Source organism: Acanthochromis polyacanthus, chromosome 5 (genome assembly GCF_021347895.1).
Source record: "Acanthochromis polyacanthus isolate Apoly-LR-REF ecotype Palm Island chromosome 5, KAUST_Apoly_ChrSc, whole genome shotgun sequence".
In the NCBI taxonomy this organism is placed as follows: Eukaryota; Metazoa; Chordata; class Actinopteri; family Pomacentridae; genus Acanthochromis; species Acanthochromis polyacanthus.
This window is the reverse complement of record NC_067117.1, coordinates 9229668-9452886: the sequence shown is the minus strand read 5'-3', so window position 1 is coordinate 9452886 and position 223219 is coordinate 9229668. Positions and strand designations below refer to the sequence as shown.

The window sequence follows — 223219 nt, the reverse complement described above, 5'->3', positions numbered from 1 at the left end:
CACTGTCGCTGCTCAGACATTGGGGACAAAGGGAGAGCTCTGAAACTGTACAGCACGTAATCGCTCATGTGGGAAAGACAAAATGGTGATAAAGATGATGACAGCGATAATGATGACAGATGCACTTTATAATTCAGGCATATTTACAGACTCTTTTAGAAATATGTCTCCTCTCAGTTCCAGTGTTGCTGAGGCTTTGAATGAACGGCGAGGCTCTTTATGCACAATATTCTGTGAAGAAGGAATATCCCACTTGTAGTTCTTTTAAAAAAAAATTGCAGCTCAAGATACTATATTTCATCCTGTGTAAAAATATGTTTGTTGACCTAGAATACCTATATATGGAGAAATGTAACAATTGAGATGGTCTACATCCATGCAAACATAAGCTTCCTAATGTGTTTACATGAGAAAGTTGAGACGCGGCTGTGTAGCAAGCAATAGCGTTTATACGTTCAGCATCTTCGCATAGCATCTTACTATGCTAAAGCTAGCTAATTAGTAAGAAAAGAAAGTGCAGATAAGGCTAATGGATGTTATCAATTTCGATGCTTTTGCAGGTATTTAACCATAAAACAGTGTTTACCCAACGATTGAGTTACCCAAATCAGCCACAGCACTAAAATACCTGCTTAATACTGTGTTGGTCCCCCTTATGCCACCAAAGGACATCTCACCTGTCAGTCCATGGACAGCAGATCCTGTGGTTCTTGGATTAATGGATGGAATCTCCATGAATTGGATTTGTTTCAGTCTATCTTGCGGATTCTTGATTGGTTAAGAGACTGGATCAACTCCTTTGGCTCTTGGTCGGGTTCCTCGAGCCATTCCTGAGCAGTTTCTGTAGAGTGACAGGGGGCATTGTCCTGGCCAGACTGCTGGCATGGGAGACTGCTGTTGCCATGGCAGGGTGTTGCTCACTCTCCAACAATGTTTAGGTGGGTGGTACGTGTCAAAGTAACATCCAGATGAATGCCAGGAACCAAGGTTTCCCAGGAGAACATTGCATTGCAATTAGATGATCAGTGTTATTCACTGAGTGGTTTCATTCAGAGGCATTAATGGCGTGGCCAATCATTGTACATGAAAGACAAGTTGAAACATTTCAGTCGAAAGCACAAATCTCAACCTCATGGTGGTGCTAAAAAGACAAACCAAGAGATTAACAAAGTGATTCCAATCCATTCTCTGGGGACGATGATTGCCTGCACAAAATTTCATTAAATTCATCAAATTTTTGTCAAGATTTTTTAGTTTGTTGATCCACTTATCAAACTGTACGTGGACGGTGTTGCTTGTGTGACTAAATTTAGAAGCACATTTAGAATTAGACATGTAGCCTTGAGCAAAATCACAGGGGCAGAATAAAATATGATGCGAAACCAGATTACCATCACTACAATACCACAATATAAAATGAACTAAAATACATAAAATCGTCAAAGATAAAACTAATTCTCACTATATTACCCTCTTTGGCAACAAAGATTTCACTGTCTCAACACTGACCTTTAACAAATCCTCACAACATTACAAACAGGGCCAAAGCCTGGAAAAGGCTGTGTTTTTTTTAGCATAATTGCATGACATTACAGCTGTATGGTATTATCACACTGGATGGCTATGTTCACTCTGTGTGGTTTAGATGAAATGTCAGTACACTTTCCAAGTCACTTTGAATGCTTTTCCGTCAATGCAAATTGTACTTTGGCATCTCCAACACCTGGTTAAACTAACAGTTTTTAAAACATTTGTTGTATGTTGGCTTTGCACTTGAGAGATTATGGAAATCAATGTGTGTGTTTGTGCATGTTAAAGAGAGATAAAGACTGAGAGGTAAACAGAGAGACAGACTGGCAGACAGACAGACAGACAGACAGACAGACAGACAGAGCAGGAGCCCTATACTGTAGCTTTTCCATGTCTCCTAATCCCAAAAAGCCTCTGTTCTCTTCGCCTGGTGCAGAGAGGGAGGGATTGTTGTCAGGACCAGTTATGTGTAACACTGCCGGCCCATAGAATGTGTTTTGGCTCTTCATTGGTAAGACAGTCAGGTAGGATGCTGCTAGGCCTCTCCAGAAGAGCCTCGGCGCGACGTTTCCGCTTGCACTGAAAAGATGGAGACAAAGTGATGTGTCTGTTGCCGGGTGATTCACAAAAAGAACCCAGGGTGCATTTTTACTAAAGGGAGGGTGGAAACACAGCGGCAAAGTAAAACAAATATTGGCCTCCTTCCCTGCCTCCCTCACTCTTCTCATGGCCGGGGAGGAATGTAAAAGTCGACGAGGGAGCGTACAGGGAAAACGCAGAGCCAAATCGTGGCAGCCAGGCCTGTTTGTGCTTCAGTTTTATTTAAAGCTGCAACAGCCAAAATAGAAAGGCCAAGATTTTAAACAGTAACTGAATAGGGAACTTTATTTATTGTCTTAAAGTAAGCATTTGCTGAATAATTCCAGACTGATGGATGCTTGATTCCTGATGCAGTTAGGCAAGTTTTTTTTTTTTTTTTCTTCAAAAATCAATTATTGTTACTACCTGTCATTGGCCTGTGACATTGTTTTGACCCCTGTCATGATTCAGTAAAATATTTCTGATATTCTGTATGTTGAAAGAGGTTACCAAGATGCAGCAGATAAATATGCAACATGTCATTCTCAGAGCACAAACTCAAAGATCAACTAATGAGGAAATGCCTGTTTTTCTTAACTGATGACAGAGCTATATTAAAGACACTGTATCGTAATGCGTAAAAATGGGAATAATTATTCAGCAAAACACCAGTGGAAGAGAATGAGCTCTATGAAACTGCCCAAGTGCCAAACTGTCTGCTAGTAAAGCAATCGCAATGTTTCTGTAACGCTACAGCGCATTGAATACCTAGAGTAAAACTAAACATAATAACAGAAATGTTGCATTTTCCCTCATTCTTTTAGCACTATGTAAAGCAGCCTGCTACCGATAACATGCTCACATTAAAAAGATAATGCTCACACGCTGGTATTTTAGCAGCTTACAGGCTACAGAGCTGGCCCAGTACTCATCCTTTTACATTTTCAGTCACTCCCTTCTCCATCCTGTTCTTTCCGGTCAACTTCACAATCCTTTAATATGTAGCCTGTAGCCTGTATCATCATGTTTCATATGTTTACCAGATCTTTTACAACATATCTGAAACTGTTTTTTCAAAAAAAATGCCATTATTCCTCCAGCACAGCCCCTGTATGATATAAAATACAATCAAATAGTTCATAACCTGCTTTGGGATGTGTTAACTGTATCCAGATAGAGTAGCGATGAGTGATGGCCTGTGTGACATTTGATGTAAGAAAAGAGAACAGGAAGCTGGATTTTGGACCAAGACAGGCAGACCATCATTGCTGTCATCGGACTCACACTGCTCTTATTACAAAAAAAAAAAGGTCAAATATTTTTTTCAGATTTCACAGTAACTATCCATTTTATTAAAATAAGCAACAAACATCTTAGCCCCTGAGGACCATGAATGAAAGTATTTGACCAACGTGTTGGAATCTAGAGTCATTTAAATATCTGAAAACCTAAAACCAAACAGGCTTAGTATGTGGCCTCTAATATGTTTATGTTTTCAGACAAATTAGAGAGCTTATGAATGCATAAATGAAGCATTAAAATGGGATTTAAATCATATTTATACATTGGTTTATTCATTGCCACCTCTCACTTGTCTCAGCTAAGAGAATTTGGATCAATCTTAGTTTGAATTCATCAGTCTGCTTTCTGAGTGGGTGGAAGCCATTTAACATTGTATTGTAGCTTTCAGTATGTAGATTTACATGTCTGGTCTCACTGCAATTTGCTGTTATTTGCATTGTCTTTTGAAAGATAGTATTATTTAATGCTCCCCTGTTGCCCTTGAATAGCTTAAATACATATCAAACTGTACCTCTGTTCATTCACCAGTAAAATTACTGATAAAGCAGACTGTATTCACAGACGCAAGCGCTGAGAAAAAGAGAACCTTCCTGTGTTTGCAAAAATCTAGTGTGTAGTTTCAATAAAACACACGTGCAGTCACTACAACTACTTCCCAGTGATCAAAATATAAGTATTAGCAGGTAATGGCTCTATTATGACTTTAACACCGAAAGTGCAAAGACGGTGTTGCTCTACACTTGTTTTCCACCAGGCTATGCAACTGAAGTTCAACTAACATTGACCTTTGACCTTAAATGTGCCCTTATGTGTAATGTGCATTGAATGGGAGTCAGCCAGTGACAGAAGAGATGGTGTCAACTACAGAGCAGAGAATATAGGAACATTTCCTTTTCTGAATCTCTGAATTCCTGAATGGGGCATTTTTCTTTCTATGACTAGCAAACTAAAATAAAAAAAAAAAAAAGAAATCAATTACTAAGAGAAAGAAGGCAAGATTCCAAAATGTGTTGCAAGCATAAATAGGATTTTAACATTTAAAACAGGTTTAATAACAGATTTCTTTTAGCAAGTGAAAGGGCCACACAGCACAGTTTCTCAATCTGACACATGAACAGCCACACAACTTGCTTTGAGCCACATTTTTCCACATGTTCTGTGGCATTATGCTCCCTAACACCACGCGGTGATTTATATATCTTCAAACGGTATTTCATAGAAACTGCTGCATCAGCGTCCTGTCTGCTGTATTTACTGTCTTGACAAGCATAGAATAGTGACAACTAATACTGTACATACAACACTGCAGCTGCACCAGTTCCAGGAAATGTCATTGAATGAAGCGTCCATTACTTCAGAGGACGTTACATTGACTTACAATAATTTCCTGAAGACTTGCTCTAATCCTAATCATGACTACTGCTTATGTAATCCAAACCCTTAACCTCACCCCACCCTTACACCAAGTCGTCATAGTTAAATTTAATTATTTACATAATGTGGACTTGTTTTTTTTTTTGTCTCCATGAACGCAGAGGGACCCTTCATGATGAGCAATACAAGTACACGCACGCACACACACACACACACACACACACACACACACACACACACACACACACACACACACACACACACACACACACACACACACACACACGTTTGTACTTCTATCTTAGTGAGGACATCCATAGGCGTAATGCATTTCCTAGAGCCTTACCCTAACCTTAACCATCACAACTGATGGCCTAAACTTAATCCTTACCCTGACCCTAACCAAACCTCAATTCATACCTGTTCTCTAAAAACAAGTCTTCACCCTCAAACATGGCTGTTTCAAAGTGAGGACCGGCCAAAATGTCCTCACTTTGTAAAAATGTCCTCACTTTGATAGTTAAATGCAGAAAATGGTCCTCACAATGTAGCAAGTACAAGAACACACACACACACACACACACACACACACAAGTCAACACGGATACATGTGACTGTTACATCACTGCAGATCTGTGGCCTTTGCTCCATATAGGAGTACTATTATAGAAATGTCACTTGCAAATGTGTGTGGAGGGCTTTGAAACTGCATCTCAATTTGCATGTGTGCTCTCAATAAAGGAATTGTAAATGCCCCTCTCTTATGACTGAACATAGTATTTAGCTTCAAGAGGTGGAAAAATGGAAATTATTCATTGTCACCTCACTTATATTATGAGCTTCAGTTGGTTAGTAGAGTCTAAAGGAGCTATTTTTGTGTCTTCGATCACTGAAATTAGTTTATCAAAAAGATACATTCAAAAGATTTGTTCGTCTGATTCTTTGCTGTTTGACCAAAACTCTGACTGCATAGTCTCGTGGTCTATTTTTCCCATGACGCCTCCGAGAACTGGAACTGCTGTAGCTTTAAGAAACACAGCAAGCTCTGTTTATTATCAGTGATATCTAAAAGTGTCCTTGATGAATATCAGAGATGTATATTCTGTATTGCTCTTGAATTTGATTCCAGCAGTTTGAGTCGCCAGCTATCACTCAGGGCTCATGTTCACTGTGTACAACATTCAGTACACTTGTGTGTATCCCTGAAATAATTGAAGACTTGAATCGATTTTCCCCTAATGGAATGTTTCCCTGTACGTTTACCCACAGCTGACTAAGAACTAACCTGAAATGAGAAATGAACTGATTGGTTCAGTTCAGTTCTTTCACTCCAAAGGTGAATTCTTTTGAATGTGAGCAATACAGTAGGCTGACGTTTTCAGTGTGAGTTAGCCACATACATTTATAGTTGTCGCATAAGACACGGCTGAAGCAAATATCACATGTAAAACTACAGGTGCATTTAAGGTGGAAGCTAAGAATAATCATTTTTTCACCTCTTGAAGCTACCTAACTGTTTCACTAAATATTAAAAAAAGAATCATTTCCAGTTATTGAGTGCATATATTTTGTGATTCTTTTACGCATGTGTAAATGTTATTTAAATTTACACATTTGTGTATACAATCACATATCTCACTACATGCTCTTACAGGTTCTTGCACACATTCACAAATCAATCAACATGACACAACAACTCTATATATGGATTTGCATTATAACAATGAGAAAAACATAATAACCCCACATTAACAGTCTGCATAACAATCTCAGTCCATGCACGACTGAACAGCCAATCAACAATTTGTTAGTATTTATTGAAATTAATCTGAACCAAATAGAATTTTGCTAGATATTATAACTTAAAATTTGCATCCATCACAGCAACAAAATTGGTGTTTCTTTTTTTCTTTGTTACAGAGTAAATTGTGGAAAAACAAAAACTACACATTGCAAAGGTATACATAATTCAACACATAAAGCACCAGTTCTTCTGCTGGACATCTTTTTCAAATTATTCATCACATTTGCTTGTGTTTATGAATTCAAATGGTAGATGAAAAAAAAAAAAAACAATAAGCAAACCCAGCATGCAATATAGGGATCAGTTTAGTCCAGGATCAGTACAGAACTGACTCTGGTGCTTACAGAAGAGAAAGAAAAAAATCTCTGATCAATTTTCCCCGCAAGCACCAGAAAAATTATTGGCATGGTGTTAAAAATCAAAACAAAATGCTGCTGCTTTTGGCCAGAGGGCTGCTGGGTTGTGTTATGGAAATATCAATATGCCTTGGCCTTTGGTTATACTATAATTTATAGTGGAGGACATTTTCTTGCTTGTACACCTGTATTAATGTTCCACATCAATCTTCTCTCATACAACTTCAGAGCAGAGCTGAGTGGGGGGGTCTTTAGACGCTGGATGACTGAGTTTGATTGTAGCTGGTGGAGCTACAGAAATATGGATTATGGGACAGGAACGAGTCAGTAGCTGGAGCTGTAAATAGGATATTCCTTTAAGCTGGCTTGTGTTGAGTCGTATGTATTTATGATAAAGACAATCTGCTGTTACATAGAACCAGTCCTCATTGATCACACGGTACCCTTTGTGTAGATGTCAGCTCTGTTCCCCAAACTGTTTTTATGGGTTGCTGCCCCGAGTCAAAGTAATTGAGGCAGACAGGATGTAATCCAGGAATCAGGACTGATATTCAGACTTAATGGCTTTCAGAGAATCTGCATCTGCTGCCACCTGAACTCTCAGCACACGGCTGGCTGATGCTGACACCACAGAGGAAAGGAATTCATGGATCAATGTCTTTGTGGCATCACCTCCACCTTTTTGCAGTTTTTCTCTCCTGTACAGTTTGGATAATAACAAAAAGTTAAACTGTAAATTTAGTTATCTGTCAAATAATGTTCACCTTACGCCACCATTCAACCAGGCCAAATTTGGAAAGGCTTTTGGGCTCAAAAAATAGGAATCTACAACATTTTATGAAGCAAACAGATGCTAAATCATTTCAATTCATACAACACTTGAAATGCAAATCCCTGCTGTGATGAATGAAATATGCACTGATGTGTTGCTAGGCAACACAGCAATGGACTATTTGCTTGGCAAGTTTTCTTCCTTTGGCCACATCTGTCTGGACGTCTTTGTGTTCAAGGTCCTTATGCAAGGCTCATTGAAGTAGCAAGGTAGGGATAAAACTGTGAGGTGGAATTGGAAGGCTATCACTTTAATCAATAGCAAACATTTAATAAAAAAAAACTGACACCAAACAAGCTGTAGTCACAGGTACAGTATTGTTAGGTCAGAGTACTGGACTAAAGAGCAATCTGGGGTGAAATCTCAAAAAAAGCTGCAGCCAGAAACATCTAGACTGATTAAAACATGAGACATTACAGAGGAATGTGAACTGCCATGGATTTAGAAATTGATAAAGACGATCTTTCAATTGAAAGGCAAGTGTGAAACAGAGTGTGAGTTGTGGAGCTTAGAGGGAAGCTCAACAGCCACCATGCAGGAGCTCTCATATGAAGAGCAGAGGCTACCATCAGCCTCTTTAGCTGCTGCTCTCCTCCAGCTCCTGTTTTTCACAGCAGCATCAATATGTTTTATAGAATATCTATTATGGGTCCTCACACAAGGTTCCATGGGTTTCATTTAAATTTGGTTTGATCCATCAAATGCCTGATATTATTTTGCAGCTTAAATCCTATCGGCTGTTATGGTTTTATGACTGCTTAAACTACTAGCACTGTATGCAGTCTAATACACAGTGTGACGGTCATTTAGACACATTGATAATTAGTGCAGCAAAGTTCTAGTTTAATTTTTTTTTAAATAGCATTTTTTTAGAGGAACTAATGCTTGTATATTTAAAACAAATCTAATTCCGTGTACTACTCTCCATGTATTGCGTGTGTTTTTGTGGTTAAATGATTCATTTTTTTGTAGTCATTCTAAATAATGGAAATTTGTTCAACTACAAGATTGAACAAGGCAACAAAACAGTGGGAGACAATATCAAAAATGTGAGTATTAAATGTGATAAAAGGAAGTCAATAATGTTAAAGTCATCTAATATATAAGAGTATATTGTTTTGTTATTGGGTTTGATTGGCTAAAATCTCCTCACATCAGATTGTAACTACATTATAGTGCCTTAAATAAATCACAGATCGTTTATAGAGCACTTAAAAATGCTTAAATGAGAGACCTGATGCAAAGTGCTGCATAATCTTATATAATAATACATTTTATTTCCACAGTGGGTCATTTAAACTTAAAGGAAGATACATAGGAGTGTACTCACAGCAAATAATTTATAATATATTAAAATAATTGAATTTTAACTTGTAATAATTTAAAAAAAGAAAATCTGCTCATTTGTCTTTGGCTGTTGTTTATTTTTAAGATGTCCCGACCAAGCTTTTAAACATTTACTTGAAAGAGCAACAATCTAAAGAAGAAACTAGAACATATTTTTCTTGCAGATATAGAACATGTCTGATACTATATTTAACTCTATCCAAACTGATCCTGTGTAGCTGAGGTTACAGTATGCAATTTTAACACCAAGTGATCTTAGTCGGGACATTTTTGGCTTTAAGGCATCAGACGTTTTGCTACCAAACAGTAATATAACTTTTGCATGTGAATAGGTATGAGATGGTCCAAGTATTACAGCACTAAGCTGCCTGCATGCATATGAATCACATGATGCATGTAATTACATACTCAATGCTGCAAGCAATGTTTTCCTCTTGGAATTTGGACATTTTTCAACCACTACTAATGCTCTTTTATGGTGCAACCTTCTACTAGTTTTTAAAGCCTTTTCTGTGTATTCCTGTGCAGTGCCCCACACCTCTTTCTTTCTTGCCTTGTTAGCTCACATGGACCAGGGGTTTGCTGCTCAGATGTCTGCTTTATAGGTTAGTTCAGCATAATTGGCTATGTAATGATCCAGTCACACACCTTCTACACTCCACTTCCTCCTCCAGGGAGGCCTCAGTGCTGCCTTCCCGACAGCTTTGCTCCATTTAACATGTTAAAAGGTGACATGTAAGTTAAGGTCACATTGAGTTAAAACATTTTTTTTCTGTGATATGCAAAATGCTGCTGCTTGCTGAACATAATCAGATATGCATCATGCAACAGTCTACCTAGCATTTAAGTGTATCTTAGCTTGTGCTTCCACTTCTACACAGCTACTCCTGCTTAAAAATCAGCTTAGATCCATGGAAGTTCACGCCATGGTGTCCGGAAATACGATTATTCAACAAATAGGCAGCGTGTTGGACATGCACCTGCAGAGAAGCATGACAGTGTACCATCAGGCTGCACTGTTAGACTTCCTGAGCTGCCCTTACACTGAACTCTGTGTTCAGACTTTGTACCTGAAAGTTCACATTTAGCCCAATCATTCTGGCACCAGAGGTTCTCATCAACCTAAGCAGGAACATCCTGTTCCAGAAGTAAGAAAACCTCATTAAAAATCCCACTGAAATGTTTAGTAACAAAGAACTTAAAATCCAGCCTCAAAATGGAGCCTTACTTAACAATAGTGAGAGCTGCACCATGTAGGAATGTGGTTTTCCTCCATATGTTTAAGTTTAACATAATTGTTTTTTTCAATATTCTGCCTGAGCCGCTTTCAGCATGTATCCCTAAGCCAAAGAGCATAGGGTACTTCCATAGAATTCAGAGATGGCAGAACAAAGAGGAGGGAATGATGTGGAAGTTACTCAGCAGCAGAGATTACAGTCAAAATGTTGCAAGAATGGCTTCAGAATAGAACATTTGTCAATATAACAAATATGGAAGGGTTAAGGTGGGATGGGAGCCCACAAAGTAATCAGTGTTTAACTTTGTGAAAATCATGATTTGTTTTAACAGGAAATGCTGCAGTGAATGCCAGTTTGTGAATGTAAACCCAAAGTTGCACTGAGTTACGGAAGCTAGTGGAACAGAGATCATGCCTCAACTTTACTTCTCCTGTCTCCCAGGAAAGTGCATTAATTTTGTGTTTGTAGGACATCATATACTGTACAGCCAGTGTAAACATTTATAGGAATAGTGTACGTTTTATGTGTTGCAGCAAAAAGTGTAGCTAGGGATTAGCGTGGTCAGTGCAGTCATAAGATGTATTCTTTGTATTTTTGTTTTGACTGTGTTTTAATTTGTTTTGATTCTGTTTTCTGCTGTTAATATAAATAACAAAATATTAATTGCACTTCACATCAAAACCTCAGCTGGGCCAAACCATGTCAAACAAAAAGTACATTTTGTATTTCAAATCTTTGTTATAATACAAATATGTATAGTATTACCTCTGAGAAACGGATGAATTATGTGTCAAACACTGGTCTGAAAGATATCTCCGTTTTGACAGTAGCTGGCTATAGTTAGCATTTGTCCAGCTGCAATAGTAATTCTTTTTACAATAATAAAAGTATATTGTGATGTATTGTGCAATTGCATTTTGACAGTTGAACGTGCTTGTAGATATCATACACTAATGAAAACGCATTCATTCAACTTTTCTGTTGTGGTAACCTCATTATACAGGTACAGATTTCCTAAATAAGCAATATTTCTCTCACAGTCAATGTAAAAGTACAGAACAAATGCTAGTTTTTCTGTTTATTGTCACTAACTGTATCTAATTTTAGAAATATATTCACATAATTAACTTAACAGATTCATCTGTTAAATAAAAGGGATATCTTATATTGTGATAAAAGTCTTTTTTTACATTTTCTTTAGAAAAAATCGGATTATTGAGTCCCGTGTTTTTATTGTTGTTCTACATTAGACTTGGACAGATTTACTCTTTAAGCTTCTGCTGACAGGCAGAGAAAGGCCCGGCTGAGGACCCCCAAAAAGATCCTGCAAATGGACCCTGTTCATCTGATCTGATTCAGACTCCACACTTCACTTCCACCAGCTCCCAGTGACACACACACACACCAAGTTTGACATGAACGGTTGTTGAGATAAGTGAAGAAAACACACAAATTTTACAGTATATGTGTGTGTAATGATAGGAAATGAAGGAGAGCAGGTGTCAGCAATCTCTCCATGCTCCCCCACTTATCCCCTATTCACCCGGGCCGTTTCTATGGTAACGAATGAATGGAATGCCACATGGATGATTGGTGCCAATCCGCCAGTCATTGGCCTCATAATGGACACCCACTCAGAAAATAATAGTAAATTAACACAGAGCAAAGCATTATATATATCACTGAGGGATCTCAAACTTCTCTTTTTCAAATTTTTAAACTTAAATGTAACTTAAATTGCACAACACCAGCGATGTACTTACAAAAGAATGTCTTATCTTTCTTTTAAATCAAACTTTCAAATGAGCAGTTGGAAGCTTTTATTTTTGAGCAGCTTCAAGCACCAGAGAAAAGTGAGCAGCTCTCTCTCAGGCTTACCAGGATTTTCCTATTAGCCCTGGTTAAATAATATGAGAATCATGTAACATGTAATAATAGCCAATACATGAAATAATATTATAGGATTGGGACAAGGTAGCACAGATATGCACCCCATGTATCAAGTTATAGTAGAAAATCATTGTTTTGTGTTGTAGGCCCCAAATTATGGATGCATGACAGTACTTACTACAATTTCCCAATGTCATTCTGTTACACATGCACATATATGGACAGAAAATACTCAACAGAGGACAGAGTGTAAATAATTGAGTAGTAATTGTGAGATAAACCACTCAAATTCTAAATAAATGGTGGCTGGAATATGTTCAGTATGCTGAGTTATACGTGATTCCTAATGCACCTCGTGTTCTGTTTTCTTTGCAAGGATTTAATGTTCCCTTCTAAGACGAGGGCTGTGCTGATTGCTAGTGTTCTTTTTTTCCACTCTGCGGGTATGACTTGCTGACAGCCAACAGCTCACTAAAATACAGGTCTGATAGATGTCAAAGTCTCAAGGCTTTGCACATTTAAGGCTGCACTTTCTATTTATTCTTTTACTCAAAGAATAGTACTACCAAAATTTGAATTCCTTGCTGCTACTTGCAGATGTAGATGCATTTAGATGAGGGAAGATCTATCCACATATGCTGCAATTTATACATATAAGCTGAAGACACGTAGCATTACAAGTGTTTTCACAGGACATCAGACATGAAGAATGTCTATTTGTAATATAACATAGCATATTTGTGAAAAATATGCAGGACTTTAAGTAATACTGGTCTGACACTATAAGGATCTGTTCATTTAACACCTTTTATAACAGCTCACTTACAATTCAAATCCCTGCTAACAGGTACTTTGTTGTCTCTGGAGTTTGACCCCACTTGTCATATTAGATAGAGCCGTCATTTGTTCATAAAGCTGTAGGAAGACGTAGCAAGATATTTTGAAAGTTTGGTGCTGGAAGGTTTAAGGTAGATTGCCAGGTGATACAACATCTAGTATGTTAATGCAACATTCATCTGCCTCTTTTAAACTATAAAGTCTTAGAAACATGTTCACAGGATATTTGTTTTGAATAAATGAGGATTTGCTTTAGATTGATGCATGTAGCAACAGATTTTAGTGTAGACAGGGAATTGCAGCGGGCTGCACAGCTTTGAAGGAGAAAATCACTGTCCTTAGTGTGGCAGCTGGAATCCATCAACATATGTGACAATTAGAGAGTGTAGAAGGGATACATGACCATGTAAAGATGTCTATTAAGTAGGGACATGCAATCTCTATCATTAGCAGATCAAACTCTAAAGAAATTCTCAAGACAGAAAGAGAAACATCACAATGTAAAAACTAAAATTACACCTATTGGTTGTGTGCCTGGACAGAGTCTGAGTTCATATGCATATAGGACATGTAGTGAAGTCTTTGAAGTTGCCTAAATATTGATGTTGAAACACAGTTTGAAGGTGGGCACCCCAGATTTGTGTCACCAGTTCAGTATCCATCCAAATTGTCCCTTCTGTTTTTGAATAGTAGCATCTAATAATGGCCAGAAACATTTGTTTTTGCAGAGCGTCAAGATGCCATAGTGAAGTTTATCTTTGCCCTTTTGGATATAAAATATCATCTATTCATCCTTTTTATCCTGTTAGACATTTGTGTGATATTTTGTCACAATTTGTGTATGAATTCTTCAGCTACAGTCAGAAATGTGTTTTGTGAGGTCACAGTGACATCTAAACATCAAAACTGAATGAATTCGTCCTTGACTCGAAATGAACATTTGTGCCAAAATTCAAGAAATTCCCTTCCGATGTTGAAGAGATCTTGTATTTGCAAGAATGAGACAGACAGATGATCTGATGATCTTTAGTTGTGTATGTTGCCAGAAGGAAATTATACAAAATGTGCTGGTGGAAGATGCAGAATATGACAAATGCACTGTGTATAATGGCCCCTTTCCTGTGATGCAGATGAATCATTTGTCAGTGCATGGCTATATCCATAAAACTCAATGGCTTCAGTCCTGCAAATTAGGGTGTTAGAGTGTTAAACACCGTATTGATCTTGTCTAATGTGCAAAGCACTCACTGTATGAATGCAAAGGTTAATAGCTGAACAGACTCATGATTATGGTGTGAACCTGGCTTTTACCTGTGATTTATGGAAAGATATGGGGAGATACCTGTCTGTTTAAATGAAGGAATAAACTTGCCTCAAATATAAGTTGTGAATTGTGAATGTGTATTTAAATATATACCGTGAAAAAATATATTTTTACAGGGACCATTTCTTGGGAAGAAAAGGATGCAGATTATCTGTAGTAAACAGAACATTTTTTTCTGGTTAGGCAATGTTGCTCTTGACATTTTCAAAAGTAATTAAGTTTATGTATTATGGTGGTGGCTGAAATTTGAGAAGTCACTGGGAGTGTGAAATTCTTATTTTATTATTTAGTTTTATGCAAATACAATAAAAACTTTGGTATGAGAACAGTCATAATCTAGTTCTATTTTCAATTTTATCTTAGAGTAACAGTGCCAAAAAGCCTGCACCATTTTATATGAGAAAATGGTTTTATTGTAATGTTGTGACCTTGTGTGCTATGTTAGCAATGTGTCAATAAATATTCGCGAGTGCAGATTTGTACCATAAATTAGACCCTCCAGAAAAACGCGATCATGCGATCGCATGAATTCCCCCATTAATCACCAAAATGCCGCTGATTATACGGGGGTCAATTATTTCCCAAAAGGCCGCATAATCCCCGCAAAACAGCACATAATTCCCGCAAGAACCTCACATTTCCACAAAAAAAAGAGAAATATGCGGGTCCCGCTTGATTTCACAATTTCCGCATAAAATGAGAAAACTATAACCAATATAAATGGAGTTGTGAGTGAGTTTTTATGTGACGCCCGGCCTGACGTCATCAGCTCGCGCATTCACACACACACTGGAAGCACGAGCTGATGCGGAGCGCGGTGCCAGTGTTGCCAACTTAGTGACTTTCTCGCTAAATCTAGCGACTTTCCAAAGCGTCCCAGCGACTTTTTTTTGTCAAAAGCGACAAGCCACAAATCTAGCGACTTTTTCTGCCGTTTTGGAGACTGATAGGAAAACTCGGATCATTCTGCTGTTACTATCCTCAACAAGCAGCAGGTGCTGCTGTGAGCTTCTCCCCCTCCCAAAGCACAGGCTGTCAGTCCAGTAACCCCGCAGCAGTCCCAGTGTCTGATTAGAGGACACATCCCTCCACGGCCAGACGGCAGGTGAATCGTGCATATTTTTCCATATTTCACAACTATACGCATACTTTTCAACTTTCCGCAATTTCCCCGCATAAAATGGCATAAAAACCCTGCATAGTTATTCACATAATCAAGGATTTTAGCCTGCATAATCAAGGATTTTAGCCCGCGTTTTTCTGGAGGGTCTAATAAATATTGCATTTAAATTACCTTAGCTTAATAACGTCACAGTTTGGTGTCCATATAAAGAAAGACAAAATATTTTCGTTGCAACAGAGAATAATCAAACTGAAAATGCACTTGGATTTGAGGGAGGTTTTAATGTAATCAGTGATTCCACTGATGCCTGATGGCTATTTTACATGATAGATGGCGAAGAGAGATCACACGCAGATAAAGGATAATTTGCGTGACACGTGTTTCTTTGAACTTCATCTCTCTGACCTACTTCAGGATTCAATCTTCAGGATATGAATGTATTAAAATCCATTTACACCTTCAAAGCCTGGGCCAGTCACAAGACACATTCTTCCAGAATATGCTATTGAATTTCTTCATTAAATGTAGGAAATTGAAATTGAATAATGAATACATCAACGATCATACTAAGGTTTATCTAGTTAATACACAGTGGTCACCCTTTGGAGAGGTTATGGTGATATTATTTCCATAATAAATCCCATTCATTCTTATCCCGTTTTATGGCACTGATTTCCATTTTCTTCACACATATGGAGGAGCTTCAGACTGCCATCTTGAACTGTGGAACCAATGTAGATGCCTTAAAGATGGCAGTTTGCATCAGGCTTCATCATAGTACTGTGGCTAACAGATGTTGTTCTGTGCCACTTTCTGACCATCAGTTCCAAAAGACAATCGCAAGGCCTCTGTCAGTGCCAGTGAAATCTTCCTCCTGCTGCAGTACTTTTGGCTGTCCTGAAGACAAGCAGGCATTTCTTCATGCTGGAGCTTCTAAATAGACATTTAGTATGAGGAGCAGATGTATTGTGACATGGCTCTCAGGATGGTTGTCTGTTTGGCTAGCTGGTGATGCAGACTGACAATGACAAGTGAAAAGGTTCCAGCGGGTGTTTTGTGGCTGAGCCACCCGCTGAAGCAGAACACAAATGGGGACCGTGCTAACCTTGCCTGAAGCCTACAGGGTTATGAAGGGGTCCAGCAAGACAAAGTGTAATGTATAATGACACATTACAACACAAAACCCCTTAAGTTAATGAGAAATTGAATGTAAGCAAGTTAACCTTTTTAAGGTCCTTTTAATTAGAATTTACTACATTACATCACCACGATAGAAAACATGTTGGGACATCCAGCATGAGAGGTGCCGTTATCTGCTGTTGGTCCAGGATTGGTAGGCGGTGCTTCTGCCAACGTATGTCTTCATAGTTGTATCCCATTTGTTGCCACGAAGTGTAACATGTTCAATATCTGCCATTTTTGGAATACTCAAGTGATTTTGGGTTAAGTTACTGCAGTTTCACAAAGGACATACAAGAACCAGATTGGAAACAGAATCATCAAAGCAGCGAAGGCTGAGTAAATACTGACTTTTAGTTTCCCATAAAGGTCACGCTTCTGAAACACAGAGCCCTACAATTCCAGTAACACAACTCACATACATCACCTGTTACACCTTCCCTGCCTGTCAGCAGCCCTCATCTTTCATACTTCATGCCCCATTACACAGGTTGACCTTCAACATCTGAAGTCTGACTCAAGATAACTCCAATGATGGTTGTTTTCTTGAAGTTGAAAAAACATTTCCAGAAGCTTAGAGGACTTTCTGCAGCAGTTTTCTCAAGTTAAGTAGTCGTAACCATGACAAATAATCAGACTTTTCTGCGTAAAATCAGTGGACAGCCCCTGTGGAGTTTTACAGGAACTTCTCTGTTCATGACAGCAAGTGGAGTTCATCCACTGTGGCAGCAGATGTCCCAAAAATCAGCAACTTTTCAGTGCAATTACAAGATGCTCCTACAGCAGTTCCCCTCTTGTGACCACTGACAGTGTTTCTGTTGGATTTGCATATAAACATGCAATAATAGTACTGAGAAGTACAACATGATTAATTTAAATATACAACATTATTGTGAAGCAAAACGCTATATAACAATGTTATTTTAGTTTATGATCTTGATTTAATCCTATTGTATATGCTGCAATAATCTATATTGAATAAGATTAATATGGTGTATTCAATAGACAAAAACATGCTTGGTTGTAAAGATGCTAGTTGCTTTACATTTCCTGTTCAAGAACACTAAAAGGAAATTTTATTGTCCAGCTGTAAGACATAAGAAAGATTGAAGAGAACAGTTACTATGTGTTATGTTTCTGTTTACTGGCTCATTATCAGTTCAATACGTCAGATATTGAATGGTTTTTCCTCTGATCCTTAGGCGTAAAGGGAATTCAGCGACTATACTGGTCTGCAGTGCATCTTCAAAAATATCTTTTTCGCTTGCTTTCTCTCACTTATCCTGTTGTGTAAATGTGTGGCTCTTTCAGAGGGTTATTCAGTACAAAGAGAGAGATGTCTGTCTCACGCTAAAGCAATCTTCACTCTTTTCACTGTCTGTGGCCCTCAGGTGTAATGGATGGTGCAGGAGAGAGAGAGAGAGAGAGAGATATCCTGAGTGATGATAAGACAGGGTATTGACAGAAGAGAATCTGAGGATGACAAAGGTAAATCTGTGGCTCAGAAGGAAGAACAGGTAAAAAGAAAATGGGAAAATAACTGGGAAGGAATAGATTTGTTATTGAAATTGGATGGTGTAGAGGGAATGAAAAAAAATGGCTGCAAATAACTGTCAGACCAAGTGCCTTATGAAGAGATACAGGGAGAACAATAAACCGAAGGAAACAGAGAACAGGAGGTTGGGTTGGAGGCTGAACAGCCAGTTGACAATTATCAACAACAAGGCGCTGCTGCTGGCTTAACTATTGCATGTCTACATCACCGAAAGGTTACCATGAACAGTACTGACAGCTCTGCCTACTAGGCTCTGACTGGCATGCTTTACTCATAGCATACGGTGAAGGAGGACAAAGAAGCAGGAAACAAACAGCTAGAATGAGAAGTGAAAACAAGGAGGAGAGGCAGAAAAATGGAACAAACACAAGTGAGGATGTAGAACAATGCAGGGAGAAAAGGGAGCAAGAGAGAGACAAACAGTAAAAGTAAAGGGAGGGTAAATATGGGGACCTTTGCGCAGATGATTGCGTGATGCTGAATCATTAGTCCTGAAGTAACAGCTCTCGTCACAGTGCAGTCAGGGTAACAACAGGACAGTTAGCCCAGCTGATTACCGCACTACTTCTGCACATAGGGAGGGAAAAAAAAGTTTTGTTTTCATGCAGGAAGTTTGAATGTACCCTTAAGGATTTATAGCAGAGGATACATACTCAATGGTTTTTGAGGTTGTAGTTTTACGTTCACAAAACAAAAATGAATGCAGCACGCAAATTTTCTCCTTTTCTGACTTAGTGAAAGAAAAGGTTTTTTTTTTTTGTCATGATAAGTGTTTAGTTTAGCCACCAGTGACTTATTCCACAGTCCAGTCAGCTGAGGTTCAACTATGGACAACTATGAGATAGCATGACTAGCACACAGACCACTCCTTCAACCACCAACAGTAAAAGGTCACCTTCAAATGCAGCTTTATTTACATGAGAAGACAAATGACAATAGAACAACAAGTAAAGCTATTGGCATTCTGGATGCTCTCACGTCAGCACATCAGCATGTCAGCATGTGCCATCTGAGGAGAAATTAAATACAGCAGACAATCTGCCGCATGATGCTTTGGATAAATGTGTGCATGAATGTGACAATATGGGATCGTGTCCTTACCAGAACATTCACCAACTTCGTCAGTAATTCTATGGATCACAGATGTGTGACTCATTATTGACCTGTGATTTCTGGAACATGACTCCACTTTGGCTCAGTGGTTTGTACAATCACCTCGCAGCTACAAGATCCCTGGTTTGTGTCCCGGCCTGGGCCTGGGATCTTTTCAGCGTAAATCTGGGCAAGAGTTATATGTTTTTTTTGAATGAGGAAACCAACCAGTTTTACACTTTTGTAGAAACCACATTAGCAGATAGCATCTTGCCATCTGAGTGAATATTTGGTGAAAACAAAAGCATTACTCACCCACATTTACACAGCGTGCATATCAAACGCAGCACTTGGAGGAAATGCAGAATGTCCATCCATTCTCTTTACACCGCTTTATCCTCACTAGGGTCACGGGGGGTGCTGGAGCCTATCCCAGCTGACTCGGGCGAATGCAAGGGACACCCTGGACAGGCCGCATATATATACAGACAAACAGTCACTCTCACATTCACACCTACGGGCAATTTAGAATAGTCAATTAACCTCAGCATATTTTTGGACTGTGGGAGGAAGCCAGAGTGCCCGGAGAAAACCCACCCATGCACTGGGAGAACATGCAAACTCCGTACAGAAAAATCCCAGGCCTACCCTGGGATTTGAACCGAGGATCTTCTTGCTGCAAGGCAAAAGTGCTAACCACTATCCACTGTGCAGCCCAAAAGGCTGAATGTGTTAGTTATAATTCTGCTTATCTCACATGTGTGACAGATCACATTTTAGTATATAAACCGGCCCATTACCACCTCTGTACATTATATGCAACATCAGAATGTGCTGTCAGCTGCTCGTATTAATCAAACAGCCCACTTTCCTTTATGACACCAAGCAAATAGTCATAAATGCTCTTATCGGCCTTTCTAATAGTGTGGACGTTACAATCAGATTCATGGTGGTGTAAACTATTACATTTCATCTTTATTACATCCAGCGATCACTTCTTTTTCACAGGCCTGGTTTATAACGGCCGGACAGCTTGTTGCATAATGAAATTCAAAGCACTCTAACGACCAGGGAGATCTCACACTCCATTTACTTATATTTACATATATTTTGTTTTCCCACTACAGGCAAACAGGCATGATGAATGTATGGCCCTGCTGGGACACAGAGCTGGTCTGAGATCAGGCAACTTCCAGGTTCTACTGTAAAGTCTGGAGAGGGAACATTTTATTCTGTTTTGTCTCAACGTGACAAATATAGGCTCTTTTCTTTAAAGTGCAATCTACAGATGGCAAGAATGTGTTAATTTCTTTGCAAAATAAGGTGTTAAAACATGCAAAGTCACATGTTTTGTTACAGCCACAGCTTAGGCTGTGAGCTTAGGGCTCTCCTCCCTCGGCCTTGCACTCTCTCTCTTTCTCTTTGCAGGTGTGTGCTGTGCTAATGAGGAGTCCAGGTGTGTGTCATCTGTAATCAGCAGATCATGTGCAGGTGGAGGCCAGCTAATCAGGTCCTGGCATCCTATAAGAACCGTCAGTCGTGATTTGATGCTGGACTGTCTTTGTCCCTCCATGCTGACCTCTGCTTGCTTTTGGTTACCTGACTTCTCCTGCTTCTTGGTCTGCTCCTGGTCCTCCGTGGATTCTTCTGGGTCACGGAAAATCATCCGTTGTCAGCCTCCCCAGAGGCAGCAAGGTCCCCCAGCCCTGATGTCATCAGACGCAGGTTATACTAATCTCCCTAGGTTAGCATAGTGGCTGTGTTAGCTCCCTACAGTCAAGAGCAGTTTGGGTTGAGCATCTGGATTTCAGTGCAGAGTTCTGGTTGCTTAGTTTTTGTTAGTTAGACTTCCCTTGTTATTTTGTTCTCCTGCCTTGGTGTTACCAACAGTGGGTTAACCTTAGCTTTTGGGTTTGTTTTTGTTATTAGTCCTCCCTGCCTCTAGAGGCTCTTAGGTTGGTTCCCTGAGTTCACCCTGAGTTGTACAGCTAGTTCCGGTTACAGTTGTAGTTCTGTATTCGTCCTGGTTCTGTGAATAAGTTCGTTGTTGTTGAAAATCTGTCTACTCATTCATTTCCTGCATCTGAGCCGGAAATATATGGGGTTATATATATATATATATAATTTCTATTAGTATATTTGTTTAAAACATGTTACCATGGGTATCGGAGGCTCAGATGCAGGAAATGAACGGGTAGACAGATTTGCAACAACAATGAATTTATTCACAGAAACGGCAAGAAAATGTTGACTCGTCATCAAAGGGCGTGTCTGTGGCAGCGCCGCAAATTTTGGTTTTTTTGCCATGAAAATTGAATTATTTATATCTCAGCTGGAAATGGTCCAATCTGGACCAAACTTCCTATAATGGACACCAGTCAGGGTCTGAACACATCCACACTCATAAACGTAGAAATGCTGATAGCGCCACCTATTGGCAACAGGAAGTATTTGCCATTACATTTGCACGTACCATTGCCTGAAACTTTGTCATCGTTCTGAAAATTGGACAGCTCAGTGTTCACACATAGACGATACCACAGTGTGAAAATTTTGACGATTCATAAAACGCTGTTGCCGTGGCAACGCATGGTTGCTGTAACAAACAAAGTACTTTTTGACAGGTTAAAAATGCTCAAATGCTGGCCAGAATTACCACACACATCAGGACTCCTCAAGAATTTCATATTTTAGGGGAATTGCACATGATTGTGTCAAAATGGCTCCATAGCGCCACCTGGAAAAGTTCAAACATTTATTACGATCAGTACGTGTCACCTACAGTTATAAAATTTGATACACATATGTAACTCATCAAGATGCACAAAAATGTAATTGACACTCATGACCAAAATCCAACAGGAAGTCAGCCATTTTGAATTATGTGTCATATTTTTGACAATTTTCGGTCATTTTTACACATTTTTTAAAGCTATATACTCAAACAGGATAACACAGAGAGAGCTGAAACTTGGCCAGGATGTACAGCAGGCATGGGTGATTTGACTACTTGCATTACTTGTCCTGTCAAACTTTCTTTTATTCTAATATACGTTTCTGTGCTTTCTGATCTTAGAAATTACTATGGAAATTGCAGTGTTATAAAAGATCAATTAGACCTACAGAAATAAAATCCCAGTTGAGATAAACAATTTTTTCATTTAAATGTAAATCTGTGATGAAAAAATGAAAATGAAAAAGTTGACGGACAAACAAATATATACCTGATAGCATGCTGAGATCTACCAATAGATTATGATTTGCATTTTGCTGCTCTAAGTGCTTTCTTTTGGAGATCAGTAGTAGTGCAGAAAATATATGTAAAGACCCTTAGGACAGTAGCTGCTGCTGTTACTTTGCCAAAGAAAACTAATATGCTACTGTATGTTTGTCTCTGTGCTTCACTGATGCAAAAAGACCTTGATAAAGTCAGCCCTACAAACATAGTCTCACCTCATTCTCACCCAAAGGCACCCAAGTAGCACTGAGCACCCATTTGTCCATGCGGACAGGAAATTTCAAAGTGCCTGAACAAACAAGCAGCGAGTTGTGGTCAGCAGCTTGTGTATCTATTCATCCTTGTGCACAGCTGCATCTCTGCAGATGCGACAAATGTGGCGTAGCCTCAAGGCGGGTGATTACTACAATATCCGTCTCTTACCCTGATGCAGTATGTAAAGTCATTGTAGTACATTATTATGAATATGAATGAAATCTTTTCTGAGATCAGTGATTTCCATCATCCCGCTATCTTTTTCAAGGCCAACTTATTAGTATGTAATGTGCGTGACTTTATTTTACTCTCACACTGCAAACATACTGGCATGAAAACCATGCAAGCAAGTTTGGTTGGCTGGAGCTTGATAACTCATACAGGAAAAAGGGCAAAATCTGACAGCCGTTTTTATTGTAGTAAGTTTACAATATGATTTTGGCCAAAGATTAGCTTGTATCGAAATCATTGTCATTAACATTTTATAAATAAAAATTAAATACAAAACAATACAAGTAAGTAAGTGAATGATATTTTTAAGCACTGCATTAGATTAATAGAGAGAAAAATAGTGCATCCTCACTACATTTTGAACTGAGAATCAATTCTAAATGGCAGAGTGACACCACAAAAAAATAAACTCAATTTAATTGCAGGGTTCCCCAAAATCCACATTCCTGGTAAAGCCTGCAGGCCTGACAGAAATATAGCAAACTCTGCTTCAAGGTAAAGCTACAAGTCTGAAGTGTTGTTATGATGTCAGATTTTTGTCTCTTGTTGGTCTGACAGTAAAGCACAGACACTTTTTTCTTTTAGCAGAATACCCTTATTTTGTTACTTTTTTCATTATTTCACAACTGTAAATCATTAAGTGGTGTAAAAGACCCCAGATGAGTTGAATAAAAAAAATCAATTACCGTATTTTCCGCACTATAAGGTGCATCGGATTATAAGGCGCACTGTCGACTTTTGAGAAAACTGAAGGCTTTTAGGTGCGCCTTAAAGTGCGGAAAATACGGTACTCTCATAATTAATAAGTAATTAATATGTGAGTGAATTTAATAAAATGCTTGAATGCTTCAAATTGTTAATTGAAGTTCAAAACACTAAATGCCAAGTTGATTTAATTTAAAAAATATCAAGTCAGTATTAGCACTGAGTTTTACAGTCTACTGGGTAAAGGTCTGGACCCATTCATCCACCCCAAGCTCCTCTTTATGTGGATGCTACATTTTTTATAATAGTTTGACTCACCGGATGTAGACTGTGGGTATAAGCCTGCCTTTGGGCGCTTATTTGACACAATTTTGTCATCCCCTGCACAAAACCTTATTCAGAATGCACTTTTCTACGTGAAACAATAACAAGAAGCTCTGAGCTGACACACTACCACACTGAAACTTTCACTTTTTGGCGAGGGCCTCAGTGGTGCAGTAAGGCAGATGTAGCAGCCAAGCAGTTCTGTTCTACAAAACTGCATAATCAAAAATATTTGCTTTCAGTAATATTGTAGGTTGCCATTTAAAGTAAAATTTCAAATGTCAGCCCCTTGCAAGTTTTCGGACATAAAGAGGTGGGATCATGACTAAAACCTAATCATTTCAAGCCATTTCATGTAGAGTTATTTAAATGCTGAAATATATCTACAGAACTAATAGAATATATTTACTTTTGATAGTAGTGCAAGCAAACTTACATTATTTGTGTATCATTTATATGTAGTTCAGTTGTTTAATTAGGTGCAAAATTTGAGATATCAGTGTAAAGACTCTCGTCAAGGTTATAGTAGTGAAGAATGAAGATTCAACTACGGGAAATATCACTTACAGTTGGCCAAAACTGAACGAAACAAAACTACAGTTTATTTTAATTTAATGAGAAATGAATGAACGAGCATGCAGCATAAAGCACAACATACCAATACAGAGAATAGAAGTATGTTGTTGAGTGCTGTGTGTTGAAGAAATTTAAAAAGATGTGGTGCTCGTACTGCATCCACAGGATCTAAAATAGCTTTTCACCATATTACGCTCACAGAAGAGGAGAGGCACTTCATACATACAAGAACAAAACAGATAAAATCGCCTTGGGCATCGAATTAGGACCAAATTAGCCTCCTTTCCTCTCCCCCTATGTTTTTTTCGTGCAGCCACTCATGGCATAGTAAACCAAATAATCTACTCATTATCGCAAAGCACATCATTTTATGTTAATAGCCTATCCATGTTGACACACCATTTAGCATAGAGAATTTGGGTAATGTGCTATAGCACCGTTTATAGATTCATAGACCTCGCTCCCATCTCAGGGGATGTATGAGAGAGCCAGTGAGAAAATGAGGACTGAAGAAGTGAAATACAGGAATGCATATTGTGCTTTTTTTTTAATGGAAGCATGTTGTTGAGGCATTGTTAAAATGAAAAATAACCCTCATTATTCTGATTTGATGACGATAGGTGAGCACTGATATGACAGGACTCCACTAATGGAGCACGTGATTCACTATTAGAGAGAGGAAAAAAAAAGCAAAGCGACTGAGAGAAACGGATAGAGGGAGGTGGGGAAAAGGAAAGAAAGAAAGGGAGAAGAGCATGGAGTCAGTACCTAAAGGAGGAGAAACAGAAAGATATTGTTGGGGAGAGGCAGAAAAAAAAAAGAAATGGATTACAAAATGAATTTCTTGAGTTCTAACGGAGATGTTCCTCTGGCTTTGAAGCTGCCATTCATGTCTTCTTCATCCGACCTGCCAGACAGACACACTTCAGTTCACTTTGCTGAGTGTTTGGCCTGCTTCTTTTTGAGTTGCACAACTAAAGTTAAACTGATTTTCAATTGGGTGAAAACAAATTTTGAATTACTATTTGAATCCAGTGATAAGTGTCTGCCTTTTCTGAGAAAAGTAGAGTAATTTTAATTGATATTTCATTTAGGCATGTCTTTTTATGTGGCACATATTCTCCTTTTTGAAGCAGCCAGTCACCAAAGTGAACATTTCCAGTGTGGAATTGCTCATACAGTGTGTTTGATCTCCTGTGTTTCAAGTATAAATAAAATGATGCTCCACTGTAGTTTTACTGTACACACTGCAGTTTAATGGCCTTTGAACACAACCGTGGGAGGCGCTCCATCTCTAGGCTATCACTTCTATCTCTCTCTTTTTTTTCTTCAGATAACAGCTGGATTATGCACAGGCACCGAGTGGACAGAGAGCTCCTATCTCAAATTGGCCAGATTCTTTTTAATGTTTAATCCCCCAACAGACAGGCTTAACGCCCCTTAACAATCATCTTAAAACTTTCTCATACAAGGAGCAGTCTTTAATTTGTTTGACATAATTAACATGTAAGTTCATTTGCCAGACATGTGTTGACATGCAAATCCAAAAAATGGTGTCCACTGAAGCTCATCCTTTGAACAAGTGCTGGAAGTACTTCAGACCATGTGTTAGAGACATTAAAGCTATTTTGTTTCTCGCGATTAGGTCTGTAGAAGGGAACTTTAACATACTGTAAGATAAATATTTTTCCTAAAAACCCTAAAATTACAGCAGTTTCTTATCAGATTGCCAGATGCTTCAGGGACCTATTCTCCTTGATATTAATTTTATTTCACACTAAATTCAGAGAGAGGAAGAGAGAGATATAAATAGAGGGAAACAGTGAGGGAGAAAGGCGATAAAAATAGGATGACAGAGAACAAGAGCGAGGGACAGCAAGATAAATAGAGGGGGGGACAGAGGAGAGGAAAATGGAAGAGACTGACAGCAGAAGGGAGATTCTGGGAATAAAAGCTGGAAGAGGAGGCCAGAAAAATAGAGTTCACTCACACTGAAACAGATCAATCCAAGTGGAACAGCTTCTCCTCAGCTTGGCTAATGCAACGCTTCATGACAGTCATTGTGACAATTTGTAATATCAGACAATGTAAGGAACAAAACTGACCTTTAAGTGTTTGATTACAGATTGACTTTCCATCTTTATTCTGTGATAATTTAGTGTAGTACACAGCACTCTCTACATATCAGCCAGTGAAGGTTTAGTACAAAAAACTGTCACCGTCAAATGCAATGTTGTCAGATTTGCAGGCTAAGATTAAAAAAGTGCAGAAATGCATTTGTTTTGCGAGATATTTTGTCTTAAACCAAAGTAGCCTACTGGAAAAACTGAAGCGATGGCACCAAATATAGGAACATGAATGTCTGTACCCAATTAAATACAAATCCAATAGTTGTTAAGACAGATCACTTAAAACCAAGTACCTTGACCTCCTGGTTCCACTCAAGGACAAGTCATTAGGAATCAATGCCTTGGAATCAATATTACATTGGAAAAAGGTTGTACTATTTCAGCCTGTACAGGTTGAGATATTTTACAGGTCAGAGAATATATTGATAGATTTTTGACATAAAGATATAGGATTATTTACCACTTTAGCTTCAACTGTATAACTATCAGTTCTTAGAGTGCAAAAACGAACAAATACTATGGAATATTGAATGAATGACGTTAGCTTATATTGTAACAATTCATTATCTACATCCTGTATTATATCATTGTGAGAGATGTTTAGAGTGAGCAGAACTTTAAATAGTAGAGGTTATTGTTATAAGTAGGATTATACTGGTGCCCTGAAGGACTTTTTCGCTTTCTGCATCTGTTGGGAGTCAGGAAAGAGTGCCACAGTTGTCATTTAAGGGGAGAAATTAATTAAAGAGGCCAAAGCCATTTCTATACCATGCTAGAAGTATTTTTATTTCTCTTGTTAATTTGAACTTTTTAACATGGACATCTATGTGGATTGAACCGCTTTTAGAGCCAGCCTCTAGTGGCCATTCGAGGAAATGCTGTTTTTGGTACTTCCACTGAAGGTTTCCACTTGGTTGAGATTTGCAACCAACATTACCTTGCTTTCATCAAACCAGCTGACCAATCAGAGCAGACATATATGAGTTAAACCGAAGCATTTCAAACAGACGGTGAGAAGTGGGGCTGCAGCAGTGTTCAATATGAGAAAAATAATTTGATAGATAATTATCTGAACATATTTTTGTAAAAACATTAAATTATAAACCTCTAAATGTGCATAATATGGGCTTTTAATCAAGAACCTGAAACCAAGACAACATCACAATTAATGTATTTCAATGATTGTGTTTTTATGCTCAGTGAAAAGTTTTTACCCTTGGCTGGAGTATTAATAAAAGCGAAATGCAGTGAGAACAGTGCGAATGTATTAATCCTGCAGACATACTGCCAGATCTCTGCAGAGTGATGAAAAAACTGACCTTCCTCACTCAATTTTTTATCAGAACAGTTAAAAAATTAATTGCTTACAAAAATCAGTGTATGTATGGATTTGAACGCTTTATGCTCTTTTTAGCTTTAGCTCTCTCTGCTTACTTAAACCATACTGTAATCTAAATGACTAAATCAGTAATTCTTTAATTCCCTCCAGACGGATTATTTCCTCCAGCGCTGTAGATACACACTAAAGCGTCTTCTCTATAACAACATAATTAATCAACCTAACTGCTGGGTCTCCGAACACATCACACACACTTATAGGCTACACAGACCAATACACATAACCCAAACCTCAAGACAGATGTCACCCCAAGGAACAACTTCATTCTATTTTTTTCTTCTTTTCTTCCTTTGCCGTTGGCTTTCCATGTTGACCTTTCTAAATGGTAGGTGTGGGGCGCTGGGACTGAGTGGCAGAGGAGGGGCCCACAGGGAGGTGTCTCTGCCTGCAGCCAAACTCATAGACATGCATGTTTTCAAGTCCCTGGACTCCAAAGGTCCCTGTGACTGGACGTTTGTGTCGGTGTGTATATGCGTGCTTCGTGCCACTCAATCATCTTGGGGTGTTTCTGTGATTTTATGGCTGTTTTTCTCGAGGTGTGTAGCGTTTCTTCAGATCTGTTGCTGTTCGCTTCGCAGTGCTTTAGGCCCCACTGTCCATTTAGGGTGGTTTATTGTCCTCTTAGGAGGGAGAAAGAGAGAGCGAGTGTGGGAGGGAGGGAGACAAGTGTGAACGGAAGTCAGTTTGACGCTTTGGATGATACAGATATTTGCAGTAAGAAAGCTAATTTTAACACTAAAGACCTCATAGTTCTATGTGAGGGCATGAGGGAGGCCACTTTCTGTTAATAATTCTCTCTTTTTATTTTTCCGTAACATTCTGTCTGCCCTCCGTGTGATGTTCACCCTCTGTGGTTTGGGTTTAATATGCTGCCAGTTGTAGATAAGAATATTCAAAAGGTGACAGTTTCTTATATTTCCTCAGTTTAGCAGGAAATCTTCCAGCAAACGCCACACAGAAGCTTTCAAAGGTCAAATTAGACTGTTAACCTCAATTACCCTGTGCTTTACAGCAGGGGCTGGAGGTCACACAGCCATGATGAGGAGTTTCGTTTTAGGATAGCCAGAGGTATTTTGAACAGATAACATCACTCTGTCTTTCTCTCTTGTTCTCTCTCTGTGTCTTTTTTCCTCCTTAACCATCACCACCACCTGACCCAGTGTGGCTGATTGATTAAACAACAATGCGCTCCATTCTTCAGCGTGTGTGTGTTGTTTAAAAAGGGCCTTGAACTCTAATTATGCACAGGAGCAACTCACATCCCCAACATATCTCTTGTTGCACAGTCATACCAAAACAGGATTTTATATTGCTGTAGGGCAATTTGATTAAACATTAGTTAAACAGAATACCCAAAAGTGTATAGAACCTGACACAGTGAATCGGAGGTGCAGGAGTCGCGAATCATCATGGGTCTGGAAATTCACTTTAGCGAGATATTCTGTAGACATCAAATCTGCTATAGTTCTTTTCACACTGTAGCAATGTTTACCTGTATTGTAGCAATTCTTTAAACAAATATAGAGATAAGAAAACTGTCCTTGGCTGTCAGCTGTGGAACATGAGCAGCTGAATGACTAATTTTTCATTCTAGCTGTCAAGAGGTGTTCAGGTAAAACACAAAGCAAATTTGAGAGGTGGTTCATTTTTGTGTTATGTCAATGGTATGAATGGATGCAGAAGGATACGAATTCCCTCTGCACAGAGTCAACTGAGGAGGGAGATACCTGACTATTAATATTCAGGGAATAATGTGCTTTACACCCAACCTTTTCCAACTCATGAATGTATGGAGATAAAAAGAAGAGGAGAATAGTTTATTGATTGTTTTGGGTGAATAACAAGACTGCAAAAAATGTTAGAGCGCAAAGTCAAGTCGTGGGTACCACAAGGACAACAATTGTTCAGTTTGAGCTCAAAGCTTAAAGTTTCAGTCGGATGGGAGTTTGCTGTAAGCTTGGATGCTGTGTCACATTAATCTGGTCTTGATCCAGTTGAGTTTTTTCTATCAACATGCTTCACCTGAAAAAAAACCCTGCAGTCACTGTTATGTACACACGTGGACAAAATTGTTGGTACCCCTCAGTTAAAGAAGGAAAAACCCACAATTCTCACTGAAATCACTTGAAACTCACAAAAGTAACAATAAATAAAAATTGATTGAAAATTAAATAATCAAAAACAGCCATTACTTTTGAATTGTTGATTAACATAATTATTTTAAAAAACAAACTAATGAAACAGGCCTGGACAAAAATGATGGTACCTCTATAAAAGATTGAAAACTATTTGACCAGAGTGACATGATTAACTCAGGTGTGTCATTTAATTGACATCACAGGTGTTTCCAAACTCATAATCAGTCAGTCTGCCTATTTAAAGGGAGACAAGTAGTCACCCTGCTGTTTGGTGAAAAGGTGTGTACCACACTGAACATGGACAACAGAAAGCGAAGGAGAGAATTGTCCCAGGACATCCGAAAAAAAATGATAGACAAACATCTTAAAGGTAAAGGCTATAAGACCATCTCTAAACAGCTTGAAGTTCCTGTGACAACAGTGGCTCATATTATTCAGAAGTTCAAGACCCACGGGACAGTAGCCAACCTCCCTGGACGTGGCCGCAAGAGGAAAATTGATGACAAATTGAAGAGACGGATCGTTGGAATTGTATCCAAAGAGCCCAGAGCAACCTCCAAAGAAATTAAAGGTGAACTCCAAGGCCAAGGTACATCAGTGTCAGATCGCACCATTCGTCGTTGTTTGAGCCAAAGTGGACTTCATGGGAGACGACCAAGGAGGACACCACTGCTGAAAAAAACTCATAAAAAAGCCAGACTGGAATTTGCAAAAATGCATGTTGACAAGCCACAAAGCTTCTGGGAGAATGTCCTTTGGACAGATGAGACCAAACTGGAGCTTTTTGGTAAGGCACATCAACTCTATGTTCGTAGACTCAAAAACCAAGCATACGAAGAAAAGAACACTGTCCCTACGGTGAAACATGGAGGAGGCTCAGTAATGTTTTGGGGCTGCTTTGCTGCATCTGGCACAGGGTGTCTTGAAAGTGTGCAAGGTACGATGAAATCTGAAGACTATCAAGGCATTCTGGAGAGAAATGTGCTGCCTAGTGTCAGAAGGCTTGGTCTCAGTCGCAGGTCATGGGTCTTCCAACAGGACAACGATCCAAAACACACAGCCAAAAACACCCAAGAATGGCTGAGAGAAAAGCGTTGGACTATTCTAAAGTGGCCTTCTATGAGCCCAGATCTGAATCCCATTGAACATATGTGGAAGGAGCTGAAACATGCCATTTGGAGAAGACACCCATCAAACCTGAGACAACTGGAGCTGTTTGCTCATGAGGAGTGGGCCAAAATACCTGTTGACAGCTGCAGAACGCTCATTGACAAGTACAGAAATCGTTTAATTGCAGTGATTGCCTCAAAAGGTTGTGCAACAAAATATTAAGTTATGGGTACCATCATTTTTGTCCAGCCCTATTTCATTAGTTTGTTTTTTTAAATAATTATGTTAATCAACAATTCAAAAGTGATGGCTGTTTTTGATTATTTAATTTTCAATAAATTTTTATTTATTGTTACTTTTGTGAGTTTCAAGTGATTTCAGTGAGAATTGTGGGTTTTTCCTTCTTTAACTGAGGGGTACCAACAATTTTGTCCACGTGTGTAGATGAAATACAAATTCATTTTACAAACTGTCTAATCAGATGTGCAAACCTACAGTATTTTCTGGGTGGTGTTCTCCAGACTGTCTGTGATATGGGTGGCAAACAAGCTGCAGTTGATCTGTCAATAATCTTCAATCAACACCAACATGGCAGGACAATATACACTTCACCTCGACTCTCCCTTTAGCACATGATACTGAGACGGTTACACTCAAATGTGTCCAACCGTAAACAAAGTCAGGTAGGAACCAAAATTATTCTCAGCCAAAGAGGTTGTAAATAAGCTTCTTAAATGTTACACATATAAATATAAAATACTGTAACTGGTTATAAATTATCTGTTAGATATTATAATAAACTCAATTATACAAAGTCTGAAAATTATACATTTAACTTAAGCAAAAGAAATTTGTATGGTAAAACTGCAATATTACAGCGTGAATTTAACAACACATACGCGTCTTAAAGAAGCTATGTCAGAAAACTGAGAAGGAAATACAAGAATGCTGAAAGTAAACAACCTAGTTGAAGGTGTTATGGCCGGAAGAGCTGCTTTGGTCTGTTGATTTGCAACGTAAATTTGGAACTGATTTGCCAGCTAAGGCGTGCTGGTGTGACAAGATGATAAACGAATTGAGCTCACAAGTGCACATCGACACCGGTGGACCAGCGTTAGTGTAAAACGTCATTAACACTTGGGACTGAAGACGTTAAGCATGCAGTTTGAGCTGCTTTATGCTCCTTATGGGGGTTAGATGGTGGAAGGCAGCACATAAAAAGAGCATCAGAGCAGTGAAGTTCACTCAAAGTTAAAATTATTGATAAATGTTGGAGTTGTTAAAAGCATGTGGAAAAAATGCACATATACACACGTATTAGGTCACGTGCACTTTTCCCCTTTATCACCAAGGATTGGTTAAATTTCAAACATTTTCTGAAAATGTGTTAGTTACTGGGATTATTGTTGTTATGGAGTCGCACAGAGATATGCACTGTACAGTATGTGACCCTCCAGCACAGGGTATCCTAAACTGTGCAGTATGTTGGGGTGAAGGGCATGTTGGGTATAATTCTGAATATTGGCCTCTGTGGTCACTGAAGAGCAAGCATGTTTCTTGTTTGTCATTTGGATTTGAAGCTATCTGTTAATGCACAGGACATTTACAGCCACACTGAAGCGTCTAGAAAGGGTTTAATCACAAACGTCTCTGTTAAAAATCTGCTTTTCAATATGCTTTTTCTCAATTCATTTACATCCTCCACATCATAATAGTCTGCAAACGTTCGTTTTAAAATGTACATAGTTTGGATCTCTTGTCGTTGTAGGAGCAGGCCAGTGTTTTGATGTGAGCTGGTGGATATGCATGATTGATGCGTGGATGTTTACATATGAGTGGTGTGTGAGAGAAATTGAGTAGCTGTGCACATATTATTGTTGTTTTTGTTTGTTTGGCTTCTCTCTCTCTCTCTCTCTCTCTCTCTCTCTTACAAATGACACCTGCATTGCAGAAGAAGAGTTTTCCAAGGTCAGGGATAAATCAACAGAAATTACACAGCTGCCAAAACCAATTACTGCAGAACCGCGTAACACAGGGCCTACCCATTGGGCATAGACCACTCATTGACTCTGCTAAGCAAGCACACACGATGTGATGCACAACACACACATGTATGTGTCTATACCCTCAGTGTGACACAATTGAACAAAAGCACACACACTAAAGCAAAAAAATCCTAATCGCACACTTATACCACGTACTATTTATGTGTAAATCTTTTTTAGTGCACTCTTCACTTCCCTGTGTTATTCTATATACAGTAAAAACAGAAACATAAAATAGCAAAGAGATTCCTCTCACTTATCCTTCACACAAAGATCAACCAAGACATTTACGTGAAAACCCTCCACTTGTATATTAAATTTAGTGCTAGCAGATCTCAGCCAGGCATGACAAAACAAAGCTCTCTAAAAGATGCTTAGCCCTCCAGTCATGCTTCCTCGGACTGCTTTCAATTCCCTCTTTCCTACATTCACACATAGCTGAGTTTGACCTTTTACTGCAGTTACTTGGCCATTTCACGGTTATTCATCCACACTTGCTCCACACAGGTAGAAAATCATGGCCCAGCTTTTGTAACAGTAATTCCTGTCAGTCTGTGAAATTATCAGGACAGTGACAGAGCAGCTAACACTGACATGAAGAGGTAAGAACAGTGGAAACTTGTGTGATCGCCACATTTAAATTGATACTCGAGGCTTGAAATCCATCTTTTAAACCATGAAATGGGAAATTGCCAAAACCTGTCACCGGATGGCCCCTTTGTCTAATTAATAAACACTTCCCTGCTGCATCAGAGGTGCTGGTAATGATGATGATAGGTTGTGGTAATGCGGAGGATTTCAGACTACACTTCATTTGCTGCCTACTAAGGAGGGGAGGCAGAGAGAAAGAAAGATGCGTGGGGAGTCCTCGGGAATCTTCTTCTTTGACCTATGAACTGAGAAATCAAAGAAGGTGCCATGGTCGGTCCCATTTGACGTCCTCACTAATGTTATCTCAGTCTTTCTCTTTCACAGTCTCCCACACACACACACTGACAGAAATAATGCTGTAGCGTCATCACACAGGAAAAAATGTTGACGTCCAGGTGAAGGTTCACCGTGCAGCGTAACAGCTTCTCATTAACAGTTTATGATGTCAGTAGAATTTAATGTGTCCTTCATAAAATAAATAGCCAGTATACAAGAGAGAGGGGCAATTATTTGGATTTCATGTAATGATTTATTGTAAAATGCTTCCATTAATCTGCACACACATTCATTGTGTGTTTGAACATACATGTCACCAACATTGTCATTGTAATTTGAGGCTAAATATGCTGCAGTTGTTTGTCATTAATGAGCTGGTGTACAGTGAGCACAGTGACAGAATGGTTTATTTGTTAAATAATTAGTGAAATGGACTCAGCCAGAGGTGAAAGTGAAATATGTACTTTATGAAAATTATTATTACACCAAGTTCCCTGCAGTTATTGAATAGAACTGTCTACAATCACAGACTTTTAAGCTGAAAATAAACCACAAAAAATAAAACCGAAAACGTGTCCCTAAAATTTAGCTTCTTTGTTTCAAAGTAAATTTTTGATTTTTTTGATTTAGTGAAAATCCTAGTTTGGAAACTATACATCTCTATAGAGTACAATATAACTGGTTTTGGTGCAACAGTTTTAAGTGCTTTTCAGTTACCATTATCAGTTGAGCATAATTGTGGAGAGGATGAACTTTTCTCAGAGAACAAGCAGGATTACACGGTGGACAGTGATGTTGTGAAGACATTTGACAATTACTTTTGGGGCACTAAAGTGTAACAGGGCTCTATGTTTTTTTTGTTTTGTTTTACTTTAAATCCTTGATTTGATAGAATAGGACACAGTTCTGTGTCACAATAAGATTCTGTCTAAACCACGGGGTGACTCATATGTTTTACGAGTGCTTCCAAGTGAGGATTATTTGCAGTAGAGAAGACACGACTGAACCTTTTGGAGTCAGGACAAAGATTCACCAATGCTGTCTGCTTTTAACTCACTTTCTCTTGCTTTTGAAATTAGGCAGATTAACAGGCTGAAGGTTGCATGTGTGCACTTCAGTAGTAGCTCATTTTCATGTTTTGCTGTGAATATTAAAAGGACGATCATGTTCAGCTGTTAACCTTTTCATGGACTGTGCAACCTTTTTGAAAATTAAAACACGAAAGAACATGAAGCAATGTTCTGAAACTGATATTGCAGAGGATATTCTGGATATTTATCCTATTTTCCACCAAAATAGATGTATTTATTTGGTGTTGTTTGTCTGAAAATGACAGTGGAAGTCAGACATTGGCATCAGCTGATATACGAAGCAGTGTCTGACTATTTTAGACAAAGGACAATAAACATTGTTACCCTTTTTGACCACAGAGTTTTCCATCCAGCCTCTCTACTCTCGACCCTCACTATCTACAGAAACCATTTTCCCTGTGTTGCCTCCTTTCATTACACACCAGATTACTCTCACTCATGCCCCACCCCTCTCCATTTCCTTTTCCCCATCCTTCTCTCGCCTCTTGCTTTTTGTCCTTTCATCTATTTCCCTCCATTGGTCATCCGTTTTGCTTCTAGCCTTTGTCAATCTCCCTTCTTTTTATGGCAAGCTTGTGTCCCTATGTGGAACCCTGGGAGGTCATGATTCAAGCTCTCAGAAGATGCACGCAGACATTTTATATGTTTGTCAGCATCGAATGTGCAAGAATGAAATAGACCTGATGCTGCATGATGCCGTGTCACGGACTGTGAGCGTGCGAACCATTAATTTTGCCATAATGACACAGATATTCACACAGGTGCTGCTCGAATGCACATGTATGGTTTTGAGCAGGAAATGCATTGTGCATGCACCGAGATACGATTGCATATGTTCACACGCCTTCTTATAATATCATGTTGTCAGGTGTAGATGCATTAGCACAAACACATGCATAGGGTTATGCCTGAAAACAGTGTCTTCAACTGGTGCTGAGGCTTCTTCAGTCATGGTAGTTTGGAATTTGCTGCCCCCTGCTGAAATTCAAAGTATAACTCCAGCACAGCAGCGTGGGATCAAAAGAGAATGAATTTAGACTGCATTTAGTGTGGAAGCAGAGTCTTTTTAAAGACAGCCAATGACATGACCTCTGGCAGATTTAAGCTGTGAGAAATAAAAGTCAATAAAAGCTTTTATTTCTGAATGATGGTGGTTTCATGAACTACTTCATAAGTAAGTTTGAGGCAACTCTTAATGACATGGTTTGATGTTTTTTTTTTTTTTTTTAATTCAGATTTAACGTTAAAATAGCCGCATAGTGGTCTTACTTAATCAGTGACTTTTTGGAGCAAAGTCAGTCACACTCTCATGCCTCAAAAGGATTTTGCAGTCACTTCCTCATGGTGACACTAATATCAGCAGTGTTCATGTATACTATATGTTCTCTATATATATGAGCTATAAATGCATACTTAGAATATCTCATTCCCTTTCAGGCTTGCACTTTCTCTTTCCAGCTTCTCAGTTTTCCTTTTATCTGTTATTGCCCCCACCCCCCACCCCTCCTTTTTTATTCCTCTCACTCTCTCCATTTCTGTCTTTCCTTCTTTGTCATCCATCCCACAATCATTTGGTTGCCTCTGTGTCCTACCTCTGGGTGCTTATCAGCAGAGCAAGATATCATTTACATCAGATTAGAGTATGAACAACACCCATAGAGACTGTGTTAGACTACTAGCAGTATCAATGCTGGATGTATCTTTTTCTATACTAATGTATATTTGCCAAGAAGTGACTTTAATGTCACATTTTTGTGCTGCGCAACTGTTATCCAATGCATCAATGTGCAAGTTCCCTAAAGGACAAACATTAAGTCACCTTAGAAATACTCAGAGAACTCAGTGGAATTAAGGAATATATCAGACAGTAATAAATGGAGGGGTAATTTCTTGTTTTTGATGTTAACTGTGTCATGTATGCATTCACAGTGAAATTCTTGCACATTTGCTTTCTCCTCTCCCTCCCTATCAAAAGATCAGGATAAAAATCTAGGTTGCTATGATCTTTAGGCGAAGCTGACTTTTGGCCACGGTACGTCGTGTTTCTATCTTGGCTTTGTCCTGAAGCGCTGCCCCAGAACTCTGTGAGTCAACTCATCTGCTATGCTTTCTCCATAAGAATGAAGAAAGCGAAAAATCCGCTCCTCTATTTTCTCTCTTATTGACTCTTCCAACAATCTTCTATTTCCTAATCTGGCTACAACATGTCTGTAAGTTTCTATAGTTATTACTGTCTAATTGTTACTGTATTAATATAGTAGCTTGTGTTTGTTGTGTCTCAGTTTGTTTGCCTTCCTTTCAACTGGCATGCCTTCCTCTCTTGTTTCCACGGCCACATTACTACACATGATTGTCTCTGCATGCTGTTGTCACAGTGGCTGTGGTCTGTTTATCTGCCTGTTTGCTTCTGTTTGGCTCTTTGTATTACATCATGAGTTGAAATGATATTTATTGATATTTTTTATATCAATAGTAAGTGAAGTTATTCCCTGAATTGTGAAAAAGATAATTGCTGTGTTATTTTAGCTTCATTTATCTCATTACTTTTGCTTTCAGGCATGTGCATTTACTTACATTAACTTCTCTGACTCAAAGAATGTACGCTTCGGGTATAAGCCTGTCACTTCCACTGTGCATTTCATGCAACTTTCTTCCCCTCTTCTACTCTGTGTTACTGTTTTCAAAATCCACTTTGCTACTGCTATCAACAATAACAACCTCCAAGCAGCAACCTACGTGCTCAAAATTTCAAGTTTGGAGAAATTTGCTGTTTGCAAATGTTCTACCAAGACAATTTCCCCATCGTTATATTGCCGGGGCACCATTGCTGTATACTGGGCTAAGTACTGGTCAAGATTGTGATTGTTTAAAAAAAAAAAGAGACACAAACATACCAGCATATTGTTCCTCAATAACAGAATGACAATATGAGCATTCTGCAGCACAAACACAGTGATATGGAGATATGTCTGACAGTATAAGACTAAATTGTGCTCGTCTCATCAGCTTTGTTCCTGGCAAAAACACATTCTGTTATGTTCCTAATTCCAATGTTAGCAGCCAGTTAGTGAGGAAGGTCAAGTACCCACAACTAGTGATCATAAGGGTGAGGTGGTGGAGACCAAAACAGAGGAAAATGTAGAGAAACTATTGTTACTTAACTTTATGTGGCCGTAACATGACTCAAAAACGATGCTAATGTCGCTTCCTGTTTTTTGGTCGTGTAAGTAGGAAATGGTTTGTTAACAAGTAAGCTATAATGTCATTGTTAGCTGATCATGCTTAAACTTCAGTGTTACTGTCCCCAAAGACAAATTTGTCGAGCAGCCAGCTGAAATGCAAAACACACAACGAAATGGGAGACTGATACCGAAGACCTGACAACTTATCCAGTTTCCTAAAAGATAAACTATTGCTGTTTCTAAATGGAGCCATGTTTCTCTGCCACTGCTGGCACTATTTGTTCAATACAGTTGTAGACTTATAAAACATCAAGAAACCGATCAGCCCCAGTTGTTTGGAATAGTTTTCTTCTCATGTCATTTATTTGGCAGGTTAGACATTTCCTTAATCTGCTTATCTTCCTGCCTGACTGTCTCTTTTCATGATCTGTAGCTTCCAGGAAAACATCACTATGGATCTATCACCTGTCTTCTTATATCGGAAGAACTGGTAGGAAAACATTTCTGCCCCGGAGGAATTTTATTCATAATGTATACCGCATATGCCTTTCAGCTAGCTGCGCTGTTTTAGATCAAGCGTTCAGATAAAGGCTTATCTGCAAAAAAAAAGCAAAAAGTAATTTTACAGCACTTGAGAGAGACTAATTTTCCATTTAGAGAGCAATGTAAAGCCATTTAAACTTCCCATTGCACTTTGAATGTCTTTGCTTGGCTGCAGAGTCCAGAAACTTTTCCAGCACATAAAGTATTCTCAGAAGTTTTCATGCAACGGCGACGTGACACAACAACAAAAGCAGATTTGCTTCACATCGTCTACCGGATCAAGTCAAGATGTCACCTCCAAATCAAAGACACTAAAGCTGATTTCTCAAGTGTAACAGTTTGGTGTGTGTGCACGGCCTCGCACACACAGCAAGCTCACGCACATAAGGAGGTTCAGAAACACTGATATATAATCTGTACTGTGGTAATAGAAAATGCCCTCAAAAAACTGTAGATCATAAAAAAGGAAAATAAAACAGTTGCTTCTAGACACATTCGTTTTGATTTTGCTTACTGATAAATATGGTCTGCGGCCTGAACCTGTGCTCCTGAAGACTGTAATGGGGATTTTTGAGGGCAATCTAGTGGTAATTGTGAATAGGGGGATGGGTTCATTGATGGAGTGCATTGTGGACATGCCTTTATTTGTTCCTGACAGTAAAGACATGGAAATGTAGGAGAAAGAAAAGGGAGCTAAAGGGGCACATGGCATGTAACAAAAGTCCCTAGACGCAAACCAAAACATTGAAAAATCTTCTACATTTATTAGCTCATATGTTGCTGTAAACACGTGGCTTATTTGAGTTAGTAGAAATAACATTTTGTTGTCTGCAGTAGTGTACATATAATGTAGATCTGCATATTCAGTGGACCTGAACACTTGTGTTTTTTTCTACTGTGACATTTAAAAGGTCCTACTGCTGAGGCTTTTTAACCCTCCAGTCAGCTGTAAGTTTGATGGAGCAACGATGTGAATTATGTGATGATACCAAAGTAAAGAAACAATGACTAAGTCCAGCAAAGCACCCGGAAGACTGACGGAAAAGTAATTTAAACCCAGTTTATGCAAATTTACACGGTCTCATGGAGGCTTTACTTTAATACCTGTTGTGGATTTTTTTCACCTGGGTAGCATACATGTACAGCTAGCCTACATGTACATCTACAGTATTTGCAGCAGTCACTGTAAACACAAGCACTTATCTCACCCATTTCGGATTTCTTTGTCTTACATAAAAAGGTGCAAAACATTTAAAGTATAAGTTAGTATTTAAAAACTGTTTTGTTTTTGTTCATAGGAGGTTTTACTTGTGCTTGTTCTGTGTCATAGTCATTTTTCAAACATTTAAAACAATCATTTGTCCTGAAAGTCATTGTATATGTATTAAATACTGTTTGTAGTTTTTTGCCCCCCATATCTTCCTAATATCACTGTTTGCGCCACTGCTCCAAAATAAGGAAAAATGCCATCTTATCAGATCTTATCATTTTAGCTATGAAGTTTTCATCACAAATACAAGCACTAAAATCCTTGCAAAGTACTGTAAGAAGGAAATGTCAGTCTTTTTTTTTTTTTTTCCAGGATAACTACATGGCTTATCTGTGAGATTACGTTAAATATAAAGACCAAAGTCGATGCTCCACTTTCCTTTACCATATTTATTCTTAAAAATGAGTAAGCAGACAGTTCATGTGTCCTGTGAATACCAAAATGTGTGTAGAACAGTACAGAACAGTAAAACACCTTCCATTATATTTCTATAACAGGATCTTTTGAGCATATCAAAAGCCAAAACAAAGGACGTATTCTTTTTTTTTATTACAGCAAACCTTTTTAAAACTTTTTTCATCTCAAGAAATAGACCACAGATTTTTAGAAAGAGATGTAAAAATATACATCGATATGATCAGTGTTAAACAGCAGGCTATAATTTCTGATGCACACAACTATTGACTTGCACAAACATCAGTGAGGAGGTGATAATGTCAGAATGCAACAACACCAGAGGGACCAATCACATGTTTGAGAGGACGTCACAGCTTAGACAGGAGGAGCTTCGGTCACTAAACACTTCCTCGATTTCCCTCGTTTCTTACTCGATCACACACTTCCTCAGCTCATCAGTTCCTCATTTCTTCCCTTGCTTTCTTTGCCTCCTCCTGAAAAACTGTAAGAGAATTTTTCATTCCCTCAGATGCTCTCCTCTGATTGCATTTTCATCAGGAAACAAGGACACGGGAAAGAAAAGAAGGGAAGTGGGGAGAAAAGGTTGGACAAAGCAAGGAAGGGTGGAAGGACAGCTGGGAGTCATTCGAGTGCTGATGGGATGAGGTTGTAATGGACAGAGATTGATCTTAACAATGAGACCAGCTCGTTGTCTCCTACCACAATTACATCAATGACAGGAACAGACTGCTTTCACCCCTGCAGTGGCTCAGACGGCAAAATTAAGACGTATTTTTCGTAGTGAAAGGTCGCAGAAATGCACATCAATGGCGAGACTATTACTGAGGCATGAATGTGTGATGAAATGCAGCTAATCACAGTTTCAAGCAAGACCTGAGTCATTGTTCAAGCCCCTGAAGCAGTAAAAAGAAGTGGGAAAAAAATGAGAGGCAGACAAGCAGAGGTTGAGGATGAGAAGCAAGGACATCGGGAGAAAAAGACGGAAGAGGACATGAGGAAAAAGAATTAGAAAGAAGGAGGATAAGAAGACAAGATGGGGTTTGAAATGCTCATCTGATGGGCGTCCATCTTCTCCTCTACAGGCGGAGCAGGAAATAAAAATGCAGGGTTGGAAGCACGTCTATCTGTCGCTCTGTGTTAGGCTCAGCATAATTACTGTGAAATGACAGATATCCGTGACTTATAGGAGGGCGGCTAGAGGAGAGAGAGGTGTGTTTTTAGACTCAGCCTGCGAGTCACACACAGCTATTTGTAGCCAAGTGAAGATCTGTACCTCAAACTAGAAAATTAAACATTTCCATAAAAGAATGGGGTCTGATTTAGTCTTTTAAACCCTGGACCTCTTTATATTTGCCCTTAATTTCTTTGCTCTAAACTTCCCAAGAGGAGACATTTAGGTAGAAATAACCATGCCGCGGAAATCTGCAAAACCCAGAAGGACCAAATATGTGCCAACATAATGCTCAGTGACCTTGTGATATCATTCAGTTACATCCAGTAAGGAGAGTTTTTGCTTGTATTGCTTTTTTTTTTATCAGCAACAATGAATTCAAGTAAATAATAAGTATTCAAGGCCTAAAAATGTTCCACAGTCCTCACAGTCACAGCTGGTGCAGACAGCAATTGAGATTTCAGCAGTGGCAAAACTCTTTAAACACAATGTAAAGTTTTTCTAGCAGGAGAATTCAGTGCCCTCCTATAGCCTCTGTGCTAAGACACTCTGCAGAATCCTTTCTTAACACACAAAACTATGTAGAATGGTCCCCAAGCTGCTACATCTCAGATAGTCACATTTGGGTACCTAGTACCTAATATAGAGGCACAGCACTTTGCCAATAAATGTACAGTGCAAGCCTTGTACAACACAACACACTGGTCTTGTTCTAAAGGCACAGACACTAGTGTGACCAGTACTGACAAAGTACCAGGACAGGTTTCAACCATGTAGTGAATGTCATCAAACACATTTTTAAATATTAATGGTTAGAAAAGAAAGAAATAGCTGCTTTAGTCACAATGTTAATCGAAAACAACAAAAGTGTTATTTAAAGTTTGTGCAAAAACGGAAGCAGACTACATAAACACGTGATAACTTTTCCTTTTTTTTTCCTTTTTTTTTACAAAACAAAAATAACACTCCGAGTCATTTGTTTCATTTCCTGTTTGTGTGTGGTGGCTGATAATATTGTGGTGGTTTTCATTTTGCTGGACAACAGGCAGCTTGGTTGGTCAGTCAGGCGGTCGATTAGAAATGTGTCTCCTTCTCTGAGATGGTGGATATTTTCCCATCGACCTTCAGTTTTGCGTCATTGGCAGCATAAGGACTGAGGGCAGCGAGCTTTCCTCTCATTTTCAGGTCTGGGCTGGGGGTGGTCAGCTTCTTCATTCTCTGCAGAGAGCCGGATTGAAAGAGCAGAAATAGGTTATCTCTCATTCTCCGGTAGCGCTGCTTTTCCCCGGAACATTTGGCGGGTAAAAAAGCATCAACAAAAACTGTATCCAAATGTTGCTAAATATAAAACTGAGATGTCTGTGCCAGCACATAAGTGGGCGTCATAAGATAAATCTGCTTTTCGTGCTGCAACGTCAACTAACTGTTCTCTAATTTGAATTGACATTGACAAGTTCTATGGCATTTAGTTTAGAGGTACTTTGAGGATAATGGAGGAATAGCATTGTGGTACAAGCAGGGATTTGTTTGTTCATAAGATGCTGTATAAATAGTACATATCATATCAATTAATGTATGCAATCCAAGGCACCCACTATAATATCAATATCATGCAATTGCAATTGACCGGTATAAAGATATACAGCCATTATTGTAATAGTTTGTAGTCTTTTCTCAGCTATGTAGGCATAGAAATGTATGCACTACCCAAGTCTGCAGTCTACAGCCATGATTTGCTGATGTTAATCTTCTATATTTTGTCATGCTTCAGGTCTGCCAAAGACCAGCAGCCACTAGTGATCGTCCCACATCAGAAACCTGCATTTTGTTTATTTGATCCTCCCTCGAGCAATGATGGGAGATCAGCACAACTGTGGCACGGTCCCTCTGTGAAAGTCAGATGGAAGAGATACGAACCCTGCATTCTTTAGGCTTATTCAGAGCAAGGCAGCCAAGTGATTTATTAAAATCTTTCTCAAATGCCGGAATAGGTTTCCCTTCAAGACCAGCACATTCTGCTTTTAAAGGTGAAGTGTGATTCTGTAGGAGGATTGGTGATATTTAGCTACTTAGTGCCGGATTTACCATCCCTCACTTTCCAACTTGTGATGGAAGACAAAGCAACAGTGTTGGTTGGAGGCAAGCAATCACCTGTTTAGTATAATTGTTTTTCCAAATATTACAATTAATTTCTCACAAATGTAGTACAGCTAAAATCACATATGGAAAAACTTATTGGTTAATACGTTTCTTTCTTTAGGGGATGACTGAAATTCTAATGACTGCTGTGTTCCTGTATGTGGTCTTACCTCAGTGAAGGTGCCAGGAGTCTTCCAAATCTTCCAGATAATTCCCAGAGGGATGCACACCATCGAGGACATGGCCATGAACCAGCCGATGCCATAGCCCCAGTCAGGGTAAGTGTACACATTGTTGTACTTCAGCGGTTTGTACTTAATCAAGAAGAACAAGAAAATTCCCTGCAGCAAAAAAAAAACAGAGACACATTCTGTTTGCGAACGCTGTTTTTTTAGACTGTGAGAAAGAAATGCTTCTACTTCCCTGGTGAATAAATGTTCCTTGCAGTCTTTTCAATTCCTTAAGGGGCCATGCCAGTGAGTAGCATGTAAATAATTTCTCTAAATCCAGGAAAATCCATTAAGAATGATAAAAAACTAAATCATAAACAACTACAACTACTGAACAACTACATAACACAAATTGTCTTCAAGATAAACCAAAAATACATGTTTAACTTGGGAACATTTGTTTTGTCCACTAGTTTTATTCTATAAATCAATACTGCACTCAGTTTGAAACACCAAATCCATGTAAATCAGTCTATGCAGGTAAACAAATATGAATCTTCTGCATGAGCATGATATGTTCTGCTACTCCTCTCGAGTTTGTGTCGGCATTAGACTCACAGCACAGATGCCCGGGGTCAGAATCATCCAGCACCACTTGATGAAGAAGACAGGTTTGTAGCCGATCATGTCCTCGATGTTCAGGTAGAATCTGTCACTACCTGAAATGCAAATAAGTGTCACTCAGAGAACAGTCTACATGGACCATCAAAGTAATGAAGTGACTGATGTCTTTTGACAGTTTAAGGCTGTCCGAACAAAACTGATGACTTCATGTGGACCAAACTTTCGATGAAGGGAGCCAAAATCATTCTGTATCGCTTAGTGTTGAATATACTGTGCTAATAGTTATCGTTATCTGCTGAGATGGACTAACAACAATGTAAATATACTGATATCTAAACATAGAAATGACAGAAAGCCATGTAGCGTTTCTCTTATGGCATCACATGTCCTCAGGAAAAGACAGTGAAGACACATTTATGAGAATAAAGGCACTGCTTTAGTGCCACGTTTTGGAATTCAGTATCTCAATAACATGTTTTATAATGCTTGTACAACATTTAGATAAGTCTGCATGTGATGGAGACCATTCTCCAGCAGAGGGCAGAGAAGAAATATTAATGCAGCAATGAGGGTCAAACCACAAAAAGGGCTTTGTGCAATAGCCTGTTGTTTTTGCTGAAACGTGTGACAGTTGTTCAACTGGCAAAAGACAAACTACAGTGATCTGAAGAGTGAGAAGTGATTTAAGATTCCTATATATATTTCAAGATGGCGTTCTAGTCTTACCGTACACCCAGCCGATACATATGGACTCGAAAATGGCCACAAACAGCAAACACATCCCACTGGCAGCGTACGCGTCAAACAGCTGGAAGACGTACATTCCTCCCTGATGGGACAAGACAGGTGTCAGCTTTCTGTCAGTGCTGCTAAATGTGAAGGAGACTAAGTTGGAAAACATCAGTTATGGAGTGAAATTGTAATCAGGTGTGCTTGGTTAGATTTATCTGGGATTGATGGCAAGGACTTAAACAGTAAACAAATTCTCACTGCAGCTACCCAGAACTGACATTTCTTCTACTGAAAGTTAAGGATTGTCCCAAAAATATGGGTTTATTACCACAGGAGCTTCAAGTTATCACCACTTAATGCTGGTTTAGTACAACGGCTATGCAAACTGTACTTTTTGTTGTTTTATTTTTTAACTCACCTCCTAAATTTGACTCTAAACCCCAAATGGACACTGTTCTTTAGTGCTCTAATACTCTGACACTATTTTAGAAAGCTGCACTGAATATTATGCATTTGATATTACCTGGATATTACTGAATATGAAAGATATAATTCTGCTTTTTGTCAAAAACTCTTATTCACCTTCCTTCTGAGAGAAACTGAAATCATTTTGCAAGCCTGCACTGTAAAAATGGAGCGACTGATGATAGCTTTGGGATCAGTTAAGCTCCTCACAAATTAATGTGCTACCTCTTGTTTGAATAATTTGCATTAGAACCCAAGCCGTAAAGAAGACGACTTGGATTCCAGCTTCATGGTGAATCATCGGTGTGCTTGACTCTCTTGGTCTCACACTCCACCTTCTCTGCCTCCACTCAAGACAACTCATCTGTTCTTTCCTCTAAAAGGGTCATCATAAATAAAATCTCACATGAATCTGAGAGTAGGGTTACATCACGGCTCTAAACAGCTAAGAATATCATCAAAATATATTCTGTGTCCATGTCTCACTGTAGTCCCAGAAGATCTTTTGGACTGTGTTTAATCCCACTTTAGACGTCTTGTGGAATTTTATTACGATGGCTCTTTGGCAGCTGAAAGAAGTGAAGTGTCTAGAATGGAAGTTGTGGTTGGAGATGAGTAAAAGCAGAGACAATGCATACATATAGTGGTGACAGGCAGAATAGGGGTCAAGTCACTGGACATTGCCACTCCATAACAAAGACTAGACTGAGAAAGTGAGAAAGTGCTTCACTTTCATATTGTATGAAGTTCTTGCCTACTGTTTCACGGCCATTATGGACCACTAGAGAACTGCCTTTGCAGTGGGGGTGGATGGAGTGCAGTGCATGCAGAGACATGAAAAGCTTTTAGTGGCTGAAAGTCCTTCCTGATATTGTGAGGAACCAGGTTCTCCTCCATTATTGCAACATAAAGATGGAAGGACTTAAAAGCACAGCGGGGCTGCTTGTGTTGCTGTGTGATGTTGCTCTTGACCACAAACCTGGAGGACTGGAAGCAAAGTGTCAAACACAAGAAATCCTGTGGTAATTTAAAAAATACAACCCACTACAAATGTCAGTAGATCATAAGATCAATTATCCTTCATATAATAGGATATTCTGGATAAAGTGATTCAGGCATTTTGGTCTACATTAGGGCTGAAAACAAGTTTAAATGTTTTCTATTGCAGGGAATGATGAAGAGTTTCATTGCTGTAAACTGTGTGAGCTTATGGTACAGCAAAATTCTCTGAATACAGTTAGACAAGCAAAGGCAGAGAAGACTATGTAGTAATACTGATCCTTACCTCCGTACACATGATGAGTCCTATGAAGAAAGAGACTATAGACATGCCCAGAATCAGCAGCTCTCTGCGATAGCCTCTCCTGAAGGTCTCTGGGTACATGTCCACCACAGCTGTGACTAAACTCTCCACACACACAAACTGAGAAACAAACCAAGTAAAGTCAGCATATAGGGTATTAGGAGGATAGTAAGCATGTACATTTGCACAAAAAGAAATCGTGATATGCACTTATTTCCACTAGGCACCTTTTAGCTTCCCAAAGTTGCACAAAATGTTTTACAAAATTAAAAAAATAAATACAATCAAGGTTTCATTGTTTTAAATAAGGAATGTTTGTTTTTTATGGACCAAGGACTACAGATGGAAATTAGCATGATGCTAAATCTGGTGCAGCCATCTTTTTAATGTAACTGCACGCTGTCCTTTTTCAAATAAACTTGAAAGAAAGAAAGAAAGAAAGAAAGTAGAAACAAATATAAGTCAAGATTATACTCATGATTTCTGAAAAAAAAATCCAAAGCATTAGCACAAATTACAACAGTCTTGATGACTGTTGAGTGTTCATGGACAAATCCAGCTCTCTCTGTAGGACTTAGTCAGCATAAGCTACACATTTACATTCAAGATCTCATACAAACGTTGTGCTTCTTTGTGTTTTCTTTGTCTTTTCAGCACTTAGCATATAGCATATAGCATATAGATAAGTATAAGTTGGCTGCTGTCTATGTTTGTTTTTATCTAGTAATCAACACGTTCACAGTATGGTACTCACCTGACTGTCCAATCCAAGGAAGATCAGCATCATGAAGAAGAGACACGCCCAAAGTGGAGATAAAGGCATCATAGTAACAGCTTTGGGGTATGCAATGAATGCAAGACCAGGACCTGCATGATGAAAAAGATACAGTACAAATACAGGTTTTGCCATTCCTGGACCTGTGACAGTTCTTTTGACAGAGCTCAAGACAAGATTGTAGTTACAGTACTCTTCTCGAGATTTACCCAACAACACTCGAGCTGCTAAAACTGGCTTCTATAAAGTATAGAATTAAGCAGTTTTTGAATTCACAAAAACTTTCAGAACACACGTTTTCACTTCGTCATTAGGAGTTATTAGCCTTAAATTTGTGGTGAAACACGGTGATTTTAACCACTTAAAATATAGTTAGAAGACAAAGCAAGCAAACAGTGAAGGGTCCAAGTTTTTTCTGAATTGGCCGTAAGACTGTTTGATTCAAAAGTAGAAGCGGCGTGCAAATGCCTTATTAAACACCCACACTTGGTGATAGCCTCTTAGACACACTTTACCCAAAGCATTAAACTATGTTGCTACTGTGCTCTAAGACAAACATTTCAAATCTCTCGCTCTGTCACATTCACTAAATCATTTATACTAACTTGAATAAATCATAATGCGGTGGTCTAAGAGCCTAGGTAAAGTGCGTTGAGTTATATAACTCGGCATGTTTATCCATTTTAGCACAAAATGAAGGATGAAAGCACAAAAACTGAGACGAGCTCATTCTTACTCTACAGTATCTTCTTAAGCCGTAATGCTTGGTCTCATTACATTTTTGAAACTTGGTACTAATTTGGATTCAGATTCAGAAACATGACGGTCCATTGTCTGTTATTCTCTCACCAGATTCTGCCACAGCTTCGATGGGAACATTTTGTTCGTAGGCCATAAAGCCCAGCACGGAGAAGATGGCAAAACCTGCCACGAAGCTGGTGCCGCTGTTCAAACAACACAGCATGATGCAGTCCCTGAGGATCAAGACAGAAGAGAAGAAATGACACTTACTGTAAGAGCTGGATGTGACACCAGAAGCAACACACTTTGTGCCTTGTTCTGTCAACAGACAAGGTATGGAGTGAACATATATGTATGAAGTATACATTATGTGCCAATGCATTGCTTCTTATCAATCACCTTTCACCAGTGGAGCTTCACTCGCATTTGTTTATTCTTTATTTAAACAAGTGTACAGTCTACATTGATTTCTCATCTTTCTATTTTTGGCATATATTTTGTCCAACCAATCTTCTCTTGTTATCTATATCCTTACCTGTAGCAGTTATTGTTGTAAGCATTGTAACTTCCCAGAGCAGTGAGACAGCCCAAGCAGATGGCATAGGAGAAAAAGATTTGTGTTCCTGCATCCACCCATACCTAATGTAGAAATGAATATTAAGATACAATACAGACAGGCAAGATTAAAAGATAAACCAGGCAGTGTTTCAGTGTGGTGTTGACATATGTTCTTCAAACTCTGAACTCTCATGGATTAGTTTACGCTATTGTTCCAATGCTGCTAAAATACTACTATTGGGATAAAAGCTGTTATATGTGTTTAGCTAGGGTGAGTTCCATAACACATGATTCATATAATTTTATATTCCGCTCTTCTCTGCTTAATTTTTTGGGATTATTTTATTGGCACATCTACCTTCAGTGGAGAAACTGACATTCAGGGTATATGCAAGAATTATACAGAGAAAAGAATGTTTTGATCTGTAACAGACAGTCCTGCTGAATGATGCTAGTGTAAATGGACAGTACACAAACACATGTACAATTTCAGAAACTTGTGCTCTGATCATTTGTCATGTTCTTGGTCCAATACCAACGTTTCTCAGTCTATTACTGACTAGAAAAAAAAACCTTAATGCCATTATGAATCAGTTCAACCACAGACTTAAAATTAATGCAATATGTTTTCTCATTCACAAGAGATTACCAAGGTCGCAAGAGGTGACTTCATCTTCAAATCCCGCATCTCCTTTTATACCCCTTATCTATCTTTTCATCACGCCAATGACTCAGTAATGAAATTTTTGCCCTGCTCAACTGTCTTCTTTCCCTTCTGAGAGCCACACAGTGAAGTAACATGAATCATGGATTAAAATCCTAAAAGTAGCTACAGTGTCTTACAGTGGCTTAATATTCACATTGCGCTTCACTAACTTCCTTCCCTTTATGCTGCTTGGTCAGATTATAGCTGGAGAGCAACTGTGTAACACAAGGTTTTATTTAACATTCAGTATTCTTACCAAAGAAACTGTTTCTTTTTTTTTAGAAAATTATTCTGTTGAATGGCATCCATTGTTTTGGGTTGGCAGCACAAATGCGAGAGACAAATAACTCAAAACGTGGGCAAAAAAATCCAAACTATCTGCATGGCTATGCACCAGTAGTGCGTTTATGCCACCGCTGGTGATGAGACTTTATTGATGGCAGAGCTGTCAGTTGGTCAGTCCAATGCTTTGGTCTAAAATTGAACTAATTGACTGACCAGGAAGTGACCATAAGAGCATTCATGGTTTCCAGAGGATTAATCCTACTGATTTTGGTGATCTGGTGGTTTTTATTCTAGCATGTCAGAGTTTTCAACTATCAAGTGAAATATCCCGGCAGTGAATTTATAGCTTGGTACAAATATTTTCATGGTCTTAAGAAGATACATTCAAATGACTAAGGAGCCCCTACTTTTCCACTCTGAGGTTGGCCTTTAGAGTTTTTTGTGAAATAGCTAGGCAACAATAATATAGACAGACAATCCCATCCCATGTGATGAACTGTAATACATTTCTGCTTTAACTTTTATTTAACATAGCTGCTCAATTTTAGCGTGCTAGATATTGAACATAGTAAACATTACACTTGTTTTATTGTGAACTTGTTAGCATGCTGATGTATGTTTGCATGGTTGCATAGCTTTATACTGGTAGTTGTACTGTAGTTTGGATGAACCAATTCTACACACTAGAACACAACTAGTCCTTTATGTTTACCTTCATTGGTTTTTTTTTTTCTTTTTTTGCAACAAAGCATGCAAGGGTGGACAGAGCATGATAATGTGTCTCAAAAACATTGTGAAATCAACACTGGAGAGTAGTTGATCTTACATTCTGTGTGAAAAAGGAAAAAAACTCAACAAGGTCAAAAAATGTTAATTCTAATTCTCTTTATCTTTTCAGGATCACATCTTTTCTCAATGCACACTGAGCTGAAGGGCAGCATCCTGGATATTATTTCAATGCACACTGATAAAGAACTACATTGTACATATTTGGTTTGTAATATGTGAAGACATTTAATACAAGGATTTTCTGTTTTTCTGTATCAAATGATGATTTTACACAGGGATTTGCACATGTAAGCTTCTTCACTGAGACAGCACTAAAATGTGCATTATGAAACTAGTTTGTAGTGCAACACAGGAGCCCAGAGCCCATGGGATAGCATGGGGTGCTAGCGGATTCAAACTTAATGCAGCATGGCTCTTTGAAAACTCTCTCACATCACCATTCAGCTACTAATCTCATTTCCCCACCGAAAAACAATTAACAAACGCAAGGTCTTCGCTCCCTCCTGGGAGTAACCACGGTAACTTCTGTGACCTCACAAACACAGGACTGTTCCTGTGGAAGAACAGGCCTTTCTCTCCTAATGTTCATTAATGTTCCCTTTAGTTCACCCTCGGCTGATGGCCGCACAGCGCAGAGGAACCTTAAAGGCCCAGGCTCAGAGAGAATCACTTGTTGATGTTGTGCCTAATTTGGCCGGCTTGTGTTTGGTTATGTTGAGACTGTGGAAACTTTTCTACTGTGTGAAAGCTGGATGACATTGGCTATAAGATAGTGTTCTTGTAATGTCAATGGGCCACTCTCAGTGCTTCTCACGTTCCCCTTTATTTATGAAAAAGATCAGTATGTATTGGATTTACTGTAGATATGTGAAGTGCAGCGTTAAGACATGAAGGGAATTAGATTTCACACACCATTATACCTCTGTCCCGGGGTGGCCCTGGGATCTTTCTGCATGGAGTTTACATGTTCTCCCTGTGCATGTGTGGGTTTTCTCCGGGTACTCCGGCTTCCTCCCACAGTCCAATAATATGCTGAGGTTAATTGACAACTCTAAATTGCCCATAGGTGTGAATGTGTGTGTGATTGTTTGTCTGTATATGTAGCCCTGAGACAGACTGGCGACCTGTCCAGGGTGTCCCCTGCCTTTGCCCGAGTCAGCTGGGATAGGCTCCAGCACCCCCCGCGACCCTAGTGAGGATAAAGCGGTGTATAGAGAATGGATGGATGGATTATACCTCTGAGCCACAGTGAATGTAATCATCATCGTGATGTATCAAATTAAATATACAGTGCAGGCTAATAACAGTGTCTGTGATTTCAGTCTTTCAGTTTTACAAGAATCAAGAATCTTTATCGTCATTGTGTTTCCACACAGCAAAATTGCGATTGGTGACTCCCAACGATAGATAAAAAAATAGAAAATGGCACACTATATACAATAAAATAAAACTTTTTAAAAAAATCTTCAAAAATATAAATATGTAACCACGTGCATCCTTGTCATTTCAGGTATAATTATGAATACAACTTAACCACAAAATGTCTAATGTGTTGAAGAGACACTTTCAAAAGTCCTCTGGATGTTCATAAACTTCAATGTTTCTGCAAAGCCATATAAATTTCCACCAAATACTGTCACTAAAATTAAACTCCACCTTAGGAAACTCAAATACAGTTTTGTAAAGCTGTGATGTCAGTTCAGGATTATCAGAAAGTCTCACTTTTTCTGTTTTACTGCGATCACATTTACTTAAAGTTGGAAAAAGAAAGAAGTATTTTGAGATGTGGTTGCTACGTATAGAGGGTCAGTGTGAGGAGCTCTTTAGACAAAATAGGAATTAGTGACTACAGGGGACGGCTTTAGAGGGAGCTGAAGTGAACAGAATGAAATGTAGGAAGGCTGCACATTAGAATAGTGGAGGGGTCTTGCAAAGCCTGAGAATGAAGGAGGCTCGAAATTGTAGAAGATCATGTTTTCTACAGTTCTGACAATTTTTCTTCAGGTATTTTTATTGTTTTATCAGTAGCGGGATATACATTAATGCCCAGTGCAGATATACACACAACTTATGGAAGTTCATGTATTCCGAAGTCACATTTACATTTATATTTTGTGGATTATATATAGCCTTAAATGACCTCAAAACTACCTTCTGATTCACTGTCATGCTATGCTACACATCGATATAGGTTTACTTTTTTTTTTAGCATTATTCTGTGCCAAAAACTGTGCCTTGGCCAACACAATGAGGAAACTACAGGAAAATATAGTGTGTGACAATATGTTTTTTTGTCCTATAGTACCTGCTCATGGTAAATAAAACATGCTTTTATTACCAGTTTTCATAGTTGAGCCTCAGGGAGCCAGAGATTAAGGTCTTGGTTAAATATTAAAAAGTCAACGCGAAGCATGGGATATGCTTATTTATATGTTTATTTATAATTTATTTGGTGAAACTCTTATATTTTTCTGACATTTAACAAAGTGGTTTGGTTTCCTAACGCCTAATCGCATGGGTACTACTAACCCTCTTTTCTGGTGTCAAAGTTTTGCACTTTGTAAGCATAACTTTGTTATGAAATGTGCATGGAACAAACAAGGAGAGTGTTTCTGTGGCCTTGTTTCTTCAACAAGTACAGAGTGTATTGTGAGGTTCTGCATGACAAAGAGACCTGAGGTTAAAATTTAAGTTTGACTAAGCGGGATAAGAGCTTCGGTATGGAAGAAGCTGGGGTAAATAAGCAAATGCACATTTCCAGTTGTGCTGCCTGGAAAGAAGGCGTGCGTGTGTGTGTGTGTGTGTGTGTGCGCATGCGTGTGTGTGTGTGTGTGTGTGTGTGTGTGTGTGTGTGTGTGTGTGTGTGTGTGTGTGTGTGAGTGTGAGTGTGAGAAGTGTAAAGAGGAGGGGTGATGCACAGGGCAGGCTAGAGGGTGATGAGGTGAGAGACAGCCAGACAGAGGAAGGCGTAGGAAAGAGGAGAAGGGGAAAGGCATGATAAAGTTCAGGGGTGTAAAAAGGAAGGACAGCACCCAGCCACACACAGTCCACACAGCCTGGTGAAGAGAACAGAGCTGTGATTGTCCTGGAGGAAGCTAATTTAACATCAATGTCAGGAGTAATGTCCTCTGCCAAGCAGCGGCGCTTCTTTATCGCTCTCCTTCACTCTCCCTGTGCTGCTGTTTGTGCCTTTGTCAATTTCTTTCACTGTCACCATTTATCTGTATCACTGTTTCCTTTCCTCCTCCTTTGCTAAGATCACTTTGCACGACTGTCACTTTATTGTGCAACAGCTGGACAGCCTGCTGAGTTAAAATAAAGTTTCTCGCCACATTATCAAACCAGATTAAAATACTTGTTTTAGACTGTGCAAAGTCTTTCTTTGCTTTAGTATTTCATCCATCCAATCTATGATGGTATGATCCTGTATGTTCTTAACGCCTTTTCTCTCTGACAAATTGTGAGGAAACAGACCGGCTCATTTGTCTGTACAGTTACAGATGGACTGAATTTCTCGTTAAATATGTAGTTTTCTTGTTATCACATTTATAACATCTCACCCCATGGACCAGCTGCTGCCATGAGAAGAGTGAGGCAGGTGTTTAGACAGGATAGAAGTCTGAAAAGGAGGAAACTATCAAATTGGAGCTTATAGTTTGTTGAAATATTGTGTTATGTTGTCAGAAATGGAAACAAATTTTGCAAGCCTGAAAAGATTACACAAAAGGAGACACATGCGTATTACACTGAATTAATGTGCTGTAAGTGGACCTAATCTTCACCTCTGATGACCTGTCTGCATTTGATTTAAGCCCTGCTACTCTGCCAAGGAACAAAGTGGAGTTATGTGATGATCTGCATTGGTTTGTCTATGTGTTAATCTGTTTTTGAGTAATATCACAAACAGACAGACTAACAGATTTGAATGACATTTTCAGATATGGTCAGAAATGACACAAGGGGCAAGTGATTAGATTTTGCAGTGTTACGGCTTATAGTCCAGATCCACGGATTTGTTAAAGATTTACGTATCATTACAAGATAGCAGCACAGCGTCACTGTAACTTTGACAACAAGTGAACACTACACCAGCTGCCTGCTGACAATCACATGATTGCGATCCTACTACAAATCGACTTCTATGGAGCACAAATTCTTTAAAGATTTCATCCATAGGAAATCATACAACTAAGCAGCCTTGGCGGAGTCCTGTGCTCTCTGAGTGCTTTTCTTGGTTATATATACTATGTCTGCCAAGCTTCCCACTCTCAAACAGCATATGCAGTTTACAAAAACTGTGGCAGATACACTACAAATATTTATTTTTTGGATACAATTGATTCTTGATTAAAGACAAAAAGGTATTCCCAGTCCCAGTTAGCAACCACTGATTTTGCAGACCGAACTGCCGACCTGCTGCAGCCACATGTGCACGACACAAGAGAATTCAGATTCTTCAAATGAGTAATAGCGCAGTCAATACTTCATTACAAGTTAAAGTGTGTTTGTACGTATTTCTCTATCTGTACCGATCTGTTCTCTGTTTCTCACTCAAACTCTACATCCATCTCAATTCACGTTGTCATGACACCCCATCCACTGACATTTTCTGGCACTCTGTTGCCTAGCGACCCGAGCTGTCTGCCTTTTCCAGACAAGGTCAAGAGTCTCAGTTTGTGTGTCTGCCTGTGTGTGTATCTGTCTGTATGAATTATATGTTAATGTACCACCCCTATTAGCCTCAAATCTTGATCTGTGAACCCTGCAGCTTCACAGATCAGCTCACAGCTCACTGTTTATCTGACCCCTGATCATCACACCGCTAGCATGAAGTGTCGGCCCATATTAAGCCACAATAGTATCAGGGATGTACGAATCAGGCCAAATGTTTCTAACTATAAGAGCAAGTTTCGCATGTTGCGGACAAAAGAGAGGTAGCATTTTTTTTGCTCCATAAATGCTCAAGCTGTTGCTTTGTGCATGTAGAGTTTTTACTACACTACAGTGCATAAATAACGATAGGTGATATGAAGGACCTGATCCTGTTCAAGGACCTGATCCTCATCATATTTACTGTATCAACACCACCTGTCCGTCTGGCAGCAACTCGGTTCCAAACAGGTGGGCGTAAGGTGGGGTATGAATTCATTCCCAAGAGTCTAGTCTCTCCAGCGCTTCCTGCTTTACTTTATTACCTTCTGCCTGTCATAGAGAATCTGACTAAACAGCCACAGTTTTCACAGTGTGACTGAACTTGTACAGCTGATCAAATAAGCATTATACTGACTTAAGCTGCCATTTGGACATAAGGCAATAATAAACTGAGGACACAATAGTAATATAAATGCAAAAATAGATTCAATTTTATGTTGTCAAGTTAGGGTTTTAAAGAAATATTTATTATACACAGTAATTACCAAGTGTTCTATAATGTTAAATAGTACAGTGTCTGTAAAGTAATTTGAAAGGCATTTGAAAAAAGCCCTATCAGGATTATCGTACGTGGTTTCTGGACCTGCATTTCCAGTTCAACTTGTGCCCTCACTAGCAAAAAGTAACAGACATGGTGCACACCATCTACAGGTAATGACAGAAATGTTTTTTCTTCACACCTGCAGTGGTTGTGGATGCTTCACCTTAAAATTTCTTTGACAGGAGTTTATTTAGTGCTCAGTTCTATTTACACAGCTTGAGATGACATTGTGCATGTCCTCTGTACTCCCTGCATGGTATTCTGATCACTTTCATGACATTGGATCCAAACCGACAAGAAAAAACAGCAGCAGCATGGCAATAAAACTGAAATAGAAACGCTTCTAAGTGCTATCACGCTCCTTTCCTGTCAGTGGCATGTTCTACATGCTGACACATTTGCTATTCACTAAATTTTAAAGGATTTTTCCTGAGTTACAAGCAAAAGACAGTCCAGGAGGTCTAAGCCTACCTGAGGGTCAGAGAGACGTGAAATGTCTGGGTAGAGGTAGAACTTGATGCCGTCGAACGCTCCAGGCAGCGTTACTCCTCTGATCAGCAGGACCAACAGCATGACATAAGGAAAGGTAGCTGTCACATACACAACCTGCGGGTAGAAACATGCACATATGTCAGTATGTAGCAACTACAGAAAAAACATGATTTCCACTGAGTCACTGTCAGAACTAGCAGAGTAGTTTCTTAACAAGAAACTGACATGATGAGTAGAAAATAACGCCAAATTGAAGCTGTGCAAAACAAAAAGCATGCCAGCAACAGTCACTGCTGAATAATGTTGGCGTCTAACCAACACAGCCTCCTCATACGCCTGTTTTATCAAAACTGCTTCACAGTATCAGACATCAGACTGACTAAATCTTCAGGTTGGTAGTTTTGTGCCATGTTTACAACAATAAGAGATCACTCCTGAGGCCCAAAGGTGAGAAAACATATGTATATTTTTTTTTCTTTGCTTTTCATCTTTGGATGAAAAAGTTTTCTAGTTAAAACAATTATTAAAAAAACAAAACACTACTACTCATAAGTAAAAATCAAACTTTTACTACTTCTTGTACTGGATGTATCAAACAATGTCAAGAGTGTCTTTACATTTAGCTCAGCAGAAGCCATATTTTTCAGGAAATTTTTACCTTTTTGCTCTATAACCCTGCATTTTTGTCTAATATGGAGAGCCAGTGGTGGACTAAAATATGATGATATCAAGATCCACTGGTCATCAGAAGCACTGATCTTATGATGCATTCCTCAAAGTATTTTTAAAAATACTTCAGTCAGTCAGGCTGGCATATCAGTCTATAACAGTTCATGACATCTGTTGCACGGTCTATATCACATAACATCACTCCCTGGGGTAACAACATTTAATGCCTTTGGCAATCATATAAATTACAAACACATATAACTAGTAACACCTCCTATACAGTAGCATGCACTTGCTAACCATCAAACCAACACTCTCTTGTTATTGAACTATTCAGGTTTTGCAGAATTGTGCTCGACATCTCAAGACTCTTAGAAACCCATTGAACAAAGGCTCTGGCCTCTTGGAAGGCAGAGGCGGGCAACATACATCCCCTGGCTTTCTGGCACTCAGTCAAAGTCCAATTGAGGACAGAACAGGACAGAACAGAGCCAGGCCAGGAGACTGAAAAGAAAAGAAGGCTCCTCTGGCCCCGTCTCTTAAACTGGAGAAGCCCAGAGGAGTGATGCTGGCAGTGTGGGAAAATGTGCTTCTCTTTGAAGCACGCACAAGTGCATGAGTACACACACAAATGGACAACCACACACACAGAACTTCATTCACAACATAGAAATGGGTGTGCACATACTACAGACACAGATAAAATGGATCATTCACACAGACTGGCCTTAAAACACACTAATACGTGCATGCACACATCCATTACCACACACCTTAGTTACACTACAACATGACTGCAAGCAGCATTTTCATGAATGGATGCTCCTGTTGTGTGCGTGTGTGTGTGTGTGTGTGCATTTGTGCACTTCTGGGAGGAGGAAGTAAAGTGTATTTGATGCAGTGAACTTCTTAATCAAACCTGACTCAATGTCAGTTCACTGTTACAGCATGAGGCTGTGATTTAAATGCTCTTCAGCCACTCAGAAATTCTAAACGTTCCGCTTGACTGAAAATCCTGAACATCCTTAACCTTCAAAACCTGAATCAAAAGTATGGGGGTAAGTGAAATCCTAACTAAGGTGTTATTTGAGCATCTGTGATGTTTAACGAGGCCGTCCATTTTAAGCTCCATTAATCCTAGCATGGCCTACAAGGAAAGCTGTGGGAAAACTTGTCTCCTGCCCAGCAGATCCCTCCTTTAATTTGTCAAATAAAACGATTACACATCCTAAACCTTCTTCTCTTCTTCCTCGCCATCTCTCTGGAGATGAAAAGGACAATATTCAATCTCTCCATGAACTTTTGATGCTCCACATGCTCCTTCCCGCTCACCACGGGTAAACATTTAAGCCACCGCAAATTTACTGGTCAAACTTGCCCCTGCCTCGCCGTAAATCTAACAGGAGGGCTTAAATGTGAGACAAACACAGCCAACAAAAGAAAAACAGCTTAGCAGAGTCGGAACTGAATGGGCTGTAGGGTCTGTGGAAAAGAAAGCACCTCTCTCTTGCAACGAGCGAGCTGTGGTTAATTTCTCATAGCAGCAGAGAGGGAGAGAGAGAGGGAGGCAGCAGAGGCGGAGGCTGAGGATATACTCTGCATGCTCCTCATGAACGCTCTCCTTTCCCCCAGTGAATACAGGAATCAATCTTGGACCGGCTGCTAAAGCTGAGCCATGAAGAAGCATTCTCCCCTCTTACTTCACAGCCAAACAAAAGACACTTCATGGAGATATAGGCATTGCTGCCGAGTTGTTTTTTTCCCCGTCATGTAGAATGTGAGCCCATTAATTTTTCCTCACACACCTCTCCTCTTTTCTTTTTACACTCCTTTTCCCTCTACTTTTCTCACTCTGTCTCTATCGTTCTCCTCGTTCTGGCTCATTGAATCTGTGAGGAGGTTTTAAAATGCTGCTGAGCACTCAGAGCAAGGTGCAGAGTCCTTACTGTGCTCCTCAAGGCTGCTAGAGGAGACTCAAAGACATAATTAAAATGGAAAATGTGATTTGAGGAATAGGTGGTGCAGATGCTTTTGTCCTTTGCTTGCAGGACACAAATTCATGTGGCTTCTTTCATTGGGAAAGAGTTGTTCTGAGGACAAGAAGGCAAAGTACTTTACCTTGTGGCTCTAAGACGGAAACTAAAACTTCTCCCATGAGCGAACACAGCAAAGCAGCATGCACACACACTCCTGCACACATACATTCATACACACATTCCTTCAACACTACAACTTTCATTTGAAATGAAGTAATTCTTGCACATTTCGCCCTTTCTACTGCAAAAGCCATGCGCACACAAGAGGAAACAGTAAACACGCATTACTTTCTCACCTTGCCAGTTGACTTGGGTCCTTTCCAGATGCAGAAGTAGCAGATGAACCAGGCCAGGGCCAGACACATGGCCAGCTCCCAGCGCACCCCCCCCATGTGCTCAATACCATCTGATATCTTCAGCACTCTGCGTCTGATTTGACCCAGACAGCACAGATCATTACTGATTTACAATTTGATTTCGTTCATATTCTTGTGTGATGTGAAAAAGAAGCATTGGCAAACACAAATATGAAGCAGTCATGAACATGTAAAACACAACCTGTGCAGACTGAGATCTGTCTGCAGGCATTTAGCTGCTGCTCGTACTTCAGAGCGATGAAGGACAGTGTGTGTTAGATAAGTTACAATGCAGAAGGAGGATGATAAAAAATATATATATTTTCCTAGGCTTGCTCAATATAAATAGTAAAATCCTTTCTGACACTGGGTAGCCATATTTCCTAGGAATATTAGCAAATGCATCCACAACCTTGCATACTGTACATGCAGCTACTCTTCAGCTTCAGTCATGCTCAGTTTCAAGTGTACTACACCAATGGTTCCTTCTGACAACTTACAAATAAAATGTGCCATGAAAGGGTTTTTTCTTTAGCCTCATTCACATTTCTCTTCAAACATTTCCTATAATAGAATAGGAAAACAAGGCATTTGATATTTTTTTCAGACTGTTTTTCATTACTAAGGGCCTTTATTGCATTTAACTGTTTTTTTCATTGCAGAACAACACTTTGAAATTCACATACTTATTTACTCTGTCATTCTGAACCGTGTGTTCTATCACATTTCACCAGTCATAAATATGCCTCTTCTGAACAAAACATTCAACCACTTTATGTCAGTAATTCAACTACGCATATATAATACAGCAGGTGGCTTACTTCAGTGTAGAACAATGCATTCTTGACAACACTGAAACCACTTCCTACATTCTACTGCCCCTTTTCATCCAAGTAACACAGTAAAGGCCTCAGGCAGTGGAGTGAAGTACCCTTCAAACAACAAGACCTGAATCCTTCTGCTGTGTTTCCTCTGCTTGCTGCGCTTGAAGACTTTACATAACGTTAGTTAAAATCCGGAGAGGATCACATTGACCTAGTCTTCCTTGGAAAAGATCCTGGATCAACATGGCCACCATGCTGCTGAGTCATGTAACTGGAGGCGGAGGAGGAGGAGGAGGAGGACACCCTGTTAAATGTAAAACCACCTTGACAGATGCCTCCCTAGTGGAATCAACCTGCATGACAAAGGCGGTAGGCAGGCTATGGGCTCTGGAGGAGGGAAATCGTATCAATACGCTGGAGATGATGTGGTACTTCACATCCTCCACACCGTAAGCTGAGCATCAGGGACATGTTGGTGGGAGAACAACTCTGTGGCACATGAACAAGGAGGGAGAGACTCAGTCCACTCCACTGGCCATGAGGAATCACTTAAACTGTCATGGAGAATCTTAAAAATCATGAAAGCTCCCTGTGCTGGCACTGCTTTAATGTCAAGGAGTGGACCACCGTAAGACTTGTCAACCATGACTCTGTGAGCAAAATCCAGGCTTGGTAATACCACCACCTCGACCAACGAGATACCAATACTGCCGATCTTACCAAGTTGCCAACATTCTCTACACTTATTAGTCTTATTTATATCACTGGTTACCACAGGTCAAGCAGACTTGTCCTAATTCTAGAGATGAGGCAACTTGTTCTCATGGAATGATGGTTACAGTGACAAAACCTTCAATCCAGATGGCTCTCAGGGTCAATATTGTGGCAGGTTATAGTGTCTAGACTTACTAATTCACAGTCCCTGTAGAAGCTGCACAGTGTGACATGGATAAAGGTGGAGGTGCAAGACACAGGGCAGGTTATCAGCAATAATGACATCATAGCTTGTCGGCGGTGGTGAATCAACAGTGTGCTTCCTGTTTGTTAAAGAATAGCTAGGCAACAGCATTGATGGAGGATGAGAAGCGAGAGTCCGAGCCACAGAGCCACATGGTGCTGCCAAATCTTTGCCACCGAGTTCACCCCCGGGGCTCCTGACCAGCCATTGATCATCGTGACATGTTCTTGGTGGCCCGCCACAGACCAAGGCCAACACGGCCCCCCTGTCCCTTCCTGGTCAGCCGAGAGGGCAAGATGTGAACACTAATGTGTGTAAATACACTTGTGTGGGTTCTGAGATGTATGTAAATTGGTTTTATATGGGTGAAAAGTGCAGTGCAGTGTGACTTGTGTGCATACTGCTTCTGTGAGTATGACAAGGTGTGCGAGGTTTTTAAGTTCAGTGATATCTAGCAGTTTTTAAAGGTTCAGTATTGTTCAAACAAAAATAAGCAAGGTGTCATTTCTTCTAGTCACACAACTACCATGTAAATAAAGGCATGTGTGTTCATTTTGCCAAATATGTCGACTAATTTAGAAAAAAAAAATCTTCCTAAAATTCTTCCATTCAGCTTTATATCAGCATTAATATTTTGTCTTCAGTCTTTTTTCAAAAAAAGGTTAGTTAAAAAAGACTTTTGTCCTGCAGTCCTCTGACACACTGGTTATTTCAATCTATTTATGTATATTTATATCAACTTATTTCCAAATGCACAAAATATTTTTTTGTTTAGGAGCATTTTCATCAAATTGTTTTACATTTTGTCAGCATCATTTAGAGCAATACTAAATGATGGCAAACAACATTATTTTTTCCCCATACCACTATAACAAATGTAAATGAACACAGAACTTCTCCTTGGGGATCAATAAAGTATTTCTATTCTATTCTAATATAAAGTTCCATACTGATGGCAAAATACAGCTTGCTGCAGCTCTCATGTTTGTTTATGCTGTATTTACAGTACGGTTCAGTCTGTCTTGGCATACGCTGAACCAAGCTTGGTCGCTCCACTATTTTTGCCAACAACATGGTGGTTGGCTCTTTGGCCATGTCTTTCTCCAGGGTTAGGTTTATGTCGCTGGCTCAAATCTGAATTATTTCTCACCGTTACACGCGTCATCTCATTTAATTTTATTTTGTATACAAAAAGACAGACAACAATCCAATGTTACAGTTTTAAAAGGGTCAGACGTAGGTTGCAAATTAGATTTGACCCAGCAGTGTAAACACAGCTCCTGGCAGTGAGACAGGAAGTGTGGTCAGCATTACACACTGACAAGCCTGATCCGCTGCCACACACATGGCTCTAGCTGGGAGACAGCTGGCCTACTAGGGCCTGCTGACACACAAATATGAAAAGGGCTGACTAATTATTGGGGGGTAAGGTTAGGGGGGTCAGAGAAACAGTCTGGAGCTGTCAGTAGCTCAGCTTTTCAACAACATGGCAGATAAAAAAATATTATGTAAGGAGGTGATGTGTTGAAGACTGCCTGAGCAGATAAAGCATGGTGTTAGCAGACAAATGGTGACACCATGAATGTTTTGAACCCACTGAGATGGAATGCTACTATCATACTGCAGTGCATTCAGTAATTTCACTTTGCAAACAGAGCATGAAGTTTTATATAAAGAACAATGAACATGACAGAACATGAGGAAGCTGTGACGAAAATAGAAATAAAAGCGTACTCACTCCCAGAACTCAATAACTGGAGAAGTTGCGTTGGGATTTGTAATGTTGGTGGCATTTTCTCCGTAATAGTCGACACAGTTTTCTGCAAAAACACATGTTATCTTGTTGGACGCATCCTGCAGGTATAGATGTGGATCTTTTCTGTTTTCTTTTCTCTAGAAAGATACTTATTTGTTATTCTAAGAGGAATGCAGCATTCCTTCCTCCTACCTGTATTCCAGTAGTGCCCACAGCCAGCCCACGGTAGCTCAGTGGTGAAGCAGTTGAAGAGGTAGAAAATGGCCCAGGCTAGAATCACTATGTAGTACACGTTTAGATGAGCTTCAATCACCTGTGTTGCATAGCCGATGCCTGAAAAGCAGAAGAGTTATACATGGAAGAAGGAAAATGGCAGAATGGCAAGACAATAGCAAGCTGTTCAAATTGCAACAGTCTTTACGGTTACTGTGTGTAGTTGTAAGACACCTATGGCTATAAGTGTGCTGTGTAGAGGATGGAAACTTTCAAAAATGAATTCATGAGTTGAGGTCATCACAGTATTTCAAGCCCAAATTCAAAAAGTAAGTTTTGCCAATCCAGCTACTTCATAAAGTTTTCTTCTTTCTCTTTAAGCATTAAAATTCCACGCCCAACCTAAAATACATTTTCTCACCCTCAAATAGCGGGCAGACTTTCCTCCAGCAGGTGATGCCTCCCTCGCTAGTGAACTGACCCAGGGCAGTCTCCAGGAAAAACACAGGGATACCGCAGCACACGAAGAAGATGACATATGGAACAAAGAACGCACCTTTACGCACACAAAAGAAAAACACATAAAGTAGATTAGTATACACGGTCAGCACGTGAACATGTTGGACAAGCACAGCGGCTCTAAACTTAATTCTTAATTCCTACTTTATTGCCTTCATATAAATGGGGAAAAAAAGCTTTTCACAAAACTGATGAAATGACTTGTTATGATGCCACACTGTAGGATGACCTTTTCAGATTATGGGGTGGATCCATACTGTGCTGCCTAATGAGGTAACCTGCCTCTTTAATTGACTTCACTGTGCATTATGGATGAAGTAGAATATTGAAATTTCTCTTGCTTGTTGTTTATTTTTCATTAAGTGAAGGTTTTGTCTCCTGGTTTCGTGCATTAAAAAAATGTAATTTTTTAATGTGTTTTGTATCTTTTAAAAACTATATGTTGTTTTCATCCTTTCCTCCTAGTATTTGCCTAACTTCATCCTTCCTGCAATTAAAGGGGTTTTTATTAAATTTTCCAAAAAGAAAACCTCTCGTTCTCTTCATTTTGTTGGTAAACAGTTCATATCCATCCTACTAACACAGATACAGAAAACTTCCTTGCCTCCTCCATTCTTGTAGCAAAGGTAAGGGAACCTCCAGACGTTGCCCAGACCAATGATCTCTCCGGCCACAGACAGGACGAACTCAATCTTGTTGTTCCATTGACCTCTTTCATTGTAGCCCCCGTTGTCTAGGCTGGAGCTGGACCCTTCCGGGTCTCTGCCATCCTCTGGTTTACCGTTTATAACGGGCCCGCTCTTCTCAGCTGTCATGACGCTCCAGCAGCCCGCTGAGAGTGAAAAAAAAAACCGCACAAGAACAGCGGATTTTTTTTTTTTTTAAAGTGACTTCATAATCAGTTCACTTTTTCGGTTTCTGTCCTTCTTGGGATGTCTGAATCTGAATGCCAGTCCAATTAATGCAAAACCACGCCCATCTATTAGCCCAGACTTATGCATGTGAAAGTTCAAATCAATCAAATAGTCTAATTAATTGTCACTGATCGTGCAGGTGGGTGGCCCTGTGAACTTCAACAAGAAGGACCACTGTAGAATCAAGCATAATAGTTGATTAACTTTTCATTTAATTGATAGAAAAATACAGATAATTTATTGTTTGGTAACTTTAATGCCTTTTTTTCATCTTTTAAACTTCACGTCAAAGTAATATCGACAGCAGACTGAAAAACTGAATAACCAAAGTCAAAGCGTGCGTAAAAGCTTTACCACTTGCTGAATATGCTAGGCTGCAAACCTCATAACAAGTTATTACCACAAGTCATGCAAAATGGAGAACGGATATTAAGAAACATACAGGATCATGCAAACGGGAATGAAAGTCTGTCTACTCACCAGTCTCCTATGGAACAGTGGCGAACCTCCTTTTGGCTCCCGCGATGATGCGCACCAACAATTGCCTTTACAAAAACGCAGGACGGTTAAGCCTGATCAGGGGGGTGAGAAGAGGAGAGAGGGGGAAAAAGAGGAAAAAGAAAACAATCTGGATCCGTGTTGAGTGAAGTGGTTTTGTTTGAGTCTCTCGTCTATATAAAGGAAGATCCCAGACGTGGCAGAGTGACGGTAGATCTTGCACCAGTCGGTGGATAACCTGCGACTGCGCTCCCACTCTCCAAGCGGTCTACTCTCAAGCGCCTCTACTTGGATAAAAGCCATGTGGTAACCAATCTAGCTCTCCCATCAGCGTTACCACGGCGCACAGAGAGCAGGGTGGCGTGGGGAGACGGGCAAAACACGAGCAAAAAGTTGGGAAGATGTAAGTTTGGGCTTCAGGTTTCGCCTAGAGTTGTTCTAAAAGACATATAAAACTGATTTTTGTTACTTTAAAACCAGCATTACATACATTTAACCCACGAATGGGTTGTGGCTGAATCTGCAGGGTTAGTCTGTTATAATCTTAGTATTTAAGTTAGTAGTCAAGTTATTTTGATAGCTGAAAATTTAGGTCATTTTAAGCAAAAAAAAAAAAAGTAAAACATATTTGCTGTGTTTATGTTGATGGTACAGTAAACTCATTATTTTTGGATATGGGATGCATTTACCACGTGTTTCTCAGTAGACACTATTAACAGAAACTTTCGAAACACTCATTTTTTTAACCTGCAAGCACCATACCTACTTTTTGAAATCAATAATGAAACCAGTGGTGAAGTTCTTAATATCATTATAATGTCATTTACAATTGAAATGTGACAGAAAACCAACATCAAGTCTGCATTAGATCTCAACTAACTAATCAGAATGGTTAAAATTATTAGTTGATATTAATTTATCCAATATATACCTAATAAATAAAATACAGTGCATTCAGTATTAGATTGGCCACAAGAGAGCTCTGACAAATCTTACTCTAAATTAATGTTTCACTTTGTAGATATTTGTGTTTTTTTAAGAAAACCAAATTTTAATTATCTTGCTTTAAAAAAAATCTGCCATTTTTGTTAAATAAAGTAATATTTTAATCACATTTTTCAATTCCAGATAATGCTGTGCTCCACTCAGTATGAGCATGTGTATAATAACAGGTTTTGTACATTGTTATGTACATAGCAAAAGGTTAAAGACTTTTTTCTACCTGACGTGTTTGTTGGTTCAAGACATGTGGGAAGTCAAGTCCTAATCGTCTAAGAAGCACTGACCCCATTTGATTTATGAATTGATGTCAACAGTCTGGTTCTCATTGTCAGTGTGGTTGCTCCTGGGTCTCTGCTCTCAGCATACCAACTCACATGTCTTTGTCCCCTCCAGAAGTCACTCTGCACCCGATCGTACAAAACGAATGGACTTCCTCATTTCAAAACATTGGATTGTTGTTGTCAGCAGCTAATGATGAATGATCCGTCTGTCATAAAGCCTTAATAACCCATGCTGCTTGAAAAACAATTGTTTCCTTATGGGCTTAAAAAGGGAGTTTGTAGAGTTTGTTCATACACAAGCTGATTGCCTGGTTTCCAGGCGTGATAGACTCGGTGTACTAGGAACTCCCCTGACTCTAAAAGCCTGACCTAGTCTCTAAGAATCTCTTCATGCAAGGGTCACTCGTCATTATAAGCTTAAAGGAAGTGCCCTGCATAAAAAGTATGGCCACCCAAAGCGGCTGGCAAACACTCACTGTGCTTTTCAAGCAGAGTCAAGTCCTTTATTTATGTTGCCCTGCACAACATTATCAGAAAGTGAATTCTTAAGAATGAAACTAAGAAAATGTTTGCAGGTATAAGGCTGCCTCAGAGGGTAGTTTTTCTCTTTACATGTTTGAAGTATCAAATTAAGCACTAAATGTAGTTGCAGTGCATTGGCCGAGGTGATAGTAAAGTCCACGAAATAACTTTTGACTCTTTCTTGTACAACGCCAGACGTGTTAGAAATAGAAAACCTTTCATTTGAGGACTGTTGACAAGATGGCTACAGGTCATTCTGTTCAACCATTATCCTTCTGGCCTACTGACTCCAAAACAAGCAAGATGTTACAAAGTGATTGGCTGCCTCACTCCTGAGGGGCCACAAAGTTGGTGTTCATTGGTAATTGGGAGCCGGGAGGGACGAAGTCACTTTGTTGTCCAGTTGGGACAGTATATAAAAAAATACTTGTTGCTGGGATACCTATCATCAGTCTTTTACAAGGTGCTGCAAGTGAAAAGTAAAGAAAATAGACAAGTGGACTAAAAGAGCTGTAGTATGTTAGAGGAACAGATGGAAGAAATAAAAAGGCTAAGTGGTAGGAAAAGAAAAGGACAAGATAGAAAAGAAGGAAGCAGAATGAAAAATGAAGGACAGTGAGAGGAGGAGAGTGGATAAAGCTGTTGGTCTGCGTCTCTCATCCTCCTCTCACATGATGTTATGTAACTGGCTTCTTTTTTCTCCTTTAGTGAATGGTCCTCCATTTGCTGCTGAATCTCTCTCGAGCAAATATCTTTTCAAAGACAAGCCTGGTCTTTCATTCATTTTACACCAACCTTTAACAACAGCCTTAGCAGCTCTATGTATTGTTTTTAATTGTAAACTTCTAAGCAGCTGGTCAGGGATTCTCAAACACAGAAAACACTCATTTTGTCCCACATAACTTTTGCAGTGAAGTTAAACTAGAAAATGTTGGAACTTAAGATGTACAGACTATAATTTACTTGGGTAGTAGGGGTCTTATACTAAACACAACTTATGACACATATGAAGAAATCTCATTGCATGCATTGACAGAAACTTCAAACTCATATTTTTGACATGAACTTGCTTGTAACAGCAAGTAATGCATTTCTATTTGCAAGAAAATTTCACAGTTGAAACTTTTAAAATACTTGACATACAACATTTTGAAGATGCAATTGAGAAAAGTAGGTAATAAATCGATCTGGAAATCAATTTATCAACTATAAATTGTGTGTGAATAATGGAAGTTGTCTATGTTCAAAGAGCTGAGTTGAGAGTTTTTGTTTTCATTTAATTTTTTTCAATTTGTATAAGCTGTATTGTTTTTGGTGTGAAAGTGAAGAGCTGAAACCTGGAAGGACTGGAAGTGTTAAAGTGGAAGCACTGAAATCACAGAGTAATTGTCTGCTAAAGGCAAGGAGTTAATAAAATCTCAATGTCATTTAAAGTGTAAATACTGAAAGCTGTTGATTTGAGGAGTAAGAACTGAAAGTAATTGAGGAGAAAGAAATGAGAGCAATTAAAATGCCATTTGATTTTTGAATACTGAATGTATTGGACAAATTTTGTAAAGTACTTTAATGCAAGGGCGTCAGTTTGTTTTTAAAAGTGGGGGGAGGGGATGGAGACCACAGCACTTTGAGAAAATGTGGAAGAACGGCAGCAAAATGCCACAAGCTGGGCTTGAACTCACAACCACCATACCAAAGGCAGAAGCTCAACCTGTTGAGCTATCAGTACATGTAGGTAGAGAGGTATGTGGGCCACTATAGTACTAATTCTCTTGGGCCGAAATTTTGCCCCTGCACGCCTCTGGTTGGAGCTTCCACTTGGCACAGGCGCAAATTTAGCATCTGACGGTTTTTTATAACCTCATGAAGGTGTGCTGCATGTCCGTGCAACTCTCGGCCGGGTGCGGATGGTGCGTTCAGGAGCATCGGAATTTTCTATACTGCTGAAAATAACTGGGTTTACAACGGCTTACATGTGAAGAATCTGAATGTGTTGGAGACAAAATGACCCCTGACAAAAAGTGGGGGGGACACATCCCCACCGTCCCCCCTAAACTGACGCCTATGCTTTAATGTCAGTTCAGGTGAAAGTGCTGAAGACAAGTGTGTGTCCCTTAAGTAGTTAACATACAGCTGACATTTAGGACCTGAAAGTTTCAGAATTGTCAATTGAAGAATTTAAGTTAAAAGGCAAAGAATTAAAAAAAATCTATTGTGATCTCATGGAAAATCATGAGGGGTATGAAGAAACATATGGCAAAGTACACAGGATAGAGATGAGTTTAACGTAGATTTTCTACTTGAAAGACGATGAAGAAGGTAACCTGTCATGGAATGTTTCATTATGCATAGATTCAGTGTGTTATTGTGAGCACGTCTGACATAGCAGTTTATAAATCAACTTTTCAAGACTTTTACTTGTTAAGAACACAACTGGAGTCCATATTAGTAAAAACTGATAACATCAACCAGATAAAGTATATTCCTTTACTGTCACAACACTAATTATCTCATTTGTGGTGTCAGTCTAACTGTGAGACACTAAGCGTTTAATATTTTGGCAATTGGAAGATGTCCTGTTTTCAAGACTTTTAGGTTTAAACCAAATGTATAGGAAGCTATCATCAGCATACAATCACATTACATTTTGACATAACAAATAATATGATGATAAACACCTCCTCCAAAAATAAAGATTTTCAAGACAAAAACTTCTAGGTTTAAATACAACATTTGATTTGTAAAAAAACAAAAACGTTTTTTAAAAAAGACAACAAACAAAAAACAAAAAAAAAAAAAGAAATTTCCAAAGCAGTCCCAAAAAATGCCCTCACGGAGCTGCATCACTATCAAAATGAGTTTGAGGAAGTTACTGGAGATTGTGACACAACTTTGACTTTCACCTAAAGTGTTGATCTTTATTTCACTGATCCTTTGCTTAATCTTTGAACTATAAATCGGTGACTATTACAGTACAACTTAAGTGAAGCATTGCATTGTGTGAAGTGTACTGTAGACCTGCGTCACAATCATCTAGATCATCAAAGGCAAGAACAACTACACAAATAGGAAAAAGAGGGGCTTAAAAGAGTTTTGAAAGTAGCTCTGTTATGCAAAATCAGTTTGTTTCCTATTGTGTGCACAATAGGAAAAGTTAAATATATATGAGGAAACCTTTGTATTATATTGCCATAATTTTTGCAGAATAATAAAACCTTTAGATGTACAGGATAATTACTGACATCTGTAGAGCTCAAATTACTCTATAGATGATGAAAAAATGAGTGCAATAAACGCCCCTCTGGTGAAAATGAAGTGTTTTATTATGTTAACATTACCATTTGGTATTTTTTTTCATCTATGCTCAAGGACATATCATGATTGAAATAAGCAGTCAATGTTTTGGCTCAGCATTTCAACCTTGAATCAGTGTGCTAATGGTGGTCTCAAAGACACATTCAGACTTACAGGACTATAGTAACAAACCTCTCAAACCAATCCTGTCAACTTGTAAGGTGGGACTTTTTGCGTCATTATTCTTCTTCAGAATTGGTTTCCTATTCAAACATGTATGGCTGAATTACTGTAATATCTCAGCTTGGCCTTGTATAGTGTTGTGTAGTTTACAGTGCATGAGCCAAAGGTGAGCTGAATGGATAGAGGTGCATGGATAGAGATATGGGAACTTCATGTGTCTGCCATCTACAACAGTGAAGTTACATCTAAGCCACTTAAGGACGGGAAGGGATTATTTTCATTGAAATTATTCTAAACATGTTACTTTAAAAACAGAGTTGGGTTTTTTGGGATTTAATTAAGACCCAGGGAGGGGTCTTACATTTTTGAAAGCAACAAGATGACTGGTTTACAGAGGATTTGGCAAAACACCGCCAGTCAACTGAATCAACCGGATGTGATTCAGAAAACTTTAAAGATTAAGCAGAGAAACTTAAATGCAGAGACGAAGCATGTAGACTGTTGCCCTGATTGGACGTTATTCTAAAGCAGAAACGTGAATGGAATTCCTCTGAAAATTTGAATTGCATGTGTTTGACATGTTTACGATTGAGCTCACTCAAAGGATTGAATTCAAACTTAGCAACAAAAGACAAAGTCATAACTTGGGCCAGATCTGCCATTCACTGCAATGCCAACAGCACGCCAAGTGTGTAAACCACCATCTCAATGGAGACACCACCCCACATCTTCATATCAACAGCAATTTGTTTGAGCAATTCAACAAGACGCCCCCAGAACATTTAAACACGGGTCACTTCACTGAGAAATCTTTAGACTGCATTGATGCACAATTTTCACCAACGACAAAAAGAAACTGCGAGGGAAAGTGAAAAGAAAAGAAGCTAGGGGAAATGCAAGACAAAGAGCCCAGTGCAACAGATCCCAAACTCAGGTTCAACAAACTAGCTGCAGCCAATCCACTGCAACCATTCAGTCCACGTTCCTTTCATCCCCACACCGCTATTAGTCTGGGGTCCAACAAGAGGTAATTTTTATATTCAACACCAGTGTGACAGTATCAGATGAGCAGTATCAGTAAAAGTACAAACAGCAATCAGAGTGTGAGGTTTTAGCTTGAGTCACAGACACACACACACCAGTATTCAGACTCTGACACCATCTTACTGCTTTCCTCGGAGAGTCCAGTAGCCTTCTATGCTTGGCAAGAGAGGAGCGTTGAGTAGCTACCAACCAGGCCACCCAGTAGTGAGTGAGACCTGCCAGCAACACCCCCAGGCACATGCTAATGGAGCTGAAAAGGCTTATATTGGTATGCAGAAAATTAATATTATCAGTGACTAGTGTGCATTAATAAAGCAGCAACACACACAGCGAAGTACACAACAAGTCTGCTCATTTGGTTTGGCTAACTCCATGTGGCCATCTTTACCAGTTTGTTCTGTTGAGATGAAAGTATCTGACTCTAATAGCAGAACAAGATGTTCCTTTCTATAGAAGCTACACATCTAAGAATCTGAAATCACTGCAAACATCCAGAGGTATTTTCACTTCTGGCTGATTACATCTCAGCTAAAGTTAAAGGTGGGTTGAACTACGCCAATTTCATGTACAGTGATAAAGGTGTCATTTTTCCCGCCTGGCAGGTCATGCAAGAAAGTAAATAAAAATGCGAGGCAGGTGTCAATCAAATACCGTCTTTACACACCCACACACCGCTGAAAAAAGATTTAATCAGGCAAAGTACATCTTTCATCTGTACATAAATTACATAATGAATATACAGATGGATAAGTACAGGTATGCCATAATAAATTTGCATTTGCTATGTACAGAAATGTACAATAATGTCTCTCACGGGACTTATTTTTGCTGCATTGGCATGAACATATATACTATTAATGGAATTCTGCTATTATTGATATTATTAAAGAGCTTCAATGAAAACAGCTTCAATGAAATTTTTTTGGCTTTCATGTAAACAAATAAAAATTGCATTAACATTCAAAAGGGGCTGCACAGTGGCTTGGTGGTTAGCTCGTTCACCGTGCAGCTAGAAGATCCACGGTTTGCATCCTGGCCTTCCTGGGATCTTTCTGCATGGAGTTTGCATGTTCCCCCTGTGCAAGTGTGGGTACTCTGGCTTCCTCCTACCGTTCAAAAATATGCTGAAGTTAATTGGTAAGTCTAAATTGTCCATAGTTGTGAATGTGAGTGTGATTGTCTCTTTGTGTAGCTCTGTGATAAACTGGCGACCTGTTCAGGGTGTCCACTGCCTTTGCCCTAAATCAGCTGAAAAAACAACTTTTGCAGAGCAGTATATTCAAATTTTAAATGCAAAATGGTTTGCATCTATCGTTACAAGTGTGTGATCTTCTGTTGTCTTTGCTAGTGCATTGCAACATATCTTAGCTAGTCATCACCATCTGCTGATGAGTAGAATGGTTGGACACTATTGCCAAAATTCTCTATCACTCAGCACAAAACAGAGACCTGCTCATAGAATAACAGCTCTACAAAAAGTCTAAAGGGAGCATCAGAATGTGTTTTCTATGTGTTATGATAGCTTATCATGATTATGGCAATAATCCAGTAGTTGGACTGAACATTTACCTGACATCAATTTTTTTCTGGTAATGCACTGCGACTGTTAGATGCAAGGTTGGAAGTAGTGGGACGCTGTTATTAGTGTCATCCCAAACAAAATATCCCAAGAAAGAGAATAGGGTGAATGAAGCATGATTCCATAGCATTTCAGGGCAGTCAGATGGTTGGGCACTTTGATTCAGACTGAAATATCTAACAACATTAAAACCACCTGGCTAACATGGTGTTCTTGTTGTCTGTTTAAATAGGGGGTAGGTTTCAAAGTAACATCCAGATGAGTGCCAGGACCCAAGGTTTCCCAGCAGAACATTGCATTTTTACAAGATGATTATTGTCATTCACTTCACCTGATGGTGGTTTTATGTTGTGGCTGATCAATGTATGTATGGATGATCCAAATGATTAATCCTAACGCCCTATGAGTTTATCAGTGGGTTTAATGTAAATTTAAGGTTTTCATTTCCCAAGTCACAGCTACAAACCATTGTTCATTCACAAAAAAAAATAAGTGTATTGATTTTCGGGGGGATTTTTGTGATACAGGACAATTCATTTTTATCACAGAAATGCCGAGTGTAGACTACCGTGTCAGTATTGATAACTGTCATCTGCACTTGCCCAATCAGAGGCTTGATGACCACCAAAGTAATAATAATTTCATTGAAGCCTTTCAACCTGCAGATTTCTCACGGGTGACTGGTAATATTGAACCTGATGTGCAATTATACAGTCAGCTATTCTCAGTTCTGTCTGTCTCCATGATCACCTGCCAGACAACCTCTTGATGCATGAGCTGTCAGCACACTCTGGAGCGCAGTGGACCGAAGAACATGGTAATGAAGACAAACTGGAGATACCACACAAATAATGGCTGCTGGTGGTCTCTTTCCCTTCGCTCTCTCTTCAACTTTCATCCATCAACCTCCCCCTCTTCAGCTCATCCTTACATCAAGATGAAATGTTGATCAGCCTGGGAAATATAACACCCCCGCATCTTCCTCTGAATTTGTCATTTCACGTATCGCTGACTGACATCTCAGTATCGACACAGTGAACGGGGGAATGGAGCAGTTATACCTGTGAGGTTTAGAGGTAGAACGGTAATCACAGACCTGTCCATCTGCTGTCATCAGAAGATGGAGTGTGATTGTAGGTCTGAGTGTGAGAGACAGGAAAAGAGCATGATGGCGAACATGTTTAGTGTGCTCGTTTCAAGGCTGTGCATTTTATTTCAGGGGGAGTAATGGGAATCCTTCATCATGAAGAGATGAAAACAAATCTTGTAGAATACTTTTTTTTTTTAATCAACACTGCTAGTGAAGTCATCTGTCCTCCAAACCCAAGAGAATTTTTATCTTAATCAACCATTTCAATGCTTTTTCACTGATCAGATGACTGGTTAAAATGATGGACATGATGAGAGGAGACAAATGTCGAGTTAAAAGCCAAATAAAGCTCAGAGAATTATTACATTTAATGATAAATCAACATAGAGCTAACAAAGATGATAATCAGTCTCTCATTTTTTAATGAAAAAAAGCACAAATATTTGTGATGCTGGCTTCTTAGATGTGATTATTTCTACTTTGCTATTTTTGGGAAACAGATTACAACACTTTGGCATGTGTCACAATTTTCTTACAGTTTATAGACCAAAAGATTAATAGAAAAAAGACGATAATAAATGATGAAAATAGCCATTGGTGGTTCTTGATCTTTCTGTCATACAATGAGGAGAAGGACCGCAGGATGTGGCTGGAAGCTTTGGAAAAAAACAAGTAAGTGGTATTGAGGATGTTTAAAATCATAACTCAAGAATAAACCATTAGACTTGACACAAATATTTTTTGGGACGAGTATTATGTGACTTCTTGTTGAGAATTTGCAACTTGACAATACAAGTACCGGAAAACTAGAGGCTCCTAATGACTTGAAATACTTTTTGTTCTGGTAGGACATGATACAAAATAAAGACAAACAAATGACATTTGAGATCTAAATATAAATGCAAAGATAGATGATAAAATAGTGACTGTTTCATAAATGGAAGTCCTTGGTATTAGTCAGCATCAAAAGAGTACTCTGATTTTAAATATTTTTTAAAAATCTCCAAAAACACTTTATTAATATGTGAATGAATCAGCACGTTCTCACTTAGAGTCTTCATCAAGTTGTTAAGAGGTAAACAAACTCATTAAAGATATGGGAAAATATATTTTTCATGAGATTAGCGTCATTTTTTTGATGTTGTCACATGTTCTTCATCTATCTATTTATCATTCTTTAGGACACATTTTCTGCTCAAGTCTTCTGACATCTTGTGTGTCATTTAAGCGTTAATGTGGGGCGACCGATAAATTCTTCTTTTGTTTGATGAGGTTAGATAGCAGAGGTTACAAACAACTGGGGCTGCAGACTGAACATCATGTCACAGATGACCCCTACTGGTCAAGCATCTTCATTGCAATCCCACCACCAACCTTCCCTGCAGTAATCTGTAATGCCACTTCTTTCATTCTCCTTAAATGACCCTTCGTTTTGCAGCATGTGAAATCATCATCAACAAAATGATGTAAGCGTTCGGAGCTATAACACACTCTATCTCATCTAACACATTAGTCATTTTTTTGAGTGTTGTGTTTTGTTTTAGTTCAGAAGTTTCACTTTTGCTGGAAGGTGTGTCACATTTGCTTTTTTGGCCAGTGTGCAGACTATTTACAGCCCTGAGGTGTGTTTGGGAAATAAAGAGTCACCACATATCACCTTCGCTTTGAATCAACCAACAACATAGCTGTTAGTGCAATGAATGCAACGTGTGTGTATTTTCCCATGTCATTCCCACAGTCCCATCCCCCCCAACAGGAACCATAGTCTCCCCTTATCCCATTAAGACAATTGCCAAGACTGGCATTCAAACATGTGCACGTGTGTGTGTGTCTGTGTGTGTGTAGACGCACTGCAGCACACACACAACCACACATATACGGCCGAATGCCCACAAATATACCAACCCATACACACACTGGGCAGAGAAAGAGTAATTTCAAAATCAATCCTTTTGGAGAAAAAGAGTGGGAAAAAAAAGAATGAGAGCCCCAAAACCTCCACCAGTGTTGGCTGATTGTAAAGGACTGTCAGTTACTGCAGCCTTCTATTGGGCCAAAGGGAAGCAGCAGGATTCAACTTGGGGCCCAATAAAGGGCTATTCTTCCTGGAAATCGGCCCTCGCACATGGACTTGAATGCACTTCGACGCTAATCTTCTGAGCTGTGGGAGCCCACTCTATATTCACAGGCTGTGCCACCCCAGCAGGAACAGCCGTGCATGCTGATGCTACTACACCCACTACAAGGCTAAAGCTAAAGCTAACACAGGGTTAATGCTAATATACCAAAATCTCTGGAATTGTCTGTCAATCATCTTGAAAAAGATGTATGTAAAAAAAATGAAAATAAAAATACAAGCACAATATCGTGTGATTTCATAAAACATCACACTATTTTCTTTGAAAAGACTGACTATGTTAAATTGAAATTAAGTATTAATTAAAGGGGAACAAAGAAAAAAAAACAGAATGCAAAAAGTTTAAACTTCCAGTGAATTAATTCCAATAATTTTCTTAAGCACTTTCCCCCAGAAAATTATGAGAAAACTGGAAGTAAAACTGTAAACTTTGCAAAAAAAAAAAAGTATTCACTCACCTATGTGTCATTTCTGTCAAGCCACACAAATAGTTTGTTTTTAATTGGCCAGGTTATGTAACATGTTTTTGAGATGTCTGTATCATCACAGTCTTAACGAGAAAAACACTAATGGATTGTAGCACTCACTAAAATGTCCTAGTTTAAACATACTAAACTATGACTTTTTTAACACATTTTGGACTACATACTAAATTATGACTTGCAGTTTCTTTTTGGTGGTTTGATTCAGTAGGTATAGAAAGAAGAAGACAAGGACAAGCTGCAGTAAGAAGCCTTGGGCTGGAATTGAACCTACGACCCTGATGCAGTTCTGTTTTAGAGTCCCCCTCTTAACCAGTTGAGCTACCTGAGAACCCTTAATTCAGTTTTTCGACGACATATTAAATTTTTTTATATGATATAGATGACACGCTAAGCTATGATATATTTTATACAATTTGGACAAAATACTAAACTAAAACGTTTTTGTGACATTTTGGACGACATACTAAACTATGACGTTTTTGTCATATTTTAATGTCAGACTAACCTATGACATTTTTGTCATGTTTTGGACGACATACTAAACTATGATGTTTTTGTCAAATTTTAGACAACATGCTGCAGTAAGAAGCCGTGGGCTGGAATCAAACCTGTGACCCTTATGCAGTCCTGTTTCAGAGTCACCCTCTTAACCAGTTGAGCTACTTAAGAACCCTTATTTCACTTTTTCGATGGCATATTCATCTTTTTTTATGTGATATAGATGACACGCTAAGCTATGATATTTTTTATACAATTTGGACAAAATACTAAACTAAAACGTTTTTGTGACATTTTGGATGACATACTAAACTATGACATTTTTGTCATATTTTGGACAACATACTAACTTATAACATTTTTGTCAAATTTTAGAAGACATACTAAACGATGACATTTTTTGTCACATTTTGGACGACATACTAAACTATGACATTTTTGCCATATTTTGGACGACATACTAAACTATGACGTTTTTGACATATTTTGGACGACATACTAAACTATGACGTTTTTGTCATATTTTGGACAACATACTAACCTATGACATTTTTGCCCTATTTCAATGTCATACTACATTATGACATTTTTGTCATATTTTGAACAACATACTAACTTATAACATTTTTGTCAAATTTTAGACGACATACTAAATGATGACATTTTTGTCACATTTTGGACAACATACTAAACTGTGACTTTTTTCACACATTTTGGACAACATACTAAATTATGACTTGCAGTTTCTTTTTGGTGGTTTGATTCAGTAGGTATAGAAAGAAGAAGACAAGGACAAGCTGCAGTAGGAAGCTTTGGGCTGGAATTGAACCTACAACCCTGATGCAGTCCTGTTTCAGAGTCACCCTCTTAACCAGTTGAGCTACCTGAGAACCCTTATTTCACTTTTTCGACGGCATATTAATTTTTTGTATGATATAGATGACACGCTAAACTATGATATTTTTTATACAATTTGGACAAAATACTAAACTAAAACGTTTTTGTGACATTTTGGACGACATACTAAACTATGACGTTTTTGTCATATTTTAATGTCAGACTAAACTATGACATTTTTGTGACATTTGGGACAACATACTAACCTATGACATTTTTGTCATATTTTGGACGACATACTAAACTATGACGTTTTTGACATATTTTGGACGACATACTAAACTATGACGCTTTTGTCATATTTTGGACAACATACTAACCTATGACATTTTTGCCCTTTTTCAATGTCATACTACATTATGACATTTTTGTCATATTTTGGACAACATACTAACTTATAACATTTTTGTCAAATTTTAGACGACATACTAAATGATGACATTTTTGTCACATTTTGGACAACATACTAAACTGTGACTTTTTTCACACATTTTGGACAACATACTAAATTATGACTTGCAGTTTCTTTTTGGTGGTTTGATTCAGTAGGTATAGAAAGAAGAAGACAAGGACAAGCTGCAGTAAGAAGCCTTGGGCTGGAATCATACCTGTGACCCTGATGCAGTCCTGTTTCAGAGTCATCCTCTTAACCAGTTGAGTTACCTGAGAAACCCTTATTTCACCTTTTCGACGGCATATTAATTTTTTTGTATGATATAGATGACACGCTAAACTATGATATTTTTTATACAATTTGGACAAAATACTAAACTAAAACGTTTTTGTGACATTTTGGACGACATACTAAACTATGACGTTTTTGTCATATTTTAATGTCATACTAAACTATGACATTTTTGTGACATTTGGGACAACATACTAACCTATGACATTTTTGTCATATTTTGGACGACATACTAAACTATGACGTTTTTGACATATTTTGGACGACATACTAAACTATGACATTTTTGCCCTATTTCAATGTCATACTACATTATGACATTTTTGTCATATTTTGGACAACATACTAACCTATGACATTTTTGCCCTATTTCAATGTCATACTACATTATGACATTTTTGTCATATTTTGGACAACATACTAACTTATAACATTTTTGTCAAATTTTAGACGACATACTAAATGATGACATTTTTGTCACATTTTGGACAACATACTAAACTGTGACTTTTTTCACACATTTTGGACAACATACTAAATTATGACTTGCAGTTTCTTTTTGGTGGTTTGATTCAGTAGGTATAGAAAGAAGAAGACAAGGACAAGCTGCCGTAAGATGCCTTGGGCTGGAATCATACCTGTGACCCTGATGCAGTCCTGTTTCAGAGTCATCCTCTTAACCAGTTGAGTTACCTGAGAAACCCTTATTTCACCTTTTCGACGGCATATTCATTTTTTTAAATATATCGATGACACACTAAGCTATGATATTTTTTATACAATTTGGACAAAATACTAAACCAAAATGTTTTTGTGACATTTTGGACGACTTACTAACCTATGACATGTTTGTCATATTTTGGACAACATACTAAACTATGACATTTTTGTGACATTTTGGACGACATACTAACCTATGATATTTTTGTCATATTTTGGACGACATACTAACTTATAACATTTTTGTCATATTTTGGATGACATACTAAACTATGACATTTTTGTCATATTTTGGATGACATACTAAACTTTGACATTTTTGCCATATTTTGGATGACATACTAAACTATGACGTTTTTGTCATATTTTGGACAACATACTAAACTATGACTTTTTTCACACATTTTGGACAACATACTAAATTATGACTTGCAGTTTCTTTTTGGTGGTTTGATTCAGTAGGTACAGAAAGAAGAAGACAAGGACAAGTTGCAGTAAGAAGCCTTTGGCTGGAATCAAACCTGTGACTCTGATGCAGTCCTGTTTCAGAGTCACCCTCTTAACCAGTTGAGCGACTTAAGCACCCGTGACCTACTTGTTCGACGATATACTAATTTTTTTTGAATATGACATTTTTTAAAAATAAAATTTGACGATATACTAAACTAAAACTTTTTTGTGACATTTTGGACGACATATGAAACAATGAAATTTTTGTCATATTTTGGACGACATACTAAACTATGACATTTTTGTCATATTTTGGACAACATGCTAACCTATGACATTTTTGCCATATTTTGGACGACATACTAAACTATGACATTTTTGCCATATTTTGGACAACATACTAAACTATGACATTTTTGCCATATTTTGGACAACATACTAAACTATGACATTTTTGCCATATTTTGGACAACATACTAAACTATGACATTTTTGCCATATTTTGGACGACATACGAAACGATGAAATTTTTGTGACATTTTGGACAACATACTAACCTATGACATTTTTGTGACATTTTGGTCGACATACTAACCTATGACATTTTTGTGACATTTTGGTCATATTTTAATGTCATACTAAACGATGCCATTTTTGTCATGTTTTGGACGACATATTAAACGATGACAATTTTGTCATATGTTGGACGACGTACTAAACTATGACCTTTTTGTCATGTTTTATTCAACGTAATGCCTTTTTTGTTAACGTGCTTTTTTGGCCCTTTTGTTGGTTTGATTCAATAGAGATGACAGGGATGAAATGCAGTAATGAGTTTTGAGCTGGAGTCAAACCTGCATCTCTGATGCAGTTCTGTTTTGGAGTCCCCCTCTTAACCAGATGAGCTACCTGAGCAACTCTTTTGTATTTGTTGGACGACATACTAAACTATGACTTTTTTTTATACAATTTGCATGACACAATATATGATATCGTATAAGGGATTGTAGCACTCACTAAAATGTCATAGTTTAAACATACTAAACTATGACTTCTTCACACATTTTTAATTTTCTAATTCAACATTAAAATTTTTCAATGTTTTGTCTTTTTAAAGGTTTAGTAATCAAATTTTCCTGAAATCTCTGAGTTTTCACACAAAGAACACCTGAACATGTGAAACTGGTTCCATAGTAGAACCATTACTGTAAAAACGTCATAGTGTGGTGTGTTGCTCAAAACACATTACGAGCCGGCTGTCTTGGGTCACTGAGGAGCGTCAAAAAAAACAGGACAAACGCTGATTTTCAGGGGGTTAGGAGGCTATTTATTTGAAAGAGTAAGTTTACAACAACACAACATGTGAGCAGAAAAATCACAAAATCTGTCTTTAGTTCAGCTGAAAATATGAGTTTTCGTCTTTTCTATTGCCTAAACTTTTCAGGAAGTAGATGAAGAATAATTAAAGCTCTCATGTCAAAGTTCAACATAGTGTGGATCCTTGTGGAGAGTTTAGTCTTAGAGTTTGTAAAGCTGCTGAGTTTTTAGAGTCACATGGATTGTTTTGACATTTAATAACTGAGTCCTGAAATAATATTACAGTTGTGGATTTCTGTCATTTAGTCTGGACTAAACAAATAACAGCAGCATAAATCTCAAACGTCATTATGAAGAGTCTGGATAGAGGTTTCTCACTTGATAATGATCAAAACATGAAATTTAGGTTGGTTTAAAGGAATATTCCTCATTAAATCTTTGAATGTTGACCTAAAAGGTTGGTTTCAGGAAGTATTCCACCTAGTTCCAGAGCCGACACAGCAGGCCTAAACTAAAGAAGAGAGGAGCAGACCACGAAACAGAGCAAATTGTCCAACTGGGTCCCCTCATTGTGCTGCAGTCTGGTAAACCTGTCACAACGACAGAAGCTTCTAAAATGCTACTTTCACCAAAGAACGTGTCCTGAGAGCCATGATACTTGAATGGAGAGTGGCGAGGATGAGGGGGAAAAACCAAACTCTCTAGGTCCTCACACATCGACCTTAAAGGAACATTCCATCAAAAATCCCTGGACATGCACCTAAAATTTTAACTGAGTATTCCATGCAAAATCCTTAAAGAGACCCGAGGGGCTGGTTAAAATGAATATTCCACCTAAAACCTCAAATATAGACCTGAAAGGGTGGCTTTGAAAAAATCCTTCAATGTAGACCAAAAAGTTAGTATGGAGGAATATTCCACCTGAAATGTAGACCTGAGAAGTTGGTTTGGAAGAATATACAATCCTAAACATCCTTAAATGTAGACTAAAAGGTGAGTTTAATGGTATATTCCAGCTAAAACTCAGTACTATAAACCTTGGAGGTTGGTCTGATCGTATATTCACCCAACACCCTTGAACATAAACTTAGATAGTTCATTTAAAGGAATATTCCACCTGAAATCCTTCAATGTAGAGCAAAAAATATTCCATCTTAAATGTAGACCTAAAGGATGGTTTGGAGTAATATTCTACTCTATAATCTTACAATGTAGACCTAAAAGGTTGATCTGATTCTGCCCAACATCCTGGAACATTTACCAAAAAGGTTGGTTTAATGGTATATTCCCAGAAGAACCCTTGAACATTTGGCTTAATGGTATATTCCACCTAAAATACTTGTATATATACCCAGAAGTCAGTGTAAATGAAATGTAGACCTAAAAGGATTGTTTAAAGGAACATTTAAACTATTATTTTCATTATTTAATAACATGTTATCAGTGAGAACCCTGGCAAACTTATTTTCATCAGTTTTTTTTAGTGGAAGTCACAAATGAAGAAGCTCTTGGTTTTTACCGGCGTTACTGAGTCAAAAGGGGCTGTTTCAACACAGAAACGTTCACATGCATCCACAAACCTCTCAGCACTCAAACACCCACAGACAGGCGGCCGGCTGGGCCGAGGCTTGGCGTCTTCAGACCCACGAGTCGGGGAGCTGTGAACTTGTTGGTCCGGTATGAAGGCCTCTGTGTGGTCCAGTAGAAGTCCACGTAGATGGTGTTGGCTTTGAACCATAGTGATAAATCATTGAGCACACTGTGAAAGCTTTGATGAATTTGAAGTAGAAAGTAGTTCCAGTAAAGTAAGAGAGAAACATCTAAGAGTATCAGAAATTAAATTCCTCTGATTTCCATTGTATTTGCAAGGAAGCAGAAAACTCAATGACAACAGTCAAAACTGAACCATGCAAGTAAAACTATCCTGATGGTTTGATACTCCAAGAAATTGCTTTATGGGTTTTTACACAATGGCAAAACTGAATGATGGAGACCTTATAATAAAAAGCACTGATGTTGAGGAGACACTTTTGCTGGCTCTTCAAAGGGATTGATAGTCATGTAAAGGTGTCGTCGTTTATTGCTGGTGAAATACTGCCCCCGAGTGGACACAGACATAGAGATAAACATCATCAGTAATCTTAGTATTACCCAACAGATACACTGTAATCCTGTTTTCACTGAGTGTTCACTTCTGCAAGACCAGTCACTTCCAGTGATGAATGAAAAAAAAACTGTACTACTGTCAGATGCCAGTGTGTCACACGATATTTCATACTCTCATACTGATACCAGTAGGTATAGTATCATTTTAAATTAAATTTAAAATGAGAGAGTGCTATGATGTTCTTCAGACACGATCCCCCCCATCCAAACTGAATGAATTCAACCCAGTACATGGCTACTTCAGCACGGTGTAGGCACCAGCGTTTTGGGCAGAAAGCTGTCATTTTGATATATTTCATCCAAGTGCAGCTCCTGCAAATATACTGAACAAGTGGTGTACAATACCTTCAGGGATGCAACGGTCACAACACATTTAGAATAATGACTACAGTGAGATGTACAAAATATTACAACCAAACACAGCTGCTGAAGGCAGTGGCAACCAAGATTTGCTTTGGAAAAATCTATGTGATGAAAATGAAATGTTTGCCTCTCTCTTATTAGCATCACTGTGGCCTTGAGGAACACCCCTAACCCCCCAAAACAGATCACACTTGCTGTAATGGGCAGCTTCAAGGTGTAACTGAGTGAACACACAGTATTCCTAATAAACAACATTGCTCCCAGGAAGGTGTCCCTAACTGAAAGAAGCAAACAACATCCTGCTGCTTTAAATTAAATTATTTTCTACTGTTTTCTTTTGCAATACAGCATAGCGGGAGCTCTTCAGGCCTTCAAAAGTGGGTGAAAAATAACAATTTGAAATTCTCTCTTTGGTGGAGCATATTACAAGTGTGTCCTGCCTCTATTTTCAGGGATGAACCGAATACCAGATTGAGGTCAGGTCGAAAGTGTAAAGCCAGTTTCACCTCTGATCACATCCAGCATCTCTGAAGTGAAATGCATGTTGCCTCCATAACCCTGAATCCAGGTTGCAATTACTCATAGCTTCCAAACATCTTTAATTTCTAAATGCAAGATGTCTCCTGCTACAATGAAAATCCATTCTCATTGCAGGTGTGATGCAGCTTTCCACATCATCCATGATGCCTCTTGGACCAGAATAAAATGCAGGAAAAATAAAGCTGAGAGAATTTTCCCCTTTCAGCAGATGAATCTGAAAACAGTCTTCTTAAATCAAACTCTGAGTGCACATCATTCTGCACAGTGAAGCCCAAACATGCATTAGAAGCAACATTGATTCAAAACCTCTTTGAGTGGAGCCGATTTTAAAAATAAGTCCATTCTAGTGTAACAATCCTGCTTCCAGCGTCACAGCTGGGTGTGGTCAGGTATGATGCCCAGCAACAAGCAACCATCAGAAGCTCGAGAAACTGTATCTTCCTCCCTCCAAATTTCATTGTGGAGCTTAAAGATGCTCTCTGGAGTTTCTGAGCAATGACCTGCAGAACTGTTTTGGCAGATGAGTCAGTCGGTTGTTTGTATCATGCACATGGCCAAGAACGAAGTCCACATTTCTGCTGCAGCTTTTACATTATTCCATCAACAGTTGGTGACAAATAGAGCTGTTGAAAATGTGCCCATAAAGGCGCCGAAAATGACTGCAAGCCAGTAAAAATGGGTGTACACAATTCAGGATTCAAACCATTCCAAATACGTAGAATGCTGAGGAAGCTATCTTGACTGTGTTTGTTAGACCTCCAAGACACAGACAATGAGGATATGCAAAAACAACTCCAAAGGGCACCTTTAACTCATGGCATGACTTTGGTTTACTCAAAGGTAGCAGGGAGGCCTACGTTTTATTAATTTGACCCTGCTTGCAGTGTTTTACAGTGCTGACAGAGTTCCAGCAATGCTTGTGGCATATAGAACAACTTTATTGTTAGGAGTTTTGGCTTGGGACTTTGGAGACCCCGACGAAAGCCACAAGCTGAGTCAAAGTACTGGTCAAACAATATAGTTGTCTGATATAATACAAGCGTTGCAGAGGTTTTGACTTCCTTCTTGCATCTTGGAAAGTCAGTGAAGATGTGCGATCATTTCCTACCTTGCTTAGACAACAGAGACAGACAGGAATAGGGTGAAAGTGAGAGATAGTGATTGACTGGCAACAGGACTCCAAAACAGGACCTGAAGCAGGAATGTTGCAGTTACACAATCAAAACGTTGCATGCTCTGGTGTCACCTTATCGTTAGTGGTCATAAAGCTTGCCAACATCTCGTTTACGATATATGACATCAAGAGAATCTTTGTATAATCAATCGAAAAGCTGGAGACATTTCCTATCACCAGACCCTTTTGCAACAAAACAATAAAATATGAAAAAAAACCCACAAAAACTTGAAGTCACAGTGGACATCAAAAGGTGAAGCACAACGAATCAGAACAGGACATGTCACACGGGGCCAGGACACACCATGTTGGGTCATGCTGCTCTGGGAGATTTATTTAGTGATTTTTCCTTTTTTTTTTTTTTTTTGTTTTGTTGTTGTTTTTTTGTATGTTTTTATTATGTTTTCCACTTGCGCTCCTGTCAGGAGTGTGGTAAATGGGACAGTAAAGCAGCAAGAGTCACAGTTCATCATCATCATCATCATCATCATCATCAGCATCAGCATCAGAATCATTATCATCACTGTCACCACCATTGTTATCATCCTCCTCATGGTATCATAATAATAATTTTCATCATCATTTCACTTTTTCCTCAAGCTAGAAAATGATTTACATCACATTGTTTTTACTGACTTTTGAGACCACAAACATTCCAGCAACACACTCTAGGATTAAGGGTGGGTAACAATCAGAAAAGCATGACTTTTTGCATAGTATTAAATGAACAAAGACATTGAGTTCTTTATTTACAATTATTGTATAGATAAAAAAAATATCATAAAAACAAGATGAACACTTAAATCACTTACCCATAAATGGCTAAGTATGCCAAAAAGTTATCTGTTGGCATTTCTCTTTTTCTTTGTTCCACAAACTGCATGCTGCTAAATACAGTACATCGAGGCAGGTGAGAGTATATTGCAAGAAGTATCATTGATATCATCGTTATCATTATCATCAGCATCATCATTGTCATCATCATCATCATCATCATTGGTGTCATCATCAACATAATTATTGGTTGTTACAACACGTGTTATGATTCGGATGTAATCACGATGTTAAAAAGTTTCTGACAGGAGCAGTGATTGATTACATACAGCCAAACAGCTGCGTCGGCAGTATGACTCGTCGCGGTGCATGATGGTACATGTAGTCAGGAAGAGTTCCTGTTTTTACACCAGTCCGCATTGGAGTTTCTGTCCTCAGTGGACTCATTGCTGTATTTACAAAGATTATTTTTAAACTCGGTTTCTTTGCATCCTCTTAAAGCTCAATGTCCTCCTGGATGTAAAAGTGGTTTGAGAATGTTGGCTTAAGTCTTTTTTTTATCGTTACATTATTATTGAAAATGCTATTGTTATGTTTTTTGTCTTGTTTATTATTTTTAATTAATTCTTTACAGACAAATAAACAAATAAATTGTCAAGTTAAAACATTGGAAAGGAAACAAAATAAATCAACAGCTTCTAAGCAGAATATCAGAATCCAGACTGTTTTTCTTCTTTCTTTTTTTTTTTCCAAACTTAAACAAGAGACAGATTTTTATTCAAATGGTCCATGTTACTTTTTCAACACGCCTGAGCTGACTGGTAAAGCTTGTGCACCCTCTCAAGATGGTCAGATTGGCTGGGAAATGACAGAGGAGGAGGATATAAAAAAGAAAAAAGGTAGAACTGCTTGGATAAATGATTGTATATACTGTCGTAGTGTATAGGATTCTTTTTAAGTAGAAAAATTGTGAATTTTCTCAAGTTGCATAATGAGCCTATCACGTCATGCTTGCCAATGACTTCGGTTAGTAATAGAAATAACAATAGTACAGGCTAGTTAGGTGGCCTTGTCCTTCTGAGTGCAATAAGACTGGGTAAATGTGTCTTCTGTATGTAACTTCTCTCTGGTAATGTCTGATTGGTCAAAGCACAATAAATAGTTTACAACTAGTGAGTACAGTTGAGATGCTAGAGTACTGTATATTCTGTGACGGCAGGAAGACAAGCTTGGTTAAAACACACAAAAGCACATCTAGAATTACACCACAGAAGTTTTCATTCATAACCAGATAGTGCAGAAAATCTTTTTTTCATATATAGAAAAAGAGTCAAAGCAACATTCCATTTTTGTTGTAATTTGTCTTTTTTTTTTTGTCAGTTTTTGCTTTTTTTTTTTTAGATGTTAAAAATGCCAACAGCTTTGTGGGGCTGCGTGTGTCTCTCTGCTAGACGAAAAGAAACTCCTTGAAACAAAAATAAATTGAAATTAAATAAAAAATAAACAACACAATATATTCCAAGTTTGAAACCCACCCCCCCTCCGAAAAAAAATCTGATTTCCGTGCAGTACAGATAAGCCAAATATAACTTTGCAAATTTCTAATATGACTGAACTGCAGCCTTTCGATGGTCACACATATTTCTAAAACATCAAGTCCTTTGAACAAGCAGGTTTATCTAGAAGACAGTTCACTATAAAGGTCCTGATATCAGCCTTTGACACGAGCCCTGACCCCAGGCCAGCGCTGAAGCACAGAAAAAAAACATAATTTAAAAAAAAAGAGAGAAGAAGTAGTGAAAAAAAGAATTAAATATCCCCCTCTGTCACAAAAGGAGGCCTCTGTTTAGAAAAACCAAAGGCAAGCCACTCCAACTTGATCCCAACAATCATATAGAGTAATACTAAGATTCCACATTTACTATGTATCCCATTATATTTTGGTTTCTTTTTGTTGTTAATCCTCTAAAAATATCTACATTATTTGACAAGATAGCAGGCAAATTCCAGCACATGGTTTTTCAGTAATAACACACCAACACAGCTCTGGTCCATCTGAGCGTCAACTTCGCCTCCCTCCTTCTAGAAACCAGGAAGTTTATCTCTACGAGGTTGTAAACAAATTACATTCTCTTTAAGACATAAATAAGTCAAAGTAATTTGAGCCATTGAAGCAGGAACAAGGCAACATGCCAACAAACAAAGATAAACTCTCTCTAAATATATTTATATGTATTTATATTTATAGAATATATCCCATAAATGCTATCATCATTATTATTTTGCGTTCCTCTTTTCCGACAGGTGCAAAACTACTGTGCAAGTTGAGCCCTACCACCTCGGTACACATTTCCGTTTATGGATGAAATAAATTTTTACAGTCGGGTACATGTTCATGCCACACAGAAGAGGGAACTTTGCAGGCCAGGAAATCAGAGAAGCTGTCTTTAAAACTGCAGTCCGCTGCGAAGGCCTAGCCCATCAGAACCAAAGAACTCCAATAAAATTAAAACCCTTTTAAATAAAACTTGGGTAATGTACATTCATGCAGGAGCAACAATAATAATAACAATAATAATCAGAATCAGAATTAGAATAATAACAATGTTTTTCAATTTAATTTAAACTATTATCAGTATTAACAATGTTATTGTTGAGGATAGGGAGTGTAAGGGGAGTTTTAAAGTCTGTCCTGTTTCGCGATTTTCACTCCTCGGCAGAGTCTCCCTCCTCATCGTCCTCCTCCCGGTGCCACTAAAGACACAGTTCATACATATGTGCAGTCAGCCGCACGCTTATACAGTACATGCTAACCAGTACAAGCATATAGTCATACACACCACCACGGCTGCCACCATACACATACAACCACAAAAGCAGGATGGCTGTGTAGGTTTTGTGGCTTTGTTGCGCTTTTTTGATTGTATGTTAGTTTGTTTTTCTTTTCACCTTGCCATATTATTCAGATTTTCCTCATTTTGAAAGGAGCGTTAAGGGCTCAAGGTTAAGGGAGGGGGAGGGAAGATGGATGTTTTTCCACAGGACCCGCCCTGTGTGGGTGGCAAATGGTGCATTGGGGGATTGGGAGGTGAGAATTAGGTGTATATTTTGGGGGCGACAAGGTTACAGTTAAAGGTCTGGAGGAATTTGAGGAGGCGCCCTCTGGACTGCGAGGGAACAATATTAGAGGTTAGAGCTGAGTGTAGGATCAGGGTTAGAGGCTGGTCTCCAAGCTGTGCAGAGGACTGGCGGGGCTGGAGGAAGCGGCGGATTTACTGGTGTCGATGGTGAGATTGATGCCACTGTCAATGGCGTTGTTGTTCTTGTTAGGGGATGAGGGCTGGCTGGAGTACTTCCTCCTCCTCCGAGCAGAGTCATCGTCCGTGTCATCAATGAGGGGGATGTTGGGCGTGGAGTCTTCTATCCTAAACTCGGGGTGTGTCATGAAGTTGTGGATGGATGTTCTGGAGTCTGGTTTTTCCAGGCCTTCATAGAGGGAGCTACGGAATGCATTCACAACTCGGATCTGTCATGAAAAAAAGGGACGAAAAAGAAGAAGAAAAAAAAAGCGATGAGAGGTGATGTCGGAGGACGAAGTGGAAGGGTTGGACGGACCCTCGGGATGAGAGAAAAGAGGGAAGTCAGAGGAAGGAGGGACACAGAAGAGGGAGGGATCCTCTAATTTGAGGATAAGGAGGTGGAGAGGGAAGAGAAGGTGACGGAGAAGCAAGAGAGAAGGCAACTGCAGTCTGTGTTCTGCTTTCACAAGATGACTACTGTTCACAAGTCACTCAATTTTGGCGTGCACTAAGGAAAACTGTGAGGAACACAATCGTAAAAAAACACAACCAAATCATACATTTCCAGAAAAAACAAAGCAACACAAACGCTCGTTGTAAGTATACGCTTTAGTCCAATGTGCTGTATACCTAGAAACAAGCCACGTTAATAAATGGAATGCTCACAGAAAAAATTAAAGGAGAATATCACATGCAAGTTTGAAGAAATCTGGTGGACGAGGTCAGTAAGAAGGAAGGAGGTTAGATCTGAGAGATCCAATCAGGTGGTTTGAAAACTTCTGGAGGTACCAGAACACTGTCTGGGGCAATATCCACACAGACTCTGGATAGGACACACAAACACACAAATATAGCACAGGGTGGGTAAAGCATGGTCCCCAACAGGGCAATGGAGAGAGTCAAGTCTGCATGAGGCTGGCTCAACACAAGCATTGCAGTGTGAAATTCACAGGAAAACAACACATCCCCAAAAAAACTGGTGGCATTTAGACAACAAGCAAACACAGCAGGTTAAAATATTATGAACACGGAAACTTAACAGGAGGTAAACAAAAACTACATGCAACAAGACAACAGGACTGTGAAGAAGGGGCCACACAGACTGCTGACACAAAACACGGGGAGGTGAATAATGAAAAGAATAGTTTTATTGCCAGAGGTCTGACGGTCAAAGCAGGTTCTCAACTCCATGCACATCTAAGTAAACACTCAAGTATAAGTCCCAACCAACTATGTGACCATTTATTGACGCTAAACAAGTAGCTGTGTACTGGTTTATTTCGGTAGAGGGTGTTGTTGTAATCAAAGCCTTGTTTGCATGTGCAGTATTGTCAAAATGTTGACACTTAGGATGTGGAAGACTCATTTGATGCCTTTATGTTTTACAGGAAACTGAATCCTGTCAACACTCAGGGGTACGTATATAATAAAAGAACGTTTTTAAGGACCTTTATTGTTTATTTTATCCAAGTGCCACTGTAATACATGATCTAACAGATATTGGAATGCTTTTTTTTAAATACCTTTTTATTAAAGCAAAGTGTTTCCAATTCCAAACTATACATATTGGCAGATACAAGTATTTTAGGCTGATTAAATAACCAGTATTTCTCACGGTGAGTCTATAAAATACCTGAAAATAGTAAAAACAAAAAAATTACTATTTTCACAATCTAAGAACGTCATCCTGAAGCTGTTGCGTCTGCTCAACCAATGACCAAGAACCCAACTATAATCGATTTATATTGATAGAAAACAGAGCAAACAGTGAATCCTCACATTTGCAAAGCTGTAACGTGAATGTTTTGTGCTGTTGGTTGATAAATGACCTGAATGTTAAAGATGTTTTCTCATGGATCACTTTGGCGCTAAATATTTTGAATGAAAATTGCTTCTTGGTCTGTCAGAAATCTTTACAATACAATCTCACATAGTGCAGATTTTTCTCGTTCTTTGAGGGGCTGTGCTAAAACAAATGCTAGTTTCAACATCTATCAAAATATAGTTACTAACAAATAAAAATACGCAACCTAGTGCAATTTTTTTTTTTACTTTACGCATGACAGGTGAAGAAGAAAGGGTCTCAAAGATATTAGGTTTGAGAATGTATCAGGATATTGTATATATTTTACATACTGTCGTACTGTTACAGTATTCAGTGTGGCAGAATAGGGTATAAGGAGACAAAACAGATAAAAAAATAATAATAAGAGGAGCCTGTCTGGATGAGTACATGTGACAGGATGTCTGACAAGTAACACTGATGGGGTGTCAGAGAGGGGTGGGGAGTTGAATTTACGTTGCTGGTGCTGCAGAGGATCTTTGTTCGTAACTATGGCAACATGACAGTCAACTACACCGACAGTATGAAGCGACAAGACGGGATGAATTCTTGGCACAGTGCTGCCTTGTGGTGGTTCTCCTGCCCCTCCCATTCCAGTCCACACATTGTAAGCACAGAGTTTCATTTGATTTTCATCAAGCAGGTACAGATTAAGTCAAGACAGAGGAGTGTGTACACGTGTGTGAGAGATAAATAGATAGAAGATGTTTTAGTTCCTGGATCCCGTTTTGAATTAAAACAAAAACCTGTCTTTAAGGTATTTTAAGCTACACATAAAGCAGCTTCCTTAATGTTTTCTCGCCATTGCAGATGTTGTGTCAGCTGGAAAACACATGAATTAGCAGTTACAATTTGCTTTATCTCAAGTCCGTCAGGGTGATTCGCCACATCAGCAGCGAACTCACAGATAAAAATACATTGCAACTTATACTTGAATGTTACTCAGTCCCTTGGTGAGTTGATTGGAATTAGTTCACACCAATGTCTGTCAAGACATTAAAATGAGAGGACTGAGGGATGGGATGATGGATGGGAGGGATGAGCAGAGGGAGACAAACTCACAACCTGAAATGTCACGCCGTGGGTATCACCCTTAGTCCTGCGCTCCTAGCACTCTGGGGAAACAAACACACATTCACCAATGAGAGGACAGTACACCCAACCATGGAAGGAGATATCAAGATGAATTTGAAATCCAGTATGAACAGCAAAAAGACAGAAGAAAGAGAGAAAGTGAAAAAGGCAGATAGCAAGAGAGAAAATCTTCAGAGATGCCAACCTCAAAACTGTCATTGTGATTTGTTTTAAAATTATAATAGACGGAGAAAACGAACTTTTGGTTCATGACAGGATGGCACCCCTGAAGCAAAGAGAGCAGAGAAGCAGTCTGACAGAGTTCTGACTCACGGCCAGTAGTGGGAGGAGCAGTAGCAGCAGTAGTGCTTGTAGGAGAGGAAAGGGCATTGGACAAGGACACGTGACTAGGACTAGAAACATTGGTTACATCCTGGGTCTGGCTGGTGGTGGATGATTGGCGTCTCAGAGCCCCCGCCCCCTGAAAGGAGGTGCCACTCTTGAAGGTGTTGACTACTTCAATCTGTGGGAGGAGAGCGGGACAGGAGAGGACAAATGGCTGCTCAGAGTGACACAGACCAAATGGCAACACAGGTTGACTGGCTGGGTGACTTCGGTGGTAAAAGGGAGTACAGTGTCTCAGTCATGACACGATGGGGGGGACAGCTAAAGGCCAGGGTGGAGTATCCCCACAACAACATGGTGAGTCTGACCTAACGAGTTGCCTCACCCAAATTAACTAAAAAGGAAAAGCAAATACCTTGAATAGCAGCCATGTAGACAGTTTAAGGTTTACTTGCCCAGTTTTTCAGAATTTCATCCCCCAGCAAAAGAGTACAAGTGATCAAGTATTTTGTTTGGGGCAAAGAAATTATGTTTTGAAGATTTTTACAAAATGTAGCAAAATGTTTGCACCACAGGGGAAAAAAGAAGAGAAAATTTCACCTATATTGAATAGTTTTGCACTGAGTATCTGGAAAGCACTTGGGCAAATAAAGCTGAACTATCTACATGGTTACATATTTAAGTGAAATGATTAATTTTTCTGTCATTTGGGTGATTCAACTCTTTAAAAGACTAGCTGATGTAAAATATAAAAATGCACAGATGCAGCCAATTACATCATCTAATGCATGCTGAGTCATGTCATCTTAACACAATGAAATTCAGGAATCACAAGAAAAATAAGGTTTAGAAATTTGGGTAGACATCCAAACTGACTTGTTTTTTTGTTGGTTTTTAACAGTCTCTTTACTATGTTTGGCTGCATCTGTAAGATGTCCATGGTATCATTTCATGGGATAGCTTCACCCAGGACCACCAATGACACATCAGTGAGATGAAGCCACACTATCTGGAATATCACAGTGATACCGGTCTGCAGAGCTCATCACAGTGGCAACAACACTTCTACTAATTTCAGTTGTATTTCACTCAGAGGTTTGATTGTCATTCTTCCACTGGTCCACAACGGTGATCGTCGCTGTCCAGTGAGGGAAAGCTGCATCTTCATGTTCCTAAATGAGTCATCTTGAGATAAAAATGACCTTAAGACTGTGACTGACTAACATTAACAACATGTAATATTGTCTAGCATTTCATCTTAGTGGTAAACTTTACAGGTTATGTCTGAGGTGACCTACATAGATGGACGACAAAAGAAAAAGCCATTTCAGAAAACATCATACGTGAAATAATCAGTGCTTGGTGTTTTGTTTTGTTTTTTTACATAAACTTGTTTAAATAAAAATCTCAAGTACTATTTAGCATTGATATATATTTTTAGGTCAAATAAATCCATTAAAACCTCTCTGTGAACTGAAACAAATAATACAACATGAGATTTAAACTGTGCATATCACATGTCCTCACCTGAGTCTGAATGCGGTTGAGTCCCCTGAACCAGAGGATCTGTCCTCTCCTCAGCTCTCTCTCCGCGTGATCGATCTCCTCATTTTCTTCATTAACGTCCTCCTCTGGTAACTCATCTTTCTGAGTTAGCTGGCCCGCCCGCCGCAGGAAGCGCAACCTGCTATTAGGTACGGTGGCTATCACCTAACCCACAGAGAAGACAGAGTGCTGAGTCAAAAGGAAATCCACAGCGTGTGTCTGTAAACTGGAATAACAGAAAGAAAACAAGCAAAGCAGGGATCAAAAGGCTGAGAAACACATGAGCTGGCTTGTTACCTGTCCCCACACAAGCTCTCCCAGCCCGAGGAAAACACACCACATCCACTTTTCCAGGTCCAGAGGCTGACAGCTGAATGGCTTTCCTCCAAACTGCACAATCACAATCTATACAAAGCAAACCGTAAAGGGTGAACATGCAGACAACAGAAAATGGCTTTCACTTACTGCACTTATGAGAAAAAAAAAAGTTCAACTACTTTGACAGGCCTTATCTACGGTATGACAATTAGGAACCGACATTTAATAATTAATACAATCAAGAAATCTGCATTTTCTTACCTGTACAGCAAATGTGCCAAAAACAATGGAGCAGAAGATGGGGTTCCTGAAGATGCCATCAAAAACATTCCTCTCTCCGTGGATTTTGCGGGCGTTTATCTCATTAAACAGCTGCATCATAACAAAGGTGTTGAAGATGATGGTGTAGTGCTCAGAGGGAGGAGAGTGGAGAGGAGCGTTACGGCCACTGTCAATGTCAAAGATCTGCTCACCTATAGGGATTAAAAAAGAAAGAAAAGGAGACAGTTTGACGTCATTGACCCTGAACCTGCACAGTGTCATGTCATTAGCATGAGAGCAAAATGACTGCACTTACCAACAAAGAGCAGTGTGAAGATGATAATGAGCTGATAGACTCCATGTCCGAGGATGTTCTTTGTCATGGTGCTGGAGATCAGAGGCTTATTGCGACCATATGGCTTCCTCCTAAGCAGAGACTCTGTGGGAGGTTCTGTCGCCAGAGCCAGAGATGCAAAAGTATCCATGATCAGATTCACCCACAACATCTGCACTGCTTTCAGGGGGGAGTCCTGGGAAACAGAACAGAAACTGATATTAGGAACCAGTAACTTTATTTCACACCAAGAGTGGAAAGTAATTAGTAGCAAGCACTGGTTATTGTAACTGAATTGACTTTTTTCCGAAACAAGGATTATCTTTATTTTCTAATTAAGCAACTGTTTAGCTTCTTTCACTAGATATTTGATCAATTACATCCATTCATGAGGATGTTTGTCTCAGCACCATTTGGCAATGTTTTCAATACAAATAGCTGCTAATACAAACATTTGAATCCCTCTGACCTGTGTGATGCAGGCGCCAGTGAAAGCCACTATGACGGCCACAACATTGACAGTCAGCTGGAACTGAAGAAACTTGGAGATGCTGTCGTAGACGTTTCGGCCCCACATGACGGCCTTCACGATGCTGCTGAAGTTATCATCAGTTAGAATGATATCTGATGCCTCCTTGGCCACATCTGTACCGGCAATACCCTGGAAGAGCAATGATAAGCTGCCATCAGAGAGAACCTGGGGTCTTCGATTTCACAGCTCGATTATATATTTCATCAAACTGCATCATCATAAAAATAGAAATTTATCTTAATCGATTCCACAGGCACTTGACAAAACTGGAGTCTAGACATGAGTCAGCTCTGGTGGTTGATAATGATGAAGACTAATTAGAGAGTGAGTGCATGTTGGTTTGATGAGAGGAGGCTCCATATTTATGAGAGGAGCAGGACGCTCATTCTAGATTATGCCAGATGTATGTGATAGTATGAGTAGCAGTGTGTAACATCTTCTAAAGGGGTCACTGCATTTGGACAAGTTTGTGTTTGCGAATTAAAGTGGGAAAATACTTATGAGGACATCTTTGTGAGTGTGCTCCACTGAAAAATCCATGCAGTGTGTTTCATTAGGCTTGAAATATCAGCCTGAGGCAATGTCCTCCTGACAGAGTACATTCATGCATACACACATAAAATTAATTTTGCACAGAATCATAAAGGAACACAGTGGACATGGCCAGCCTAGTAAGCTACACCTTCAACCAGAGATTGACAACCAAGGATTGGAGTCAGGGGGGCGTCAGTAATTGCCTAGCCTTGTGGTAAAATGGCTCGGAGAGGCCTTCTAAAAATACTCAATTGTAATATCACATGGTATGACTTGGAGTGTGTAAAATGTGGTTCTGCAAGTGTGCAGAAATCAAAATGCAGAGTAAATATAAAGGACAAATAGTCAAAACATCCAGTTTGAACAGGAGGATGAACCTCAGCAATAAACTGTGAAGGGAAGCCGAAATAGAGAGAACCAACCCTAGAACAGAGCAAGTAAATATATCAAGTTATGATTCACAGAAAGAACTGTCAAAACCTCTTTCTTTTAATATTTATTTTTTAATAGTCTGAGGAATCCACTGCAGGGAAAGTGTGTGACAATAGAAATCCACTAGGGGGAGCTTCTGATCTACACAGCCAGAGGCAGAGTGCCTGAGAGAAAAAAACAAACAAACCCTAAATACTGCAGAGGTGAAGAGGACCTCTGCAGATTTTGACTGAGATCAGTCTCACAAGAATACGAGAAAGAAACAAAAAGACACAAACCAACAGACAAACAAAACAGGGCGGTTGCTTACCATGGCAAACCCGACATCAGCTTTCTTTAGAGCAGGTCCATCATTGGTTCCATCTCCTGTCACAGCCACCACCTGCCTCTGGTCGACCATAGTGCTGTCAATAATGCCTGTCAAAGACACGTGGACACATAAAGACAGCAGCACAGGCAGAAGTGCACATGCACTGATCTCAGTTGATCTCTGTGTGCACATCATAGTAATATCCACTGTAATGCATATTGATCTAACAGAAAACAATGTTAGAAAAAAAAGTTTTAAAATGAACAGTGATTCTTCAACCAATTCACCTTTGACGAGTGTGTGTTTGTCGGTTGGGGATGATCGGGCCAGGACTCGGAGTTTTGGCCAAACCTTGTCAATACGCTCCTGTTCCACCTGTAAATGATGTACAAGAATGTCCACAGACAGACACAAACATGGAAATAGAAAGACAAGTGGATGCAGTTTTGGTGTTTTTCTTTCTTATTTTCTAGTTTCCCTCAGTCTCTGTACCTCTCTGTACGTGAAAGTAGTTGGTTTTACCTCTCCTTTCTCGTTGCGGATCCTTCTGTTGAACTCTTTGCCATCGATGCAGAGGAAGTCCTCTCCGGGGTGGATGATGCCACATTTGATAGCTATGGCCCTGGCTGTGTTTATGTTGTCTCCTGTCACCATTCGCACTGTGATGCCTGCACGCTGACACTTCTGAATGGCATCGGGCACCTAAATAGTGACACGTAAGCACAAATGCAAACTGAACAGAGGCGTACATATATAACATGACACACAACAATTTGTTTAAAACTTGTAATAACTGGTTTTGTCCACGTTTTGGCTAGCAGAAGAAACCTTAAATATAAAACTGGCATAGCATCACAAGTTAATTTTGCAATTTTTTTAGTAAAAAGTTGCCCTCTGATACATACAGCAGACAGAGACACTAGTATTCATTTGAAGTTTCCCTTCTGGCTATTAGATTAATGCAAATCCAAGTTCCACTAGTCATCTCTCTGGTTTTGGGCTCCACCATCTCCTAACCTTATTATTTACTCTGTCTTTTGTGGCGTGTCCACGGTTGGCAACAAGAGCTTCATTACTGCAAAGAGCTGTCTGCTGATAAACAAAAACAAGATTTATCTACTATAATGAACAGAGGGAAACTGCTCTATGAATGATCCCTTTCACATACAGGCAGTCATGCGATATAGTGTTAATATAAAAATAATGAATATAGTGGCTTTAAGAATACTGCAGTCCCTGACAAAACACACACATACATAAAAGGGACACATAAAAAAACCTCCATCATTTCATTTCATAGTTCATTTAATCATAAAAGAATTCTGCTGCCTTTATCTGCTTTTTACTCTATGCACAAGATGCATAATGAGGCATGCTATCAAAGTTCTTTTCTTCTAGACAGTAGTCTAGTAGATTAACAGGGAGATATTAGCATATGGAGATTGATCTGCGGTAGAAGCAGCGAGCAAATGCAGAGTATTAATTCAGAAACACATCTTCTTGCAGGCAAAGGTCAGTGTGGGCAAGGTGTGCTCTCTCCAAACCCACACATAAACAAATGTGTGCATATACAGTAACAACAAATCAAATGAATTTACACATGCAGGCCTACACTCTATGTTTCTCTATCTTATACACACATATTGGTAACACACACACACACACACACACACACACACACACACACACACACACACACACACACACACACACACACACACACACACACACACACACACACACACACACACACACACACACACACACACACACAGAGGTAGGAAGCTGTATACTTTCCACTTCACACTCATAGCCACTTCTTGCACATACACAAGGGAGCATGTTTGTACTCACAAACACGCAGATGTACACGCCCACATAGACACACAATGCAGCATGGGATGGATGATTCCACAAATGTATTGTACATTAAAGTGCCAAATGAAGCATGCTCATGTATGAGCATAAAGGAATTAACTCATTTAAAGGGAGCAGATTACAAAGAAAATCCAGCCAGCGTAGGAGTGAAAATCTTAAATGAGCTGGAGGTTGAACAAACAGAAACATGTAAGTTTAGTCTGCATAGGACGGCGTAACTTCAGCTCAACGGCAGCTGCATAGAAAAAATATGATCCTACATATTAAAATGTACAATGTGGGAAAAATCATTAAGGCAATAAATGCATGTGCAAATTTCACTGCAATATTTAAATTGGTAAAAAGATTTCATCTCCTCACTTATGCAAAACTACACACAAATATTCAGCCTACTCACAGTAATACTTGGATGAAAAAGTCAAAGAGGTTAAAAATTTTCTGAAAGTAAGAATAATATAATCGCAAATATGCATTTAGAAGCCAGTCAACATCAGTAGTGGTACAAATGCTGGTGTACTACTCATGTTAAATTAGTATTTATATTATAAGCAACACGATTTGACAAGGTAAAGAAGTGCTTCTCGTAAATATTGTGGCAAGAAGGGCAAGTCAATACATTCTGCTTTTTCTTCTCACACTGAGTCATTCTTATTAAGATATCAAGTTCCCGTTTGCCTGTCTGTCATCTCTGTTGTTTATTTATTTATTTCATTTTGACTCTCATTTTCTTTGGATTCCCACCGCTCTAGTTGACTGGTCATCGGAAAGAGGAGGTGAAGAGAAGAGTGGAGGCTTATTAAAAATACAATCTGGCCCGACAGAGGAAGAGGGTAGGAGGATAGTAGGTGAGACTGAAAAACAAGGCTCTCGTGTCTCCAATATGGATCTGGTTACACTCTCGTTTTCCTCCATTTCTCTCCTTACCCGTCCTCCCCCTCTTCCTCCTCCTCCTCCTGCGTTCTGTCATCCCTCTGACATGAATCTGATTTTGAATCTGTTTATATTTCTCGGTCGCTATCTCTCTTTCATTCCCTGCTCCTCTCTCGTTCCCTCCTCTCTTCTCGCTCGTCTCTCTGGGGGCAACCCTACAGAGCAGCCAGTTATTAAAAGAACATCACATTCTGGAGGAAGAAATTAGGGACTAATAAACAAACAAAAAAAACATGTTTACCACTCTGTGTGACCTTTTTAGCAGAGGGGAAAGTCATCTCATTTCCAGTATTAGCCGGTGTTAGCAAGAGGCCTGGAAAGATGCTGCTGGAGTGCAGCGGTGTTCTGCGCACTGCTTTTCCACATCGGTCATCAAAAATGTCAGATGCTAAGTGGCTTCTTAGGTGGAAGAAAAAAATGAATTCTTCCCATTTCCAGGCTTTGTTGCAATGTGAAGGGCTGCAATATTGTTTTATTGTGAATTTACAGATCATAAATGTCAATATTTAGCATTTTTACTCGAAATTTCTTGTGATTTTTTAAATTTGCAACTCTGTTTTCTGTGATAGAAGAGCATTTTCTTGTTAACTTCTTAAATTTTTCATTAGATTATTTGCAGTTTTTCAATTAAGATTCTTACTTAACTCAGCTTTAGACAGAAAGACAGAGAGGAAATGACAGAGAGAAAAGCAGGTGCAGGGAAAGTCAACGGAGAAAGCAAGCAACCAGAGTAAGGCGAAAGCCAAACCTGACAATACAGTGAGAGGTGGAAAGGAGAAAACATGTTGGGGAAAGGTTGAATGAGAGACACTGTTGGAGAGCGAGGAGGGGGATGGAAAAAAGATGAAAGGAAGAAGTTGAATAATGCAGTAGTCAGTTAGTTTCCTGCTTCCCTCTACTTCACTGGAGCTGTCAAGTGAGGTCAGTTTTCCTACTGTACAGATAACAGTTTCTTCCAATTATATTACTCCTATTGTTTACAAGAAATACACTCTAAAATATTTACAATGCCAAAGAATTCAAAGACCATGAAAACATTCTGAATTACAAGGTAATGTCCTTCAATCAAAATAAATGGGTCAGTATATAATTGAGGTACTTTTGAAGTCCATGGGATATAGCTTGCATATATTTTTATTAAAAGTAAAAAATGTATGTTTTTTCGTTCATTATGATCATGACTTTACAAATCCCATATATCTATCTATCTATCTATCTATCTATCTATCTATCTATCTATCTATCTATCTATCTATCTATCTAAACTTTATTACAGACACAGTGGTCCAGATAAGAGCAAAAAACAGTACATAAAAAAAATAAAAAACACAACATATACACAAAGAACAATTGAATAAAAAATCAAAATATCATAAATCATAATTATTTATTATGGAAACAATCATTTATTAATAAAAAATGACTGGATGTCATTAAAATGTCAACTAAATAACCATCCAAATTTAACAACCACCTTCTAATTAGCTAAACAATAACAAAATGTTATTATTCAAAAATAGTTGTGATTGTGTTCTTTTTGTTAAGTTGAGATAATCATGACAGAGATTTCATTTTTGGCAATATATCAAATTTCATATGGAAAATAACAAATTGTTAGCCTAGCTGCGCTAGACCCAGGTCTGAAGACACAAGGGTCTAGGAACTCTCGACAGGGAGGGAGGCGGGTTTAAAGGTTGTCTTTCAAATCACTCTGCAGCAATTGGGTAGGTATACAACCAATCAGCACAACAAATAGGCTGATGTAGTTCCAAGAGCACCGGAAATCAGAGGATGCGGGAGTTCGTGAAGCCTTATTTATACAGTCAATGGGTGAAGCTCAGGTATATTACAGACATGTTAACAGAAAGATTATTCAGAGTCGGTGCTAATGGAGCTCAACGACTGTTGTCGTTTTTGTTGTAAGAATTTAAGAATTGTTGGCGTCCTGTCCTATTCGTCGATCATCTACGACAAAAGGAAATCGCCATCCATTGCCGAAAGATTGCGGCAGTTATGAGTAGCGGCAGTGCAAACACCGCCGAGTCGAAAGATAACTGTTTATTGTGTGTAGCCATCTATTTGTCTGTCCTTGTTTCTATGGTTTCCGGTTGTTTCTGTCAGAATCGTCGCGCCTCTGTCGTCACTTAGTTACGCCCGCCTTCTGACTCTACACTTCATAGTGATTTGTCAGCCAGTTTTAGGAGCATCCAACCTCGAGGCTTACCGAGGGTAACTAGACCCACCCTGGCAGAGAATTAAATTTGTTGCCGTGGGTTGTCTAGCGTGGCTAGGCTAACAAATTGTATCTGTGTCCGAGAAATCGCTTGTAATTAAGTTACCCCATTCAAAAACACCTTTTTTTTTTCCGCATGCAACAGATTTACTACAATATCTTTATAAATAACTTTCAATTTCAATTTTACTCAACTGTATATATAATATTTAAAAGAATATTTCTGTAAAAATGCTATGCATTGTTTGGGTGTAGGCGGCCATGTCGATTGCAGGCTTGAAAACAGCATAAATGTCAACTATGATACCTGTCAACTGTGTTACAAAAAGTCCCACAATTATATATTGACCCAAATGTATAAGCATAATATAACAGATAATGAATTCAGATCACTAGCATTAAAATGCACAATCAAAAGTAGTGTATCAAAAGGAGATTTTTTAATGCAAAGAATGATTCCTTTCATAGTGTTACCTTAGCATGCCTTAATATAGATTATCACTATTATCATCATCATGACTGCTGTTACTATAATTTAATGACTTTTTGCTGTTTAAGTACTTGAACTCTGAATTACATTGTCACTGCTGAGTTCATACATCATAGAGTGTCTCCAAACCTATTTCTTCAGGTTGGGTCTATTCTTCCCGACCTTTAAACTTCACTAAAACTTTTCTTGAAAACTTGACATTTTGGAGATACAGTGATTTGACCCAGTCAGACTATGCCCACGCCACAGAAAATCTCTTTTGCAGATGACCCAGCACCACACAGTCAGTAATTTCCTGACTAATAAGCTTGGTTATAATACAGATAAATACATTTCTTTTCCTGCCAATTTCCTTTTTTTCCACTGCAACAAATAACTTGCCAGATCTCTCTTCCAAACACATATAAAAAAATCATTACCATATAGGGAAAGAAACCACATTTAAGTAGGTATGGATGTAAAATCCTTGAGAATAATATCAAACTGGCTGAGAGATTTTAACCCAAAAGAGGGGTATTTTGTGATCATTTTTTACTTATTTTAGTGTGGATGTAAAAATCCCAACTAAACACAGCCAAGAGATGAATTTAGAAAAGCAACAATCATTTCCATTTTGGTAATGTGAAAGTATAAAATGGAAATATGACAGTTAAGTAAGGTACTGTCAACTTTAATAAATATGCTTCACTCCACCTATTCTTCACACATGTGGCCTTAAAAAGTTCACCTCTTTCACATAAAAGGATTGCAGGTCCATTCCTCAATATCTAATATACAGTTGCATGTCTCCATGCACAATATGTCTAGAATTCAACCAGTATTTGTATATTTGAGGACCCAATGCAATATATCTCTTTTTAGAATGATTATCATTACTTCAAATGTTATAGTCTTTTTACAATGTACAATACTGTAACCAAAACACACACATATCGCACGCTATAATGTCATATTGTAAAATTATCAATGTATGAAAACTGAGCAGTGCATGTCAGAAGTCTCAAGTCCCATCTAAAGTGTGCATTTAGTTACATCCTTGGGTCAAGCCCTGCGAATGACAGATGATCCGTCTCCGTCAGCTCACTGTGCAGGCTGCTACTTGCCACTAGAGTCTTGTTACTGTGTCCACTTCATGTTCCCACAGCTCCACGTGTTTAGATCTCATATCGGAATCAATACTGAGATAACATGCAGCCCCGCCAGTGTACAAAGCTTAAATCTTAATGTAATAAAACAGCCATCAAACCAGTAAATGTTCACTAATAGGGTTGTTTTGTTTCCCTGAAATTACATTAAATTAAAAATTTTCAGCTTGTACACATTTTTCCCAAGTTCCATATAAACAAGGGGGCGATTTTATTGGATTAGATTAGATTTGATTAGCCTTTATTGTCTCCCTTAGGAGAAATTTGTCTTGAATATTCGAGAGAATGCGGTCAACGTGTAAGGACGTGAATACAAGAAAGGAGCTGAATTGAAGCAACGAAACTCCATAGAAATGCTTAGGCGTTCAAATCTGGGCTTCTACAGGAAATGTGTATTAACTGTGCAAAATTAGAGATATTTATTAACAATCCCAGGAGTTGAAATGTAAGAAAATTGTGGATGATCAATAAAGTGTCGTTTTTATGTGTCCTAGGGTGGAACAGCAAACACAAACTGGACTGATGAGATACAAATCTAAAACATAATATTCTATTCCACTGAAGATGTAATACTTTCAACCTTATCTGCTTCCGTGATATTGCTTGAAAGTTACAGCAAAGGCACACCAGCTGCTGACAGCTGCAGGTATAGACCATTTGCTCACTCTCCTCTCGGTATATTACTAAAATATCTCACACTCTCCTACCTCTGGCCTGACAGGGTCCTCTATTCCGACGACGCAGATGGCTGTGAGGTCATTGAGGATGTTGTTCTCGTCGTCCCAGTTGGGCTCAGGATCGCTGGGAAAGTCACGATATCCCACACAGATGGTCCTCAGGCCGTCGCACGCCATGGGTTCAATCACCTTCTTCACCATCTCGTCCTTGTCCCGTGGACGGAAAACCCTCGGCTCACCCACCTCGTTCAGGATATGGCTGCATCTGAAAACAGGGTGGGGATTTAATTAAAAATGTACGCCATACTGTTAGTATTTTTGCAGCTTTTGTACTGTCAAAATGACCCAGCTCTGAAAAGAAGTCCTATTAGTCAAAAAAAAAAACATGTTGATCTCAAAAGGCAGAGTTGTGCTGACCTGATTCTGCAAATTAAACACAGTGCCAGCCAAAACTATTCACTGCCTTGGAAGTTTTCTTCTTTTATTGCTTTTCAGCATTAAATCATTGTTAATTTAGTTTTTTTAACTAGAATGTACAAAAAAACCAGAATCTTTCATGTCAAAGTAAAAAGCTGATTTCTACAAATTTATGTCAAACAATTAAAAATATAAAATGCAAAATAAAAAAAACTGGATAAGCCTTCATTCATTCCATTTAAAGTGACTCACCTAATTCAATACAAATTTCAGTGAATTGGGATTAGATGTCACACAAAAAAGAACACTCCAAGCATCTCTGTGAAAAGGTTATTTCAAAGCATAAGTCAGGGGACGAATACAGGAAAATTTCCAAGTCACTGAATACCCTTTGGAGTACAGTTAAATCCATTATTAAGAAATGAAAGAGCAATGGTACTTGCGTAAATCTGCCTACAGCAGGTCGTCCTCAAAAAACTCAGCGACTGTACAAGAAAGAGACTGGTGAGGACGGTCACCAAGACAGCTATGACGCCTCTGATTTTACATTTTATAGTTACAATTGATGGTTACTTTTGTGTATAAATGTGTTTTCACTTTGACAGGAAAGAGTCTTTTTTTGGAAATTCTTGAGAAAACTTCTAAATACTTTTTATAGACACTGTATGCATTTCTTGGAGAAAACACCAGAGTATTAAAAAACATGACCTAAAATGCATCGTTCTAAGAGAATAACATGTAAGGATTGAGTAGCTTCTGACAGCAAATTGAAGGAAAATGAACAGGAAATATTTTGCTCTAAAAGATCACCATAAGTGCTTTATCACTTTAGGACAAGTGTGCCATCCTAAAATAACATGAAGCTTCTTTGCAGACATTTAAACAAATTGTAATTCATTTATTATGTGATGTGATTACGGTCTCTGAAACAGCAGCTAAACAAGGCTTGAGGTGATGCTCGTTTTGGATGGGTTTAACTGACATCTGGTTTATTATATCTGCTGATAAACATCAAATGATATGGTCCAAAGCTGCAGTACCAAATGGACCTTGCGATTAATTAACTTTGTCAGCTAATTGTGACTGATTTAGATCAGAATATGATGGTGTTCTCACCTTACTGAGGATATACAGTAAATCTGCTCGTAATTTAATGTCTTTTTTAAAGTAAGCAAATAGATCTGGATCTTTCATGCATGTTCAAAAGGCTCAGGAGTTTGTGATGAGCTCTCGTCCATGAGAGCGGAAGAAAAGAACAACTAGAGCAAATATTACTATAGTGCTGCAGCCAAAATACAGGGCGACACAAAAAAACGGGAACTTTTTAACAATCCAATAAAACCAAGAGTGATGAAAGAAAAATATTTTATTCATAGTAATTTAAACCTTAAAACATGCCATTTAAGAAACAACGATGGAATTTTCATTTTTTTAAAATTACTTCCTGTCGATGCATTCTTGAAATCTACCCGGGGCTGTCTCAAGAGTAAAGTGTACACGATTGACCAAGAACTATGGATGAGTTAAAACAGAGAATTCAGGAGGAAATTCACAGTATCCCAGCTGAGATGTTGCAGCAGTCAATGAGGAATCTCAACAGCAGATTTCAAGAATGCATTTGTACAGGAGGACGCCATCTACAGGAAGTCATTTTTAAAAAATGAAAATTCCATCATTGTTTCTTAAATGGCATGTTTTAAGGTTTAAATTACTATGAATAAAATATTTTTCTTTCATCACTCTTGGTTTTATTGGATTGTTAAAAAGTTCCCGTTTTTTTGTGTCACCCTGTATATTAACATTTAATTAACAGTAAATGGTCTTCTAAATAACAAAATAAATCAACATAGAAATGGAAAACAAACAGGTGTTCTGGCATACAGCTGCAAAAGCAAATTAACTGTTGTTTGCACAAATATGGTTTTAGGACTTTAGTTATCAAGGCAAAAATGTGCATTTAAACTTACATATAATGGACCTTCAAATGAAGCTATTTGTAGCTTAATCACCTACACATGTAATATCTAAGAAGCTTACAATTCCCTATTAATAACTGTAATTTAAGTAGTAGTTTACTGGCACTAGATCTCAACAGAGAATGATGTCTTATTCCTTCGGTGGCTAAAGGAAGCTTGATAACTGCCTCCCGTGCTTTTCTCAGTGTTACTCATTTATTATGATGCTGTTCTTGTAACACATGCTAAAATGACACAATTTCAAGACCTTCCAGAGGAAACTCAGCCCACGCTGATCGCAGTGAGAATGTATGATAGGCCGTGCCCTCCAGAACATGATGTAAATGCTACACAGTTGGTAAACATACAGCACCTACTGAGATCTTATATCTGTACAACTGCGATCAATATCAATCAAAATCATTTATTTCTCTTCAGAAAACCAATCTTACTTTTTGAGTACAATCTCAGAGGCTCCCTTGCTGTACATGCGGAAGCTCCCATCAGGCAGTTTGATGACGGTGCTCATGGACTTCCTGACGGAGTTAAAGGTGTAGACTTTGTAAAGCTTCTCCTCTGGAATCTGGTTTCTTATTGGCTGGTAATCCCGCTTCAGGTCCAAGACCAAACCCAGCAGGCCGCACTCTGTCTTGTTGCCCACTTGCTTCGGCAGACCGCCTTCCTTATCTGGGGGCTGGAGAGAGGCAGAGGAAGACATTTTCAGAAGTTAATTTCTATATTTAGGCAAATATTTGTTACAGCACAAACGATTTAGTGGGATGTATCTAACTGTAGGTGTTTTTTTCTCTTTGTAGCAATTTTACTTCAATCTATGCATGCACTTTCATTGCGTTTTTTTACAGAGAGAAAAAAATGCCCTGCTATGGAGGCTGTCAAGTCTTCAGCTAAACATGTTTCGAGCATAAACAATCTATACTGTTTATTCTGTGATCTACTCAATGAATGAGATTCTCCTTTTCCTTCAGTGCAGTGCGACAGATGCAACACTTGAAATAGCTGCTAGTGATAATTAACCAGCTAGCAGGTGAAAGGGTTACTCTGTGTGGGAGGGCAGGAGATTAGGTGGATGGAATCAAATGTGGATGTTCTTATTTCAGGCGTGCAGCTCAACCCTTTGCAATCTGTAATTGTACGCCTGGAACCACGCATTTTTCTGGTTCAGTACACATGCCCGTGGATTATAGCACGTGATGTAGTATTTTTTACATAAGCTATAAAATTAGGTTCTTATAGGATTAATAGCATGTGTGTCCTAGATGTGCAGCCAATTTTTTTCTTCTTAACAGTTGATCTGCCATTACTACCTCGATCATTACTTTTGAGAAAACTGGAAGACGAAAAATGGCTGTCACAATTTCCCAGAATGCGATATTATTAAATTACCCATTTTCTCAAAGTAATAATCAAAAACCACAATAACATTAACTTTACCATCAGAGAAAATCAAGGCAGGCATCACATCTTTGCTTTAAAAAAGCTGGATCCAAAGATATTTGCTTGAAAAACGATCACTCCAGATTATTAAAGTTTATGACATTGCTGAGAATTGATTATTCAGTAAACGTGTCTAAATGTGCAGTAACGTCAAGGGAGCATTTTCCCTGCCTCTGAGGGCTGGAATGTGTTTATTATCAGCCAGCAGCAGAGACTTCTATCATAGGTTGTGCGTTTGTGATACGGTATCTGTCCAAATCTGTGCATGTGGCTGATCAGGTGCTACAGTACATGTGCGCAGTTGCGTACACACTTACTGTATGTGTGAGTGTGTGAGTGTGTGTGTGGTCAGCTCATGGAAGACTCAGCATTGCCATGGTAACACTGGGCAAAGCACACTTGGAAGAAGAGAAGTGGGAAAAGAGAGAGTGCACTCTTCGCCACTTGGGGATTCTTACTCCTTGGCTCTGATTCTCTTACAGGATTCTCAGTCATCTCACTTCACACATGTCCTCCAATCTTTTTTCTTTTTGTGTTTCCCTCTTCATCTTTTCCCCAGGCCTCATTTATTAGTATGCCTGGAGCCTCACTCCATTTAGAAACTCTTTTTTTTTTTTTTTTTGGCCTCACAGGAATGCAAGTCTTAAAGCATATAGACAGACAATCTGCCACTGTGATGGACCAAATCTCATTATTATCAGTATCTTGCACACACACACTCACACAGTGACCATTGGAGTGACACTGATGCTCATATGTCTGGACACATCTAAGGAGTGTGCAGATCTTACTGTCATTATTCATAGCATGCCTTTTCACACAATCGCACATTCTCGAGTTGATTTTAATTTTTGTCCAATAAAAGGCTGCTCAGCTTCACAAATGCTCGGAAAATGTCAAGAAATAATGAAAGATACCTTCTTCTCTACCAATTAATTTTCTATTATTTGACTTATCACGCAACTGATCGAAATAAGCACAATACCAAAAGCATGCATCAAATTAGCTGCAAAACGGTGAACAACTGTTAGTAAGCATTAATAAATGTTACAGTTAATCAGTATTAGCTTTGGGCTGCAGTCCTGTTTGATAGTACAGCATGTTACATTTGCTTCATCCGGTTCCCTATTAGCTGGCACTGAGGTGACAGCTAGTCTCCCTGGGGTTTTGCGACATAGTACCTACAGTAGGCTCAACACCTACACTCACAGCTAAAGAGCAGCTTGTCAGGTACTCTCTCTCTCTCTCTCACACACACACACACACACACACACACATACACGAATGCATACAGCAGCATGTCAAAAGCACACTGAACATAATGCCTCTACCTTGCTGCTAAGTCGACACCTTCAGTCTGTGCTATTTGCCCCAAAATAGACTGACTGCAGGCTTGCTGTTCTGCGCCTAAACAAGCCTCCAACCAAGATTAGATTTAAAAGGATAGCTTGACATTTTGACGTTTTCTCTTTTACTTTATTGCTGTTGTTTTCTTCACTCGCAGCCTGCCTCAATGTGTTGAGAGAGATTCCGTGTCGGCAGTATAGTTAATCACATTAATAGCTTGTTGGAATTGATGCGCTCACATTCTGCATCTGAAGATTTCCCTTGTCCACCCGCTAACAAGGGTTTGATGTTGAATGCTAATAAACTGTGTTAATGTGCCTTTTTTTTTTAAGGTGGACTGACAGAGAAGATTAAAATATATTTCCAAGCAGTGAATAAGAAAATCTTACACAACATTCTCCGTAGAGACATTTTATTTTTATATTTTCCAGCTTATTCTGTACATATGATGTATAATATACTGCAAGTCTGCCAGTTTTTTGATTTTCCTGTGCTCAAGGCTGAATTTAGGGGGATATTTCTAATCTGAAAACAGGATCTAAACTTTGAGGGTGATGTACAGATTGTGAATGTGTGATATGTGGTTTTGGGATTTTTAAAATGTGACTTGCTTTAACTTGGTTGAGATCAATAATTGCAGGGTTTCTACTTTCTGTTGTGACTTCTGCAGTTGTTCCAATAAATCCTACACTAAGTGAAATAAATAGCCTGGAAAGATTCTAAGATGTGTGGAAATTGAGCTGAATAATAAAAAAAAATTCCTCAAAATCCTAATTCATCCGTCTTGCAAGCGATATATCTGCTTTGAGGGTTTGCTTTAGCAGCTCGATATTTTGAAAACACATTTCCTTGAATATCAGTGAATATTGATTCATTTGGGCTCCGAAATATTTGACGTGTCCCTTTGGCTGCAGTTGCTGAGAAGCCTAGTTGGTCCAGTTGAGAGAGTTCGAGAGAAAGTCATCTAAAATCTCATTAATCATTAAAACCCAATCAGAGTGCTGGCCCATCTTCACTTAGTAATTGGACATATCTGGTTATTGTCCAGCTGCGTGTCTCACAGACACAGACAAGAGTATAAATACTTTATACTGAATTTACGGTAAACAACAGAATTAATGCCTTTTCCTAATGACCAATGATTACATCAGGAAGACACTGCCTGTCATTGGCTAATGAGGGGATGGAACAAATGGTCTCATCTGCACTGTCTGTGAAGTGTTTGGGAGAAAAGGCTCGCAGCCAAAGGACAGCAGCAAGTCAAACCTCTAAAATGTAACCGGCTGCATGAAAAGCCACACAGGTTGTATTACAGCTTCAAATCATAATTCTACATAATCTAGACCGTAAAGGAGACTCCCTGGTTGGTGTAAAGGAAAGTAGTCATATGTAAAATTAATCATTTCTTGTATTTGTAAACATATTGCAATACCGCATGCGGAATTCGAGATAAATTACTACACTATGGGGTTCATCATGTTTATTGGAAATACTGCCATTTTAAAATCAACTTGGCTAGTGGCACAATTTCTTCTACAAATGAAGAATATTGCAGGGAATTGAAGAAATCGACAGCTGCTGCAATAACCAAACAAGGCAGGGGAAGGAGCGATGAATAAACAGATAATAAACAGAAAGCAGACACAAACACGGCTGCCTGTCAGAGACTCCGCAGAGGTTTAGCTTGACGTGGGTTTCTACGCACAAGGACAGTTGCTGGCATGGGATGCCCACTGTTGGCATGGCTGGGCTACTGCTGGCACGTCTTGGCCTGGACATGGCTATGGACCAGCTGCCCTCTCCCTGGTCCTTGGGTGTTCCCGCAGGCAAGGACATATGCCAGAGGGAGAGCTGGCAACTTTACTTCCTATTCCACCTGGGGCTCTCCTTAATCCATCCCTCCTGTTCCTTCCCTGTCTCTTTTCATGCGTTCTCTTTTCTTGCTTTTTCTCCTCCCACTCCACTTTTTCAATCCACACACTGTTCATTTTACAAATGTTCTCCTCTCTTTCCCCCTCTCATTCCATCCCATTCCTGTCCTCTTTTCTTGTTTCCTCGCTATCAGTTTCCCCAGTCTCCTGCAAGGTGCTCCACCTCCCCTGCCTCCGCCTTCCTTCTCGTTCCCTCTTTGCATGTAGGAGTGGATGATATTCTAGCTCTCCACATGACTGTACCAGCCAACCGGGCTAAGGCCTGGAGGCGTGCTGGAGGGCAGTGATATACTCTTCCAGTCCATGATGAGGACACTTGTCACGCGAACGTGGTTTCTCCCGTAACTCTGTTTCTTCTTCCATCTTCTCCTGTCTTCCTCTTTTTTTGTGCTAATCCTCGCTGTGCCTCCCTCTGTCCATTTTCCATTAGCTTCCATCATTAACTGTTTATATCCAGGCCATTTTTGCACAACCAACACAACAATAAATGAGTTTTACCTTTCAACCAAACAAAATTACCCAGAATCCACATTACTATTATCCATAGCATTAATATTAAGCCTATGATTATTATGCTGTAGTGTTATTATATCACATATTATTATTACTTCTATTATTTTTGAAACTGTTCATCTGGACATGCTATTTTCGTCTATTCTGGTCAGCTAACGTGCCAGTGGTTTTGTTATTAAATAGGTATTTATTTCATTATTTATTTCTTCCCTGCTTCTCACTTCTATCTGTTTTATCACAGACAATAACAACAAATCTCCAAATATGGACTGCTGTGTGATCATGGCCATCGACTTTAATCCGTGATTGGCAGTTTATTAATTAGTTTCTTAAATTTAAGTGACCGGCTAAAGTCTTTCTGCTATGACAAATGCTAATTACTGTTCAGATTTTAAAGAGATGTCTGGATACCATATTGGCTATTGGGAGAAAAATCATGGATGTCTGTCAAACACTATAACAGAACTATTGTACAAGTGGTAGCCAAAGATGCCAAACAAGTCGAGCATTAATATTACCGTCTGATAAAGCGCTCAGCTTCGTTACTACTTACTTCACTTTCAACTCTTTTATGTATTTAATTGATACCGGTCTCTCCAATCAAATCTGTCATGTCAATTGAAATGGAAATACAGGGAACTCATTAAGCTCTGTGCCTCCGAAACTTCAAAGGAGCGCCGTAATGTGTTGACAACTTATTTTTCCCTGCCATCTCTGCAGCAAATCTATAAGAGCGAAGAAGAAGACAAAGAAGAAGACAAAGAAGAAGAAGAAGACGACGAAGACGAAGACGACGACGAAGACGAAGACGAAGAAGAAGAAGAAGAAGAATCTGTATTGGACATGGTTCTGCTGTGGGTATCTCTGGGAAGTCTGGGTGCTTCAAGCCAAAGACACCCAAGACACTCTCATCTCTCCTCCATGTTGAGCAAACAAGCACGCACTGTCCAGATGACACAAGCACTGTGAGCAATAGCTAATTATATCAAAGCCTCACTACGTACAACTGAACAAAAGCGGGCCAGTCCGTTTTAATTACAAACTATAAATTGCTCATTGTTGAATGTTATTCCTCTACTATCTCCATTTCAGCACATTCTGCTGAATTAAACACATAGCGAGCTCCTCTGACAGATGATGCCTTTCCAAAAAGCACGTACATTTCAGTGCCGATGTCGTGCTATTGGTGCGTATGGAAGAGTTGTCTACCTCTCTCGTCCCTGACCGGAATAATGACCGGAGCAGGTGGTTGAAGCTACATGAAACTGAGCTCCCAGGACACTCACACTGCCATGCTAAACACACACCACTGTGCTGTGAGAACACACACCTGCGATCTGAATGCCTCCCACCACGTCAGGATGTCTGAGATGACAGATGTGTGTGTGAGTGATATGTGTGTGTAGCTGCACAGGCATCCACACACAGACTTTCTATGTTTTATAACTAAAACAAAAGAAAGAAGAACATGACGTTTACAGGAACGCGAGCAAAGAAAACACAATTAATTCTTTGGGGCCTTTGCCACCAGGGATGACGCATATTCCAATGAAATGGCGTCAGTATATTGACGTCACTGAAGGCCGTTGACAAATTGCTATATACTGAACCATGCCTGCCTTGTTTGCAAAAGACATTCCAGGCAAACTGGTGTGTTAAGAATCTATGCGTGCGCCCACTTGAATGAATGTATGCACGGATGCTCTTCAGAATATATGAATAAAATTACGTGTGCAGATGGCTATAATATCTACGAGCATGTGCATGTACAGTGCGGGCGAGCGTACGAATACAGTTTGCGCGCCTGGCTTCATTGTGTAAATGTGTGTGAATTCCTCCCTTGAGGACAGAGGCTCCTCCACTTTATACTGTAGTCTGTATGTGCTGACAGAAGAAGCAGAGCTATACCAGTGGCTGTATTATGAAGCCAGAGAGGCAGTAGGGGGACTGATACGCGTATCAAAGCCTGCCTCTTTGCCTTTGTGCCTTTGTGTGGTGGCCATCAAAGACTTCCATTGCCATCCTGGCATCCCACAGGATTGGCCTCTTATATAAGAACACACCAGCCAGCATACTGCAGGGCTGGAGTGGCGCTGAGGGAGTGGGGGCGGCTGGGGGAGGGAAAGAGGGACGGACTAAATATTCCTCAGAAATCTCCCTTCTACATCCTGCTTTCTGAGCTCCCTTCAATCCTGCATTTCCTCTGCTCTTCTCCATCACACTTGTTCCCTCATTCCACCTATAAAAAGCTCTCAGTAAATGAATGCAACTATCAACTATAAATGCATATTCAGTACTTTAGCTATTAATTTAAGCACTGCGTATTTACTGTATGTAAGGATATGGATAAACTGGTGTATGTACATAGTATGCATATGAATGTGATGAATTCAGTTTTGGAATAGATGGAGTCAGCAAACACACTGACTGGCCACAACATTAAAACCACTGAGAGGGTTAGGGTTACATCGATTATACATCGCAGTGTTACCATCTATAATGTACCATCCACCTAAGCATAGCTCTGGAGCAAGAGGATCCTCTCCCAACATCACAAGGATGGCCTACATACATAATATTAGGCAGGGGGTTCTAATGTTGTGGCTGATGACTGTAGTACACAGATGATGCAGGGAATCGCAGCCGATGGAAGGTTGCAAACGGGACAGGTAAGTAAGCTGATTTCATTTTATGTTTACCCTAAGTTTAATTTATACATGAGGTAAACTCTTTTATGAATGAAGAGATAAAAAAAATAGCAAATGTGCCATTTAATCCACAAAGTCTAAGCTGTGCTCTGCCTGTGCCTAATTCTGTTGAGTCAAGCAGCTATAGAGGTATAATAGTCTGATGTAACGCTGCATAAAGCATCCCTCCGGGTTTTCAAAAGGGATAACATCGTGTAAATGTGACACATCTTGGTAGAAATAAGGTGTGGGAAAGAGAAGCTGAGGTAACCTCATAGGCATAGCAACTGAAGTGACTTAGCTGTTTATGTGGAAAGATTCACTAACTCACAACTATAAACAGCAATTTAGTCTGGACATGCAGTTTTCTGCGTAAATGCGTGAAAAGATGCAACAACACTATTAGTAGCAATGACGACCTTAGCATTGAAGTATTTAGACAAATTTACACATAGATCACATTCGTTTGCATTTTTAAAAGAACATGAACCTTCATCCCTCTATCGTCAGACAATCACACGGCATCTAGTTAACACCACAAGTATTTCCAGTTGCCTTATGGTATTTGAAGTGTTTCTAGACAGAGCTAAAGGATTACACTGAGTGTCTGAAGTTTTATCACAGTTGATTTCTAACTGTGAAAAACAGCTTACCAGAGTATGAAGAATATCACATGGCTGCTGTTTAATTTATTTATTTATTTTAAGTCTTGCCTTTTTTTTCTCAAGCTTGCTTTGACTCAGTCCAGTTCAATCTCAGAATTGCTTTGATTAGACTTTTAAGGCGTTGACTTCATCTCAGACTGTAGGTCCATGTCAAAAGCAGAATCATTAGTTGGTATTTAGAGGTGGGATGGAACTATAATATATACTTACTTAGCAAGTCAAAGAACTCCAATATTACTGTCCTGTCTGTCTTCAAGACTGGAAGACACAATTATAACTATATACCAGCACTAACTGAATGCTTTACATGTATGTAGCATGTGTCAAAGGAGGAGAAGTTACAACTAGAGCAGACACAAGTCTGTAGGTCTCCATCTTAAAGCACCCAGTGACCAACACTCTGTTTTCACCAAAACTGTGATTGTGCCTTGAGGGGTCGGAAGTAAAATCTGTGGGATCTTTCTATCGCAGATGTCCCGCCTGCTCAGCTCATTCCTCATGCATGTTCCATAAGGGCATTTGTCAGTTGGTCAACCATCAATGAATAGACACTACAGGAGTTTACAAGGATGGCAACACATGGACAGGCACAATTAGTGTGTGCGTATGTGTGCATGCAGGTGAGTACACCTGGTCATGCCAAGAAAAGGATTACTCAGGCATGTTGTTCTAACAGGCTGAAGACATCCTGATCTTGGCAATCTTCGCTTTCAGAATATTTAACCAAGTGCTTCATTACGGAAGCAATGTTTCAAACCTGTGGCCTGAACAAATATCCATGCAAAAAGGTTTCAGATTCTGTAATTAGGAACATGTAATAATCTGTGTATCAGTCTGCATGTTCCTATATCTATCTATCTATTTCTTATTGCATGCAGGTCTAATTGGCTTAGAGGAAATCTCTCTTCGCTGCATTCACTGTAAACAAGAGACCATCTCCAGCTCTTAGACAGATTGGATTCAATTACAGTCTGCTACGCTCTGAATATCAGATAAGACAAAATTACACAACCGTTCTCAAGGTGACAAGTTGAGTGAATGCCTGATGAATCTAAAGCAGCAGCCAAGGACACTGACTGCCTGCTATGCCAAGAAGAAAGCACTGCAGACCTGTCTCATACTTTCAGGGCTGCTCTCATCATATGGTTCCAGCTCTCACACGGAGTAAACTCAAATCTCTGCAGCTAACCCAAGATACTTAAGTTTTATCTCATTAGACTTTAGTATAATAGAACATCTTCAATGTAGCAAGTGGCGAGGATAATGTACACTATAAAAATAGCATTCCATAAACAGACCATAACGCTTGATTATCTTACAGAGAAAATGAATATATTCAGAGAAAAGGTCAGATACAGGGGGGCTACAGCAGGAGTCTTACCAGTATCTTGGTGGTGTAGGCGCTGTTGATGGAGATGGCATTGACCAGTAATTCCAGTGATTTGGGTGGCAGAGCTCCAGGATCCGGGATTTCTTTGTAGTGCACATCTCCAACGTAACACTGCACAGCTGTCATGCGGTTGGTGGTCAGTGTGCCTGTTTTGTCCGAGCAGATGGCCGTAGCGTTGCCCATGGTTTCACATGCGTCCAGGTGACGCACCAGGTTGTTGTCTTTCATCATTTTCTGTTGGTAGGAAACAACGTGTTGCAGTTGAGAATACTTTAAAGTATTTAAACTACCTGATGGATGCCTGAATTTGGCTATGATGCACCTGCAGTGCTTAAACTTTAGTGGCGGTAATGGTTACTCTTCATGTCAGTACTTACACAATATACTACGTCGAAACGGTCCCTTAATTTGTATCATTTTAAGAAACAAAATATGTTTTTATGTTTGACGCTGTGAATCAATTAAGCATGTAGGCACAGTATAAGAATTAACTGTGATGAATCCTCCTGCATGCTATCAGAGGTTCACAAATGCACATGGAGAGTCAATTTAAAATGATGCAAACATAATCACACAATAAATACATTATTGAAAAAATTGACAGTTTCACAGTTTTCAAAACCTAAAAGTCAGTCTTCTCAGAGCAGCTAATGCTCAGATATATATGAGGGCAGATCTTGATAAAGGACGTTATAAAAATCTTTACAGTGTGTACATGGACAGCTCTTGTTCTTCCTCACCTTGACAGAGTAAGCCAGGGAGATGGTGACAGCCAGCGGAAGCCCCTCTGGCACGGCCACCACCAACACAGTCACACCGATGATGAAGAACTTGACAAAGTACTGGATGTAGATGGGGGTGCACTCTGGCATCCAGGGGCGCTTCTGCATCACAAAGTTGTCGATGGCAAAGTACAGGACCAGGATGATGACTGTAATGGCTGACATAAGCAAACCTGGAAAAAGGGAAAAGATGAAAGTAAATCTTGGAGAAATTGTGCTACATATTACTCAACATACAGAGCTAGAATGCAGTAACACTTTACTGATCCATGTGAGGAAATTTGTCTGCTGGATGGACTCATTATGTTTGGAGCAACTGCAATTGCTATGGCTGTAACCTGGTGCAATAGCGGGGTTCTTTTAATTCTTACTGCATGTGTTTTGGAGTGCTAGAAAACTGCCCCCGAAAGGAAACAAGCGGAAACAAATGAAGAGAGCCTGTAAATTTCACACAGAAAGACTAAACAAGGATCTAAGTGAGTCATGTTGTTATGTATTAACCTCTGAGGTGATTAAATTGACCTTAATTGACATTTAAACATTTAAAATGTGCCTGTAATGAACACTTACTATGTCTGCTTTGTATGTTGCTGACAGGGCCCGGTTATTTTTTTAAATTTTTATTAAAGATTGTAAATAAAAGATAAATGTAGCAATCATGACATCACCCATTGATTTATAGACTACTGTTTTAAGGCCTTGAGTTTGGCCATGGCCACCTTAGTCTTTTGAAAGTGGTGGTTTCTATATGTGTGGTTTTTATACATGCTGACTGATGTTCATGATTTACAGACTAAAAAGGTAAGCATACATATTAACTCAGGGATAAATACACCCAAAAGTCATTCAAGAACAGTACAAATATGATCTACTTGGAACTTAGTAGAGCAAATGTCATGTGTTATTGCAAAGTATTTTTGGAAGTGGTCGTCTCTTCGTGCTCAGCAAGTAATAATGTTTCATAATAAAGCTAAATAAAACCACTCTACTGTACTGCAAACATGTTTAGATGACATTAGGTTAGTGTGTACTGCTTCATGGAGACTAGTCATTTATTGGACAGGTCATCAACATCATTATTCAGCTCTTTCTTCCATTCCTAAATGCATTACTGCTGTTTGTGGGTGTAACTACATGCCAGGATGGGTGTAGGAAGTAATTATGTGCTAATGAGGAGTTGTATTTTGTCAGACTTTGGCATCTTGTTGATTAAATAAAGGCCACTACATTAAGCTGAATAGTGTAAAAGCAATGCAATATCCAAAAGCTATATCAGTTTAATTAGATTTTTTATGTCCTTCTCTAAGAGCTAATACAGCACATCTGATGTCCGCTAGCTACAGCCCAGGCTCTGAAATATATTAATGAATTTTCACAGAAATGCCATATGATTTTACAGAGCTGCTTGTATGCTAATCCATCCATGGTACATCATTGTTCTGACACCACGTCCCCATTCCATCACTCAGGCTGACAGTCTGATATAACAGCACACTGTAAAAATGAGAACTCCTTGAATTGATTCTCTGTAAAACCTTCAACTGTTTCAACATTATTAGTGTAGATGAATGCCTTAAAGGTCAGACTCTTAACTTCCCAAACAGCTACTGAGCATTAATTATGCATGAACATGACAGTTGTGTTGCATGGATCAGTCAAAGCCACTTTGCCTGTTTCTCATTTACAGAGTTCTGCGGGGTTTTGTATGAGCTAGTGTGCCGCAAGAAGACATTCACTGACTTTGAAAAAGTGCATTGGATCACTGACTCTCTCTACCAATGAGAATAGCAAAGTCTCCAGACTTTTTTTGGTGTGTTATTTTCATCTTCATCATCAGTTCGACAGTAATCCTACTACGCTGCTGCTGGGAGGACACCCACAGCGTGGGCTGTCGGCATGCTTTACATATTTTACTAAAAATGCTTGCAGGTATGAACCTTCCACGAGTGTGCTTGACATTAACTCCTCAGTGCTTTAAATGATGTTACAAACATCTGATTACATTTATAGAATTTGCAAAAGAGAACAAGCTGCATAGCAGAATTTCAGTTGTTCCCAATACAATGATTCAGTGAGTCCCTTAAGAGCAGATCCTTTTGAAAAATGAGGCGAACAGACTCTTTTGGAGTTCTATAAATCAGACACCTTTGCTCTATTTTTAACCGCCTAAAAAGTGAGTCTCCACAGTGCAACATGTTTCTGCGATGGACAGGATGATGGTTCAGTACCTCGTTGTTCCTGATTTATCTGCCTGACTGAGTGATTGACTTGTCCACGTGCAATTTGCTGTACCTGCTTTGCCAATCTGGACAGCCAGTTTGGTCAGCTTCCCTTGCAGCACAGACTTCTCTTTCTTTGGAACTGACGCTTTCTTCCTCTCTTTCTCATCAGCCTCTCCGCCTTCAGCACTCTTTAGAGGCTGCATCTCCATGGCAGCTGCTCCATCCTGCTTCTTCACTGTAAACACCACAAAAAAAACAGACAGCACCAGTGTTAGGAATGGAGATTAGACGAAGGAAATGAGGAGGAAGAGGGACTTCCTTTGACACCCAAGTGTGGCACACTCAGCAGTGACATACAGTTTAGGTATAAAACCGAGAAAAGACAATTACAACAAACCAAGATAAACTGGTAACTAAGTGGTATGTATACATCTCTCACATACCAAAGCAATGATTGATAGATTGTCCCTGCGTTATCTTCTTAATAAAATGAATCAAGCTCTACATCTTTTCCTGTATATATTGATAGGTTGTGATTTTTGTCATTCTTGTCATCTTGCATCATATTTCCAATAAAAACCAGCACAATTCAAAACAGGATACAAAACAACCAGAAAAGAAAGAAACAGGCAAAAAAAAAAAAAAAAGATTAAAAGGGGTACATGGACCAAAAAACACAATTTAAAATTCACAAAAGCAATATGGAAAAAAAAAATAAACAAAAGGTTTGTTCATCTGTAACATGGTAAATATACACTCATGTTTTGGTGTTTCAGTTTTGTTGTTATCCCAGAAATACTTTGCAGACCACTTTCAAATGGCCTGATGGACTCATATGCATGCCAGAAACATATCCTAGCTGACAGCTGACTGATGTACCAACTGTGATGTAACAGCTATTTCTGCTATCATGTGAGAATTAAACTATGTGAGAAATTGTCAACAGAACCAAAAAATAATAATTTCCACATTGCAGAAAGCTCATCTCTTATGGTCATGTATTATGAAAAATATGATCATACATTTTACCAAAATAAATCTTATTTGGGAGTAGGCTGGAAAACAAAAATGCCCGAATTTGTAGTGCATAGAAATAAAATTAGTCCAAATCGAAGCGGCTGTTTCTCCAGCAGGAACATTACAGATATGGTATGTAATCTCTCTTGTCGGAGTAGCTGATATTTTATCTGCTTCATACAGTAGGAACTGCTTTATGGCAAAAACAAGATCTTCGGTAAAAAATACTGTTCAGGCATTAAAATCAATCCTCAATTACCTCACTCTGTCTCCATCACTCTCCCCCTCACACACACACACACACACACACACACACACACACACACACACACACACACACACACACACACACACACACACACACACACACACACACACACACACACACACACACACACACACACACACACTCAGTGCTTCTCTGTTAATGTAAGCCATTACCAAGAATCATTTCAGCCCGGTTTCCCAATCACAATAAGGCATGCGTTTGTGGTCATGAAAAACCTTTTTAATGTTACTGTTTGTCATACTCTTTGGCGGTGCATTTTGTTTTTTCCACCCTCATGACACAAGAAAGAGTCATTTATCTGTATCCAGCTGTATGTGGCAGAGAAGCAATGTGTTAAACCGGATTACTATATAATGATAAAGAATGTGAAAAGAGCCTTCATTTGGCACTTTACCCCTCTACTTTGGGGATAGTTTGACTTTTTCATTTTGAGAACAGAAGCATATTCATCTGAATATGCTTTTGTTTTGAAAAAGAAAACACATTTCGACATGAATGTTTAAACTTGGTTAAATAAATGTGTTGCAAGTGGCTAAAGTTGTACAAAATAAATCAATTAGTGGATTTCAAGAAATGTATGTATGTCAACTATTGCTTTTGCAGTGCTTCTGAAATGTAAAAACTGTCTTTCTTTTGTCTGTTTTGTATAATAAAGATACATTACATAATTGAAAGGCATCATTTTCATGAACCGGAATAAGCATCTTTAAATAATTGATAGATAGTGAATGAACACAAGCCTTACTTCCACTCATACGGGACACCAAACAAATGTCACAGTATCCCTGTAACGCCACACCAACTTATGTCAAGTTGCACGAGGGAAACTTCATGAAACAGTGGAAAGGGTAAGGAGAGTACTAAGAGAACAGTTTCGGGTGTTTCTGGGGAAAAGGCAACCAGAGTGAGGCGGACACAGGAAAGCTGAGGGTTGCTGTTCTCTCAGAAAGAACAAGACGAGTCGACAACAAAACGAGAACAACAACAACAGAACAACAGACCAGGGACAACACATCTGTGACAGACAGTGAGAAAGTGAAGAAGGAGGGGGATTTTCTAACCTAATGTGACTGTGGGTAAAACCTGGGTCAAATAAAATATCTAATTCCTCCTGACGCACACAGATTGTGTTAAGTCAGCGACAGACTTTCTCAAAATCCTGGGAATCTAGTCTGAATTAGCACTGCGCAGCCCCTCGAGAGAGAGGGCTGAAATGAACACAGAAACATTGGATTTTCCACCTGCGTTTGACCCAGAGCTTACACCATACACCATAAAAGGGAGGAAAAAAAGATGAGCGGGAGGAGGAGGGAGGAGGGAGGAGGCAGGGGAGGAGAGAGTGAAAGATATGGTTTGGTTACCTTTAATCTGGTTGCTCTCCATATTGCCATCTTGCATTTTACCTATGATGGAGACATACAAGACAATAACGACAAAAATAACCAAGGCAGACAGGTCAACAAATTATCACCACAGAGACGACACAAACAGTGAGAACCAAAAAAATCACAAACAGGGAGACAGGAAAATGACTTTTAATACAACATCTCTGTGACAGTCACATAGAAAGGCTTGTGATGTTATGTAACTCGTAGCTACATCCACTGGCAAGGAGTTAATAAAACAAAAAATCAATTGTGCTATTCGAACTCTAATCACAGACATAGAGCAGTGTGCAGATTTCCTTGTAATGAAGCTGAAGGAGCTGAAGTTTGAATAGACTTGCAAACAATGCGGTAATTAAAAACAATTAACGAGCCTTTTCTGAAATAAAAAAAAGTATCTTGACAAAAAAAATAAGTGTGACAAAACGTTGTGCTCGACATTAAAAACTGCACACTTTCTTCTTCTGTTTTAAATATTGTCCTTAATGACATGCCTACTATGAGCACAGGTACTGTAGCTCCGCACACATTATCAACAATATGAGTCAAACCGTCGGGTTATAAGATGAGGATATAAGACAAACAGCAGCATTACACTGAACACCGACGGACACCACAAACACACACGTACGCTACACACATACAAGAGACAGCATGCACAAGAGGAAAATCCAGAAAGCACATGCAAGATCAGACATTTAGAGGGAAGCAGACTGGAGATGTGAACAACACAGAGAGGGAGAGAGAAAGAGAGAGCCTGAAGGAAAAGCCTCCCACATGAAGACGTTACATAAGAACAAGTGGAGGAAAATCGAAATCTAAGTTCGGGGACAATGAATTTATTATGCTGTTGGTTTCTGCGTGAAAGGAGTAAACTTCTTTGAATGTTCACTTCTATCTAAGAGCTCTGTTTTTAATTATACAGTCAACTTGAAGGCAGTAATTGAGCAGAAGTGCACATTTATGTATATATAAACACATCTGTTTTTCAGGCTGAATTAAGATAAATCTGACTCTAGTAAAGAGACTCGTACCTTCAAACTAAACGTACACATACTCCTCACAAAAGAAAGACATATTATATTATATAGCTCAGTGTTGGTCCCATTACCTTCCTGTACTGTAAATACATGGATACGCACTTTTTGTGTCGGTGGTAGGCAGGCCAGAAATTGTACAAAATCGGTCTTTCAGGGCTTTGTACATAAATGTCACTGAGAAAATTATTCAGGTAGAGCTGGAAGAGCAGCAGACCAGAGCTGGCTCATTTCACCTCCACTTCCACATTAGCCAGGTCCCTGGAGTCACAATAAAGCTGAAGATGACAAATCACTCTGTTCCAGCCCCGGACAGCACAAGGTCACCATTACAGCGCAAATCACGCCCCTCCCGCCTTGAGTACAAACACTTTCGGGCTGCTCTCCAAGGAGGCAAAGATAAGAGAGAAGCCAGTGCAACGTTGAATGAACTCAATCTTTTTGCATCTAGTCCAGCTAACACAGAAATAGAGGATTTGCACTAAGTGATCTCAGAGGACACCCAAGTAGAGGAGATGGCCCTACAGAAGGATTTTGCAACCACTCACCAATCTGCTAGTGTCTAATATCCTGTCAGTAATCTAAATTAATATGGTTACAACTATATTCATTGTAATTACAAGGCTAAAGAAAAGCCCAAATGCACCATTCAGAAAGAAATCACTCTAAATTGTGAAGAATATTGACATCCAGCAAGAGGAGATTGACACCAGTTTGCTGTACTTAGCTTAAATGGCTCATGTCTTGAACTATGTCTTGGCTGATTCTTTATGTATACATCCAAAAATGTCAAAAGACTATTCCAAAGACATATTTTAAAGGTTGAGAGACTTTACAAATGTTACCTTTTCAAGCCTTCACAAAATGAAAAAGATCACAAGGTTACAAATGCTCGTAATAAAGGACAAAGTTATACTTGTTTTAGCTGTAATTTAGAGATCCATAAAACATAATCTCACTTTGTATCATAAGTTTCCATGACAGCCATCTACCATGTATGTTACAAGCATTACAAGACAAAAGACAGTATATGGGGAAGAACAAGAAACACAGGACTAATTTTCTACAACTAAAAGGGCATGCACTGACAGCATGGATACAAAAAGGTCCAAAAGACAACTGAGAGGAGAAAGCAGAAACAGAGCAGGAGGTGAACACCCACGGTAGGAGGCAGTTGGAGAATGGAGAAGGTAGGAGGAATCAAGAGTCACAACAGAAAGAGGTCACAGATCAGAGGTTTTGTCAACCTACCATTAATTAGGCTGGCACTGCCTGGGGCATTAATGCCTGCAGCCCCATCCGTGGCTATAGTTGCGATGGGGTGGATAGGGGGATGGGAGCAGTCTAGCCAGTAACAATGAGGGCCGAACACAAATGAACAAAAACACACACACACACACGCACGCACACGCACCCACACACAAAAACATCCCCGCACATGCATACACAAGACAGTGAACAGAAATAACATGGTTATAGCACATTTAAGAGATTCAGCATATGTAGACTGTATGTGAAGACCGTGTGATTAATGTGCATTATAGTATGTGTTTGCAAATATAACTAGTATGATTATGTTATATCTAACTAGTGCTAGCAGCAAGAGGTTTAGTAAAATGTCAATAAACAAACAAGTGTTACAGTGGACAGACATGAAACATGAAATCTGAACATAACATGTAGAAAACAATTTCATAAAAAGTGAAACCGGAGCTACACATGACTTTAGAAAAGTTCTCAGTTTTATTACACTGTGTGCACTGTATACTGACTTGTCAGTATAGTAGCAGCACTGCTTGTATTGTTTCTATGTCAGATTATGTTTAGATCATGATTGTGTTTTGATTGTACATACTGCCAATTTTGACTCTCATTTTTGGTAATGTGAAGTTCATTTAAACCATGTTATTCATGTGATATCTTTTAGCATCACAAAATCATAATTTGAGCCAAAAACCTGGAAAATAAGCTTGAGGGTGTTGCATAACCAATCTCAAATTAAACTCCCCGGTGCAAAATAAACAAAACGTAGGAGGGATCCATTTATTAGGCAGGGAAATACACATGTGCCAACCAGTGAAGTGAATGAACTTTGGTATTGTAAGTATGAGAAAATGTCATTTTTTCACCTTAACCCTTTATGTTTGTAGCTAGTGTTATAGTTGTTTTGTAGACCTGTATGGGATTTTGCCAAGATTTATTTTTTATCTTTTGACAACAGTGACATCAGCTATGACTACTGGAAAAGGCGAAAGGAAAGTTCACTTTTTGTGTGATCTTTTAAAAATCTCAGCTGCTTAGAAGTACATCTTACCTGAAATTTTTTTCTATATTTTTATCTTATTCCACCTTTAAATAAAGCTGTTTAAGGTGCACAAATTAGACCAGGGAGGCACTGAGTGCAAATGTGTGGTAACATGTTTAATAAATTTCTACCACTGAAACCTGCAACGTCAAATCAAAGATCACAAATGGGCAATTTTGCATTGCCTGAATAGCCCTATTCATCAAAAGACTATGATATGTGTGATGATTGTACATTTTGTCATTCATTGATCAGACGCCTGGGACTATTTTCTGATCAGGTTAAATGAACCTGCAAAATATTTCATTGTACCACTGTGACACCACCAAATTCATTTTGTTTAAGCACTGCAATTACATCACAAGTCTAATTAGGAGGACAAATAATATTTGAGTTTTCAGATCAGAAGAAGATCTCAGAAGATGAAATGGTTGCTGTCATCTCTTACATGATGACAAGTCTTAAACTGCACTGAAGTAAAATGCTTCAAGATATATATGCTTTCCATGCAAACTACTGCAGTATCTGCTTACTGAAAACACTAACAATGTTTAAATATGTATGTAAGATGTAAAAATAACATCTTACAAAGCTTACAGAGTTTACTTTACTCTCTACTGCTGGTACATGTGCTGTACACCCACAAGGCAGTCGCTCTCATGTCATTGTTCTGTAATACAGCAATGACATGAGTCTGACAGGCTATCTTTATTTGTGCCATTCAACATGTATATGAAACAGCACTAATGCTGGATGCTAGCTAGTTAGTTGGATGAGTGCAGTGCCAGTTACAGGGGGAGAGGATTATGCATTGTGAAATGTGTCATCTGTCAGCACTTAAAAAGATGCAGTGTTGTGATTATGAAGCTTCTCTTTTTAAGTGAGGAATTCAACTGGAGCAAGGGGTGCTTGGCTACAGGAGAGGGGGTGAATATTAACGGGGGTTTACTGGGAATCGTTAGGGGTTAAAGAGCAAAAGGATCAAGTACCACTCCCACGGGTCAGAGAAAGGTGATACTCTACCTGTGTTCTGGTGTCCGTCTTCCACTGCCCCTCCTTCGAGGCGAATTTGTAATGATAAGAGAGTAAGGACAATGATGCACCTGAGCCCACAGAACCTGGATACTGCAGCTTACAACTGTACCACCAATGCTCTGTATCTTGTATAGCATTTACACACATTCATACTGCTCTACAAAAACCTAGGAGCTTCATACAGAGACTAAACAGCTGGACATTCGTTCATTTGCAAGTTTATTTTTTAGAACCCCTCTGATAACAAGGACAGCTAAGAACACTGACATTATGCAATGAGCGTACACAGACTTTGAGCACATAAGGAAAAGACCAAATCTTGTTTTCAAGGGTACGTTGCTGGGCAACACTGGCAAAAAAAACCCAAATTACCTCAGTATTCCTGAAGCAAGTGCAGGACATTTTATACGGATCATGTTATACAGAAGAAAACTATTTGAGGACATCGTAATCTTACCTTTCTTTTCTTTCTTCTCCTCTTCCTCTACGCCGGCCCCCAGCAGGGTGAAGATGATTCCAGTCTGAGAGTTGACACCGACAGCAGTCACCACCATGCGCCCTGACCCCTCCATCACATGGGTCCCTGAGCAAAGGGCAGCACTGTGTTATAATAAGCTACTACTCATAAATTAGATGTTTTCAGGGTCTGCTGTTTCTGTAATGAGTGTTTCTATTTGTACTAATAATAGCTGACTGAAAGTAGGGTCTCCACCCAACTCTGGACCTCCCATGTCAACAGACTTTGATAAACTAAGAGAAGCACACGCTACAATTTTTATAATACATATTTATATAACCATAATAGCAAATTTATAACAAACTGTGGCTGTTAATTTCTCTATTTGGATTTGTGCACTGTGAAAGTGTTAGTGTAGTCACAAGCTAACAGTGTGTTCCAGTTTAACAGAAGAGTAGCCACATAGTTTATCTGGATTTATGTATGGTCAAACACGAACATTCAACTATTCATAAAAACTGATATGGTAATTGTGTTCTGGTCTGCTGCACTGAACTAAAACTGGAAGACTATTGTATATTTGAAAAGGGTTACCCTTCAAGAACACCTTGTAGAAAGTACCTCAGTAACATTATTAAAGCCAAAAGTCAGCGCTGAACCTCATTTGCTGTTTTAAATCAAATATGCTCGAGTAGAGAGCTGAAAGCTAAAAAAAACACGTATTACTGTATAGATGTGTGCAGACTATCGACTGCATTAGACTTCTATCTATATATAAATGAAACAGCACTAATGTTGGACGCTAGCTACTTAGTATTATATATATAAAACTAACTATAATTACATAAATATATATATATAAATGCATATATATACAGAAAATCATTAACCTTTGGGAGAGTGAGTCAATGTGGGTGAATGTGAGGCTAATTAAGGAAGGCAGCAAAAAGGCACAAAGCTAATTATCCACAGGAAAAAATACTAAGATGTGAAATCAGATTAACCCACATTTCTGTTATCAGTGATATTCATTTCTAAGAACCACAGCCGCTAATGCTGGTTTCTCTGCAGCAGCAAACACCAAACCAATGAATAGGATTAAGAAAGTCTATCTTACAGGCTGTAACCAGTGTCATCTGCCTTGATATTCACATTGCAATTAATACATTTTGCGCCTTCTCTTTGAAGTAGTGACATAACTGTGACTTACTGTATAACTCATAAGATTGTATTCACAATAGATTGTGTCAAGTGAGGCAGTCAGGCCAGACTTTAGCTTAATAAATAATGACAGGCAAACCTGAGTAATAAAAGAACTTGAAATATTTCTCTGAGGCTTTGAAAGTGACCATCACCGTCATTCTGTTGCCTTTTTAACTGGGTATAAAAAGGCATCATAATTACCTACTTTTAAAAAAACATTCAGAAGATGATATTTCTGTAAATTATTCGAAGGTATTGACTATGAGATAGTAGGTGTAACAACTCATTCTATCCTATTTACTTCTGTTCAGTATTGGTATGTGACAACAATTGCTAAATTGTCTGTCCATACTTAACATGCAGTAATAAATTTCTGCTACCAAATATCATGAGCGAGAGCATCAACTAGGAACACACCAGATAACAGCATGGGGTCCTTATCTGCAGACTTCTTGACGTGGTCGGACTCTCCGGTCAATGATGACTCATCAATCTTCAGGTCGTTCCCTTGGATCAACACTCCATCAGCAGGAAGCAGATCACCTGCAACAATGCACAATAAAATAGTTTAGAATAACTTCAAAGATTCATTGAAGACCTACTGTAAGGTAGGCTAGACTGTGACTGGTATTTTCTGATGGGGTTAGTGGAGGATGTACATGTGTAGCTCTGTCTATGAGTCCGTCTGCAGCTAATTAATTGCTCTACTGCAGCTTAAATATATTTAATTGCTTAAGGTGGACTTCATAACTGTAATCCCCTTCTGGAAATGAGGTGCTAGTCTATTTTCAGCTTATGAACCATGAAAATGACTTTACACAGAACAATGGATGAGCCTGTCGAGGCGGTCAGGGGACACGTCCATCAACCATCAAAATACGCTTGGACGTTTGGTCAATTTTGTTCTGTAATCACGGTCCAGAACAGAGAACAAATAACCGTCTAATCTCTCTAATTCTGACACTTGTCTCATTGCACATACCGTATTTGATCTGTGCGATGTCCCCCACTACTATGTCGGCCACGGGCAGCTGTATGACCTGGCTCCCGCGGACCACCTGGAACTTCTGCTCCTGCTCGATGCGGCTCTGCAGCCCACGGAACTGCTTCTCCTTCGACCAGTCATTGAAGGCCGTCACCAGCACCACGCACACTACGGACAACAGGATGGCGGCGCCCTCAATCCAGCCGGCGTCTGCTTCACCTTCATCCTCCACTCCGCCTGCTGCTGCACCACAGGCTACAGAACGGTGACGGGAAGGAGAAGAGGTAAATTACATATGTATTGTATATCTGCAAGTACCTTTTTTCTTTTCTCTTATGCATGTAGACTGAAGAATTCTGTCGAAACAGGTCCACATCTACTCAAATTTTACGCAGGTATCTACATTTACTACTGATGTAGAGTCTAAAAATCTACAGTCCTTCTACTCCAACACATATCCCAGTGGATGTTTTTTTTTTTAGGTCTGCTTAATCCACCAGTGCTCATTCTTTTGCTGCATGCCTAAAGCTGACATGAAAACTATAGCTGCTGCCTGCTGCCTCTACTGCTGCCAACATCTCATAAACTCCATCTCATCCTCAGCATCCACTTGTAAGCTCTGAATCCATCTTCCCTTTAGGATGGAGCCTAGTATTGCCTGTTGAGTTGATGTGGGAGGATGGAAAGGTCAAAGCTTAGATGGCATTAAATGTTAAAGCTGTACATATTTCACATTTAAATAATAATCTATTATATGTACTCCCTCAGCCTATGTAGGAAGCGTGCAATAAAAAAAAAGAAATGAAATGAACTCTTGCTGGTTTAAGCTGAAGTGATTTCACTCGACTCTTCGTTTATTTGCTCTATTTCAAATGAAGCCCTGCAGTCCACTGGCTGTGCACTGACAGACAGGGGTATATTTGGGAGTGAATCAAATCCTATTCCCAGTCCTCCTTGTGCGTCCTCGTGTAATTCTCTGGGAGTTATTGTGCTCTACACTCCTGGCTGACTGACATCAAAAGCCCACAGTGGAGTGATTTGCTTTGGACTGTAAAATACTGCCTGCTCACTGGGGAACTAACAAAAACCCCATATTAGAGACAATCCATATACAGGAAATGCTGTAAACAAGAATTGGAGTCCAAGAAGTAATTTGGACCTACAAAAGGGGTTTCATTCAACATGACGCTGATTAAGCGACTGTATTCAGAAACAGAACCCACCTTGATCCATAGCTTAGCTCAGACAATGATATGTTTAGATAAACATACATTCTACATGATTTATTTATTTATTTTTACAGATTCAGAACTTACTTCCCTCCTTCAAGATTATACAGCAGTATATTGAGTAAAGCCATTAAGTTATCTTTCCAGGGAAGCGGTTAATAAAAGCTCAAGTGGCAAAATATCAGAAAAAAAGGTTGGATATAAAATAATTCTTTCCAGTTTTTTTTCTTGTTTCCAAAACAAGAAAAAACTCGGAAAAATCAGTAAGTTGCGTAATTGTGCGGCAGACTTTACGCCTGTAATTTTTTCTAGTGGCATGAGTCTTGCTTGGTCACTGCAGTACAATAACAGTGAGTGCAGTAGCTGTCCATGGTCCTGATTGTACAGTCGTCAGTATCCGGACATGTCAGTGCACAACTGTGTTCTCGTCTCTCTCATAGACTCATCACTCAGCACATTTGTCGCTGTCCGTAGTGCTGAAATGCCAGCAAAAGCCCCAAATATGATAACAAATGCCCCTGATTGAGAAACTTTAATAACCAGGTAGCATGCAAATGAATAAATAAATATTAATAAGCTCCAAAGGCACTTCATCATTTTCACAAAATGTGTTGATGTCTAAATCTACTAATAGTTGTTCTTTGTATTGTTCACACTGGGATTTAGTTGCATGTTGTGTGTTTAATACAGACATAATTAAGAGCCTCCTCATTCTACTGCGGCCAAGTTGTTTCATATGTAAATGAGAATTAAGTCAACCTACCAGTTTCTATTTCTGAACCACTGAGCTTTTTTTTGACCTATTAATAACACAGCCGTAACCTAGCAGTGACGAATGCAAACATGTGGAAGGCAAGTGTGTGGGGGTTGTAGTCCAGGTTCGCTCAGATAATTTCAGCTAATTTGCTTATCACAGAATTTTGATTGCTATTTTTTTCTTTAATGAAATTTCAAACATTATTAGTGTATATACACTACCAATCAAAAGTTTGGACACGCCCTCTCATTCAATGCTTTTTGTTTATTTGTATTATTTTCAACATTGTAGAGATTAATACTGAAGATTAGCATTTTTTTTCTTTACAACATAACTCCATATGCATTCTTTTATAATTTTGATGTCTTCAGTATTAATCTACAATGTATAAAATAATCAAATAAAAACCATCAAATGAGCAGATGACATCCTATCTCAGTGTATAATTTTCTGATTATTTCTATATAGGACTATCAGCCTAAATACCCCCCATGTTGTTGCTCTCAGTTTTCCGATTGGCCAGAAAAGTAGCAGGCAGAATTATTTCTTATCTTGTTTCTGAGTGCTGCTCTGCATCACAAAATACCCTTAAACTCCTTTGGTTTTACCTTCATTTTCCTTTTACAACACACAAGCACGCTGTTTTTTTTTTCTGAATAAGGTGACTCAAAGTGCGACACATTCATATCTTTCTAATACTCTTTGCTTTTCATATCTATTTTATAACCGCTGCAGTTTCATTCATATGCATTCAAATGAGAGAAGGGACTTTCACATTGGCACCTTCTTTTTGCCACAAGTTAAAGGGAACCTTGATTATGTATCTGCAGATGGACTCAGTTATTAGCGCTATGATGCCTCTGGCATTTCTCTGCTTTATTTGAACTCACTGATGCAGGCAGCTAATTCACAAAACGATGCAGCTGAAAGATGCACAGCAAAGTGGGAAGTGTGTACATCGATGTAGTGTTCATAAATGAAGATCAAACTTCAATGATCCATTTAATGTACCTTACTATGCAACTGTGTAGCTGATTAGGCAAATTGTGTATGTACTCGTCTACTCCACTTTGAACCATTAAACTACGCGCTGAAATTATTTGATTAACCTGACTTTGTAGCTTAGAAGGTAGTAACCGGTTCCTCTTTTTCTGGTATTTCCAGCTTTATGAGAGTCTTTAAACCCCCTAAAATGATGACTGGCCCCTTTGGCAGGGTAACCGAATTCCATTACTGTGATAACGCTGGGAGCAATGACTGATGCCGCTGACTCAGCACCTCGTTATGGTCTCTGTCTTCATTTCCTGTTTCACAGCTCACAGGGCTGATGTATGGGTCCTGGGAGCTCAAGGTTATTTCTCTACTCAACACTTCATTAACCTTCCCAGTACCTTTCATACACACATTTAACACAGCCAGCCACTATACACGCACACGCACACACATACACACACATACTGCACACGCACATACACACACACACACACACACACACACACACACACACATACACACACACACACAAACGCAGACACACGCAGACACACGCATGCACTTACAGTACATACATGCAAGAAAAAAAAATTGACCTACGTTAAAATGAATCACTTGACCTCCTGGGACATGTCACAAACAAAGTGTTGCCAGCCTTGCCAATTAAAAAAGAGTGAGTGCATACGTGTTGTTGTCAGTGTGTCAGCTGGGGTAGTCGTGTCAGAGGAAGTGATGTCAGTGGGACAGCACAATTACAGCCCTATTGCTTTTCGGTCCAGTAGCAGAGATGCTGCAGATAATGTCATGCGTGTTTTTATGTGTCTATCTCAAGACCTCATGACAAACGACAGATTTTACAGAAAGTGACGTTGCTGGAGCTGCGTCACTCACATTCTCCGCCGCTCTCTCCGGGAGGGTGGTAGAAGGAGAGGCCCAGGGAGATCAGGGCAGCGATCTCCAGGATGATGAGGGTGACGTCCTGCAGGGCCTCCCATACCAGCTGCAGGAAGGTTTTTGGCTTTTTGGAGGTATCAGGTTTTTACCAAATATTTCTTTTCTCTTGTCCAGGTCAGTTTGGGCACCTGCAAGACCTGAGGGATGCAGAAAGAGAGAAAAATTAGTATCACCCATAGCACAGCACACACTGTACAATGGGTTTTAAGTTGTTACGTAGCTGACATCGCAGTCACCGTGTAATTTTATACTTGATCCAAAAAACATCACTAGAAAAGCAAGTGTTTAAATAGGGTTACTGCAGTCATTTCATGTTAAAAGCGCTAAACAATAGCCAGTTTTATAACTGGTCTTTTTTCCTGATTTCCTATTTTCTGCCTTTCTTCTTTCTCACTCTCAAACCACACAAAACCGTCTCTAATTACCCGTTTGAGTCACGGTGGGCCACAGCTCTACATTCCTTATATAATTCTGCTCAAGAGATGAGGGCCTTATGCTTTGACCTCATCCACCTCCTCATACGCCATGAACTATTGTACATAAATATCTTTTGCTCTTTTATGTAGAGAACTTCTTACTGGCTTGAGGCACAATTTACTTTTAGAATAGTGCCCAGAAAATAAATTATTTTCTTACAGGAGCTGAAATTGCATCAAATGCAGTGCTGTTGGCAAGAGCGACGGTAATTTTGTAATCCAAATATAATGGATGATTTAGAATCACAGAACACTATGTTCTGTGTATGTGGTGAATTATGTTAACACTACTTTGAACGTGGACCCAATTTAGGGTTGAGTCTTTGATTTATTATGCTGGAGTTTGGAAGGCACCAAGGTTTTGGGGTCACATTTCTGCATATATTCGGCAAAGAAGAGAAAGTATTTTGAAAATGTAAACATCCTCATTAAGTTTCTCAGTGGCCATTAGCGTAACAGTTACGTCACGGAAATGTCAGCATACAGTCAGTAAGGCATAATAAATTAAATTTTGATTTGTACAGTCTTAGGTATACTATCAGTCCAAAGTTTAGATGCACCTTGCCATTCAATGGTTTTTATTTAATTATTTTGTACATTGCAGATTATACTAAAGACATCAAAATTTTAAAAGAATACATATGGAATTGTGTCGTAAAGGAAAAAAGTGTTAATCTTCAGTATTAATCTACAATGCAGAAAACAATATAAATTAATAAAAAGCATTGAATTAGAAGGTGAGTCCAAACTTTTGACTGGTAGTGTACAAAATAAATCAAATAAAACTGCACCTTGAGTAAAGTGCAACCTATTCATAATTACTAATTAAAACTGACCAATTAAACCAGCAGTGCAGTTTTGGATAAAGAGAATTGATACAGTTCTCTTTTTCAGTTAATACTCAATCAATCAAGCGCCATGCCATTTAGTAGGTGATCATTTCTCTCTGTCTAACCTGATCTTTTGCTTTCTGAATTGTGACTGTTGCCCGTTCCATGTGTAGCCATGATGTCAGTCCGTCTATCATTTTCATTCTCTGTCTGCCTCGTCCTCTCTTCCCATTAATTCTTCCAGTTGTGACGATACATCCCAGGGTCTCTCTCTTTATGATGTGTCCAAAAAATGTTGCTTGCTGTTCAATAGCGTATGATTTGTGTTTAGTCATTTTAAAACATCTTCATTGCTTATTCTGTCCGTGTAAGATAAAAGGTATATATATAATTGTTATTGGATACAGTTTAGCTCCACATGCTGGCAGACTGACTAACCCATACAGCATAAAAAGAGAAACTGCAGGTTTTGGAATCCAATATAAATATGCAGTGTGAGTTACCACATCGTCCAAAATTAATTTAAAAAAATGCAGTGTCTGTCCACCTTTAAAGGTCTGTGAAGTCATGCAGGTCATGGCACTGAGGTAGACCTTTAAAGGCTAATCCTAATGGCATGCTGTAGCTAACAGACAACAACTGGTACATTGCCAAACTGCTCAGGGTGAAACTCACGCTCTATAATTTCCATTCGGGTAGTGAGGGTATGTCGACATGAATAGATTCTTACTGTCATTGCTTGGATCACAGGGCATAGTGAACGGAAGTCTCATACTGTACCAAATGTTACATTCCAAGCATATTCTAACTCTCTTATCTACATTCCAGTCTGACATAATACACTTCAGACTTGTGTTTTTGACAGTTCTTTATATTACACAGTATTCATTTATTTGAAAAATTCTTTACAGTTGGAAAATAATCTTGATTTTTGCAGTTTTTCAGAATCCAAAATGACATTAACAACAGTGCCGCTCTGCGCAAAAGGGTTCAGCCAGTTCAGTTTTTATTGTATCGATTCTTTTCAGGGGGGGTCAAATTACAGCTTCATTTGACAAAATTGGTTTGCAGTTGATTCTATATGTTTTATCTGGATTCTATTCTTGCTTAATGGATCTTACATGTAGGCATATCACCCCAGATCACCACTTTATGTAAATAAATGTGCATATATCTAATTACATTTGGTACAGCTACAACGAAAATCACTCTTGAGGCAGGAACTGCTGTGGACTATAAACTATACTTACATCAAGCATTCCCACTATGGAGGCAGCATTAGGTGCATTAAGTGCAATGCAAGTTAATGGTCTCTATCTTCAGATAAAATAATTCATGAAAGGTAATAGATGCAGTCACATTATTCTATCAGTGTAGAACCATTATCTGTTTGCTGAGCGCACACATCAGCAAAGTGTGCATTTCACAGTGTGTGTCTCTCTGTCTCTCTCTCACAGACATTACCACAGCATTATGTCATGCAGGGTGCGTCACTGGGTCTCCCAGGAGTGGCCCTGGATTGCACCTGATAACATTGCCGCTGCATGGCAATGCTACACATGTAAACTCATATACTGATGACTTACTAACATCTACAGACGTGCAACTGATCTTCCATCTGTATTTGATGCGAAAAAGCAGAAGAAAGGCAATGACAGAGCTGTTACGTGAAAAACCAATGTTTAGATATTGCAGAGATGAGAGGAATTGAAGATAAAAGAGAGAAGGAGCGTCAGAGAGGGAGAAGGTGAGGACAGACGGAGGGCAGGCTGAAAAGAGAACAATTCCCACCTCCTACGTTGGAGAATGCCCTGGATACAAATAGATCAGTCTATAAATAGCCTCATTATCCATTCTCTTTTAATTGTCTCTGTGAGGAGACCGAGCATGCTCTCCCATTGATCTCAACAGTACCCTGCCTTACATCACTCGCACACACATGTCGCTGTGTGTATGTGTGCTTGTGCATGTGTGTGTACTTGGCTCCGTGAGTCGTGACCACCTGCATGTGCGTCGTGTGTGTGCAACAAGGCTGGTCATGCATGTCTACGATTGCTTGCACTATCACATGACAAAATTAGACATTATCCGGTGTTATCCTGCCCCATTTGGCTGTATATACACATACACGCAAGCAAACAAAGGCAGCCGCACAATGTATATGAATTCACATGCATGGACGCACATATTTATGCATATTCACATTTAGCTTTTGTAGAATCTTCTCCATCCTTTTAGCTACTTTACAAGAATATCGAACACAGTTTTCCTTCTATACAGAGGTCAAAACAGCAGATACATATTCTAGGCATGCAGGGGCTAGTTATAGCACGCAAAAAACACCATTCTGCACAAGGGCAGCGATCATTTCACATTAAATTTCAACATACTCTCTATAATGGTGCTTGGGTTCAGAATGACTTTTAACCTTGTTAAATATCTAAAATACATTCTCTTTAAATGCCCACGAGATGCGAGCTATGCTAGAATCAATCCCTCTAATCATTAAATACTCAGGGCTTCCAGGAAAAGCCTCTGCTATGTTATCATTCCTTCCTGGATCACTGATTGCGAATACTGCTTACTGAAAAAGATTCATTTGCCAGATTATGAAATATTGCAGGCTAAATACTGTCAGCCCACCTAACTGCTCTGGCAATGGATTTTGAGGAGGCAGTGAGAGGGCAGAAAAACTCTGGTGATACACAGATGAGTCACAGCATTCTCAGAAAGGATTAGGGCTGATTGCAAAAGAAGCTTTTGTGCGACAGTTCATTACCAAATAGTGAAGCCGGAACACCACAAACTCACTGACTTCAATAACAGTTGACAAAACATGAAGAAGAAAAAAACAGATGGCTGAAACCTTTCTCAGAGCTTCTATGAAGACCTTAGAATCTAGAATGACTAAACTTGATCTGGACACATTGCCCCTTTTTTGTAAACTGCATCTAAAAAAAAATATAATTTCATTTTGATTCATCATTGGAGTACTAATGACAAAATATTCAGGCACTTAAATCAATTTTCGGTGAAATCTCCATTGTGTGATCTGTGCCTCTAACTTAAAAAAATATATTTCTTACTATCTTGTCTTGATAACTTTAACTCTTTATACTTTAGTCTCCTCTGCTATGGCTGCAACACTCCATTACTTTAAGTCTCTCTTCACTGGTTTCCTGTTTGCTATAAAATTAAATGCAAAATCCTGCTGTTTATCTGCAAAGTGTTAACCTGTGCTATCGCTAAAGCTGCTCCAGAAATGTGGAGCTCTCTTCCATCTACTATTCGAGGCTTTGAGTCATTAGCCTTTTAACTGTGCCACAGTTAGGTAGCTCACATTTTACTGCTGATATCTTTGTAGGTCTGTTCTATCTCCATGTGCCATGTATGACCATGTGACTGTTGTCTGCATAGATTCCCAGTCATCCAGGTCATGGTAATAAACAACTTCAGTAACTGGACTTCCCTGCTTGGTCCAGTTGCTTATTCATACCTCCCTTATTTGCTTTCTTGTTTTCCTCTGTGTGGTGTAAAGTGCTATATATGTCAACTATGTATGCTCGATGTCCACGATCAATGATGGGAATAAATAAGAAATGTCAGGTATGATGGATAATCTCTTTCAGTAAAGATCATTGTGACTATAAGATTTGAAGGGTAAAAGCCACTTTTGAAATGAATTATGTGTCTGTGACATATGAGATGAGTCATGTTTTGAGTCACTTTCTACAGAATACCAGCCAATAATGCAGCATACTGTGCTCAGATGTTTGCATTCAGTGACTACTTTTATCATTCTAAAAGCCCTTGATAAACCTGATTGTTTTATATTCATGAACAGGACTGTATCATAAATTATCAATACTGGCTTCTTTGACTTTCTGGGTTCAGGGCCAAGATAAGCTGCCTCAGCATTTGTAATTTAATAGACAAACTAGCTCTAAAAGAAGCCTCTCTACTGTCTGCTCACAAAGTTTGGCATTGAGGCCAATCTAATGCTCTTCTGTCTTACTCTAATGTTTTTAGAATAATATATTGTTCCATTAAAAGTCCAATGATGAAGATGACTGCTATAAGAAATATTGAGAGCAGCTGGATGGATAGCAGGTATCTTATTCAGTTAAATTATTTATTAGTCAAATGCCAAACAACAAAAAATATTATTTACGACCAAAGAGTTGCATACATTCTTGAAAATAAAACTTTGTATTTCTCTCCTCTATTATTAATGTATACTAATGCACTGATCTGTCAAATGCTACAGGATCTCTGATCCAAATCTGCTTTGACAAATTGTACCTACCTAACTTCATGTTTCCAAACAGACAAGACAGGAACATGAAAGCAAAGAAGAAGAAAAAATGGAAACTTTATACCATCCTTTCTGCATGAGCTGAAATGGGATTTTTATTTTCAGTCAGAGGGAACATGATGGCATATTTTAACAGTTGCCCTTTTTTGTCAGTGGCTAAAAATAGATCTCCATGGAAACGCTATGCATCCCACTCGTTGAGTGGAAATACCCGCGACTCTGAACCTTAGAGAATGTGTGAATATGTAAGTCAGAGTGTGTCTGTTTGTGTGCGATCTGTACATGAATTTTGTGTCCAAGAGGATGCAGTTAAGCGTACATGTGAGCACAGTGATGCTCCAGCAAAGAAAAGACAGCAAAGAATTAAAAATGACGTCATGACCTCTAAATGTCCTTGCTACGTCACAGCGGTGCAGGAAGTAATTTGCATCAATTTTTTTTAAAAATCACAGAATGAAGTGAGGAATGTGATATTTAAAGCATCCTGCTGGGTCCCAGCTGAACCCCCCCCCCCCCCCCCCCCCCCCCGATTTTACACCTGCTTGTCTCAACTTTTTTTGCCCTTCGCATTACGGCACGCTACAGTGTCCAAGACAAGTTGCCATGGCAACAGGGTTCTGCGATGATGATGATGATCATCATCATCATAACGACGCAAAGTATTGATGCTTTTCTTCTGCAGCAAATCAATAGCTTCAACATTTATTCTGAGCTTTCACCATTTTAAAGAGAGAGAGGAGAGAGAGGGGAATAAAGAGGGGAGACAGAGAGGGCTGAAGTGTGAGTCAGAGAAAAAGAGAGTGAGAAGCAGAGAGAGAGAGACGGGGACTGAAACAAGAGAATGAGAGTAGGCTGGATGTGGAGTAACTCTATGAATAATAACCCATCAGCAGCTAAAAGGTGGGTAATTATCGTGCTCTTATTAGAAAAAGGATTGATGGAGAAATGTGTCACAGTGTCCTTGAGAATGACCTCCATTATAATGACACCATTTTGTGCCATACAGCAGAAGGTTTGGTATGGCATGTCCAAAGGCAGAATGCATGGAACATGTCTTGAAGGTGCAGATGTAAAAATGCTGTAGAAAGCACTATGGTATGGACAAGAAAGGTAAATGAATGAGAGTGAGTGGGACAGAACTGAGATTCATACAACAGAAAGATTTATACAAAGACAAGAAAAGAAATAAATACCTTTTTGTATCTTTCAGTAATGATCATCTCAACAAATTGCCCTTGTTTTAGCCGTATTTCTATATGTATATTACTGTGCATGTATTCAGTTGTAAATAAAACTGTACAGAAGTCATATGAAAGTTACTGGAATGGGAGTCAAGTAACTTGGCCATTAAGTTGACTGTGATTTAGTCTTCTTGTAAATGCCGATATGTGTGCAAACAATGATGCAAATGGTGCATAGCTTCCTTACAGTGATTTTAATTTAGTGGTACATTTTCCACAGCACATTTATTTTCAGGGTTTTTTTTTTTTAAATAGTAGAAATAGAGAGAAAACCAAAGCTTAGAGTACATAACAAAAAAAATAAAGTGAGACAATATAAACACGTAAATTTAGATCTGCTGATCCACTGTCTCTGCTTCCAGCAAAAAGAACATTTATTTATACACAGTATTTGAATGCCAGAGACTCTATCCATGTATCATACACATGGACATAAAAGAACAACATGCATGTCCATGTATATCTATGGTAGACTGCTTCAAACAACCAGGTGGGGCAATGTTTGGAAAGAATCAATTTCAAGTCACGGGATGTAAGTTTAGCTTTTAGACGCTTCATCAAAAGTGGACAATATAAGGAAATTGCATCAGTTATTTCTGTGAGCACCCAGCAACAGAGCCACTGTTAAATGAAGAAGTAATGCCAATCAGCGCCTTTTATCCAGGGAGGGACATTCTCGTGTAAAGAACCATTTTGTCGTATCATCTTTTTTTGGCTTGGCTTGCCAGTTTTACAGACTGGCCTCCATCCTTGGCTCTTAGTGGGATTTTGTGTGCACTGATTGTCTGCGGGCTCCACACCCTGTCAAGATCCACAGAGAACGAGGCCACAGCAGGCGGCAAGCTCTCTGTGAGGGGTTGATGTGACATGTCCTCAGAGTAGTAAGCAATCTTGCACTGTTATGCACAGACCATTGAGCAGTCGCATTCTCACAGGCCAAACATGCAAGCCGACATACTGCACTGAATGTAAACAAACCACTGAGAAAATTCTTTCATTTTATGAGCAGTCAGAGGCTCACACAAACACAAATGCATGCTGGCATTCACCAACATACACACAGCTCTATTATTAACCCCCTATGGACAGACGCATCTAAAAGTCAATGGACTAGAAAGCGACACGGTGCAATTCCCGCCACTGTGTCATTCCTGTCATGAGAGCACTCTGTGCATGCGTGTGTGTGGTTGTATGTGGCACCACGCTACAACCTGTTAAAGCATTTTTCTGAAAAATGGCAGACCAGTCGGATGTGAGAGATGCACATATGGCAAAAACTTTTTATGTAAATCAGTCAGCAGATCACTGAGATGAGCTTGGGCTACAATTGCTGATTTTACAGGAAAAAATGCTCAAAGGAATGGTTTGATGTTTTGGGAAAAGGCAAATACATTTGATGTCTCGCTGAAAGTTAGAGAACACTCTATCTAGGAAGTATGGAGCTGGAGTGAGCAGCTGGTTGGCATAACTAAGGCTGGAAAAAGGGGGAGAAACAGCTAGCCTGGCTCTTTCCAAAGGTAACAAAATCCACCTAACAGCAGCTAATTGAAGGTTTTATTGAGGCTTATATGTTGGACTATTTTTGGGACCTGTTGCCATGCAACTAAAAGCAACTTCAGTAAGTTTCTGCATTTCCCCAAATGTCAAACTGTTGCTTTAAGACTTATGAAGAAGGTAATGTACATCCTCCCCAGTTGAATTAGGTGTAAGAGTCGGTGGTCACTGCTGAAAACACGATTTCGATGAAGCATTTCAGGTTAGGACTGCTGCATCTAAACTTGGTTTGTGATATAATTTGTGTTTCCTATTAAAAGGCCCAAAAGCTAGAGCAACAACCAAAATTAAATGTATGTTGCAATGCCGAAAATAAAATATGCAAGTGTGCGTGTGTATGTGTGAGTGTGTTTGTGCTTGTGTCAGTACATGTGTGTGAGTCTGTGGGGGCAGCTGTACAAGTGGGTGAGTTTTGCTGTCAGGCACTGTGCTCTATGAGTCTGACTCATGCGAGAAATGGCAGAGTGGAGTGAGACAGCACAGCTCACAGCTCTCTCTCCAGCACACACACACATACACTAAAACACACACATACCACTCACTCTGTAGGATAAGTGATAATTACTGAGCATTTCTACTTTGCAGCATATATCAGCATAAATGTTATAAGGGAGCTTATGTAGCGTGGAGTAATGAATGGAGATGGAAAATAATCTTGACGTCTAAAAGAAGGTTCAAAGACTGAAGAAAGTTATTATGTTCTGACACAAAGCGCAAATACTCTTCAGTTTCTGTGATGTAACTTTTTAGCAGTTTGTTGTTTCATGAAACCTTCTAACCTTTAAAACTTACAGGTGTTAATACTATCTAAGCTGTAAAAATAGAGAGAATTTCTGAATTTCTTTCTCTAAACTACTCATCTGTGACATGCTGCCTGTCAGCAAGCCTGACCAAATATTAGCTTAAAATTGTAATACTTAATCAGTGTCACTCTATGGTCTATTTAAAAATTCATCATTTGCAGTATCCAGGTTTTAAAAAAAATTAAATTCTGTGCAACGTGATGCATTAGTGATTTATATGCAACCAACAGTAAGATGAAAGTGCAAACCAACCGCCATGTTTGCATTTCTTAGAAATACAAGCCTCTAAATTTCTACCTAAGCTGTATTAATACGTAAGCTTGGAACTGCAGAAAGTCAGTGTATTTCTTATTAAAAATACTGAACCTCAGAATTGTGATTTGGATTTTTTTGTTTTGTTTTGATTTGGGTGTAATTGTGGAGGCGCAGTGTGTATGCATGCTTAGTCAATCGGCCGTGAGTGACCAAAAGTGAAACAACAATGGAAAAATATGAGTCTCTTACTGAATTTATTAGTCACTTCGTGTATCTGTTCCACCAACTGAGCCTCAAATATTGTAATGTTAGCTGGCCCGACTGGCCTACATGTGGACACAACATTAATGAGACATCTGTTTACAGCCTCTGTGTGTGGTCAAGTATGCGTGAGTGAGTGAGTGAGTGTGTGTGTGTGTGTGTGTGTGTGTGTGTGTGTGTGTTTGTGTGTGCGCGAAGGAAAGGGAACAGAGATAGTGAGAGTGTGCGAGCGTGTTGAGACACAACTGCTTAGCGATAAGGGCAAAGTGTAATGGGGTCAGTAACTTCATCCTGTAATTCCAGACTGTTCAACCATTCATTCATTCAGTCAATCAATCAATCAATCATGCATCCATCTTTGTTCCTCATCCATCCATCATTAGTCTGTCTGTCATTTATTTATGGCATTCAGCTAAACAATAAGTCAGCATAAATTCAGCGAATTCTTGTTATTTCTTTTTAAGAGTCAGTGTAAAATACTAGCATTAGTTTTTATTTACCTTGTAAAAATAATGTGATAAATAATACACATCTTTTGCTGTCAAGTAAGCTGTGACAACCCAGCCCCTCCTTCTTAATTTCTGTTTCTTATTCATGCAAACATGGAAGGGACCTGTCATTCACTGCTCCTCTCATGTGTAACCAGGCTGCCATAAGTGCAGTCATATAGGAGCTGCCGAATGCATAACTGCAGAAATATAAGCAGATTTTGGCATCTGTAACAATGCTGTAGATTTAGAGCTTATACATTGCCGTACTACACATTTCCACCCACAAATAATAGTCAGAATCACAAGTTACTTTATCATTTTAAATGCTTTCCAAGTAAAGTAATAAGATGGTGATGGAAAAATTCAAAATTCAAAGATTGCTGCTTAAAAATGTCTGCAATTCTGGCTCTGTTGGTTAAGCCGACCACAAGGGCACAGACATTTCTAACTGCACACGAGCACAGTGCACACGCCCTCACACTAGTCAGCAACCCTTCCCCCCTGGGAGTGAAAAGGGAGAGCATCCAGGGCCAAGAGGCTGAAAGGGAGAGTGACAGTGGTCTATCTGCTGTCTCCCATCTGGGTGTCAGTCTCTGGTTTCGCCCAGGGGCTCAGATAAGCACCGGACACAATAGGGACAGCTATTAAAATTCAAACTACCAGAGAGAGTCATGAAATAGTCATGACAGGTAAGGGAAATCAACACACTCTAATGTGCCCCTTATTATCCGTCTGCTTGGAACTGCAGCGGAAATGTACCGTTTGGTTTAGGTGCTCATGATTAGGGAGGGAAAACTGCAATTGGAATGAAAAAAGGTAAAACTATGCTTTTAAATGGTGACCTGTAAACAATAATAATAATGATGACAATGTATTTAGCAAATCGTTTTTCGCTAACACACACTGTTGCAACAGAAGCTCACATTCACTGAGTCTGAAGAGAGAGTTGAAACAGTATTGATCTCTCCCTGTGCTATGCAGTAGCGTTCTGATTGAACTGTAATGCGACTGAGCCCATGAAGCTCCGTCCAAAAAGCTCCATCTGCTGCACAAATGGATGCATGTCCTTTAATGTTCCTGACATTAAACAGATATTCTCGGACTGTATTCAGCACAATAGATTTTTCCACATACCACTAATGTAAGGCTAGTCACTGATGGTAGGGCTGTATTTTGGTACTGTAACGATTTGTTAAAGTACTTAAAAGGAGAAAGAAATATCTATTACACAGTAGAAGACAAATTACATTACTTGTAGCACAGTTTATTTTTGAAGACTGATTTTCATCATCAATTCTCGGCTGCTGTTTGATTATTTAACAGTTTGCTCCAAAACAGTCAAAAATGTCCATGACAAGTTCACGTATCTAAAGCTGAAATAATTTCCTGCCTTACTATTAGTCCAATATTAGACATACTAAACAAAAAATGCACAAATATTTAGCTTTTTGGTTCTGAATATTTGCACATTTGGTTTCATAAATAGCTGGAATTATTGCTCGATGTTTTTACCTTTCAAATTATTCCATAAATCCAACTGTTTTGTTCTGTTTAGAGAATTACAATTATGGTGTGCCATGTTGACGACTTAATGTCAATGAAAATAAATTGCAACGTAGAAAAAATAGCCAGTGAAGGCTGCTGTAAATCATGACCTGTCTGGTATGTCTTGACTGGGAAACAAAAAAGCGCAAGAGCTGAATGATGCTGTCACAATAGAAGGGCTGGATTAGTACAAGTAGCTGAAATGATGTGTATGCACATCAGGCAGTGTTTGATTTTGGTGCTTTGATCCTCTGCCCTTGGGTAGGTGTGACTATCTCTGTAGCAGGATTCCTATCCTCGCAGGCGAGAATAAAAAGGGCTCAGCTTCTGTTTTCTTTATGCCAATGGGCAACGCTCGGAAGGATAAACTTTAAAGGTTCAGAAAAGGTAAAATTCCAACTTTCCGTATGTCTGTTTTTGCTCGGGTTCTCAGCTTCGTCTGGATTGTTATGGATTATTTCTCTCTACAGTAGGTATAAACCCAAAGTTGAGAGACAGCTGCTCTGTGCCCTTGAGCAAGGCAGGGCTGGATCTGGTTCAAGACTGTATGTGTTTGTATGCCCTTGAGAGGCAAATGCTGTCTGTCTGTGTTGGCAGCAGCGGTAACACCCTTGTTCTGCCCCACAGCGGGAGAAAAGAGAGGAGAGAGGTCAACTCAGGAAAAAGAGCTGACATGGAGGGAAACAAGCCGGTTATAGCCCCGGACTCTGCATATCCAGCTAAAAGCATCGCCACACCTGTCAACTCGGTATCCATACTCCTGGCTTCCACCAGCAAGTTCAGATTCAGGACATTTCAGAGGACAAGTCTGCATGTAGATATATGACGGTACCCTGGGACACAGACGCATTTAGAGATGTCAAGTTCTGGCATGGATTTTTTGAGTAAATCACTTATTTAAGGGAAGACTTTCATGCAGACCAGAAAAAGTAAGAGTGTGGTCTACTGGCCTGGTGGTGAACTTGTCTGAAAAATCAGCAATCACCTGTCCCTCAAGCGCCTTCAGCAAGAATTCTCATCAAGCATCAAAGACGGCCAATAAACATGAATGGTTTCGCTTATGAAAAGCAAGCAGAGAATCACACACATAAAAAGGAAATGTATTTCATAGCCTTGATAAGAATGTTTTAGTATTAATCACCAAATATTTGAAAACCAGAGTCATCAGCATGCCAGTAAATAAATTCAGCAACCTGTGTAGTCAGTATTTGTGCAATAAAGCTGCCATAATAAGATGTTTTCAAATGAACTGCAAACTGAAAAATGGAAGGTTACCTTAAAGACCCATGCAGTTCATAAATATTTATTTAGCACTAGGTTTATTTACCATTAGTCAAGTTTCAGACGTGGAATCTATCGAGACACTCACACTTAGTTTTACATATTTGCTCATATTTACTGTATACACATTTGTACACTATAGCAGGCACTCACACACACACACACACACACACACACACACACACACACACACACACACACACACACACACACACACACACACACACACACACACACACACACACACACACACACACACACAGAGACGTACTGTATACGGTTCTGAGTCAGCAGCAGGCTCCATGGGAACAGGCCAGTAGTCTGGTTTTTGGCATCTGTCCTCTTAATTCAGTCAGGCATCTCTTGGGACAGCTGACTTCACTGCTGGCCATGTCCAGCATCTGTGCATGTGTGTGTGTGTGTGTGTCTTCAGTATCTGTCTATCTAACTGTCCGACAGTCCTTCTTAAACTGGGATTTAACTGGAGAAACTTATATACATCGATTTTTAAATATGAAGCACAGGACACAAACAAAGACATCCGTTTGATGGTTTTCATTATTGTTGCTTGCTTTACTAAAATGAGATGTCTGGTTCATCAGAGCCCCATTATAATGTAGCTGGTATATTTGTCATGAGATAAATCCCAATGGTGCAACTGATTTTCCATTGACATGCATCACCACTGGTGTAAACTACTTTCCCTTAAATTACAAATTTAAAACCAGTTTCTCAAAAAAGAAATCAGTCTAATTAAAAAAAGGAATAATTTTCTGAGGATATCTAATAGATATAAAGTCTGTTTTAGTCCGAGGCCCTGTTTAATCCCTGCCTGGGAAACCAGCCTGCAATGGGCTTCTCTCGAGACTTATGAAATTGCAGGTATTTGAGAAGTGATTGCACTTCACAACACATCCCAGAGGAAACATTCACAAGTCATTATCATGTTTCTCCTTCACCTGCTCATCCACGCTGAATTAAAAGCGTGCACAGCTTTGCGATGAGACATACAAATAGTTAACTTTATTAGCGGCTTATTACAGCCTAATAAAAAAGCAGGAAGCTACATAACTCTTTTGGGTTACCGAGTTGAAGCTTTCATGGCTTTCCGTCTTATATCAAGCCATAAAAGCAGCAGTTATCATTTTTTGTAAGTCAGACTTCTCATGTTACAGTAGGCTGTCCAGCTAGCAGATTCAAATGTGAGTACAGTAAGTCATTTTTGAAAGATTATTTTTCCTATTGTCCTGCAGGAGAAATCAAGTGTTTAAAGGCATCATTTATGGTCCTTTTTCAAATACTGCTATGCTTTCTAATCAGAATAGAGTTTGATTAATCTCTGATTATCTACACTGAACAGATTGATTGTAATCAGGTTTGTTGGCTTGTACCCATTAGCTTCAGGTCGTCTCTCCACTAACTTTTATTTTTCCATCTACAGTAAGTAGCATCTGCACAGACTACTAAAAAAAACACGGTGAAACAACTACATAACCATGACACAAGATAAACCTGTAGAGCATGATTCATTTCACCGGAAGCCAAAAAAGAAAAAGGAAGGAGGCAATGCACCAAAGAGATTCTTATTCTACAGCTGCACTCTAAAATGTAAGCGGTTTTTATATGCTTAGTGCTTTTAGCTGAACTACAATGCATTGACAAAATATAAACAATGAGTGAAATCAGTTGTTTTTAAAGACACACCAAATACATCACATATTAGCTGAACCCCTAGTTCTGACAGCACACTCCTGTCCCAGCTAAATCTTGTTAATATTGCATATAGAGTGCCAACGCAGTGATTGACCGCTGAGCCACAATACTGCTTCCGTCTGCCTCAAGGTCATTGCTACTACACTGTCGAAGAACACCTGTGTGAGTACTGTTGTGTGTATACAATAAATATATATATATGTGCATGTATGTGTGTATGTATATATGTGTGTGTGTGTGTCTGTGCGTATGTCTGTGTGTGTGCGTGTGTGTGTGTGTGTGTCTACCCACAGTGTGGTTTTGCTTCCTCACCGAGCAAAATGGCTGTGTATCATTTATAATCTGTCCTCTGAGAGCCATCTCTGTCTCCCTTCTCCACTGCCTCCTATTTCATTCTCTCTCTCTTTTTCTACCTCTTCTAGCCCTTTTACAGAACTCTAGGGGAGGGAGCGAGAGGGGAGGGTGGATGCAAGAGGACGAGAGGAGGAGCAGAGGAGTTGCAGAGCAGGAGAAATTGTCCTTATTAAAGAGACGGCAGCTCCATGTGAGAGATCCCTTGTGGGACAGAGATTAAATAGACTGCGTCAGAGGGGAACGCGCTCGTGGTGCTGCGACTGGAGGACGTGATTAGTATGATCATCAGGGATGGAGGGAGGGATGGAGTAAAAAAAAAAAATAAAGGGAGCAAGGAGGAGAGGTGCGATGAGGGATGAGCAGAATGGAGGAGAAGGAAAAACGGGGTTAAGATGAAAAGAGGAGGGAGTGCAGAAATGTCAGACTGGAAATGTGGATGTTATTTCACAAGGAGGGAAAAAAACAGATTAGAAGGGAAACAAATAGAAAACACACTTGAATGATGAAGAAATAAAGAAGATGAAATAAGAGAGCAAGTAAAGTCTGTAGTAAGAAGGAAAAGAGGGAGGAGAGGAAGGTGAGGGATGAGTGGGGCAAACGGTTTCCTGATTTGTGCGGAGAATCCATGAATTTCTCATCATGGTAACAGCATAGAACATATGGAGGAAAAGGTGTACAGTAGGATGAATGGGAGGAGCAGCACAGCAGTGTTTTGATATTACAGAGGGAAACAGCATCTGTACACACAGCTGATCCTTGGCATTATTGTAAGGGCACGAAGAAATAACCTGGCAGGAAAACACATTTCTTCACAATCCCTCCTTTTATTCCATCTTGCTTCTCCCCAGTGTTCAACCTCCCATCTCATTCTGTCTGCCAAACACATGTCTGTGTCCTTGACATCAATGCAATGTCACCAAAGCAAAAAATGGATGCAAATGCACCTTGTTCCCGATCAACAGATACACAATATGTGCGAGACATCGTCATGTGTCTGTGTGTGTGGAGGCATTTAGAATCTGATGATGGTTTCATATCACATTCTGATAAATAAGTTTCACCGCAGGGATTGGATTGTTTACACAAGAACCACCACCAACGTCGTCCCTCAAGAAAAACAAGCACTGTGTGTGTGGTATATTATTTGGCCACCATCCACTACTGTCATAACGGCCGCTAAAGGCAGTGCAGGAACATTTCCCCCTCTGGGATCTTTTCTCAGTCAGATAGACACCTGCATTCCTGCGAGACATTTTTTCCCACTTATCGAAGCCCACAGTGCTCTCACTATTACTGGAGGCGGATCAGCTTGAAGCCAGATTAGCTGTAGTTTGTCTCTATGTCAACAAGAGCAATATCTGGAATGTATTCTGGTTAAAATATATATTTTAATAGCTGGGAGACAAACCGAAGTTTAAAAATGGTGTGCTACTTTTCCAGCACCATTACATTGTTAGAGTAGAAGGGGGAGATGATGAAGGTTATAGATGTAGAGCAGGTCTATTTAGGCTACGCTGCACATCGGCCCACTGGGATACCAGCGAACGACCAGCGCACTGAAATAGAAATGGGAGCAGAGGAGAGAATAAGAGAGGAAGGAGGAGAGGTGAGGTGTGGCGAGAGAGGGAGGGATGGATGGGAGATAAAGGGCAGGTGGAGGGTTGATGAGAAGGAGGCCTGGAGGGGGAGCAGGAGGGAGGGAGGGGAGGAGGGGAGGGCTGTACACATAGGAAGCAGGAAGATTTTAAGGAGGAAATGTTTACCACAGAGCTGCAAACACACAATAAGAAGATCTGGAATTTCCACCATGAAGATGCACGGTATTGAGGATAGCTTCATAAACACAGGTTTCTGAGATGTATTCAGTAACAAACCTTAAGAACGGATCCTGTCAGCTTACCTCATCATTCTTCTTTAAAACAATGTCAAAAATGCATCGTTTAATTAATCGAATATTTTGTTGGCTATACATATTCTAATGTCCTCTACTGTGTTGTAAAGTTCACTTCACAGAAGCATTTGGACATGTTGGGAATATGTGCTTCCTTCCAGTGAGTCAGATGATGCTGTCAATGCAACTTGCACTGTTTTACAATATGTAGGCACCAAATAGCTAGTTAGCTTAGCTTAGCTTAGCTTAGCTTAGCTAGTTAGCATAGCATAGCAATGGAGTGGGGAAACAGCAAGCGGAACTCTGTCAGTGAACTACATCGGTTTAAAAAAATATTTTGCTGTTAAAGATGAAAACCCCTGATCAGAAACTTCTCCATAATCTGAAACTTGAAATCATGGTTTCTACACAGCATAGTTTGCCATCAGCAATGAAAGCATTCTGGTTGCATATTTTATAAATAAATAAACGAGATCTTTGCGTTATACCATCTTATGTCCACAGACGTGTGCCTTTGACCTTTAATTGAATCCTGATATTTATTTTGTGATGTTTAATAATGGTTATGAAACTAAAGGGCTTTCACATCCACATTTGAACAACCTGCTGTTGTCTACGCAGAATTAGTTTGATTTTCATGTCAGAGCCATACAAGCCTAAAATAGCTCCATCAACTTTCTGTGAGGTGAACAAGAGAGCCAAAAAGGTGGATGTGATAAAAGAGGTGGAGCTGTTATTATTAGGCAGCCCCACCATCGCCAGTTTAGTCACTATGCAGATGACTAGATGTAGATTTGTGTCAGTAAATCTGGTTTGGACTTCATCAGAAACAGGTGCAAAGCTGTCTCTGGAGGTGGTGGAGAGGTGATGTTGAAGGAGACTTGCAGGTGGTGAAGGTGGTTTGTGAATGTGCTGGAAGACGTAATGAAGTAAAGACCAGAGAGAGACAGAAGGACATAGGCAGTTGGGATACTGAAATGAGGTGTGCTGATATTGTAAAGGGCAAAGAAAAGTATTAGAAGGATAAAAGGTGACAGTGAAGATATTGAAATTGAGGAATCTCATTTGTTTGGAAATAAAATAGTCATTCACTGACTGAATATAAGTTATTAAACCGCATTGAAACCCTTTTGCTTTTTCAAAGTTCCTACTGCATTAATTAGTATTTAGTACTATCTCTCTTCAGCATACACAAGATATAGTAGCTCCACATCCCATCATCTAGGCGACTAAAGCCATTCTGACATTCAGCTCTACAGGCGGCGAAGTAGAAACCTTTTAGGGCTGCTGGTGGGTGTTCTGCTCTTCATGATAATACTATAAACCATACTATGTACAACAAAAAATTACAAAGCAGCATCATATACATTTAACGCAAACAAGTAACATGCATTAAAAAAAAAATACTGCTTCATTCCAAAGGCAGCTGCATAAATTGCCATAAAATGTTACCACTGTAGTTTTGTAAAGGTGGCCATCTCTTTGTATATGTCAGCTCTGCACACATCTGTATGTACCTCTCTTTTCCTGCTAACGTCTGGGTAAAAACCCTCCTACCCTCCCACGCAACATCAAAGGCTATCGATGCCTTGAGCACCTCTCCATCAAGGAATGGCTGAGCGCTCTCTCACAATTCCTTTCTCCTTTCCCAGGGGAGACCTACCGACGTGCTGCAGCGCTCTCTAGAGAAAATAGTTGTACTGTCAACACCCACCCAACGTCTCTTGTTCCGTCTCAGGAGAAGCGGGTCGTATACTGAGCAGCTTTGTGCCATTTCGTATCGGAAACCAAGCTGTAGCCTGACATCCCATATGGCCTCTGAATGACTCATGCCGTTCACCTGCTGGCTGCCTGAAGGAAACGCTAGCCCTTCACCCCAGCCCCATACAATGCAACATTAAGTACATCCTGGGTGCTGGTATGTAGTACACGCAACCAGGCTACTGAGACAACTGAAGGGTGAGAACACAACAATCCAGGAAAGATGCTCTACATACAACAAACAGGGCTACTGTATGTACCGTTTCATGTGTGCGCATAATGTGTAACATCAATAAACAGGCTCTAAAACATCTAATTGTGGTCCTTTTTAGCTCCCTTTCTTTGAAACTGTGCAAGTGTCACGAGTGAAACCTCTTCACCGGCTGCATTTCTATGCTTAGAGAGCCATTATGCATTTATGCTGCACAATGTGGGACGGCTTTTCATGAACTGCCAGTGTCATGTGAAAGGGCCGGTATAAGCTACATTATAAAGGGGCTAATAGGTCAAGCGTGTTCAGGGCCTCTCACCATCAGATGCCGGCCCCTGGGACCTATACACATTACACACACTACACATGATGACAGCAAGTATTACAGAGTACCTTAAAGGATAATTACAACGATCATATTTCTGAGGTAACATATGTTCTGTGGAGTAACCACACGGCACACAGGGGGACTGATGTGACACGAACATAAAAACAGCTAATGCAAATGGGATGAGATACCGTTGCAGATTTTCCAGTCAGTCATTGTTTCTGTGAGGGAAAATAATTTATTTCAAAAATAAATCATAACATAAAGAAGAAATTAACTAACCTACTGAAAACTGATTAAGTAAATATAATATGGAAGAACATCATTTAGCTAAACAGAGAATTGGGCAAATACATAATGCATTCTGGTAAATCTAGTATTACATATGTGGCAATAATTAATCGTGCACAGACTTGAGATGGGGGTGTGTTGAGTAATGCAGTCAACAGAGTATCTTATTTGGATTGTGTCAGTCATTTGCTTCATTTCTTTTATTGTTTTCATTATACATGTACTCATTGGATGTATTAACCAGGAAGAACCAATATTTTACACTGTGATGGCAAATAAAATAATTTTATAGGGCCAAAATTGGTTTAAGAAATTCTAATGGCACCACATATTTCATTAGTTTTATCTAAGAATTTTAAAGATTTTAAATAAGATGCATTTTGTAATTATTAATTATACCTGAAGTAGATTAATTCTGCGATAATGTAACGTGCTAAGATAATTAGATAGTGATACTGTGCAGACAGTGCCGGTAAAACGTTTGGCAGAGCAAATCGGATTTCTCATAACAGAAAGCACGTTAATCATTACAATATTCCTGTTTATATTTCATAAGTTTAATTACTATAATTTTAGTTTCATTACAAAGCTGCAGGCTGTGATCCAGGGTTAGTGTTTAGCGCACTGATAAAATGTATCATTCGTGCATCTAATCAGGATTCTTATGAGAATGGGAAAATGAAATTATAATTTTATGTCTGTTATGATAATTTTATTGCTACTTCAAATTCAGTTTCATTTCAGTATCACTGGAACACTGCAGGCATTGTTTGACACTGATGTTGGAAATTAAGTGATGAGCAATAGTCACTGTTTCACCTGTCTGCCAGTATTAGAAATGCAGCTAAAAAACTGGTAATGTTACATAAAATTTTGCATAATCTTGCATATTTTAAAACATTCGCTGCTTCACATTCCCAGTATTATGGTGCTTTATCCAAATGTGCAGTCACATCTAAACTGTGAACAGGCTCTTGGTATATAATGTGGTTTTCACATCTGTCTATTTTTACTTCTCCTTTCTCGCAGGGTCTGCCTAAGTATCCTCCCACTCTGCCTTTCTCACAGCATCAAAGACTGTCAATGCCCTGAGCTCCTCTCCATCCTCCCAGCCCTGGAGGAGCAGCGCTGCCCTGAGTGCTATTTGACAATTCCTTACTCCCTAACCAGGAGGATCTATGTGTTGTGGCTCCCTACTGTCTCTTGAGGAAGCCATTGTACAGCCAGCACCCACTGATTTTCTCTTTCCTTGAATCTCAAAAGGCACAGGTCACACACCAAGAAGCTCAGTCCTTTCTTGGAAATTAAGCTGTAGCCTGACAACCCATCTGGCCCCTGAATGACTCACGCCATTCACCTGCTGGCTGCCCAAGGGAAACGCTAGCTCTTCACCCCACTGTCACCTACAAGGGAACACATAGGTAACTACATTCTGCAGGTGTACAGCACGAGAAACCGAAAAGCAACAACCAGTGTTCTATCTGAGTCAGTGCTCATCTGCGCATTTCTCCTATTCCATCCTATTTTGATTTTCTCTTTATTGAACTCTGTAATGTTGAAGATTCTGTGATCTAATTTAGCTTTTTCTTGCCGTAGGCTTTGCCAGGAGCTGACCTAGAAGTGGCTGGACTGGCATTAGAAGATCAGGAAACACTATCTTCTATGACTACCAACCTATAAGGTTACAGGGTACCTCTGATGTCACACTGGTGATGCATACTTATCAATGATCCCAACGTCAGGGGTGGTGGACGATTTCTACACTGTTATAAATATTCAGTGCACAGGTGTAGCTACCAGAGAGGTCCATTTTGCATCCTTGATGCAAGAGAAAATCCAGTCTTAATGCAATATGTAGACGGAGAACAAGTTGGGCATTTAAATCGTGTGCATATTTGAAGAGTTTAAAGAGGATATTATGAGCAAGCTAAGGTATTAAAAATGTATAGAAAAAGGGATGGAGCAGTAGGTGACTGGGCTGCCATCACCACAGCATATGTTGTTATGCATTTGTTACATCTTTAAAAAAAGATGCTATAATATATTCATAAACCCATGCCCCTTAGGATAAAAAAGTAGAAGCAGATATTTAGTATTCTACCTGTGTGAAGTAAAAATGTACCTTTTTTTCCTAGATGTAAAATTGAAAAGAAGCAATACAAAACATTTCTAGGTAGCTATTTGTTGGGTTTTTTTTTGTTGTTGCTATCTCATTCCACTCATACCCAGTCCACATCTGCAGACGTCACAGCACATCCCACGTGGCCAAAACCTTTACCATGCTGCTCCAGCGACCTGCTCCTTAATCAGGCTACGGCTGATTGGCTGAACAGGAAGATGACAAGGGAGGGTGGGATGCTTTTGCGGGGGAGGGGGATTGAGGCAGGCTAAACTGTCCAGGGAGATTTCTGTGCATACTAAACAGGTCTAACGCTAGCTGGCTGTGAAGAATTTTCATTAGTCCCCTCAAACGGGACTCCCCTCCCCTGTGTGCTATTCTGATGCTGTGCTTACGCATTTCTCCAGGTGCTTTACGAGGTTTCTGCATGTCTGCACTTTTAACATTGACTTTAATGATTAAAAAAAGTATGTGGCCAAAGTAAATACACAAACCAACAGAAAATACAGTGAAAATCTACAATCAACTGCATGTTCAGTAGAAATAGAAGACACATTCCTCAGGATTCTTCATACAAGACACACCAGTGCATGCATTCTCACATACACACCCACGCAGATAAATAGACAAGCATGAGGACTCACCTTCTGTGGGTGAGGTTTTCAGTCGTTTGCACAGTCCTTCCACTCCTCCGTAGTCCTCCTGGAGCTTGACCACCGCCTCTGTGCCACGCAGCTCCATCAACGAGCGCAGCTCCATGACCGAGCAGCCGAAGGCTGCCGCATGGCTGCCCTCGTTTCTTTGGTTCTTGGCATAAAAATCGCTGTTGGACATGTCCCCCATGTTGTCAGCTAGTCAACTCACTTATATTAGTTTTTGTTATTGCTTATAGATCAGACAAAAAAGCTTGCACAACAGCTCAGCTCAGTCTCATCCAAAATAAAAATAAAAATCCAAAATACGTATCAAGCAGGCAACAACAACCAAAAAAAGAGGGGAGAAAAAAGAATACCTCTTGCAGGTAAAGTAAGCAGATAGAGAGATTAAAAAGGGGAAAAAATCCGAGGGCAATAAATTGATGAGCAGCTTCTCCGTTTCAGGAGAGACAGATTTCAGCAGACCAAAAAACCATCAAAGAGAAGAAACAGAAGAAGAGGAGAGAGAACAGCAGAGAAGGAGGAGAGGAGGGGACGTGAAAACACAAGTGGGGAGCATCCAGGTAAGCGTTGGACAGCCCCAGTGGTCAGGTCCTGAGAAGGGCAATGAGAGTGGTTCCAAGTCCTGTTGGTCTCAGGCTCACCACGGCTGCAGTCCAGACCCGCTCCATGTGTGGCTTCCCATTGCTGCTATTCTGCTGTTGCCTCCGCTGCCTCTCTGTCTCTACATGGTGGTCTTCCCCATCACTGCTACAGAGAGAGAGAGAGAGAGGGAAAGGGAGGGAGAGAGAGAGAGAGGGACGAATTCAAAGAGCATAGAAGGTGAGGGAGGAGCGAGGAGAGACACAGAAAGAGAGCACAGGGATGAGCGTTGCGTTTCTCAGGGCAGAGGTGAATGCAGCGGTAGATGGTGCACGGCTGAAGGACAGCCTCTCCTGGCTGCTGCAGTAACTGTGCCTCTGCTGTCTCTATCTACTGCTGCTACTGGTGCTCCTAACCTCATTGTGAGGACACACCAGCTGACAGAAAGAGAGGGAAAGAGAGATAGAGAGAGAGAGGTAGAGGATATGAAAGATAGAGGGAGAGAAGAGACTGCTCCTTTCTGGTGCAAAGCGGTGAGGAGTTGTGCGCGGGTGGGAGGCTGGGGCTGCTCTGACGACAAAGCGGAGAGGCAGAACGTAACGCTGCTTTGTCACTGGGAGGATGGGCTGAGCTGGGGAGCTGCTGCTGCTATCTCACCGCCTCACCGCTTGTTCTCCCTCGTTCTACAGTAAGTGACCTCTCCTATGCAGTCACTCTATCTCGCCGATACATTCCTCTCCGCCTGTTGTCTCGTAATGCTTTGCTTTGATGAACTGACTCCATTCTTCCTGCCCTCTCCCTTTACATGTGCACCTGGTTCAGGAAAGTGTAAGTTAAGGAGGCAGAGTGCAATTTAATGAATTATGATAATTCTGTCTGTAGCCAGTGGACTGCACAAATTTCTTGATATTAAAAAAAAAATGTTGGTGTTCACAGCTTATTTCTGGCTTCTCTATTCTATCTGAGACACTCAGTGCATTTGTTCCTACGGAAAAATGAAATATTTCAAAACAGATCACACAGGTAGTTTCAGATTGAGGGCCAGGTTAAGTCATTTCTCTAAAGAATTGGGCACTACAGCACTACATTTGTGTTTAATAGATTTCTTGCTTGTTCTCTGGCGATTGAGTCAGGACTTCTAAAAAACATACACATTCATTTTAGTAAAGTGACATGTCACCCACTGCAATAGTATGGCTCACTGTTTCTTTAATAGTTTCTGGACATCAATAGAAGTCTAACACACAGGCAAATAAACCACTCAAGTGATATTTGCTAACAGGATCGGATTTTTTCACACCAGAGCAGCATACAGTTGAATATTGAAGGCCTTTTCCTTTTACTCACTGGTTTCTCACAATCTGCCCACTAACATCACAATACACCATAAAAAACCCCACTATTGGTCTGTCAGCAGTGATTCACAAGCGTGCCTTCATTTTTAATCTGTGACATCAGAGATCCAGCATGTCACGCATCGATCACCTCCTCACGTGCTGAATCTAAATAAGCTCCATCATTAATATTCCTATCAGAAGTAAACCTCTGCCTCGCGGCTGCCCTTTATCACCACCCACTCACTCAGGGGGAGACCTGGAATCAAAGCACCATAGTTTTGCATTCGGTTAAACGCTGCAGCGCCATAGTTTGTCGCCATCATCTGCGCCATGCAGTATTATCACTAGAAATAATTCCCCTATGAGATGGAGCCGTAATGCAGCAGCGCCTGGAGACACCTGGGATATTCGGATTATAAAATCGGCACTGATGGCAGGGCTGATTACTCCATTGTCAGTCTATCAAACAAACTATGAGATCATACAATGAGTGGTTTTGTCATGCCATCCCTAAAATGGTTCATCTGTGTTTTTAATCATACGGTGAATTGTTGCATGTAAAAGGTCTAGAAAAATCTAAAATCATCAGCATGAGGTGAATCGAACACGACCTCAGCCAAGAGCAAGCAGCTACATTGTTAAGAATTCCTTTAGTTAGGGTAAAATATTACTGTGGCTATTGCTGTGGCTGTGAGTGCATCTTTCTAGGTAGAAGATAATTAAGCTACATTGCTGTTGTTATGCAGTTAAAATGTCATAGAATAGTGTTTATTTCTCTGTCAGCTAGACAATGCTTCATTGCAGGTATCTAACAGAAACCTTGGCACACTGAAAGATAAGTTAACAAACAGAGGTTGGCACAATACAAAATACAGTTTGTCTGCACATTTGTTGCCTGTTGTTTGGATTTAGCAAAGGAGATTTACAGACAAAGTACCCTAGCAGCAGATAAAAGCAAAATAGTGGGCACACTCAGGTGAGTCTAATATAATGAGCAAGGTGTCCAGTTGCTAATATCATGCGTGATGATACAGATGGGATTAGTACCAGACACAACTGTGCGCTTGGAAACAGCAGGCCACGACCTTGTCACAATAGGTTGGTGAGAGCCACTGCCAACATGTGAATACACATAAATAGGATAGAAGCAGCGTGTACCTGTGACTCCACAGGATCCAATCCTCTCTGCTAATGATCTCCATCTCTGTCTGAAGGTATGAAGTACGATAGCTAATGTCACTTGGACATACCGACTCAACAAACCAGCCTACCATTACTGTAAAGCTGATTAAAGAAAGTGATTCCAACTAAGATTAAGGTTCTGTTGTTATATACATATATATATATATATATATATATATATATATTCACATTGATATGGACTGGATAATGTGCTAGGAATGAAAAGTGCCACATTGTTTGATGGGAATGAAAATTATCAACCCCCCAGGAGGGCGAAATTCAACACACCCCAAAATCAAAGTGAAAAACTGATGTGGCAGGCTAGTCCATCTTGCTGAAATTCCTTGGCAGCAACTCAAAATGGTATTCAGTAGTTTGTAAGGCCTCCATGTGCTTGTATGCATGACTGACGATGCTGGGACAAGCTCTGAATGAGACGACAGATGGTGTCCTGGGGTATCTCCTACCAGAACCGGACCAGGGCATCGCTGAGCTCCTGGACAGTCTGAGGAGCAACCTGATGGTGTTGGATGGAACAAAACATAATGTTCCAAAGGTGTTCTATTGGATTCAGGTCAGGTGAGCATGGGGGCCAGCTAATGGTATCAGTTCCTTCATCCTCCAGGAACTGCATGAGTTCTCTTACCACATAAGACTGGGCATTGTTGTGCACCAGAAGGAATCCAGGACCACTGCACCAGTGTAGGGTCTGACAATGGGTCAAAGGATTTCATCCTGATACCTAATGGCAGTCAGAATGTCATTGTCCAGCCTGTAAAGGTCTGTGCGTCCCTCTATGGATATGCCTCCCCGCACCATCACTGACCCACCACCAAACCGGTCATGCTGAACAATGTTACAGGCAGCATAACGTTCTCCACGGCTTCTCCAGACCCTTTCATGTCTGTCACATGCATTCAGAGTGAACCTGCTCTCATCTGTGAAAAGCACAGGACACCAGTGGTGCCAAATTCCTGTGTTGCCAGCCGAGCTCCATGGTGCTGGTTAGCGAGCACAGCGGGCACTAGAGGACGCTGGGCCCTCAGACCACTCTCATTACATCTCTTTCTGATTGTTTGATCAGAGACATTCACACCAGTGGTCTGCTGGAGGTCATTTTGTAGAGCTATAGCAGTGCTCATCCTGTTCCTCCTTGCACAAAGGAGCAGATAGCTGTCCTGCTGATCGGTTGAGGACCTTCGACAGCCCTGTCAAGCTCTCCCAGACTAACTGCCAGTCTCCTGGAATCTCCTCCATGCGCTTGAGAATGTGCTGGGAGACACAGCAAACCTTCTGGCAATGGCACACATTGATGTGCCATCCTGGAGGAGTTGGACTGTCTGTGGAACCTCTGTAGAGTTCAGGAATCGTCTCATGCTACCAGAAGTGACACTTACCCTAGCCAAATGCAAAACTAGTGAAAAACAGTCAGAAAACATTAGAAAGGAAAAAAAAATGTCAGTGGCCTTCACCTGTAAACTCATTCCTGTTTTCGGGGTTGTCTCATTGTTACCCCTCTAGTGCATCTGTTGTTAATTTTATGAACACCAAAGCAGCTGAAACTGACTGAAAAGCCCCTCAGTTACTTACTTGATCAGATCAGTATCCCACATGTTTCACTGATTTGATGCAATACTTAGATTAAAAAGTGTATATATATATATATATATATATATATATATATATATATATATATATATATATATATATATATATATATATTTATATACACACAACCTACAGATTTAGATAAGAATGTTTACAGGAAAGAAAGACAGCACGGGGCAAGACTGTATAGTCCTCTCACTTTTATTCTCCAACCTTTTATGCTGTCCCCCTCCCTCGCCTACTGATCAGGTCCATCAATGTTGGCTGTACTCTCTGCATGCCAGGCAGACATCTGTGCCAGCCAGATCCTCCAAAACCGTCAAATGAAAGCAAACAAATGCTCTCCCAGGAAATTATGTGTGTGTAGTTGAGGTTGGCTGAGGAGTGAAACTACTTCACACAGGTAATTCTGTTCTGCACCAGATGGACCACCTGCAAGAGACAGGGACACGGCCACCATCACCACAAATGCGCAAATATACCTGTTCAGTATCAAGACTATTACAGGTATTCTATACAACTAGCTTATTTTTCTTCCAGCAATGCAGTCAATCAGTCAGATAATTGGGGAAAAATGGAAATAAACAACTTCCTGTATATTCTGGATCTACCTAGACAAACGCAGTTGCTGAATATCTGAGATGGCATCACACAGAAGCACAGATTGCCAGAACACCTGCAATCCAAAACGCTAATGATTACAAACGACAAATAGAAATAAATGCATAAATAGACGCCAGGAGGCTTCAGTTGAGTACTGATAATCAGTTTTCCAAAACCAAAAAAATGTTAAATCTGTCCACCGTTGGTACTATTATAAAGCCATCACTGACGATATTAAAACCACTGACAGGTGAAGTGAAAAATCTGAATCATGCCCATACTACACAATGTTCTGCTTGAAAACCTTAGGTCCTGGCTTTTGTTGCACTGCCAAGCTAGCCATTGTTGCAAACCACACACCTTCCCTCTCTGCGATTGCTCAGCAACATGACAAAAGAGTTCAAGGCACTGACCTGGCCTCCAAACTACCCAGGTGTCAATCTGATCAAGCATCGAGGTGATGTATTAGAACAAGTCTGATCCATGGAGGCTCCAGCCTACAAAACACTGGATTCAAAGGATCTCCGCTGCCAGTGTCCTGGTACCAGATACCACAGGACAAAGCCAGAGGTTCAATGTTCATGTCTCATCAGGTTCCAGCTTTCTTGTTGGCACAAAATGGACCAACAATCAAATGTGGATTTTAATGTTGTAACTGATCGGTATGTAACTGTGAGAGAGGCTTAAAGACTATCTAATTCTATCGCGGAAAACAGGAAGATCAGCAAGCTTCAGTGCAAAATTAAAACGTAAGTTTAATTCAAGCTTATCACCCCCTCTGCAAGCTGTTATGTGTATGTGTGTATATATATATATATATATATATATATATATAAAAGAACAGAAGCAGTATTACATGAGCAATATACCGTAGCATCTCTCCATAACATCTGTTCATTACTGACCATACAAAGTTGTGTTACATACTTTACATTATCATATTGGCAATACCGTATAAGTGACTTAATGATGGTGGGTCATGGTGGTGCTATACTCTGCTCTCATGCAGCTGCCCATCTTTAAACTACGATGACATGGAAAAGATTGGGATGTGAGAGGGAGGCCAATAAGGAGAAGAGACAAGAAGGAGGGAGAGGGAGGGCACAGACAGCAAGTGACAGAAGTTGAAAAGAAGGAGATGATGGAATGGTTTGAAAGAGTGATACAAACTCACGAAATGAAGAGGAAAAGCATAGGAAGAGAAAGGCACAGGGTGAGACAGAGGTGAGCTGCGTTGCTAATGCCTGAGCTGAGTAACTTCAAAGCAAATGATGCTCTAATTTTTATGGGACGGAAACCCACACACAGTTACACTATCATGCATATATGTGCAGACAATTGATTTTCTCTGTCTTCGGGAAAAGTGGAGCAGCTGCGAGCAGAACCACTGGTGGTGGTGTCATATATGTTCACAGATGAAACCCTAATAAAGGCATGGTTCTCCCATACTGTCACTGCTACTGTACTTTCCTCAAGTGCTGAGAATATGCAGCTGTGACTGGTTTTGTCATTGCAAAAATGTTCTGCTGCCAATATTTCCACCACTACCACCCTTGAGTCTTTGTACAATGCATGCACTGTCTACGCACTGTCTTTGATATCTTCCTTATCTGTCTATCTGCACCTGACTAAAACATCTCCTGCTGTGTTATCCTTCTGTCTACCTCCCTGCCTACATGTAAAATTGTTGGCAAGCTCCCCATGACTTGACAGTGAGTAATGAGTAACATCTGATCAGATAGTCAAGGAGAAATTCCACATTTTGCAATAATTAACAGCTTTTTACTTGGACTTGATGAGACTTTATGAACTTGAACACCATATGGAATCCAAATCAAAACGTGATGCTTCACAGCCAGATACTAGGACCATCTGATCACCGTATTATATTAAGTTTATGACCAACTACCGAAAAAAAACAATATGGAACTACGACAGCTAAAACACGAAGGGGGCTATTGGGGCTATTCTTTTTCATTTTGGTGGTGGGTGAAGAACTCGGAAATAATCAAACTTTTTGTCACATCTTTGAAATTTTTTAAAAATTGTATGTACTGCAGTGTGTCTACTACTTTGCTGGGTCTCTTAGTTGTGCTCTATGATCATAAAGAGCATAATGATGATGACTGCTACTTTCTCCTTGATGTAAAGTTCCTGGTCTGACTAGCGGAGAGAAGCTCGCTGCCCTCCACGTTGAAGCCGTGCACATTCTCCATGTGTCTGTCTCTAAATGTCCTTGAACACAGAGAGGGGAGAGCTGAGGTATGAGCTGTGCCCACTGCATCACCGCCAGCATCCCTGGCATACAGCCCCCCCTGCCTGTGACTAAAAGTAGTGCAGGAGGCTTCACTGATGTGGAGCTGCTCTGCACACCTGCATCTTCAGAAATATCACGTTACAATTTCACACGACAGGTTTACAAATGCTCATGAGTCTCATGACATTAGGATTTTCTTTTCAAAACATGCTCTAACGCACTGATTCTTCTGTTTTTGAACAAGATGTTTGTGTGGGAGGGATCGAGTTACATGAACATTTTAAGATGCAATGCAATCGACACAACATCACAAGCTACAGCCTCTCAAAGGACTGTTTCAACATCCTACTACAACAGTCTCAAATAAAATCTACATTATATGCTTCTCAAATGCAGTCTTTATTTCATAGCCTTTGCATGGGAATTTGAATGTAAATGTGAATGTTTTGATAGTAGTGTCCAACCCTTCATACGTCAATATATTTACAAATATAAGGAGTTGTCGATTGTGTCACTGTGTTAAGTCTCTGAAGACCTGCTTTGTCTGTAACAGAACAGTGATAGAGTATATACGTAATCCAGCGCTGTATAAGAAGTCAAATAAGCTCCATGGCTTTCAAATTTCAAATATATATCCTGCACTATACTGCCAGTTTCTGCAGTCAGACAAATTTCACTTGTCTCAAGGTACAAAAAAGATAGGTAATAAAACAACACGTATCAACTAAGCAGCAGAAGCAATTACACAATGTTCAGGGAATTCCATATTGCCACCTAATACATACATAGTGAATTAGATAGCAGCTGTGTTGCAACACCGTGCTGAAATATCCAATTTCAAACACACACAACCAGAAAAAGTAGAAAGACACATTAAGTGACACTTTCTCTGAGGTGAATTGTTACATAACAACCACACGGAGAGTCTTCTTTCAGCCACCATCAGTGCTCTCTAATTGGGTTGAAACCAGCTGTCATGCTAACTAAGCGCAACAGACAGAGTCTGACGAAGAAAAAGATTATTTTGGTAACCAATGCAGGAGCTTGACAAGAAGTGCAGCTCCAACTCATATCAGGCTGAAGGGAAGATAAAACGACAAGGAAAAAGGGAAAGCAATGAGTCAGAAAAAAAGGGGAGAGACAGACAGACACAGATACGAATACGTAGTTCGATGAGTGCTTCGCCTATTTCTGCTTATAGACAGTGAGTGGATTTTGAAGACAATCAGTTGGCCAGGCAACCTCGATGGCCGCAGGGGTTGCTGTGTGTCACTGCAGAGTCAGATTAAGGAGTGAAAATGTGAGAGCCGGTGATGATACGCTATAGCTGTGAGATGACTAAGTTAGAGGACAGACAGATATAAGCCTTTGATCCAAAAAGAGAAGCCCTAATGGAACCCATCTTTTACATCTATGAAAAAACCCTCCTAAACAGGACAAGTAGTGCCTCAATAACATGTAATGGTGTGCCACAGTGGGCGAATCCATCTCTCCATCACTCTCCTCCGGACTTCCTCCTGCCTCTTTTGCTTTTCTGCTTCTGCAGGTCACACTTCAGTTCTGGCTGGTGTACAGGTGCCACCTTTCCTCTTGCCTTGCTCATGCTGTTGTACTCTTTTTATCCAGCCTGCTCATTCTCACTCTCTTTTGTTTTTCAGACGAACAACTTTTTTCATTACCATTACATCATTTGGAACAAATACTTGCCTTATTTTGTCTTGTTCTTGTTTCTGCTGTCAGGAGTTGTACTGAACTTAAAAACCTACTTTTCTGGGTCTACTTAGTGAGTAAACGGCGTTATACTACGTAAGCAACAATGTCAGATTCCCAGTGGAGGGAGATATGGAGCAGCAATGTGGATGTAACCAAATCATTTTATTATCAGGCACAAACGCAAAAATACTATGATAGTAATGCAATAAATAGTGGTATAGTGTTTACTTTAATGTGAGGTAGTGATGCTGGTGCTTTCATAAACCATAGTCATGTCTCTGTTGGAGATCGTCCTGTAAATGATGAGCAGATTTTCTATCAGCTGATTAATTTTCCGATCAAACTGTACTCCCAGTCTGCTTCCCCTTGAGCATGGTATCTAGTTGTCAATCATTTGTGCACAAATTCAGGGGAGTGGAACAGAATTAAATTATAAGATAAGGGGTGTAAAGTGCCAATGTTGTTGCTCTTTTTATAAACTAACAGGACTAATAATATCTTGCAGTTTAATCAGTACATATTTTGCTAATTGAGAAAGACTAGTGTTGAAGGTCTTGAGCTTAATTGGTAATTCTAATGCAAGTGAATGTGAATGTGAGTGTGAATACAAGTGTGATTGTACACGTAGCCCTGGGAGAGACTGGAAGCCAGCTAGGATAGGCTCCAGCCCCCATGCAACCCTAATGAGAATTACGCATTGTATAGACAATGGATGGATGGATGGATGGATGGATGGATGGATGGATGGATGGATGGATGGCTAGTGTTGAAGGCTAGCATGAGGAGTAAATAGTAATGAGAGGAATTGACATCAGAAACTGTAGGGTTACGAGTGTTTGTCTTGTAATGTACAACTGGAGCGAAATTAAAGCATTAAGCTGTTGAGTCAATACATTTTTCCACAATAGTCACTATGTTGCCAATTTCACTGTTTCTGATCATTGTGCTTTGAAAATAGTTCCATAATTAAGTAGATATCAGGCCTCAAAGCAGGAATAATGGAACTGAATCACATTTGGAGGGACTGACATGTCAATTTAAGTGAGGCAGGCCTCAGTTATTCACTGATGGCATTTTGTTGCTTGTTGTTCATTGGTTTGTTTTAATCAATTTCTGGTTTGTTGTAATTATGGCTTCTTCTCCAGTTAATTCTACTAACAGACCATCAAGGGATTCTGAAGTGCAGCAGTTTTGGTATTTATTTTCCAAATGATTTCCAAGTTGAATGCTCTTTGACACATTCTCATTAGCTAAGAAATAAATCAGCATATACATGTTAGTGATGTGTTCCAATCAAGTTTCAGTTGTCTCTCTCGAAGCCACAGTCCGCTCCCATGCTTATACTGTCTTGGCTTGAACTGGAAAAGATGGCATCAACCAGGAAGCAATTCTCCAGGCTTCAGTTCAGATTCAGTGCAAATCAGCAGGTGACATCATTGGTCACATCCATCTTTATATACATGGATTCCGTTTCATATGTATATATTCAGAGATAGTGATGTCATTTGGCAAATCTACCACTTTAGTGTAGGCTAAACTATCCCAGCAGCAATCCAATAAACTGGCACAAAACACAGATGTTTGTAGACTGACAGCACCACCATTAAGTCAAAATATGCTTTGTTCAAATCATTAGTTGTATAACCAAATACCTGCAAATCAACATTCCTGCCAGCCATGGGAGTAATATGGGAGGGCAAATTAGCAAATGTTGGCATGCTAACATGCTAAACTAAGATGCTAAAATGGTAAACATGGCCTCTGAAACAGCAGTGTATAAATATTATCTTCATGTTAGCCTGCTGAATCTGATAATTAGCTGAAAGCATTGCTGTCCCAGTGCAGCCCCAACAAGCTGCTAATGTGGTTGTAGAATAGAAGCCTTGCTTATTAATAATAGGTTAATTTAAATCATCTCACCCATAAACTTTGTCAACATTTATGAAAAAATGCAAACACAATACTTCGTACACTTACATAAAATTGTGACTCCGAAGAATTTAGGAAAATATAGCGTGGTTTGCCTTTTTTACTTTTGCCCTTTTTGCAGATTACAACTTTCACACTCTTTGACCTTCACACCCACATCCAGGTATCGCAGCATAAACCACTTGAACACAGAACAGGTCTGTTTTTTTCTGTTTCAACTTCAGATTCACTACCGTAGAAGAAAAATGCAGCAAACAAATGGATGACACATGTGCTTGTGGGGATTTTATTAATGCACACACAGTATGACACACGGTGCAGTCCATATGTAATATGGCTCACAGATCAGGAATGGCACCGAGTCTTGCTCGGGAGGGTTTCTAACCATTAAAGTTCATCGTCATTTTCGAGAGTGAATGCTCAAACCCTGTGTGTCATCAGCCAGAGCCTGTGAATTTTAACTTGGTTGTTCTAGTTGGAGGCTAAATCTGTTACATAATGGTGCACCTAAGGCTGTAACCACTTATATGAGCATGTGCATGGGCAGGTTCTGAAATTTCATATTGCTTCATCACAAATGCCACTAAAGCTCAGTCTAGCATGTAAATAATGACCTATGGGAAAAGTGGTTTACGTCAAATGTCAAAAGTTCATTTTGCATCAGCGTTGTCACCTCCACAGTTTCCATTGTGAACCTGGAACAGTTGTATTTCAGACATGGTTGCTTACAGTATGTCTTGATAGAAGGAGAAAAAAAACTGCAGCAACACTCTCTGCTCTGTAAATGTCAAGGAAAAGGAAATCTACAGTTATACAACAGTATACCAGCAATAATCGAAACATTTGCATAAAGTTGTGGTTTCAGGCCACTTTCAGAAATACTCTAAAGTCAAGAGTTTGATATTTATTCAGCTATATGTCTACACTAAATGTGTACTAATTATGAAAGAACAAAATGCAGTTATTAAAAACTAATTGAGTTTAGCCTCTGCCTTCTATATTTACTTCCCCATAGGCAAGAATCATGACCTTAAATTACTTATCTGTTTCTAGATTGGTAAGCCTGTTTTTAATGGAAACAAAGCATGGTGCAGCTTATTAGTGGGTTCCTTCCTATGTAGGTAAATGAGCGTGAAAATTAAAGCTCTCAGCAGCGCTGTCATTTCAAGGAACAGAATAGAATAGAGGTTTGATGTCTGAATAGTCTGATGTGGGGTGCTTGCATGTGATGACAAAGTGAAGATCAGCAGTACTTGTAGTCAAACCTCTTCATCATCTCATAAATCTTCAACATATAACACAAACACTATGCTTGAGATTTTCCAGTCAATCCAAAAGATGTCTTCTGCTACTGTGTAACTTGCGAAGAGACATTTCTTGGTGCGATATTTTGGGGCAAGTTGCGCCAATACATGTATTTGTGATACGCTTGTCCCTCTCCTACGCACCTGACTCATGAAATAGATGTACATTCCTTTAGTTTAGAATTTAAACTTGTAAAAATCAGTACATAACTATTCATAGTCTCAGATGGGTTGGGAGACAAGTGTATAAAGCTGTTAATCCTCACAAATTTCAAGTTAATTTAGGCCAACTGTGCCATCGTTCCGATCTAATACAGGCTTGGTCTGATCTGAATACCGGTCATATAAACCAAACTGTGGCTAGAATTAGTCTTACAAATCAGATTAACATCAGCATGATCCGCCTTGTGTTCAGTCATTCCAGAGGGACCGTCACTAAATAAGAGAGATTTTTCTATCATTTTTATCGTTCTTGTGTGAAATCACACCATTTAGAAGAAACAACAATTGATCTGCTTGTTGTGTGTCTCTACATACATATATTTTTGTCTCTGTCGTGTTCTCCACTTTGGATTTAAATAAACCACCCCGCCCTTCTGCCTCTTCTGTCTTTGAACTTCTCCGTTGCCTGCTCGCCTCTTGTGCGCCTGCCTGCTTCTTTGCCCGCCAGTGGTTCATTACATAATGCCGGAGTCTTCCAACAGGGGGACATTTGGATCCTGTTAGGATCTTATGTTGGTTGGGGGCTGACAAGTGCATATGAGGAATCAGTATCTGTAAACAATCTGTGTGATGATGCCACCGAGCATGTAGGACTGACATCTCCAGCTAGCAAAACATCTGGATGCGTTCGATACATTCGGACCATTGTTCTGGGAGAAGAATGGACAATTAGGCACAGGAAGACAAGGACTGATACTGGTGCTCCAGGTTTCACTGAAAAATAGGACAACAGGCATAAGGCCTAGAAAGATAGACTAGAAATAGAAAGAGACAGCTTTGAATTCAGCTGTCTACAGGAAGATAAGGAGGAATCGAAATGGTGTAATATTGGCCGCAGTATGCATGCAGTGGAGCACATCTATCTCACCGTTAATAGAACAAAAGAGCGGGCTTACAAAAGCTTCACTGGTAGCCATTTTAGTCCACCAGAACCCATTTATCCCCTGAATTATCACCAGCTGCACTTTATTTTTTCACGTATCAAACTAAAACTGAATAAGCATATTATCAATGTGACACATAGTTTGCTTATCATGGTTGAGTATCAAGATTCCATTTTATGCAATGTGAAGACTGGAAGACAGCAGAATTTGACATTATTAGTTTTTTTTGTGGAAATGGGGTATACTGATAATTAAACTCACAGCCATACATACATCCATGCTTTTGCAGTCATTCATTAAACAAGATCATACTCGTTAGGTTTCCAGTACACATGTACATGCTGTGTGCGCATTCCTTTGCACACCCACACACATTCACAAACACACATTAACTTCCTACTGCAAGGTCACTGGAAGACAGGAATAAAGGCTGCCGTGGCCCTCTACTTGCTCCAGATGAGGCTGTAGAAATCATGAGGGAGTTATTGTTCTAATTAAATTCAAGACATGCGGGCTAAGTGTGCTAGAGGGAGACTAAAGACAGAGGAGAGGAGAGGAGAGGAGAGGAGAGGAGAGGAGAGGAGAGGAGAGGAGAGGAGAGGAGAGGAGAGGAGAGGAGAGGAGAGGAGAGGAGAGGAGAGGAGAGGAAGAAGCATGAAAAACCAATTTAAGAATAGTGGACGTATCAGTTGTCCTTTAAATGTATCCTCCTAAAATATCACATGAAGATAATTCTGCAAACGAGTGATTTCCGAAAGAGGCTTTGGATGAATTTTATAATTCTCCTATTACACAGTTACCCAATTTATCACATGCTCATATTATTATAACACACTAGACAAATTCAAATCGTTTCGTCTACCATTTTATCCGCAATCTTAAAATCATCTGGGAACTTTAGAGCAAGTTAGCCATTAGCTTCTGATGCATGAACATTTCCATTATAGTACACAGTAAACTAGATTCTTACTTTAGCTGTTGTGTTCTGGACTACTATTTGATAGGATGACATTGTATTTTAGGTCCTAAGTAGGTTTGGAGTTCCATAGTATTTTACCAAATCTGAATCAAGTGAAATCCTTTCAGTAAATAAAGATTATACCAAATTAAGCTTAGCTTGCCATCATTTGTAGTTATGACTCAAAGATTTACGTTTAGATCTACTGTCTCCTTGTATTGGACAAAATGATAGAAATAGCTAATTATCTTGGCCAGTAACTGGAGAAATAAGAAGCCTGATAAGATTACAGCATCTTTTCAACACTGGTCTTTGCAAACAAAAATACTGAGAGGAGTTTGGTAAGTGATTTATTGGGTACTACTTGTACCCGGCACCTCTAGTGTCAGCCTGTTGCAGCACCCACCGTGAGGCTTTTTTTCCCCCTTATTTTTATTTATCGACCTTGTTTTTTTTAATACTTTTCACATTTGTACTACCCGCTTTACTCCTATAATACTCCAAATTTCCCCATTGTGGGGTTACTAAAGGTGCATCTTAGCATTGGTGCTGAAACGAAGTGGGATCTAAAATGGAGCCAACAGTTGGAACCCAATCTTATCTTGAGCGGAGCCCTATGAACCACACTGTGCTCTGAGGCTAAAAAGTGTGTATAATCAAGTGTGAGCTGCTGATGACATGATATCACCACCAATATCATCACTTTCATTGGGTTTATCACTTCTCTAGTTCTAACCAATCTTTTTTTTAAGAATTCAAACTGCATAGAAAGTGTACAGAAAGAAACAGCAGCCTGATAATAGCAGAGACAAACTCAAACATTTTCACTGTAACATATATGTTAAAGATACATCTTACCACTTTGCACTTCAATCAGCAACATATGCTTCCAACCTTTAAACACAGCATCTTCTGTAGCTTGCTAAAACTGTATTTCAGTGTGCATTTTAAAAAAAATTGCAGACTAAAACTGTGACTCAGAGGTCCAAACTGAAAGCATGGAAGGCTACACAGTGTGCAGCTAGTCCTCCCTCAACAGGACACTTTCTAAACAATTACCTCAAACAATTACCAGGCAACACACTAAAAATATAGTGACTTGCAGGTCAGGAACAGAGAAAGACAAAAGCTATTAGTCACTGTCTCCCACTGCGTCACACACATGTATGAGCACAAAAACTCTGTGCTGTCAGATTCTCACACAGCGGGTGACGGGAACTTAAAGTCTTTTCACCTGAATATCATTTTTTTGAAAATTGCTGGACCCAGTAATGTGTCAGTACACTCAAAGCAAGTGGGCGTCAGTGTCAAGTGATTGCCTTCAAGTGCTTGCACCCCGCATTCAACCCGTCTTTTCAACACTTGATATTTAAGGTGCATTTCATGAGACTGCCCCAGCACGCAAAGTATTCAGTTTTTACAGAAAACTGTAGAATCTCATCATTAAAAGAAAACCTCAAACTGTCAGCACTCCCGTTCGATCATCAGACATGTATTCTTACAGCACCTGTACCTGACTTAAGTCTGTAAAATCACTGCCAAGTCTTCTTTACCACTGTTTGTCGCTGTGCTACACAGAGGTGATGATGACACAGCAAAATTAATGCAGTGCGCCACTCTAGACTATGAGATATGAGAGAGCAGAGCAAGGCATGGATTTTTTTCTGTAGGTGATATGTTTTATTATGAACCTACAAAATATATCATGATGACATACTATAAATGTTTTTTTTCTTTCACATTGGAGAAACTTTAAATTACAACAAAAGAAATGGTTTGAATTCATTATACTGCTGTTGGAAGATTTTATTCTGAAACGATACAGAACTAGAAACTTCACATGGAGACTTAACTCAGAGAGCAGCAGAATATGTCAGCGCATGCTTGCTACTGTTAACCGATACAGTCGAGAGGCTTTGAAATCTTACTGTGTTCAGGGGCATGGAGTCTCAGTGGACGACTGAAACTCCAAGACTGCCAGTGCATGCATTTCTAACTCCCTGTGGCTCCAAATTTTACTTCTTCTCTTCCATTTTTAATCTGTGTGCGTATTTATGTAGACTTTTAGTCATTTCTGTCTCATTATCTGCATGTCCTGTGTACTTTAGAAAGCAACATAAGTAAAGAGGAAGAGTGAGGGAGAAAAGGACGAAGGATCGGGCTAAAAGAGGACTGACACTCTGCTTCTGAGCTGTCTGGCTGTCTTGGTGCAGTGGAGCTGATGGTTGAGGTCACGCAGTCATTCCAGCCCCAACAGAGGCGCAATCAATTTCTTATGACAGCTAGCCTGTCTAAGAGTGTGGCCGAATGACTGAACAACTGACTTGCTGACTGAATGAATGCATGAATGACTTGTTGATTTGGCAAATGGCTGACTGGTTGTTTGACTGGCGAGCTGCGCTGTCAATTCTCTGGATGCATTTTTTTCCCCCCTTTCTTTTTGCACACGCTGACTAACTAGCTGTCAAATAAAGTGATTGACAAGTTCGCCAACCAGACAACAAGCCATTGACCCTATCAGGCTGATGTGGGGATGATCGGTAAGTTGATCGGACAAGCAAGAAAACATTCAGCGACTGAAATTATCAATTCACTGGCTACTGTAATCAACCACAGAGCCAACCAAGAAAAACTGACAGCCAGCAGATCGAGGAGGAGAGGTGATAATGTTCTCTATTAATGCAGTCACCATGCCAAATAGTCAGTTGGCTAATGCAGTGAAGACAGCAAACACACATGATCAGCTACGGCAGCGAAACCTGCTGCTATGCCAAAACCAGTCAGTAAGTGTGACAGAGAAGAGAGGCTGCAGACTTCATGCTGCCAACAGATGGCCTGAGAGAAGAGGTGTGCAATTAAACATCTTCATCTAGAGGAACGACAAGACAAGGGGATTAGATGTCCCCTGAAAGTCAGACTTCAACATAAAGCATGGACCTACACAGCTTATGGAATATATCTGTGCACATAGATATACTATTAGCACTCCATATGTCATGCATACGTAGATGGATCAAACAGACAGCCCAACATGACTCCTCATCTCTCCTGTCCCTCTCTAACGGATCACCTGCTTCTAAGCCATGTTGGATATCGTTACAGGGCGACAGCATCATCTCTGTTCTGCGAACCCACAATCCACAGACACACACGGAACAACGTGTACAATCCCCAGCCTCCCGACATGCAGAGTGATTTCTGCCGACAGATACAAAAAGGCAACTAAATAAACTAGCAGATGCAGATGAGCTGCTGGTTCATTTACATGTTTTCTTTAACACAAGGACAGTGCATACTTACATGGCAGAAAGGTTATCAAGACCATCGCCGCGATGTGAAAATTCTCCCACCCAAAAATGATATTGCAACGGCACATGCAGCAGAGGACTCGCTGCCACGGCAGTGTGCGGTATGTGTGTGTGTATGTGTGTGTGAGTGAGTGTAGGTGTGCGTGTGTGTGTGGAGACTCGCTAAGCTGCACTCTCACTGCTACTGCCTCAGCTGGGGCTGTCTCAATGCACAGCCTGTACCATGTCGGCAGGCAGCAGGGGTGGGCGTGTGTGTGTGTGTGTGTGTGTGTGTGTGTGTGTGTGTGTGTGTGTGTGTGTGCGCGTGTGTGTGTGTCTGTGTGAGAGTGTGTGTAGACAGTGCTGCATAGCAGAAAGACTGCTCTTCAATTGACAAGCCACTGACTAGATAGAAGGATCAAGATGTATTGACGGAGAGATAAATTGATGCCTGGATTAATGAGCAAAGAGAGAAAGAAGGTTGGGAGGAAATATATGACAGTGAATCTGTTTCTCTACATCCCCCCGGCTCCCCCTCTACTCCCTCTCATTGACATTTTGCCCTCAGAGCAGAGCAGGAGGTCCAGTGCAGACATGCAACCTAATTTCAGAAATGACTGGATAAGAAGAAGAGATGGAGGGCCAAAAAAGAGGAGGTAGTATAAAGGGAACAGAGAAATGGTGCAGAAAAGGACGAGAGAGGACATGAAGCACTGGAGCAGGGGAAGTAAAAGGAGGAAAAGATGGAACCACAGAAGAAAACTTGAGAGGCAGTAAAAGCAGGAATAAGGATGAAAGATGTAAAGAAGCAGGGAGAGAGGGAGGAGTATGAAGGGGTAACTTTCAAGGATCTTTGTAATGCTTTCCTTCTGCAGATCGGGATTCTCAGACAACATACACCAACTTGCATGAAGCCCACCTCAGTGGACATGATGGCTACAGGACATGATGCTTTAGTTTGTTGTGTGTGTGTGTCTCATCCACTGCTGACACACAGATGGACACAAATGAACCTGTTCTGCCCCAACCAGTCATCTGGCTACCTGGCAAGGCAGCCGCGACAGGAGAGGATAACAGCTCTGTGTCATTGCCGTGGCTGGTTGCCGTCACGTCACTATCTCACATCTCAACCTGCCACAGCTGGCAGGGGAGAAAATAGGAGGACGACAGACAGTCTTGCTGTGTCAAATTGCTGTCCCTTCCTTTATCTGTGTGTTCTGTTCCCCGTGTTTGTTTTTTTCTATCTTTCTCTCACTGTGCTGCACATTCTCTCTCCCATTTCTCTTTCCTGCTGTGTCACAGGTGTATTATGCAAATATCAGATGCTGGGCAGCACCAGCATCACTAAAATTCCCCCACTTTAGCTTATTCCCACAAGGATGAATGCAAGTTAAACAGAGCTGATCTCGGCACATCCAAGCCTCGGCTGGGACACCAGGTACAATACACAACATGCACTGACACACCTACAGCATAGCGGAGGGCTCGGTTTTGACTGCATGCTATGCAGTTTCACAATTGTTCCACTTGAGAAGGAGTGCATCCTCAGTTATCTGACAGGCTTTGAGTGAGAAAATGAAGTGTTCAGCACAATGTTTGCAACAAAGAAGAAAAGGGAGTTGGTATGTGGCTGCTCAAAGGAAGAATGGATTCTGCCACAGTTAATGTCAAGCTATCAGACTTGCTTTGCTTAGCAGGAATTACTGACTGCAAATATCACATTGTGGATGGCAATGATCTGCGTTGTCTTGTGTTGGTCATTTACTGCAGAGGTCCACTTTGAAGACACATTTCTATTGATTTACAAGGGTTGTTAACTGGTAAGTGTTCATTTATCCACTACTGGTGAAGCTTTTTTAATATCTGCATTGTATGTATGCATATAATACATATATACTGTCCCGGTGAGGACATTTTATGATTTAGTCTGTTAGACAAAAACTCAAATCAGTCGAGCTGGATGAAAGGAGATTACTCATCAAAGCAACAGCTTGACTCATGACAGCATGACCAGAAGAGCACAGCTGTTACAGCAGGTTCAGTGCAGGCGAGAACAGGTGGAACAGAATAGAATAAATCGAAACAGGATAGAACAGGATAGAAGGACTCAAACACAAGACTGGAGACACAGGCAGATAAAAGACAAAAGGCTCTTCACTCAATTCACGCGGGGGTTCAGCCATCAGTGGAGGCAGACAGCATTCAAGTAGCAGGCAGGCAAAAATCAGGTTCAGGCGAAGGTCAGGATCAGGCAAGGAAAAGAATGTGGAGAAAGACTGGAACTCGATGAGTGCAAGAATACAAAGAGTACTGGAAACTGACATGTGAAGCAGGGCTGGTGGACCATAGATACTGCAGGGGAAATGAGGGAATTTTGCAGCAGGTGTGAAGGTGGGTGGGAGGTCATGTGAATGGGAGGTAAACGCAGCGCAGGTGGGAGTGGGTGTGTCCGAAATGACAGGAATGGGTGTCCAGAGAAGAACAGAACAAAACAGAATAGAAGAAAAACTGAACAGTATTTAGTTCGGCAGGCCTGAAATATATACCGTCACATTATGGTTGTGACTGGATAATTTCACGTTAAAACTGATTCTATTAGTTCCTGTATAGTTTAGTGAAGGAGCCTATGGTGGAGTATGGAGAGAGAGAGAGAGAGAGAGAGAGAGAGAGAGAGAGAGAGAGAGAGAGAGAGAGAGAGAGAGAGAGAGCAGTGATGGGGATCAGAAACAGGCCCTGAATATCAATGCAGCACGTCTAAGAGAATTCAGGGCTGCAGTGCACCAAAACCAGAGAACCTGAGAGAAAGAGCACAAGAGCACGGTAGCATCACAGCTGGACGTACCGGCTCTGCACATGCAACACCTCCCCTACTAAACTATCAGCATCCACCTCCACCCACATGCATCATAAAAACATGAGATCACCCTTGTCTGAATCTGCTGCTTGGCTGAATGTATAGAATTCAAGGTTTGTGATGTCAGACTGCTGTAAAGTGTTTAAGGTAAAAAATAAAGAAATAAAAAACTTTAAAAAGCACAATGCCATACACCTTGTATTGAAAATCAACATGTGCCTCACTAGCATGAAAGTGAGCTTCTCTGCACTCAGATACTGCAGGTAGGCCGATTTTCAATAGATGCCTTCACACTAAAGAAAGCACATGCATTTAGCTCAAGAGGAATTTATGCCATACATCTTAATTAAAAGAGAGTCATTCAAGAAGCCTGTTAGACACATTAGTATAATACTCTTTGTCCTTCTCTCTATAAATAGCCTCTTCTCTCGCTTCCATAAAAGCTCCATTTCCTTTCAGAGGGAATCTGTTAACCCATAGGGTGCCATGTTTACCTCAGGTCAATCAGACATCCCATATCCTCGTCACCAGTCACCAGCCAATAACCATTAGTCTTACTAATTGCAGAAGCCTTAGACCATCTCTTGAGTGCTGTAGTAAAATAAGGCCATGCACTGTGGCTGTGTGTGGACACGCACACAAGCACACAGTTAATGAGATGAGTCCCTAAGGTCTCTAACCTTTGTCTCTGAGAGGTCAGCATCACACACGCACCCTCTTAACTAATATGTTACTCGCATACCGCACATCCATATTTCCTTGTAGCAATCATCACAGGCAGTTATGAAGTGTGAAAGCTCAATGCCAGTTCTCCAACCTTCAGAGTTTGAAATATAACAACGCTTTTAAAATAATAAGACAGTAGCCTTCAAAAATCACACATTGTATCAAGAGAAAAGCTGCTAATCTGTAAGTTTCCATATAGAATTCCAACAAGAGTTCCCACTAGCTAGCAATCAGGATCCAAACTAGACACTGCATGTGTGATTTAATGCACCTCCACTGAATAAATCACTAATCTAATCATATTTTCCTCTCTTTTTCATCACCCAGCACAGTGACATTAGCCTGATTTGTACTCCACACGGTCAACAATTCTCCACTGTGCCTTTACAATATACTGCACAGAACAAGAATAAATGTTCAAAATGAATAAAAAAAAAAAGCTAAATAGCCTATTTATTGTTCACTGAAGCCCATTTAATTTACCATGCAGGGCTTTCACCAGATGCTCCAGCATCACACTCTACAGTAATACCACTAACTAATTCCAGATTAGGACTGCAGCTAATGCTTATTTCCTTTACTGATTAATCTGCCAATTATTTTCTCAATTAATCTATGACTTGCTTGACCTATAAAAAGTCAGAAAATAATTGAAAATGTCGGTCACAATATCTCAGAGCCCCAGGTGACATCTTCACAAAGCTGATGGTTTTGTCCAAGCACTTCAAAACCCACAGATGGGCTACTGTACAAGACAAACAAAAGCAGCAGATCTCATCTCATCACATTTGAAAATTGTAAATGAGGACTGTGAATATTTAGATATGCCTATTGCATGAAAATCTTGAATGAATGAACTTTGTTGGATACGTCGCCAATGTTGGCAAACACTGGCAGCAACATTTCACCCAGTAATTCATGGGTGACTTCTGTGCCTCCAAAAAAACTAAAAAACTGGGTATTTAAAAACAGGACGATCATTCTGTGACTCATACAATCCCAAGCGGCATAACAGGCGCTGCTCTGAGGGCCTCATCATCCTGTCCCATTTTCCTCTCTTATACCTCTCTGCACTACTGTTTTCCTTTTCTCTCCTCTCAGTCCTTGTTCCAGGAGTGATGGAGAGCTTCATCCAACTCCCCAAGGACAGCCATAAGACTAATGGAAACACGCACACACAAGCCTGATAGTCGCACAAAAATTCAAGACACCTACTTCCACGTACACAAACGCTCACACTGAGCCAGCAGACAGGGAGACACTGTCCGACAGTCGGGGTGAACTCAGTTAAATATTCTTCAGTGAAGCTCCGTGCATACCAAACCCACTGGCAAGGGTAGACAGAGGAGAGGGGGACATTACACAATGACAGATAGCGCAGGCAGTACATAAAACATCAGCAAACACTCACTGTACCTTTTTAAACTGAGGCTGTATCCTTGGTGTCAAATGCAGGAGTTTTGCCAGGAAGATAAATTTAGATGTTTTTTTCTCTTTGTGTGGACCGGCTATCTACAACTCCTGTCATGTAAGGACAACATCCCTGGTTCATACCGTATGTCTGTCCCTGATAATCCTCCTCTGTCTCAGGGGTGGGTCGACTGTGAAACAGAGACTCAAGTCGGGGTTTCATTCGACTCTAAAACACGAAGGGGCAGTTACTTTTTCATTAAAATGTAACAACATGTACACATATTTTACTATACTAAGTACAAAAACAGATCACAATAATGAAGTAGTTAACCCCAAGAACTTTGGGAACTCGAACAATATAAAATGCTAAAAAGAAATAGGAATTGCTTCAATCAACATTAAAAAAACACATGCATTTTAAATGCTTTTTGGCATTGATCTTTGATGTTATGACCATGACGCTTGAGCCCAGTGGTGAAGAAAGTATTCAGATGCTTTCATTTAGTAAAAATAGCAGTACAGCAATGTAATGTTATGAGCAAAAGTCCTACATGAAGAATGCTACTTAAGTAAAAGTACATGCGTGTTTGCAGTGGACTGTTGGTAAAGTATTGAATTAAAAGTACTGGCTTGATCCCTCAGACTGATATATGTGACAGCACTAGATTATTAATAATAAAGGCTCCGTTACTGCTGTAGGTGAAAGTTCTGATACAAAGATTTGTTTTCAGTTTTTAGGTTTGTTTGTTTTTCTACTCCATGGTTTTTGGTGGAATATTGCATGATTTGAATGTTTTATTTATTAATTTGATTAAATATGATAAGTTTATAGAGAGAGTCACTATTCTTTGGTGCTCCAAAACTCCAAAACATTGAATTTTAATTTATTTATTTGGGTTTTTTTTGCAAGATGCCAGAAGCCAACAAGTTTGGAAACCAGTGGTTTTAACTAAAACTATTTCTTGTATCTTAAAAGCTTGTTGCATTACCTACAGTACTATGCAAAATCTAAATGAACACATAACTAGTAAAGCGGCTAAATAAATGTATAGCTGCAAAGTATAATATCTTCAAAAATATAGTAGAGTGGAAGTACAAAGTTATATAAAATGGAAAAGACTCAAGTACAATTATCTCAAAATGGTTTGAGTAAATGCACTTTACTTTCCAGCACTGCTTGGACCATTTTTGCACTGATGATGTGGCAGCTTTGATAGATTTTTGAGTGTCAGTTATAGATTTAACTCAACTGAGCTGAAATGCAGCAATGGACAAATACAATCATGACTTATAACACTGAATTCCGTGAAGGAAACCTAAAGGCTAAATGATAGTTCAGAAATTGCACAGAGAGGTTGGTGGTTCAGTGTCTGTGTTGATGCTGAAATATTAATGAATGACCAATCGGTCCATTTTTACCACCTAGCAGCAAGTGTAAACACAGAGAGTTCAGAAGGTTGTATAAAGTGTGGTGAGGAGTAATTCTGGGGGTGGAAGACCACAGCTCACTGCTGAGTCATTCACATCAAACAGAGCTTTTTCTTTTCCTCACACTGGTAATTGACTTCTTCCAAAGAGCACAGCTAAGTCTTGTTTGTACATAGAAGTTGTGATTGGAATACGCAGCTCTCTACTTAGTCCAGGCATAAAAAATTCAAATTCATCCTTAATCTAAATATGAAAGAAAACTGAAAAAAGAGAAGATATACTGTTTCTGTAGACAGATTTAAAGTTACTTCCACAGAAACTAAAAAAGAATAGCATGTGTTTGGAGTTAAAGGTTAACTATATATCTAAGAATATATTTCATTCTGATACAATTTATTTTCTTGCACATACAGTGGTAAAAGTGGCATTCATCACAATATACACCTTATTATTCTTAACATATAGCATCCACTGGTTTTGAGAAAGAAAGCCATCCCTATGTTAGTTAGTTTAAGCCTTCTATTTCTTGCAGTGAAATCCAATCACCCTGCTGGTCTATGTTCTTCACTGGCAGACCCCTGGAAGCAGAGCTAATTAGAAAAAAACAAACAAAACAAAAGCAGAAACAACAACACACACACACATAAAAAAACAAAACAGGATACAGATAATCCAAGAAAGCTGCCTGCTTCTGAAACCTGTTCAGCTGGAAGAGGATTCAGTGAGGTACAGATGAGAAAAGCTGGATGTCCAAGGCCATTAATCTACCCAAGCTTCGCCGTTTTTTTCTTTTCCATCTATCTCCTTATGCTGTCGACACATACACTCCCTCCTAAATAGCCATATATTCAGTTCTTATTCTCCCATTTCCAGGGGAAATTAATGCCTGGTTGAAGTGAGGTGTGAGGATTAAACTGCGCCAGAAGATTAATCAGACTTGCTTGTCTGTAAGCTGGACAATTCCAGATAGTTTATAAAAAGACAGGAACATGCATATGAATAGGTACAGCCAACTGTGAATGAATATGGCTAATTCTCATTTGAATGCAATAGCCTGCCAGCAGGACTGGACAATGTGTATGAGGGTGTACATTTTTTGCTGCAGTGTGTTTGCAATACAACTGGAGAATTTCATCTTAATGTTAAAAAAGAGCATATAATTATATTATTGGAATTTGTAAGACCTGTATAAAGGTAATTATGACATAAAGGCACATGCAGCTTCTTACAGCAGCAGCCTCTTAACTTGAAGGCATCAGGTTGAACACACTGTCCCTCTATGTTGTGTAAAACAGTTTTGTCCTGCTCAAGTCAGCAGTGACTGATTTCCTGAGCCACTGGTAAGAGAGGGAACGCGTGGAGTGCAAACTGATTATCAGTCAATACTGTTACAAAGCGCTGTCACTTTAGCTGAAGGCAAGGAAGATCAATTAGGCAAATATGGGGCAGAGGAAATTATTTCTTCACAGGAGAGATAAACTCTATGCTAATAAATCTAAATTTATTATTAAACTTAACACTGCTCTAGTGTAAAATGTAGATATACTGTCAAAAACGAAACATTCTCCACCGAGACGTCTCCTGTGACAAATTCAGGTTTGAAAAGCTGATAATGTCTCAGGTTTCAGCAGACCAGCAGTCAACACTGGGTGAAAATTGCATGTCAGCATGGATAAGAGAGGTTCATTGTGAAGTGGAGAAGTACAAGGAGGTGTAGGAAGCATCCTGTTCCACACACCAAAAGTTGGAGATGTCACAAAATCAATCGGTTTTTCAACTAGCTGGACACTGAAGTGTAAAAGAAATTCAGAGATTAGATTATTTTTTTTAACATATACAAAAAGACCATTAAACTGTTTATCATGATTTTGTGCTCAGGATTTCGGGGAGGCAGAGATCACAGGGCGATGATGACATACTTAGCATGAGTGTTTCCAAAAAATGCTAAAATTATTCAAACTAGAGAGCATTAACATCAATGGTTCTTCCACTTAGGCTACTACACCTACTACAGTCTACGTTTTGCTAGCTTGCTATAACTGTGTCGTACAAATGCATCTTCTCTGGACGCCATAGTTTGAAGAACAGCTTGGTCTGCTTATTGAAATTCCCTGAGAATGATGACACAAATAAAGGAGTGCCTGTTTTGTAAAGAGCCATGGTCTCCTCTTCGGTGACCATTTTACACAGGCAGTTTTAGAAACTGTTATCTTAGGCAACTGGGATTTATGGGAAATCTGCTGCTACTGTATCCTAGCCGCGCTAGACAACCCACGGCAACAAATTTAATTCTCTGCCAGGGTGGGTCGAGTTACCCTCCATAAGGCTCAAGGCTGGATGCTCCTAAAACTGGCCGGACGAATCACCATGAAGTGTAGAGTCAGAAGGCGGGCGTAACTAAGTGACGACAGAGGCGCGACGATTCTGACAGAAACAACCGGCGCACAATAAACAGTTATCTTTCGACTCGGCTTTGGCCACAGCCCTTAAAGATTTGAAGCTAAAATTCAACTTGAAAGATAAACAAAGGACGGCACTGAAGTGTTTCATTGAGAAGAAAGACGTATTTGGACTTATGCCGACGGGATATGGCAAATCCTTAATATACCAGTTGGCTCCGCTGGTTGGGAAGCTAATGGGACTTAGCCACAATCCGCCGGTGCTCTTGGAACTACGTCGTTACACTGATTGGCTGTATACCTACCCAATTGCTGCAGAGTGATTTGAAAGACAACCTTTAAGCCCGCCTCCCGCCCTGTGGAGTGGTCCTAGACCCTTGTGCCTTCAGAACATGGGTCTAGCGCGGCTAGGCTACTGCTACTGCTCAATGAGGCAAACCAACTATCTCCCTCCTTGGCCTACATCCTTCTGTTTCACAGACATCTGGTACCATTGTTTGCAGTATATATCCACTAATGAGTGTAATATGCCTTGTGTATTTATGCCAATTAAGTCCACAATAACTTCACTACATTATGTTGGAAGTGTGAACAGCTATCATATGTTGACCTCATTACCTGAGCAGAATCCATAGAAAAATACACTGATGATCCATGAGTAACATTCATTAATGCTGCTATGACAAGGAAGTTTATGTAGATCCAGTTTGGCAAACATGGGCGTAGGGACACCTCGCCTCCCTGGGAGTGTTTGGTTTTGGTTAAAATTAGCTCTCATCCTCTTGCCCGGTTGCCCAGTTGGTGTGAGCTGGTGCGAAAGCTGTCAATTGACCTGAGGTTTGGACAAAACAACTGAACCAGGACCACTTGAAATGGTGGATCTTTGTCTGCTGTGACTCTGGCGCAGTTCCTTTGTGGTGTGAAAGCAAACTAACCAACATGTATGACTGTACAAGTTTGATGACGCTGTCAAATGGAGCCTCCATTTTTCAGATAGTAGCTGTGTTTGACTGCAGTTGGATGTGGTTTAAGTGTTTTCAGCAGACATGCCCCCAGATAATACTATTCATTTGGACATGATTTTGACACTTAATTTTAGGTGACAAACTCAGAACACATGTTTATTACTGCTTCACACAGACTTCAAAATGGTGGTGCAGACGTGACGGAGTCGGAGCGCGATGCACTCCGAAGCTGTGAACACGAGGCGTAATGCTACACACAGCTGACAGCAAGCAGTTTTGAAACAGTATGTCCATTACAGACAGAGCATGACACTTGGCAAGTGCCTCAGCCTTGTTGTCCAGTACAATTTTCAGGAGAACTCACTGCGCTCACAGTCCGTGGATAAAACACTAATGCACTTTGACATGTCAGATTTCCTCTAAATATCAGCTGCTTTAAAGTGACAAGAATTTTTCAAGGACCATGTTTTATAAAGAGAAGAGAAGAGAAGAGAAGAGAAGAGAAGAGAAGAGAAGAGAAGAGAAGAGAAGAGAAGAGAAGAGAAGAGAAGGAGGAGTGCTGACAGTGAGGAGATTCTTTCCTCGACTGATCGACTCTGACCTTGGATAGAAAAGAAGCTGGAGACAGATTATCTGACAGCATTGAGAAGACAAGTCCAACACTTCCAATGTCTGCCTATGAAGCTTAGAGTATTATCTAATGTCTGTTTGTCTACAGTCAGAGCTTGTCTCCATGTAAGAAAGATCTTTTCATCATGTATCAGCCTTCAAAATGGTCCAGCGTGCACTGAATTGTGGATTAAATTAAAATGTTCAATGTCAAAATAAATGAGTTACAACATAAATAGCAAAACTAAAGTGTCCCAGAGTGAAATGATTTACTCATCAGATTTCGGTGTATTCGAACTCCCATGAAGCAAATGTTATAAAACTGTCATTCTCTCTCTCTCTCTCAGCACATACACTCCCTTATAGATAGCCATACATCGGTTCATATCCCCCCCATTTCCAGAGGAAATTAATGCCAAATTGAGGTGCGAGGATTAAACTGTGCCACAAGATTAATCAGTTTTGCAATTCTGTAAGCCAGACAATTCCAGATAATTTCATCTGCGACTGAATGTAGTTGATACTCAGTTGACTACAACAGTCTTCCCAACTGTAATAGACAGTAGTGGCTTGGTTTGTTGTTGTTGCTGCATTGCACATTATTTTCCTCATAAAGAGTAAATACATCTTTTCATTGTTAGGTTAATATTATAACAAAATTTTAGATAATATCAACCACGGTGTAGAAACTCTATGAAACTCTAATATATTAACGCAACTACCTATATTAACAATGAAACTACTGGGATACATGAATCAGCAAAATATCAGGAAAGAAAACGAGTGCAGTTGAATAAAATTTTCTGTCAATGAAAAAACAATGGGAACTTGTCTAAAGGAGGAACTAATGTTTGCTTTTTAACTATTATTTTTTAAACCCAATTTTGTATCTTCTTGTTGCCATCTAAGAAAAGCCCAAATACTGTGCACCATGTGACACTGAAGAAACCTAAATCAAACTAATGTCTGGTGGACTGCTTCTTTTTCTTTAACCCTCCTGTTGTCCTCATTTACGGACACCAAAAATATTGTTTCCTTGTCTTAACAAAATCCAAAAATTCTGTAAAAAAAAAAGCAAACAAAAAAACCCCAAAATTTCTGAAAATTTGCAAAACCTTCAGCAAGAAAATTCCAATAATTCCTTAAAAGTTTCCCTTAAAAGTTTGGCAAGAAAAGTCTTGTAAATATTTTCAAAAAAATGAGTAAAAGTCTTCCAAAAAAATCTTTAAAATATATAAAGTCATTACATACACATCAGTAAAACTTCTAACATTTTCTTTAAGAACATTAAAAAAAATAGATTTTTTTGGGAATGTTCTTAAAAAAAACATTTTTAACATTTCTTTTGTTCGACCAAAAATGATCAGAGATTTCTCAAAAATGTTGAAAATGTGGACATCAGAAGTTTCACTGTGAAAATACATATTTTTTCCACATTTTCAAACTTTAAAACGGGTCAATTTTGACCTACAACACGAGGGTTTAAAGAGCAACAATCCTGCTCAGTTTTTCAAGATGCGTTGTTCCAGTCATCTCGGGTAACTCGCCACAGTGTTTCTGTGCATTCTGGCTGCCTCCTCATGTGAATCCTGACAGACTCCAAGATGTTAAGATAAGGGCTCTGCAGTCATCATACCATCTGTTGCAGAACCCCTTATTCTACTTGTTGCAGAAGATTTTTATTACACTGGTATTATATTTTTGGGGCTCTTGTTATGCTGCAGAATGAACTTGGGACATATCAGATGATGATATAAATTCTTTATTAAGAATCAAAACTTCTAAATTGACTAAAACTTTTGAACAGCACTGTAAGACCCTTATTAAAAATCCAATTTTATGACTCACGGCTTCAAGTAACAGCATTCATGCAGATGTAGCAGAGGAAAGAGGAGAAGTAAGCTGCTGTGCCGCATCCAGCTACTGACAATAGGGACTTTCTAACAATGTGGCAGCATTCCCTCCCAGCACTCAGTATTGTTCGGGATGTTGTAATTTAAATTAAACATCATCTCAAGGAATGCATTACAAAGCTAAAACAAACACCTGCTGCAAGACCAGCCAGCAGCGGAATAGAGCAGTAGATATGGAAAAGAATGTAGTTAATTTAGACACAGGAGTGTGCATCAGTGTACATGATGCAGCTGCACCAACATGCATATTTTAAAAGTAATTAATTCTCTGATATTCTGATCCAAGGATGAATTCTACTGGGTTGACAGTACAATCAGCCAGTTGTTTTCTCACCCTGACAATGAATCATTTAGACCAGTGTCGACTGCTCAAAGTGCTTACAATTTGCCTATGAACAGAAGAAGGACAATAGAAATACAAAACAGCCAGGAAGAAATTATTTACAAGAAACAGCAAGACTACGTGACTGCTCCTTAACAGAATTACTTATAACAGAACAGACAGAACAGTGAGAAGCCCAAGTCAAGTCCCTGCAACTTATGAAGCACATTTAAAGCAACATCACTGACCCAGGGTGCTTTTCAGTGGAGTTTTAGTTTACCATGACTAGTTATAGCTGCTCAGTCTCACTGATGAACATGAAAGAGGTGAGGAAAAAGAGGAGGATATACGGTAGAAAAGTAGGAGGAAGTTAGTCTCCAGCAAGAAGCAAGGTTGTTTAAGAGGGTTCAGCTCTGACCTGTCGCGCCATTCAAAACACACGCACACACACACACACACACACACACACACACACACACACACACACACACACACACACACACACACAACACCAAACACACACCAGTCCTGCTGAGTAAGCGCTCCACAGGGTCATTAAAGCCACTTCTTACTGCAGCCTCTTCTGCAGCTTTACAGTATAGAATATCACTTTAATGCAGCCTATTAGTGTGAGATCACGCACATGTTCATATCTTTTTGAGCACGATAACTGACACATTAAATGACATGTTAAATCCATTCGTTAGTGATTTCCAGCACATGGTCAACACTAAACAATTCATTACAGGGTAATGATAAAGGAAACATAGCAAAAAAACAAAACCCAAATATAATTTAAATATACTGCCCAACCAGTTTGGAACTGTGCAGCTTTGTAGTTTACCTCACACTTCCATGTATTTTAATCAGCATTTGAAGGCTTTGTTACCATTACTGCTGTTACAGTAAACTCTCTGACTGACCTCTCTGGATTTTCTAATTTTGTCCCTTTAAGTAGCTTATGTCAACAATAAAATTGAACTTATCATTACCCTGAACATTTGCAGTACAGATAGAGAAATCATACAGTACAACGCGTCAATAAGATAAAGGTTTATGTATGTCAAGAATGTTTTCATTCAGGCTAAGAGAATTTGACACAAAATCTGTCGAACCTTTCCTTCTATCAGTTACTGCAGTTGCTTTAATGTTGGATTTAGTTTTTATACATCTTAGTTACTCAAAGTGTAAGAAATATGGCATTAGTACTTTGACCATGCTATTAGTTGCTACTGACTGTATGGTTCTAAGGTTTGTTTAGGAGATTTGGAAACATACTTCAGAAACAAACTGAGGGTCTGACATTTATGTGCTATGTATTTGTTTTAGCTAAAAAAAACAAACACATACTATTTTTGGGTTATTTTGTCAACATATTAATATAGATTTACAGTTGTCATGTGACATTATCACTTCCAAACCTCTAGTTTAAGAAGATCTTCTGTTGTATTAGAGTTTAATCCCAGACACTGGCAGCCGTTTCTTCAGACCATCACATTACCGTCAGTGTGTTGTATGTTATGTAATTTTCTGAAGTTATATAGCCGATGGGAATTTTGGGGTATGTACAGTATGTATCTCTCTCTTTCCATTTTTACTGTTCTTGTGCTTGACACATTCCACTGGTGAAAGATTTCCTGCCCTCAAAAAGTTCTTGTTGCTATGCAACTGATCTGCCTGGCACTGAGAATAATGCTAGCTCACATAGGCTACCCAGAGTACACACACACACACACACACACACACACACACACACACACACACACACACACACACACACACACACACACACACACACACACACACACACACACACACACACACACACACACACACACACACACACACACACTGAACAGCCCCTAGCCTACATCCTGTACTTGGACTATTAAGCTAGTGTGAACAAAACATCTTTAATCTGTATTGTTTTGCCTAAATAAGCCTTTTGCTGCAGAGCTACTTTCCTTCTCTCCTGCTAAGCACTGTAACATTTAGACAGGACAAACAAAATATATTACAAAGAAATACAAATTGGTACTTTATCAAATTTCTCTCAATGGACTTACTTTCTTTTTTTAAATGGCAGGATGACAGGGGATATTTCCTTACTCACAGAACACTTTCTAGACATGTTTAAAAGTGAACAAAGGACCATTTTGATGGATAAAAACAAAGCAATTAAACCTTTGTGTATATCTCAGTATTCTCTTGGATTAGAAAAGTACATTCCTGAAAAAAAGCATATACAGTCATAGATAAAATTATTAGACCGCTCTTGTTTTCTTCAATTTCTTGTTCATTTTAATGCCTGGTACCACTAAAGGTATATTATCTGAAGACTACAATGAACACAACAACAACAACAAAAAATGCAGCTGATTACATAAAACATAATGTCCTATTTGACATGCTTAAGCTTCATTGTATTGCCAGAGTGTATATGAGCCCATTTCATGCCATTAGCAGCACTGCACATGCAAAGGCCTAGGTTTCCTGCTCACATTCAAGCTGTAGCACAAGTCAGAAGTTGTCAGCACTCAAATAATGCCTAAAACTAAAGAATTATGTGAAGCCACAAAGGCAGCCATCTTGGCACTGCTGGAAATGGGCATGAGTGAGAGACAGGTAGCGAAAAAACTGAAGATCTCCAAGACAGCCATTTGTTACAATAAGAAAAAAAACAAGCCGAACATGGTACTACCAAGTTGCTAGCTGGTTGCTGCATGAAACATCTTTCTACCCCACGAGATGACCGTCACTCATCCGTTCCTGTGTCAGGAATCGTCATCAGACCTCCAGTGACCTTAAAAATGAGTGGACACTGTGGAGAAACGTGACTTGTTCGGCAAGGACAGTTGGAAACCGACTTGTTGAAGCTTATCTGAAGTCACACAGGGGACTGAGAAGCCCATCATCAACGAAAGGCAGAGGAAAGCCTGGTAACTCTTTGACAGGATTACTAGGATTGGACTGTTGATGATTGGGCTAAGGTTCTCTTCAGAGATGAATCCAATTTTCAGTTGATGCCCACTCCAGCCAACTTACTGGTTAGAAGGAAACCTGGAGAAGCCTACAAACCAGACTGTCTGCTCCTACAGTAAAACATGGGGATGGATCAGGGATGATCTGGGGCTATTTCAGTCTGGGTGGAACAAGGGTGAATGAACCAGGTCATGTAAAAGGCTACTCTTGAAAACAGTCTTCTTCCATCTGCAGGAAAATTTTTTCCTGCCTCGAATGACTGGATTTTCCAACAAGACAATGCCACTTGCCACACAGCAAGGTAAGTTAAAGCCTGGATGGAGAACCAGAACATTGGAACCATGCCTTGGCCTGCTCAAACACCAGATCTAAATCCAACTGAAAACCTGTGGAAAATCATCAAATGCAAAATGGAGAACCACAAGCCCAAAAACAAAGCAAATTTGTTGGACTTTCTGCAACAGGAATGGGCTGCTGTGACAGCAGAACAATGTCAGAAGCCGGTGGGGAACGTGCAAAGACGCATGGCTGCAGTCATTAGAAACAATGGTTATGAATCAGTACTAACTCCTTTGTGCATCGTGACTAAAACAGACAGAAAAGAAAACATGAAAGGCCTAAAAACACTGTTTTTGGCAGCATAATGCCATAGCTATTAATGGAGGAACTTAAGCGATTTTGGTTATTATCAAGAAAACCATGGAAAATGCCTAGATATCAGCTCTTAAATTCTTATGAGCTATTTTTTGTTGTTATCATTATATTTGTCCAAAAAATGTACCTATAGTGGTACCAGGTAATCAAATGAACAAGAAATTGAAAAAAAACAAAGGTGGACTAATCATTTTTTTCCATGACCGTAATTACGCTCCTCTGTCATTATTATATTTTATTTCGTAGAGAGAAATATAATAGACATGCTACTACAAATAATAAATACACAACAAAAGCCTGTGACTGGCATGGAGAGGTACATCTTAAGTAACAGAGATATTTTGTGGGGGCTTGGAGGCATCACATGCAGTTAGGTGGACCTTGGTGGTATTTCATATGTCCCCACATTTCCTGTTTGTCTCCTCTACTGCTGTCAAATAAAGGCATGCATGTCAAAAAATAACTTTCTCAAACTCTGGTGACAGTTTATCTCCTAAACACAGAATTGAGACCAATGTCTAGGCGGTTAATCAATCTGGCTAAACTTCTTACAGCACAGCAACTGAGTTCAAATGTGTGCATGTTTATCTAAAACCAGGCTTGTCATTCCTCCTCATGGTCACTTAGTTACAACACAGTCATAGACAAAGCAGACAAAGTGGGAACAGAAGGGAGAAAGACACGGCAGAAAGATAGAAAGAAAGACAGGCACTTTCAGAAAGAAGGAGAAACTAATTTTGAATGACACCTTCAAGGAAGTAATCAGACAAGAGCCCCAATCCTTTTAAGTAATAAAATTTATCACTCCGTCATTAGTCTTTTCTATCCAATGGAAGTCTTCAAGATGACACTTGAATTCTTAACCCTCACTAAAGACGACAGCTAAAAATGACTCCCTGATATACCGTCTTCATACAATCTGGGTTTTCATTTCAGTGCAGCTCACCAGTTTAAAAAAAGTCCTCGCCATACCCTTTGCCATCTACACTCTGTTATTTTGATACCGCATTATGTTGTGAGTCAGAACTGCCCTGAAATCCTTTCTGCTGGCCGTGGAGTGAAGCCGTGTTTGTGAGCAACACAAGAAAGTGTCAGTAAATGTGGAAAAAAAAAATGTTGCCAATGCAGCAAGATTAGCTTTTAACTCCCTTCAAAGGAGGAGAGGGGAGTCAGATTAGGCGACCAAGAACCGTGTCATGAAGAGCGATGGAGGAACGGGGAGAGACGAGGCTGATTTGGGAACGGTGGGCTTCAGAGGACAGACAGCCCGGTCTGCATGTTAACCAGGGTTTCCTGGTTGACTTGCATTACACAAATACCACCGACTGGTGCTATTAAGGACAGAAACACATTGACAAGCTGTGCTGCTTTCACTCTCCATCATATTATCTGAATACACACACTCACAAACACACAGTGAAAACAACTTGCTCGCTCGCTGGCTTGCTGCTGCAGAGCTTTAGCCCATCTCTCTCTCACGGTCACACCAAGGGCATCCACTCCCTTGAAACACTACAGCAGAGCTCGTCACAGGAGAGGAGAGGAGAGGAGAGGAGAGGAGAGGAGAGGAGAGGAGAGGAGAGGAGAGGAGAGGAGAGGAGAGGAGAGGAGAGGAGAGGAGAGGAGAGGAGAGGAGAGGAGAGGAGAGGAGAGGAGAGGAGAGGCTGTAATGATGATGATCATATTCAGACAGAAAAAAATACTATACAGAGACAGGACAGGGGGAGCAAATGGCAGGTGGATAAAATGATGTAAAAGAAAACAGGCAAGCTGCCAAAATAATAAATATCGTTAAAATTAAATGAAGGCAGGAATGGTGCAGACAGACGGAAAGAGAAAAAAGGAAGGTGGTTAAAAGTCGAGGGAGAGAGGGCAGAGCAATGCTGGGTAATGGAGATGAGATGTTAATGTGCCTGCTAGTGATGCACTGCAGCAAACTGAGGGAAGAAGGATAAAGACAAGAAGAAGGGAGAGGAGGTGGTAGAGGACACGAGAAGACACAGGTTGATTAAAGGAAGAGGGAAGGGAGAAGTGAAAGGGGAGGAGGAAAAAGAAGGACAATGAGGAGATAAGCATTAGGAGAGGAGGAGAGCAGGAGAAAGAAGATGTTGAGATTTGAACTTTGATGACGCTCGAATAAACCGATACTCATGAATCTATAATGATACTAACAGTGCTGGAACTCGAAGCCAGCACTATATAACTAACTTTGATTGCCACACATTGCGGAAATACAGACTCATTTATCTTCTCAAACTGTTCCCACCTCACCACATGCAACATGTTCATCCGGTGAATGAATTTCATTATTGCTTTCATGTATGGCACGCATCCCAGCCACATGTCACGTACCTGTAACACTGTCAGCATGCATCCAGCATGACTCCAGCTCGACACAGAGCTCACTACATGAAGGCATCTTTGATGTTACAGTTTAACTATGGCTGAACCTGCACAGCAGCAAATCTGCTTACATGTGGCTGCTCTCTAAAGACTTACAAAACAGAGAAAGAACATCGGAGCAATTTCATTAAAAGATGTAACTCAGGGAAAAAACAGATCAGAGTGAAAATGAAAGTCATAACAAATGCCACAGGGCATAAAACCTCTAAAAGAAACTGTCATTTCCCAACTAACTATGAGACAAAAACATACAAAATACATATGTAATGACTGCAGCTTCTCAATAGGGAATATGAATAATCCCAAGAAAACAACCCGTTGTCATAAGCTGTTCGCCTCTTTGATTAAAAAGTCAGCATGCAGCCTCTGTATGTTCAGTGTGTTAGTTTATGTACAGAAAAGAATATGAGATATCCAGCTTAGCAATGAAACCACAATAGGATGGGGTGAACTCTCTACTTTGTCGGGGCAAATAGTTCAGATAGAGATATAAAGGTTAGATGGAAGAAATGAGTGAAATGTTGTCACAGGTGCTATTTAGTTTCTTATGGGCTATTTTATCATTACATACCTACATAGTATTTGTGTAAAACTGTAACTATTATAAAACTATGTTGTTTTGGGAAGGTCACCAATAGCATCACATAGACAGGGGACCTTTCACCGTTTGTCACTGGACAGCTCTATTGCTAAGATTAAACGGTGCAAGCCAAAAGGTGTTTTTATTCCAAGCACCATCCAATTATTAATTATTTGAATGCCATGGGTATCCCATTGCGTGACACGTCTTTCATTAGCTCATAAAACAAGAACATAATTTCATACCTCAACGAGCAGCTCCTTCACAATGCCAGTAGTGAAAACATGCTCAGCAGAGTTCATCAAGGCAATATTTATGTTTAGCGGTTTGAGTAAGTACAGTGCAGCAGATATGCAGCATTTAGCAAATACCAAGAAGGATGCAGAGGAGGCCTTTCATTCACAGGTTTTTGTATGACTGTGACATATGAAGTGAAGTCTTTATAGTGTGGACCTTTCACATAAAATATTAATGACTAACATCCGAACATGCCTTTGGCTAAAAGGTTTTCATTTTACATTAAATGTGACTCTTACATAGGTTGAGCTAAGGTTAAAGACAGATGGCTGGTATTGCATTTCAGAGGAAATTCCAAATGTTAAAAAAATGAATGAACCACTGTTAAACACTGCTCAACAAGGACTGAGGGCTGCACCACTAAAGTAAGATTGACATAGCCAAACGTTCTTTGTGCAAGCCAAATCAACAAAACCAAAAAACCAGAGTCAGAGATAATGGATATCACAGTGGTAAAAAAGTAAAAGACCTTCCTTACACTAATAACTCTGACTTTAGGCTCAACACACCTCGCTAACCCATTGATTTTGCTTCACAGTACAGCCCTCTATTAAACCTGCGAAAGTCACATTCATTGACCTGCCATCAAGTACAAAATGAATATGAACACTTAAGATATGAAAAGTATTAAACTGTATGATGTTGCTGTTTTTTAAAAAAGCATCAATAAAGAACATCATATGTTTGCTATCACGTTTTCACAGTGAATGGCCATAGTGAATAACTAGCACCAGTAGGAATTGAATTCAAAGCAGAAAGTCAACCTTCTAAATGCAGTATGTGAGAACTATATTTGCTTTTGCTCATGTCTCAGTAAAAAATGCAGTGTGTTTCTTTAACCAGACTGATGTAGTCACCTATCAGTGTTGTTCTCGCTTCATCAAAACCAAGGAGGTTTTGTTTGTTTTTATTTCTTCCTGGCAAGCTTCAAGTTAACAAACAGCACAATGATCAAGTGAAGGTCACAATTAATCTTTCCAGAATTTACTAAGCAGTGTGAGAGATTAATCGACTGTGATTCCTTCTTATACAACAGCCAATTTATAGTGTGTGTATATATATATATATATATATATATATATATATATATATACACTTCTATAATATATCTGCAACAAGCTGATACCAGCTTGACTGTTTCACTGGAGTTAACATATTGAAGTTTGTTTGCATTTACTCTCTGTCATCTCTATCATCAAGTGGATATTGCTCCAATTTTGTTTGAAACAAGGAATCTCATATTAACATCTAAAATTATACTAGTTACTAACTTCCTACAACTTTGACCAACAGAATCCAAGTTACATGAATGTACAGAGCATCAAGTTGAAGAAGCACTTAGTAGTCAACTGCTTCTCTTGCATTTGACATTGGTTTGCTTCTTTCATGAACAGAACTCATAATCAGCCTCAGTGTACTAGTGACAAACCTAGTAGCTACAAAAATCCCAAATGTAAATAAGTATTTTCCCATTTTGAAAAAATCCTCTTTCCAGTCTCTAAACAAAGCCGAGCTAAACACCTTCCAGCACTTTCACTGTACAAATAGAGATGAAACTGATCCAAAGTCATCTCAGTACTTCCAGACAGCTCTGAGGGAAGAGCTAAAATCTATTTACTACAAATCCTATTGCCATAAAGTACAATAACAATTACATGTCTGCAACCTGACCCTCGATGGAACATTAGCTAGAACACAGTTCCTGCAGTGGTGAGCAGCTACAGGGGGAACCTTACTACCAATTACAGGAGGCGCAGTAGCTGCCCTCGAAAAATGACACCATTCACAATTCTTTGTTTATGCAGTGTTGCCTTAAAAAAATAAGCAGGTAACTGCTTCAGACTTGGTACATGGATAATCTGTGGGAAATTGTATTTCCAAGGAGAAAACTATTTTTCTCAAAACACAACAGAACTGCAAGATTAAACTTTACCAAAGAGCATAAAAAGAAGCCAGACAAATATTAACATCGCATTCTGCAGTGAGATGAAAGCAAAATAAGTTTTTGGGATAGATGCCTCCAGCATGTTTAGTGTGGACCTGCCTGGATGGCTACAGTGTTGACCATCGAACATGGAGGCGGGAATGCGCTGATATGGGGCTGCATGATTGAAAAAAGCGTACAGTAGATCATATTTGTGGACAACACTATTTACTAAGGTAGTATTATATATGCTAATACTCAATGAAAAGATGACTTCTAATTCTGGCAGGAGAGGAATTTTCTAGCATGACAATGATCATAATTACACTGCAACAAGTACACAAAGGTTTTTTTAAAAAGAAAAAAGGGAAAACTATGACTTGGCCAGGTGTGACCACTGATTGAACCAATACTAAACCTAGAACAGAGTGTTTTAAAGAGGAAGGCAGAGCAGGTGAGATGAATCATTTGTGAGTCATCTTGCACAGACTAGTGTGAGGCTGTTTTATGTTTTATTCTCTCCACTCTTGTCTTGCCTCAACTGGTCAAAGCAAAAGGTTGCTGGACTGGACTACAGTTTTTTCCTGAGGTTTCTTCCTGTTACAGAGAAGTTTCTTCCTCTCCACTGTCACCAGGGGTTTGCTCAAACGGAGAACTGTTGGCTTTCTCTTTATGAGGTCTACGTTTTTACTTGAAAACCCATGCTGAAGGGAACTATATCAGTCATGAAAAATAAAGGAGGACATACAAAATATTTACCACATGCAAGAAAGGAATCTCATTAGTGATGAATTTACATCCTTTTGTGAGATTGAAGTTGTTCTTGGGGCCCAGAATTTTAATGTAGTCTGTCTAACATGTTCATTTTAATTGTGTATAATATGAAATAGCCAACACTTTAACTCAGGAGTAACACAGGTACTTTAAGATACAGTTCTGAGTCATTTAACATTTTAGTATCATCCAGGTGTACAAGGATGTGCTCAGTTATATTGTATAATGTGAACAGAATAGAATAGAATAGAATAGATCTTGATTGTCACTGTTACAGAAAAGAATAAAAAATAAGCTTGGTACTCTCCAAATAGCAGCATTAAAATAAACTGCAAAACATACACTAAAATATATATATACAACATCAGAGCAAATATACAGCATGGAAACGGTCTGTGTTTAGAGACCTGCTCTACACATGACTATTGCACATGATATGAATTGCACTGACACATAAATATTGCACTTTTAGGTATGTGATATTGTCATTCGGGGGAAGAGAGCGGACATTACATACATTATATTGGGTCTACTGGTGTCTTTTTACTGATTTAAAAAACATGAATATCATCGATACTCATTTGTCTGTCGGATTGTCTGTTTGCAGCATTACTCAAAAAGAGACCAACGGATTTGGATGAAGATTACAAGGAAGGTCAGAAATGACCAAGTGATTAGATTTTGGCAGTGATGCGGCCTATAGTCTGGATCCACGGATTTGTTAAAGATTTTTGCATCATTGCGAGATAGCATCACTGTAACTATGACAACAAATGAACACTATATCAGCTGCCTGCTGATGATCACATGACAGCAATCATACCACAAATCCACTGTTGCGGTCTTATCTGAACTTATCCGCTGGAAATTATACAGGGAACAGTTGATTAAATTGTAGGGGTGCTTCCAAATCCCATCAATTCCTGCCGCCTGCTATATATTTAGGTCGTGCAATTCAGTATCCGTACATGCCGTACACATGCATAACACACGTCTGTGCTCAGTGCAATGTAATTTTGTTTGTGGGTACATCTATATTAAATGGCCACATACTACGGTGCCGTGACTTCGGCCACAAATCTTTTCAACATTTCAGCCGCCGCAAATCATACGACGACTGAGCAGCCTTGGAGGAGTACTGCGCTCTCTGAGTGCTTTTCTTGTTGGGTATGTCATATGTTGGATTTAAAAACCATATTACTTCCAGCTATGGTATACTCCAGGTGGTTCAAGAGGGAAAAGACTCAAAAACAAAAAAGGAAAGAGGAGCAAACAAGGAGGGAGGGAGAAACGATAAAAAGAAAGATAAAGACAGATGAAAGAGTGGTACCAAGGATTAGAAAAATCAACAGTCTGAGGGCTGGCAAAGCTGAGTTGGAGGAAAGAGTATAAGAGGGAAGGCAAAATAGAGGGGGAGGTGGAGAGAAGCCATGCAAGCTGCATTCTCACGTATAGTGAGGAATGAAAACATAAGATGCTGGCAAAGATCAAGAGAAAAATGGATTTGAGGATGGATTGAAGAATGAGAGAACTGAAGGAATTTGATGGAGAGACAGATGAAGGCAGAGGGAATAAATGATGGACTTAAGATAAATGGTTGAAGGGAAAACAGATTTCTTAAAGCTACAGTGACTGTGCACTGTAGTAGCATCATGTTTTAAGATTGAAAGTAAAGTCATGTTACTTACTTTGAAATGTAGAAATAGCAACAATAACTGTCACAAATTAAGATTTAGTAGTTGATAGTATGAAGCACAGAGACAATTATGCAGAAGATGGGTAACATGTAGTTTTCATGTCACATAATTCTGGAAGGTGGGGATACTTTGTTGTATTTAGCAGTTCCACCTAAGTCCGAGGCATCACTGTGCTGTTTATCCAGCTTCAGAAATCCAAACCCAATTTCCTCATCTTGTGGGGACATTTACTTCCCCTTTCGGTCGCTTATTGTACCTTTACAACAATATGTATGCGTTTGTTTGTTTTTTTCTCACTCTGCACCTATGCATGTCAGCCACCCTCCTGCTGCAGCGTAATGGGATGATTGTGCAGATGAGTCATGACCCAAATGCAGAACAGATACATTTATCACATAGATTACTCATCAGTTTATCATCATTACTATGCACAATCCAAAACACTTAGCCTGATGATAGAACATTGGGGGGAAAATGCCGCATCTCAAATCCCTCCCTTTACCAAGAAAAAGAGCTGTAGGACAATCCACCACAGTGTTTCAACATTGTGCACAAGAAGAAACTGGGCAGGCATCCAGCATTACCTCTGCAGCAGAACAGGGTGATACATGACTCTCGCTCCCACAATCACACATACACATCAAACACACACACACACAGCTCGTATTAATGTCACATACTGCTAAGCACCATAAATCGCACACAGACCAGGAGCACAATGCGTGGTGACTGATTTCTGGTAATGCTGTGACCACAGGTGCACAGATGCAGACACATCAGAAGCAAGTATGAGTGATTGACTTGGTTTGTTAAAATCACATCTTTTGCTTTCCTTCTAAAGCTGAGTGCTCTCCCCTGTGGTGCCCAGAGAACAGTCGGTCTTATAACAGGAGGGAACTCATGCCCTTATGTCAACGAGGCAGAAACACAAGAGAGCGTACAGAGCCTCAAATGAGGTCCCAACGGCGAAATGTCATGTAAGCCTCGGTGATACAACTGAAAAAATGAAGCGCGATAAACTCTTTCGCTTCACTGGAGATCAATAATTACCTATATACTGCATACCTATACAATAGTTTGTTTTCAATTTAACTATTTTAGCTATTTATCGAGGTACACAGGTAATAGTTTTAATGTTAGCCCAAAAATGACAAACATAAATCAATACATCTACACACAAGCAAGGTCAATAAACAAAAATTTCACTGAAGGTAATTTTTTCAAACAGTTTTAACAAATATGATAGCAGGGAAACTGTCATTCCTTACAAGGCTTCTTCATTAATAATGGTGACTATACCTGAAACGTCCACTAAGCTCCATATCTGAAAGTATTATGAATTATTGTTTCAACTTTCTGTTTCAGGGTGATTTATGGCTTCTACCTGAGCTGTTAGCTGCTAACGTAGCCTTAGCCACTGTGAGAGTAGCAAAGTTCCCGGTTAATGGCAACGGCTTGTGTTTCTTGTTCAGTTTTTGCAGTCTCTGCTTGAGAGACGACAGAGTGACGACAGACAGAGAGAGGAGGCTGCATCAGACCCGAAATACAGCATTGAACTGATCAATAATCGTACAATAAAAATACGGATACTGGAAAAATGCCAAATATCAGTCACGATCATCAGCCAGGATGATAATCGGTCTGTCCCTAGTTATAACAACATCTATGTTGGTGGATTTTTAACTCGGCAGAGTTTGCCTTATTACCAGAAGTTTTATAATACGTTTATGAAAGAACCAAAATGTGTGATTGTGGAATGTGTTTCAGTCATTTCATCGTGGAGAATTTAGAGTTACAGGAGCCAATGGGAATTGAATGCTATACATGGTCTTTACAGGTGTATGGAAAGCTTTGTTTACAACTGTATATTTAGACATAAACGAAATAAAATATGAAGTAATTGTATCCAGACGCATGTAAACTAACTAGTTTCACGTTATTGGCTTTTCTAATGTCACCTTTGAGTTTATTTTGGTGAAGGAGAATTTTCCACAGGGACACGGTCCAATTCACTCACACTCAATATTCGGAAGATGTTAGGTCCCAATTAATTGCAGGAGGCATTTGGGAATATGGAAACAGTTTCTCTGAAAGGGCATTTTCTAAATGCATTGTACTGTACCACCGGTGGTTCCCAAAGACGGTGTGTGTGGAGGCCTTTTCTCCTGCTGCCATGCCAACACACTGAACCACACACTGGAGCTGTGGGGAGCAGCCTATTTGCACCTGAATTAAGGTATTCCATCAAGAGATAAGCCTGAAAAGGTTCTATTGTGGATTTTTGTCATTTTTGAGGCAGCACTGAAGGAGACACACTTGTACTAGATTTTAACTGACATGTCGGTGCTGTTGAGTATTTGTAATTGCTGTTTACATCTCCTTACACTGAATTACTGCCACAAACACTGTCCAGTGATTTACCCCCACGTCTCAGGCAGAGGATTTTGCTGAAGCTGGCAAGATTTGCAGTGTTACACAAGAGAATTAATTGGGTTATCAAAACAGGGAGTTTATTTCAGCATGAATGGAAGGAGATTTTCTTAGCATGACGAGACCGGAGTCTTTTCTGTAGTCAAACAACCAACTGGAACGTTTATAGGTCAAAGTGCACTTATTTTGCACTTCAGATCATCAGCTGACCGAAACGATCTCTCAATCTTTCCTGTAGTTTAAAAATGTTATCACTGATTTTCTGTTTCATTCTGTTTTGCAACACTTGGTGACCACTTGCAACACTTAACCTCCTGTTCCAAAGCTCAGTTTGTGCTAATTCCCTTGGACTGAAGTATTGCAAACTAGCTGCTACCTTCACATGTACTTCATTGGTCATTCAAAAAAAAAAAAGAAAAAACAAGCATGTCTGCTTCTTTCGCTTGTTAGACATTCAACTTTGTTCACCATCCAGCAATTTACGCCACTGTTGTGCTAGGCAAGTAGTGAATGTAGAGACAGAACATTAACATTCACAGAGTGAAACAGCCACTTAGTCATTCATCCTTCAGTACTGTCTATTAAAGACTTAACTTCAACTGGATAGCAGAAACTCAACTGAGTATTCATTCACTAGGAATTAAATTTCTAGCAAAGTTTTCGAAAGCTACTTCAAAAAGATTTTCATAACCATTTTTTAAGAATAGTTTTTGAAGTGTCTCAAACTGGACTCATGAATAATTGAGGTTTCTTCCAATGCCACAACCTAGTGTCTATTTTTGCAGCTTTGGACAAATGTTAGCCTATTTAAGTCATTTTTGTTTTGGCCTTCTGGATTGAAGTCAGTGTTACAACATGAACATACATATCAAAAATGGAAGCATAATTTCAGTGCATATACTACATCCTCACTATTCAATATAAAAATATATAGTTGTTGGTTTAACTTTTAATATGTTAGTGGACATTTTAATGAAATATCACCCTAAAATAATTTAAAAGGAGAAGATAGATGGATGGATGGATGGATGGATGGATGGATGGATGGATGGATGGATGGATGGATGGATGGATGGATGGATGGATGGATGGATGGATGGATGGATGGATGGATGGATGGATGGATGGATGGATGGATAATATGGGATTTGTTGTGAAGGGGCTAAAACCTGGGGAAAAAAAAGAAAATCTGAGTCTTAATGGCAAAGCCTAAACAGTATACAGCAGAATCTGTCATGTCAGAGTTAGCACCCTCAAATCTGTAAAGTTCAAAGCAATGGGTCTCACAATTCACAATTATTTGGAACATGATGGGTGCAATGCAGAAAGACAAGCATACAAAACCTCCCTAGTGTTTTAAATGCAACAACTTGTATTTATCGAATACCACCAGCAAAGGAAACATGTTTTTGTACCTGAATTCCAGTAAATGCCATTCAAACCTTAAATACTGTGAACTGAGATGGATTCATGGATTCAGGTATGAGGGTAGAGGGAGACCCACATCCAAGTCAAGACGGTTTGAGACAGCACAGGTAGAAATAACCGCATTGTTTGGGCAGGTTTGTTTAAGCAGTGTCATCCTGATCAGGCAACAGTTTGGACCTCAGGGTGTTGTCAAAGGCAGCAACCAAGCAGTCCACTGAAATAACTTTACATGTAGCATAGATACACACCAGCAGACAGTGTTGGTGAAATGGGATAAAACAAAAATAAAAAGTAACATTGTGGATACTATATTATATAAATAATTTTTCAAAAATTAACTGATCAAAATCAAAATAAATTGAACTAAAAACAACACTTTGATTATCAATGCCAAAATGAATCAGTTCTAGGCTTTCAAACATGAATATTTTCTGTCAGTATATCTATTTTTTTCTATTTTTTTAACTGTCGTTTGAGCAAAACAAAAAGCATGAATAATTAATATCATTGCCTGTAAACATTTTACAAACCAAATGATAAATCTATTAATCCACAAGATAATCATCACATTAAAGACAAAAAGGCTATAAATAATTGCTGGTGCTGCCCAAGCTTATATAATGAGAGGCATTGGCAATTGTTGTTTATTTCACTCTGCTAGTGCAGTCATTACGACAATTGTGTAATTAGCATAGCGATATATGCTTTACTACAAGCTACAGCAGTCAGCACTTCTATAGCTGGTATGTAAATGCACAAGAAAAACATTTACATTTCTTGTTTGTGGGCCATCTGAATACAAAATCATGATTTTTTTTTAATAATTAAAGAGAAAGAAAATCAAAATCTCCTGTCTTTTATTCCTCTGTTCTTTTTACGTCCCCCCCTCTTCCTCCTTGTAGCTGCAGTCATTACCAGCAGCTACTTCATTAAGACCAATGACTGAACTGAGTAACCCCTACGAGCAGACTGGGGCGGCTGGCTATTTTGGGAAGACTTGGCTGGTTAAGCTAAGTGATATTCTGCCCGGATTCAACCCAATCCCGCACCCCTATCACAAGAAATGACAGCTGGCAAAGAACTCCTTGTATGTGTGTGTGTGTGTGTGTGTATGTGTGTGTGTGAAGCAGCAGCTCTGTGTGAGCGCAGGCCTTTAGGTAGCTCCTCGCTATGCTCGGTCCTGCGCTGTTCTTCGCTGCACTCAGTGCGTGGGTTCATTGATTGTATCTCTCTCCTGGCACTTTAATGGTCGTGGTACACTCGTCTCTGAACCCAGCATTAGCATGGTCAAGTTATTTCCTCTCAGGGGCTATTTCCACTGACCAAACAGGATTTTTCCGTTCACTCCTTCAAACTTGTGTAAGAAAACGGCATGCTGTGTTTTTCCATTATTTCCTATAAACTGTGCAGGGAGCAAAGAAGTGAATGTGTACGTATTGGGAACACACCAGGCAGCTGCACTTTAATAACACACACTCACACACACTGGCATGCCATACAGTATATGTTCTCAGGAGTGGAACTGTTTAAAAAAAAAAAAAAAAAGGCAATTTTATATTTAAGTGTCTCCTGAGTGCCTCAGTTACAAACCAATCTCCTGTGAGGTGTACATCAGCACATCATTGAGTGTTTTAACCAAAACCGTGCACCCGCTTTTCACCGTCATTATCAATTTTGTAAGATGCCTGAATCCCTTACACAGGGGGGACAGCAGGGATGAAGGAAAAAGATGGAGCAGAGGAGAAGGTGGGAGTTGGGGTGAGTAAAAATGGAGAAACGGGATGAAAAAGAGACAGATAATCCAGGTGGGAGTGCTCCATCATGCAGCTTTTTTCACTCGCAGTAAAGGACGGGGGGGATGACTTACTGAGGGTAATCCTACACACAAGCACACACAAGCACACTCTCTCCACTGCAGGTAATTGGTGTCATGAAAACTCGCCTGTCAGTCCACAAGAAGGTGGTAGTGCTCTCTCACACCCCGACCCCACGCCTCCCCCCTTCCTCACTGCCTGCCGTCCACCCCCATCCCTCAGGTGTATTCGCTGCTGCACTTTTGCAGCTCCCTCAGTTCTTATACCGCACAATTTTGTCATTAACCATTGACTTCGCAGTTAATTACTTTTTTCAAATTGCCGTACAGGAGCCCACCTGCAGCATACAACAAGATTACAGTATGAAACCGCAGTATGGATTATAAAGGCTTTATACAGAGTACACAGTCACATGATAAAGGCCACAGCACAGTGCAGCCTGTGAACGAGGCCCCACACTGCCAATCACATTGCATCTGTCTGTATAGGGCAATATGAGACTGGTGCACAAATTATGTGCTTCATTTACCACCTTGAATACTGTAAAGGGGCTTCTTTTGATCATTTAAATCGATACAGTTTAACAGCCATAGATTCAGCTCACCACCATCAGCATAATAATTTATACCTTCAACTCATATTCAGCCTTAGACATGTATGCACATGTGTGCCACTCTGTGTGAGAGTATGTTCAAGCCTCTCTCAGGAGACTTTCCAGTCCCCTCATGTTGTCACAGGGTTTGGCACTGGTCTTGCTTCTCCAGATGTTCCCACCATCGTCACTCTCTCTCTCTCTCTCTCTCGCTCTCTCCCTCTTCTTTATACGTCTGCCTACTCTCTGAATTTCCATTTTCAGGGATGAGAAATTCCCGTTTAAACTTTCCATGTCTTGCTGTCTGCTTCCTCTCTCAAAAGCAAGTGTAACTGTTGCCCAAGTCCCACCCCTCCTCCCGTCTCTCTGTAACTGATGAGTAAGAGAAATGTTTTCCCTGAAGACAAATATGTACCTAACTGTAGCATTTCCCTATTTAAACACTGTTGCAAAGATAGTGTGTGTTGGTTGGGGGAGGGGGGCGGAATGGGGCAAAACTGTCAATAAAAAGGATTAAAAGGCAGCAGCGCTTAAGCTAAAAACGACATTGGAATTTTGTGGGTTTCTTTCACACCACAGATTTAATTAAACCTGTTGGCAATATGACATTGTGCTTACAACAAAAGCTACCAAGGTCAAACTCCACCACATCATCCTCGTCCAGATAGCTTTGCTCTATGTGCACTTCCACAAATTCGCTTAAAAGTGGGTCTCTGCTCATTGCTTTAAACAAGAAATAAAAAACTAATATACTATTGTACACTGCTATAGAGCAGTGCTGATTATTGAGCCTGTTTCAAAAGCAGTTTGATACATTTAGACATACAGTGAGCTTTACCACAGCAAGACATTTCAAGTGCCAACACACTAAAAGATTACAAGAATTAAAGCACTACATGTCAAGTGCAGTGTAACTGCTTCCAACTGATCCCTTTGTGCTCTCTGTGCAGTGGCAAAAGCGGTCTCTCAAACTCAACAGCAATGCCATTGTTTTAAAAGGATTTACTTACACTGAAACTGCAGGGAGAAGGAAAAATGTGGTGGCGGTGCTAGGTACAGCTTCCCCAGATATCCCTTTTGGTGCTGATGATAGTTGTAGTAGCAGGGTGGCCTGTCCAAGACTAAATATAGCCTAGAGAGCTCGTAGCGGGAGCAGACAGCAGGCCGAACCAGGCTTTTCCACGTCGCATGGACAGTGTATTTGCTATAATCGAACTCATTCTGGACGGCTGATAAAAAAAAAAAATGCACAGCACCGGAAAGTAAAAGAACAAGAAGCTTCACACTAGGGCTCTGTCCCTAGAACAAATGAAGGGAGGGAGGAAGGCAGAGAGAGGGAGAGATGGAGGAAGAGAGAGCGAGAGAGAGAGGGAGGCAGGGAGGGAGAGAGCTGGTGTCGTGTAAATATAGGACCTGCTAGCGTGACCTCTTGCAACACTGACACACACTGCACCAAAACACTCTGACAATGAACTGACAACCATCGGCGTGGCACTTAAATTCATTGTTGTTGCCCTCCTGAAGATGGGTGTATGTTTGGTTATTTACATTTCCTGTGATATTATTGTGTATTATTATTATTATTATTATTATTATTATTAATAATAATTGGTAAGTAAAAACAGAAATAAGTCAGTTACCATCAGTCCTCAGCCCTCCTCTGATGTGTAGAAAAACCGTAGTAAAGGAAGCTGAATTAGGATGTTTGAAGAGAAACACAGATAGTGCCATGCCGCCCATGGGTTTCTTAATGCTTTGGCTTTATTAGTGACCACACTTTTCTATCAAAATCCAAATTTTTGGGTGGAGCTAAATGGCGCAAGCAAACACAAACCCCCACATTAGAATGTCTTCATAGGAAAGATCTGTCAGTCAAGTTAAACAAGCTTAATATCTTCATAACGGTACATAGCATAAATACATAGTACATAAATTTTACACCAATCATACACGAGGTTAAAGCTCCAGTGCACAAAGCGATATCTTATTGGCGACATTCCCATGCTGGCACACTGGTAATGACGTTTTATGTCAACCAGAGATCATTTGTTTTGCCACAGCTGATTGCTATGGCTGCATTTTGGGTAATGGCAAAAGTGACCAGAGCAAAAACTAATTTTTGTGTAATTACTTTCACTGCCAGAAGGGGGAGACAGAAGTAGCTTTACACAGAGAAAATTTTACACAATTTTGTTGTTAAGCTTAGAAAAGTCACAGCAAATCACACAAATGACCAAATGTTTCACCGAACAGTTAGTGAATTTGAAACAAGGTTCATATGAGAAGACAGGCAATAAAAAAATGATACTAAAGAAACATTTTGTGAGACTTTGATTGCAGTCTTTCTAAATTTAAAATATCCCATATGTTTCATGACTGCAGTCAAAGAGGATACTTTTAGAAGCACTACTGTTCTTACAGGATAACAACTGTCTAGTTTCTTGCATTCAAAAATATGATGGGAACCAGTCCCATCTGTTAACAGCCATCCAGTCGACAGTAATTCTGAGTAAACTTGCATCAGTCTCTGAATGGGTTTTCCATCAGCTTTTCCTTTAAGCCCTCCTTTGCGTAGACAATTTAAAGATTGTTCAGTTGAAATAAATATAATTAACAATAATTACTAGTATTAACTGAGCATTTATTATTAATTTAGGATTTAATTCTCATATAAAAAAGGTTCATATCAGCCAGTTGCATCTTTACAGACTGAAAGATTTGCTCAATTTGCATGGTTAATTATAAGTCAAAAATAATGAACCATTAAATGAGTAAGAATAAGAGATACTTTCAGAACTGCAAGTAGTAGAAAGTCAATTAGAAGAAAATTGCTTAATAGCTCTTGAATAAACAGATTAGGTTGTGTATTCATCCACTTCAGTTTGAGAAACATCCAAATATTTGACCAGGCTTCTGGGTATAGAGTATTTAGTGCGGTTGTGGTTGCTGGATGGTCTGAGAAACATCAGGGAAAAAACTGTGGACTCACATATCTGCTCAGCCTCCATTAAACCCCAGTTCGAGTCATAAGGAAGCATAGTGGCCAGAGGTAGAAGAGTGTTGTCATACCAGGCAGCTGAAGATGTTTGATGCTCCAGTAAAACTTTAACAATTCTACCGTCTGATGGAGGCTCACTTGAACACCAGCTGGAGAGTCTAACAGTGTTTCTCTATAGATTCCTTTTTTTGAGGTTTTCTGATGGAACATAATTATTTAATCACAGTTGAGTGAAAGTGTGAACGCTTTAGATTTAGTTGTTCTGTAACGTACAGAAGCATAACGTCCAAATCCAAGCTTTTCCGGTGCTGTGAAACACATGTCATCATATTGAGCGTCTCCATGGCAGCTGAGTAAACTTTAAGCAGGGAAGAAGATGCAGTTGAAAGCTCAATAAACAGCTAGTGACTGGACAATGTGTTAAAATTATTTTGATCAAGATATTCAGTTATATGCATGGAAAAAACTGTAATAGCCATGGTTGGAAATATTGAAAGTCAGCTTTTCTTGTTCATTTGGAAATGCCCCAAGGCAGTTATTTTCATTAAGTAAACAGGGCACTGAAACATTCCTCAATTCAAAGCAAAATAAAGTCAAATTAAAGTTTGTTTTCTGTTTCCTCTCTCTGTGTGTCTCCCTGTCTCTCGCTCTCTCTGAAAATAATGAATCACGATCAGCTGAAGAGAAAGTATTTGGCCTTGTGAATGAGGGAGAGCCACAAGGAAAATTCACGTCTTGTTAGACAATTCCCCCTGAAGATCCGTGTGTGTGCCTGAGCATTCAAGGGTGTCATATTCTTTTACTTATGCACTGAGACTATTGTCAACAACCTTGACAACACACAGTGTGTACGCGCCCACAAAAACACAACTCTACACACACAGACACACACACACTGCTTAAAGTCTTAACAGAAGGGGATGACACATGAGGCGGAGTGGAGGTCTTCCCATGCCCCCCTCCTGCCCTTTCTGTTGGACTTGGACATCTCCCACAGGCTGAGCTGTAAATAGACAGTACCCCCAAAACCTTCACACACACACACACACACAGACACACACACACACACACACGCATAAAACTATACTTAGATGCCTACTCCAGCCTGCCACCATGTACTCAAACGGCTTCCTCCCACAGTGAGATGAGGCACATTTGTGAAATGCGCAACTCAAACTACATCTTATGAAAGTTCTGCGCACACTGGCCTGCTTAGGTTTAATAAACTACAGTAGCACAGAGGACTTCACCACATGCAGAGCAGTTTCCAGCCTCTCTGGCAAGCTCCTGGAACATCTGTAACCGTTAATGTCCAAACAGATCACAGTAATAGTTTATGATATGCTAGGAGGGGCCTAATAGCCATACCACAGAATAGAAAACAAGGTTTTATTGAACTATTTGTCAGGAGCAAACCACTTCAAAGATTGCACAGTAAATTACTGCACTGTAACACTGCCATGGCCAAACCTACTGCAAAGTACAGTAAATTAATGCATTCTGAGACGTTGTTTCTTCAGCAGGGACTGATTGTTAGTTGGGGCAGCATTGAAAAATATGTTCACCTAAACACACTAACTTATACAGACACTGAGATGTCTTGACATGTGATCACATCCTGCAGCAAAAAAAAAAAACCCTCTAAAGTGTTTAGTTCAGCAGTTTATCAGGTCAGAGCATCAGTGAAACTGAGGCAGAAGTAACAGCATGTTGCCCAAAGGAGATCAAAAGGCAGTGAAGAAGTTTGGGCATGAACGTTCCAGTAAACTGCTGACAGTGGCAGCCATCATCATGCATCTATTTACTGGTGGTCTTACAGCAGCCACTGCAGCTTTATACTTTTCAAGTGAGCTTTAGTGGAAGCGAATAAGTAGCTTGTAATTACAAAGCCACAACTATTTTTAGGCGAGCTTACGTCTGCACATGTCCATTAAGTTTCCCTCAATTCTTTAAGTGAATAGTCAATAATCTGATTTAAACTTTGTGCATTAGATAGCTAACCGACCTCAAAAAGCTAATGCATCAAAGAAACCCTCAAGACTGACTAAAATCCTATTGAAAGACGCATTTCAGCCAGAGGGCAAAATCGAGCAATCTGTCTTGAAGTAGCCACACGGAGGGTCTGTCCGATGTGATAATGGCAGCTACAGTTACACTGAAATTATCCATCGACATGGGAAAAAAGCAATATAAGCCATTTCAACATGTACAATATTAAGATACCGTAGCTTTTATCTGGTAAGTTAAACTTCTTCTGGGTCTGAGAGAGTGAGAGCCTATGAATATGAATAAACTATTGTCTTTCTAATATTCCATAAATGCAAATCATCCATGAGCTTTGATCAGTTGACTGATACATGCTGTCTAGTCAGTTAAACTCTCATTGTTATCAACTACCAATGTTACAAGTTAATTTTCTTCTGGCGTTACAAAACCTATTTGTGTGCATTGCCGCCACCACCCTCTGGAAATGAGCAACATCAAGGCCCAAGAAAAACAACTTAGTGATTTCGGTATAGAGAATTCATACATGTGGTAAAGGTGTGAAGAAAAGTGCATTAAATAACATCTGGATTTAACCTGGACACAAGACACTTGAATTGACAGGTGTGCATTGCAGGCATTGTTGAATTTAAAGTTTAACACGTTGGAGTAGAAAATAAACTAAATTTAATTACAAAGCTTGTGTTTTCCAAATTCACAGCTGAGCGCAGAGCTCAGAAATAAATGAAAAGCATGGCAATATGGCAGCGTGTGAGCCAGAAAGTGTGCGTCAAGCGGTGCCAAGTTTTGTGACTGTCCTCAGAAGGGATAAAGCACCATCACAACCACAAGCATGTTATTAGGACATCCTTCATTAGAGATTTCTGAGAAATGCTTAAACTGTCTCAATTAATTACTGTGAAAGTTATTTCTCCCAATGTTAATAAATAAATTTGTGTATTGTTTGTTTTTCCAAGGAGCACAAGGACGATGCACAAGCCCGCTTCTCATATGGGTTTGCAGCTGCATTATTAATAAGAACCAGCATTGATGCCTAGCTGATGCAGAGTGGAAGCAACAGTGATAGAGAGAGAACAAAGATACAAGAGAAACATGATCACTGAGGAGAGTTGTAAGCACAGATGGATTTCCGAATACCTTTCACCCTGCAGGAAATCTCATTGCACAGCTTTAGTGGTATTTAGAGAGCCTGTGACACTCAGTAAGGACTGATTCATCCGCAGGGCTCACTGCAATTCCAGCTAAGAAACAATATGAACATACAAGTGCTGTACAGGTTTCCAATAGCAGCCTGCATTTATTGTGGATTAATATTACGCAAATTTTTTTTAAAGAAGAAACCGTAGCAGTGCATTCAGAGTGGTGCTAATGTGACGTGTGTCATTGTGTGGGATTCAGAACAGCTTGTTCTGTAAAAAGAATGACAAAGAGTACAACACAAGGACAGCTTCAATGTCACAATGATTCTACACAATGACAAATTATTGCGACTCCTGCGTGGCCTCCCTGTTGTGCATTAGCGTGAACATCAACGTACACCTACACCCCCACCCACACGGTGCAGCGTTATTTCAATCTGGACTCCTAGAGCTGATATTTTTGTGAAACATCAAGGTCCTCTAGTCCCACTAAACAACCTTTAAGATGATAACCCCAGCAACAGCAGCTTAACACCGACCAAAGGCCACTTTATATATCTGTCAATGTGACACGAAGCCCCATATCACCATCCCAGTTCATACTGGATGTATAAATGCCCCCAGTGCCGCTGTCACAAGCAGAACGACCTCTACCTATTACATACTAGATGACTGACAGTAAATCCTCCAACCTTGCTGTCAACACGTCTTCAAGATAAAATATACCATACAAAGCCAAAACACCGGCAGAAACTGAGTCCACCCAAATCTAGACCAATTCTTGAATCTCCCTCGAGCAAAAATCCCATTTCTTGCTTTTCTTTTTACCTTGTTAGTGTGTCCATACAGTGTTTATTATATCCTGGAAGGCATATAATGAGCAGTCACTGAGCATTCAGTGAACTTGTATGATAGGGTTTTTCATTTTTTTATTCTTCAGAATCTGTGTCCAACTTACACATGTATGGCTCACTCACTCCAATATTACAACTTGGCATTGTGTACTGTAGTTTTACAGTGTTTGGGCAGAGATGTAGGTGAGCTGGTGTGCTCGAGCTGCAGCGAGCAAAGACGGGCGGGTGGAGACAGCGGGGCTACATAGTTGTGTATTTTAGAGGAAACAACAGTAAAGAGTTCCATCGGAGCCATATTAAGGCTTAAGGCTTGTTTCATAGCAAAATACTTCCAAATATGCAATTTTGCGACACAGAGATGACTTTTTAGGAGTTACATTAATGACAGAAGAGGGATTGGAAGCAGCTATGCATAACTCAGTGTAAAAATGTACCAGGAGAATAAATTCTATCTATAGTTTTTGATTTAATTACTCCATTATTACCCTAAAGCAAGCCAATTTGACTATTGTTTTTTGTTTTCATTTATGCTACACACACAGAATTTATTCACTTTAGCAGGGACAACACTTACACAATTAATAAAAGAATAAAAGAAAGGCACAGATAATTGTGGTAAATTTGCTAAAATGCTCTGAACATCGATTATTATTATTATTATTATTATTATTGTTATCATTCATTTGGAATTTTTTCCATATTTTTTTTCTTTAATACATTTTTAAAAATATATTCATAGTCATACAACAAAGAACACCTTGCCCACTTGGGTTTAGACAAGTTATTAAAAATAAACAATAAAATAAACACTTACTATTTCCCCTCCAGAGTGGTGCATATGGGCATTATCTAATGTGATGCTCCCTCCCTCCTTCAGCACATCAATTGTTATTGCTTATAAAGTCAAACCAAATCTTGAGCAGAAAACAGTTACTGTGGATATCATTTGATTAGGTTTAGGCATAAAACAATGAGGTTTGTGGAGCTTTCTGTTAAAGCCATGACTTGGTTAGGTTATGTTGGGGTCTGTTATCAGAACCGCTAACATGAAAATTTAACACAACTAAGTCTGTGAGAACAATCACGGTCCGCATTTAAAGAACCCAACATTCACTTTTTGGAGGAAATGGGAAGTAAACAGTAGACTCTGATGTTAAATGTTTCGTTGACCTATCCTACCACCACAACCTCCTCCCTTTTGTGGCTCTCAAACAACATCACTCCATTTCCTCTTCTCTCCCTACAGACATGGGTAATAATGTGTATGGCTGCTTGGGAGCATTGTCTCTTGATTGGAAACATATGTTGTTGTTTTTTTTTATATTTGCTGTAACCACTGATGCTGTCATTTTTGCTGGAAAGGCCAGTTTGAGCCTGCAGTACACTACAAATACCACACCGAACAGAAACGGAACAAATTATGCAACACGTTTGGTTTATCAGTACAAAAGGTTGATTGGTAAGACTGGAATGGAGATTTTGAGACTGGGAACTGGTTTTGCAGTGGATATATAAACCACTGGAGTCTTATTATTTCTAAAGAAGACACTTAAATGTTTTTAGATAATAAACAGGCTAATTAAAGTACGTTAAAACAACTAGGAAGGTTGTCAATAAATGCTTTTTGTTTCATTTTAGTTCCACCAACTGCCTCTGAATAGTTCTACAGTGATACTAACATCTCAGTACTAATTAAAGGTGTATGCTTTCTGCTCCGTCCTGACTTCCACAGCTTTCTTCTGCTCAGGTATCCTAGCAAGAAAAATGTCATCCCACACAGTTCTGTAATTACCTCCTCAAAAAGAAAAAAAAACTAAATTCTGTTTTCTAATTTTTCAGAATACAACCAGTAGCAAATAGAAATGATCCATCTTCCAATATCAGCTCACAAGAACTGGTTTCAGTCTCTTTTTTAGTTTGTTTTTTTGTTACAAAGTGAATAACTTGTTTATGATGCTCCACAATACTGTACCAAAGAAATCTGTGCTTGCACATGCTCTCGTTTGAGATTTTAACATTGTCACTGTTTTCAATACCATGATGTCTTAAAAAAGAAAAAAAAAACTCCCATTCTTTTCTAATGCAGAACAGACATACACAGGGAATGTAACAAAGAACAGCAAGTCAGCAGGAAGGAACTTAGGTGACCACTCAGGAGGTACCTGCTGTGCCTCATACGTGGCAGGAATTTTAAGCCCAGGGAGTAAGGGTATGAAAGAGAAAAAAACTAAAAGTATGGGCATAAAACATACACAGAAACAAATGGTACAGAGTATGAAAGACAGCATATGAAAGCCTTTTTTTCTCTATTCCAGTACAGGTTAGTTTTCTACGAGTTTGTCACTTACATTGCTGTAACACATAATTCCTCGAAAATGAAATGCTGCGAGTCCCTTTGGTCCCACTGAGGGCTTTGTTGAGCAAAAGCTTTGACCTGAATGCTCCAAATACAAACAGCCCACTGTAAGCCCACTAATGTGCAGTTTACCCTGGAGTCTAGATTATTTAACTGCAAGTGCTGAAAGTCCACTTTTGCCAAGACCCAGAAATCAGGCGAGTTGACAAAGCGCGGCTAACAACAGCAAAGCCTTCAACTTACATAACGAGGTAAACAGCGGCATTGGGCAATGAAGAAACACGACTGCTTATTCAAGGGTATGATCGCAGCTACAACCGTCATAATTAAACACACTACACTTTAGGCTATTACTCTTTCGAGCAAAACAGCAACCAAACTGCCTAATGTTTCACAAGCAGGAGTGCTATCTAACTATCTATTCCTTAAGAAATAATAAAAAAAAAAAAGAATCAGTCAGTGGAGAGCCTTGCTGACCCAGTGTAAACAACTAAAACTGCAGTGCATTTAAGATGCTTTTTAAATAAGAAAATGGCAACTGCATACCTTACCAGTATATAATAAACACTAAACAAGCTTTAGAAACAGATTGCTGAGGTTTCAAGTTTCTAATTGGAAGCTGAAACAATGATTCACTTTATCGCTGTGATCACTCCATGGACAACATTAACTCAACCAAGCCGAGTGAAGTGGAGAAAGACTGAGGGAGGGAAGAGAAAACACACAAGAAATAATTACAGACTTGTTTTCCATCCATCTGTCCCGAGATTCTACGAAGACCATAATGCATGCAGCAGTGTTTCTGATTGTTGCAGAGGGAATTGGTCATGGTTAAATTAATTCTAACACTGTCATGATGCGAAAATGACAGACAGAAGGAGAGCTAAATGTGCAGCAGTAATTAACAGTCCTAAATGGCTCATCAGAATTCATGATTTCATTAACTAATCAACTTGTGTAGGTGTGGGTGTTTGTGTAAACAGTTTTTGCTTTTTTTTCATATTTGAATTAATTTATGACGCTGAGATGGTCGGAGTGTCGATTGCTGCTCGGTTTGTACTGTTCAGACAACTGGATCAACCACTAAAACGTCACTTAGGAGCCGTACCACGTCTACAAGGCAGAATGTGTTTGCTCTCTCAGCAATGTCCGACATCTCCCCAAGCCCCGGAGATTTCACACACCCAAACACACACACGCTTAGCTGCTGGTTCTTGCTAGAGTGCAAACTCAAACAAACAGTGTAATTACGTATGTATTATTCATTGACTGTGTCAGAGGAGCAACACCAAAGGAGCTACTGTTTGTGAGGGAGATTAATGGGGATTACAGTCTGTCTTTCAAACTCAGATCTTCATAATTATCACCTGTGCTTTAAAGAAAATTGCATTCTTTGAAACTCTTGCGTTCATATTTCTGGCCAGTACTCATGACAGTGGGTTCTATTGGGTTTTACTTGCTAGTTTTATTGCTGAAATATGGGTACATCACAACAGCACTAATCAGAGCTTTACAAGTGAGCCTCGGGTCATGTCAACACATATCTGTATAACCAAAGGAAAGGAAAGGTTTACTGTTATCATTCTGTTGGTGTGAGAGTTTTTTTACTGATCATCCTTATTTTGGAGGAGAACGCACTTTGTAATAATTTGGGCTCTCGGAGTGCACAGTTGTAAATCATCATCTCGCTATCTAGTTATCTGTTCTCTATTCTGTCGCAGACCAGGTGAAATGCATCTCTATTGGTGCACCAGGAATGTCACTACCAACACTGGATTTGAAGCTCTGGCGTCCTGTGAAATACAAACAAAAAGATTCACCTGTCGTTGATTTCCTCTATCTGCATTATGTGAACTCATTTGGCAACCACTTAAAATATATAACAGGCTTTTGTTTTTATGTTAAGGTCCCACATTCCAGCCTCAATATGCGACTCTCATTTAGTATCACAACATTTGAGTCACACGTGTATGGATCCAGTTAAAAATATATATATATATATATATCTGGTGTCTATAAAAAAAAAAATCCAGAAGGCTGCTCGAGAACACTTATTGCTTTTCTTAAGTTATGTACAGAATCAATAAAGACTGCTCCAACCAATTCAGATCAAACTCGTTCTCAAAATGATTCTATATCCAAACACAATTCAGGGACGAGCAATATTGGATTTTTACTGCCATCCAATATGCGGATATTTTCCAACTCATTTTGGCTGATTGTCAATACCAATATATGCACGTATGTATTTTTTCCACCTAATTGCAGAGAACATCAAGTCTCTCATGCTGCACAATGAACAAATGATTCAGCCTGTTCTTGTCTTGATGTCCCACTGACACATGCAAACAAAAAATGATCAAAGGTGCACGTTCACTAGGCAAAATAAGATGCTATATCTGTTTTTTATGCAACATTTTCTAACAAACTGCAAACTTCAAGCGTTACAGATATGTTCTGACTCAGTGTTCACTTGGACAGATGTCATTGTGCATCTCTAATGCAGTTAGCTGGAAATGACGTGTTTGATGAAAAGCAAAATGCCAGCAAATTATCTTTTATGGTAGAATACAATATAAAGGAATGAAAATCCAGTGGTGTATTTATTAAAATAGCTATGAGGAAAAAGATGCCCAAGCTCATAAATCTTTTGACGATGTGATATTTTTTCACTTGGAGTTTTTCAAGGAATCCAGGCAGAAAATAAAAGCAGTAAGTGTTGGTGAACAGTCGGATGTTTAGCTGTGGTAACACACAGTGGCATGTAGGGGCTATTTTAAGTTCTGCTGCTCTCCGTGGAAAGTCTACAGAACAACAACCAGAAAAAGGTCTCCCTATTATACCACTAGGCAGGCATTATGTCTTCAAAACTGCAAGGAGACGCAACATCTATCCACAAAGATGGATGTGGAGAAAAAAGGAGCTGATTGCTTGCATCCATCCCCTCTGTTCCTCTGCATACCTGCGGCAGAAAGCACGTCTCTGTGGTAAAGATCCGCAGGCTGAGCGGGTAGCAACAGTGTGTCATTGCTGCCGACGCATCTCACTACGGATGCCAGGACATCTTCCCATTATCACCGACTCCTCATCTGTCTCCTAACAACCCCGACACGGACAAACTACAGATAAATTAAAAGAGACTGGGGTGGGGTGGGAGGACCAGAATCTAAAGGATCATCTCCCACCTCCGCCCCCAGATTGGGTACGTGGGTGAGACTCTCCAAATCGGAAGCGTGTCCTACCTGTTTCTGCTGTTCCAGGAGGGAGAGGAGGAGGAAGAGGAGGAGGGAGAGCATCAGGATGAAGATAGATGCCGCATTTGGAAGATCAGGAGATACCAGGAACCGAGCTGTGGCGAGGATCCGGTGCTCCCTCGTTCGGTCACGACGCGCGGCGCCGGTGCGTTCAGCCAGGGTTTTTGCGCCTGGCTGCTACTTTTTGGCGCACGGCTGCTCCGACATGCAGGTGGTTTGCGGTGGTCGTCGGTATGGAGGCAAACAATAGCGAAAGTGAACTGCAGTTATATCCACATAATATCGTTTTGATGCAAGGTGTATGTTCTCAGTCACTTTCTATGTAAATAGTAATAAAGTTATTTTAACTGGCTTCAAATGTCATGTAATATTTAACTTTAAAAGTCCCATATTATGAAAATATGTTTCTATTATTTTTTCTATGTCTTTCTATGCCTGAATTGCTGCTTCTACTCCCAGTCTTTTAGTCAGAAATAAAGCACACTTATGTTGGCTGCAAGAGTGAACACAAAAGTGTTCATGCACTCCCAGCATCCAGGTCCAGTTTATTGCTTCAGTACTGATGGGAACATCAACAACATCCTTAGTGTAGCACCTTTCCCAGTGAATGTCTTTATCGTTACCTTTAATCTTATGCCGAGCGGTCCGAGCTCAGAGGAAATTGTAAAACTGAGGTACAATAAGAATAGATGGAAACTTTAGAAATGATTTTAAACATGGACTGGGTGTGTTACAGTGTTTTTCTGTTACCTGCTGTGGTTCAGTGCAACCTAAACTAGACCAGTAACTGCCATTACCTCTGTTCATTTATCTCCTGCCCTCTGTGCTCACAGACACAGCAATACAGCAAAACTCCCAATAAATCTGTTCTCATTTAAATATCATTTTCTTCTTCCTCAGCAAGCAGAAAAGTATGAAATAGTGACTGAAATGCAGGTCAAAAAGACTATATGTTAACCAGCAGTCACTTTACAGTCATTTCCAAGCTGCTGCTCTGCCCTACTTGACCACCAATTTGATCACCACAACACTGTATAATACACAAGTTAAAAAACAACATAAGGTGCTGTCAATAGAGGAAGAGAGAGGCAGTGAGAAGCAAAAGTAAGTCTTGGTCTAACACACTTGTCAACTGTTTCCTCTACGCTGCCGATCACTGATGCAGAGAAAGTTTTCTTCCTGAAGGAGGTGTTCCTTTAGAACAGAACAAAAACCAGGTTGGTTATACAGTCATGGTAAAATGAACTCTCTCTGTAGTAGTTCAAGCTTATCAATTGTCAGAGACATTCTGGGAAAATGTGAGACTATTCTGCTCAAAACGGGCCAGGACTGTTAAACAAACCACATTCAACCTTAGTGACTTTCCATTGACAGCCGTCATAATATCCCTCTTTCCCCATACCGTTAAATATATGTCTTGTTTGCTTTAGTTTCTGCTTCTTATCCCTTTTTTGACATTCCCCTGCATTGGATGGCGAGCTACATCTGAAGTAAATCAAATGATAAATCTAGCTACTTTTAAAACAGTCAAACTTTTACAATCAACACTTACCACAGTTTTGAAGACATATCCGTATTCTTCTGACATTCTCCTGACTTAGAGAAATAAAAAATATTTATGATTTTCCATACTTGTCCAAAGTCATTCCTGTTTCATTATCCAAGAATGAAATCTATTAAATCCACTCAACGCTAAAATAGAAAATATAAATATAACATGACTAATTTTTAGCAGTTTTGATTTCAACATGGTTTATTTTGACTTTCCAGACAAACCTACAATGTCCTTTATGGCCTGCTGTAACGGCGGACTGCTGGTAATTAGTACATGGAAATAAAAACCCACACACTCATTGGTAAAATGATTTATTTAGGTGTAGGATGTGATTTGTTTGTTTCTTTCTGTGATTGGAGCACATGTTTTGCAGCTGTGATGCCACACACTTCCATCACGGCCTTCACCTGTGAACAAATAGGTAGCAGGTGATTTATGGCAGTGAGGGTGGAGTGGAAAGTGGCACTGTGAACAAGTTAAGCAAAATGTGCCAATGTAATGTGAGTTTATTGGTCAACTGGCAGCAAAACTTACCTCTGCTTGTCCTCTTCCTGCCAGGCTGTCCTGGCAAAAGCATTCCCTCGTGGTTCGGATGCCTTTTATTAATTTTGGGAGGGAGGTTCCATGTGGGACAAAGGTAGAGGGGAGTTTGTGTTCAGTTTGGTAAATAATTGCTTAAAGTATGAAGGGGGCGTATTTAATAAATGGGGGTTAGTTACTTATACTTGTTGAGTGTATACTTGTAGTTTTGTAATGGGTTTTTATGTAAATATGGAATATCTATTTATGTGGGTGTTTGGGGTGTTTGTCATGAACTTCTTTTATCTGGGAGGAACGTACTAGTATATTGTCTGGAGTTATGCTGTACAAACAACAACAATAAAAAGAACATATGGATTTGAATCTCTTGATTCTCTGGTGGGCTGCACAGTGGTGGAGTTGTTAGTACTTTCGACTTGCAGCAAGAAGATCCCCGGTTCAAATCCTGGGGTGGGCCTGGGATCTTTCTGCATGGAGTTTGCATGTTCTCCCTGTGCATGCGTGGGTTTTCTCCGGGCACTCCGGCTTCCTCCCACAGTCCAAAATATGCTGAGGTTGATTGATAACTCTAAATTGCCAGTGAGTGTGATTGTGTGTCTGCAACAGACTGGCGACCTGTCCAGGGTGTCTCCTGCCTTCGCCTGAGTCAGCTGAGATAGGCCTCCAGCACCAAGTGAGGATAAAGCGGTGTGTAGAGAATGGATGGATGATGATTCTCTGGTTCCTTCATTGGTCGCCTCCACCGCTATCTGACACCTGCCTAATATATCAGTCAATCTTTAGTGTCTGGTACTCTAAAAGCTACAAGATTTGCCACTTTGGTATGATAAACTCAGAGCCATTTCTTATTTTACTACACCCTTGCACTGAACTACATAAAATCTAAGTACACTTAGCAAGCTGCCGTTCACAATCCTTTGGTGAATTCCCCTCGTTGGGCCGAGCAGCTCAAACACCTCCTGCATCCAAAACAACAACTACAACTACTTTTTCATCGTCTCACCTACTGTGCTCAGTTGTTTGAGGTTATATTTGCTGCTGTCATTCTGAAGTGGGCAACATGCAGCGCGCTGAAAATTGATTTCCTGGCAGAGACTTAGATTTTTCCATTACGGAGCACACGTGCTGCCAGGACGGACTGCGTGCAAACAGCCCTTATTGACCTATATATTCTTGAAAACACCTGTTCTTATTCTGCATGATGGCAACAGTTTTGTTCTTTTCTGTCACTGTAGCACACTGTAATGAGTTTGTTGGCCGTTAGTGGAGTTAGACGAGCAGGGTCACTTTAACCAATGCTGCACACTGTACTTCGGTAATGCCAATCAGCAGATGGGGTGCCGACCTGCTCCCTTACCGGGCTGAGGTATGCAGAAGCACAAAGGAGCAGCAGGAGCAGATGGATGGCAGGATGATGAGACAGAGATGTGTGCTTAATATTTAACCACTGAGGCTGCATGTTGCTCCGCCCAGGAGGGAGGGGGAGGACAAAATCATCACCATGGAGTGACACTGATTATAGAGATGCTGGAATCACAGGTGAAAGGAGTGCTGAAAAGGGGAGTCAAGCACTGTGCTATACTACTCACAGTTTTGAGGTGGTGCTTTTTGTTCCAATAGTTGGAAATACTTCATACTTCTACTCCTGATTTCTGAAACTATTAATGTGTAGCTGATCTGACAGAAAATCTCAAGTACTGGAGGTACAAGCATTATGCAACAGCAAAATGAAGATATGCTGTAGTGTAAGACAATAATAAAGCACGTATCACTACATGATGCTGCAGCTATCCTTTCAATACCTCTGTGTCTTTGGTTAAATGCCTTTGACAGTTATTTAATTGAGCAGACAAATTAAAAACAGCAAAAAAGGAACTTCAGTCAATATACATTACTAGTCAAAAGTTTGGACACACCTCATTCAATGCTGTGTATTTATTTGTACTATTATTTACACTGTAGATTAGGACTGGACCCGTATTCTGTCGTTACGGTGGTATCCGAATATTTATTTTGAGATCCAAATACTGGGATATTTGTCATTTATCAGAGTCAAATAGCCGGAACCCAGAAATCGCTATTCGGGCCAGTTCTACTGTAGATTAACACCTTTTTTTTTTTTTGCTTACAACATTATTCCATGTGTATTCTTTTACAGTTTGATGCCTTCGGTATTGTTCCACAACATATAAAATAATTAAATAAAAAACCATTGAATGAGAAGGGGGGCTGCTCAGTGGCGTAGTGGTTAGCACTTTTCGCCTTGCAGCAAGAAGATCCCTGGTTCGACTCCCGGGGTGGGCCTGGATCTTTCTGCATGGAGTTGCCATGTTCTCCCTGAGCATGCGTGGGTTTTCTCCGGGTACTCCGGCTTCCTCCCACAGTCCAAAAAATATGCTGAGGTTAATTGAGTACTCTAAATTGTCTGTAGGTGTGAATGCGAGTGTGAGTGTTTGTCTGTATATGTAGCCCTGTGACAGACTGGCGACCTGTCCAGGGTGTCCCCTGCCTTCGCCCGAGTCAGCTGGGATAGACTCCAGCACCCCCCGCGACCCTAATGAGGATAAAGCGGTGTATAGAGGATGGATGGATGAATGAGAAGGTGTGCCCGAATTTTTGACTGGTAGTGTATAATTCAGTTAAAATAATCTATTAGAATGTTATAAATATTGTGCACCCTGAGCAAACTTAACACTCCCTCCACCCTTAATCAGAGCGCATTTTACTGCGGATACGTGAAATATCAGCATTAAGGCACTGACACAACAGACAGATAAGCTGGCACTGATGCATTTATGGTTAGTTGTAAATGGGAAGCAGTGTAGTATACACTGCAGGTGCTGGTGGTGTAGCAGCCTGCGGTGAACAAATGTCTGAGAATTAGCAGTGAAGCAGAAGATTAATAGTGTATTTATGCCTTTAATCTGGATACAAATTAAATTCATAATGTGGTGTTGCAAAGATGATTAGGAGAAGATGTTCTGCAGCATGAGCGTCCCCAGCTGAGAGCTACTTCTACTGCCCACTAACCGCTCTCCTTTCCGCCCGTTCATTAATCAAACACAGAGACGCACAACTTCTCATTATACTGCCTGCAGACCAGTGGGAAACTGTTTCACAGACACAGATTAACACCATGCCTGTGGATGTCAGTACCCTTTAAACACCTCTGGAAAGCCACGTCAGCCGAACACCGTTTAATCCTCAGTCCAACAAAACCTCAAGGTCGCTCGCTTTATTAAAGAATATTGTAATGTCCAACACTGAAGCTCCACTGACCTTATTAACTTTCTTTTTTTAGTCTCAAGTACAACTGCTTGCCTCTGTTTCATTGGCTGAAAAACCATTTCAGTACAAGTTGACATCATTTAAATGTCTATACTACATCCGTCTGTTAGATCGGCAGCTGGAATGTAAATCTTGGGCTGATGCCTCCCTAAACAACTAGAGCTAGCTAGAGTGACCCAGAGGAAGATTAATTACATCTGTCCATGGATGTATAGTTACTGGGTCAGCTGTAGCCAGGAGAGATGAGATACAAGATTCTCATCACTCAAACTAGGAGGAACTCCGTGTC

General features: G+C 39.6%; 2 protein-coding genes and 1 long non-coding RNA gene across 3 annotated transcripts; 1 reads left to right on the top strand and 2 right to left on the bottom strand.

Moving 5' to 3' along the window:
- Positions 1 to 40894: 40894 nt before the first annotated feature.
- On the bottom strand, positions 40895 to 66387 carry slc6a11b (solute carrier family 6 member 11b). The gene is made up of 15 exons (XM_022206999.2): positions 66091 to 66387; positions 65301 to 65528; positions 64599 to 64733; positions 64157 to 64297; positions 63947 to 64028; positions 60367 to 60499; positions 57345 to 57479; positions 49598 to 49701; positions 49171 to 49295; positions 48301 to 48413; positions 47529 to 47666; positions 45773 to 45875; positions 45041 to 45141; positions 44423 to 44593; positions 40895 to 43331 (listed from the first exon to the last, which is right to left on the bottom strand). The coding sequence occupies exons 2-15, from the start codon at positions 65509 to 65511 to the stop codon at positions 43188 to 43190; spliced, it is 1836 nt and encodes a 611-aa protein (XP_022062691.1). The 5' UTR covers positions 65512 to 65528; positions 66091 to 66387; the 3' UTR covers positions 40895 to 43187.
- On the top strand, positions 49273 to 51646 carry LOC110959974 (uncharacterized). The gene is made up of 2 exons (XR_002596267.2): positions 49273 to 49395; positions 51510 to 51646. It is a non-coding gene; the product is annotated as an uncharacterized LOC110959974 (long non-coding RNA).
- A 20488-nt stretch (positions 66388 to 86875) lies between the features above and the next one.
- On the bottom strand, positions 86876 to 174957 carry atp2b2 (ATPase plasma membrane Ca2+ transporting 2). The gene is given in 24 exon segments (XM_022206991.2): positions 86876 to 90832; positions 95395 to 95577; positions 95710 to 95817; positions 95992 to 96203; positions 96308 to 96521; positions 96795 to 96986; positions 98134 to 98240; positions 98421 to 98508; positions 98656 to 98835; positions 105517 to 105751; positions 108311 to 108552; positions 117838 to 118080; positions 118587 to 118801; positions 120921 to 121085; positions 123518 to 123559; positions 125830 to 125922; positions 127907 to 127939; positions 128376 to 128501; positions 129996 to 130121; positions 130561 to 130818; positions 134434 to 134562; positions 134565 to 134633; positions 156861 to 157622; positions 174752 to 174957. Coding segments are annotated over 23 exon segments (3771 nt in total). The 5' UTR covers positions 157060 to 157622; positions 174752 to 174957; the 3' UTR covers positions 86876 to 90520.
- Between the last annotated feature and the right edge of the window lie 48262 nt (positions 174958 to 223219).

What these genes read in the sequence shown, in the direction of transcription:
- slc6a11b (XM_022206999.2), bottom strand. Translation starts at nt 65,511, where the DNA reads ATGACAGCTGAGAAGAGCGGGCCCGTTATAAACGGTAAACCAGAGGAT. An exon ending in CCAGTTATTGAGTTCTGGGA is followed by an intron (nt 60,500 to 63,946) that starts GTGAGTACGCTT and finishes GGGTCAAATCAG; the next exon opens with ACGCAGAGTGCTGAAGATAT. An exon ending in TACAACAATAACTGCTACAG is followed by an intron (nt 49,296 to 49,597) that starts GTAAGGATATAG and finishes CTTGATCCTCAG; the next exon opens with GGACTGCATCATGCTGTGTT.